The 256242-nt window shown below is 38.7% G+C and overlaps 2 protein-coding genes, 1 long non-coding RNA gene and 1 pseudogene across 5 annotated transcripts; 3 read left to right on the top strand and 1 right to left on the bottom strand.

Moving 5' to 3' along the window:
- Positions 1-12917: 12917 nt before the first annotated feature.
- Positions 12918-150518, top strand: LRP6 (LDL receptor related protein 6). 2 transcript variants are annotated; one of them, XM_090272855.1, is made up of 23 exons: positions 12918-13327; positions 32388-32781; positions 64176-64373; positions 88269-88465; positions 90436-90567; positions 93300-93696; positions 94804-94975; positions 110628-110844; positions 111587-111876; positions 113129-113355; positions 116447-116631; positions 117279-117605; positions 123226-123428; positions 125919-126130; positions 127316-127506; positions 132226-132435; positions 134860-134985; positions 138216-138317; positions 139492-139602; positions 144226-144456; positions 145716-145852; positions 146481-146578; positions 149839-150518. In XM_090272855.1, the coding sequence occupies exons 1-23, from the start codon at positions 13273-13275 to the stop codon at positions 150131-150133; spliced, it is 4707 nt and encodes a 1568-aa protein (XP_090128981.1). In that variant the 5' UTR covers positions 12918-13272; the 3' UTR covers positions 150134-150518. The 2 variants fall into 2 exon arrangements, with proteins under 2 accessions (XP_090128981.1, XP_090128980.1); XM_090272854.1 differs by having other exon boundaries at positions 138081-138317.
- An 18108-nt stretch (positions 150519-168626) lies between these two features.
- BCL2L14 (BCL2 like 14) lies at positions 168627-189124 on the bottom strand. 2 transcript variants are annotated; one of them, XM_090272852.1, is made up of 6 exons: positions 188917-189124; positions 183059-183504; positions 178269-178448; positions 176260-176330; positions 173040-173306; positions 168627-169424 (listed from the first exon to the last, which is right to left on the bottom strand). In XM_090272852.1, the coding sequence occupies exons 2-6, from the start codon at positions 183495-183497 to the stop codon at positions 169386-169388; spliced, it is 996 nt and encodes a 331-aa protein (XP_090128978.1). In that variant the 5' UTR covers positions 183498-183504; positions 188917-189124; the 3' UTR covers positions 168627-169385. The 2 variants fall into 2 exon arrangements, with proteins under 2 accessions (XP_090128978.1, XP_090128979.1); XM_090272853.1 differs by lacking the exon at positions 188917-189124 and adding an exon at positions 187300-187364.
- LOC150011408 (large ribosomal subunit protein eL33 pseudogene) lies at positions 181018-181386 on the top strand (annotated as a pseudogene).
- Positions 187579-198946, top strand: LOC150011406 (uncharacterized). The gene is made up of 3 exons (XR_016510440.1): positions 187579-187803; positions 194768-194853; positions 198699-198946. It is a non-coding gene; the product is annotated as an uncharacterized LOC150011406 (long non-coding RNA).
- The last annotated feature ends 57296 nt before the right edge of the window (positions 198947-256242 follow it).

Here is a 256242-nt window from a genome sequence, read left to right as displayed (position 1 = left end):
GAGACAGCCAAAGAAGCAAATGATTTAAATAAAATGAAGTTAAATGCTGTGACAGAAGTTTTTCTGGGGTGATGTGGAAGCACAAAGAAAGAACATTTAAGTCAGGGAAAATCTCCTGGAGAAATTAGAATGTGCACTTCAGAACATAGTCCTGAAAGTAGCTATGAGAAAAAGGTAGAGGTTATGTGCTTCTGACAAAAGGAATAGTTTGATCTAAAACTGGGAGCTGAAACAGGACCCAAGTGCTGGGACACGGAGATACTCAGAGGTTGACACTGGGGGTTGGCAGATCAGGCAGCTGGAGAGGGAGATAGGAGGTAACCAACTGCCTGGCTTTCTCCCCAAAGCTGTCCCAGTTTTAGCATCGAAAGTCCTTTGTCCCTCAGATGTGGTCACACTAAGAAAGAAGGTCATATGTGCCATGAAAAGAAGTACACACATCCATTAGGATGTAAGACTCTTACTAAAAGCAACAGGATACACAGTAGTCATTCCTTATCTACATGGGATATGTTCCAAGACCCCCAGTGGATGCCTGAAATCACAGGTAGTACTGAACCCTATATATTTTGTTTATTGATTATATCGTCGGCAGCCGTCCGTCTTAAGAGACGATGGTGTAGCTTCTTAAGAGTCTATCTGCACCGCCGAGAATGGCTGTGCAGTCCGACTCGGGAGTGACACGGTATCTGTCTCCTCCCGTGTTGAATCGACATCTTGCGATGACGCTGGAGTGTCCTCTCCAGTGAAGCTGAAGCTACAGAGCCTGGGCAGGGTGATATGGAGGGTCTGCTGTTGCCTATGCAGCAGACCCCCCCTCTCTTCGCAGCTGAAGGGTCCAAGGGAAAGACGGAGTCAATACAGCTTGGCTTCAGGTGCGCCGCAGGAGTTGCCGGTGTTGACTACAACGTCGAACCGCCTTAGGGACTCCGGCTCCGGATTTTCTGTCGGGGTTTACTCCCTTAGCCTTTCCCCTGAAGAGGTATGCCGCAAGGCAGCGGAGGTTTTTTGGAGTCAGAGTTTTCCTTCTCTGATGTGCCCTGACTGGAAGATCGAACCAGCGACACTTAGCTCGCAGGCCGACGCTCAATCCACTGAGTCAAACCAGCCAGGGCTATTGATTATATATATATATCTTGTAAAGTTTAATTTATAAATTAGGCACAGTAAGAAATTAACAATAATAACTAGTAATCAAGTAGAACAATTGTAACAATATACTGTAATAAAAGGTGTGTGAATGTAGTCTGCCTCTCTCAAAATATCTTATTCTATCTTCATCCTTCTTCTGTTGTTGATGTGAGATGATATAATGCCTATGTAATGAGACAAAGTGAGGTGAAGGAGACATTAGGAAGTAAAATAAGGGTTACTTGAACACAAGCTGTGTGATACTTTGGCTATTGATTAGATATTCAAGACTACTTCTAAGTGACTAGAAAGCATGGAGTATATACAGTATGGATATGCTGGACAAAGGGATGAGTCACGTCCCAGGTGGGAAAGAGTAGAACAGTGTGAAATTTCATCACATGACTCAGAACTGCGTGAAATTAAAAACTTATGACTTGTTCGTTTCTGGAATTTTTCATTTAACGTTTTCAGAGCACAGCTGACCACGGGTAACTAAAGTAATGGATCAGGGGGGAGTACTGTATTTGGGAAAGTCTTACAGGGCTGTATTAACTAACCCTTCACAAGAGAAGCAAAAGCCAGCTGAAGTCTCCTGGCTTTTGCTGTCCCACACAAGTGGGAAAATTAAAACACATTGTTAAAGAGCGAAGTAGGAAAGGCAAGAAGCCAAGGAAGGAGGCCAAGTCTTGAAGTCTGGAGGTCTGTAGTCATTGTTTTCACTTATACATTCTCTGTAAACTTCAGCTTCCACATCTGTGAAATGGGATAATACCTACCTCCTTGGTATGTTTTGATGATCAAACAACAGAGTGCGTGTGAAAAAGCTTGGTAAGCTATAAAGCATTATATGAGTATTACTAATAGGACCACTGTCGCACTCAAAAAGTATGCAACCACATCAATCTAGAGAGTGTAATTTTGGTTGCAATTGCATCACATTGCTTCCTGCTTTTCACCAGCACCGTCACCATTAACAGCTCCAGTACATCAGCTGGCTTGAATGCAGTATAGAGTTGCTGGGGAGAGTTGCTAGGGGAGAGTTGTCTCCTTCCCCCACACCATAAACATTTAAACTAATTAAAGTGGGGTTGAAATGAAGAAGAGGGGGCTGGGGACAGAAAAGAATGGGAGAGATTCATTCTAAATTTCCAAATACCATTCTAAAGGTTGACATCAAGTCAGATCATACCCTGCTATGGCCTTTTAACAGTTCTCTTTTGCCTGTGGGACAAAGCTCATGCTTCTTGATCTGGCCACTACTTACCTCTTCAGGTTCTCTTTAGTCCTTCCTTCATATACTATGTTCCAACCAAACACACTGCTAATCGTGAAGGAATTTGTCCTGCTCTCTCCTTGCCTCTGCTTATCCTTTCCATGACTTTCCTCCTTAGACCTCCAATATCTGTTCAGATGCTACCATCAAAGTGAATTCTGTTTTGTCTTCCCCAAAGTCACGCATCAGACTTGCCCGTGGAAACATTCCTGGTTCAGGGAGAATATGTAATGCTGTGTAGCAGATGAGAGCATTGGGTTTTCAGGCAGTTTATGGCTTTTACACTCTGATCAACCATTTATTTATTTGCTTATTTATTTATTTACTTATAATTTTACTTTTCAGCCACAGTTTACACTCAACACTATTTCATACTAGTTTCAGACATACAGCATAATGGTTAGATAATCATACTTCACACAGTAATCCCCCTAGTATTTCCAGTGCCAGCCTGGAACCATGCACAGCTATTACAATACTATTGACCATACCCCCTGTGCTGCGCTCCACACCCCCGACTGTTTTGTAACTGTCAATTAGTAATTCTTAGTCTCTTCACCTTTTCCACCCAGCTTCCCACCACCCTCCCACCCCAGCAACAATGAGTCTGTTCTCCGTATCTCTGAGTCTGTTTCTATTTTGTTTGTTCAGCTATTTTGTTCTTGACATTCCATCTATAAGCGAAATCATATGGTATTTGTCTTTCTCTGTCTAACTTGTTTCATTTAGCATAATAGCCTCTACATCTGTCCATGCTGTCACACATGGTAAGATTTATTTCTTTTGAAAGCCATTTTCTTCTCTAGCCAAGGCATAAGGGAGGCACTGGAGGGGACTGTGAAGAGCGTAGATTCTGGAGCCAGACAGCCTGGCTGTGAGACCTTAGGCTGAACTCTTAGTCCCTCAGTATCCACATATGTAAGACTGAGATGATATTAGTGCTCACCTCACAGGATAGTCATGAGGATAAAACGACTTAATATATGAGGTATAAAAGCACTACAAACAGTACCTGACACCTACTTGTTAGCGCTTGTTATTAACCTCACAGTTACGTTTTTTTGTGAAATGGTAATAATAATCACTGGAGAGAAGGTGGCATGAGAATTACTCAAGATAAGCAGAAAGGGCTTGGCTTAGAGAAGATCCATAATAAATCTTTTACCTACCCTTTTAGCTCTTGCCTTTTGTATCGTAATTCTTTATTTAAAGGTATCTATCTTCACCACTAAAAGCTCTTAGCTCCTCTAGGGAAGAATAGATTCATCCATCTTTGCATCCTCAGTCAATCATGGGAAAACTCAAAATGGCCTTCATTGCCTCTCAGTAAGATCCTAAAAGGCCACAGTATAAATCTGTGTGAAAGTCATAGTTGGATTATTAATTTTTAAAATTTTGTGTATTTCTTGGTATATATTTTTTTCCTCCCTATTTCTCTCTTCTCTGTTTTCATTTTGGGCGGGGTTTCTCAATCCTTCCACTAACAATTCTTTGTTGTGGGGACTGTCCTGGATTGTAGGATGTTTAGCAACATTCCTGGCCTCTCCCCATGAGATGCTAGTAGCATCCCCTACCCCTAGTTTTAACAACCTAAGATGTCTCTAGACACTGCCAAAGTCTGGGAGAAGGGACAAAATTTGCCCCCGCCTCCATTCCACCATTGAGAAACACTAATCTAGGGAATCTGCTTAAATATTTTCAGACAAAGTACATTTTGGAAGGGCTGATTTCTTTTTTCTTCTATCTTCAAGGCACAAATTTGGTTCACATGCCTACAAACTGAATAGATTCTGACAATGGTGAAGGAAAAAGAATTTCTTCTCCCCTGATGGTGGTATTTCTCTCTGTCCTCTCAGAAATGGCAAGGGGTGTGTGGGGGAGGAGGTTAGTTAGGACCATGTTTTATTTATCTGGACATAAACCTCCGAAATAGCAATTGCATATTTCTTTCATTTTATTTTGTGGGGAGACAAAGTCTACTGTGTTTTACAATTCAGATTAAAGCTAAAAAGCACATCAAGCTGTCTGATTTTCTGGGAGTGAGAAGTGGGAGAGGGGCTTTATTATGCCATAGCTGCACACGAACTTTTCAACATCAGAAAACCTTTACAGCATGAAGGAAAAAATGTATGTGTTGAGAAGAAACATGAATGCTAAAAACACATTGTTACTATAAATCCCGAATCTGAGACACAATTCACAATGCTGCTTCACTAATAGTGCAATTTTAAATCTCTTTAAGCTGGGAAATTTGTTATCAGGTGACTCATACATGTGGGGAAATCCAGTTCATTTGTGCCAAAGATGATATAAAGTGATTAGGTATTTAAATGCTGAGATTCCATGTAGTCTTGTGAATGAATTACAGTAATCTTGGATAGGGAGAAAAGAAAGAGGGTAGTTACTCATCAGGCTAAAAAAATGTTAAAAGGTTCTTTGGATTCAATTAATAAAACCTTATATTTATAACACATTTTTCTTTAAATAGCATAATTATTTATATTTATTTTTTATTTTGAAACGTACAAAAAGTTTAAAAAAGAAGTTAAGTACAGTACCAAGAACTTTTTGTTCTTAGTCATTTGCGAGTGTGGACCTGATATTTCATCACTCCCAGGTGATTTTTAGTGTTAGTTCTTAGAAACAAGGACTCTCTCCTATATAATCACAATTAAAATAAAAAAAATTAACATTGATACATGATTGCTATCTAATCCTCAGAATCCACTCAAGTTCAGCCAATTGTCTCAATAAAATGCTTTGTATCAACAGGATCAAGTTAGAATCAAACACTGCATTGCGCTGTTACATCTCTCAAGTCTCCCTCAGCCTGGAACAACTCCTTGACTTTCATGACTTGGATACTTTTTTGGACACTTTTTAAGAAGACATGTTATTTTACAACTTGTCTCTTAATTCGGGGTTTACTGGCATTTCCTTGTAATTAGATTTAGGTTATACCACTTTGCTAACAAGAATATAATAGAAGTGATGCTGCTTTCTTCTCATTATATCCTGTCAGGTGGCTCATGATTTCTATTTGTCCCATTACTAATGCTGTTCCCTTCGAGTCCTTGGTTAAGGTGGTATCTGCCAGGCATATCCTCTAGGAACATACTCCTTTTTCCTCCCAAAACCATGTTAACATCTCATTCCTCATCAAACTTTTGATGTACTCATTATTTTCTTATGTCTATTTGTACTCATATTTTATTCAAGTTATTGTATTTTGCTCTCATTTTTAATTTTGATCCTCACATTTTTCCTGATTTGGCCAGTGGAAGCTGGCTTCTATGTCCTCTTGACATGTTCCCATAATTTTTTGGGCCCTTCCCTGATTCTCTATCACAACAAGTTGGTCCAGACATACTTTCCCTACCCCAGATGTGGTACCAGCCAATTCCCTAAGGAGAACCTCATTTCTTTCAAAGGAAAATGTATTTAGAAGCCAAGATCTCGACACCAACTGTGCTCATTGCTACTAGGCTGCCACACCTGTAGTGGCAGCTATAAAAAGGTGTCACTCAGATCTCCTGCTGCAGGGAGCACAATTGCCTGACAGTGCCAAGGACTGCCCCTGTATCTACCACCCTGTTTGCACTGAGGCTATACTTTCCTAGGGTTACTCCCAGTCAATGAGAGAGCACAGCAGGGGTACTAAAGTAGGCTTATTCTGGCAAGACATAGGAATTCTTCAGTGGGTAACTTGGGCTTGGGAACTCCCCATCCATCTGGTAAATCCATTCTTGGAATTGTGCTGTCCCAGACCTCTCCTACTCCAACCCTTCCTTCCTTGTCTCCTTCCACAAAGGGCAGACTACATCTCCACCTGAAGGATCTCTCTCCGCTTCTCTTGTTACATATCACTGTATAGCAACTACCCCCACAATGTAGTGGCTTACTACAGAATATTTATTCTCTCATAGTTCGTGGGTCATGAATTCGGAAGCAGGTCTGGAATCTGTTAAGAAGATGCCAGCCACAGCACAGTCACCTGATGGCTTGACTTGATCCTGGAGGATCTGCCTTCAAGATGGAGTTCACTTGGCTATTGCTAGGAAGTTCACTTGGCTACTGTGAGAAGCCCTCTCCACATGGACCACTTCATAGAGCTACTTGAGTGTCCTTGAGACATGGCAGATGATTTTTCCCCACAGAAAGTAGAGAAGTCAGAAACCACTATGTCTTTTATTGTCTAACCTTAAATTCACACTCTGTCATTGCAGCAATAGGTCAACTCTCTTCAGTATGAGAGAGGATTTCATAGGGGTGTGACTACCAGGAGGTGAGAATTGTTGGGGGCTATTACCCTGAAGCCTGTCACACTCCCCCAGTAAATCTCTTGCACCAGATGTATGACTTTGTTAGATACCTGCCTGGAGCCATCCTAGGACCTCTGGAAGAAGCCTGTGAAAGTTGGGGTGGGAGGAAGGGAGCTGAAACTTCAGCGGGCTTTGATTGACACACTCATTCGCCTCTTAAACAGAAGGGGCGGTCATCCTCCTCCCATCCAGGGTCAGTCCTTCCTGCCGCACTCCATATCCACTGGGAAGTCTCCAAGTCACTTTCCTTTCCTCATTCATTATTACATCACTCACTTCAGGTTATAAATATGATCATGCTCTTTTCAAACTTAAAAACAAAATAACCAATCAACCCTAACCAAGTCAACCCCCAATTCCTCCACCTCCAAATTCCTTCCCAGCCACCCAATTACTCTCTTGCCTTCAACAATAAAATTCTGGAAAAACCACTGTTTTTCCTTTCCTGTTTCCCATTAATCTCTCAAACCACTGCATTCTTGCTCTGGTTCTTATAACTCTGCTGAAATTGCTTTGTCTAAAGTTACCAATGACTATTTTGTTCACTTTCATTTTATTTAGCAATTAAAAAAAAACCTAGTCATTTGAATTAAAAAATAATGGTCCTCACAGTATCTCAAATAATAAAGTATCTAAAGTAGAATTAAGTTTCTCTCTACTTCCTATAAGTACACTCCTGAGTGTTTGTCCACTTTTAACACTTTCATGTTTATCATTCATACTTTTTAGCTTTGGCCATCCAAACCCCAAACAGACATGTCTACAACTACATGGGATTTCTCTCTTTCTTCTTCTTTCCTTTTCTCTCTCCCTTCATTCTTCTTTTTTTTCTAAATAAAAATTCCATCACACCATACATATTACTAACTTGCTCTTCAGTTAACAATGTATAATTCCAAGTCAATACATATAAATCTATATAATTATTTTTAACAGCTATATAGTATTCCACAATAAGGACCTATTCCCTACTGAAGTGTGTTCACTTTTTTTTCATTAGGTTGAACCATATAAGACAGTCGTATCTGCAGGCTTTTTTTGTTGTGTTTATTTTCTATTACAAGCAATATTATAAATATCCATGTGTACATATCTCTATATAAACTTTTGTTTTTGTGGATAAGAGGATGTGGGGTTTTTAAAAGGTTTAAAAGGTGTGTTTATTCTGGTCATTGACAGTATATTGCTTTCCTAACATATTGGTATAATGTTTGGTCCCATCAATGACCTTTTGGGAAGTTACGCCACAATGACCTTTTTTTCAGTGCCTCTCTTAGAAGATTTTTCCACAGTTCATTGTATTTGCCATTACTGACCACACGTTTTCTCCTCGCACCACTTTAACCCAGTTCTCCACCTGCCTCTTTTTGGTCTCTTTCCTTAGCTTCTCTTCTGATTATTCCTAAATACTTGTATACCACATGGTGCTGCCCTCGCTCACTTTTCTAGTCACACTAAATGCAGTATTCTCCTGTTAGGTAAGTTTATGTTTTCAACTACAATTTCTACCTACGTTCAACCCACCAATGATGTAGCCAAAAGTTTACTTCATCTGACTTAGGATAGGGTTTCCCTTCCTGAAGACACCTTACTGTCATTGTCCAGACAGTTGTGCTAATTAATCACTATTCAATATTCTACAATATGTTCCCTGGGTTTTGTGGTATACAAGCTCCACAATCATCATTGAAAGTTGTATTTTCCATTTCTCTCCTGATTTCAAACTTCTATGTCAAAAGTGTCTAGTAAATATCTCCAGATGGGTGTTTTATAGACATTGCCAATATAGAAGACCCCTCTTGAAATATTTCTTATGCATTTATTTTCTTAGTATACAAGACTCCCATTCATTAGGGTGCATAATTCAAAAACCTGGAAATGCACTCTCTCTCTCTCTCTCTCTCTCTCTCTCTCTCTCTGTCAATTCACAGATAGGTTATTAAGTCCTGCTGTTTTGATTTCATATGTCTGAAATCCATTATTTCAGTCCCCAGTGTTTCTGTCCTGACCATCCTTTTCATAGACAAAATATAACTTCCCACTGGCCTTCCTATTTTCTGCCTTGCCTCCCTTCTATTATCCATACAGCTGCCAGATAATTTAACATGCAAATCAAGGAGAAAAGCCTTTAATGTCCACATTGTTTTTGTTTTCTTTAACCCCATTTTCTTTCAGTGTATATATCAAGGGGCCAAGACCCCTGAACATCAAAATAAGTTGTTTTGTATTACAGTGCACAGAACAATAGAGTAAAAGACGCTTTCTTGGAGACAGACCGAAAGGCATTTTGGAAAAGGTTCATATCACTCTTGAGGTGGAGCCCAGTGCTGCAGCATGGCTTTCATTAGCTTGACCCCTCCTCTTCTTTGGTTGCAGTGACCTCAGTGGGAGCTGTCTCTTCTAAAGGTTCTGCTGGCTTCTCCTCCTCCCACTCCTCCTCCCTCTCCTCATCGTCTTGGGGATAGAGGTCCGGGTACTTCTGCATGCTTTCCTGCATGGCCCGGAGAAGGAAAACTCTGACTCCAAAAAACCTCCGCTGCCTTGCGGCATACCTCTTCAGGGGAAAGGCTAAGGGAGTAAACCCCGACAGAAAATCCGGAGCCGGAGTCCCTAAGGCGGTTTGACGTTGTAGTCAACACCGGCAACTCCTGCGGCGCACCTGAAGCCAAGCTGTATTGACTCCGTCTTTCCCTTGGACCCTTCAGCTGCGAAGAGAGGGGGGGTCTGCTGCATGGGCAACAGCAGACCCTCCATATCACCCTGCCCAGGCTCTGTAGCTTCAGCTTCACTGGAGAGCACACTCCAGCGTCATCGCAAGATGTCGATTCAACACGGGAGGAGACAGATACCATGTCACTCCCGAGTGGGACTGCACAGCCATTCTCGGCGGTGCAGATAGACTCTTAAGAAGCTACACCATCGTCTCTCGAGACGGACCGCTGCCGACTCCCGACTCCTGCATGGCCCGGAACTGGTTTACACAGTCTGATCCCTCGACATCCTCCGTACTTTAGTGGAAGCAGGAAAAGGCAGACTTGAATTGTTCCCCACAGGGGCCACTGGCCATCCCCCCAAGGCATGGGCAGTTCCAGTTAATGTCTCCATTTGGCAGGATCAATCCATGCTCCTCATATGGATCATTGGGATCATCAGCCACCAGCTCTGCACTGCTTGGAGTTTCGTGGTTTTCTTTGGTCGCGAATATGATTCGATCCTTCCCTTCCTGCCGGCAGTAGGCCATGGCTGCAGCTCAGGGCTCAGACTTTGTAGTGGTAGCGGAGGTGGCAGCGGTGGCGGCTTCAGGCCGTGACCTCTCCTTTCTAATGTCCACATTGTTAAGAGGCTAAAATCTAAACTTTTTAGCATGACTTTAAAAGTTCTGTATTATCCAATACCTACTTACTGGTCTTGACTCATTTCCTGACATTTTCTAAAAGCAACCTATGCTTCAGCTATATGGGTCTACTTTCAAATCCCCACATGTTGAGAGCTCTCTAACAATTCAGTGCCTTTGCACATGGCATCTTTCTGCTTGGAATTCTTTGTCTTGTTAATTTGTTGTATTAAGTAATGTTTCTAAACTAGGTTGTAAACTCCTTGAGGGTAGGGACTATGATTAATCTCATCTTTGCATCCTCAACACTTAACACAGTGACTGGTATTGAATATTTAATTGGTGCTTGAATAAATGCAAAAACAAATTAGTTGAGCAGAGAGAAGAATACTGTCCAGGCTAGGATTTAAGCTTCAGCTATAGATTTGTACTTAAGCTACTAAAAAATTGTAAAAGAATATATAATACATTAAAGGAAATTTTTTAAAAAAGTAAATATATTATTTCACCATTCTAATGCCTGTTTCAGTGCATTTGCTTTCAGTTTTTGCTCAAATATGTGATATTTATATATTTATATATATCCATGTATGTGAAATATTTATATATATCAATATATGAGATATAACATATTTGTTTACATGTTTATATTTATATTTTACAGAGCTGTAATTAAAATGTCCATGTACTTTTACATGTTTTTAAGTTGAGCTAACCATAAACATTCTCCAACAGTGTTGCATCATCCTATAAAGTATCATTTTTCAGCATTATGTATCTCATTCCCTTACTTAGATTGATAGCCTGAAGAAACTTATGCTGTACTTAGTTTTCCATTATAAATAGGAATAGATTCGGGTTTTGTGAAATGTGAAATTGATACAAGTTTGAGGGATGTTTTTTAAAAAAATACAAAATTATCTTACTTTTGCAAATAGGACCATGTGACCACATTGTTAGGGTCTCTCCTTGGGTTCTGGAAGGGTCTTGGGAAAGTGAGAAGTCCTAAAGATTATGCTTCGCTGGCTTCACTATTATCTACATGTATCTTCAATGATAAATAATTCTGCAGTAAACACTCTGAGCATGCAATTTGTGTTTCTATTATTTCCCAAAATTCCAAGTTACTATGACACCATTCACCTTAAAGGCATTGAGGAAGAAAGAACATGGTTATATGCTGAGCAGTTTATATATATTATTTAATTTAATCCCTCTCATACACTTGAAAGAGGCATTATCCCCATTTTACAGAGGAGAAAACTGAGGTGAAGTGTATTTAAATATCATACCCAAAGTCACACATGGTTGGGTTTAGATCCTTACCCATGTCTCATTCCAAAGCTCATGGCTTCACCACTGACATCATGATGTCTCCACAGCCTCACTAGTCTTACAATAATACATCCCCTAGGCTATTGCTGAAAAACCTGGTTCTCACTTATGTGTTTTGAGGAGGCCAGTATACAAAACTTACAGAGTACTGACATGGTTTTTTGAAGAAGGTAATTTAAATCAATAGTGGCTAGGCTTTCATAAGCGAATTTAGGAGAAACTGATTTACCTGTTTCTGCCTTTCTATCTTACAGACACACTGTGCTCTGGTTCAGCATACATTTCTTGGAAGGAGGACAGTGAAGTCAGAAGTCTGGACTTGGGGCAGGGTCCTGCTGTTCAGTATTTGAGTGGCCTTGGGTAAATCATTGAACTCCTCAGGTTCTCATTTTCCTCCTTTTTGCCATGAGGATAGTAAGTAACAAAACCTGCGTTGCCCCCCGGGTAGTTTTAAGTGTCAAATATGACAATGTGTGCATAAGCACTTGGAGAAATCCAATGTCACTGAGATACCAGTAACATTGCTGGAGTAGCTCCACTTCTTCGCCCATGTGCCCCCAGGTATTGGCGGGTGACAGCTGCGCAGAAAGGAACTGATGGCTCTATTATAGTTAACTCTTGGAGTATCTTCCTAGTCTGCAGCAGCCACGTAATTTTGAGGGGCTGTCTGGGTCGCTCGTCTTGAATGCCTAGTGCAGTAGAAGCTGTGCAAAGTTTGAGATTTGGGGGAATCCTTTCCTCCTCAAGCTGAGAACTGATCTTTAAAACACGCCAAATATTCATTATAAACGCAACTTGTAAAATCCCAAATCCAGACCTGTCCAATTGTCCCCTTGCTGTCTTGGGTGCTGACGCATTTACCTTGGAATTTTATCTGCCAGTTTAAAAATCTTTAGTTCTGGTCTGGCTTAATTTGGGGGCCGGTCAGTAGTTCTGGGAAGGCAGGAGAAAACAAAAATCTTAGTTTGAGTTCCCGTTTAAACATCCTGCGCCAGATCCACGTTTAAAGCTGGTGTACCACCGACTTTTATTTTCCTAAGGGAAAAAAAATGCTTAAACCAATTTCCTATCACTAAGATTGAGTTCATCACCCTGTGTCGGGATCTGCGTGGCTCCCAGAGCGTGGACCTGCAGCTCAGCCGTCCCCGGCCCGCCGCCCCTCACAACCCCAGCCCAGGTGGCAGCGGGCGTGGACTCGAAGCTCCACCTGGCTCGGCCGGAGGCAGCCGCACAAAGAGCGGAGCAGGCGGCGGCCCGGCCGAGCCGCAGAAAGTAGTCCCGACCACGCCGGTTCCAATGTTGTTCGACGTCGCTTCACGCCCTCCGCGGGGAGGGCCGAAGCCGCCGGGCCGGGAAAGAATCCCATTGGAATGCGTCTCTGGGCGGCCTTTTTCCACCAGCTCTCTTCTGCTCGTCGGGAAGATACCTGGGGGTCTCCAAGCAGGGGCCGTGCGCGCACCACCCCACTGCCTTCCTCGCTGCACAGGAGGAGGCGCCCAGGGAAGGCGTTCGGCAGCGCGCAGGAAGACCTTCGCCAGGACCCGTGGCGGCGGCGAGTGGACCGTATCCCTGCGCCGCTGCGTGAGAGGAAGAGGCTGAATGAGGAACTGCGCGGGGGAAGCGGGGCGCCGGGGGAGGAGGCGGCGGGATGGAAGCAGACGCTGGCGTCGCGCGAGCCCCGGCCAGAGCGGCGCGGTAGAGAGGGCGGCGGCGGCGCGCGCGGAGCCTTGACGTGCGTCTTTCTTTCTTCTCTCTCTGGAAAGCTGGGAAGCATGAGCGTGCAGACCTGCTGCTGCGGCGGCCGCCCCGGCTCCTCGCCTCCCCCTTTTCTGGGCGCCCCTCGCCGGTGAGAGACGAGAACGCGAGAAGGGAAGATGGGGGCCGTCCTGAGGAGCCTCCTGGCCTGCAGTTTCTGTGTGCTCCTGAGAGGTAGGAAGAGTGGTGGGGTCAGGAAAGTTGGTGGGGTTTTGGGGGGGTGGGGTGGCCTTGTTTTGTGTGTGTCTAGGGGGAGGGGAGGAAAGGAGGGAGAAAAAGGGGAATAGGAGGCGAGGAGAGGCCTGGCTGTGGGGAAGGAGAGAAAAAGGGGCCCGGGAGAAGGGGCTGGGCGCTCTGCCTGGCCACAATGCAGACCCCTGCCTCGGTTTCCGGACCTTATCTGGGTAAACCGCAGGCTCGATCGGGACTGCGGGGCTTAGTGAACCCCTACAGCACCATGCTGTCGGAATGACTGAGGGTCTGTGCGTCTCTTTCTGCCTGGAGTCATCAGGGACAAGGATCTTCGTATATATTTTGGCTTTTAGGATATTTGAGCCCAAGATGCTTTCACGTTGGTCTCCTCCCTCGAAGCCCCCACTTTTTCTGTGTCTCTTATGTGAACTTTGAGAGCCCTCTTACTATTTTTCCGGGCCTTGGTGCAGCGCATAATTGGCTTCCGTTGGGGATATAATGATCCTGGGTGAGAGCACAGTTGGAAAGTGACTCTGAGGTTATAGGTCGAGCCGTTCAGCATGGGGGACCTTCGGAGCTTCTGCCCATAATGGACACGTTGCCCTTGGAATCCCTGGTGTTCAGGACCTGCCCCTATTTTGGGAGCATGCAAGTGTACAGTTGGCACTAACTGGGCAAATCATCCTGGTGTGAAGAGGAGCCTGTCTTGGGGACGGACGTCCCTTATCTTTTGCGCTCCCCAGGGGGCTGCTTGGCACTTTGCGAAATAACCCACGCTGTTCTAGATAATTTGCTCTAAGGATCTCTCATGCATTCGATGGCCCTGTGGTTTTTTGGATTGGCCTACAAAGCTGTCACCTACGCTGTAACTTCTCTTTTGTGACAGTTCGCCGGGGTTTGACTGGCCCGCAGGATTTCAGCAGCTCTCCTCAAACTCAGCCGTGTTGAAGTGGTGATGAGTCGCAGGCTCTTGAGCTTTTACCAGCAGAGGAATTGAAGCCCTGGTGGATGCACTGGCTTGGCTTGTAGCGTTGGTTCTGTTAAAATTCTCACTTGTATTCACGGTCAGTTCTTTTTGAGCATGGGGCCTCTTGAGACAGTGGCGATTTTTAGTTACTAATTTAACAAGCATAACTTTTGGTAAGCCTCCAAAACTTTCTGAAGTACAGAACACTGTAGTAACTAACGATCTTATGATATGAATGAGCCAGGTGTGCCATTCCTGTGTGTATATACTTATTTTGTATGAGCATATGTGACCTTTTTCCTTTTCTTTTTTCTTTCATTCGTTCGTTCTTTGAGTTATTTTTTCTTTACTCTTCTGCAGGATTATTATGTTTCCATGTTATATTTACTTATACTTAATAATGAGGACTCATTAAGCATATTCCAAACTGTTTCCACATGTAAACTCCAGAAAGATAATGCTCATTTAATTTCCTTGGCAGAGGATTTAATGAGGTGTTATGTACTTGAGAAGTTTAATAAGTATATGTTTAGTATCATGTACTCCCTATTGAAAGGGGGTTTTGCCATAGCTGTGAGAAACAATTATATTTGACATCAGATATTTTAAGACAGAAAGTTAATAATGTTAACAAATATGGGAGTCTGCTGATAGGTTAAAGTCTTGAGGGAATCTAAATCCATAACCCAGAATGCTTCTGGTGTCCAGTTTATTTCTTGGAGGGGAAGTGTGCGATGTTAATGCCATTAGTTTGTTTTAACACCTACTTGGGCCTAGATTTGGGTTTGTTCATTACTAGAATTAAGAGAAGTTGCACTTGAATTAATATTTTTGAAGTACAGTAGTATTGTAACAAGACCTAAGAGTTAATGGTTTAAATGACCTTATTTCCACTAAATGGAGTTTTCATTTTAAATGTAGCATAATGGTATAAGATGGTCTTTGAACTTAACAACACTTGACTGTGAATACATATTATTTGAACTAAAACTGCCTTTTGATGTGAAAGATTTTTATTCATAGTTTAGATTATTTTCATTCTTTGATAATGTCATCTTCTGTTACAATAATGATGTTAGTTAACGTTAGGCTCCAAGGAGAAAAATGTGATTAATTTGTTGAATTAAGGACAGTTTTCTGCCCTGACTGGTGTGGCTCGGTTGGGCATCATCCCTCAAAGTGAAAGGTCACCAGTTAGATTCCCCACCAGGGCACGTGCCCAGGTTGCGGGTTTGGTCCCTAGTCGGGGTACATATAAGAGGCAGCTGATTGATGTTTCTTTCTCACAATGATATTTCTCTCCCTCCCTCCCCCTCTCTCTAAAAATAGATAAATAAAGTCTTAAAATATAAGGGCATTTTTCTTTACAGGAGAGCTGGAGCTTTAACATTGGGAAGATAAGATGATAAGAGAGTTTGGGAGGACTTTTGTCCCATAGCTCTGTTACTTCAGTAGCTGAAAGCCAGGCAATGACGCTGTCATCATCTAGGCTGCATTTTCATCCCTGTCGTTGGAGGTGTAATGAAAAGCATTGGAAATTTCAATTTTGAAATCTTGGGTTTAAACTCCACATATCATTACTTAATAACTTTGTTTCTCGTCTAGTCAGTTATTTTCTCTGGGCCTCAGTGTCTTTACTTGCAAAATGTAGGTAGTCATATTGCTGTAATTTGCAGTTTTATTGGGCTTATTAAATGAAGTAATGAATATGAAGTTGTAACAGTGGGGAACTGTAACCCACCCTACTATCCTTTTGACATTATTTCTGTTAAGTGTTGACTCTAATATGTGGCCTGTAGGTAAGCAGCATGTTTATATAAGAATCCTAGGATACAGACTCTGATCTTCAGGCATCCCAGTGCTGCTGTCGGAAGATTTGCTGATTTTCAACTGTGGAGCCAGGGTGACTAAACCAGGATGATGCACAGCAGACTGTTGCTTGCCTTGTTGGAATGGACTGTGCTCGTCTGCACGCAGAGAACTTTTCAACCCCCTCCCAGAGAATTGTTCTGCTCCCCTTCTCCCTCTGCCTGCCTAATATATTAATATAGGCTGTGAGATAAGAGTCCCCCATCTTCCCAGAAGATGAGCTTTCAGACATGACTTCTGTCTTCCAGGTTGTCAGCACTTTCCTTTAAATCAGCACCTGCCTCTTGAGGCAGACTGACCTGCTTTTGGTTACAAAGTGGCCTGCAAATGTTATTTTTTTGTTGCATTTTTTGATTGTGGGCATATCTCAAATGCTGGGGATTTGAGATTGTATAAATTCATGAATTCTTAAAGGTAGAAGAGAGCTTGATCATTTTGGTCTAAAACTGCTCTATTTGAAAGTGGGGAAACTCAGATTCAGAGAGATTATGACTTGAACAATATCCTACTGCTAATTAATGGTAGAGAAGGGATTTATTGTTTGTTCATCCTTTCAACAAATACAGGGAGGGGCAAAAATAGGTTTACAATTTTGAGTGTATGGAACAGTTTATTATTTTATTACTTATCAATTATTGTATTTCCATATGAACAACCGTAAATCTACTTTTGCCCCACCCTGAATATATGGAATACATACTATATATCAGGGCTATGGTATATAGGTGAGCAAAATAGATATGGTCGCTGCTCTGATGGACCTCACAACCTAGGTTGTCATTTTTTACTATTCTCTAAGTTATCCAGGTACCGATTAGAAAAGATGATATCTCATGTCTAGAGGCAATATTTTTATAAGAATATATGTTTTGGAGTATCATTAGTGTGTATAATCTGTAAATACCATGTTCCAGCTTACTTTAAGGAGGCTTTTGTTTTATAAAAATTCTTGGCTACTTATCTTTTTTTTGTTACTTATTTTGGTGGGGTGGTGGTAAATACTGTCAGGACAAACCACTGTTGTTTCCCATCTTATATTTTTATAGAAGTGACCCTTGGAAAAGTTTTGAAAAATATTATCAGGTATGATGTAGTCTTGGGGAGGTAGAATGAATTTTGGAGTGGGAATCAAAAGAATTAGGTTCTGATTCTAAGTTTGCCATTAGCTAACTGTGTGACCTTGGTTAAGTCACAAACTCTACACCTTATTATCTTCTTTTGGTGATTAATAATTGATATTTACACATTAAGGACTCAGACATCCCCAGGTAGACAGACCAATTTTAATGACTTTGTTTAACCCACTATTTCTCAAACTTACAATGGGTTTTTTTTCATATGCTTTTAACATTCTGCTGAACCTTTGTTCCAGGCAACACACTTGAAGGGGACCTTGACTAGATAACTCTTCAAGCATTGGGTTGATTCATGTGAATTGATATTTGATGACAGTTCGTATACAGTAGTTGAGTATTATACTTTCATCTTACTTAACCTAAGGTTTGCTCATCTGGTTAGAGAATAATTTGACTGGTTTTGAAATTTAAGGTTTCAGCTCATTGTTATAACCAGGCCTAAAAGTGATTTCCCATGTTTTATTTATTTATTTATTTATTGCTTTAATTGGAGGTTTTTCCATTTGCTCAGCTGAAATACTGTTTTCATATAGTTATGCATGCTTCGGTTATCAGAAATGACTTTTTTTGAATATCAAAAAAGATTCTGTGGAAGGGTATATAAATGGAAAATATGTGAACTCATAATTTGAACATACTGGAACAACAGCACAGTTATATAGTTCTCTTTAGGCCACAAGTAAATAAGAGAAAATCCATTTTTACCATGGAAATTTTATTGCAAACTTATATTCAGAGAAGATTATAAAGGGGCGCACTATAGTAGAAAGGGATGAGTTTTATTGACAAATCGAGTTCAAATCTTCTACTACTTTATGTAGCCTTGGACAAGTTACTTAGCTTACAAGATTACTGTGGGAACTGATGAGATAATATTTGTAAATGGATAGTACAGTGCACAGTCAATAGTAGACTTCAAATAATTGGTCGCTATTATTAACATGACTAAATTAAAAGAAATATTAATGCTCAGGAAAACATTTAAGTGCCAGGCATTTAATTTTAGGGCAGTGGTTTTTTTTAATCTTTTGACTCTCCTGATATTTTCTATTTTGTTTTATATAAACAAGGTAGCCACTATCTACTAAATTTATTTTACCTTCTAAAAGATTGCAACTTTTAACACTATTTTAAGTGATTATTATAAATAAATTAGAGGCTGAATAGTTCACTTGTGATACTTATTTACTTACTTGAGTTAAGTGTAGGCAAAATAATTTTATCAAAACATCTAATTGAGAAATTTTATTCTTATTTGTTTACAACAATTAAATTATTCAGTTGATAAGATTTTCCCTATCGGATGGGTAAATGCTATACTGAGTTCCTGCATTGCATGCTTCAACGTTCTTTGTATCAGAATCTTTATGTATCTTCTGTAAAATGAGCCCATCTTAATGAAGAGAACACTGCTCTGTGTGAATAATTTTGACATTTAGTCAAATACATGAACTGGGCAACCTAAGATTAGGATACTTATCCTTGAAATTATTCATTTTAAATATAATTCATCATGAATACAAGGAAAACATTTTTGTTTCTCAAGCTTGTGTTATCATCACAAAAGGTTCAAGACATTCAGATGTGGGATTGGGAAATATTAAAATGTGCCAGGGTTCTATTTGGTTAAAATTGCTGGTACTTCAGTGCTGTGATCCTGTTAGCTTTAATATGACTTGCTAATTTTAGTTTCTGTTCTACCTTGCATGGAAAGGCCAGGAAATTAGGGATTAAAGTAAAATCATATTTTCAGGCCAAAAAAAAAAAAAAAAAATACACACACACACACACACACACATATATATATATATATATATATATATATATATAAAAGTGAATTTTTAAGTTATTGACACTAGGCCTAAAGTTATTAATTAGATTCTTGGTAAAAATAAAAATGCAGAGGTGAATTTGGTCAGCAGTAATCATATTTTTAAGAAAGTAGTCACCCAGATACTGGAAAACTATACCTTTATCAAATAATGTATGTTTGATCAGAAATGAATTTTCTCTAATAGTCTTAGTCAGTCATCACTTTGTGACTTCTGGACCAAAACGATGTCAAGTAAAGGATGTAGGGATAGGAATCTTCCTTCTTATTGGCCAGCTTTATGGGAGGTGTAATTTATGTATGTCCATATGTCAACTGTATTTTGCAAGTCTGAGAAAGCTAACAGCTGAACTTATTAAGGTGAACTCTTAGCTACATATAATATGGTATTTATTTGTAACAGTTTCTTGATTTATGCCAGTGAAGACAGCAGCCCTTTGTTAGATAAAAAATGTTTCAAGAATAGATTTTTTTCTTCATATACTATGATTTACCAGAGCTTTGCACATATTAGGTATTCTGAATTTTATGTTTAAAGCACTATAAAAAAGATGTGAATTTTCATGATATTTATACAATCTTATTTGGAGTTTCATTTTTTGTTATATCAAATCATTTATTAGCCATGATTAAGTTATAAATTTGTAACTATGGTAAAGATTTTTTAGCACAGATTAGGAAAAACTAATGATACTAATCAGAAATAAATCAGCATGTTTATAACTAAGGTTGAATTTGAAATGTGGATTATGTAACATTTTCTGGTTTTAGAATATAACTGTTGCATTGGTGATATAATTAATGTGCTCAGGTACTTCTTTAACTCAGTTTTAAAGAAAGATATAATTCACATACCATAAATTTCATTTTAAAGTGTCCAGTGGAGTGGTTTTTAGTATATTCCCAAGGTTATACAACCATCACCACTATCTAATTCTAGAACATTTTCATCACCTCAAAAAGAAACCCAATGCCCCTTAGCGGTCTCTTCTTAATCCCTCCCCCACCCCCCCCAATCTCTGGTCACCACTAATCTACTTTCTGTCTTTATGGATTTGCTATTCGGAACATTTCATATCAATGGAATCATACCATATGTGGCCTTTTGTATCTGACTTCTTTCACTTCGCATAATGTTTTCAGGGTTCATCCATATTATAGCATGTATCAATACTTCGTTCACTTTTATGACTGGATAATATTCCATTGTGTGGATATATGGAGTACTTTTGAATGAGTGTGTGTATGATCGTTGAAATTACTGAGATCTTTGTCTTGAAAAATTATTTTTTAAATCTGTTTTTGAAGATATAGAAATAGACTTAAAAATATATGTTCCTGTTTTTCTGCTGGAGAAGTACTCAGTAGTTCACCAGCATATCATTTCTATGTATTGACTTATTAGTAGCTCTGTCCCAGGTAAACCTTTTTACCAAATTCATATCTAAGACCAAAGGAATATTAGAAATTACCCGGCTTACCTTATTCATTTTATAAATTAGAAAGATGAATGACTAATGACGAACCTAAGGCCAGATTGCTGGTCTGGACAGTAATTTTATATGCAGTGCTTTCTCTATGTACCTAATCTTACGTGGTTCTTATGATTTTGAAAATGATACCAGTCACTTTTTTCCCTTTTTTTCTCCTTAACCCGAGGACATTTTATTTTCATTGCTTCAGAGAGAGAGGAAGGGGTGGGGGTGGCGGGAGGCGGGGAGAGAAGAGAGAGAGAGAGGAACATTAGTTGGTTGCCTGCTTGTACTTTACCCTGCCCTGGTTGGAACCTACAACCTGGTATGTGTGCTCACCAGAAATTGAACCGTGAGCTTTTGGTTATGGGGCAGTGCTTCAACCAAGTCACATTGGCCAGGACGATACCAGTCACTTTTGATAGAGGAAAATAAATAGCGTAATTTTGGAGTTTGCAAATAGGTGGTTTGTTATAGTAATGTTAAATAAAAACAAATCTGGATTTAGGTAAGGAGAGACTTTTATTCAAAAAGATTATTGCAATAGGGAAAATGCTCTGATCGCCAGATCTGCAGGAATCTCAAAATCAAACATAAGAAGACTTCTTTTATAGAGAAGGGTAGGCAGGACTAGTAGCAATTTTGTAGGAGTGTCGGCCAAGTCGGTAGGGGTGAGCAGACTGCATCATCAGGGTAGTTTAACTGGAATTTTTTATTTCCTGTGGTCAGCTGATGCTTGAAATGAACTGTTAAGAGGAAAAGTTCTACATGTACTAGCTTAAACTTAGGGCATGCCGAAGTCTAGGGGATTGTGACTGAAGTGGCTAAAGTAATGGGCTATTATGAACACTTGGTCAGTCTCCCTGTTGTTTACAACAAAATTTGTCATTATTAGGGATATATTGCTGCTATAATAAAAATAGTATAGACTGGGTGGTTTATAAATAACAGAAATTTATTTCTTATATCTGGAGGCAGTAAGTCCAAGATCAGGGTGTGAGAATGGTCAGGTTCTGGTGAGGACCCACTTCTGTGTTGAGTTCTCTATCCTTACAAGGTGGAGAGCAGAGAGACTACGAAGACTCTTTCATGTTCTTGAGGACTCCACCCTTGTGACCTTATCTAATCCAAATTACCATCAAAGGTTCCCACCTCCCAATACTATCACATAAGGACGGAGTAGGATTTCAACATGAAATTGGGGGAAGGGGCAGACGAAACATTTAGTCCACAATGGGATAAAATAAGTCATTGTGAAGTTGGTCTCATTAGATTTGGCCTGATTATTTATGTAGGGGTAGGTCTTTTACGTTTGTTTTGCTGGAAGTTTTTATAAGGAATCTTGGATTGACCTTTTAAAAGGCTGTTGAGGCCATGAAGCCGAGCTAAGAATTCACCATCAGGTTTCACTTGCAGTACCTATAGATTTGGGTGAATTCTTTGGGTTCCCAAAATATCTTTGGGTTCTTGCGCCTGGCCAGAAGTGACCTTGCTTACATCACCGGTAAGGCTGGGAGCTCTGTTAGCCAGGTACCACTCCAGTTTTCCCATGAGGACTGTAAGTAAGCATTGGCTTTGTAAAGTCAACCGTAGCTCCTTAAAAGTGCCTGGTCATATTTGTTTAAATGGCCTTCCGGTCAAAGCTTTGGTTGCATAATCAGTATTTCCAACTAGAAGGATAGACTCTTACTGAATCTATGCAGATAACTGTATTGCTATGAAAATATAAATACTCGATAAGAACCTTTGAATTACAGAGGAGTGAGGCAGAGAGAAAAAGATACATGTTTTATTTCTGTTTATAGAAGCATAGCTTGCTTAAGTTGTTAATGAGTTATATAGATAGCTTAAGAGAAAAGAGACAGGGGTTCCTTATATCCCCCGAAATAGAACATTAAATCATCAGCAATATTTTAAACAAAACCCATAACCATCCTTCATCAATTTATTCAGTCCAGTGTAATTCTTGTTCTGCTAGATCTTGGGTTAGCAGTTTCATGAATCCACCTGTTTCTCCTCTAGTACTTTGGAAATCCTGACTCAGTCCACTCGTATAGTCTCAAAGTTATTTAAGTGATGCTATCAGAAGCTTGTGCCTGAGAGTATCTGGTATAATCATTTTTCAACAGTCTTTATTTTTTTGTTGACCTATAGCTCATATGCAAGTACTTTCAAGGAATCATCAGAATAAACAACAAAAAAAAACTATCTGTAGATGACATAAGACTTAAAATGATGATGATTAACCTATTACTGATAATTTTAAAAGTGAAAGATCTGATGAGTTTTTAATAAAAAAATAGTTCAGTTGACAAGGAAGTTTGGTTTTTGTGACATACAAACTAACATCAAGTCAATCCAAAGCAGTTTTAGATAAAATATAATTATTAACCTTGTTTTAAAGAAGAGTAAATCTGGAATAAATCCTAAACATTTCTATAATAAAATCCCTTGAAGTAAGTGATGTGACTCCCCAATTGAGAACCATTAGCTATCTAAAATACACTGTATTCAAATTAAAGAAGTTACGTTGTGACCAACTTAACATAAAAATATTAAAATCATAAAAAGTATAACTGAAATTATGACTTGTGATACTATATTGTCTAATATTAGGCAAAGCAGCACGGGGACTTTTGATAAATAGAAACATGTCATGGACAGTGAGAGTATTGATAAATTTCTAGAAACTACATAGTTTCTGAAATAATATTAACATTTTACCCACACAGGTAGGATAAGCATCTCTTCTGATTTGACAGTGCTCCCCATGCAAATCATAAGATTGATCAAATAAACATAATTATTTTTAACACCTCTCTTTTTACCAAGTGAAAGAATAAATTCTTTGGGAAATTTCAGACAGTTGTAGGTGCAAAAGACATTATTTGGGATTTGATTTTGAAAAGAAAGAATGTTGCAAGTCAGGAGGTTTGAAAACTTGATTAAATACTATCATAGGTTGGTGAGAAAAAGTACATGGCTACTTACATAACCAAACTGTCAGAAATCTTTATTTAAAGTTTACATAGGGGAAGAGAATGATGGTAAAGAACCTTGGCTCTTTCAAAGGTGGTGAGAAGACTGTTTATTTAAGCACAGTCATGCTCAGCTTAATGATGGGGATATATTCTGAGAAATGCATCATTAGGAGATTATGTCCTCGTGCCAACATCACAGAGTGCACTTACACACACCTAGATGGTATAGCCTACTACACACCTAGGCTAAATGGTATAGCCCAGGGATATTCAACCGGTGTACTGCAAGAATTTTTAAAACATGCAATACCTGACTATAAAGTCACGGCACAGACCTTTTTTTCCCCTTAGGTTGTCAGTTAAAAAAAAAAAAAAAGACAGCAGCCAACACAACACTAGCTGTCTGGTATGACTGAATCAAAATTATACCTATTTTTTGGTCAGATCAGTAAAAAAAATATACTTTTGGCGTGCATGTATTTTATATGTGCTGTGAGATGGAAAAGGTTGAAAATCGCTGGTATAGCCCATTGCTCCTAGCCTAAAAGGCTGTACAACATGTTGCTGTACAAAATAACATGAGATTAAGTCAATCCCATGAGGAAGTGATGCGATCAAGACACTTGATAAACATGTATGAGGCTGCTGCTTGTATAACACAGCATACTGTTTTGTAGCAAACTTAAAAAGTAAGTAGACAAGTACAGCCTAAAATAATCAGTAGTATAGTAAATATATAAGCCATTAACAGCCTTTTATTATTGTTAGGTAGTGTTATGTGCTGGACGTAATTGTATGTGCTATACTTTTATGTGACTAGCAGTGCAGTAGATTTGTTTACACCAGCATCACCACAAACATGTAAGTAATGCATTGTACCATGACGTTAATATGACTGTGATGTCACTAGGTGACAAATTATTCAGCTGCATTATAATCTTTTTTATTTTAAATCCTCATCCGAGGACATGCTTATTGATTTTAGAGTAAGGGGAAGGGAAGAGAGGGAAGAGAGAGAGGGAGAGAAATAGCTGTGTGAGAGAGAAACATGGATTGGTTGCCTTTTGTATACACCTCGACTGGGGGACCAAACCCACAACTTAGGCATGTGTCCTGACTGGGAATTGAACCCGTGATCTTTTGCTTTATGGGATGATGCTTCAACCAGCTCAATCATACTGGACAGGGTTTAGCTGCATTACAGTCTTATGGAACCTCTGTCATAGACAATTTGTTGACTGTTGTTGACTGTAATCAAGCCAAAATCAAGCACAGGAAATTCTGATAACACAAAGAATCTTTGTCTTATAGGGAGATTACTCAGAAGGCAAAGAAAAATCTTTTATACACTTTATTAAGTGCGGACCAATAACCCAAGAAAATTTTGTCATTTTAATAGAAAACCAAATTCTAGTTTTGCATCAGTGTAATATTTTATACTCAAGTGATTTTCTGAAAATCTTACAAGTAAACTTATCAAATCTTAGCTGGCTGTTACCACAACAAACAAAATTCCTTTTTCATGAACTCTTTATAATTTTCTATATCCATTCAAGTTTTGTCCTACATTTTTCTTTTCTCATTCTGGAGGAATTAGTCATTTTACTTTAGTGTGTTTTTTTTTTTCTTATTAAAAACACATCCTACATACTTTGTGTACAGTGTTGTTCTTTTCTGTAATTACTTCTACCAGTAGAGTCTCATTAACATATAACATTAGAACTTAAAATTACAGTATCTACTGTTTTACAGAGAAAACTATGTGGTAGATGATTGTGAACTGTCATACGCTGATAGTAGACTGGCAGAGCTTATGAATATACATCTTAAAACATTTTATAGCCATATACTTTCTGATAGTACATCTTCTCAATGTAGCAAAAACGAGTATGTTCACTAATAGACTCAACTATATATAGCTTTTGGTACCATAAAAATAAGAGGCAAAATACTGTATAAAATTGGAATGCTTCTGTTTCAGTATTCTTACTTAGAAATGAGCTAGGTATTTAATGACTATCTGTGAATTAGTGTAAATGTAAGTTTTTAAGTTACTAAAAGATTTCAGAAACTATTTTTAAGTTTGCTTATTATAAAACAATTACTGTTGAAATAAAGTTTATCATAATAATAAATAATGCTAAATACAAATTATGATAGTTTATTCTATCAGTAAACCTATAAAAATTTAGGAAGAACATATTCAAGTGGAATAAAAATATATACTTATGTTATACTTAATGCTGACAACTCAAAAGACATAGCTACTTTTATTAAACCAACAATATTGAACTATTCTCATTTGCCAAAGGTTTACTTAAATGTATGTTAACTTGGATTCTTTTTGGGTTAGTTTCTATAGAAGTACTTTTGATAGTGTAAGAAGTTCAATTTGCTTAACTTCTGGAAGTCCTAGTACTGCTGTCTAGAGGTCGGAATATATTTTATACACATACATACAAATAGACACAAACTTACAGCTTCAGTTTGAAGTTTACAACTCACTGGTGATTTATTAAAAAGAGCTAGCTCTGCCCCCCCCCCCCCCTTTTTAAGCATAATTGTGTTTCCTGCTCAGTCAGTAATTAATGCTGAAGTGTCCTCAACAATATTTGTGGAGGAGACCTTTAAGATTTTCTTTGTCCTGATGTGTAGTCTTACAGAGGTTGTGGACTCAATTTTGGGTGAGGGAAGAAAGAGAGACCAAGGGCTATCTGGGTTGTCTCTTGCGCTCATCTGTGTGGATAAAGCATTCAGCCCATTTCCAATTATTATTATTGTTTTTTTCTTAAACTTCAGGTCCCTGTGCTCTTCATGAGTCCCTACTGGGGAAAAGGGAGCCTTAAAGTGGGAGTGACTACAGACACATGAGGGGTTGAAAGGGAAGGGCAAGGTCTGCTAGGGGTTTATATAGGGGTGGTGTATTAAAAGAGGACAGATTAAGGACTTAAGGGAGCCAAAGGGAAGGTCGAGGGTGGTAAGAAGGAGGAAGGAAAGCAGAGAGTGATGGGAATAGAGACGTTTAGGTGAGCTAGTTTGTGAAGCTTCCAAGTGTCCCAAGGAGGACATTGAAGTTCTAAATTGATTTTAGAAAAATTTTGCCAGTTTTGAAGATACTGAACTTGAAGTAATTCTGTAAAGGTGAAGTGAGCAATCCGTGGAAGAAGAGGAGGGAGGGTCCCAATAGAATGAGAGTTATCTGTAGGATTAGAGAATTAAATCAGAGATAAGAATTTAAAGGGGCTGGGAATATTCCCTCGTGAGGAGTCTCACAGAAGAGCTGGGGATATTCTCACTTCAGTCAGGGTGTGATTCTCTACTCAGTGAGCCAAAGAAAAATTTCCTTAGCTTGAAAATATCAAAGCAACTCCTTGCCGTGTTGCTATAGACAAAATGGAGTACTGTTTCATAAGTAGAACTCAAAGGAAAGATCCCTCCTGAACAGGAGAGGAGTTTAAATGACTCACAAAGTGACATTATGGAGGTGAGGATGGTGCGGATCCATAGGTGAAGTCCAGTCCCCATCCTAGTTGGTCACCATACAGATACTAAATAAAAATAAACCCTTACTTAGGGAGAGGCGTTATTTGAAAAGACTATTGCAATAGGGAGAATGCTCTGACTATGAGATAGGCAGGTATTTCAAAATCAAACACAAAAAGGCTTTTCTCTTACAGTAGAAAATAGCGCCAGCAGGATCTTTGTGCGAGAGTGGGACAGGCAGGTGAGGGTTAGCAGATGACATGGCAAGGGCAGTTTAACAGGAGATGTCTTTTTCTGTGGTCAGCTAATGCTCAGGTGAGTCCTTACCAGAGGATTAAGAGCTCTTCATTGACTTGTTGAAGCTTAGAGCTAGCCAGAGTTTCGGAGTCTGTGGGGAAGAGAGAAGCCTGACTAACTTTGGTCAAGCCAGTTCAGTGGGTAAGTAATGGGCATTTGTGAGCACTTGGCTAGTACTTAATGTAAAATCCTTTTGGGTTTATGACAAATATAATTTCAGATCAAGTTCTGGAATTTTTTAAATATTAGTTAATATTTACCATAGTACTGTTGTGCAGTGAACTGTGCTAGGAATTGGGGATCAAATTAGTTACAAGATGTGGCTCCTGTTCCCAAGGGACAGAGGTCCTAATTGAAACAGGAAATACACTTTTTAAAATGCTAATGTCAAAAAAGTGGTAAAGACTCTTAAGGGCTTGGAAGAGGAAAGCTGAGGCAATTGGAAGGATTTATCGAATAGGTAAGGTTTGAATCTGGCTTTGAAGGACTTGCTTGCTAGGATAACAAGAGAAAGGTATGGCGGTGGAATATAATGTGCTCCCAGTTAATGTGTTCAAAACCAATTTGTGTGATGCAGAGGCTTAATAGGTGAGGTAGAGGCATAGGTACAGTTGTCTGAGGTATTAAGGCTTTTTATTTTAGGCAAAGGAAATCAGAAAGCCTTTTGAGTTGGATAAAGTTGAAGTATTAGAAGTACAAAAGGGAAGGGAGTATGTCGAGGTTACTTTAGGGTAGTTTAGATGTAAGGTCATGAAGATCTAGAGTAAGATAAAATGGAAAAAAGAGGCAGATTTAAGGACATGTTAAAGAAGAATCAACAAGTCAGTAACTGGCCACCTGGGGGGGCAGGGAAGGGAAGTGTCAAAGACTTCTCTTAGGCAGACTAGTAAGATTAGGAAAATTGGGGTACCATTGACCCTTGAGGGCTTTTTGGGGGGCATGGGGTAAAGGTGATGGCTTTTAAATTAATGGCAGGAAGAGACGGCCAACAAGAAGTAATAGATACAGAACTGAAGGTTAGACTGGAGATGGTAATTTGAAAATTACCTGAATAGAATTGATTGTTGACCTGGTGAACTTGAATAATTTTTTATATTCTCTTAATCGGGTAACAACAGAAAATCTTGGGGATACCTATATTTGGGAAGTGAAAGGTTTGAAACTAAAAGGCAAAGCATGACCAGTAAAACAAGAATAATAGTATAGTATAAGAACACTCTACATAGGTCGGGATACAACATATCCATATGGATGCTACAGAAAGGTCAGAAACTTGATTTGGTTATGAAGACTTGGAGAAAGCAGTTTTATTTGAGTGACGGGTAGGGAGTTAGACTGAGGGAGTTAATAGCTAATGGATAGTGGTATAAAGTGTATACCAATGTGTAAGTTTTGTGGTTAGGAGAAATAAAATTGTGCTATTGGTGATAGCAAGGTTAGGGTTATCAAAACAGTTTTTTTGATAGCAGGCACCTGGCAGGAGCCATCAAAGATACAAGACATCGAAAACAATTGATAGAGCAAAGTTGCAGAGTGGAGGTAGGGAGATTGAACCAAAAGTATTGCTTTAACCTTATAAGGGAGGAAAGACAACTTGTCATTTGAGACTGAGGACAAGTTAGAGGAGGACTGGTGAGATACAGAGATTTTTGAGAAGTTTAAAGATGTTGAGGATGTAAGACATTTACCTTGCTTCCTGCTTTACTGGGATTATGTTGAGATGATCTGAGAATAAATGATTCAAAGCATGAAAGTTGTCTTTAGGTATGCAGAAAAAGTTTAGAAAGGCTAGTGAAAGTTGGCAGGAAGTTAATAAAGGCAAATAAGAATTCCTACATACCCATGTAGGTTCCACTAAAGAGATGATGGTGGCTCTTCGGGTTTTCTGGGTATTAGGAAGTCAGAAGCTAACTTCTTTGAATTGGAAGATACTGGGTGCATGTGTGTTATTCTAAGGGCAAATATATGTGGATCTAGTGTATTTAGTAGATTAAAACAGTATTGTGGGGGTGGGGTGAGTGGAGGTGAAAGAGGGTATAAGGAGGATAAATGGTAATGGAAAAATAAAATAAAAAAATAAACTTAGGAAAACAGTATTGCAGATCAAATTATACCTTTTAGCTATCTCATTAATATATTGCTGAATAGATCTGAATAGATGTTGGTGACGGTATTGTAGAAAGTATTCAAGTAGCAGAAGAGTAGTTAGGATGAACTCTGATTTCCTTTATTTTATTTTATTTATTTTTAGAGCGAGGGGAAGGGAGAGAGAAAGAAGGAGAGAAACACATGTGCCCTCACCGGGGATAGAATTTGTGGCCTTGCTGGATGACGCCTGACCAGCTGAGCCACACTGGTCAGGGCTGTGATGGCCTTTTAATATGTGTAGATTTACATAAAATCTTTTAGAAATACTTAATTATAACCAGTACTCCTAACTTAAACACACACATTTTTTTTTTTCTTGTACTCTAAATGAGGCCTTAAATGACCAGAAAGTTTCTTTGAATTTTGCGGACAAAGTGTTTAGTACAAATGTTAATGTTTGACCTGAAAGTCATACAAGACATTTAACTGCCACTTAATGCCATGTACAGACTTGACACACAGTGTTCGAAGAATAGTGCCATAAAGAAAGGTGCCCATAAATATTAGATTATTACCTCTCTTGGGTTTTAAATTGTAAGTGCACTGGGGCTATTTTTTAGCCCTGTGCAGCATTTAGCATTCTACCCTCAACTGATAGGGACTATTTTTGTGATTTTAATATTGTCCCATATTATAATGGGCTATTGTAAGATAATGCAGTGGACACTGTAGGGACTGATAAATCAGTCAATGTGTTGTATGAAAGCCTGAAATGAGTTAACAGTGAATCCATGAGGGAAATTTATTAGTTTGCAAGTAGCAGCAGTAAATACGCAGAATATGCAGAAAGGACTCTTCAGTCACTTTTTAAAAAGCTATCTGCTCATTTGTTTTTGACTAAGAAAGTTGGATTTAAGTTCAGTTAGAAGTGAAGTTCATATTTGCTGAGTTTACAGATGAAAATAGTGGAATTCATAACTCCATTTGGGAGATGTAGTCCAGAAATTGGCTTAAACAGCACTTTTTCTTGAGCTCCTTAACCTTTTGAAATAAACTTTTAAAAAAAGTAATCTTTATTGTATTTTTTTCCATTACCATTTAGTCTCTTTATACCTTCCTCCCCCTCATCAGTCACCACACTGTTGTCCATGTCCACGAGTCCTTTTTCCTCTGAAATTAATTTCTTTAAACAAGAGGGAGTGGTTGCTTTTAAATGATACCTGGTCTTGTCTTTGAATGACAGATTTTAAACCTTTAGTAAGTATTAGGAGAGAAGATCATGTTGATTATTGCATCATAACCGGTCTTTTGCTGCCTCATTTGTGTTCTTCACTGCATCCTGTGTGCTATATAACTACTTATCTATTTAAGTTTTAATGAGTTAAGATTAAATGAAATTAAAAATTAAAATTCTTAGCCACACTAGTGACATTTTAAGTGCTCCATAGACTCATGTGGCCAGTGGCTACTGAATTGCATAGTGGAGAGAACCTTTCTGTCATCACAGAAAGTTCTGTTGGGTAGTGGTGTTCTGAAGCTTGGAACAGGTATTTAAAAATAAAACAAATCATAACATTTGTACTACCTCAGTCCTGTTAGTAGCTTCAGCTTTCTCAGAGTTAAATATTATTTAGGATAGGCTTTATATTTAGTTTTGGTAGTAGGTCTTATTCAAAGGGTCATTCTAATATAAAAGAATAAAATAGTTGTATTAAGAACTATTTCTGCCAGACTATATTTAACAGTTTTATTGAGGTCAAATTGCTATGCAGTAAATAGCGCATATGTAAATTATAACATTTAATAACTTTTGACATATGTATACATCTCTGGAACCATGATCATAGACAATGTAGCCATCACCTGCAAAAGTTTCCTTGTGCCCCTTTATAATTCCTGCCTCCCGTTCTTTTTCACCTTTTCCTCCTATTTCCAGACAACCACTAATCTGCTTTTTGCCACAATAATTTAAATTTTCTAAAATTTTATATAAATGAAATCATGCAATATATACTCATATTTTGTCTGACTTCTTTCACTGTACATAATTATTTTGCAATTCTCCCATATTAGATACACAAATAATTCATTTTTATTGTATGACTATATCACAATTTATTCATCCATCAGTTTGTTGGTGATATTTGGGTTGATTCCGTTTGGGTTATTTCAAGTCAGCTGCTATGACCGTTTATGTACAAGTCTTGGTATTGACATATGCTTTTATTTCTTTTGATTAAATATCTAGGTATGGTATGGCCGGATCAAACGGTAGGTTGTATGTTTAACCTTTAAGAAACAGCCGAACTTCCCTGAATGGTGTGGCTCAGTTGGTTGGATGTTGCTCTGCCAAGCGCAAGGTTGCCTGTTCCATTCCGGGTCAGGGCACATGCATGGGTTGCAGTTCGGTGTCCAGTCGGGATGCGTATGAGAGGCAACCGATTGATGTTTCTCTGTCACATCATTGTTTCTCTCCCTCTCTTTCTCCCTCCCTTCCCCTCTCTCTGAAAATAAATAAAATATTGAAAAAAACCTTGACTACATCTTAAGAAAACCCCGCCAAACTGTTTTCCAAGGTGGGTGCACCATTTTACATTCCCCCAGTAGGGTGTGAGCATTCCATTGGCTCCATATCCTTGCCAATTTTTGGTAGGGCCAAACTTTTAAATTTTATCTGACAGACTATTTTAACAAGAAAATACTGTCCTGGTAGAATTAATATTCTCTCTTGCAACTTCTTGTATTTAAAATGCTGCAAAAATAATATTTTGTTTGTGAAAAGATTTTAAGACCATCTTCTGTAGATATATTTACTCTTTTTTTAATAGTATTTGTTTCCTGATAGTGATTTGAAATTCAGTTTATAAGAACCAGTACATTTCCTTTATTTACTTACATATTTTTCTTTTTCACTCTAGCGGCCCCTTTGTTGCTTTATGCAAACAGACGGGACTTACGATTGGTCGATGCTACAAATGGCAAGGAGAACGCTACGGTGGTAGTTGGGGGCTTGGAGGATGCAGCTGCGGTGGACTTCGTGTTTGGTCACGGCTTGATATACTGGAGTGATGTCAGCGAAGAAGCCATTAAACGAACAGAGTTTAACAAAACTGAGAGTGTACAGAATGTTGTCGTTTCTGGATTATTGTCTCCTGATGGGCTGGCATGCGATTGGCTTGGAGAAAAATTATACTGGACAGATTCTGAAACTAATCGGATTGAAGTTTCTAATCTAGACGGATCTTTACGAAAAGTTTTATTTTGGCAAGAGTTGGATCAACCTAGAGCTATTGCTTTAGATCCTTCCAGTGGGTAAGTTTTGTGTAATGTACAAAGGGTATTGCATTTCTTCCTGATTTCTCTCCTCTAGCATAGTCCCCTCTCACCTCCGAGAAAAAACAAAGAGCAAAAACCAAATTTTATATTCTTTGGGCTTCTTTGTCAAACAGACTTGAATATGGGAATATATATTGTGTTCTTAAAGTAAGGTGTTTCTGTAAATAGCCTTGTGTTGCTAATATTGCTTATGCTATAGTCTTATTTACAGTTCTTGGTTTTTCATCTCTTTATTTTTTGTGATTATGAGAGGATAATTAGAAGGCAGAGAAGAAGGAATGAACACTTAATATGAGTGGTGTTTGATAGCTCAAGATGATAGAAAAAAACCTGCATCTTTTGACTTTTTATAATATACATTTTGTGATGCTAGTGTCTTTTATATCAAACTCTGAAGTATTATTTATTGTAATGTAAGTATTGAATGAAAAATAAAAATTAAGTTGTTTAATGATTTATTTCGAGTTAGATAACATATTTGCTATAAAGGTTTATTTTCACATGAGAAGGAAAAGTTAAAGCCATGAATCCTATTAGGAAATGTGAACTGTGTCCCCACATGCTTCTACTATGCTTCAATCCTGCCATAAACCAGTATTTGATGTTTCTCTGTTGAATACATTGTCATACCAGAGTCTGTCATGGCTAGGTATAGATGACTATCAACATGAACTTGAAATGCGCTACTAATAATTGATTAAAATCTAAAGATAAATAATCTGTAAATATTTTAATTTTTTTTTTTACTTTGAAGTATGTTGAAATGCTTTAAAACATTCATAAAAGGGAGTGTATTAAATATTATATAATAAAGTAAAACTTGGAGAAAATGAAAGAAAGGTTTATATGTGCTCCTTTGTCTTGATATCAGGCCTTATTTAGTGATAAAGGTTAAAGAAGATGCCATGTTGTAGGGGAATGAAAGTACTTGTCTGACTACAACACGGGCAATTGTGTAGTGAAATTTTAGAATGAGGAATTCTGGAAAACACAAATATATATGCTTTGCATAACAAAATACTATGTTTTTTAGAAGGACATTAAGATACCTGCTAAAGTCAGGTGGTCACTTAATAATGCATTAGAAAATATTATGAAGTGGTTCTTGCAGTAGGAAAAGAATTGAGTGTCCCAGGGAGGAGGTCACAGTTGTTGGATGTGCAGTGATTTGTACTGATTGACAAATCTGGTTGTTGAGAACTTGGAAGACATTTTCGGGAAATGTAATCAGTGTTTTGCCAACAAAGTTTGTAAGTCTCTGTGTTGAAATGTTTCTGAGGTTACTGCTTTGTAGAACACACGGGGTTTTGGTTGTCATTGGGAAGTAATATTTTGAGGAAAAGATAAATAGTTCTTTTTCTTTTTCTTTTTGAGAGATTCAGTCTTATAACTGTAAGGGTGATGATGGAAATTCACCCAAATGTCTGTTATTAAATGGTTAGTATGTTCAGAGCTCTGCTTTTAGTACTCTTGTTGGAGAGAGGGGGGAAGTATCTCTAAGGATTTACTCTCTAAGGACAGATAACTTGGGAGAGGGATAACTTTTCCTTCTTCAAAATATGTTTATTTGCATTATGTAGTATGTATGTGCAGAGGGGAAGAGTGTTAAAGGGATCAGTGGAGCTTCAAGAGCTCTTAAGGAAGATGGGTGGATAAAATAACTCAATTACCACAACTCTGATAATTTCTGTATGTGATAATGATTATGTGATAGTACATATTCAAGGGAGCTGAATATATAGGCAACTCTTGACTATTCATGATTTAGCAATTTAGTTAGTAAATGAATCATTATCATTTAGTAGTAAAACTAATGAGCATTACTTCTGAAAGGCAGGTCTGATGAGTGTCTTAGGAAGTAAGCTTGCCATTTAATTAAAAAACACCTTTGAGTTTCTGTGGCTTTATCCATGATACTTCCCAGAATTGGAAGCAAGAATTCACCAGATACTCTGCTGGTGAAGGAATTGGAAGAATCAACAATAATGTGTTTTGAAGATAGAAAGTAGTATTATTTAAGCTTCTGAGGAATGTTCAATGAAGTATAACTATTTTTAATGTCTGTGGTTAGTGTTGAGTGTGTGTGTGTGTGTGTGTGTGTGTGTGTATGTAAATTCACCCCCTCCCAATAGTTCTCTTAAATAAAGAAAAAAGTTTTTTGGGGAAGCTATTCGGTGTCATATGGCTATTTTTAAAATTATGCACTGGAAACAATGCAGCCAAATGATATACATTTGATAATTAGCATGATGGAGTGTATTTAAAAATTTATTTTAAACTCATGCACTTAAAAATACATTCTGTCAGCCTTTCCTGTTGATCTTAGATTTGTGTTAAGGATTTTGGTTTTAATGGAAAAGTAACTTTAGATTGAGTTCATCACTTATCAAACAGAAGAAATAATTTCCATATTTATTTTTTAGGAAAAATGAAGTTTTCTTTCCAAGAGAAAGTACATGAAAACAGTGCTGAGGAAAAATGTAGGCTTTATTAGAGTTCCAAGATCCTGGGTTATGAGGTTCAGGAGAGCTGACTGAGCTCTCTCTCACATCAGCTTATGTAAAAGGAAAGCTATTGAATGACTAGTATTGTTTGAGCCCTGGGAACTAGTGCAGACATCTGTGTGCTTTCGATGTATGGAGTTCTTTGTATAATCAGTCCATTTAGCCTAGACTGAAGGATGATTTTTATTTCCCTCCCTAAGTTTGGCCTCTAGTGGTCTGAGATTTTTTTTTTTCTCTTTTGAGTGACTGGCAGTGTACAATTCAGAATAAGGAACAGAAAAATGTGTATGCGTATAGAAATTGTTCCTGGAATGAACAACCATAGTTACAGAAAGTAGTATCCTTACTTTATTCCTGACTATATATACAACTGCTCTTGATGATGGAATTCCTTATCTGTTCCACAGTGACTATACTAATATTAGTGATGTTGAGGACCTGCTGTTTCTGGTACAAATAAAGCAGTCCTAAGGTTTTAATTTTTTAAATTTTTTAAATTTTTTAGAGGATCTGTTTGTATTCCAAATCATTTTGGTATTTTTTAAGGAGTCAGACTTGACTGATTGAGTCATAAGTGAATTCTTGCTGAACAGCTTTGAGAAATGTGCAGTTGACTCTTGTACAATGCAGTAGTTCGGGGGACTGACCCCTCCATGCAGTCAAATATTCACCTATAATTTTTGACTCCTCCAAAACCTAACTACTAATAACCTACTGTTGACAGGAACCTTACTGATAATAAAAACAGTCAGTTAACCATTTTGTTTGTTCTTTAATCTTTCAATAAAGTAAGCTAGAGAAAAGAAAAAGTTATTAAGAAAAATCATAAGGAGAGAAAATGTATTTACAATACTTATTGAAAAATATTCCTTGTGTAAGTGGACCTGTGCAATTCAAACCCATATTATTCAAGGGTCAACTGTATATTTTAAAGATACATTTTCATCATTGTTAAGAATAATATTAACAACTCTAGAACTTCTACTTTAAAAATACTTGCAGACCTAACTTAATGAAAAAGAATGGTTTATAATGTCTCTATCAATTTTATATGTACAATTGTCATATCTTCAGTATGTTTAAAAGTATTTTCTACACTTGATATCCCAGATGACTGTAATAGTTCCTGCCACAATAGTAGGTTTTCAGTAAGTATTTTTTGAGTGACTGGACTTTATATTTTCTTTTATAATCCTATTTGTTTTCATTGTTAGGGGAGAAAGCGTTTTCTAAGCAAATGTAAATTTTAACATAGGCACTTATGAATTTTAAATCTGTATGGCTTTCATTACAATAGTTTATTTAAAACATAATTAAGATTTTTACTTTTTTTCAACAGAAGTTATTAAGATCATATTTTATAAAAATACTCACTGGAACTTGTTTTATGTCACACCTAGTTCTGTTTTGAAAGATGTCCTGGTAATTGGGGAACCTATTTTCTATCCATAAAATCTAGAGCTGGTTCAGAATGTTACACATTTTTTAGCTAAATGCCTTTACTTTTTGACTGAAGAAGCCAAAGCATTTGGCCAAGATTAGAGAAAGCCAGATTCTTAGTTGAGATTTTCTAAGTCCGTATGTGTTGCTTTGTTCTTCATCAGAGGTATCTTGCTGAAGCTATGTTTTATTGTTTTGTTTTTGCAAGTGGATTATTTTAAAAAGTGCAAATGGTAGCTTTATTTAAAGGATAATTTTATAAATCCTGTGTTTTTTAGATTTATTCACTGTACCAATTTCTTATTTTGCCATTACTTTCATCTTCCTTCTGCTTGAATTATATTCTTTAACATTTCTTTCAGCAAAGTTCTGTTAATGGTAGACCCTTGGTTTTATCTGAAAATGTATTTTGCCCTCATTCTTGAAATGATAATTGATTATAGAATTATAGGTGAGAGTTGTTTTTACTTAGTCCTTTGATGGTATTGTGACTTTAATTGTTGCTTTAATAAATCTATTTCCTAATTATTGTTGCTTTGTAAGGTTTTTTTTTTTCCTATTTGTTTAAAAGCATCCTTTAACTTTTGATATATTTCAGAATATACCCCTGTGTCTAGATGTGGCTATATTTTAATTTACCCTGCTTATAACTAATGTTTCTAGAAACCTAATCATTGTTATTTGTTAATTCTAGAAAATTATTATTCATTATTTCCTACTTTTCCTTCATTTTAAAAAATCTCCTTTGGAACTCTTGTTTGATGTATGGTGGATTGTCTGATTTTTGGCTCTATACCTCTTAATCTTGCTTTTATAGCATCTATCCCTTTATCTCTCTGAGTTACTTTCTGGTTAAATTTTGTACCTGCCTTCCATATGACTAATTCTTTCTTTAGTTCTACCTAATTTTATAATTTATAATGATTCAGTTGAGTTTTTAATATTAATGACTGTATATTGCTTTTCTAGAAGTTCTTTATGCTCCTCATGTATAAGACTTAGGAGAAAATGTCAACCTACATAAAAGTATGTGTATCAATAATCTTAGACTTAAAAGTTTTGAAAATAGTACACAGTTCTTATATAATCTTCACTCAGCTTCCCATAATATTCACATTTTATATAACCATAGAACAGTTAATCTAGACCAGGAAATTAATATTGATACAATACCATTAACTAATCTGTAGAACATATTTGAATTTCTCCACTTTTCCCACTAGAGGCCTTTTTCTGGTCTAGAATCCCATATTCCATTTTGTTGTTATTTCATTAATCTTGTCTAATCTGAGATATTTTAGCAATCTTTGTCTTCCTAACCTTGACCTTTTGAAGATTATTTTGTAGAATGTCTCCCAGTTTGGGTTCTCTGATGTTTTCTTATGATTAGATTAAGGTTATACATTTTTGGCAAGAATAACACAGAAATTTTTTGCTCTTCTCAGGGCATATTAGCAAGTACATGATGTGGATACCGGCAGTGTTACATGTGATTATTCTCATGGTGTTTGTCAGGTTTTTTTTTTTTTAACTGCCTTTACTATTTTTTCCTTGTAATAACTATTCAGAGCTATGCAAGTTTCCTATTTCTTGTCATGCTTTTATCTATTAATATTAGCATTCTTTGATAGTTTTTGCCTTTAACAGTTATTACTGTGGTGTTTACCAAATAGTGATTTTTCTAGTTCCATTCTTCCCTCCTATATGAATTATTAATTAGAATTCTGCCTTAAGAAAGAGCTGTCCTGTCTCTCCACTTATTTATTCAGGTAATTATATCACTGTGTACTTATGGGCATTTTATTCTGTAGGTTACACTCTATTACTGTTATTTACATGAGTATGGGCTCATGGGCACTTACTTTATTCTATAGGTTATAATCCATTACTGTTTCTTGCTTATATTATTCCAGATTTAGTCATTGGGAACACCTTCAGAATTGTTCCTGGGTCCTTTTGATGGTACCTCATCATGTTTTAAGCACTTTTTTACTATCTGGAAGCACAAGATGTTCCAGACTTATCTTGTCCTTTTATTGCCTCACCCTTGGAATCAAATGGTATTTAGAAACTAAGATCAGGAAGTTGGTTGTGTTCATTGCTGAGTTTTCTTTGCTTTAAAGCCCTCTCAGTGGGCAGAATCAGGAGATACACATAGAGTTATATGTCTTTCAGTTGGTATCTACATATTAAAAAAACATGGGACTTCTGGCCAAGATGGAGATCTAGACAGACACGCTGTGTCTCCCTCCACAACTAAGAAGGAATATAACTACCTCAAAACTAGAGACAACTAGAAGTTCCAGAATATCAAGCTGCATGGAAGTCCAACAAACAAAGATATAAGGAAGAAATATTCATCCAGACAGGTAGGAGGGGCGGAGCCGGGGTGGAGTGGCAGCGGCAGGCCAGTGGAAAGCACAGTCACACGTTTTAAAAAGTCAGGAGGGACACCTGGGGGTCATTTCCAGCACCAGACCAGACCATGCAGCTCACGGTCCAAGCCCTGGGGAAAACCAAGCCTCATTGCTTTTGACTTGCAAACCAATCGGGGCTGGGATGGAAGAAGAAACTGCCATTCTCTCAGCAGAGTCCGTTTGTTTAAAGGGTCCCCACAGACCTAGAATGTCCGCAGACCCACCCACTCTGGGAATGACAGCCAGGGCAACAGCTAGAGAGGTGCCAGTCCCATATAAAGTGAGAGAAGTACCTGGAAAAGGGATGAATGCTGAGCAAGCAGCATTGTTCCCTCTCAGACCCCCCCTCCTCTACATACAGCACCACAACGTTGTAAAACGGGTCGTCCCATACTGATGAATCCCTAAGGCTCCGCCCCTTAAAATGTAACAGGAGCGATCGCTGTACCTTGGACTCAGAGGAAAACAAACACAGGAGCCTATCAAGATGAGGAGACAAGAGAAGTATGGCCCAAAAGGGGGAACGGATCAAGGAGAACTAAATGACGAGGAGATAGCCAACCTAACAGATGAGGAGATAGACAACCTAACAGGTGCAGAATTCAAAACACTGGTGATAAAGATGCTCACAAGCTTGACCGATATGCTTAAGTATGGCAAACTCATAAGGGAAGAAGAGAATGCTATGCTAAATGAAACGAAGGAAAATCCACACAAAACCAATGGTGAAGAGAAGGAAACTGGGGTTCAAATCAATGATTTGGAACATAAGGAAGAAAAAAAAAGTCAACCAGTACAGAATGAGGAAACAGGAATTGAAAAAAATGAAGAGAGGCTTAGGAACCTCTGGAACAACTTTAAACATGCCAATATCCAAACCATAGGGGTGCCAGAAGGAGAAGAGGAAGAGCAAGAAATCAAAAACTTATGTGAGAAAATCATGAAGGAAAACTCTCCAAATTTGGTGAAGGAAATAGACATACGAGTCCATGAAGCAGAGAGAGTCCCAAACAAGCTAGATCCAAAAAGGACCACACCAAGATACACCATAATTAAAATGCCAAAGGTTAAAGACAAAGAGAGAATCTTAAAAGCAGCAAGAGAAAAGCAGAGTTACCTACAAAGGGGTGCCTATAAGACTATCAGCTGATTTCTCAAAAGGAACTTGGCAGGCAAGAAGGGACTGACAAGAAGTATTGAAGGTGATGAAAAGCAAGGACTTAAACCAAGATGACTTTATCGAACAAAGCTATTATTTAGAATGGAAGGGCAAATAAAGTGCTTTGCAGACAAGGTAAAGCTAAAGGAGCTCATCATCACCAAGCTATTATTATATGAAATGTCAAAGGGACTTACTTAAGAAAAAGATCAAAATTATGAACATTGAAATGACAATAAACTCACAACTATCAACAACTGAATCTAAAAAATAGAAACAAAATTCAACTAAGCAAACCAGAATAGGAACAGAATCATAGGTAGGGGGATCATTTGGAGGGTTATCAGCTGGGAGGAGGAAGGGGGAGAAATGGGGAAATGGTGCAGGGATCAAGAAGCATAACTGTTTGGTACAAAATAAACGGGGAAGTTAAGAATAATATAGGAAAGGTTGAAGCCGTGTTATATGCAGGACCCATGGACATGAACTAAAGGGGGTGGGATTGCTGGAGGGAAGGGGTTACTGGGCAGAGGGGAGCAAAGGGAAAAAAATTGGGACTACTATAACATAATCAATAAAATATACTTAAAACAAAAACAAAAACGTGAGTTCATGTTGATATCTACGATTCCAATCCACCACCACAAAATTAATTATAGTTTTATCCCTCTTTTTTTTTTACACCTCTCAGGGCTCCCTTTCCTCTTTTGTTTATACCATTTTGTGACAGGGAGAAACTGGTTCTTATCATCCACAATATATTTTATATGCTCAATCCTAGTGTAAAAAAAGGGTTTCAGAATTGCTAACCTGTATTATGAGAAACATATTCACTGTTTACAATTCAGTTCTATAGAAGTACTGACAGTAGTCAAAATACTGTCTTCCACATTTATTTAGGTAATTTCTTTCCCACTTGTTGCAGTGTGGCTGTTATTGCTTTGTAATGCATTTATTACTTATGTATTCCATTCTGAATATCGTGGTTGATTTTAATTATCAGTTTATTTTGTGGTTATGTGAAGCAATTTGCCATGTTTCTAAGAGCTAGAAATAACAAAATGTTATACTTAGAGTAGTGTCCTTGCTTCCCATCCCTTCTACCCTGATCCCATTTCTCCTTTCTTTCCAGCCAGTTCCCACTTACTTTCTTTAGATACCTTAATTTCATTAATTTCTTGTTTTGTCTTGAATTCCTTTTTGCACAAATGAGGTGATGCCTATATATTTTCTTATACAGTATTCCCTTTTTCCTTACATGAAAGAGTAACATAATAAAGATGCTCTTTTGCACTTTAATTTTAAATTAAATTCAGTTCATCCTGAATATCATTTCAGAGATCTTCATTCTCTTATTTTCTTTTTGTGACTGCATAGTATTTCATTGTGTGGACGTACCATAATTTATTCAACCAGTCTCGTGTGTTTAGACATTTAGGCTCTTTTATCAGCTGAGGTATTTTAAAGCAAACCATACAGTGACATTTCATTTGTGAATACACCATTTTACATCCCTGAATAAAGAAACATTTTCTTCCATAACTACAGTACCACTGTCTTCCATACACCCCCCCAAGTAAATAATTCTTTAAAAAATTACTCAGTTCATATTTAGAAATCTATAAGTCTCAGAAATGACCTTTTGTAGTTGGTATGTTTTAATCAGGATTTAAAACAAGGTTTATAAATTGCATTTGGTTATCCCCCTTAAGTTTCTCTGGAGCAGTCCCCTTCCCCACCTTTTTTCCCCCTCTTACCCTTTTGACTTAATGAAAAGATTCTACTTATTGTCCTGTAGAATGTTCCGGATTTTGAATTTTCTAAGAGATCTGTGTGATGTTTGACTTACTGTTACCTTTATGTTTCTTGTAAAGTAAAATTAACAATAGACAACTTGGTTAGAGATAAATTTGACATTTTGGCATGAATGCTTCTTCAGTAGTACCCGAGTATGTACTTTATATTCATCACATCAGAAAGTACATAATGCCTTTTCTACTTGTGGTGATGCTAAGATTGTTCATTAGGTTCATTTGGTGAAGGTTAATATCTTTAGTATAAAATTGAGGTTTTCCTCTTATATCCTTCAAGAAATTTGCGGGATGATCCCTTTGTACCATGACAATATTTAGCTCCTCATTTATTGTTTTAGCATCCACCGAGGATCATTTCTTGTATTATTTCATTAAGGATGTCTTTTATTGTCTAATGATGTCTCATCTCATATACTTTATTTCACCTTTTATGTGTTTTAATCACTTTAAATATTTACACTCTCAATCAGATTATTTTTTGTCTGAAGTTCTTAGAAGAAATCCAGTAAACTATTTCCTTTGCTGTTTTCTAGTTTTGGATTTATGAGCTGATCTTCCAAGGGGTTGTCTGTGAAAATCCTTAATGGCTTCTTGGGGAGCATATTCCTCCAGAGAGAGTTTGATTTGCTTTGGTCATGTACCCTAGAGGTGTTTCCAGGGATCACATTATTTAAAAAATTTTAAGTATAAGTTATACACAGTAAAATGTGCAGACCTTAAGTATTCAGTTACGACAAATGTGTACACCTATGTTGTCACCCTGTTCAAGCAGAGATCACATTTTATATTCATTTTGGAATTAGAAGTTCCTGAACTATGTAGGTAGAATAAATTTAAACTCTAAACTTACGTGGTTACAAAGTCTTTGGTGATTTTTCCCCCCACCTTTTCAGAACCTAGACCAAGGCAGAAAAGCTTCTTTGCTTCTCTCTACCAGTGGCAGATTTTTCTACTTTCTCGTTCTGTGAGGGTCTGTGCTTTGTGCAAGAATCTTACTTATAACACAGTGCTTTCTATGTTTCAAGCCTTACCTTCTTCCCTCTTTACCATTGAAATAGAAGGTCCTCAATTTCTAAGATGATAAAATCTGACAGGGCTGCTGTAGCATAAGCATGTACTACTTTTTACTTTCTGAGAATTCCCCTACTTTTCATGATACCTTAGTTCTCCATATGAAGGAGTTTTTTTAAATATTTTTATTTTGTGTATGTGTATGTCTTAGTCCATTTGGGCTGATAGAACAAAATACCATAGCCTGAACAGCTTATAACAACAAAATTTCTTGCTCCTAGTTCTGCAGGCTGGGAAGTCTAAGATCAAGGTACCAACATGGTCGCCTTCTGATGAGGGCCTTCTTTCTGGTCCTCACCTGGTGAAAGGGCCTAGGGATCTTTCTGAAGCCTCTTTTTTAAAGCACTGATCCCATTCTGCAGGCTCTGCTTGCAACTGCGTTACCTCCCAAAGGCTCCGCACCCTATATTATCATTTTTGAAGCTTAGGGTTTTAGCATATGAATTTTGAGGAGACACATTTAGACCATAGCAATATATAAATCAAAAAGACTAACCAGTGGTTCTAGGTGTTTTGTAAAAAGAGGGTTTTCTGGTTATCTTGTTACCGAATTACCAGAAATAGAAAAATCTAATTTTTATGTTTTTAAATATTGCCTTTTCTTATAGGGGATAAATGTGCATGATTGTTGGGTATTATGCTTACAAATTCATGTATTAGTGACTTCTTTAAATTATAGGATTATATAAACAATTAAGGATCATGAAGTGATTTATGATCTGGTATAGATTTGGTTCACTTAGTTTTTATGACTCAATTCTAAATGTCTTAATTAGTCACCTTTGTGTGGCTAATTTACATCTTGTAAAGGGTGAACATTTATCCCTTGTTTATTGAAATAGAATGTTTCTGAATATTTTTATTAGGGCAAATTGGATTTGGATTCATTATGCATATTAGATTAGGGGTTTGTGAATACGGTATTTTGGAAAATTTATTATTTTATCCTTACCTATTTGTAGAAATTACGTGCTTTGGTATATAATAAGTTTGCATCATATCGCTAGTATCTAATCTGATTGTTAGTTGAGATATAGTATTTTTACTTTCCTGGCATGAGCAATTTTGATGTCTTGAAAACTTTTTAAAAAATTATATTTTATTGATTATGCTATTACAGTTGTCCCGATCTTTCTCCCCTTGCCCCCTTCCACCCAGCCCCCCTACTCTCAGGCAATCCCCTCACCATTGTTAATGTCCATAGGTCATGCGTTAAGGTTCTTTGGCTACTCCATTTCCTATACTGTACATTATATCCCCACGGCTATTCTGTAACTACCTATTTGTTGTTCTTAATCCCCTCACCTCTTCACCCATTTCCCAACAGCCCTCTCCCATCAGCAACCATCAAAATGCTCTCTGTATCCACGATTCTGTCTCTGTTCTTGTTGGCTTAGTTTGTTTTTTATATTCAATTGCAGATAGATTTGTATTTTTTGCCATTTTATTGTTTATAGTTGTGACATTCTTCTTTTTCTTAAATAAGTTCTTTGAACATTTCATATAATAATGATTTGGTGATGATGAACTCTTTTAGTTTTTTCTTGTCTGGGAAGCTCTTTCTCTGCCCTTCAAGTCTAAATGATAGCTTTGCTGGGTAGAGCAATCTTGGCAGTAGGTCCCTGCTTTTCATGACTTTGAATATTTCTTGCCAATCCCTTCTAGCCAGCAGAGTTTCTTTTGAGAAATTGGCTGACAGTCTTATGGGAACTTCCCTGTAGGTAACTAACTCCTTTTCTCTTGCTGCTTTTAAGACTTTTAAGTGTTTTAATCATGATGTGTCTTGGAGTGAGCCTCTTTGCATCCATCTTGTTTGGGACTCTGTGCTTTCTGGACTTGCATGTCTTATTTCCTTCACCAAATTAGGGAAGTTTTCTTTCATTATTTTTTCAAATAGATTTCCAATTTCTTGCTCTTTCTCTTCTTCTGTACCCCTAGGATGCGAATACCTAGGGTGCAAATATTGGACCTGGCATTTTTAAAAAAGATTTTGTTTATTTTTAGGAGAAGGGATGAAGAAAGAGAGGGAAAGAAATATCAATATGTGGTTGCCTCTCACACGCCACCTACTGGGGACCTGGCCCACAACCCAGGCATGTGCCCTGACTCGGAATCAAATTGGTGACCCTTTGGTTCATAGGCCGGTGCTCAATCCACTGGGCCACACCAGTCAGGGTGAATGTTGGATGTCTTAAGTTGTCCCAGAGGCTCTTATACTACACTCATTTTGTTGGATTCTTTCTTTTTTTCTCTTCTCATTGGTAGCTTTTGCTTCTCTATGTTCCACAGCATTGATTTGATTCTCGGCTTCATCCACTCTACTCTTGTTTCCCAGTAAATTGTTCTTTATTTCAATTAGTGTATCCTTTGTTTTTGACTGGATCTGTTTATAATGCTGAGGTCCTCACTAAGTTCCTTGAGCATTCTTATAATCAGTGTTTTGAACTCTGCATCTGATAGATTGCTTATCTCCATTTTGTTTAGCTCTTTTTTTCTGGAGTTTTGATCTGTTCTTTCATTTGGGCTATGTTTATTTGTCTCCTTGTTTTGGCAGCCTCCCTGTGTTTGTTTCTATGTATTAAGTAGAGCAGCTTTGACTTTGTGACTTGTTAGTGTGGCCTAATGTAGTAGGTGTCCTGTAGGGTCCAGTGCCACAGCCTCCCCTATCACCCAAGCTGGGTATTCGAGGTGTACCCTTCTCTTGTAATTGAGCCTTGGTTGCTGTTGGCAGGTCAATGGGAGGCATTTACCCAGGCTAGTGAGCTGCAAGGATTGGCTGTGATCACTTACCACCAACATCCGCCCTCTGGAGGATCAGCTGTGCAGGGGCAGGGTGGTGGTGCTCTGATGTGGTCTGTAGTAGGCCCCGGTGTTTCCAGGGTGGTGCAGACCAAGGTCAGCCCCCACCTGTGTTTTGCCCAGGGCCTCCCTGCCTATAAAACAATCTGAACTATAAAGCCATCTGAGATGGCTGCTACTTATGCTAGGCTTGGAGAGTCCCAAGCAAAGGCAAGCTGTGAATCTAGGCTGACTGCTGCTAGCGCCTGGGGTTCACTGAGGCCAGCTATTGCTTGTTTGATAGGATTTTGGAAGTTGTGAAGCATGAGCAAAGACCAGTCGTTCATATAGAAAAGTAACTTATAGGGTGGATTTGTAAATTGGGTGGGGCAGAGTCTCCGGATCTCCAAGGCATGCCAAACAGTGTTAGTCAGGTTGATGGCGTCCCGGATATGGCACCCGCTGCCAGCTTTGTTGGGGAGAGTTTAGAAAGGAGACAGTGGTCTCTGCTCGCCTTGATGCCAGACACTTCAGTCTCTCCCTGCAAGCCACTGGTGCCTTTCAAGCTGCTACCCTAGTGCTGGAGCTCAGGTGAATGAGTCTTGAGTAGGTAAGTCTGTGTGTGGGTTCTGTAAGAGGAACTGCTTGGGGCTTGAGCTGTTTCTTCCAGCAACTTAATCCGTGCTGGTTTTTGCAACCAGAAGTTGTGGGGACTTTTCTTCCTGACCCTGGAACCCTGGGCTGGGGGTCCTGGTGTGGTGCTTGTACTCCTCGCTCCCGAGATATCCCTCTTGAATTTTTATCCACCACACATTTGAGGGACCAGCCCATTCTGTGTCTGCACCCCTCCTACAAGTCTGGATGAATATGGTTTCTTTAATTCCATAGTTGTTAGACTTCCATTCAACTCAGTTTCTGACAATCCTGAGTGATGGTTCTATATTTTATTTGTAATTTTGTTGTGGTTTGCGAAGAGGTGAGCCATGTCTGCCTATGTCACCATCTTAACTGGAAGTTGATGTCTTGAAAACGTAAATGTTTTTTTAAATTCCTAATTAAAACGAGGCCTATCATCTACTCTTTGCCTCATTAAAAATTTATTTTCCAGAAGGCATTGCAAATGAATATCAGGCCAGATACAGCAGTAAAATATATGTATGGAAATTAGTGAACAGCACGTAACGATCTGGTACTGATTTTTGGTGAAGAGCAGATGTGCATGCTATTGCATAGTGGAGCTGTAACCACATATATTTAATTTTTTCAGTATCAAAGAAATATGTTTATCTTCTTTTAGTTCAAAGTCGAAATAGAAGCCATTGAAGCCAAAGTAAATCAGGAGTCAAATAGGCTAGATAATTGGAGAGTTAGTCATAATTGTTGCTGAAGAGAGATTTCTTCTTTATGAATCTGTAGCCTGGTTTTTAAGAAGCAGTGGGAGTTATTCCTCAAACACCTGCATTTCCTAAGGGATACTAAAACTGGCTTTTAAATCTGATGCTGATTAGCCCTGGCTGCTGTGGCTCAGTGGATTGAGCATTGGCCTGTGCAGTAATATAAATTCATAACTGTCTTTTAAAGCTTCTGTTAGTTAATTAATGATAGAAGTGTAAGTGAAACTTAGAATTTGGATATAAAATAAGATATGAAATCTGTTTTCTTATAGAACTGCAACATTTTCCCTTTGAAGCCTAATGATGAGAGCACAATTGTTAATCTGAAAGCAAAGTTTTCAGAAATTAGTCTCCTCAGAGATTGTGAAAAAGTGATCTGTACATGGAGATAAGCCTACAAACCTGTGGACTGTATACTCTGTTCAGTAGATTGAAGGAGAATTTGGAAATGTATATGTGCCTGATGAACGAGTAGTAGAATTGTTTGTAAGATGTTTTATATACGAGAAGGTGAGAGGCACCATTTTAAAAAAAGCAGTGTACATTTGTCAGAATCAATTAATATAACTTTACAGCAGAAAGTGAACCTTAATGTATGCAAATTTTAAAAAATTAGGAGGTTGGAAGGCCCCCAAGATGGAAGGCAGACTGAGATGGACAGACAAATCTAATTCTAATAGAAATGAAAGAAAAAATCTCACCGAAGAGAGCAGGGAACAAAAGGTGTTGACCTAAGTAACTTTGGAAATGCACGGAACCTGAGAGACTGAAGGAGGAGGAACTTGTACTTAAGCAGTATACTCTTATTTGTTAGTGTTGCTTCCCAAAAGGTACAGTTAACAATTTTAAGTCTATACTAGAATTTTAAAAAATAGATGGTAGGTGATGGGAACCAGGTTTCTCACTGTTGGAGTAGGAGATTACAGGTAAGCAACTTGCTGTTTCAGGCTAGAAAGATTCATGTGATAGTGGTTTAGAATTGGAGATATCAGTATGAGCTCATGTTTAATCTAATACAGATACACAGTACAGTATACATTTTAAGTGATTTTAGTTCATTAACCTCAAAGCCGTGAAAAATAAACATTTCAGCCCTGGAATTAATGCACAGTTTTTTAAATAATTAAGGTAGGGGGTAGGAGAAAAGTATATTATAGTTAATACCTTCAGCATTTGCTTTAAGAAGTATTGTAGAATCTGTCAGAATGGGGCAGAGTCCTAAGTTCAAACCTATGTATTACCCCTTCTGTTGTTTAATGACATTTGATATGAAGGAGATTTGTATTGACCTAAACAAATACAAATTTCTTGATTATAGAGTAATGATTCTATTTTGGAGTATTTGTAATTTTATTTAAATTATTGTTAAATATATGCCCCGTCCTCCTTCATTCCCAAGGGGAATCATAGCAACAGAATTCCAGTGTAGCTAATACTTGTATCTAATTTTCAGTTAAATACTCCTTTGTGACAGGACCTGTAGAATAGTCATTTCCAAGTCATTCTGGATGGCTGAGATTAATGACTATAACATGTATATAAACTTTTGGGAAAATTTGAACCCTGTATTTTTCTTTGGATGAAATAAAGGGTTTAGATGAAATAATTAGGGAAATATTCTTAAAAACCTTGGAGTACCTTTGTATCTTTTATTATTCTTAGTGAATGGCATAAGTACTTACCACATTCTCTGGGAGGATGATTTAAAGTATTTTGTCTTGGTGTTGGACTGTGTCAGCTATAATTTTGGTTTCAGCAAATAGTCACAGTATAATTGATATTTAATTGATTTTTTTTCCAGAATTGCTCTAGGACCATTTTGCCAAGTGCATTATGGATTTTTCCTAGAAATACTGTTCAGTGTTTTCTAGAGTTGTGTGTTCTATTACTACTGTGTATTTTCTGATGTTAAAAAGACACATCTGTAAGGAAAAAAAAACAACTTTGGTCTTATTCTCTTGTTACAATGCAGATTCTGGTTTAATAGTTCTAGAGTGGAGCCTGAGATTTTGGTGAGGATGTTGGTCCAGGGAGCACGTTTTGAGTAGCAGGCTTAGAAGCCAGGGTAGGCAAATGTTTTCTCTAAAGGCCCCGACAGTAAATATTTTAGTCTTTGTGGGCCACATACAGTCTCTGTTACATGTTACTTTTTTTTTTTTTTTTACAACCCCTTAAAAATGTAAAAACCATTCTTACCTCATGGAGCCTTACACAAACAAGGCATAGGTCAGACTTCACCTCCTGACCATAGTGTCCATATTCCTGTTAGAGAAAGGGTGTGTGCATTTAGTTGTTGATAGAAACACAGTTCTAAAATTGGTGGTTGTCATGACTTTTCAGCATTTCATATGATCATATGGGCTTTTATTGACCTATTAATGAGGTGAAATATTGCTGATGGTTCAGAAGCTTTTTGTTATTGGTTACAAAAACTTGTTGTTCTTATTTTAATTGAGGTGTAATTTTGCATACAGTAAAACTCATCCCTTTTAGTGTACAGTAGTCCCTCTCTATATCGCGGTTCACTTATTGCGGCCTTACTGTATCGCAGGATTTTAAAAAATACTATATTTAATTTATTGTGGGTTTTTTGCTATATCACGGGATTTTGCGCTACTGTATATGTATGTTAAAGTGACATAGGTTTAAGAGTGTAGAATATGTTTAAGAACATAAGTAGTGTTTATAAGAGTGTGGAAAAGGTTAATAAGGGAGTGGGAAAGGTTACTAAGGGACTGGGAATGGTTTATAAGTGTGTGGAAAGGGTTTATAAAGCCTTAAAATATATATTAATACTAAAATAAATGTAAAGTTCCTACTTCGTGGATTTTCACCTATCGCGGGGGGCATCTAAAACGTAATGCCCGTGATAAGCGAGGGAATACTGTATAGTATTAATGAATTTTGACAAATGCTGGACCCGAGTTTAAGCGGTAAGGACAGATTTTAATCAGTAATATATGATTGCAGTGTGGAAAAGAGTCCAGCATGAATGGAACTCATCTTTGATTTGCACAGGGATGACTCAGTGTTTTATACGAATGAGGGAAAGGCGTGGTGGTGGTAAGCAGAGGTTCAGTAGAGTCAGGAGAGTGTAAATTACAAAAGCTGGAAGGGGAGATTGGTTCCTGTAAAACCATCTGCGTTGGTTAACTGGCGCTTATGGAAAGCTCCAACCCTCCATGGAGACTGGCAGACAGGAGCCCTATGTTCAGGTGTGCTTGGAACAAACAGTAAATTCTTTTTGCAGCTTTGAGTTTTCTCAGGCAGGCACTTGAAGAGGGCCTAGGGCCATCCTTTGGATGAAGCCGTGAACTGTTAGAAACTCTGTTAGTGTTTTGTTCACATCATTATAGGCCAACATTGAGGCCTAGTGGAGAAAGGACTCAGAGGAGCCTGGCTAGAATTTAGTCGAAGAGAGAGTCTTTGTCAGTATCACCACCGCAGTGGAGATACAGGACTCTTCATCACTCTCCGCGCAGCATCAGTTTCTTTGTGCTCCTTTGTATTCACCTTGTTGCCTCTCCTCCAGCTCCTGGCAATTGATTTGTTTTCTATTCCTACAGTTTTGCCTTTTTTGAAATGCATATACTGTATAATACTGTGTGTAGCCTTTTGAGACTGGCTTCTCTTTTTTATTTTTTTAAAAGATTTTATTTATTTATTTTTAGAGAAAGGGGAAGGGAGGGAGAAAAAGAGGAAGAGAAACATCTACCAGTTGCTTCTTGTACATACCTGGACTGGGGAGCAAACCCACAAACTTGCAACCCCTTGCCTCATGGGATGATGCCCAACCAACGGAGTCAGGATGAGACTGGCTTTTTTGGTGCAGCATAAAACATTTGAGATTTATTTGTGTTGCGTGTATCAATTGTTAGTTTTTTTTGTTGATGTTCTGGCTGAGTAGTATTCTGTTGTATGGTTGTATTACAGTCTGTTTATCCATTATTTAGTTCAAGGATACTTGAGTTGTTTCCAGTTCGGGTGAGCACAAAGAAAACTACTATAAACTCGTGTACAGATTTTTGTGTGAACATACGTTTGCATTTCTTTTTCATTACTCTTGGGAGTCAGATTGCTGGGTTCTGTGGTAACTATAATTAACTTCATAAGAAACACAAAATTTCCCAAAGTGGCTATACCGTTTTTCATTACTATTAGTAGGGTAGGAGAGTTCCAGTAGCTCTGCATCCTCACTGGTATTTGTTATTGTCATCTTCTGTTAAGGCATTCTTATGTCTGTATAGTGATATCTCATTGTGGTTTTCATTGTGTTCCTCAAAAGACTAATGGTGAGCATCTTTGTATATGTTTAATGTGTTATTTGTATATCTTCTTTGTTGAAATGTCTATAAGATTTTGCCATGTTTTATATTGGTTCTCTTCATTATTGTTGAGTTTTGAAAGTTGTTGGTTTAGTCTGGATATAAGTCCTTTATCAGATATGTGTTTGATAAGTCTTTTCTCCTAGTCTGTGGCCTGTCATTTAATCTCTTAACATCTTCCAAAGATCAGACATATTTTGATTATTAGGTTTTTTTTTTCTTTTAGCGATTGTGCTTTTGACCTTTAGTGTCAAGTCTTAGAAATCTTTGCCTAATCTAAGGTTACAATGTTTTTCTCCTAAATTTCTTATCTAGAAGTTTTAGATTTTACATTTAATTCTATTAACTCATTTTGAGTTAATTTTTGTATGCAGTATGTGGTATAATTGAGGTTCATTTTGGTATATGGATGTACAATTGTTTCAGCACCAACTAACTGTCCTCTGTTGAATTGTTTTTGTATCTTTATTGAAAGTCAATTGGCAATATATACGTGGGTCTATTTCTGTACTCTCTGGTGTCTTTGTGTCTATTGTTTTGTTAATAACATGCTGTCGTAATTACTGTAGTAAAGGAAGTCAGTCTTCTTTTAAAAAAGATTTTATTTATTTATTTTTAGAGAGAGGAGAAGGGAGGGAGAAAGAAAGGGAGAGAAACATCAGTGTGTGGTTGCCTCTCGCACACCCCCAACTGGGGACCTGACCTGCAACCCAGGCATGTGCCCTCACTGGGAATTGAACCGGCAACCCTTTGGTTTGCAGGGCAACACTCATTCCACTGACCCACACCAACCAGGGCAAGGTAGTAAGTCTTGAAAGCAGTTAGTATGAATTCTCCCGGGTTGTTTTTCATTTTTGAAATTGTTTTTGACAACTCTAGTCTTTGATTTTTCAAATGAATGTTAGTATTAGCTTGTTAATTTCTAATTAAATCTTGCTGGGATTTTGATTAGGATTGTAAATTCTAATCATTAACTCTGGGAGAATTGACATATTACTCATACTGAGCCTTTCCATCAATTAACACAGTATATAACTTCATTTATTTAGGTCTTTGATTTCTTTTGTCGCTGTTTTTTAGTTTTTAGCCTACAGGTCCTACACATGTGTTGTCACATTTATACCTAAATATTTCATGTTTTATAATTCTATTGTAAATGATATTGCTTAAAATTTTCAATTTTCATTGTTCATTGCTTTTGTATAGAATATAATTTATTTTTATATCAACATTATATCCTGAGATCTTACTCAACTCACATATTGGTTCTAGTAACTTTTTGTAGATGTTTTTGGATTTTATACATAAATAACTATGTCTCTAAATAGAGACAGTTTTATTTGTTTACTTTTTAGTCTGTGTGCTTTTTTACCTTGCTTTCTCTTTCTTCTTTTCTCCTCCTTATTCCACTGGCTATGACATCCACTAGGATGTTAAACTGGAACGGTGAGAGCAGACATCCTTGCCTTATACTCCAAGTAGCATTCAGTCATCCATCATTATTTATGGTGTTAGCTGCAAGTGCTTTTGTAGATGTACATTATTCAGGTAAGGAAGTTCTCCTCTTTTAGTTTGCTGAGAGTGATTATTATGAATTGATGGTGAAGTTTTTTCAAATGCCTTCTTATATATATTGAGATGAAACATGGTTTTTCTTCTTTAGTATGTTGCTATGGTGAATGTCATTGATTTTCTAATATTGAACCAGCCTTGCATTCCTGGGATTAATCCTACTTAGTCATGCTGTATTAACCTTTTCATATATTGTTGGATTTGGTTCGCTAAAATTTTGTTAATGGTTTTTGCATTTGTGTTCAGGAAAGAGATTGCAATGTGTGTAGGTTTTTTTTTTTTTCTCTTGAAATATCATTTTCAGATTTTTGGAATCAAAGTAATTCTGGTTTCATAGAATGCATTGGGTGTTTCTAATTCCTTCCTGTTTTATTTTTTGGAAGAATTTGTGTGGAATTGGTATTATTTAGTTTAGAAATACTTGGTGGAATTTACTAATTGAGCCATCTAGATTTTGAGTTATCATTATTGTAAGGTTTTAAATTATTAATTTAATTTCTTTAATAGGTATAGGACTTCTCATATTATCTATTCATGTGAGAACTTTCATAGTTTGTGTCTCTGTCAAATTTTGAGGAATAAAGTTGTAACTTTCTGATGCTAGGTTTTTTTTGTTCTTTAAGTTTTAAGTAACTGTTTTTTGTGTTGTCTCCCTCCCCACCCCCCACCCCGTGGTTACCTTCAGGTTTATTCTTTTGATGTGTATGATCCCAATGTGAAATTGAAGGTAACTTATTTTTCTCTTTTGGCCATGGATAGTATCCAGGGAGCTCTAAAATTAGCACCATTTTTAGGAGAATGGAGATCTATTTTACTTTTGATCCTTGGAGTCTCAGGAACTGAGTCAGTAATTTTGACAATCTTAATGACTTCCCCAGCCCCATACACACACGTGCAAAGAGGGTTGGTTTTGAGATGAGTCTCTACTGTGGGTGCCTCAGTAAGACTGCAGACAGTTTTCTGCTACTGATTTATGTTGATTTGAAATGGTGCATAATACAGAATGGCTTTTATTTTCATTTCTTGGTGAAAACTCAGAATTATCCGTTGCTTTTTGAGTAACAAAGTTTTGTTAAAGGCATGACAGTTTTAAAAATATTGATCTCTTACTTGACTGGACCTAGTTACAAAAACAAAAAATCATGATTATTAAAAATAACATTAGTTTTGTGATTTATTTCACACTTAATTTAGTATAAGCAAGAGAAGATGCAAGTTGGTCAGTGTTAAAGTAATATAGTGTCAAAGTGACTATAGTTGACTCTTGAACAATACAGGGGTTTAGGGGTGTTGACACCTCATGCAGTTGAAAATCTGCATATAACTTTTGACTCTCCCCAAAGACTTAAGTACTAATAGCCTGCTATTGACTGGAAGCCTTACTGATAATCTTAACAGTTGATTAACACATATTTTGTATGCTCTGTGTGCAATATATTGTATTCTTCCAATAAAGTATGCTAGAGAAAATAATGTTATTAAGAAAATAAGGAAAATACATTTACAGTACCATAGGTTTGTCTGTTTACAAGATGAATCATCTGTCAGTACCTACATTTTATATTATACAAACCACTATAGATATTGTGTATTGCTAACACGACATCAAAAATGAAAAGATAATGTGAAAAAGAGATTTATATATATTTGTAGGTATAACTGTTTATACACTGATAATGATGCAGCAACAATATGATAACCTAGTATAATTGATATGATTGCTTAACAGTAGCCTAGCATATACCCTAATTAATGAATTGTTATAAAATTTTTATGGCATATAGTATTATAATCATTCATAATACAGTAAGCATTGTTACATTTTTAAAAATGTACCTGCGATGATAGGCTGATATGCAGTTTCTCCAATTGTGAGAAAGGCATGCTGTACTGTAATGTAATTCTTTGAAAATAGAATTCTAAAACAGTAAGAAAGCTAACACATTATTAATTTGATAGGAAATATCACTCACCTATGCCTATGTAAGGATGGGCTATCCACCTCAGTACACGTCTTCCACATGACGGTTCTACACAATGATGATGACGATGACACAAAACATCTCATACAGTTCTTGCCGTATAGTTATTGGATTTTCACATGAAGACACACATACAACAAACAGATAAATTTATTAACTCTATGGCACGATGATTCTTTCCTACTCACTCTGTGGAAGTGAATCATCATAAAGGTCTTCACCCTTGTCACCTTCATGGTGAGTAGGCTGAGGAGGAGGGGGCAGAAAAGGGGTTAGTATTGCTATTTCAGGGGTAGAAGACAGACAGGAGAGGCATGCACACTTGGTGTAACCTTACGGAAATACTTCATGAATCTGTCTGACTTCTCTGCTTTTTCATTTCTCTAAAAATGTTCCTTTATAGTACCAGTCCTTCCACCATTTTGCTTTAGCTTCAGTACCTGTGTTATAGAAGGTACCTGTATTATGTTAGAAAAGAAGTAAAAAGAAACAATCTTAAAAAAAAAAAAGAAGCAATCTTGAATAATCAGAATCTTTCTGCCAGAAAATCTAGTTTCTGTTTGTTTTCTGACCCTGCTTCTTCTATGTCTTAATCTGGCACTGGTTTGGAAGCACTCATCTTCATCAAGTCATCCTGTTAATTCCTCTTGTGTTGTGTCTCTCACTCAGCTCTTGAATTTCTCCAAGATCCCTATCTGAAATCCTTCACCTGCCATCTTTTCTTTCCTTTGCCAGATCCATAATCTCTTTCATGATTTCCTTGATTGACTGTTGTGAATCTTGTGAAGTCATGTACAACATCTGGACACAGTTTTCTCCCGCAGGAATTTATGATTTCAGGCTTGATGTCTTTCACTGCTTTTTCTATCATCAGTGGCATCTTCAACCATGTAATCCTTCCAGACTTTCAGGATACTCTTTGTCTGGGTTCTCTTCCATAGCACTGACAGTCTTTTCCATACAGTAGTCCTGTGTGTAATGAGCCCTAAAAGTCCATGTGATCTGGAGGTTGAATTGGAGATTGTGTGTGGGTAAGTAGAGCACTTTGATGCCTTCGGTGTTGAACTCACGGGGTTCTAGGTGGCCAGGACGATTGTCCAATATCAAAAGAACTTTAAAAAGCAGTCTCATACTGATAAGGTATTTCCTGACCTCAGGGACAAAGCATTGATGGAACCAGTGCAGTAAAATAGTTTCTGTTGTCCAGGCCTTCTTGTTGTACAACCAAAAGACTGGCAGCTGGTGTTTATTTTTTTCCTTCAAGGCTCAAGGGTTAGGAGATTTTTAGATAAGGGCCATCCTGATCATAAACCTGACTGCATTTGCACAAAACAGTAGAATTGGGCTATCTTTTCCTGTATTAAATCCTGGTGCTTGTTTATCTTCCTTACTAATAAATGTTCTTTGTGGGTTCCCCTCCTCTCACCACCCCCCCCTCCAGAATAGGGAACCTTTGTCTGCATTAAAGACCTGTGCATGCAGATAATCCTTTTTCAGTGATTTTCTTAATGGCCTCTGGGAACATGCCTACTGCTTCTTGATTGTCCTGTTGTTATCTTGACATTTTAAAAACCAGCTCTCTTTCTAAAATTACCTAACCCCTCAGCCCCCCCTAATTTTTTTTAATCAAACCATCTTGTTATCTTGACATTTTTAAAGCCAAACCTCTTAAAATTATCTAACAAAAACAAACAAACAAAAAAAATCAACCATCCTTTGCCAGCATTAAATGCTCCAGCTTTAGATCCATTATCTTTATTTTGTTTAAGCTGCCATGCAATGACTTCACTTTTTCTCCAATGATATTAGCCTCTATAGGTATGCCTTTCTTATAGCAGTCCCGCACCCAAATAAAAGCTTCATTTTCAATATGAGGTAAACAGGTATTTCACAAAATGTTCAAGGTTTTCACACCTGATGGCATACCTGCAGCAACAGCTTCACAAATGTTCTTTTCTTTTTTTACAACTATTCTTACACTGAATTCCTTTATTGTGAAATGGCAGGCAGCTGCAGCTATAGGCCTCAATCTACATACACATCAAGCAATTCATATTTTTCTTGTAATGTCATGACTTTTCTCTGCTTCTTGGGAACACTTCTAGCATCACTAGTGTCATTCTGTATGGGTGTTATTCAAGGCTTACAGTTTTATTGCACTAGACACGATGAAAAAAATACTCAAGAATCGCAAGAGATCCCTTTTTACTGTGATATAGAATTTATGGAGATGATTAGGGTCACGTGGGATTTTAAGCAGATACTTAATGCAACACTTCAGTTTACCACAATAGCAACAGGAGGTGGCTACAAAATGATTATAGTAGTACAATAAGTGCTACAGTTAATTTTATGCACTTATGATTTAACACTGCATCTTTACATTTGTTTACATTTCTCTTGACTGTGCATGGTGCCATGTATGGTCTTTAAGTGTTGTGTATGTGTTTTGATAATTTTTTACTTTTTATAATAGATTTGTGCATATTTTATGGTAATAAATGATAAAATAGACTTGTATCTACATATATTTTATGTAGTTATGACATAAAACATGTCCTAAGTTTTTCAGTATTTCTACACTACATGGTTTGTGTGTTTTTTCTAACATTTTCACAAATCTCTAAATAATTTTTCTATTTATTTTTTTAAAAGAATTTTGCATACAGGTGAACCTGTTCAGTTCAGACCCATGCTGTTCAAGGGTCAGCTGTATACTATTTGTATTGTATACATTTTGATGAAAATTCTTAGATAATCTAATATAATCCCTCTTTTACGATTTTGGCAACATTTTCTAAACTGTAGACAAAAAATTTTAAAGGATGTTTATTGTAGTATTTTATTTTGTTCATATCTTGTAAGAAACATAAGATTGTTGTGTGTGATATATTGAATGAAATTAACAAATTAAAATCTCAATTGAGGTTTTGCCCCTATATAAAGAACTGAATGTCAAAATCTTGAAAAGTTGTAGAAGAAATTAGAAAATTCATTTTTATTCTCACAGATCTTTGTATATTTCCATTTAGTAATAATTTTTAATATCTTTTTTTGTTTTTGTTCTGTTTCAGTTGTCCCAGTTTTTCCTCCATTGCTCTCCATTGCCCTGACGTCTCGCACGCCCACCGTCAGTCCCAACCCTGTTCCACTTAGTAAAATTTAAGCAATGTGAACTTCTAAAATCGCATTTGTCAAACTATAAAATATTTGAAGAATATATAGAAGGCTATTGTGTGGGTGGAATTTACTTGGTGCTTTGCTCCCTTACATGGTTTTCCACACCTTAAGGATTCAGTGCCACCTGGAGCTAATTATTAGTTAATATTTAGGATCAGCTGGTTAATGAGTTAAACATATTAACACTACCGGTACAAAAACTGAATGCTGTGGATAAACAGGTGCTTGAAAATCAGATTTCTTTTGACTGGTTCTTAAACCTGAGTGCATTAGAATTCTTTGGGGAGCTTTTAGACAGTATTGGTGCCCAAGTCCCAGTCCAGACCAACTTAATGACAATCTCTTATGGAAGAACCCAAGTTACTGATATTTTTAATTAGTTTCTCAGGTCCTTCTCAAATGCTGCCAGGGTTGAAAATTCATGTTTTATGTATTTCATGCTGCTGCTATTGCTGTTGGTAATGGTGGTATTACTACTATTACTATTGTTATTATTAGTGTACTGTATTTGTATGGAGAAGGATGTGCACAATCTAGAAACATCATGCTAAAGGTAACTTCTCTAGTCTGTTTGGATTTCTATAACAAAATATAATAATTGGTGGCACATAAACAACAGAAATTTATTTCTCATAATTTTGGAGGTTGGGGAGTCCAAGATGAAGGCGTTGGCAGGTTTGTTGTTTGGTGAGGGCTTGCTTCATAGATGGCTGTTTTTTCTTTTTTCTTTTTTACTGTAACTTTACATGGTGGAAAGGGCAAGTAAGCTCTTGGACTTTTTTTATAAGGGCACTAATCCCATTCATAAGGGCTCCACCCTCATGAGCTAATTACCTCCAAAGGTTACACCTGCTAATATCATCACCTTGGGAGTTAGGATTTTACATATGAATTTTGGAGGAGTAAACATTTAGACCATACCGTAACTGTTAATTACATGTACAGTTCTAGTTTCTGAATATTTGAGAACTGGTTATCTCACGATCATTATATAGGGATGATTATTGGGTTTTGAAGTTATAAAGGTGTGAATAAAGCAAAGAGTTCAGTTGGTTTTCTTTCTTTCACACCTTATTGTTTCATTGTTTGTGGTGACATAAGTATCAAATCTGTCAGAGATCTTTCCCTTACTGTTTTGGGTAAGTGTATAGATTGATGGTTCATGATGTGATTTGCCTGACAGTTTTCTGCCAGTCATTCTGATGAATGTTGACATTGGCTCTTAATGAGAGGAGGGAAAAGACTTATGAAACGTGCTGTTCGTAAGATTGTGGGGGTTGGGGGGGTAGTTCTAAGATAGAAGATGTTGGCAAAGAGTTGAAGTGACTTTGTTTAAACTTTTTAAGTAATGCTTTGGGATGCCATTTCGATCTAAGATGTGTGTTAATGTTCATAGTTGTAAGCAGTAGAAATCCCTTTAATTAAAAAAAAGTATTTTTAAAGCAGATATTGGGTTACTCATAGAATTTCCTAAATGAAGAAGAACCAGGCTTGGAATCTGTAGTCAGGAGCAGTACTCCAAATCATACTGCAGACCTTGGACAGTGAAGGCACCACTGTTAGGTGGTATAGTCACCACTGTTTGTACTCACTCAGTGACTTGAAGCAACAGATACTCCTAAAACCGCTGCCATGGAACTGCCTTTTGAATCAGCGATTCCACTGCTAGGATTATACCTGAAGAATCCTGAAACACCAATTCAAAAGAACTTACGCACCCCTATGTTCATAGCAGCGCTGTTTATAATAGCTAAGTGTTGGAAACAGCCTAAGTGCCCATCAATAGATGAATGGATCAAAAAAACTGTGGTACATTTACAGAATGGAATACTATGCAGCAGAAAGAAAGAAGGAACTCCTGCCATTTGCAACAACATGGATGGAACTAGAGAGAATTATGCTTAGCAAAATAAGCCAGGCAACGAAAGAAAAATACCATATGATAACACCTGATACAGGAGACTAATGAACAACACAAACAAATGAACAAAATTGAACAAGGAACAGAGTAACAGTTATTGGGGGGACGGGGGAGGGAGAGAAGGAGGATAAGTAGGGGAAGGGTCTAGTCAAAGAACATGAATGACTGTGGGAGAAGGGGTGTGCTGGGTGGGGGAGAGCAATAGGGGATAAAATGGGACAACTGTAATAGAAAAACAATCAAACAATCAATCAAACAAACAAAAAACCCTGCTGCCAGTACTTCCTTGTAAAATTGGATGGGTTAAAGAAGGATGAACTAATTCAAACTGGATTTACATTGCCATCACCATTGTACCCAACGTCACCAGAATGGGTTGCTTGTGGTCCTTGTTGCTGCTGCCATCACTTTTGCTTCCTTTTCTTCCATCTTCACTCCTTTTCTTGATTTGTCAGAGAGGAAAACCCCAATTTTAATGCCATTGTTCCAATTGCAGTGGAGGTTTAGATGCTAAACACTTAGTGTTTTCAATTTCTTTAGTTTCAGATATTGGTTCTGCCCTGTAAAGTGGAGGATTCTTCACACACGGGGAGGTAGTTTAGATGCTAGTTAGCCACCCTAAAATGCCAAGTTTCCATGACATTTTGGGAGTGAATGGCCGTAGGATTTGTGAGTATCTTTGCCATGATTTGAATGTTGCTTGCATCTTTTCCCTTTATAATGTTGAAAAATGGAATGAGGTGTAATGATGGATATTAAAGATGAAGACAGTTAATAGAAATATGAATTTTGTAACTGGAATGGATCCTAGGAATAATCTAAGCCAATCTAAAGCATACCAATTGTAAGAGCTAATGTTCCTTAGATAAATAACCATTTGCTGAGAAATCATCTTTACTTCTGATAATGAAACCATTTTCTACACCGTTAGTCCTCATAGAGAAGCTGCTATATAAGATAATGAACAACACCCTTCTAATGTCCTCAGTGACAGATTTCTTTGGCATTTGTTTCTGCAGCATCAGGGCAAAGTGCCGTTCAGTAAAAGTAGGTTAAGGTGAGCTGGAGAAGTGAACTGAGAGGTTTCTAAAGGGCAAGAGTCTTCTTAGAAAATAATTTGGGAACTCCTGTAATATATCAGACAGGTAATCAATGTCCTTATAGCATATATGGATTCTGAGCTCTCCCTGGCTTGTTGCTTTGCTATTGTTTTTTTTTCTTTTTTTCTTTTTTTCTTTTCTTTCTGTTTAATGACTTGCCTCACTAATTCTTTTGAATGTATTTCCCTCTCCATGTCTGCTTCTGAAGTTCTGGCTCAACTTTTTTTTTTTTTCACTCTAAAATTTTAGACTTAGTAAAGGGCAGCAAAAAACAAAACAAAATAAGTAGTCTAGAGACTGCTTCCCCAACTGGGTGCAAGAAGAAAAGGCTACAATTTGGACTTTCAAAAGAAACTATTTGAAGGAAGTTTTTCTCTTCCTGGAAGGCTACTACTTTTTTCTTTAAAAATTTTTTTATGCCTGGCCTTCTAGGGTTGCCCGTGGGTCACTATATTTTAGTAGTCTGCTAATGATTGATTGCCTAAATGCCTTCAGCCAGTAAGTGTTTCATCATTTTTCTTTGAATCTGTTTACGGTTTGGGGAATGTTTTCAAATTTTAAAAAGTTTCAAGTTGGTTTCGCCTTCAGCCAAGGGTTGCCTCATGTCTCTGGAGCTGGAGCAGCCTCGTGCGTGCTCACAGCCTTCCTGACCACCAACGATGGACGTGCACTTAAGAAGGCCCTCTTTCGTTGTCTCTTTCCCTGGATCTCCCTGTTAAATTTCTGTCTGGTGTGCCATTTTGTTAGTTTCCCCAACCGGTATTGCTGGGATTGTTTGCCACTGAGAGAGCACTCTGGTTTTTGACAATATTCCTAGGCACAGATTTTTTCATTAAGTGCTTCAAATAAAGTCAGCCTCCTCTTTCAGAGCCAGTTTAGCTGCCAGTCTTTATGGCCTGCCGTGTCTGCTCAGGGTAGAACTTCTGCGCCACAAACCGGCAGTGCTGTATGTAGCTGGTGATGCCAGTAATCTCCGTCTGAAATACCACATTTCTTACTGAGGTCTGGTAGATTTTCTTGAATAAATGTTTCTCATTTTGCTGTATATCTTTTGATCAATTTTCAGAGAGATTCTAGTTCTGTTTGACACTATTTTCCTGTTTTTTCATTGGTTTTTAGGAGAGATGACTTACTGAGCTCCTTCACAGAGCCATTTTGGGAGCCTTGGCCTTTATATTCTGTTACCTTTCTTCACACTATAGCCAGCCCCCCCCTCCCCCCCCCCTCCCCCTGCAAGCTAGTCATTTCACCTACAGTTTTAAAAGTCTCTGAGAATAAAAAACAAATTCTCTAACATGGTCTAAAATTATCTTGTTATGTAGTTTTATCTTACATGATTCTAGTCATTCCCTTTGCCCTTATTTTAGACATTATCCAATCATTATCCTTAATTCAAGGAGCACTTTGCCTTTTATTCTTTACAAATCAAGCCTCTGACCTGTGGCATAAATGTTGGAATCTGAGGAATCAGGTTTGAATTTCTGTTCTGCATTTATTAGTTGTATGGCTTTGAACAGTGCGCTAACTTTTCTGAGTTTTCTCATCTGAAATAATGGTGTTAGAGGCTTAATGTTGTCAGGCTTAAGTAAGATAATATGTGGAAAGCTGTTAACACAATTCCTTGTAACTAGAAAGTGTGTTATTCCCCACCTCATGTTTTCTTCCCTTTCATTTAATTAAGCACTTTATATGAAATATAAATATGCGTAAATGGAATCATTCCAGTATCACCATTCCATCAATTTTTTTGAGTAAAAGTTGTACCTGAATTTCAATTGCATTTAAACATATTTATTGAGTACTTCATACTAGTTCATAGCACCTCATTTAACTTAAAAAAGCTTTTAATTGAAATATAACATTAAGAGTTTCACCTTTAAATCAAGAAAAAATTTTACCGCCTTTGGACTGAGACTATTAAGATTTCCTTTTTTTTTTTATTTTGTAAAAATTCAAATCTGTAGAAGCAAAAATAGCACAATGAAATTCTGTATGCTCTAGTACAGTGATCAGATTTAGAAAATTAACTTTAGTACATTTCTATTATATATTTTGACAGTCCATCATATTTTGATAGGTTTCCCAATAGTGTCTTTATAGCATTTTCCCAACTGATGAGTCTAGAACCATGCACGTAATGTAGTTGCCATGTTTCTGTATTTTCCTCTAATCCCCTCCACTGGTTCCTCAGCCTTTCTTTGACTTTCAGGATATTGATATTTTTAGAGGCCAGTTGTTTTTCAGAATGTTCCTCAGTTTGGTTCTGTTGCTTTATAAATTCGTTCAGGATTTTTTGGGGGAGGCGGGGCAGGAATATTGTTTAAGAGATCTATATAAAAGATGGTATGTTCTTTCTGTGCATCATTTATATGATGCCAGTTTGTTCCCTTATTAACAATGTTAATGTAAATGATGTAGCTAAGGTGGTGTCCTCCTGAAGTTACCATTTTCCCCTTTGTCTTTAATGAGTGATCTGTGGGGAGATACATTGAAATAGTGTAAATATTCTTTTTCCCAATTAACTTTGATAAAGTGATTTTTACATTTGTCTCAATCAGTTATTACCAGATAGAGTATTAAAATTTTAATAATGTCTAGTGTTTTAATTTTAGTGTTCCTGAGTTTTCTTTATATAATAGTGATAATTATGAAATATTGATACTTTGCTGTTAACCTGCTTATATCATGGGTTTATTGTTTATGTGATTTTTAGATTCATATACTGGACAGACTGGGGAGAAGTACCAAAGATAGAACGTGCTGGAATGGATGGTTCAAGTCGCTTCATTATAATAAACACTGAAATTTACTGGCCAAATGGACTGACTTTGGATTATGAGGAACGGAAACTTTATTGGGCAGATGCAAAACTTAATTTTATCCACAAATCAAATCTGGATGGAACAAATCGGTAAGATTATCCTATAGATTTACTTCTAAACTTTTAAGTAAACACCACGTGTCTTGATATAGTGATCAAATTAAAAAGCCTAATTTTTTAAAGAAGAAATTAGTGTATTTCTTGCTACGTGTCAAAGGAGAAGAAGAACACACTTTCAGTTTGCTTTTAAAAGGTAACTATATTTCTCATCTATGTTGGTAGCATGTAGAATTTATGAACTATTTTTTCTTTTTCTTTACTCTCAGCTAATTTACTTCATCACTGGTTCTCAGTCAGAGAGATACTGCTGCTGTCTCCAAGAGGTTTTGGAGATGTGTGGGGAATTTCGTTTAGCATGAGGACTGGGAGTGCTACTAGCATTTTAGTTTCTTGAGGGCCAGGGATACTAAACATTCTGCAGTGTGCTGGACACCCAGTACAACAAAGAGTCATCCTACTCAGAATTACCCGCAGGGCCCCTAGTTACTGCTTATGGAAGCTTCTTTGATAAACCTCTAGATTAGGACAGTGGTTGGCAAACTTTTTCTGTAAAGGGCCAGATAGTAAATATTTTAGGTGTTGTGGGTCATTTACGATCTCTCTAGCAACTGCTTACCTCTGCTGTTGTGGTGTGAAGGCAGCTATAGATAATGTATAAGGGAAGGGGCATGGCTGAGTTCCGGTAAAACTTCATTTACAGCATGTATAGTGAGCCAGCGGGCTATAGTTTGCCAACTCCTGGACTAGGACAAAACCTACTGCATGTACACTACTGCATGTACACTCCAGTGTTCAGGGAAGACAGTTATAATACACAAACGGGTAATTTCTACTCAGATCATGTTCAGATTTTTAAATACACTATGTTCTTGTATTTGAGTGATTATTTTGATTTCTAGTGGTTTCATACTAAGACTCCAACAGATACCTAGAGAGCCTTAGGTAGATGAAGGAATTTTTCAAAGGGTAAGCATTTGTAAGTTATCTTGAGTGGTGAATCAGGGAGCATTTACAAGTATTGAAAACCAGGAAAGATTTAAGTAATTAATTAAAATAAAGTTTGTGTTGTAATGGAATAGTGTATTTTGGGCCTTATTTCAAAAATCAATGAAATGACTTACACTAAGGCAGTTGAAAAATAATTAGAAATAAATGTCAAAAAAGTAATAAGTATATGATGAAAATAAAAACAATTGTTGTGTTTGAACTTCAAATTTGCTTTGAGATGGACGCTAGCAATTGAATATGGCCATGTCATATTTTCTTGACTCCCTTGGGATACACACACAAAAACCTATAAAACTACATAGCAAATCAAAAAACATACCATAAAACTAATGTCAGGCATCCAGAAATAAAAGCAAGTAAGGGGAGACCACCAACAGCCATAAGACCTCCATAGTGTTACTATCTATGCAAGTGGGGAGATAGAGAGAGAGAGAAAACGAGAATATAGTGGGATACTGCATTAAACTTAAATGTGGGAGACCTCCAAAATAGCCTCAGCTATTTACTAGACAATGTGGTGCACTATATTAAGAGCAGCAGCTGAAATGAGAGGGTGGGGGTTACCCACTCCAGTATCAGGCAAGTACAGCGTGTCCACGGTAAAGACAGAAGAGGACAGAGCAGTCTGGCTCCAAAGAATTCTTGAAGTGGCCTGCTAGAGTTCTCTTCCAGGACAGTGCACCACACTGAGTAGAAACAAAATTGAATAGAATGATATCCTCGAAATCGAGAAGAATAGGAAAAATCAAGAGGAATGAAACAGGAAGGAAAGAGAAGGTTCAGATAAATATGGAAAGAAGAAGAGCTGGGAGATCTTAAAACCACAGTAGTTTTTAATATTACATGAAAACAGAAGACTGAATTCTGTAAAGTTGGAAAAACTACCTTGAACCTTTCTTATAGAAGTTCAGTAAACTAATTTTACATAAACATGAGAAACAAGTATCAAGGTGAAATCCCATTTAAGGTTATTATAAAGACATCTTATTTATAGCATTATTTTAAGATAATAACTTTGAATGTACACGTAAGCCCTACATTTTTATTCTCCCCCTGCATTAATGTTTCTGATGTCACAATTACATCTTTTACCTTGTGTATTCATTAACACATTGTAGTTATTTTTACTACTTTGCCTTTAACCTTGTAGTTATTTTTCCTACTTTTGTTTTTTATCATTTATAAATACTAGAATTATAAGTGATTTGCCTGCCACTATTACAACATTAGAGTATTCTGAATTTAACCATATATTTTTCTTTACCAGTGAGATTTAAACTTCATTTTCCTTTTTAATTTTTTAATTGTATTTTTCTTCCATTATCATTTATCCCCCTTCTACCCTTCCCTGCCCTAGCAGTCACCACACTGTTGTCCATGTCCCTGAGTCCTTTTTCCTTTTTGCTTGATCCCTCCACCCACCCCTTAACCCCCTGCCCCCCGTAGTTGTCATTCTGCTCTCTCCGAGTTTGTCTCTATTTGGCTTGTTAATTCAGTTCAGTCATTAGATTCCACATACGAGTGAAATCATATGGTATTGTACTTGTCTTTCTCTGACTGGCTTATTTCACTTAGTATAATAACTCCAGGTCCATCCATACTGTTGCAAAGGGTAAAACTTTCTTCCTTTTTATGGCTGACTAGTATTCCATTGTGTAAATCTCCCATAGTTGTTTTATCTGCTCATCTACTGATGGACACTTGGGCTACTTCTGTATCTTAGTGATTGTAAATAATGCTGCAGTGAACATAGGGGTGCTTATGTTCTTTCAAATTAGTGTTTTGGGTTTCTTTGGATATATTCCCAGAAGTGGGATCACTGGGTCAAAAGGCAGATCCATTTTTAATTTTTTGAGGTATCTCCATACTGCTTTCCACAGTGGCTGCACCAATCTGCATTCCCACCAACTGTGCAAGAGTTCCCCTTTCTCCATATCCTCACCAACACTTGCTTGTTGAATTTTTGATGATAGCCATTCTGGCCGATGTGAGATGATATCTGATTGTGGTTTTAATTTGCATTTTCTGATGATTAGTGACATTGAGCATTTTTTCATGTGTCTATTGGCCATCTGTATGTCCTCTTTGGAGAAGTATCTATTCAGGTCCTTTGCCCATTTTTTAATTGCATTGTTGGTTTTTTTGGTGTTGAGTTTTGTAAGTTCTTTATAAATTTTAGATATTAACCACTTATCTGATGTATTGGCAAATATGTTCTTCCATTCTATGGGTTGTCTTTTTATTTTGTTGATGGTTTCCTTTGTTATGCAAAATTTTTTTTAGTTTGATGTAGTCCCATTTGTTTTTCTTTTGTTTCACTTGCCTGAAGAGACATATCAGATAAAATATTGCTACAAGGACATCCAAGATTTTACTGCCTATGCTTTCTTCTAGAATTTTTATGGTTTGGGGTCTAACATTTAAGTGTTTGTTTCATTTTGAATGAAATGTGTGTGGTGTAAGCAGGTGGTCTAGTTTCATTTTTCTTCATATACCTGTCCAGTTTTCCCAACACCATTTATTGAATAAACTATCTTTAACTCATGACCATGCTACCCAAAGCAACCTATAGATTCAACGCCATTTCTATAAAGGAATCACAAAAGTCCCTGCACAGCAAGAGTGATCCTGAGAAAGAAGAACGAAGTTGGAGTAATCATGCTACCTAATATCAAACTCTATTATAAGGCTGTAATAATCTAAACAGCATGGTACTGGCATAAAAACAGACACATAGATGAATGGAACTGAATAGAGAGCCCAGAAATAAACTCATGCCTTTATAGGCAATTAATATTTGACAGAGGAAGCAAGCACATACAATGGACTAGCTAGTTTATTCATGTTTTTCTGTTCTAATTAGCATTGTTTCAGCTTGAAGAAGTTCTTTCAATGTTTCTTGTAAGGCCAGTCCAGTTAGTGGTGATGAACTCCTTCACCTTTTGCTTGTCTGGAAAACTATCTTTTCTTATATCCTGAGGGACAAATTTGCTGGGTAGAGTACAACAAATCCTTGAATAACATTTCATTCAATATGGTTTCATTATAATGTTGATGAGATGCCATAGGAACTTGACTCTTGTTTATATCAATTAGCCTATGGTAAAATTGGTGTCATTATATGTCATTTCACTTGAAGTTGCGGAACTTATCAATGATGTCAACTGAAGACTTACTGTATTCTTGTTTGGTAGTTTTTTTTCTTCTAGCACTTTGAATATATCATGCTACTTCTTCCTGGTCTGCAACATTTCTTCTAAAAAGTCTGCTGATTGTCTTGTGGGAGTTCCTTTGTGTGAAACAAGTTGTTTTTCTCTGCTGATTTAAAGATTCTTTTTAATTTTTGATGAATGGTAATGTGTCTTTGTGTGTATCCTTTTGAATTTATTATTCTTGGAACTTTCTAGGTTCTGGATGTCTTTTATTTTTTTCTCCCAGGTTGGGGAAATTTTCAGCCATTTTCTATAGTAAACTTTCTGTCCCCTTCTCTCTATCCTCTCCCTCTGGGACCCTTATCATGTGAGTTATGTGTAGTTTACTTCATGGTGTCCCACAAGGCCCTTGAGCTGTCTTCACTTTTTTTTTTACTTCTCTGATTGCTTAACAGTCACTGCCTTGTCTTTTAAGTTTGCTGATCCTTTCTTCTGTTTGATCTAGTGTGCTTTTGTACCCTTCTATTAACATTTTCAGTTCAGTTATTGTATTCTTTAGCTCTGTGATCTTTTGTTTATTTTCTTTTATTTATTTTTTGTCTCTTCGTTGAAATTTTAGCTTTGTTCATTTATTGTTCTCCAGACCTCAGTGAGCATTTTTATAACTGTTATTTGGAACTCTTTATCAAGTAAATAATGTATCCCTATTTCATTAAGTTTTGTTTCTGGAGTTTTATCTCTTTCGTTTGGAACATATTCCCTTGTTTCTTCATTTTCCTTACTCTGTGTTGACTCTTGCGCATTAAGTAAAACAGCCACCACTCCCAATCTTGCTGGCGTGATCTTGTGTAGAAGATGTGCCTTACCAATCAGCCTGTCCTGAGCACTTGGTTGTCTCTCAAACTCTGTAATTGTCTGGATTGCCTTATTTGATCTTAGTGGCTGTCTCCCAATAGTTGAGGTTGTGCCAATATTTGTCATGTATTTCAAAGTGGAGGATCACAGTCAGCACCTAGATGGAGGCTGACTAGAAGTAGGATTTTGGGCAGCAGCTGGGAAAATATATAGTTAAGACCCTTCCAGGGAGAAATTTGGAGATGGGCCTTTTACCTGTTCCCTCTTGTGTTGAACCTGTGTATGTAACTTCAGAAGAGGTTGCTCTTGTACCCATTAAGAACTGCTTCATTATTTGCTGCGTCTTTGTGGGACTTGCTGGCTTTTGGAGGCAGGCTGTCCAAGGACCCATTCCTAGGGTGGGATGGACAAAAGCTGGGGCACTGGATATGTGTACAAGCTGAAGCTGTGGAGATACTGGAGATTTGGAGTGAGCTAGAGATAGAGAATGGAGGTTGTGTCTGCTGGCTTTCTTTGTCCCCTGGAAGGATTACAGGTCAGCCTCTAGATGTTGGCTAAACTAGAAACCTGACCATTAGCAACTTTTAAAGTATGCAAATAGACTTCTTTCAGGTAAAACTTGAGAGATGGTCAAATCTGACTGTCTGAGCTGAACCCTGCTGGGATTGATTCCTTCCGTAAGCCTCATGGCAGTCAAAAACAGAAGCCTGTTAAAATTCCAGTGGTATTTTTCACAGCAATAAAACAAATGATCCTAAAATTTGTGTGGAACCATGAAGTATCCCGAATAGTCAAAGCAATCTTGATAAAGAACAAAGCTGGAGGGACCATACTACCTAATTTCAAACTATATTCCAAAGCTGTTTTAATCAAAGCAATATGCTATTGGCATAAAAACACACACAGAAATCAATGAAACAGAATAGAGAAGCTAGAAATAAACCCATGCTTAATATGATCAATTAATATACAAAAATAAGCCAAGAATATAGATTGAGTAAAGGATAGTATCTTCAAAAAATAAATGATGTTTAGAAAATTGGGCAGCCACATGCAAAAGAATAAAACTAGACCCGTATTTGATACCATACACACACACACAAAAAAAACATTTAAATGGGTTAAATACTTATATTTAAGACCTGAGACCCTAAAACTCCTAGGAGAAAGCATAGGGAAAAGGCTTCTTGATATTGGTACTGGCAGTGACTTTTTGGATTTGACACCAAAAGCAAGGCAGTCAAAGCAAAAGTAAACAAGTGAGACAACATGAAAATAAAAAGCTTTAGCACAGCAAAGGAATCCAACAACATGAAAAAGGCAACCTGTGGAATGGGAGAAAGTTTTTGTAAATTATATGTTTGACAAGATGCTAATATTCAAAATATATAAAGAAGTCATACAACTCAGTAGTAAAATATACAAACTATGTCATTAAAAAATGGTCAGAGGAACTGAGTAGACTTTTTTTTTTAAAGGAAGACTTACATCCAGCTAACAGGTAAGTGAAAAGGTACTTTCCATCATTAATCATCAGGGAAATAAAAATCAAAACCTCAGTGAGTTATCTTATACCTGTCAGAATTTCCACCATCAAAAAGACAGGAGATAAGTATCTGTGAAGATGTGGTGAAAAGGGAAACCTTTTGCACTGCTGGTGGGATTGTATATTGGTGTATCTGGTATATAAATAAGTATGGAGGCTCCTCAAAAAATTAGAAATATTACTACTACATGATTCAGTAATCCCCCTTCTGGGTATATATCCAAAGGAAGTGAGAACAGGGTCTTGAGGAAATACCTGCACTCTCATGTTCATAACAGTGTTATTCACAATAGCCCGTACTACATAGAAGCAACCTAAGTGTCTGTCAGCGGATGAATGGATAAAGAGATGGAATATTTTTCACCCATAAGAAGGAAGGACATCCTGCTGTCTGTGACAGCATGAATGGACCTTGAAGGCATTATGCTCATTGAAATGAGTCAGATAAGGACATTACTATATGGTATCAAGTATATGTGGAATCCTAACAGGAACACAAAGGTCAAACTCATAAAAACAGAGAAGAAAATTGGTCGTCCAGGGCTAAGGCATGGGGGAAATAGAGGTTGGTAAAAGCATTTAAACTTCTAGCTACTAGATTAAAAAGGCCTGAGTATTTAATATACAGAGGTAGGCAAAAGTAGGTTTATAGTTCTGAGTATGCAGTTTTACTAATTGTTGTATTATTTATTGTTATTAACCTACTTTTGCCCACCCCTCAATAACATTGTGATTATAGCTGATAACTGCATTATATAATTCAAGTTTGTTAAGAGAGTCGAACTTACCAACTCCCTCTCCTCCAAAAGCCCTGGCTGGTGTGGCTCAGTTGGTTGGAGCATCCTTCTATAAACCATAAGGCTGCGGGTTTGATTCCTGGTCAGTGCACATGTCTAAGTTGTGGGTTCAGTCCCTGGTCAGGGTGCCTATGAAAGGCAGCCAATCAGTGTTTCTCTCTCACATCAATATTTCTCTCTCTCTCTTTCTCCCTTCCTTTCCCCCTCTCTAAAATCAATAAGCATGCCCTTGGTGAGGTTTAAAAAAAAAAACAAAACTCAGAAAAGAAAGCAAAAAAAAGTTGTGAGATGTGATGTTTAAGTAGGTGGGGGAATCCTTTCACAATTTATACGTGTATCTTATCATTATATACAGGTCAGTGTTTCAATTTTATTTGTGAATTATACCCCATTAGAGCTGAAGAAAAACATGTTATAAAGAAAAAAGAAAAGATGAACAGAATAATACCTTAATAGGAAACTCCTTAGTAATATATGATAATAGAACAAATCACACCTTCGTTTTAAAATGCACTATCAGTAATTGAGACACCAATATTATCTGTCAGAAACCAATATGAATTAAAATTAGAAAGCTCAGAAATGAGATGAAATAAAAGAAGAATCATTTCAGAGAAGATAGCTAAACCAGAAGGACCACAAAAGTGAATAATCAAGACATCTTTAAAATAGAAGTTGAAAAGGAGGAAAAATTTAAAGCCCAAGAAGAAGTGAAAAAATAACAAGGATTTGCAAGTCACAAATTTTGAAGATAGTCAAACAAGAAACAACACAGATAAAAGGTTTTTAGGAAGATAACCAAAGCAAGGGAATAGAACAAATATGAAAAACTGTATTCAGGAAAAGTCTCTTAAAAGAAGATTTGAAAACTATAGCGAGAAGGAGGACACTGTGCCTGAGAATATAAACTAGAGCAAAAACCACCAACATACATTCTAGTAAAATACTCTGTAGAAAATGAAAATAAATCTCAGGTCCTCTAAGAATAAGATGAATGACTTGAAAAGGAAGTTAGATTAGTATCAGACTTTCTCTCAGCAACACTTCCTGTCAGAATTAAATGGAGTTAGTGCTTTCATGGTACTACAAGTAAGAAAATGTGAGCCAATGATTTTTATTTAGCAAAACTGACTTCTCATACTAAGCAATAGACAACATTATCAACATGTAACAAGTCAAAAAATACTGTTTCCTTTCAATTCTGAAAATATATTAGTGACTGAGCTTAAGACAACCAAAATAATGAGTGAGATATCAAAATAAGTCTTGGTGAAGAGCATTAAATATATTTCTTATCGTATGAAACTAAAGAATGGTTAAAATTGAGAGTGTATAATATATGTTTAGATAACATAGATAAAGTACCACTATAAAAAGTTGAAGCAAGAGTACAAGAACTACATGCAGAAATTTTGTTAAATTCTATAGTAACTACATTGGTGTATAGGTATTACTGTTTATTCTGAGTTTTTTGAGACTATTTATAATATTGGATCAAGTCAGTGAATAATTATTGGATATATTAATTCTATTACCCTTGTATATGCAGGATTCTTGGTGTGGGAGAAAGTAAGTATAGATGTAATACTGTAGAGGTTAGGTAAAAGAAACTGATAATTCTGAGTTTTTATTGAAAGTACTGACATGAGCTCATTGGGTATTTTATGTTACACAAATAAACACACAAATATATATGTTTATACTTGTATACTGATGAGATCTAAGGGGGCAAAAGCACCCAGATTATAATATTGAAAAACCAGTCCACCTAAAAGGAAATCATACCTTTCAAGTGACATAGCTGATTCTAAGTCTGTGGCAAGAAATGTACAAGATGAGCTGGAACATTGTCATATCAGACAGCAAAAGAAGCTATTATTGACTACTATGGTCATTTCAGAAAGCCTGGAGAAATAATTTGAGAAGCCTCTCTCAGTGGTCAAAGATTGATAGAAACTTATCAAGTATGCTTAAACCCTTGAGTTTATAATGATATTTTATAAAGGAAGCGGTCACTTTCATGGGATATAGGGAGCCAATTCATCACCTTGAATGTTGATAATAAAGAGAAAAAGTCAAGCAATTTATCTACTATTTCCTATATGAATCTACTGGTAGTTAACAAAATAATAGATATAGGAAAACTGTTCCAGTTAAATGAAATTATAGAATCAACACAAGTCTGATCAAACTTGCCATTGAAAGAAAATTTGCAGGTAAAACAGAGCACGGAGAGACATATTGAAATGTACCATGAGTATGCATCAGCAGATCTGGGCATACAGGTCCAGATATTGCAGGTCCTTCAACAGATCAACTGTAAAGTCATGAGGGAACCTGTAGATTGAGAGACTGAAAAGTAGTGGAGGGAGGGATGAGTAGGCAGAGCACAGAGGATTTTTAGGGCAGTGAAAATACTCTATGATGCTATAATGAAGGATATGTGTTATTCATCTGTCCAAATTCATAGTAATTATGGTGGCTCAATATAGGTTCTTCAGTTGTAACAAAAGTACCACTCTCGTGAGGATGTTGATAAGGGTGAAGACTATGCATGTGTGGGGGCCAGGGGTATATGGGAAATTTCTTTACCTTCCCCTCAATTTTGCTGTGAAATTAAAACTGCTCTTAAAAAAGGGGAGACTTAAAACACATAGCAAATGAAAGAAATAGGTGGCCAAGACTAAACTATTTTTCTGTGGATGAACACTTGGATAATTAAACTATCAAGAAGGGTGAGGTAGTGACTACTATAAAGTCAAAATAATGGTTACTGTTGTGGAGAGGGAGGGATATGGACAGGGTCAATGAAGGGCGTTCTGAGGTTCTTTACAAAATTCTTTCTTGATCTGGGTGAAGTTTACAAGGTTTGCCATATAGTAACTCATTAAGTTATATATTTGTCTTGTTTGACTTTTTTTCTGTAGTTGCTTTATTTTCTATTAAAAATTTATAAACAAGTTACCTGTATGCTTTCCAGCAACTAGACTAAAATGAGTTACCAGCAGACTATTGGAAAGGTGGAAACCTAAGAGTTCTTTTCAAGAGAAGGCTTTCATTATGTTAAATTTAAGAAGAATTTTTCATATGGAATCAGTAGGGCTGTAAGTGGGTATTCTTTGAAATTTTTTTGTATGTTAATCTCATATCTATTTCATGGTGGTCTTTGTTTAAAATTGGGGGCATAATTTAGTAAAGGTAATTCTTCAAATGATCAAGCTATTGTTATTCAAGATGGGAATTTCGAATTAAAATATGGATAGATCTCAGAGTACCCAGGGAAGGTATAAATGGTCTTCCTTTAAACATCACCATTTTAACTTTCGCATTTGATAAGAGCATGTACCAGAGCACAGTACCTATACTTATTAGGTGTTTAATAAATGTGTCTCAAATGGTATTATTTATTATAGTAGAATTTGTGCTCTTTATGAATATAGTGCTTTCAGTCATTTGTCGCAAGGCATGAGCTTTTGAATACTTTTACAGTAATAATGGATTTGTCCTTAAACTTCCACACTTTCCGAATTCCTTTTGAGATGAACACCAGTGCATTTGCCAAAAAGCCATTCAGACAGTTTAAGGATGCAAACTTGTCTTGGAGGGGATAAGCTAATTGATCACCAGAGGCCCTTGCGAACAATATCCATAATCTTAGATCTGTTAAATTCTCCAAAGAAATTTAACACAAAAGTTAAAAAGAGTCTTACCATTCAGTTCTGGGAAAAGCTATATAGTTGTTGATTTTAAGGGTTTTTTTCTTAATTGAAAACTCACATGAGGCATACAATTTCCATGATGAACTTCAAAGATTCATTTCTGCCCCACTTTCTTAGAAAAGAAACAACAGGAATTTATAGTATATACTTAATTATTTCTATATTTGTATATCTTGTTCCAAACAATCTTCATATAAGCTGTGGAAGATAGTTTTAAGCATATCAATTGTTTGTTTCTGGGCACAGATAATTCAGAGCTCTTGTGTGCATTTCCTAACTGAATTAATAATGCCTCCTAAACATTATCCCTGCAAAAAGTACATTACTTTTAAGACACTGATATGCTTTGTGAGACAAAATACAGAATTCTTCTCCATTTGCAACCGGGGGAAAACTGCAAAATTATCAATATATTGTTAGGATGGCAGTTCTCCTTAAACTAGTCTATAGATTCAACACAGTCTCAACAAAGATTCCCAAAGGAATTACTGTGGTTGTGGTTAAAAAAAAAAAAAAAATTAAAACAGCCCAATTGATACTGTAATATTACAAAAAGGTATGCCAGCTTTCCACCTGATTGCAAGACATATCATAAAGCAGGAGTGATTAAAGCAATGAGGTACTAAGTCTAAGAATAGATAGAGCTCAGTGGAACAGAATGGAGTTCAGAAACAGGTGCCCATGTGTATGGCTAATTGACTTTAACGTAAGTATCAAGGATGTAAATACGCTCTTTTAACCCATCTTGACAGACACTGAAGAAAAGTAATGAACTTTTAAAACTAGGAGGAATATAGAGGCTGTCTCTGGGAAATTTGAATTCCTAATTTTGAAAGTCGGGTTTTCAAGTTCAGGTTATTAAAGAACACTTTTCCAGTGTAATTCAGTAGCAATAGGAAATGTGACAGAATGGTAGAGGCAAGTCTCGAGAGATGGACAGAAGCCCTATCATGGAAGGTCTCATATTGTAAGATAAGCCATTTGAATTTCATCCTGAAAAGTATTAGGAGTCATTTCAAGTAGTAAATTGACATGGTTGGATTTGTCTTTTAGAAATATCATTTTGGAGTTGTGTATACAATGGTTTAAAGATTATTTTACTTTCTTAAGTCTTCCAGTGCATCATCATTGTTCTCAGGAAAAAAGACAAACATTTTTTATTGTGATTTAAATGCTCTAATTTCTTTACCTCATTTTAGACAAATGTTCTTACCACTTTTCTCCATTTGCATACTGTGCCCCAACCCTTATAAACTAGTTGTGGCTCTCTGAAGGCATCTGTGATGAATCCTAGGTTTCTGCTTTGAATGGTTGGTTAGATGGAAGTGTCATTCATTGAGGTAGGAAATTGAGGAAAAGGCGATAGGTTCATCTTCCTTCCTTCTCCCTCCCTTTCTCTTTCCCTTCCTCCCTCCCTTTCTTCTTCATAGGAAGAGAATGAGTTTGAGTTGAGCTTTTGGACATGTTTGCATTCTACTTGTTTACAGAAAACTATGGTGGTAAAGTCTATAGAGAGCTTTGGATTTATGAACCTTCAGCTCAGCAGAGCAGTTGAAGAGGAAGATATAGATGTATAGTTACTATCAAGTTAATGGTTGTTAAAGCCACATACTATAAACAGGCAGATTTTACATCAGTGCTAGAGACTTAGGAAGAGATAAGAACTACATACCAGAAACCTTGATGAATTTCTCCAGGGTTTGAGATTGAAGGACATCCCAGTCTGACTAAGCTGTTGCATCATCACCCATCCTTGTTTGCCTGGGTTCCAAGAAACCCCTCAGACCCAGGCAGAGTGACATGTTGGTCACCTACTGAGTTTGTGAAGAATCTACTTCCCAAAGAAGCAAGTTGAAGAGATTTATCCAAATCAACAACAATAACCACAACTGCAGGTATGATGGTTGGAGGTGAGGGTGATGAGGAGGAGGTGGGTAGGGTGGAAGGTAGGCCTCATCTGGATTCTGTTAACATCTCTGGGAAATATACCATACAGAAGGACACACATGTTATGGCAACCATACTTTATGTGATGGAACATGTTAGACAAAAATCAGAGGTATAGTTAAAGCTAGTTATGAATGAGTACAGTGGTGCCATAGAGTAAGCAGGACTGCTGTATCAGCAGACTTCTTGGTGCTACCAGAAACATGCAGAAGAAACACATGAATATGCTGCTGTGATCACTTGCTTCAGACCCCCACCCTTCCCCATGATTTGATTTCCAAAATAAAGTGAATCTGTAATACATTGAAAATTTATTCACCTTGTTCTTTCTTCTGGATCTGAAAGCTTTGACCAGGAATTTGCAGGCTAAACTTCCAATAACGTACAAACCTACCCCTGAAACACAAGATGATGGAAAAAAAATAACAGGGCATGTGAGATAACAATTCAAGTGGATGACCCATATTAGGAAATCAGAAAAGATATCTTTCTGTAATTTCTTGTAAGATACAGGAGAAAACAATTGTCAAAGTTCAAGAGGACACATGCATGGAAAGAGTAAGTAGTAAGAAAGAATACATTCAAGATCAGTAAAAATGATGATAGCATTATTATTCAGTTTAAAACTCAGTGTAAGCACTGACAACCAGATAGATGACCAAAACCAAAACAAACAAACAAACAGGCAAAAAAACAGTGAAATGGAAGATAACCTTGAAATTGTCTCACAATTTGGAGAAGCAGAGACGAAAACAGTGGAAGAAAAGATTTGAGACGTGGAGGTTCATCCAGTTGTTCATGTGTTACTGCGAAAGGAAGACATTATTAATATGTAAGGAGTCAAAATGTTTCTTTTACATTGCTCCTTCTTAAAAACTTAATTGATATACTTCAGAAGACTAATAGAGATGAATTAGATTGTGAAGCTCAAGAGTGGGAAAGGCAGATAACTAAATATTTGTGAAGAATGAGGTCAGTTAACTAAGGAGTTAAATCTAGTAATTGCTCTTAATGTGCTTTTAAAAACAATGCAATGTGAAATAGATGTTTTGGAATAGAACATAAAAATGAAAGCACATAATATCTAAAATTCCAGGTTTTGTCAATAGAAAAATGAGAACTGGTAGTGGGACGGTTAGAAAAGAAAGAAAGGCAGAAGAAGTAAAACCATGTTAACTTCTTACCTTATACATGGGGTGTCAGTAGATACTGTCTTATTTTTGACATTCATAATCTAAAATAAGATGTTACATGATTTTAAAATATAAAGAACGTTAAAATTTAATAAAAGTTTGTATATCCTCTAATTCCTGCAGACATAAAAAGAGCATATAAATTAGTCTAGTAGGAAAGTCCATGAAAAAAGGGAGAGAGAAAGTGTAAGGGGAAAAAAAGGGAAGTTGAAGAAAAGTGTAAGATAAGCAGTTAAGCTATTAAATATAAATGTAAGAAATAATGTTGAACAATATGTTTTTTTTTTAACCATACTGCCCTATTGTGAAAGATTTTTTAAGTTGTAATTTTTTACTCGTATCAACATTGTTGGAATAAAGAGGAACCTGTGTGAATCTACATCTTTGATTACATCTTTAGAATTACTAGAAGTAGGATTTGTATATCAAGTGCATAGAAATTTTAAAGCCAATCTTTCTGTTTTCTGGAGTGATTTTACTAATTACCACTGTCACACACAGTATCTGTCTGCATGTCTTATCTACTGTTTTTTAGATATTAAATTAAAAGATAACAGTCTGTTTTGAAATTTTAAAATACATTTTACTTGTATTAATTGGATTTTTTTACTAGTGAGAGTCTTTTTCATAGTGTATAGTAGATTCTGATTATTTGTGGTAGTTAATTCTATAAAGTTGCATACGCTGAAATAGTGAAAAGTGAACCATTGCTCTTCGGTGAAATACAGAAATTAGGTTCCTACTAAACTATAGTCAAAACATTTTTATTAACTGATCATTATATAACCTTTCAATGTACGAGGTCTGTCCAGAAGGTATTTAACCATATAATACAAAAAAGAGACATTTATTGAAGATATAAGATACAAGAAACATTGTGCTATGACAAGCGTGCCTCAGTTCCCTTCAAAATAGGTACCTTGGGACCTCACACAGTTCTTGCAATCACCATCCGCTGCCCTTTCGTATTTTACTGAATCCCTTCGACGATGTGAAATCTCTTCTGTTTCAAAGGTGATTTTAGTTTTGGGAAAAGCCAGAAGTCAAGTCACCTGGGTGATTTGATGTTTTGCTAAAAAACTGTGCATGAGACATGATCGTGAGTGGGTGCATTGTCATGATGAAGCTGCCAATCACCAGTTGCCCAAAGCAATGCCTTCTGAATCATCCAAATAGTTTCCGTGGAGGAATGTTCAAGCTTAATGAAAAATTTGATACAGATTCATTGCTGTACTCACTCAGTCATTTTGAATGCAATGGCCACACAGTACACATGCTGACTCAATGGCATCTGCCGCCCCCACTGACTAGTACAGTGAATTCGTTGTTCACACATGTGCATTCTAGTCCACTCACTTTGCCTGCCAGGTTACATAGATGTCATGTAAACCATTCTCATAATACTAACAATGGCTGGGCTTTTCCGGACAGACCTCTTGTATGTTTCTGTATAAAGATACCTTATATATGTATAAAGACACCTTATGTAAGGTGTCTTTATACAGCATGGGTTTTTCAATTATGGCACAACCATTCAATGCAGTGTTTGTTATACATAGTCATTAAAAATATTGTTAGTAACCCTGAAAATCTTTGCAATATTTTGTTAAATGAAAAAAGCTCGTTATAATGCAGTAAATGCCATGAATTAACAAAATTCACTTTTGTAAAAGAAAAAATATGATTCTAGATATTCATTAGTCAAGGCGAAAGGATGAGTTGGAGTCTTTCAAAATAAATTAACCATTTTTTCTCAGTGCAAATTAACCATTGTTAAAGTATTACAAGATCTTAGGGCCTGCTGCATATATTCCCAGTGAAGAAGCTCAGTAATCAGGAGAGGTAAATAATATTTATTTTTGGTTCGGTGCAGATACCTCCATGATTTTTTGCTTTGGCTCAGCTCTTTTTCTTCTGTCCTGTTGGGGGCTACGATTTAGAGCTAATGAATTTTTACCAATTATTTGTTCTAAACCCTGTTGGTTAGTTGGTTTTCTGTTGTGCCTTAACTATTTTAAAAACAGAAACTACCTGATGTTTGGGAATTGCTTATATTTGTATATGTACATGTATATATTCTACACATGCATATAATAAAGAACTAGAAATATATACTTTATATTTCTACTTTTTATAGTGAACATACATTATTTTTTATATAATCATGAGAAAATAATTACTTTGGAAAAAAGTGAATACCAGATTTTGCTGAAATGGTTTTGGTCTGCTTCTGTCTTGGCTCTACTCCAGATATATTAACTTTACTTCTGTCTGACCTACCTATAATTTTCTTGAGCACAGTGTAGTTCTGCCTTTCTTCCCATGAGGCTTAGATGTTTAAGACATTATTCATTTTATTATTGAGTTTTAAAAGTTTTGTGGATGTATCCACAATGTATTGTGGATATAGTTTCTTCATTGGCTATGAGTTAGAAATATTTTCTGTCAATCTGTAGTTTGTGTTTTTATTTTCTTGTTGGTGAGCTTTGAAGTACAAATTTTTAAAATTTTAATCAAATTCAATCTCAGTTTTTTGTTAAAAGTGGCTTGAATGTCCTCAGAAATCTTCCAAAGTTATGAAGATTTATGCCTGTTTTCTTCTAAGAGTTTTATTGTTTTTAACTCTTACATTTAGTTCTATGACCCATTTTATGTATGGGATCTTCTCTTTTGTTAAATGGATTCTTAAGTACTCAGTTATTTTTTATGGTGTTGTGAATGAGTTATTTAATTAATTTCAATTTTTGTATTTTTAAAAAGATTCCACATATCAGTGAGATCATACAGTATTTGTCTTTCTCTTTCAGACTTATGTCATTCATCATAATGCCCTTGAGGTTCATCCAAGTTGTTGCAAATGACAGGATATCCTTCTCTTTTTTATGGCTGAATAATATTCCTTTGTGTATATATACATTACATTTTCATTATTTATTCATGTTTCCATGGACACGTAGGTTGTTTCTATGTCTTGGCTATTGTAGATAACACTGTAGTGAATGGGGGTGTACATATCTCATTGACATGGTGATACTGTTTCATTTAGATATATATCCAGAAGTGGAATAGCTAGATTTTCAATTTCTTTGTGGAACCTCCACACTGTTTTCAGTACTAGTTGTACTAGTTTGCATTCCTACCAACCGTGCACAAGAGTTCTTTTTTCTCCACATCCTCACTTGCTTTTGTTTTTTTTTTGTCTTTTCATGATAGCCATTCTAATAGGCCAGCGTGTGTCTGCTTTTGCACCAGAATAATCTGTAGAACTTCATCCTTGAGGAATGTCCCCAGGGGAGAAGATCAATGATCTCAGATTCCTTGATGGTCAGGGAGAAGAGATAGATCTCCAGAGACTTGATTTTTATGTCCTCGACAGGGTGCTCAGGTTGGTGATGGCGTTTACTCACGTCAGCTTTGCCTTCACCAGCTCTACGGCTTATGAAGCTGCTGCCCAGGCCTCCCTGGAAGCCACTGTGGCCTCCCATTCCGGGCCTTCTGGTGCTTCCAGTGTTTCTGGGACTGTCCACAGCACCCATGTCATTTGCCTTTTAGGGTTTTCTCGAAGAAGCTGGACGCCTTCTATTTTTCTTGGATAGTAGTGACTAGGTCTTCTGGTACAGAGCCGAGTAGAAGGCATCCTTGGCTTGTTTCTGACATTTGGGTGAAATTCTTTTCTCATTGAACATGATCTTAACTGTAGGGTTCGGGTTCCTTAGGGACTTTTTATCAGGTTGAGGAAGTTCTCTTCTGTTCCTAGATTCTTCACAGTTTTTACTATGATTGGGTATTGGATTTTGTCCAGTGCTTTTTCTTATCTCTTGAGATGATTGTGTAGTTTTGTTTTTTATTTTATGAACATATGAATTGAATTAATAATTGGTTTTTGGTTGTTAAATCAACCTTGTATTTCTGATATAAACACTACCTGGTTATGGTTTAGCGTCCTTTTTAGATGTACTAGATTCAGTTAGGTAATATTCCATTGAGGGTTTTTAAGTCTGTATTCATGAGAGATACATAGTTTTCTTCCCTTGTGCTTTTTCTGGCTTTGGTATCAGTGTATTACTAGTTGAGAAGTGTTCTCTCTTCCTCTGTTTTCTGGGAAAGTGTATGATGGGTTGATATTATTTCTCCTATAAATATTTGGTACAAGTCATCATTGAAGTCATCTGACATGGAGATTTCTTTATGGGAAGATTTTAAATCATTAATTATTTCTTTAGTTGTTCTAGGTCTTTAGGTTTTTATTCTTGAGTCAGTTTGGTAATTTGTTTCTTTCTAAGATTCATCTAAGTTGTATATTTTGTTGACATTAAGTTGTTCATGGTGTCTTCTTATAATCCTTTCAATTTCTGCAGGGTTAACAGTGATATCCCTCTTTTATTCATAATTTTATTCACAAGTTCCCCAATTTTTGTCTTTTCTCTTTTTTTCTTGGCTGGTCTAGCTAAAGGTTTGTTAAGTTTGTGGATCTTTTCATAGAATCCACATTTAGCCTTATTGATTTTTTTCTCTATTGTTTTTCTTTTATATTTCATGGATTCCCACCCTAATATTTTTATTTTCTTTTTTATGCTTGCTCTGGATTTAGTTTGCTCTTCTTTTTCTAGTTTCTTAAGGTCAAAGCCTAGATTATTGTTATCAGAGCTATCTTCTTTACTGAAACAAGCGTTTAGGGGTAAATTTATTGAATTTTCCCTGAGCAGTTCTTTGGTTGGCATCCCATGAATTTTTTCCTCATAAATTTTTATATGTTGTATTTTTTTTCAAAATATTTTTTAAATGTTCTTGTGATTTTTTTTCTTTGACTGATTGCTTATTTAGAAAACATCAAGGAAGAATTTAAAATTTAGAAAACCTCGTCCTGGCTGGTATAGCTCAGTGGATTGAGTGTCAGCCTGCAAACCAAAGGGTCACTGACTGGTTTGATTCCTAGTCAGGGCGTATGCCTGGGTTGTGGGCCAGGTCCCCAGTTCGGGTGTGGGGGGGGGTTGCAAGAGGCAACCAGCCACACATTGATGTCTCTCTCCCTGCCTTCCCCTCTCTCTAAAAATAAATAAAATCTTTAAAAAAAATTTTTTTTCATTTGTGGATTTCCCGATTTTTTTGTGTAATTTGCTAATGAATTCCATTGTGCTTGGGGAATATACTTCCTGTAAGTTCAGTCTTTTAAAATTAATTAATACTTGTTCTGTGACTTAGCATGTCATCTTTTCTAGAGAAAGTTCCATGTAGAAGTGGAAGAATGTGTATTTTCCTGTTGTTGATGGAATCTCCTATAGATGCTAGCTAGGTTAAATTTGTTGATAATATTCAAATTTCCACATCCTTCATGATTTTCTGTCTTGTTCTATCCTTTAATGAGAAGAATAGGATGTTGAGTTCTTGGACTGTTACTTTCGAATTGTCTTGTTTCTCTTTTCAGTTTTGTCGGGGATTACTTCATTTGTTTGGGCCCTGGTTTTTACATGCATGTATGTTTATAATTGTATCTTTCTGATGATTTGATCCTTTGTCATAAAATGTGCTTCTTTTCCTCTAGTAATGTTTTTTTCTTCAATTGTGTTTTGTTTTATAAAGTCATTCCATCTCTTAGTTACTGTTTGCTGTAGCCTTTTACTTTCAATGAATTTGTATCTTTGAATATAAAGTATGTCCCTTATATACAACATAGTTGAACCTTACTAACAACCTTTACCTTTTACATACAGTTGATCTTGAATAACATGGATTTGAACTGTGTAGGTCCATTTACACTTGGAATTTTTTTTTTTTTTTTTCCAGTAAATATGCAATTGGCCACCAGTGCTCCCTGGGTTTTCCATTTAGCCACATCTTGAAAACAGTATTTTTGATCATGGTTGCTGGGAATCTAAGGATGCGGAGGGTCAACTATATGCATTGTTCTCTGCCATTTTTTATAAGAGACCTGAGCATCTACAGATTTTGGTATCTGGGGCATCCTGGAATACCAAGGGACAACTGTAGTTAAGTTTTAGGGAAGTCAAAAGTTGTACTGCGCTGGGGTCCAGGTTCCTAATCCTCATTTTGTTCAAGGGTCAATTGTGTACATATATTAAGGTGTTCTACTTTTTGCCTTTTGATTGGATAGTTAATCCATTCACATTTAATGTTATTAATGATATGATTAGGTTTACATCTGACCTTTTGATGTTTGTTTTTTAAATATCTTTTTTTATTCCTCTGGTTCCTCTTTTCTCCCTTTCTTGGTATTGAGTATCATTTTAATTCCTTTGTTGATTTTCTTTAAATTGTGTTTTAGGGATTGAAAAATTTTAATGATTGTTCTAGGAATTGAAATGTGCATTTTGTCAAAATCTACTTTAAGGTAATACTAAGTTAATTCCTATAAAGTATAGAAATTTTAACTCTAGTATATCATTATTCCTTCTTCCCCTCTTTGTGCTATTATTGTCATTTGTATTACATTTCTATTATGACCAGCACAATATTATAATTATTGCTTTATACAATCTTACATGTTTTTAAAAAGGTTAAAAAAGGAGAAAATATTAGTTTCTTTTTTATTAACTTACAAATTTGCTGTTTCTGGTACTCTTGATTCTTCATGAGGTTTTGAGTTACTATTTGTTGTCATTTTTCTTGTTCCAGTATAATTCTATTCTCTTTTCCTTTGTGCTTCAAATATTTTATTTAAAAAAAATTTCTTTTTGATCTTTAAAAATTCCTCTTTAAAGATGTAATGTACAACCTTATAATTAGAGTTAACACTGCTGTGTAATATATAAGAAGGTTGTTAAGAAAGTTAATCCTAAGAGTTCTCATCATAAAGAGAAAAGAAATTTGTTTTCTTTTAATCATCTCTTTATGAGATGATGGTTATTAGTTGTGGTATTTATTTCCCATACATTGGTCTCCATGGTAGAGATCTATATTTTAGCTCCTGTTGTTGTGGCATCCTACTGAGACCTGGGCTTCGATCTTGCCTGTGACTTTTGTTCTCGGTACCCATGATCAACTCCTCCTTGAAGTAACTTGCATTTCCAGGGGGACATCAAGAGGTAGGCCTACTTGACAATCCCCACTAGAGAGAGAAAAGGTGAAGATTATGTACAGCCATCTCCATTTTGAGGAGCAAGTCACCATTGACTGGACAGACCAGTAAATGATCAAAGAAGATGACAAGAACATGTGATAGCCTTTTTAGCTCTGCTTTTTGTTAGCTCTGTTAATTATATTATTTTATTTAAGGAATGAAGTTTTATTGAGCATTTCCTGAATATCTAATAAATAAATCCACCTAATTTGTACACATAATGTGGTATGAGATCCTGGGGAATATAAATTAACCAGAGTCTTATATTTATTTCATTGTAATAAGTCAATTAATTTTAAGAACTTTTTATTGATTTAAAGACGACTGCATGAAATGTTCACTTGTAAAATGTTACCCCTGTATTAGAAATATTAAAATATTAAAAACATATCCTAAAATTGAGGAGTCATTTATGAAATGTTTTATTAAGTACTAAGCATAATGCTATATGCTTTTGCATATAATATTATCATATAACCTTTACAATAAATCAATGAGTTTAGATTATTATCTTTCCTTTAGAGAGGAGGACAGCAAAGCTTGCAGAAATGATATAAGTAGTAAATGTCAGGGGGACACTTGAACTTAGCTGTATTTGTTTCCTTATCAATGTATAAATGCTTTCAATCAGTGTATAAAATGAGTGTATTTTTTAGGGAGGGAGTTTGTTTTTCCTATTTGTTTGGTCTCTTGTATTGAGTTCACTAAAGTGAATTTTAACTTTTTACTTAATATACAAAGGTCATAGAAGCCTTTCTCTCCCCAAAGTTTTTAAAAGATTTGATTATGTAATTTACAATTTAAAAAATTGATAATGAAATGATGAGCAATTTTTATTATTCTTTTTCAGTTGTGTTACTTTTATTTTGGGGGCCAGCTTTCTCAGAACTCTTATGTGTTACCATAATGAATTTTGGAAGACTTTAGTGTGAAATATGCAGGCCTGTTTAAATTTGGACTTAATTATGATATCACTCTTGTAAATGCCATAATGGCTTTAATGAAATAATAAAAATTGAAAGAAACCATTTAAGAAATAGACATTGTGACAGTTCTTTTTGGGAAATGAGAGAGATGAGTAATTTGCTAGGGAAGAGAAAATTAGAAAACTGAGAGGAGAAAATTGTGGTGATGTGGGCTGGCAGAATAGGTATGAGGTTCTAAAATAGAAGTTTGTTTATTAAATGACTCATGTATTCAGTTTTTTAAAATTTGCCCCAAATGTGAAACACCTTAGACTAGGACCATTTCATATATAGTAACAGATGCTAATTCTGCTTAGATAAAAATTATTTTATTGCTCTCAATTTATTTTACTGGTAGTTTCTTAGGTCATCAAATAACCTCCAGGACCTAAAATTGGATTGTCTTCCCTAAAATACATGATACTTTTGATTTCTCTTCAGTTCCTTATATTTTCCCTCCCTGCCTCCTTCCCTTTTTCTTCCTTCCCTGGGCTATTTATGAAAATATTATATTTAATATTGTGAAAGTGTCAAAGCTTTTATTTTATTGAATAGTATTTTGGGTCAAAACATTTTTTCTTCATTATTCAAGAGTATTTACTGCCCTGGCCAGTGTGGCTCAGTTGGTTGGAACATTGTCCCACAGACTGAAAGGTTGTGGGTTCGATTCCTGGTTTTGGGCACATGCCCAGTTGTGAATTCAACCCCCAGTTGGGGTGTGTACAAGAGGCAACTGATTGATGTTTCTCTCTCACATTGATATTTCTCTCCCTCTCTGTCTCTTCCCCTTCCTCTCTCTCCAAAAGCAATGAAAAACAAATGTCCTAAGGTAAGGATAAAAAAGAGAGAGAGAGAATACTCACTGATTAGATAGCTTCCCACAACACTTGCAAAGTTCTGTGTCTTTAGTACTAATCAGGCTCTCCACCTTTTCTTTCTTATAGTATAGATTGTTTGTGAAATTTTTAGGTGTGCTTTACCTCATGAACACATTCTGCCAGTGGCAAGAATTCCTTTTTGCTATGTGTCTTGTGGAGGTTAAGAAACCATAGAGCAGAAAGCCAGCTGAGATGATCTTTTGCTGGAGCTCAACTGGGGTTTGCAGAGAAAGCTCTACCAGGATGCCTTTTTAGCCTCATGTGAATGATTTTACTTTCAGTTATCGAAACCATAAAAAATGATGGAAGAAATGGGCTGCTTCTTTATGCTTTCACATCAAGAAGGGGAAAAAAACCTATTGCTGATTTAAAACTACTTCCCAGTACCAAACATAAACCTAAACCCTAGAATTTTTCTTTTTGCCCACCTTTGTCTTTCTAATGCAATGAATTATGTGGAAGGATGGAAGACTTGAGTCTAGAGTTGGGAATAGACAGCAGTACTAATACTTGGGCCTTCTTTCTGTGTTAGCTTCTAGTGAACCTGGGAGCTGCTATCAAGTTAGGGACCACTCTGAAGTACTTGGTGTGGGGGGTTTGGACACCATAAAAATATATATGAATTTACTGTGTGACTGACTTTTCACAGGTGTTATTTGACCTTAAGATATGTGTTACTCTGGATTTGTATGTTTTAATGTGGATTATAAAACCATTTAATGGAGAGATGAAGTTTTGATAAAAGTAAAATTTAGAAATGTTTGAGTTTTTCTCTTTCTGTTAATAGGCAGGCAGTGGTTAAAGGCTCCCTTCCACATCCTTTTGCTTTGACGTTATTTGAGGACACATTGTACTGGACTGACTGGAATACACATTCCATTTTGGCTTGCAACAAATACACTGGCGAGGGTCTGCGTGAAATCCATTCTAACATCTTCTCTCCCATGGATATACATGCCTTTAGCCAACAGAGGCAGCCAAATGGTAAGTGATCTTGATTTTTAAATTACAAGTTGGAATAGCTTTGTAGCACTGTGATGTCTGGCATTCTTGAGAGGCAGGAGAGGGAGGACATATCCAAAGGTAGCAGGGAGGAATTAAAAAATAGGGAAAATATCAAAATATAATTCAGGTTAAACAGCAGCCTAAACCATTTGTAGCTTGATATCTGTAACTACAAATCACCTCAGCCCCTTGCTTGGGTTTAGAGTTATGGAGGTGGAGAAGAAGGAAATAAAACCAGAAATTAAGATAGCTCATACACAAATGTATTTCTTGCTCATATTATGTCTCTCTAATGTGTGTTTGATATTTCACATGAGTGTGTTTAAAAACAACCTCTTCTTGGTCTCTTCTGTAAATATAACTGGTTAAATATCTCAGATTGCTGAATAAAATACCTAAACTTTTCTGTTCACACCCCACCCCCTTTTTTCCTAGTTTTGCTTTAGCTTTTTTGGTCAGCTTTTACAATGTCCTGGGCTGTGACTGCTGACAACCATTACTTACAAAGAGGAATAGAATTAGGTTTAGAAGGAATTTCAGAATGTTAAGTGTTTGGCGCTTGTGTGTCAATAAATGTTTGGCATGTATCTGATTGTATTCCATAGCCAAAAATGAAGGGTTTTTGGATTATACCTTGCTTTGCATTAGCTCCTTCCATTTAGGGAGCATAGTTAAATGTTGAATTTGTTATCTTGGAATCTTGTGATTATGAGTCCTTAAAAATGTTTTTAAATGTATGTGTTTCTCTTTTATAAAAAAGAAAATGTCTAGTCACTTGTATGAATTTTTTATTCTCATGATTAACCCTTAGGGAGAATTTCCCTGTTTGTTTTGTAATGGCACTTTTGATCCTTTATGTTTTACTAGTTTGAGAATTTGCAATTATCTGTGTTGCTACTTTCTTTTATCTTTCTGATTTTGTTGGTCTATCTTATATTGATTTCTTTCTAGGAATATTATTTAAATCCATTTCTTTTCATCATTTCTACAAATTTGCTGATTAATCTCTGTTTCTCATTTTTCCCTTATTTAACCCATAGGTTTTCTTTTTCTTTTTAAAAAGATTTTATTTATTTATTTTTAGAGGGAAAGGGAGGGAGAAAGAGAGGGAGAGAAGCATCACTGTGTGGTTGCCTCTCGCATGCCCCTAACTCTGGACCTGACCTGAAACCCAGGCATGTGCCCTGATTGGGAATCAAACTGGTGACCCTTTTGGTTTGCAGGCCAGCGCTCAGTCCACTGAGCCACACCAGCCAGGGCCATATGCTTATTTTTTCGATGTTAATCTTTCTGAAGTATGATTTTTCAGCATTGGAATTACTTTTCTTGACTTCCAGTGCCCTGTGCCAGTCTGTTTGCATTCTCTGTGCTCATTCAACTTTAGTTCTTATAGTCAACAGAAACCTTAATCTCCAGTTAGACTGTTTACCTTATTATTTCTGCCAGTATACAGCCTCCAGGCTTTTATTCATATGGTTTCACACTTGAAATTTTCTCTTACCTATCTTTTCTCTCCTTCAAGGTTCTTGTCATGTCCTACATCTTCCATGAAGCTTTTTTTGTTTTTTAATTCCTAGTGACTTATTTCCCATTGGACTCTGTAGTGTTTACACAGTCCATTAGGTTCAAGATAGGGTTTAGTTTTATATTGTTTTCTAGTTTTATTACTTGTTAATTTTGGCATACTGACTAGATTGTAAGCTCTTTTAGGGCAGGGACCTCCTGCTTTATTGCTTGTGTATTCCTCTTGGATACTGAATGCTAAATAAATTCTCACAGATTAATCCCCTTCCTTGTAGATGGTCCAGTATTCAAGCACCTGGATGACATTTGGTAATGATTTGGTTTATCACGGTTGTTCATGTTATGGTTGTTAACCTTTGTGTACGTAGAGTGAGGAAGGTCATCTATAATCATTGGTATTAATCAGTGTGATTTATATTTGACAGCTACAAATCCATGTGGAATTGATAATGGTGGTTGTTCCCACTTGTGTTTGATGTCTCCAGTCAAGCCTTTTTATCAGTGTGCTTGCCCCACCGGAGTCAAACTCCTGGAGGATGGGAAAACTTGCAAAGATGGTAAGAACATGGTCTTCAAGAAGGAAAAATTTTAAATAGCAATTGGTATTCTTTATGGTTTGTTTTATTTATTTTATTTAGTGTTTTGTGGTTTTTGGCCTCTTGAAAACTTTAAAAAATTATTTTAGTATTTTTAACATGCTATTTTTGAAAAAAATTAGGTGCTATTTTTTTCTCAACTCTCTTATTCATTTATATCACAATTGATTCCTCTGAAAATGAATATTCTATAAAGAATACATTTTTAACAGTAGATAGCACTTGTACATACAGAATCTCTGTGCAAGGAAAAGATGTTTATTAAACTAACTATAAAGACTATCATGGGGTAGATAATATTTTCTGAAAAATAATTGAATGATATTTTTAAATTGCCTTTTAACACCAGAGAAGTGCTTTCAAAAGAAGAAAAATATTTCATATTGTACTGTTTAAATCAACCTCTCTTTATACCTGGTAACTACACTGCCTCTTTTAATTCTCTGTGGCAGTGATTTTCAACCATTGTGTCATGGCACACTGCTGTGCCATCAGAATTTTTAAACATGCAATACATGACTATTTAGAAAAGGTAAGATACACTTACCTTTTCTCTCCCAGATTATCAAATTTGAAAATGACAACAGCCAACACACCAATAGCCATCTGGTGTGAATGAATCAAAATTATACATATTTTTTGTATGTGTCAGATTGGCAAAATATTTTTTGGTATACCGCAGAATTGTAGTAATTAGTTTATGTGTGCCATGAGGTGAGAAAGGTTGAAAATTGCTGCTCTGTAGAGAGAAGGCATGTTGGAGAAGTATACTGATTAGGGCATTTCAAGGGACTTCTGGTTTGGGAGAATACCAGTTCTTTCTTTTTCCTCTTAATGAGAATGTTATTCTTTATTCTTACCCCTGTGGATCACCATCTGGTTCTCTAGCCACCAGCAAGACCTGGTAGGAAAATTGTTATATTTAGCAGTGGCTTCTTTATCTAACTCTGAAAAGCAGAAGCCTTTATTTCAGAGTGGGTTAGAAAGTTCCTGGCAAGGGGGTCAGGGAGTCAGAGAGATGGAATTGAGCCGGTGTACAGGATATTTGTCATTACTTGGCATTGATAAATTATCCTCATAGCTAAAGGTGAAGCTGGCTGACTCTTGTCAGACGGTTTCCATGGTAAAGAATAATTTGGTTTCAATTTAAAACAAAGGGTTTTTGTAATGTTGTTTTTTTGTTTAAAAATATGTAGCCTTGCTTTAAAACAGGTTTTTGTTTGTTTTTTTTTTTTTAGCAGTAGCGGTCTGTCTACTCTCTCACAGCATACAAATGAATTTCAGATATATATTTGACCTGTAGTAGCCTTAAGTTAACTAGTCTTGTTTTGATCACCTTGCTCAAATTAACAACTTCACTTTCTGTGACTTCTCTGTTTGCAAAGTTTTGGGCTGGCTCCTTTTGGTAGTAATAGCAGAGGCAGTGAATTTTACAATTATGCCTACTTGGTGCCTGTTGTAGCATTGAGGGCTGAATTTTCTCCAAGATAGAATTCATTTACAATTAATTCTAGATTCAGAAATGTGATGTTGAGAGCTTTACTCTTCTCAGTTTTTTCCAACTATAATTCCTGATCGATAATTGAAGTTTAATGCAAATAATTTTCCTCTGGGCTCATTTCTTTGGTTGGGTTCTTTTCACTCTTTCAGATGTCAGTTTTCTTACTATCTTTTATTAGCTTTTATAGTTAGATGACTTTTTGTTATTTACTTGAACATTACAAATCAGAACAAAAACATTGAGCTTAATATTCTCAGTCTCAGGTATGTTTTTATTGAATACTAAGTTGAGTTTAAAATATTTCATAAAGAAATCTGATTTAAAACTTGGTGAAATACAATTTTGAAAGTATTTTCCAGTGACAATAATAATAATAATTAGCTAATATTTATCGAGTACTTTTATGTTCAGTACATTCCTGAGTTCTCGCAGCAACCCTGTGAGATACAGATGAAGAAACTAGGTTTAGAGAGATGAGGCATTTTGTCTAAGTTTGTATAGCTACTTGAAGCTAGTTCTAGTAGATCTCCAACTCTTACTTTGAATCACTGTGTTAACATTTACCTGATTTCTCTCTCTCTTCTGCTATTTCCTTCTCCATAGCCTCCTTTATCCTAATTCTCTGTTGGACATTATCTTATAGTTATCTTTGTCAGAACAGCTTTACTGAGCTATAATTTACATACCATAAAATTCAGTAATTTTTAGTAAATTTACAGAGTTGTGCAATCATTGCAATCCAATTTTAGAACATCCTTATCAATCACAAAAGATCCTTGCTCTAGATTTCCTTACCTTTTTAAAAATATACTTCTTGAACAAAGGACCTATATTTTGTCTCCTTCCTCCTTTAATATTCAACTACTTAGTTTTTTAGTCATTACTTATTGTTCATTATAGCAGTAAGTAGCTGTTTTATTTCCGGGGGCTATATAATGAATGAAACGAGAGAGGCAATCAGAACTGATTTGGGGAACTCACTCATTACAGAGCTTCACTTCATAGTCAAGCTATTCCTCTGTGACTGCATTACTTTCCATTTCACCTTAAATAGACCCTTATACTCTCATACTCATTTACTTTCCAATTCCTGAAGACGTCATGCATTGTTTATTGAGAGTGGCTAAATTTTGCCTGTGGGTTTCAATTCTTATTTTTTTTTTTTCTTTCCATTTATTCCACTTTGTTTTAGGTGCCACTGAATTACTGCTTTTAGCCCGAAGGACAGACTTGAGACGCATTTCTTTGGATACACCAGACTTCACAGACATTGTTCTACAGTTAGAAGATATCCGTCATGCCATTGCTATAGATTATGATCCTGTGGAAGGCTATATCTACTGGACTGATGATGAAGTGAGGGCCATACGCCGCTCATTCATAGATGGAACTGGCAGTCAGTTTGTGGTCACCGCTCAGATTGCGCATCCTGATGGCATTGCTGTTGACTGGGTTGCCCGAAATCTTTATTGGACGGACACTGGCACTGATCGGATAGAAGTGACAAGGCTCAATGGGACCATGAGGAAGATCTTGATTTCTGAGGACTTAGAGGAACCCCGGGCTATTGTGTTAGATCCCATGGTTGGGTAAGAAGCTCCACTGATAGAAAATTTTGCCTGGTGTTTCTGTTTTCTACAGGTCCCTAAATATATTGATAGAAAACAATATGAATTATGTGTGGTTTTTAATAGATTTTTAATGACTTTCCATTTTTAGAATATAGTGATTATAATAAAGTATCAAGTTAAAAAATTGTTAGCTTTTTTCCTTGAATGTTTTGGATACTTTTTCTTTCTAAATTAAGTCTGTGCTTGCTGACTTTGGGTGTTGGCTGCAGATAGATTTTGCTGAGGTTGCATCATGACCATGAAAAATGTGGAAAGAAATTGGTTTCTTTTTTCTTCCCATAGAAGACTTAATTTCATCCCATTTTCAGTATTTCTAGAATGATGTAGTAAAAAAACAAAACAAAACAACAATAACATGTTATCTATTTCCAAATATACAAATAAATCCATTTTCAAAATTTTTGTCAGGCCATACAGCTTGACTCCCAGTCTTTTTCTTTTTCTTCTGTGCTAATACCCTGATCACAGTCGAGGGAAACAAAGATTCCTGCATATTCAACAATGTTATTTGTTAACTATGAGGTTCATTCTGAGAGCGAACATAGTGGCAAATCATTACGCTTTACTGTATACCAAAGCCTTAGGGCCACTTAAACTCCCAGGAGCTTGAAGAATCACTTAGCACTACAAGGAGAATTAGCTATTTTGGAATTCAGTTTGTAATCTGATTATTAACCTTTTTGTGTCGGAAATGACAAACCAGTAAGAAAAAGAGAGGGTTGTTCATGTGACAAACCAGTAAGAAAAAGAGAGGATTTTTCATATGAAGGAGCGCAAAATATTTTGAAAAAACATAACTAAAAATGAAATCTCATTATTGGAAGGCATTTTTTTTTCTCAATAGTAGAAAGCACTATTTGGTCTAAAAATTTCCTGCAAGCTTATACACTGCTATTAAAAATATCTTAAACATACTCTTGGTATGTTTAAGTGTTGTTGTTTTATTCCCTTCTATGATGTTAATTGATGATACCAGTGTGATATGAGGGGTGGACTTCACCTTTAGGGTATCTGAAGGCTACATTTATTATCTGTTTTTAGCTCATTTTCTGTATACTTCTATAGGTACATGTATTGGACTGACTGGGGAGAAATCCCGAAAATTGAGCGAGCAGCTCTGGATGGTTCTGACCGAGTAGTGTTGGTTAACACCTCTCTTGGTTGGCCAAATGGTTTAGCCTTGGATTATGATGAAAGCAAAATATACTGGGGAGATGCCAAAACAGACAAAATTGAGGTTTGTTTCTTGCTTTTTAATTTTAAAACTAGTTTTATAATGGTTTTGAGTTGATGGTAATTTGATGCAAATATTTTTGTCTCTTGTCTAGGGTTCTAGAGGTGTCTTTTACAGAAACTTTACTCAACTTTCAGGATTCTAGGAATTATGTATATCCTTGCACCTAACCCTAGGATTTCTGAGTTATACTTGCAATGAGAAATAGGTATTCATCTCTTTTTAGTCTTAAAAGCTTACGTGAATGATTTTCTTCATTATGGGTAAAAGCCACTGCCTGAATTTCCTAGGGGCAGTTTCTGCTCAAATCAAATATTATATAAGATCTATACTGGAAAAGCTGGTAGTCATGTCAGGAAAACAAAGCCCATGTGTGTATAGCTTTTTTGCTGTTATTGGTTTTGGGGGAAGGTGGTGGCATATATTAAGTATTAAGATCATTACATGCAGACACTTTTTAGATTGATCATGAGCTGTGTGAGGAGAAAGATTAATGAATCAAAACTTGGAAAAAAAATATTTACCAAATGGTAGAATTAAGTTGTGGCAATCAGAATAGAATTATGGTGGAAACAACCAGTGGTGAATATTTTATCACAGTATTTTGTAAATGGTTTATATCCTTAATATTGAGCATGAAGCCCAAATTCCACAACTTTGAATTAAGCTGTGCTACAAGTCTTAAGGACCTCATATTTAAAACAGAGTTTCAAATACACTATTCCTTGGGGGAATGCATGACTTTTATATAAGGAATGACTTTGAATGGCTCTTCAAAGCCACAGCATATATCTCCTAGTGCATAGATAATTTGGGATCTAGAGCAGTTATTTCAGAAAGGTATTCTTAGGAGTTCCAGGGACTCTTGAGGGAATAATGAATTAAGGGGCCTCCCTTTCAGAATGGAAACTTGGAACAGAAAAAGCCCATCAGTATTCCCACCAGGCTCAAACACTGAAAAATGCATCTTTCATTCTTGCAGCTGGTTTCCATTAATAGAAAATTTTGCATAGACTTGACTATATAAATTTTCTCCTTGTTAGTGTTTTACTGCCCCCCCCCCCCTTAAATCCAAGTTAGTGTTTGAATCTTTAACAGCTGGAGCTCAGTGCTAATGAGACAAAGGTTATGGGTTCACTTTTCAGACAGGCTATTAGCTTCACTTGGGTTGGCTTGAATACAAATTGCCCACCCATTCCCAACCTTTTCACAAATGTGTATTGTTGATCAGCTGTGGACTCTCTATGAGTGTATAGGTGTTACTACTCTTAGAAAAACAGTTTAAAGCGTATGTATTCAAGAAGAATGTCTGTACATAAGGGAAGAGAACATAATAGTAGGGGAGAGTACTTGATTTCTTATTTTGTAGGGATTTTTAAAATTACATACTTGGTCTTACTTTTTTTAGCTTATTTTGACTGATTGGTTAGACTGCAAATGTTTCTTACTTGGAATTTTTCAAGTCTTATTTTTCCCATTTCAGGTTACTTTTGTTTTTATTTTAAAAAGATTTTATTTCTTTTTAGAGAGAGAGGGGAAGGGAGGGAGAAAGAGAGGGAGAGAAACATGGACGTGAGAAAGAAACATCAATCAGTTGCCTTTCTTAGGCACCCTGACTTGGCCGCCCAACCTGCAACCTGGACATGTGCCCTGAACAGAAATCGAACCAGCAATCTTTCGCTTTGCAGGATGACGCCCAACCAGCTAAGCCACACCAGTCAGGGCTCAGGTCACTTCTAGCACTTTAGATATAGACGTTTACTTAAAATCACAAGTAGTTCCAGAGGGATTCATAATAGAGAAGTGAGAATTTGTGGTGGTTCTGAGTAATAGTGTTTAAGAACAAAATGAACACATATTATATAACAATATGTAAATAATGATGATTAAACAGGATTTATTTTCAGTTTGCTGTGAGTCCCCTGGATCTTTAAATGAGTATTCATCCTGGCTTCTTCGTTCTGTCTTCCTTTGCTATGCATGTTTAGATAGTGGTGTCATGTGCTCCCTAACTTCCATCTTTCCTTCTTCCCTGAGTGGTACCAGCATTTCTAAACCTGCTCTTCAGATCTGTTTCTCTTCTTCCACGTTTGCTGGAACACAGCTGCTGACGGTCTTTGTTCTCTTTTTGATAGATTATTTGGGGTTAATGATACATCTACTTCCACCAAATAATACACACACACCCCTCACCTTGTTTTTTCTCCTGGAGATTCTGATGAAATTTCCCTAACTGAGCTTCAGTGTTTTTGTCATTTTCTTTTCCCAGACACAACCAGGAAATAAAGAGAGCTGGGATTGTTATTTGTTCCCTTCTTTAAGTATAATGATGTGTAAAATAGCTGATATATGGGAAACTGAAGAAAGAGCACAGTTTGTCTTTAAATTAATCTTACGTAATTGGGAGAGAAAAACTGTTAGTTTCCCTTTCTGAGACTAGTAGCCACCACAGGCTTTTTATCTTGCTTTAATTAATAGTAGGTAGATTATAATGAACTTGAAAACTTTTGGACAGATACGTAATTTTAAAAATGCTTCTATGTCCAAGAACATTATTTGTTAGCCTTTTGTTACATAGCACCTGATCCTAGTCTCGGTCACATGCTCTCTTCTGGTTCCTCCCCTTTAAGAAAGCTTCCCAGCTTTTGTTAGGCCCAAGAATGAAAGTTGCTTTTTTTCCCGGGACTCTAAAAAAATTTCAAAGTATGGATTAAATAGCCCTGTTCTTGAAAACTTAAAAGAGTTTACTTGGGATCAAACTGCCCATTATGTGTTTATAGTACATATGGGAAGAAAATACAGTTATTTGGTAAACATACGTAGCAATGTAAGGCATAGTAAATTCTTGTGTTTTGAGTGGATCTTATGGGAAAAGCTCAGAATGTTCATTTGCTATTTGCCCCCTCAGTGGAGATTCCTTAGTTCTGATTTGAGGTTTATAACCATCTTCTGCAGAGGGGGATGGGACACAGGGAATTGCTAATGATATAAAATTTTTCAAAAAGATAGTCATAATATTGGCCTGTGCTTTAATATAAGGATGAGTCTGTGAGAGGGTATGTGTGATTTTCTTACTTGTCAGCCGATAGTGACCACTTACCTGTAGGTGTTAGTTAAAAGATACATACATGCTGGTACTTGTTTATGTTGCTTCTTCATTATGCTGTTACCATTTAATTGGCTTTTATGAACAAGCTTCTGGTTTACTTGTCTGCACTAGACTCCCCACCCCCTGTCCTGCCCAAGTGTTAATGTAGTATTCTGGGGCTTCCTGATAATAAATACTAAAGCATTAGCCTTTATTTCTGCTTTGTAAGACCTTGCAGTAGACAGAAACACATTGTATCTTAACAACATTCTCATTTTTCTTGGTCAGGTTTCACTGCCAAAAACATCTGTTGCATTGAGGGCCTGCAATACTGCTTACCGATAGCAAAGACATACCATTGATAATTTATAAGTTTAAAGCTTTTTCTTGCCATTTTATAAAGTTAAGGATGTACTGTTGGCTTGTATTTTGGGGGGATGCTTTTCTCATTACATCCCAATTTAACTGATTGGCAGAATTAATGTGTTCTGAGTTACTGGTTTTATTGAAAATAATGGTGTCATAACTAAATTTTTCTTACAGTTTGTTTCTCATTATATGCTTTCTAGTTCACCCCCCCCTTTTGTTGCTGTGCTTTTGCTGACAAATGCAGCAACATGTAGTAGTATAGGTAAAAAAAGATTTTTCTTGTCTACCTTAAGGTCATGTAGATTTGGTTTGAATCTCTTTTTATTGTAAATTTTCCTACTTTGGAGAATACAGTGTCCATAGTAGTTTTGTTCAGATCTAATTATACTTGGCACAACTTTGTTGGGAAACAGAAATGGAGATTATTAGAACCTTGAGTACCAAGAAATTTTGAATAAAGAGGGTATTATTGTGTAGGATATGTGCTGAAAACTTGGCATTTGGTGAATGTTCTTTTTCATGTTCTAATGCTGAAATTGCAGGGCTACATTTTCCTCTCATGACAACTTCCTCTATTTTATCAATACCCTAATAAGGAAATTTGTTTCTCAAGTGTTCATATTTCTTTTTAAAGTAATTTCTTTGTCTGGCATCTTTAGCCAGTGTATTGTGAAAGTCTGTTAAAACATACAAGGACCCATTTATGATGATTCTTCTATTGTTTGTTTCTAAGATTACTTCCTCCTTAAGAATTTATAATAATGTAATTGTCTGTTGAGATAAAGCTTTTCTGATAACAGGTACTACCAAGTACTTTCTTTTGAATCTTTGCTAAATTATAACTTTCAGTGTTCCTTAAAATAGATTATATTATAGTTTCAGTTTTAGATACTCAAGTTAATGAACTTAAATGCTTGAATCGTTGTCCATTCTTACTACTTTACCACACTAAATCTATGTATGTAAATATATATTTTCCCCCACATCTTCTTGACATACAATAAAAGAAGAATGATATTGATAAATTCCCATCATTAGATTCCTCAGCTCAACAGAATACCTGAATTTTGGGCTTGTGTTCATTGAGTTATAAACATGTTACTGCCCTGTTATATCGCCTTGCATCTGTTGGGGTATATCTTATGATAATATATTTTTTAAACTCCTATTTGAAAGTTACCTGTTCATGTACAATTCTAGCAACATTAGGTTGTTATAATCTGCAGCAGCCAAAGTAGTACATCATCCTATTATATGCCGACTCATTATCCACTTGACTTTGGCTCTAAAAAATGATTGCATGTATATAATGAGAGGACCATCCTTGATGGTAGGTGTCATCATGCTTTTCTGAACTGCCACAGCAAACCCCAGTGCCTCACCAATGAAGATGCTTTGCCTCACTTAGGAGTTAGTATGGTTTTATCTATGTAAATTAGAATAATCTGACGCATGTTGGTGCTTTTTTAGAAACCAAGTTCGAACTTGCTCTTGGATTTTCTTTTTTTTATGTTCTGCTTTTAAACTTTTTCTTCTCATGTTTTAGTATAAAACCATGTGTGCAGGTATTTTAAATTTCAGTCTGAAATGTTTAGAGCTGTTGTTTGAATCTTGCCAAACTTCTAAATGTTTTTTTTTTTATTATTGGAGTCCATGTAAAACATTACTTTTCAGGAGGTTATTTCTCGATAGGTGGAAAACTATTATACTTTTAAAGGAGTCACAGAGATTTAATTGTGTTTTTAGAAGCATTGGAAAGGGTAAGCAATCAGAAAATGGTAAGGACCAGAGTTTTGGGACTTCATGGTAAGGAATCTGCAAAACATTGAGGCAGTTAACAGTAACAGGTATTTTAACTCTTTGTTTCAATTTAAAGTTATCCCAGCTATTTAAAGATTCCGTGTAATAGTCATTCCTATAGTTATCCATAATGAGCAAAGAATTCTCTTTCAATTTTTTTCCATTTTAAATATAGTTTACAATTAAAAAATTTAGACCTTCTTATAATCTTAGCATGTAAGCCCTGTCATTTTGTTGTTGTTGAACTCGGCTAGGTTTTCCAAACTTCATTTATTATACTATGATTTGGGTTTGTTTTCTTGTTAGATTTGATCTGAAATAACAATCTCAGAGAAGGATTAGAATTGTTTTTATTTTTATTGTACTGAAATTTTCTATAGACTGGTGTTTGTTTCGTGTTTCATTTATAATTTTGAGCTTCTGAAATCTGCTAAGACTTTGTAAGTAGGAATGAAATTAGAGGCTTTATGCAATTAATATAGCCCCTATTCATAGGTTTTTTGTTGTTATTGTTCATTTATTTTTATTTTGGATTAACAAATGACTTGGCTTTTTATTTGGTTGAAAATTATAATATTGATTTTGTGTGTCAGTTACAATGTTATTCCTCAAATATGTCAAAAAACCCTTCTGTGCCATAATAGATCTACAGATCAATAAGTCAACAATGTTTTATAGATTTTCAAAGTATTGTCTTTGAGTAAAATAAAGCTGTTTTCAGGTTTTATCAAATTAGCTATGGTTTCTAGATAGTATATCATATAGTCATACAAACATTTTTTTCCTTCCAGCCAGGTTTCTCTTAAAATTCAGCGGTGCTTGGTGCTCTTTGCTTAGTTAGCATCTTTTGTTTGCTCAAAGTCATGTAGCTTTCTATCTAGGAAGGAAGGGAATTCAAATTTCCTGATTCCTAACACAGTACTTTTCATGTTGTGCTCTGATGCCTCTTTTTTTATACTTACTCATTTTGAAATAATTTCAGACGTACAAAAAAACTTACAAGAATAATCTTTCACCCAGCTTCATTTTACATACTCACGGAACAGTTATCATCATCAGGACATTAACAATGACACCATTTCCATTACGTATTCCTATTATATTTATTTATTTATTTATAAAGGTTTTATTTATTTTCTTTTTAGAAAGAGGGGAAGGGAGGAAGAAAGAGAGGGAGAGAAATATCAATGTGTGGGGACCTCGCCCACAACCCAGACATGTGCCTTAACTGGGAATTGAACAAGCAACCCTTGGTTCTCAGGCTGGTGCCCAATTCACTGAGCCACACCAGCCAGGGCCTATTATATTTATTAATTGGAATTCTCCTGTAAGAAAGAGCTATTCCGTCACCTCTGTTTACTCAGTTATCAGTGTGGACTCATGGATATTTATTTTATTCTATCACTTGTATCCATTGTTATCATTATATTGTTGTAAAAATTGTCCCAGAATCGTCATTAAATGCACCTTCAAGTTGATTCTTGTGTCTTTTTCGCATGCTTTTCATCTTTATTCTTTTTTAAATTGTGGTAAAAAACACATAACATAGAACATATCCTCTTAACCATTTTTAAGTGTTAATTATATGGCCATTATTGTGTAACAAGATCTCTAGAACTTTCTTCTCTTGTAAAACTAAAACTATGCCAATTGAACAACTCTTCCCCACCCCCTCTCCCACTAACAACCACCATTTTACTTTCTGTTGCTGAGAGTTTGAATATAGATGCTTCAGATAAGTAGAATCATGCAATAGTGTCTTTCTGTGACTGGCTTATTTCACTCAGCATAATGTCCTCATGGTTCATCTGTGTTGTAGCATATAACAGGACTTCTGTCTTTTTAAAGGCAGAATAATATTCCGTTATATATACACCACGTTTTCTTTAACTGTTCTTCTGTCTGCGAACATTTAGATTGGTTCCACCTCTTGGTTATTGTGAATAATGCTACAGTGAATGAACATGGGTGTGCAAATATCTCTTGAGATCCCTTTTTCACATTTTTTGGAAGTATATCTGGTAGTGGGATTGCTGGTTAATACGGTGATTCTATTTTTAATTTTTCAAGGAGCTCCTATTATGTTTGAAGCAGTTTCTGAAACAACAATATCTTCCAGCTTTATGTTATTTTCCTTGCCTCAGTTTTGGAATCAGCTGCTGCTCCAAGGGGCTGTGCATGGTGCTTTTTAATGAAGGAATAGTATTTATAAACCAATATCTGGGCATAAGGCATGCTCATTGGCACTGGAGTAATTTACCTTTTAATATTAAGGTGTTACAATTGACTTTTTTTTTTTCTACTCAGAGGCCAAATAGGATTTATTTTAGCTATACATGAAAAGAATGAGAGAAAGGGGTTAGTTTTCCCTTGTTAACATGCCCATGTTTTCCCATTACGTTTTATTGAAGGCTCCAGGATAGCGGGGCTCTCAGAAATGTCTCGCAAAGCTACTCAGTATGATTAACTAAGGTGGCGTTGCTGTTAATTTAAAGATGCCTTCTTCTGAAAATAATCTGTTCTCAAGTTTATAGTTTTCCTGAGTAAGTTGGGTTTTAGAAAGTTTTGGTCACAATAGCAATTCTTAGCTCTTATCTGTAAAAGGACACAGTAACTTCAAATGTTTAATATTCTGAGCATGACTTCTTGAAAAAATATAAAACAACCTAGTGTAATTATGATACTTTCCCTTCATATTAAAAATCACTTGTATTTACTCAGGTGTAATATGTCTGGAACTGTGTTAAAAGGCTTTAGATGCAGCATTGTAATTGCCCCTACCCTTCTCTAAAACAGGTGCATGCCACCCCTTTATTTCCCTTATTGCGTCCAAAGCGTTTGTCTTTACTTGTCACCCCAGTGAGATGCTGCATGATTGAAGTGTTATTTCCATAGATGTTCTATTTTTAAGTACCTTTCTGTGAAATTATATTTTATGTCCTATGACGTCTGTCAGTCAGCCCCAATGATATCTGTTTGTCTCTCATATATACTTCCAGTTCACTACTTGTTTTGGACATTGCCTAGAACATTAGAAGAGAAATGGTTCCTTGTGAGCATAATTTTGGTCTCTCTTTTGTAACTTGCAGTTCATTGTATGGTGGGTAGCTGGTTGTCCTCTTGTCATCTATTTCTTGAACGTGTCTAGTCAAGTAAAGTTGCATAGCAGCAACTTTGGTTGTAGACTGGCTGCATTCCAAGATTTCATGGGTAATCCTGTCTTGACATTTAATGAACTGACGAAACTGCTCCCAAAACCGGATGTGATGTTTATAGAAGGTTTGCTCTTACCTCCTCTCCGTGGAGATAATGTTCTGGTTAACCCACATCTGTTTCCTCTTGTAGCCCACATTCTCAGTGTGGTTTGGGAATATTTGAGAATACCTCAGAATGTTAAATCTATACCGCAGTGTGGTTGAAGCAGCTGAAACTGCTGGAGGCCCTGGTACAGATTTGGAGGAAGATTTTAGAGGTGACAGAAGCCTAATTTCAGTTTTAACTAATTAAACCACTCTGAGGTAATAGAGTGAAGCACACCCTCAACAGGTGCCAGAAGATTTAAGTAGTGTTGGCTCAACTATTAAAGCATAAGGGTGATCTTTGGGAATCGCCTGAAATGGTTCACTTGTTCTGGGTTCGGAATATACAAGCAAGCTTTTACCAGGAGTTGTTATTTTAAACAAAAGGTTTAAAAGCATATTTACAAGCCTAGTAACCTGTCCAAAACTGTTCCTGGTTGGGGATGAGAAATGTAATAGTGATTTTCTCTGAGACTGAGCAGCATTTTCTGGTTTTACTATATTGCTTCTGCCCAATAGAAGGAGGCTGAATGGTTGGTAGAAGAGAAATATTTAGGGGAGAATCCAATTTTCTAATAAAAGTGTGAACTTTGCACAAATAATTAAATAAAAGAGGTTTTCAGAAAGTAAGCATTGGACTCAGGAAAATATATAGTTCTTTAGATGTAAGGTCTCACAATCAGATTTTATTTTGAGCTGTTGCTGATCCCTTAATCTCTTCAGAGGATTCTTATAAGTGCTTTCCACATATCAATGACAAAAATAATAACATTTATTAATAATGGCTCTTCACCCCTCCTCCCTCTTTCCAAACCCCTCCTCCCTTGGACTTGCTTTTTATTTTTCCTCCATTCTTTTTTTTTTTTGATTATGGATAATTTCACACATATAATAAAACAAAGTAGAGATTCTTATGAACCACCCACCTTCACCATTATAAGTACATGGTCAATCTAGAATGGTCTGAAGGGGAGCACCAACGAGATGACAGATAAGGATTCTCTTATTAACATAACTGTGGTTTTAATACTCCTGATATTCCTAAAAGAAATGAAAGAAGCAAACCTTTGTCTTTGCCCTTATAAATTTCAGATAGTGTTTTGAAATGCAAATTTGATAAAAGATATAAAGAGGTGGAGTCTTATTAAATTTTTTCATCAGAAATTGTTTTTTGAAGGAATTTTATCCATATTAGAATTAGGTATAGTATAGCTGAGGAGAAAGGAAAGACCAAATGAAAGACATTTGTTTATGGGTCTACTAAGCCTGATGGGTCTATGGCAACCCTGAAAGTGGCAGGTGTGAGAGGGGACAGAGATCTAATCTAAAAAGGAGTAAATTAATTTTGTTGTAGTTTGTATAGTCACCACCATGAAATTCCAATCCTGCGTAGTCGTTATGGTAGCTGGTAGCCGCATATGGCAATGGAACACGTAAAATGTGGTTATTCTGATTTGAGATGCTTGAAGTGTAAAATACATACTAAGAACACCTAGTAAGAAAAAATGAGTAAGTAAAATCTCATGAATAAAATTTAAAAATATAGTGAAATAAAAATGTTTTGGATATACTGGATTTGATAAAATATTATTAAAATTAATTTTACCTGTTCCTTTTAACTTTTTAAATTAGGCTACCAGAAAGTTTAAAATTATACACACACACACGACTCACATTTGTGGCTGATATTATATTTCTCTGGGCAGCACTGTTCTCAGCCCTGATGTAAAAACTACAACAGACAAGAATAGGAAGAGTGGGAATTAATGGAAACAATGTGCTTACAAAATTAATTTAAAAATTCCTTAGTACATCTTAATTACATTGTTTAATTTGAAATAGATGTGATATATCTAGCTTTGTGTGGGTTTTATTTATGCCCCTACCCCTGACACACTCACCCCCAAAAGACTTATATTTTGCGTAAAGTGAGCGAACTGGAATAGCTGGAAGGGACTAATGCCCTAGTGGGTAAAGCTACAAAATCTTTACTTGTGGCTTTTAGGGAACTGTGTTTAAGTTCCTGGCCGTTGTACTATTCTAAAGATCTTCTTAAGATCTTCATTATCACTTTTTTTTCTTCCAGATGTTGCTAAAGAGTTACTAGGTCCTTTGCTCTTTTCTTTTCTTTTTTTCTTCCCAGAGACCCTTACTTGCACTTAGCATAGCATTAACTGATCCAAACCCTAGTTTTGTCAAGGGACTGAGGGAAAGATCAGCCAAGTGTTCCTGATGTACAGTTATCTTTGTGCAGTTCTGAAATCCAAAAAACTTTCAAAGCCAAAAATGACTTTTGTCAATTCAGTTGGTGGTGAACCTGACCTGAAGACTATTTGTAGTCTTTATTTATCTCTGTTTGTAGAAATATTTATATGTTGGCAGTGAAGTGCTGCCCTGGACCCAGGTAGAGGTGATATGCTATGTCCATTGTGTTAACCTTTCTAAATATATATATGTATATATTTTTTAAAATCTGAATTCTGAAATGCACCTGGCCCCTAAGACTTTTAGTTAAGGGATTTTGGACTTATCTTACCATTTCACAGGAATTGAAAATATTTTATTAACCATAATACTATATTTATGATACTTACTTTTAGTACAGTCTGAACACAGTGACAGAGGTAAATGAGGTCTTCCTGAAATATAGCTTTGTTATGTCATGCTTCTTAAAGTGCTTTCAGAAGTTTCTTGTTTTCTATAATTCTCCTTATCCTGGAACTTCATACCTACCACAGGGTGGTATCCGCCTGGTGCCATCTTCTTGAAGTTCCTTTTGTATTCTTTCTGCCTCAAAGAATTTCTTTTAGAGTCAACCAAAGCATTCCTAACTCGGTGTGTTAACAGTCCTTACTTCTCTTATTGTGAAAAATCCTTTTCTCTTTCTCTTTGTCCGAAGTCTTCTAATTCTTCGAGGTAGATTTGAAGTTTCTCCTGATTAGCTATAGGACAGAGAAGGGTATATGTTTGTGTATGGTTTTAATGTAAATACAGTTTATCTCTACAACTAGACTGTAACTTCTAAGCTAGAGGAGGTCCTGTTCATAAATTTCTTAGAATGCATTCATAATGTCTTTCATGGTGATTTGCATTTATTAGATATGTTTAGTAATGTTGTTTGGTTTTGATATGGAGTGGAAAGAGGGTCTGGTAGAGCAGCAGAAGCATGCTCTGATCAAATTGTCAAACTGTTCCTTTTTATTTATTAACTGTTTTAGTTACTGTACACTTAAATAGCGTAAGCAAGCAGTAAAAATGGGGGTTGGAAATGGGAATAAGGCCTGTAGTTTTCCACTAATTGCCAGAAAATAGAAGGGTCTGTATTGCTTTTATTCTTCAGTTTAAAAGTGTGTGGTTATTTTATTTTATTTCCACATATTCTTGTATATTTATGTATTTTTATTTTGAAGCACTGTATCATAAATTAATCAAATATAGCCATTTAAATATAGCTATTTACTTTTAAGGACTGAAGCATTTCAGTAAAATAATTTCAAAGGGTGAGAACCAGCAACACATCTGATACTGTGCTGTATATTTCTTTAATCTTTAAATCAGTTCTATTTTGCATGTGAGAAACTGGCTAAAGATACCCAATGAGTGATAGAGCTTCTATCTGAAGTCCAAATCTGTTTAATTCGGTCAGAGTATTAGCAAACAATTTTGCTAATCATGAGATTTTTTTTTTTAGAGCAGAATGAAGGATAACTGCTAAGTAGAAGATGTTTAATTATGTAAACTAAAAGGACCTTTTGGAATTGTGCTTTTGTTATTTTTCTCACTGTGATTTTCAGTTTCATTTTTTGCTCATTATCCAAAGTCATATTTAATTGGCTGTGTTTTGTTTATGTTGTTCATTTATCAAGATGAACTAACAAAAATGTTTCAGGATGACATAGCTAAAAGAGAAGAGTTGGTTGATCCTGTAATATTTTTGAAGTAGAAACTTATATTTTATTTTTAAAAAGAAGTTGATTTTTAGGCATCTAATTCAGTATTAGGCATATAGATCAGCAAATTTTAATAGGAAGGCCAGCATTTGGGCAAAGTTATTACTAAATGTAAAATAATGCATATTGATTGATTTAAGGTAATACTAAGAATAAAATTAAATTAGATACATTTTAAATACCATATAAGATTTTAAGAAAATAGTGCTTTAGGGTTTTATAATATGGAATATTTAGCACTCAGTGTTTGTTGCTCTCTGATAGGATGATGAACCCCACTAAATGGAGAACAGGTTCACTGTTAAGGATAGGCCCTTTTAGATGAGGTAGCAGTATCTTTTCTGGGAGACGGTAGTTCTGCAGTAGCAACCGATGAGACCTTAGATTACAACTTTACACATTTATAATTTTTCTACTTAAGGTAATAGCAGAAGCCATAAGACTCGATGGGCTCTTTTGAAAGGTGTTTACAGACAGAGAAGAGCTCAAGAATCTTGGGAAATATCCACCCAAATTTGAAAACGGAAGGAGGAACCAGTGAAATGAAGAGATACAAAGCAGACCTAGCTATAGAAAAAGAAATAAAATATTGTGCCATGAAAACCAAGTGTAGAGTTTTAGTGGGTGGTTGAGATTGTCAAATGTTAAAATGAGGCAAAGGAGCCCAAGAACTGAGAAAAACAGGAAAACAGTCATTGACTTTCAGTAGAGTTATTTAACCCGAGGCGTGAATTAGAAGCCATTTGTAGGGAGGCAAGAGGACAAATGGTAAAAGGTAGAAGCAGCTGTTAGAGATCATATTCAAAGAATGTGGCAATTAAAACAGAATCATTAAACTTTTAAACAGTCTCTTCATAAAATGGGGGAATTGTGTTGTGCTAAAGACAGAAAAGAAGGACCTTATGGAGAAGGAGAAATTGAAGATCCTGGAAAGGAAGGAAATAGTATTGGGAGAAAGTTCTTGTAAAGGGGAGAGAGGAAGATATTAAAGTCAGGAGATAATCTCCATATTAGGATAGAGAGGCAAAAGTATAGCGTTTTCAAAATAAACTTTCTCTACTAAAATAGACGTTTCTAAATTATATGTCTAATGAAGGAAAGATTTTTCACCCTGATTAAAGCTTCCAGGCAGTGATAGAATGGGACCAGAAATTTCTTCTCAGAGCACTTCCATTAGAAGGGATCAGGAATGTATCCCTTCTCCAAAAGTAGGCAGTAGAATGCACTTTGCGTGGATTTAAAATTTGAGCAAGAATGCCTTTCATTCATTCAAATGACTGAGCTGCAGGATATGAGGATTAGAACTGTTACAGAAATTTTCATTTCCATTTTTAGGAAGGTTTCTTGAGTGTCTTAGGAAGCCTATCTCGTTTTAAAAATTATTTAACAAATATTTATTGAGTTCTTTGCCTGGCTCTTTAACAGCTGTGGAAGGCACATAAATGGATGAATTAAGATTCCTGGTATGCTAGAGCTCACATTTTAATTATATATGTAAATAAGTAATCTACCCTTTTCTCTGCTTAGTCCTTTTAAACGCCAAATTAATTTTAAGATGTACCATAAACAGCCCTGACTGGTGTCGCTCCGTTGTTTGGGTGTCGTCCCACAAACTCAAAGGTCGTGGGTTTGATTCCGATCAGGGCCCATGCCTGGGTTGCAGGCCAGGTCCCAGCCAGGGGCCATGTGAAAGGCAACCGATCAATGCTTTTCTTGCACATCTATGTTTCTCTCCATCTCTTTTCTCCCTCTCTTTCGCTCTCTCTAAAAATAAATAAATAAATAAAATTTTAAAAAGTTATAGCATAGACATTGTAAAATATGTCCAGGAATGATCTATAGCAAGAAAATATAAATGTAAAAAAATTAAAGCTCATATCTCAAATTAAGAGAAATTATTAACTTTAAACAATATTTAATGTAGTAGTTGGATTAGTACTTAGTTCTTTTTATGTTTATGACTTTTAAAAAGCATTTTATTTAAATACAGATTTATACAGTTGGCTTAATAGAAGTTTTTCTGTATCTGATATGAATAGATAAACATTCAGCTAATCCAATTTCTCTTTCATCAGATATCAGATATTTATTGATATTCGCAAGTGAAGCTACAAGGATATGGCACAGTTTTTTGCTTGCTCAAGTTTTAAGTATTTTGTCTGTTTCTAAGATTTGGCTGTTCTTAGAACTTCAGCAGGTGTTCTAAAACTTTTAGAGAAGAGAGACGAAGAACATCTGGTTGTCATTCCATCTAGGCAATCACAGTATTGGCTTACATGGAATCTTTCTTACTAATTGTATGGGTAAAAAATTAATACTGAAGATTGCACATAAGATTGTATTTGATATTTTCTGTAGAAAGGTCAAGGGGCAGATATTGATTACATGTACATGTTTCTAGCACCAGAATAACATTTCTGAAGTCTAATTTTCCTGGCACAAGGTCATTTTAAATAGTAGAAATGGTCTCAGGGACTTACAAAGTTTGTGCTTTCAAACTTACTCCATCTTTTAGAAAAGAAGATGCTGCTGTAATGTCAGAGACACCTTGGTCACTTCTACGGAAATTGCTAATGTTTATGAGACTGTCAGAATGAATTTAATAATGTTAATTTTAAGTAAAAACAATGAAGTAAAAATATATACCAAGTGAAGGAGTCCTAAAAAATACTTCAGTTCTGCTCACAAGCTCTGTGACCTTACATGAATCTGTTTTATTAGATGGAAAAAAAAGGCAAAATTAAATTTATAAATCATGTTATAAAATAAATATGCAATGAAACAATATATGTGAAGGTACATTATAATTTGAAAACAAATGTACAAGCAAACTTAAGGTGATAATATTGTATTTTAACTTTTACATAGTCATTTAATAGAAGAGACTTGTACAAAAGCTAATATTGCCAAATATTTTAGAAGGAAACGTAATATGAGGTTGGAGAAATAGAGATAAAATATGAGCTTATATTGAATATTTGAAATCATCCTCATTAAATCAGCATTTTGTCATTTTGTGAAAGCATTGTAATAGGGATAAATAAGTTCATACTTTTCAATTTTGATGTAAGTGGCTGTTGTATTTGTCATTTTTACATACATTTGAAGAATAAATATACGTCATTTTCTCTTTAAACTTAAACTTGAAGGTTATGAATACCGATGGCACTGGGAGACGAGTGCTAGTGGAAGATAAAATTCCTCACATATTTGGGTTTACTTTGTTGGGTGACTATGTTTACTGGACTGACTGGCAGAGGCGGAGCATTGAAAGAGTGCACAAACGAAGTGCAGAGCGAGAAATCATCATAGATCAGCTGCCTGACCTCATGGGGCTAAAGGCCACAAATGTTCATCGAATCATTGGTAAGTAAATCCAAATTCTCTTAGAGGTGGAAGCCATGAATGAGGAAAGATGGATATAGGCAGCATTTTATAAAGTAGCATTTTAAATTGTTGATGTTTTGAAGAAGTATAGAATTCATCTGGTAACTTTTTGTTTTTTTAAACCAGAAATGGGTCATTTAAATGTTGGCTTACCACTCTGGACACATAATTTGAATTGAAGGGACAAACACACACACACACACACACACACACACTGCTTCTTCAAAACAATCCAGTCATATTGCATGAATAATGTAGCTTATTTTAAAGCTTACTGGGAGTACAGTGAAAAATATTTTGCCATACTTTTAATTCACAATTGATTAGCAAGGGAGTTTTGAACTGCTCCATTTCCAGCCTTGGCCAGTTCACCCTTCCTTAGACCCTTGCTCTTGGAAGGTCACAGTATTGATGCCAGTTGAGTGCACACACTCAATTGGCATAGCAGACTACAGCCCAGAAACTCCTGGTCTCCAGAGATTCTCCTGGCTTGGTCTACCAAGCAACTGGGGACATAGCTCGCAACACTGCTCTCAGCCTTTTATTCCATCAATGCTCATAGTGTTTGTGTGTGAGATTAGAATGGAAACTCTAGGGTTGGGAGCAGATATAATCATAGGTCTCTGTGAACCAAATGCTTAGTAATTTTAAAGTAAAAATATGTTGGTTATGTTAATGTGTGTGTCCCTCTGTGCCCTTTTATAATTAATTTATCTTTTAGGTTCCAACCCCTGTGCTGAGGAAAATGGGGGATGTAGCCATCTTTGCCTCTATAGACCTCAGGGCCTTCGCTGTGCCTGTCCCATTGGTTTTGAGCTCATCAGTGACATGAAGACCTGCATTGTCCCAGAGGCTTTCCTTTTGTTTTCTCGGAGAGCAGATATCAGGCGAATTTCTTTGGAAACTAACAATAATAATGTGGCCATTCCACTCACTGGTGTCAAGGAAGCTTCTGCTTTGGATTTTGATGTGACAGACAACCGAATTTACTGGACTGATATATCACTCAAGGTTAGCAGAAGAATTGGAAAATTAAAACTGTCGACTAAAAAGGAGGGCTTCTAGATCAACCTCCCTCATTGCTTAATAGGCAAAGTTCAACAAAAACCTTGAACTTTTTAAAGGAAGTCAAAGGAAAAGCCCATTCAGTATTTATTTAATGGCCTTTTCATACAAAATATTTAGCTTGAGTGTCTAAATCTGTAAGATATAATCTTCCTCTACTTTGTTCCATTTGAAAGTAACGAGTGACATTTTCTGCAATTAGAGAGCAAGCAATTTTACATAAATGACTTAAAATGACTTGACTCAATTTATTTTCAACAAAATTTTGGAACCTGACTGAGGTAGAAAATGCCAATTATGAGTTACAACATAACTTTATTTTCTTTTTCCTAAAATAAATATTGAAAAGCATACTGAGTCAAAAACGAGTTCTCAAGAAATCTTGAGAATAATGTTTTCTTCCAGATTGTTTTGGGCTTATTTCACATAACTTGTGTAAAATTTTGTCTGACATTCAAGAATCATAGGGTATTAGAGCCAGAAGAAGATTCTGATAATGTTCAGTAAAATCTATTAAATGAGTTAATAAATGAAGTAAATAAATAAATCTTGGCTTCACTGTGTGTAGCCTTCTAGCTTTCCACATCTTGAAGATAATGACGATCTGTATATGGCAGGGCTATTGTGTGGATTGAGAAAATATATGTACACAAAGTACTTAGGTAGTGCTTGACAGGAAGTAGCAGCTGTTATAGCTTGAATTATGATTGTTTTAAATTTTAGGGAGTTCAAAGCTATGGTAGGAATAATATGATAATGGTATTATGCATTTTATAAGGTATAAGCTTGTTGAGATCTTCTCATATTGATACAATGACATGGCATACTCTCAAGCACCTTTAGAAAGCTGACTACCAGTTAAGAGTCTACAACATTCTAGTCACATCTTTTGCACTTGATTACTAATAAATTTTAAAAAGAAAGTCATTCTGCTGTCTTACTAGAATAAATTTTTGGTCCTGAAGAATCCCAGAAATTTCTCCCTGAATTGGCAATAAAACTGGAGGTCACAGTTGCATTTATTAGAGTTCAATATTATTTTTTTTCCCCTGTGCTTGTAAAATATTTGAATTGTATTAAGAAATGATGCCTCTGCCTCTTCTGGATCCTCCCACCCAACAAAACCCAAACCAGACATTTTCTCAGTAGTGTTTTGTACTGAAGCCATTTAATTTTGTTGTTAATCTTACTTTTGCAGACCATCAGCAGAGCCTTTATGAATGGCAGTGCACTTGAACATGTGGTAGAATTCGGCTTAGATTATCCAGAAGGCATGGCGGTAGACTGGCTTGGGAAGAACTTGTACTGGGCAGACACAGGAACAAATCGAATTGAGGCGTCCAAGTTGGATGGGCAGCACCGACAAGTTTTGGTGTGGAAAGACCTAGATAGTCCCAGAGCTCTTGCGTTGGACCCTGCTGAAGGGTAAACAGCTTTATGTATGCATTCTTTGTAACTACATTGTGCATGGCCTAGTATGGGTTACAGTCTCGATGTCTTTTTAGTTTTTATTAGGAATCTGACAACTAAACTGTAAATAGACTTTATTTTTAAATTGTTGGATAGCATTTCACTGATTTAGAATTCATAATTATTAGCTAAATTTTATTCTTGTCATTATGAACATTGGGTACAGAAAGATTAATGAAATGGATTAATAATTAAATATCACTGTTTGTATTTATATACTAAGTAAACAGCCCTTTTAAAGGTATCAAGTCTGTATTTACTGGCACCCTTTCCCAAGTTATCCCAGATTGCAAACCTATTAAAGTAAATCCTCTGAAATAATGTTGTGTGCAAAGAAATACCTGCATTTTTAAAAGCTCCATTTATAATACTCATTAATTCAAGAGGGCAACTATTTTGGTCATCATTATAAGCTTAGTGAAGCTTTGGTATTAAAACAGTAAACTGATTTTGATAAACAGTGAACCATTTATTTACAAAATGATGTTTTCCAAGAGTACATGATTTTTTCTGCATGATTTAGAAAACTTATAAAAGCCAGCAGCTTAGAGATATGAAGTTTCCAGAATAATTCCACATTTTTAATGCCTCTTGATGCAAATATTTTTAAAAATTTTTATTGTATTTTTATTACCATTTATCTCTCCTATCCCCTCTTTCACCTCCACCCACCCAGCACCCCCATAATCACCACACTGTTGTCCATGTCCATGAGTTCTTTATCTCTTTTTCTTTTTTGCTTGATTCCCTCTACCTACACCCAACGAACCGCCAGGTTGTCAGCCTGCTTTCTCTCTTATGATCTGTCTCTATTTTGCTTGTTAGTTCATTTTGTTCATTAGATTCCACATATGAGTGAGATCATATGGTACTTGTCTTTCTCTGCCTGGCTTATTTCACTTAGCATAGTGTTCTCTAGGTACATCCGTGCTATCACAAAGGATACAATTTTCTTTTTTTATGGCTGAGTAGTATTCCATTGTGTAAATATACCATAGCCCTTTTATCCATTCATCTACTGATGGACACTTGGGCTGCTTCCAAATCTTGGTTATTATAAATAATGCTGCAATGAACATAGGGGTGCATAAGTTTTTCCGAATTAGTGTTTCAGTTTTCTTCGGATATATTATCAGAAGTGAAATCGCTGAGTCATAAGGCAGTTCCATTTTTAATTTTTGAGGTAACTTCATACTGCTTTCCACAGTGGCCGCACCAATCTGCATTCCTACTAATAGTGCACTAGGGTTCCCCTTTCTCCACATCCTGGCCAGCATTTGTTGTTTGTTGATTTATTGATGATAGCCATTCTCACAGGTATGAGGTGATACCTCATTGTGGTTTTAATTTGCATTTCTTCGGTGATTAGTGACATTGAGCATCTTTTCATATGTCTATTGGCCATCTGTATGTCCTCCTTGGAAAAGTGTCTGTTCAGGTACTTTGCCCATTTTTTAATTGGATTGCTTGTTTTTTTGGTGTTGATTTTTATAAGTTCTTTATAATTTTTGGATATTAACCCCTTATTGGATATATTGGCACATATGTTCTTCCAGTCTGTGGGTTGTCCTTTCATTTTGTTGATACTTTCCTTTGCTGTGCAAAACCTTTTTAGTTTGATGTAGTCCCATTTGTTTATTTTTTTCTTTTGTTTCTCTTGCCTGAGGAAATATATCCAAAATAATAAGAAGAACAGAAGTTAACAATGTAAACATAAAAGCATATTTTACTATATCTATAATTAAAAATTGTTTTTCTGAAGTCACATTAATTCCATGATTAGCTAGTTAGCTGTCTAATTAGAAGTCCATACTAAAGACAGCTTCTCTGTACTAACATGTTGTGGTTGGATTATGGTGATATTTTACTTTAAGCGTCAGTTACCAGACAGACAAATTTAGTAGTTGGGACTAAGGACTCTAGTTTATGTGGCTGCTGGCAACTGTGAAATTTCTCTCACAGTTGTTTCTCTTTGGCTCTTGTGGTGTACACGTGCCTGTCAGCTGACAAGTATAGATGCAAACAAAGCCCGAGACCAACTCTTCCTTTTCAGAAAGGCATTGCTACCAAGTCAGTCATCAGCTGACAGGCTGATGAGTGAATGTCTGTCCTCAGGTATTTGATGAGAGCTGGCATGTGGAGTGCTTTCCTAGTCCTGGTATTCAGTGTTTCAAAACTAGCACCTTACTAGTTTTAGTTGCAAGGGCATTTGGCTAAGGAATAGGATCTAGTTCTAGCTCTGTCATGTGACTGGCTTGGAGACATTAGACAAATCGTTTATTTCTTTTAGTTCTTTGGCCTCCTCATAAGTAAAAAGCCAGCAGTACTGTAGGGCTGCTCTAAGGGTAATATGAAAAACTTGAAAAAGTGAGATAAAAGAAAAAGAATATTCTAAAATTTCACAGGGATTATAGGGGTAGTGTTCACTGCCCAGATGACACATTAAGGGGTGATTCATTGCTCTTATACATATAGTATGTACCCTTGAACCATGTGACCAAATATACTAGTATTTTCAAACTTTGTTTTTTTTAACTTCGATTGAAGTCTATTAACTTGTACTTTTGATGTACTCCTGCAGTTTGATTTTTGGGGAGAATTGAATATATAAGTCAAAAAGTAAGTTTAAAAATTTTAAAACACAAATTACTTGTATTCAGAAATACATAGATACTTTGTTCAGAAGTGAACCAGTTTCAGAGACCAGAGCTTTAATCCTTTCCTATCGTCTTGAGTATTAGTTTTATAAATGCAAGTGTTGCAATAAGGAAATCATTGGTCTGTTTCCAATTCCTAGGTTTTGGATGGAACAGATTCATTGGAAAAACTAAGGAAAGCTGACTCACTTCCTTTTTAGGATATAAGAAAATATATTTAGTTGAGGGTGCCAAAATAATTGAAAAATTATAGCTATGATTTTGTTTTACCAATTTTCTTGATTTAATGTATATTTTCTTTAAAGTTATTTAGTTAAGTATGCATGAATATGGCCCTTTCTCCCAAATAATCAAAAGTGAAATGTTAAATATCAATTTTTTGAATTTAGATTTATGTATTGGACTGAATGGGGTGGAAAACCTAAGATAGATAGAGCTGCCATGGATGGAAGTGAACGTACTACATTAGTTCCAAACGTGGGGCGTGCAAATGGCCTAACTATTGATTATGCTAAAAGGAGGCTCTACTGGACAGACCTGGACACCAACTTAATAGAATCTTCAAATATGCTGGGTAAGTTCTACTTTCTATTCAGACAGATAGTAGTATATATATATATATATAGTTCTTTCTGTATAAAAAATCAGAAAGGTTGCCATTACCATTAGTTAGATTCTATTAATAAAAAACTTCACATGAATGTCTAGATTCTACCTCTGTCTGGCATTGTATTCTGTTTATTGTTACTAATAGCGGGCTAAGTACTCGGATTTACATCTCTTTATTATGTGGAAATTTCATTATTGTACTTGTAATGGAATTTATAACTCCCTAGATACTCCTGAAGTAACTTTTTGTACCACTAAAATACATTATATGCATTTTCATCGTGTTATGGAAGGAAGAAGAAAAATTGAACTATAGACCTTTATAGAGGGAAAATAAGACCAAAATCAAAAGAGACCATTTGCAAGAGTTTAAACAAACTCAGTGATTTATAGCAAGAATATAAGCTTGAGGCATGGGGTCAGACTGCAGATGGATTAATTTCAGAGGACTGGTCTGGTTTTAGAATTGCTCTTAAATGAATTGTTCTATTTTAAATTGCTTACAAATGTTTGTTTTATATGTTACAATTTGGGGGAGGGGCAACAACACTCAATAGTCTCACATATTTCATCCCTCTGCTTTTCTCCCTTCTACTGCCTTTCCGAAAATAGGACTCAACCGTGAAGTTATAGCAGATGACTTGCCTCATCCTTTTGGCTTAACTCAGTACCAAGATTACATCTACTGGACGGACTGGAGCCGACGCAGCATTGAGCGTGCCAACAAAACTAGTGGCCAAAACCGCACCATCATTCAGGGCCATTTGGACTATGTGATGGACATCCTTGTCTTTCACTCCTCTCGGCAGGCGGGGTGGAATGAGTGTGCTTCCAGCAATGGGCACTGCTCCCACCTCTGCTTGGCTGTGCCCGTCGGAGGTTATGTTTGTGGATGCCCTGCCCACTACTCTCTTAATGCTGACAACAGGACTTGTAGCGGTAAGCTGCATTGCCCCCAGGGCAAACTAGAATTAGAGGAGGAAGCAAGACTTTGAAAACTGCAGTTCATGTTCTTTCTAGAGTAAAATGTTATAGAAGTCCAGAATTGGTCAATTGTTTAATAAAAGGGAGGAACTTCTAGAGATGGAAAAATACATGTTTTTGTTTTTATTTGGTGGTCTTATGGAATAATTGATGTTATAGAAAAATCTTTTACCCTTGAGCATTAAATAATTTAGTTCAAAATTTGCATAGCTTCATTGAGAGAAACAGACCATTATACATATGTGCTACACGTAATTCATATTTACTCATTGTAAAGGAAGGGAAGAGCAGTCCCAACAGTACAAAAAAAGAATCTGAGAACTACAACCACCTTGTCCATTGAAATTCATAGAATAGGCTAAATAATTTAAAAAGTTAAGTGTATAAAATATAAAAGGCTAGGTAGAAAATGCATGTGAGTAAATTTAGTTCAGTATGAAACAGTAATAAGTAGATGGGAAACCAGAGAGCACATGCTGTGAACACAGTGGGTGGTCCTTACTTTATTCCAACTGTTGTTACCAAATCTTATGTAGTCATGAATCTAGATTTTTTTTTTTTTTGGCTATAATATCTCCTGATTTTAAATGTTAATGGGCAGTGCATATTAAACATACATACACACGCACAGCTCACAACAAAGCACAGTGCATAACAAAACATGTTGGCTTAGGGAAACCTAGTTTATGACTCAGGTATTCATGAAAGCTCGTGTTGGTGGATAGACAAGAACAAATTGGTAGGTATGATAAAGAAATAGAGAACTAGATCAGAATGAGTAGATTCATGGGCGAGAAGTAGGATATGGTTCCCTAGGGAAGAAGGTACAAAACTGTACAATATTGGATACAATTACTGAATTACTTTATTCTGTACCTGAACATATAAGAAATCACATAGAAAAGGATAGGCTTCAGTCATGTAAAGGAACATAGGTTTGTACATTAATGATCTGGAGTCTCTGCCATGTTAGTTTTGTGTTTTACTAAAGCAAGTCACATTAATTTTTTTAAACCTTAATTTTTCTCATGTGTAAAATGGGGATAATAATAGTAAGTACTTTGTATGGTTGCTGTGAAAATTAAGTGAGATACAACATGATTGATTGTGGTGGAGAGTGGATTTGAGGAGGAAAAGAAGTAGAGAAGTTGATTAGACTAGTGTAATGCCAGCAGAGTTGGACTTCGTAGTGGCAGTAGGGGGTGGAGAGAAGCTGATGGATTCAAAGTATATTTTGAAGCTTGAATGAACAGGACTTATTAATGGTTGTATGTGGGGAAGAAGAGGGAGAAAGCAACTATGATGTCTAGATTCTTGGTTTGATCAGTTAAGTATGTGGTAGAGGAGGAAGTTTGAAGAGAAAGGTTAGTTTTCAGGAAGAAATAAAAAATTTAATTTTAAGCAGGTTTATATTGACATTTCTATGGGGCATTGCAATATAACTATTAAGAAGTTGGATAGAAGATCCCAGAGCTCAGAGGAGAGAGATGAGGTTGGAGATAGAAATTTTGAAATTACCAGCATGTTTTTAAAACAGGGGAGATTATTTAGGGAGAAGATGTAGAGCTGGAGTCAGCAAACCGTTTCTGTAAAGGCCAGAGAGTAAGTATTCCATTCAGGCTTTGTGAGTTGTATAGTTTCTCACATGTACTACTCAACACTCCTTTGTAGCATGAAATGCAGTCAGAGACAATGCATTTTTAAAATGTGACTGAATTCTGATAAACTTTATTACAAAAACAGGCAGAAGGCCAGATTAAGGTTGTGGGCCATAGTTTGCCAACTCCTGGTATAGAGAAAAGAAGGCATCTGGTAATTTCAGGAGCTCTAGTTGAGAAGGCAGAGCTTGCAGTGGACACTGAAAAGTAGCATCCAGAGGGGTAAGAGGAAAACCAGAAGAGAATAGTGATACAGAAAACAAGAAATTGTTTCCAGAAGGGAACTGTGGTGGATACTCTTTGAGAGGTTGAGTAAGATGAGGCCTAAGATAGTATCCATTGGGTTTTTGGATAAGGTCATTTTAGTAACCCTGAAGAGAACAATTTCAGGGAAGTAAATGGTGAAAGATTGAAGTAGATCAAAAAGGGAATGGAGAAGAAGAATGGGAGGTTGCCTATATAGATATCTTTTTCAAGAAGTTTGACTTTAAAGGGAAGGAGAAAATCGGGGTAATGATTGAGGATAGAGACAAGACGAATACAAAGACCTTTTGAGATCATTCTCATGAGTGCATGTTAGTTGGTTAGTGAAGGCCATGAGAAATAGTGCTGAGTGTCCTAATATCTGTGTTAGGCTACTTTTCCAAGATAGATCAGCAGTGCTTCAAGGAGCCTTTCATCGTGTGCTCTTCTTATTATGAGCATTATTTAATATTTATGTAGAGGTAGATGTATTAGATTTCAAGGAAAGTTTTAACACAAAGTACTTGCCCTTAAAAACTTCTCTTACATTGTGTAATTTACTGCTTGACCTGCGTTTCAAAAGCTAAATCAGATCTCGTTTCTTTGCTTAAAACCTTACAACGGCTCTCATTTCACACAGAGTAAACACCTACGTAACCTGTACCCCACACTTGGAATCTCCCCCTCTTTTGCCTCTGTAACCTCAGCTTTTACTATTCTCTTTGTTGCTCTTTTCATGACAGCCATGTTAGCCTCATTGCAATTTTCAAATATTCCAGTTACTCCCACCTCAGGACTGTTGTACTGCCTATTTCCCCTGCTTGGGATGTTCTTCCTGCAAATATTTGCATGAACATACTTCACCTCCAAGTCTTTGTTATTGTGAAGCTTTCCAGGAGACCTGGTCTACACTGCTTCAAATGTGCAAATCATCCTTCCACCCTATCTAACATTGCCAGTGCTCTTTACCTGTACTTTTTCTTTTTCCCATTACACTTAACACTCTTTAATATACTATATAATTTATACATTATTTATATACTATAACTTCTTTATTAAGTTTATTGCTTATTGCCTATCTATTGGAATATAAACTCCACAAAGCAGCATCTTATTTCCTGTTTTTTTCACTGACATATCTTAGGTGCCTAGAATTGTGCTCGGTAGGTAAATAGTAGTCATTCAATAAATTGTTGTTAAATAAAAGAATGAAAAAATAGGACAGGATTTGGAAAAACACATGTGCTCTTCCATTCAACAGCTTTATGACCTGGGAAAAATACTTAAACTTTTGAAGCTTACTTTAAAAATTACTTAACCTTTCTGAATTTGCTCACCTCTGAAATGGAGATGATAATTTCAGGGATTAAATAATATCCTGTATGAATTGTGACAAGTTGGAGGTTCTAAATAAGTGTTTATTTGTTTTTCATCCCAAGTCTCTGAAATAATTTTCTTAAAATTCAAAATCACGGCCACATGACCCTCCTTAGTTACATCTAATTCTTATTTCTTCATTTGTTTTTTTGTTCAGCAAATATTTATTGAACATCTACTAGATACTGGGCATTATTTGAGCCAGTGCAGAATGTAACAGTGACTGAAATAGGCATCAGTCCCTGCTCTCATGGAGCTTACATTCCAGTGGGATGGATAACGAACCGATGAAGTGAACTCTATCATGGGGTAGATGGAGTAAGTGTGAGAAATGATAGGGAGGAGGATTGCAGTGTCAAATAGGGTGATGAGAGAAGTCACTACTGAACAAGTGGCATTATGTCAGGAACTGAAAGGGGTGAGGAAATGAGCTATGCGGCCATCTGGGGAAGACCTAACAAGCAAAAGGGGCAGCTAATGCAAAGGTCCTAGGGAGGGAACATGTCTGGCATGTTAGAGGAACACCTTGGAGGCCAGTGTTGTTGGAACAGAGTGAACAAATAGATTAAGTCAGAGAGGAAACAGGAAATCATTGTGTAATTCCTTGTTCAGTACTGAAGTGGCTGGCTTCTGTGGCACCTTTGTGCAAATTGGGAAAACCTATTTCCTCTGGGCAGATGCAGCTGCACAGGTGCATATTTGGGTAATGAAGTATGATTGGACTTCAGTTCCAGCTGGATGCCTTGGGCACAGTGCACAAATGGCACAGGAAGACACGGTGGGCTGGGCCTTGTGGATTATGCTGTTCTTACATGAGAGCAATGCCTTCCTTTAAGCTGTAGGTGAATACTTTCATCTTCAACAGAAAACTAAAAAGCTCCTTTCTACCTGTACTTCATCCTCCAACTTCTTCACATGGGTCTTTTCATTGCGGGAATGTAAAACTCAGCCTGATAGGACAATTTTTAAAGCCCCGTTCCCCAGGAGGTGTGGTGGTTAGAGGTTACATAAACTAGGATGGATTTAGGCTTACAAAATTGCCTATTCTTTGTTACTTTAAGCACTGAATGACTTGTAACTAAATCAAAGCAGCAACTTCCTCTTAGAAATATTAAGCCAATTAATTGTAATTGCTAATATTATCCAGAGTTCTTGAAACAAGTATTTATTTGGAGCCGTATTTGGCTTTGTCTTAATCCACATTTCTAGAACACCCAATTGTAGAATCTTATTGAAGGTTAAAACCTGATTTAAAAAAATATTATTCAGTAAAGCATACTAATAACCACACATATATTCTTTATTGTTTCCCAGTCAGGAAAAGCTGGCAACTAAAATTCTGGATTCTATATACCCAATAGTCTGTATCTGCAATCTATGAGGGTTTGTTTGATTCCTGTTAATTCTAAGCTTATCGCTGTTGCTACTGATAATAATAAAGTTATTTTTTTTACATTTATATAATGCCTTATAATTTTTATTATGTTATAATTGACATAGTGCCTATAATTTTTAAAGTATTTTTACATATGTTATAAAATTCTTATAGCAACTCAATGAACAGGACAGTATAGCTATAATCTTATTTTAGAGTTGAGTAAACGTTGAAACAACGAGGTTCAGTGACTTAGTTAAGATCAAGTGACTAGATAGAGAGCTGAGACTAAAACTAGTCTTAATTGTTTTTGTAAATCCTCATCTGAGAATATGTTGGATTGATTTTAGAGAGCGGGGTAGGGAATAGGAGGAGAGAGAGAAAGACAGAGAGAGACATCGATTGGTTGCCTCCCATACATGTTCCAGCTGGGGATTGAACCTGCACTCTAGGTCTGTGCCCTGACCGGGGATTGAACCCACACTCCATCCAGTTGAGCCACATGGCCTGGGCCAGTCCTGAAGTTTCTGCTTTGACCGATGGACTCCCAAGCTTCCTGCCACTCACAAGAAGAGATTGTGGAGGATTATTTACTTTATAAACGGGGAGAATTTTGTGTATCTTTGCCAAATGCTACATTGGACTCAAGGCTCCTAACCAGTGTGGACAAAATAGAAAGAAATAGGCCAGGTAGCTGTGTCATTGAATAAATGCATAAGTGGTTTGATAACCAGAGTGCTGATTAGTGTCACTTTGAAGAAAGTTTCTGGGGACATTCCAAAGGGTTCTGTCCTCAATCTTACCTCTTCACCTCTTGAACATCAATTTGTGTTTTATATGAGATACAGCTATGGGCTGGTCATATCTTTGAGTGATGCAGTACTTAGCCCATGTTTCAGATTTGCTCTTTTCTTTCTTTAAGCTCCAACTACTTTCCTGCTCTTCAGTCAAAAGAGTGCCATCAACCGCATGGTAATTGATGAACAGCAGAGCCCTGACATCATCCTTCCTATCCACAGCCTTCGGAATGTCCGGGCCATTGACTATGACCCACTGGACAAACAACTATATTGGATTGATTCACGACAAAACATGATCCGAAAAGCTCAAGAAGATGGCAGCCAGGTAATTCAAGGCTCAGTGCAAAAGCCATTTTTTTCTACCTAGTAATTGGACTAACCAATTATCCTATTTTTTTTTTTGTCTCCAAGTGTCAATTCCAGTGTATGTGACACTGAAATTCTGGACTGAGCAGCTTTGTTCCCTTCTAATGATCTCTGAGAATACAATGGTTTGATAATGCTATTGGAATGAAAATTGCATTTAGATAACGTATGCTTATATATTGGTAATGACTTAGTCACTGCCATCCGTATCCACTTATACTTTTTTTTTGTTGTTACAGTTTCATCTATATGGAGTGTTGGAAGCTTTGAAATAAAAAAGACCTTGGTTCTGATCTCAGGTCTTTTACTCATTAGGGTTTTTATGAATTTTTTAGCTGAATGGAATGTAAAGCACATAGTACATTACCTGTTACATGATACAGACTCAGTAAATAATGATTCTCTTACTACTTAACTATTATTTAAAAGGTTCAAAGGGTAAGAAACATGCAATATAATCTCAGTAAAAATTAAAAACATCTAGGACATATTATTAATCCAACATTTTTTTTTTTTTTTTTTTGGAAATTTTGGTGACTCTGGGATGGGAATGAAAACATTATCAACAGACTTTACTTATGTTTACATACCAGTCATGGCTTACATACCACTATCCATACTGGGATTACTATAAATAATTTTTTGTCATTTTCTCTATAGCAGTAATGTTAAGTTTGATTTGAATGTGCTAAAATTTAGGGAGATTATATTACTAATTTTTTATATGCCTTTTCTCACACATAAGAACAAGGAGATAATGTATTGGTTAGCCAAAAAGTGTGTATGGTTTTTTCCACTTTTTATTTTCACCAATAATTTTATTGATTTGGACATCTCAAGTATGTTGGCTGTCTCCCACATGGTATAATGTTGACTGTTCTCAATGTCTCAATTTGATTTGATTGCTATCAATTTCAACTGGTCTACCTGACTGTGGAGCATTGTCTAGCGAGAAACCTCCAGCACAAAAACTTGACAAACCACTTTTGACACATTCGGTCCAGTCACAGCACCTTCTCCATACACTGCACACATCTTTTTCTGTGTTTCAGTTGCATTTTTTCCTTTCTTGAAAAAAATAAAGCATAGTATGCACAAAGTGTTGCTTATTTTCTTCCATATTCAATATTGAAATAGCTACACAAAAATTCACTCATTTTGATAAGTTTTTAAAACATGCATGCTGATATGACAGCTGTCACAATACAATCTAACAAACTTTTTTCAAATGAAGTTAAAGACAGCTAAGTGCTATTAGAGCCACCTTAACAGAAAAAAAAAACAAGTGGACTTTTTGGCCAACCCAATATTTACGTCTGCTGAGGGATCGTTTAGGTAAATAGATAATAGCGGTATATTGAAGATACACATTACTCCATGTTGGCCAAGACCTGTTGAGAGAAATCATAGCTGTTATTATACAGCCAAGGACATGGCAAATAAATAAGATAGCTTTATTAAGGAATATGTTACCTTAGAGATGCTGAGTAAATAAAACATAATTTATTCAGCTAGAACAAGTAAACAAAAGGCTCTTTTCTTTTTTTGCTTGGCTTTGCAAAAAAGAATTCTTGGGGAGGATGGGGTGGATTTAAGGATTAGTGACAGACCTGATTGATACATGTGGTTTTTAGCCCTAATTGCTATTGTCTCTAGAGCAGAGTTAGCCTCAGCACTGGTGACATTTTGGGGCTGGATAATTTGTTTTTTAATCCTGACCTGGATAAGGGAAGGGAGGGAGGAAGAGAGAGCAAGCAGGGAGGGCATCAGTGCAAGAAACATCTATCAGTTGCTTCCCACACATGCCTTGACAGGGGACTGAACCTGCAACCCAGGCGTGTACCCTGACTGGGAATCACACCCATGACCATTTGGCCCATGTAACTATGCTCCAACCAAACGAACCACACCTGCCTGAGCTGGGTTGGATAATTCTTTGTTGTGGAGAACTGACCTGAACACTGCAAGCTGTTTAGCAGCATCTGGCCTCTACCCACTAAATGCCATTTATACCTCCCATAAGCATGACAATCAAAAGTGTCTCCAAACATTGCCAAATGTCCGTGGGTTAGGCATTTGCAGTTGTCCTTGTTGAGAACCACTGCTTTGGAGGTATTTCTAGGATATGGTTCTAGGCAGCGTAGTCTATAAGAGAGAGCTGCCACCCTCTCATGCTCATAGCTAATCAATGGACTATCAGGTTCTTAGAGCAATTAATATGGCCTTAGCTCACTCTGCTACCCCATGTCATAATAACCAGAGGGAACATTTGAAATGCATGTTAACAAAGAAGCACATTACTCATAAAAAATGTATCAGTAAGAAATGTCCTTGAGACTTCCTTCTCAGATGAGTGACCACATAAATGTAAGCATTGTGATTGCCTCAGGGCTATCTGGTTTGGAGTCTAATGTTCTATGTGTATCTGTGTCTTTTTTTCTTTCTCTAGGGCTTTACTGTGGTTGTGAGCTCAGTTCCGAATCAGAACCTAGAAATACAACCCTATGACCTCAGCATTGATATTTATAGCCGCTACATCTACTGGACTTGTGAGGCCACCAATGTCATTAATGTCACAAGACTAGATGGGAGATCAATTGGAGTGGTGCTGAAAGGCGAGCAGGACAGACCTCGTGCCATTGTGGTAAACCCAGAGAAAGGGTATGCTATTCAAGTGCCATTCAGGCATCTTGGCGTCTCAGACCCTTATCAATCAGCCTTTTTTCGCAGTCCTTATTCATATGCCTTTTAGTGTCTTGTGTTAACAATGAAAAACTTGACATTCTCCATCCACCTGCCTTTGCATTTTCTTGCTTCCTTTGATTTTTCTACCTAGAATTTTCTTTGTTGGTCACTGTTGCTTTAGTTTTAATTTCTACCTATACTTCCAGGACCATTTGAACTGCAGCATCCTCCTTGAAGTTTTCCTTGATCTACCCCACCCCCAGCCAGATGTGATTTTCCCCTCTCCCAAATGCCCAGCACTCTGTTATACCTAGTCATACCTCGTCCTTTCCAAGTGACCTTACAACTTTTACAGTATTCCCTCACTTATCACAGGCATTACGTTCTAGACCACCTCCCCCCCCGCGAAGTAGGAACCTTACATTTATTCTACACTCTTAAACCTACATAACTTTAACAACATACATATACAGTACCGCAAAGTCCCGCGATACAGCAATAAATCTGCGATAAATAATTAAATATAATATTTAAAAAATCCCGTGATACAGTGAGGCCTCAATAAGCGAACCATGATATAGAGAGGGACTACTGTATTTTCCAGTCTTATATTTCCTACTAGGATTTAGGCTCCTTTATGCCAAGAACTAATTATATCTTCTTTAATTTTATATAGAACTTTGCATTTAATAAATAATATGTATTTGCATCTGAATGAATTATAAGGAATTCAGCAGGGAAAGTGGCTTACTTCAAAAGAGAGGAAAAAGATGAACTCTAGAAGTTAAATATAAGAAATGATTTTTATGACTTATTTTTAGTTATGAAACAGACTAATAAGGGAAGGAATTTAAAATCTTGTGTCCAGGTCTCTGGTTACTGCTCTTTTATTTATTTCATTTATTTTATTGTAGTATTTTAAAAAATGTAACTGCCTGTGTCTAACACTTTGTTTTATTAATCCATGAAAATGAACTCCCCCAGAAATTTTGTGTACCCTTTGTTACAATTACATCTCATAGCCTTTTAAAAAATATTCTAAAACATTTCAAAATAAGATTTTGAAATATTCTCCCTTTTTTTGTTTTAATTAATAAAAATATTCTCATTTTGTTTGGTTTCTTATTTGGGTAAATTTATTGTTTCCTCCTTTCTCTTCAGGTATATGTATTTTACCAATCTCCAGGAAAGGTCTCCAAAAATTGAACGAGCTGCTTTGGATGGAACAGAACGGGAGGTCCTCTTCTTCAGTGGCTTAAGTAAACCAATTGCTTTAGCCCTCGATAGCAGATTGGGCAAGCTCTTTTGGGCCGATTCAGATCTCCGGCGAATTGAAAGCAGTGATCTTGCAGGTACCCCCCCCAAAATATGTTTCTTTATTTTTTAAAAAGATTTTATTTATTTTTAGAGATAGGGGAAGGGAGGGAGAAAGAAAGGAAGAGAACTATTGATATGTGAGACATACATCAATCTGTTGTTGCCTCTTGCACACCCCCAACTGGGGACCTGGCCTGCAACCCAGGCATGCGCCCTGGCTGGGAATCAAACCAGCAACCTTTGGGTTTGCAGGCCAGTGCTCTAGCTACTGAGCCACGCCAGCCAGGGCCTATTTCTTTACTTTGATTTGAGTTATTAAGGTGACTCATCAGTGGCATTTGTATTTTTCTTCCATTGTATTACTTTTTTACACATTTCTTTACAGTTTTCTTTCTTTTTATTTTTTAAAAATATTTTATTGATTTATTTTTAGAGAGGAGAAGGAAGGGAGGAGAGGGAGAGAAATATCAATGTGTGGTTGCCTCTCACATGCCCCCAACTGGGGACCTGGCCTGAAACACAGGCATGTGCCCTGACTGGGAATCGAACTGGCAACCCTTTTGTTCACAGGCCAGGGCTCAATCCACTGAGCCATACCAGCCAGGGATACAGTTTTCCTAACTAAAAGTAGTCAGCATCAAGTTGATTGGGAAGCACTTTTTTCTTCAACCAGCAATATGTTTAGTCCCCTTGTTATCTCGTAACTTGCCAATATTTTTCATTTGGCTTGACTCTGTAAATGTATTTTTAATGCATCTCTGCTCCTTTCCTAATTCTTCTGCTCTACTTTATGTTCTTATCATCTCTGTCCTGAATTCTAACCTTGATTAGTCTCTTCCCTACAGATGCCCCAACTTGAATGTTTAGGCACCATTCCTAGATGAATTTTCTGAAGCATGGTTTCTAATCATGTTACTGCTGTCTAAAATAAATCTTCAGTGTAGTCTCATAACCTAAAGAAAGACAAGTCTTGGTTGTGCACCTAAGTTGGTATTCACCTTTCACAAACTCATCAGCGAACTCAAATGATCATAACATTCCTGGTATTTTGAGACCAAATCAGATCATTTGTTGGTCTTTAGATGTACTTTTACTTTCTCATTTCTCTGTAGTCCTCTGTCTTCAATTATAGTTACTTGTCCTCCCCACAATTTCTGATGTCCAGATATTCTATGTGATCTCACCAGTGATTATGAAAATGAATTTAAAATAATACAACTTTATGTCTATCAGCGTGGCAAAATATGTTAAAGTTGACTATACCCAGCATTAACGAGAATAGAAGAAAATGGCATGCTTTCATGCACTTTGGTAGAAGTGGAAATTGGTAGAACATTTTTGGAGGACAGTTTGCCAATAAATTTCCATTTTAGGTAGCTGTCTTACATTTGCTGACCCAACTGGAGAAGGGTACTTGCTAAGCATTGTTTGTTATAGCCTATTATAGAGAACTGCGAAGTCTGTCTGGAGAAAGTCCAGCCATTGTTAAGATAATGAGAACCATTTGTGCAACAGGATGTTACCTGGCAACCAAGGAGAGTGGACTGGAATGCACGTGCATGAATAATGATGACTTCACTGTACTAGTCAGTGGGAGTGGTAGATCTGTTGAGTGAGCATGTGTACTGTGTGGCCGTCACATTCAAAATGACTGAGCAAGTAGAGCAATGAATCTGCGTCGCATTTTGCGTTAAGCTTGAACATTCCTCTGCAGAAACTATTTGGATGATTCAGAAGGCTTTTGGGGACAATGCAATGACTGCAGCTCAAATAAAAGTGTGGCGCAAACACTTCAAAGATGGTGGAGAATCTGTTGAAAGTGATCCATGTTCTGGAAAGCCTTCAATAAGCAGAATACCTGAGAATGTTGAACGTGTCCAGGCTACAATCAACAAAGATCGGTGACTGATAGGGTGAGAACAAGAAGCTGATCTGGGAATTCCAAAAACAACTGTGTCTGAGACTTTGATGCAGGATCTTGGGATGAAAGGTGTTGTGGCAAAATTCACTCTACAGCTTCTGCTACCAGAGCAGAAGGAACATTGTGCTACAGTTGCTAATGACTTGATTGAAACCACTACCAATGAACCAGATTTCCTCAAGAAGGTCATAACTGGAAATGAATCGTGAGGGGTCACTGTCTGATGTACAGTTTTCTTATATTTTCTTCAGTAAATGTCTTTTCCATAGCACATGTCTGGATACTTTCTGGACATCCCTCAGTACATTCTACTCTACTAAGTGTATGGAATATTAGTGTCATTCCAACAAATGAGGTAGAACTGTGTACAGCGGCATGGAAGGATGAGTTTTTAAAAATTAAGTTTATTAAGATCTAATTTTGTTTAAAATATTTCATGTGTATTATATTTGTTGGCAAATTGCCCTCCAAAAATATTTGTACTACATATACATGTATAGACATATAATATGTATATATAGTCTTAAGAAACATGGGTATATATGTTTGTTTATTCCTTGAGAAAGGTCTGAAAGGTTAGCATACTAATATGTTAATATTTATTTCTGTATCATTTGAATTTTTATATGTTTAAATATATTTGTAATTTTTTTTAAAAAACTAAAAAAAATTCTGTCTTTTCAGATTCAAATGCTTCCACTTAATTTGCCTTCTGATTTCAGATAGTCATGCACATATTTTTGCATGTGTGTGCATATTTACCTAGTATGATATATTCTTTCCCTCATCTGATCACCTATATCTTTTATATCACCTTTAATTTGTATAATTGCTATTTATATCAACATTTTAACTCTTTATTAGTATTGAAGAGATTTCTCCTCTTTCATTTTCTCTATTTCTCTTCTTTTATGATGCTTATTTTTTTGTTACAAGAATAACGTGTTCATTAGAGACATTTTAGGAAATACTAAAAACAGAAAATTCATACCATTATTATTATTTTTCACTTCAGTGAATTAACTCATTTTCTTGTATGCATTGTTTCCCCACCCTTAATTATGAAATGATTGCAACATGGAGAAAGCACAACTTTGTCAAACCTTAATGTTCAGCCACCGTTGCTTTTGAACCTCACTTCTTCCTTCGCTCCCTTGAAATAAAACATTACAGAGAACTTTGAAGCCCTTGTATGTCCCTCCCCAAATTTCTTCTGAATAAAGAATGTCTAGAAATCAGTAATAGAAAAATGAGCAAAAGTTATGAATATTAATTAAGAGAAGAAACATGAAGGACCAATAAGTTAACTTTAATATCAAACAGGGAAATGCAGATTTTATTAATAATGAGATATACTTCTAAAACAATTGGATTAGTAATAATTTAGAAGTCTAGCAATACCAAATACTGGAGTAACAATTCTCATTTATACTTCTGGAGGGAATTTTAAATTGATGTAATCATTATGGAGAGCAACTTGAATCTATCTATTCGTATTGACTCTATGTACACCAGATTACCTAGCAATTCCTCTACTGTTTATGCCATAGAGACATGCACGTGCACAAGAATATTCACTGTGACACTGCTTTCAGTGGCAAAAAATTAGAAATAGCATTACTAGAGCTTTGACTGGGTTTGCTTTGGATTTTTAAGTCAGTTTAAGGATTACTACCTTTGTAATATTAGTTTCCAAACCATGAACATTGGTTTATCCCTGTATTTATTTGGAACTTTAGTTTCTCTCACTGTTTATTATTGTTTTCTGTGAAGAGAGCTTGTTCATCTTTTATTAGTTTTTAAGATTTAATTTTCTGATTATAGCTGGAATATACAAATACAGTCCATTTGTGCCCCCAATCTCTCCCCCACCTCAATATCTTGAGCTTGTTTCTTATAGTTTGTTTAGGATTTTCTACATTACAGAATCATTTATGTACCAATAATGAATTTTTTTTTCCTGTCCTTTTTTCTTGTTACTTTATTACACTGGCAGGGACCCCCAATACAGTATTGATTGTAATAATAATAGGAGCTTTGGGCTTTTTTGTTTTGCTTTGTTTCTGGATTTGGGGGAACACATTTAATACCTCACAATTAAGTATTATGTTTGCTAAGGTTTTTCTGTAGATGAAATTTTTAAATCACATTAAGAAAGTTCCCTTTTGTTCCTAGTTTGCTAGAATAAACCAAAGTTGGCATGATACAGTATTATTTTTGTATATATTGGTAGATTTGATATGCTAATTTTTTGTTTAAGATGTTTGCATCTGTGTTCATAAGAAAGATTACCCTATAATTTTCCTTTCTTATAATGTACTTGGAGTTTTGCTGTCAAGGTTACATTGCCTCATAAAAATGTTTCCCCCTTTTTTTCCCTACCTTATATAATCACCAATAATGTATATTTTTATCATAGAATCTTTTTCTACTTCACATTTTTAGCCTCCCACAGAACCTTTTATATTGGAATGCATTTAGTAAATGCTTCTGTTTTTATATGCAAAAGTTTTTCATAAAATTTAATTTGAAAAATGGACTCAGCTTTAGAAAACATTTGAAAACTGCCCTTAAGTTCTTTTCCACATTTCTGTGAATTAGAATATTTACTGTATATTGGGCACTTACTTGCTCTTGGTAACACTTGAATGTCTAGTCTATTATCTATTTTTTTCTGGTATGTAAATATCTTCTAAGAATAATTCTAAAGTTTTGTGGTAGAGAGTTGATATTTTCCTTTTTAGAACTTGTAGAATCTAATTTTTCAGTAAATAATTGTTGAATGTATGACTTGACCCACATTAATTATTTCTGGTGAATGCTCTTTTCCAAGGTGCCAACCGGATAGTCTTAGAAGACTCTAATATCTTGCAGCCTGTGGGACTGACTGTGTTTGAAAATTGGCTATATTGGATTGATAAGCAGCAGCAAATGATTGAAAAAATTGACATGACGGGTCGAGAGGGTAGAACCAAAGTTCAGGCTCGAATTGCCCAGCTTAGTGACATTCATGCAGTAAAGGAGCTGAACCTTCAGGAATATAGTAAGTGCTGATGGTATACTGCTGACTATAGGATTTGTGTTTATTGTAAGAAGTTAAAAATAAAATGTTCTTTTGTGTTTTCTTACCATTATATTATGAAGATTTTCATGTACTTCTACATTTTCCATTTTTTTAAATTGCATGCTAAATTCACCTGGGAGGTTTTTCAAATTAAACATCTTTTCCACATAAAACAGGAGTCAGGTAAAGGAATGGTCTTGTTCATTTTCAAAAATCTGGCCAGGTACCACAAAGGCTCTGCTTCTCTTTCTCGCCTTTAGCCCCTTTAAGAATACTGGTTTAAAGCATATATTTCTTTGTTTCCCTGTACACCCCATAGTTCAGACAAAAACAAAAATTATATTTAATTAATGATGAATATATTTATTATGGAATAACTTTATTCTTTAGCAAAAGCAAAACAAACTAAGAATTAGTGTGTAAAAGTAAAATATTGCGCTTTAATAAGTGCTTCCTTTTTTTCCCTCTTGGATAAAGTTTTCAATTCTCAGCTTAGAAAAGTAGCCATAAATATTATTTTTATCTTACCGGAAACTTTTGAAATGGTCAATCACCTTTGCCGTAATTTCTTGTTAAGAGATGTGTGTAATCAAAAGTACCCTCAGCGATAACTGCTATAGGCCTTACGTGATTGTACTGGGAATGCTAATGTTAAGTGGAGGACTAAAGCGAAAACTGTTGGAACTCCTTAACTTCTCAGCACAGTGCTTTCAAATCAAATTGGAATAGAAAGGAGAGTAGAGGAATGAGGTCACCATTGCTGTTCCAGTCTTTATTACATTGTCACTGTTCATGAACTTAGAAGTTAAGAGGTACTTAAGAATCTGAAAGTTAGAATTGTTGCCATTCTATGTTGTGACATGTACAATGACTCATGCTGAATATGTAATAGAAATAATGATGTGGTACCTAAGTTATATATTCAGTTGATGTAAGATCTCATTTGAGCTTTTCAAAATTTGAGGGGCAGGGGTATATTCTTTTATATTTCAACATTTAAATATGGTTTTACATTTGGAAAAATATTTAAAGAAATTTTAATAACATTAAAGAGAATGAGATTTTTGTTTATTGAAAGTGCCATGGCCCACTTCTGTCATAGGCAGAGTAATGGTACTCAGAAGGAGGAATGGCACTTGACTTGAGTCATGTCTAGTGAAGAATTATGAAAGATAAGAACTCTTCTTTCATTGCTGAATCTGGGTCTAATTCCATCTATAACTACTTTATTTTTCTTATATCTGAATCAGTTATCTTTGGCTCCATTTGGAGTTATAAAGTGGTTTTCCATCCTCTGTTGTCTTTTGTTTGGCTTTAGGGCTGTTCTGTAACCAGAGCAGAAGGGGCATGGTTTCTATGATTTGTGCTGAGAACCATAACCTGGTTAACATTCCTTTTTTTTATTGAATTTATTAGAGTGACTTTGGTTAGCGGAGTTGTGTTGTGTGTTCACTACCCCAAGTCAAGTTTTCTTTAAAAATGTGTCATGGAATTAAAGGTTGAGAAACACTGCTGTGTAGTTCGTGTATCCTAATATAATGACTGATTACTTTTTGGGGATAGTGAGCTGACTCCCTCAATCTCATCAGCACACACTAAAGCAGGACTGATGTGGTAGTGAAAAGAAAGTCGGATAATAAATGGGTATCTCTTCATTAGCTGTTGGTATTCTGTGATGACAAATGTCCAGTTGCTTTTAATACAAGCTAATTAGAAAGTTCATAGCAACGATTTCATTAAATATGACCTGTGAGACATAGTTTGAAAAGTTGCCAGACCGTGTATTTATTTAATTTAACCCAAATATGAGGAAATGAAACATTTGTAACATTTCAGGTTATCTGTTGTAGTTGACCAAGCAAATAATTTTGATTGTTTCTGAATGGTTGAGTTCCCTGTGAACTTAAGCTTTTTCTTACAACAACTCTAACTATCAGTGGATTCATTATTAAAATATACTTTTTGAGTAAAATCATCTGATTCGTTAGGTCGAATTTCTGAGTTAAACTATAGAAGTGTTTTTGTGTATTAAATAGAACAATATCTAGGTCTCAGCATTCTATTTATGAATTGTGAACTATGACATTACCTTGCTTAAAATACTTTAAAAATATTTTATATGTAAATATGTAAAGATAGTGTTTTGTGCTTATAAATCGTTGTCCTTATTTTCTTGAAGATTGTGTAGGGATGGAGCAGGGAATTGTATATGTGTACAAATAAAGCCTAGGGTGATTTACATTTAGTTTTCTTGGTAATTCATAAATGATAGATTTTGACTGGACTATCTTCCCACTTCCTCCCTCTCTCCCTCCCTCCCTCTTTCCCTCCCTCCCACCCTCCTTCTCCTTCCCTCCCTTCCTTCCTTTCTACCTTCCTTCTTTTATTTATTTTTTTTTGCAGGACAGCACCCTTGTGCTCAGGATAATGGTGGCTGTTCACATATTTGTCTTGTAAAAGGAGATGGTACTACAAGGTGCTCTTGCCCCATGCACTTGGTTCTGCTTCAAGATGAGCTATCATGTGGAGGTAAATATGTTATCATTTTCTTGTGCATGTCATTTAACATGTTCCATAATTGAATAAGTTAATTCAGCTGAAGGTGAAGGAGTTTTCTCTGTCGTCGCAGAAATCTTAAAATAATCTGATTTCTAAGACACGCTGCATTTCCCTCCACAACTGGGAAGGAATGCAACTACCTCAAGACTAGAAACAGCCAGAAGTTCCAGAAAATCAAACTGCATGGAAGTTGAGCAAACAAAGATATAAAGAAGAAATATTCTTCCGGACAGGTGGCAGGGTCGCAGCCGGATTGGAGAGGATGCGGTGTGGTGGCGGCAGCAGCAGGCTGGCAGAAAGCACAGTCACATGCTTTAAAAAGTTAGGAGGGACACCTGGGGAGCATTCCCAGCTCCTCACTGGACCTTGCACCCACGGTCCCAGCACCGGGGAAAATCAAGCCTCATTACCTCTGACCGTGCAGACCAGTGGGGGTTGGGGTGGAGGCAGAAACTGCTGGTCTCAGCAGAGTCCGCTTGTTTAAAGGGCCCCCACGGTCCTAGAACGTCCACAGACCCACCCACTCTGGGAACGACGGCCAGGACAGCAGCTAGAGGAGCTCCAGTCGGTGCAGAAGTGGGAGAGGTGCCTGGAAAAGGGGGGAGTGCTGGACAGGTGGCATTGCCCTCTGACCCCTTCTCCACATACAGCACCACAACGTGGTGAAAGAGGTGACCCTGTATTGACAAATCCCTAAGGCTCCACCCCTTACATGTAACAGAAATGACAGCTCTACGTGGGACACAGAGGCAAACAAATATGGGAGCCTGTAAGAATGAGGAGACTGAGAAGTATGGCCCAAAAGGGGGAGTGGATCAAGGTCCCAGTGGGAGAACTAAGCGATGAGGAGATAGCTAACCTAATAGAGGAGAAGATAGACAACCTAACAGACACAGAATTTCAAACACTGGTGATAAAGATTTTCACAGGCTTGACAGATATGCTTGAGTACGGCAAACGCATAAGAGAAGTGAAGGCTATGCTAAGTGAAACGAAGGAATATCCACACAAAACCAGTGGTGAAGGAAAGGAAACCGGGGTTCAAATCAATAATTTGGAACATAAGGAAGAAGAAAACAGTCAACCAGTGCAAAATGAGGAAGCAAGAATCGAAAAAAATGAGGAAAACTTCCCTAATTTTGCGAAGGAGTTGGACATACAGGTCCGGGAAGCACGGAGGGTCCTGGGTGAGCTGGACCCAGAGGGGACCACACCAGGATGCATCATGACTGAGATGCCAAAGGTGAAAGATAAAGACAGAGTCCTGGGGGCAGCAAGAGAGGCAGAGAGTTGCCTACAGGGGGGTGCCTATAGGACTATCAGCTGATTTCTCAGAGGACACTTTGCAGGCAGGAAGGGACTGGCAAGAAGTATTCAATGTGATGAAAGGCAACCTGCAACCAGGATTACTCTATCCAGCAAAGCTATCATTTGGAATGAAAGGGCAGATGAAGTGCTTCCCAGACAAGGTGAAGCTAAAGGAGCTCATCATAACCAAGGCATTATTATATGGAATGTCAAAGGGACTTACTTAAGAAAAAGATCAAAATTATGAACATTACAGTGACAACAAACTCACAACTGTCAACAACTGAATCTAAAATATAGAAACAAAATCAAACTAAGCGAAACAGAATAGGAACAGAATCATAGGTGTGGGGATCATTTGGAGGGTTGTCAGCTGGGAAGGTGGAGGGGGAGAAATGGGGAAATGATGTGGAGATTAAGAAGCATAATTGGTTGGTACAGAATAGGGGGAAGTTAAGAATAATATAGGAAAGGGTGAAGACAAAGAACTTATATGCATGACCCATGGGCATGAACTAAGGGGGGTGGGATTGCTGGAGGGAAGGCAGGTACTGGGCAGAGGGGAGCAAAGGGGAGAAAAATGGAACTACTGTAACAACGTAATCAATAAAATATACTTTAAAAAATATGACTTCTAATGATAGGAAAATTATTAGGGAACTGAATGTATATAGCCATTAAACATTATGATCATAAGCTGATGTAAAAAGGTACCCCCCCAAATCAGTATATTCTACCATTAAAGCTACATAAAATACATGTTTCTGTGTACAAATATTGAAAGGGCTTATATACTCAAAATTTAAAAATCATGGAGAAAGTGGTATGATAAGAATTTTATTCTTCTAGCTTTTCTAATTAAAAAAAACAAAACAAAAAAAAACGTGTATTGAGTAGCAGCTACAAGATATTCTGCTTGGACTACAGGAGATTTGAGGATCTTTGAGACAGATCAGTTTGGTAGGGGAGATCAGATATATGTATAGCCAAAGTTATTAAGCTCTGGTACTTCAAAACAGCAAGTGTTGTACAACACAGTGAACATATTTAATGCCATTGAGCTGTACTCTTTAAAATGGGTAAATGGTGAATTTTTTTTGCATATATTTTACACATTTTTTTACAAAGGAAATGAGCGTTTCCATATCTGGTGCTAGTGTTAACTGAAAGCAAATCTTAGAAAAATTGACTTTTGTTAAATGATAACACAGATAAAATTGAATCAAAGCTATCACTTCTTATTTAGAAGTCTTTTAAAAGACTTTTGTTTTTTTTTTCTTTACATTTAGTGATTATTTTTTGGTGTATGTGCTAATGAATAATATGTTTTAACTAACGTGTACACCTGCGTTACCAACACCCAAATCAAGGTATATGCTATTGTCATTAAGAAAAGTCCCTTCATGTCCATTAGCAGCCAATTCTCACCTTCCAGAAGTAACCACTATTCTGATTTTTATCCCCATAGTTTAGCTATACCTGTTATTGAACTTTATAGAAGGAGTCATGATGTATGTACTCCTTAATGTCTGGATTCTCTTAATATAATATTTTTGAGGTTCAACTGTAGAGTGAAGTGTATCCATTTTTTCCTCTGCTATTTTCTGGTTAGATGAGGTGGATTACAAATTTGATCTACTATAAAGTGTTTTGTACAATATATATTGATTATTAAATGAGCTCCACTCAGGTGTATTTGTACCTCTGTGTGACATTTATTTTATTTTTGTCACTCCCCTCCCTTTTGTTTATTGAAGAACCCCCAACATGTTCTCCTCAGCAGTTTACTTGCTTCACGGGAGAAATTGACTGTATCCCTGTGGCTTGGCGGTGTGATGGGTTTACTGAATGTGAGGACCACAGTGACGAGCTTAATTGTCCTGTGTGCTCAGACTCCCAGTTCCAGTGTACCAGCGGGCAGTGTATTGATGGTGCACTCAGATGCAATGGAGATGCAAACTGCCAGGATAAATCAGATGAGAAGAACTGTGAAGGTATCTAAAAATTTTAAGACCTAGTTATATATTAAGTTGTTTGCAATCCAGAGTGGAGTGTTGCTTTGGCTCAGTGGTAGATTTTGGGTTTTCAAGTACATATGACTTTATTATGTCTAAACATAGTAACATGTTCCAAATTGTTATTTTAATTCACATAATATGCATAAGGTTTATACACATTAATAAGCATAGCAGAGGAATGAGGCCAAAAGAGCTTCAGTATGTAAAAATAGTACTTATTTCTAATGAGCTTGGAATTAGTGAATTTATTTATTTCAATGTAAAACAATTTCATTATTTTCCTCTTTCCTCCATTAACCTTTAGTATAGTAAAAAAACAAACAAAATTCTTTGGAATTATTAATGAATGATGAAATTTATCATAAAGAACAAAACAGGAGCCCTGGCCAGTGTGGCTCAGTTGCTTGGGTGTCATCCCGCAAAGCAAAAGGTCTCCAGTTCGATCCCCATAAGGGGCACGTTTAGAGGCAATTGATCAATGTTTCTCTTTCACATTGATGTTTCTCCCTGTCTTTCTTTCTCCCTTCCCCTCAAAAATGAATAAATAAAATCATTTTTTAAGGAAAAGAACAAAATGGGAAATTTCCTGCTAAATTGCCTTTACCCTCTACCAATGAAAATAGCCAAGAATAATTTTTAAGATACAGTAGCCCTCTCTATTTCGCGGTTCACTTATCGCGGCCTCACTGTATCACAGGATTTAAAAAAATATTATATTTAATTATTTATCACAGATTTTTCACTATATCGCAGGATGTTGCCGTACTGTATACGTATGTTGTTAAAGTGACATAGGTTTAAGAGTGTAGAATATGTAAGAACATAAGTAGTGTTTATAAAAGTGGAAAAGGTTAATGAGGGAGTGGGAAAAGTTAATAAGGGACTGGGAACGGTTTATAAGTGTGTAGGTAGGGTTTATAAAGCCTGAAAATATATATAAATACTAAAATAAATGGAAGGTTCCTACTTCGTGGATTCTCACCTATTGTGGGGGGGTCTAGAACATAATACCTGTGATAAGTGAGGGAATACTGTATATCTAAAAGTTTAATTTGTTTTCATTTGCACCCACAAAGTACTTTTTGACTCTTGGTAGTATTTGGCTTTACAACATAGTAAAAATAAGAAAACTGTTTGTGTTTTTCCCCAGTGCTTTGTTTAATTGATCAGTTCCGCTGTGCCAATGGTCAGTGCATTGGAAAACATAAGAAATGTGATCATAATGTGGATTGCAGTGACAAATCAGATGAACTGGATTGTTGTAAGTAGGACTAAAACCTGTATATTACTCTAAGGGAGAATTTTTAAAATACTTTTTCTTTATATGTTGAGTTTCACTTATAATCATTCATTCATTGTTAAACAAATATTAATGTTAAGTTAGTTATTTGAACCAGGGATTTTTTGTTTTGCTTTTAATAATTCCTTGAAAGACAGCAGTTTTCTTATACAAAAAAAAATCTTGACGTAACATTAAGTAAAGCATCAGAAAGAATAAATACTGTTTTGCCACAACTAAAGTTAAGAAGTTCTGAAACAGTTCACAGGCATACCTGGGAGATATTGCAGGTTCGGTTCCAGACCCCAGACCACCACATTAAAGCAAATACTCCAATCAAATGAGTCAGACTAATTTTTTGGTTTTCCAGTGCATATAAAAGTTATGTTTACACTGTAATGTAGTCTGTTACGTGTGCAATAGCATTATCTTAAAAAGCAATGTATATACCTTAATTAAAAAATGGTTTATTGCTAAAAAATGCTGACCATCATCTGAGCCTGTTGGGAAAAATGGTGTCAGTAGATTTGCTTGGTGCAGAGTTGCTACAAACCTTCAATTTGTAAAGCTTGCAAAATCCGTGAAGCACAGTAAAGTGAAGCGTACCAAAACGGGGTACGGGGAGCCCAGTCAGGGATCAGAACTTAGGAATTTCTGACCATTAGTCCGTGTTTAACATCTCCCATTTATTTTCTGGACACCAGTCTCTTAAGTGACTTTAAGAGCTTCCTTAAAATGCAGCCTGAGGATATTTGTGTCAACATACGCACAGGCCTAGAGACCCTAGGCTGAATAGCCTCTGGTTTCTTCAAGGGTCCTAACTACTGACCATTGGTCTAACCTACATTGGTCAACTTAGTTCTGAATGGAATTCAACATAAGCCACGTCTACCCTGTCAAAACTGGTTTAATGCAATTTAGATAGCAAGATGACAGCTGAGGTGGGGGAGTAAGGAAAAGGACTCGTGGACATGGATTGCAGGGGGCAGAGGTAAGGGAACTAATGGTAAAGGAACAAATAGAAAAAAAAAACAGAAAAGGAAAAAAAGAAACTTTAAGCTAATACTTTTACAAATTCAAGTGGAATGCTCACCAGGACTCGTAGAATCTATTCATTTATTCATTAAGCATTTACTAGATACCTTCTATGTGCTGAGGGTATAGGGTACATGTACCAGTGCTCTCAAAGTTCTCTGTTTTTTCAGGTAATAGTAAGATTAGGGCTTTTAAAGCCAGGCAGAGATGAAATTGAATTCTAGTTTCTTCATCTTTGGAATGAAGATAATATTTATGATGGTGGTTGTGAGAAAATTAAATGATGTCATACATATAAAACATTTAGCCTGACTCATCATAGGAGGTACTATTGATAAAGTGTGGTAAGTGATATCAAATATGCTATATTAGAGATCTTTGCAAGTAGTAGCACAAAGGAGAGAGTGGTGAAATCTTTAGGAATGAAGATGCAGCTCATCAAGGAAGACTTTAGAAAAATGGTGCTGAAGCTATAGGGTGCTGATCCGTGAATAGTGTTAGGTATGCAGACAAGTAGAGAGATTGCATTCTTAGCAGAGGAAATATCTTATTCAAAAGCAGAGTGAAACAGGCACCCTTGGGAAACTGCATGTAAATGGGACTGCCAGAATACATGCTACATCATGAGGAGTGTCAGCAAGAGAAAATATATGTAAAGATAAGATCATAGAGGACTTTGCTTTTCTTCTGAAGAGCATAGACAGTATTCCAGAATAATGGAGAGTCATTGAGCAACTTAAGTAACAGGCTGGCATTGCTGTGTGACTGTGAAAGCTGTAAAGCAGGTGGGTTGGAGGTGATAAGATTATAGGCAGGAAAATCTGTTAGACTGGTAGCTTTCAAACTTTTTTGACCAAATCAAGAGGATAGAAAGACACAGGTACAGACATAAACAAATATGTCATACAACAGCATTTATCTCTATTACATAGAATGCATTCTGACATTTTCTATTTTAAAATGTTAGTTACAACCCACTAAATTGTTTTCACCATCTAATAACTTGCAGCTCATAATATTAAAATGGTTAGGAGACTGCTATACATCAGGCAGAAGATGATGAGGATCTAAGTCAAGGAGCAGTCATCGTGGAAAGATAGATTTGAGTTACTTCAGAAATAAAAGAAAAAGGGTTTGGTAACCACTTAGATATAGTTGATAGGTTTAGGTTGATGCACAGATACAACACTGAGTGACTGGAGTCATTTCATTAACTAGAATATATAGCAGGGACTGAAAACTGAATGTACCATTCCATATCTTGGCTGCAGATGTAGATTTTTTTACTACTTTATTTTTGTTTTTTACTTAATTTAAATGCCTTTGTTATAGGCGCTTCATTTATTTATCATCTGCTTTACCCCTGGAATTTAGGAAACATGGCAGATGACGGTGACAATGAGTTCCGTTTAAATATGTTGCATTTAAAGTTGCCCATGGGATATCCCATTGAAGCTGTTCAGGAAGTTGTTGACTGTTTGGGTCCGTAGCTCAAGAGAGAGATTTGGGTTCTTCAGTTTATTAATGGTAATTGAAGCGGAGGCAGCGGATGAAATCTCCCAGCAAGAGTTAAGTAGAGGAGCAAAAAAGCAGGAACTCGGGGAAGCACCAGTACTTAGGAGGCAGACAGAAGGGAACGAAGCCAACAAAAGGAAACAAAGAATAATTTGAGATAATGAAACTAAGAAAGTGGTGTCTTGGAAGGATATTGGTCAGACATTTTTGAGGAACACAAGAGCCAGCAGTATTCAAAGTACAGAGAGGCCAGTGAGGTGAAGGTTTCATTGAATAAAGTAAATAGGAGAATGGTGACCTTTGCCAGACCAGTTTCAGTGTGGCGGTGAGGACAGAGCCTGGTTTCAGTAAGTCAAGATGTGACCCAGAGACTAAGAATTGGAGAAAATGAGCATAAACGATTCTTTCTTGAAGCCTGGCTTTGGAAAGGAACATTCAGGGCGATAAAAAGGAATGAGATGAGATTGTCGCTCACAGCGCTCAGCAGTCTGTGCCTCAGACACCACAGATGACATGTGTCATCGGCAGCCCCTACGTATTGTGTAGCTTTGTGACGTTATTTTCTCTCATTTCTTTTATTTAATCTATCAGAGGTTGAGTTTAGTTATGTAGATGAGAGATTTAAGGTAAGATGAAACAGAAGGAAGGCTTTTAAAGAAATCTGCAGTTGTGAGCTATAGTCTTGACTCTTCAGAATGGAAGAATTTTCCTTCTAAATCAAAGAGTAATGTTCTGAGTTGGATGAGCCCTTTTGCTCTTTCCCCTGCCACTGACATTGATGCCCTGTGCTCCTAAAGCCTCCGACAGATCAGGTATCCCATGAAGGTGGGTGCCCTGGGCAGGTCTTCCTTTAGTGCTCTCCTGCTCTGGCTTTCCTTCTGAGTCCTCAAGTACTCAAGTAGCAGAAACCTGTTCTTTGCCCTCAGGGAGCTAGACTCACCCTGAAGGCAGCCAGCATGTTGAGCCTGAAAGCTAATGCTCACCTTTAGCTTCTAATTTCCTTTCACCAGACCTAACTGTCACTTTTCAAACCTAAATTCAAGCTCAGAGTTGCTTTTTGGTTTCATCATTCCAGGTAAAACATTTAATGACTTTTCTCGTTTCACCTGTAATAGCCCTAAAATTTACTCAGATTCCAAAATAAGTTTGTTGATTTTTATGTTATACACAAAGAAGTAGGATAAATTTTATATGTATATGTATTTAAAACTTTCTAATGGAGTTTAATTCTATAATTCACTTAACATCTTTATGTTTATCATTTATAAGATGTTTCCCCAATGTATTGTTTTATTTCTGTCTTCACTTAAGGATAGTTCATTTGACTCCTAATGATAACATTTATCCATAATCCATGGGGCATGGTGTACGTGTACAAGGGGGGACCCCCAAAAAACTAATTTGTAAAAGATTGTGTATTTATTCTTACATGTTTAAACTTCAATCACCTTGAAAGTACTCTCCATTTGATGCAGTACACCTATCAAGATGTTTTTTCACTGCTCAAAACAGTTTTTGAACTCATCAATTTTAATGCCTTTTAGTGTTTTTGCTGTTTTTTGTTTCACCTCTTCCACATTGGGAAAACATTTCCCTTTGAGAACTTTTTTCATCTAGGGAGACGAAAGTCCTTCGGGACGAGGTTGGGTGAATGGGAAGGGTGAGGCACGGGGGTCATACCGTTTTGCATCAAAAACTGCTGAACCTCATCGCAGTGTGGGCAGGTGCACTCGCGTAAACCACCTGTCATGAAATGGGCAAACCCATTGAAAGAGTCTCCAAAAAAAGTCAGTGATGCTAAGTGCAACCTTTCACAACAATGCTAGTTGGTACTGATACAGCTGGGTTCCTAGAACACTCACCCGTACTAAAAGCAGCCCTCCTCCAGAAGATAATTCTGTTTTTTTGGGGTCCCCCCTTGTATCCATACAAAAGCAAAATGTTTATAAGTTGTCTTTATTAGCTTCACATTATGCTCACAAGGCCCCTTTCTGATTACTGCTTTAAATCTATGGTGGTTTTTCATTGTATAACTGTACTGCATTCCCATTTTAGATCCAACTGAAGAGCCAGCACCACAGGCCACCAATACAGTTGGTTCAGTTATTGGAGTAATTGTCACTATTTTTGTGTCTGGAACCATATACTTTATCTGCCAGAGGATGTTGTGTCCACGTATGAAGGGAGATGGAGAAACCATGACTAATGACTATGTAGTTCATGGACCAGCTTCTGTGCCCCTTGGTTATGTGCCACACCCAAGTTCTTTGTCAGGATCTCTTCCAGGTGAGTTAAGACTGACCCATTGAAAATCAAGTCCTGGGTCCTGGAAAAATTCTCAGTTTTTTGTAATTGAAACAGGATACTGTCCAGAGTCCATTTCAAACTAGACCACTTTGAATTTAAAAAATTTTAAGAAGAAATATTCTCTTTACATTTAGCATCTACTCTGTACAGGAGAGGTCTGAGGTATGGTTGGTAGAAACTGCCAAAGGATATAGTGCAAATACTTACACAATCATATATATATACTGCATTTTTGGATGCAGACTACTAAACGTGAATCAGCTAGTGACTTGGTGAAAAGTCATAAACCACGGTTCTTTAGGTTCACTGTAGGTGACCTCAGTACTACTGAGAATGGGAATTAAAGGAGGCTGATAAAGAGACTGAGGTTTCTCTTCAGCAAACCAAGATCTGGAAATAGCTGGGTGATTGCAGGGAGGCATGTAGTGTCTTATGCTTTTTCCTAACATTACAGATGACAGTGGGACTAGGGTCTAATCAGACATAGCCACGTAGCCAGAAATTCTGTACTTGGGTAGACCATATTGCTCTAGAGGAGTACAGCTTTCTTATCAGTGCTCTCTGGTCACCTTAGTGTAACCGAAGCCTCTTTGTTTTAATGACTATGGAGAAGGTTTCAGGCAAAAGCCCTCTGAACATAAAGACTTATTCTGGGTATAACTAAGTAAACAAAAATGATTTTTAAATTGTTAATGATAATGATTCTGCATCGCCATACTTATTTGCAGTTAGTGCAGTTTAGGAAGCCACTTGGGAAAATGTAAGTTTTTCTTTAGCATTGGTGGTTGTAATTACAATATTTGCATCCAGTAGCTGCAGAAATAATCTTCCATACATTGTATTTATGCCCTTAAAAAGGGTTTGGTTTCTTTTTGAGGAAATCTGTCGTTTAGTCTACCCTGATTCACAGCCTCCACTCTCCACAGCCCTTTCTTCCTCAGATCCTCTGAAGAGGTTGAAAAACTCTCATTTACCTAATGTTGAAGGGTTCTGCTTCCACCCTGGGGCGGGGCAGGGCAGGGGGTGGGAGCTGTCCTTGGCCTCGTTCTAGGCCAGCTCTCAGTGGAAGTGTTCACTTTAGGGAACATTCACTTCCCTTCTCCATTAAGTGGTTTCAATAATTATTAGGAAAAGGGGGCATAAATTGTTTAAAAGTTAAACTCTTTGACTATTGGTATTTGTGTCATGCATCGTTACAGCTCGTACTCATCTTCAGTATTTGTCTTCCTTCGTTTTAGGAATGTCTCGAGGTAAATCAATGATCAGCTCCCTCAGTATCATGGGGGGAAGCAGTGGACCCCCTTATGACCGAGCTCATGTCACAGGAGCCTCATCAAGTAGTTCTTCAAGCACCAAAGGCACTTATTTCCCTGCGGTAAGCAGTCTGTTTTCCTTTGTTTCACTGTGAATGCTAAGAGACATAGGATCTTAGATTTTTAACTCATTTCAATGTGGGTACTCAGATGGTAGTGTAAAAAGTTTTTAAATTTAGTATAGAATTTAGGCATATAAGGTTGAGAGAAGGCTTTACGATCACCTTACAAGCACTTATAAATCTTTCTGTTTACACTGTAGTAATCAGCATATTTGAAAGCACTGGACATTCATTTCTATTTAAGTAAAAGTAGAACTACTGAATAGTACCTCTCGAGAGGCTTAGGACCTTCATTCCATGACCTCCCAAAAGAAGGGGCACATGGTCTTCTACGTCAGTAATTTTTCTTCTAAACAATCAAAACCCAGCTATCCTGAACTTAAACCAGTGACTCGTAGATTACAGATTTTCTTCTCATCTTGCGCTGTTTAGCTGTAATGAAATTGTGTGTAATCAGTGGAGAGCCACAATCCTAAAGTCAGCCCTCTGGAAAGGAAGGATTGTGCTAATAGTGTCATGGGAACGAATGCAAACAGAGATGAAAGAAGAGAAGTTGAAAGAAAGTTGAATAGTCTCTATCTGGGACAGACTATTGTTATTTTAATAATTTCATTAATTTTCCTTTTAGATTTTGAATCCTCCGCCATCCCCAGCCACAGAGCGATCACATTACACTATGGAATTTGGTTATTCTTCAAACAGTCCTTCCACTCATAGGTCCTACAGGTAATGCACGTCCTCCTCTAATATAAATCAAAGTATTTATTAGAAGGACCAAGTATTATAGTTGTGGACTTGATGTAGCCCCAAGCGAGTAGATAAGTGATGGTCACCGATGGCGTGTAGGCATTTTGTCTTGGTAATGCTGACACTGCCCACAAATTCTTTTCTTTCAGGCATTATACATTTTTTAAAAGAGAGTCACAGATGCTGGCTTTTAAGATAATAAAGTATAACCTTCAGTGCTTTGGTAATATTTTAAGGAAATGTTACCCATCAAATTGATTTCAGAATAGGTTACTGCTCAGGTTAGGTTTGATTGATAGTGTAAGGATGAAATGTTGGGGTACAGCCATGTATGGTTCAGAATTGTGAGATCTCTAAAACAGCAGGATTTTTAAGAGCACAGCATTTGAGAGAAGCTTAAGGTCAGCTCTTGTTTACATAGTTATAGTTGCATGGAATAGATCATGACTCACTAAAATAAATGAAATTATTTTGTAAGTCAAAAGAGGGGGGTATGCTTTTGTGATGACTTGTAAATATATTGAACAGAGTGAGCAGGTTAATAAGCACAAGTACTAGTGTGTTGCCCTTACTTTTTCCTCTTTATTTGAAAGGCCAGCAAATAGTCAAGAGCTTGATATTCTCTGTCTACACACTTAGTTCCTAGTATTTATTGACATTCCTCAAGTGCCTGTTATCGTCAAGATAAGGTGTTTCCTAGCATGGCAATCAGGTACCCCTGATGTAACGAAATAGATATATAGAAATTAAGTGTAAACTGTTTATATGACCTCATTCAGAATTCTCATTTCAGTTTTCACATAAGATTATTTGAGATAGGCTAGACTCTGAACTGATTCTTATATTTTATAGTAAATATTTCTTTCCCTGCCCCAAGTTTGCTCTAAAAAGCCAAAAGAGAGAGGCAAGAACCTGAAGGTTGAAAAAGAAAGAAAGACATAAAATTTTATTTTAAAATTTAAAATTTTTGTAAATTGAATAAAACACTTTGATTAAAATGACCATATGGCCCTGGCTGGTTTAGCTCAGTGGATTGAGCGTCGGCCTGCGAGCTAAGTGTCGCTGGTTCGATCTTCCAGTCAGGGTACATCAGAGAAGGAAAACTCTGACTCCAAAAAACCTCCGCTGCCTTGCGGCATACCTCTTCAGGGGAAAGGCTAAGGGAGTAAACCCCGACAGAAAATCCGGAGCCGGAGTCCCTAAGGCGGTTTGACGTTGTAGTCAACACCGGCAACTCCTGCGGCGCACCTGAACCCAAGCTGTATCGACTCCGTCTTTCCCTTGGACCCTTCAGCTGCGAAGAGAGGGGGGGTCTGCTGCATGGGCAACAGCAGACCCTCCATATTACCCTGCCCAGGCTCTGTAGCTTCAGCGTCATCACAAGATGTCGATTCAACACGGGAGGAGACAGATACCATGTCACTCCCGAGTCGGACTGCACAGCCATTCTCGGCGGTGCAGATAGACTCTTGAGAAGCTACACCATCGTCTCTCGAGACGGACGGCTGCCGACGACGAATTACATTAAAAAAAATTTTTAGTCATTTCCCACATCTCAAGTTCAGCCCATTTTGTTTCTTCTGAGTGAAACATTTTATCATTTGTTGAGATTTTTGTCTAAACTGGAACTTATTAGAATTTGTTGATTCTATTTCCTTCCTTTCTTCTGTGATTTTTTTTCCCATGAAAATGGAAGTGTTGGAACTTTTAAATGTTGATCCAAAAAATTTTACAAAGACTCAACACCTGATTGGACAAAACAATAAGACGTAAAAAATACTATGACATCATGTCCATATTGGTAGTTAAAAACAAACAAACAAAACAAAAAAACCACTTGCTTGACTAAACCTGCTCAGCGGGTTATGTAGCTCTTGGTCTCTTGGCAGCCGCTGCTTTTGAGGAGAGTCCTAATGAGACCACGTGGTTTGTGTTCTGGGATAGGACCTGTGGCACTCGCTCTCACTAGCTGTTTTATGGATGGCTGCTTCAGTTTTGCCCTTGTTCTTGTCCCTCTCTTGCAGTTCCTTTGTTTGATGAGAAAGCATGTAAGATTAACTCTACCATATTTAAACTATAAAGGGTATAAGAAATAGAAATGATTTAAAAAACCTGCACATGGCCCTGGCTGGCATGGCTCAGTGGGATGAGTGCCAGCCTGCGAACTGAAAGGTCACCGATTCCATTACTGGTGCGGACACGTGCTTGGGTTGCAGGCCAGGTCCCTAGTTATGGGAGGCAACCAATTGGCTGTTTCTCTCCCTTTTTCTCCCTTCCTTCCCCTCTCTCTAAAAAATAAATAAAATCTTTAAAAAAAGAAAAACCTGGACATTAAGTGAGCTCTTATTTTCACTAGTATGATCCTCTCTTTCCAATGCCCCTTTCTTCAGTATGCCACGCTAGAAACTTGATTATCAGTTATAGATTACTTGAAAAGGTAAATAAACAAGTGTGAGAAATAAGGTCAAATAGATATTAAAAAATTTACTGGTCCTATATGGATATTTAGAATTTACCATTTTGATGTTCTGTTAAAGCTGCTCTTGTGACAACGTGCTTATCTATACACAGAGTCCAAACTCTTTCTCTGAAACCACGGCAGTTTCCCTTTGCTGATAGAACAGTAATGGGATAGATGGGCCCCTTACGCTGTCTACAGTATTCAGTCTGGCTTGTACAGTATTTGATTTTAAAAAGAGAATGAAGTCTTCAAACACCATTAAATTATTCATCAGGTCAATTATAGAGCAGTTAAAGAATGTTGAGGGAATGTTAACATGCTTGAGTAGTGTGACACATGTAAAGACCCAGCCTTCTCACAGACATGAAGTAGGAGAAGCTAGTGGGGTTCCCTGTATAAAGACTAAAGGCTGACCATATAACTGACAGATTTTCCAAAGGTTACTGTTAAGTACAACTTTAAATAATTCTTTTTTATTTCATGATACAGTTTAACTTAAAGGTATAAGAGCACATCCAAGGTCTCGATTGAGTTCACCTCTGCATTTCCATTCTGTTCATTGTTAATTGCCTTTAATCACATTTTATTTGCAAATATAAAATGCATACTCTCTTTCACCTCCAATCGGCCATAGAAAATTGCCCCTTGGTCTGTGCAGGTTTACATTGTAGTCGCTTATTATGTTCAAGGTGAAGTTTATCTCTCATATCTCTATTTTGATAGGGAAAACCACTGTTCTGTGAAACTAACTCTTCTCTTGATTTTCTTCCAATACCAGCTACAGGCCATATAGTTACCGGCACTTTGCACCCCCGACCACACCGTGCAGCACCGACGTGTGTGACAGTGACTATGCCCCCAGCCGGAGAATGACCTCCGTGGCGACTGTCAAGGGCTATACTAGTGACTTGAACTATGACTCAGAGCCTGTGCCCCCGCCTCCCACACCCCGAAGCCAATACTTGTCGGCGGAAGAGAACTATGAAAGCTGCCCACCTTCTCCATACACAGAGAGGAGCTACTCTCATCACCTCTACCCTCCGCCCCCGTCCCCCTGTACGGACTCCTCCTGAGGAGGGGCCCTCCTCCTCTGACTGCCTCCAACGCAAACGTGTACAGACAGGCTTGGTTGAGTTCTGGAGGGGGGGAGGGAGATACAGAGAAGGATGAGGCAGGCCATGTACAGTTAAAAGTTATAAATGGAGTAGGGAATACTGGAGATATTTGTACAGAAGAAAAGGATATTTATATATTTTCTTAAAACAGCAAATTTGCTGCTTGTGCCATAAAAATTTGTATAAAAATAAATTTGTACTAAAACTTTTATTTTTGCAAACTAAATACACAAAGCATGCCTTAAACCCAGTGAAGTGACTGAGTGCAAAGGAAACAGGAATAATAAAGGCATCAGTGACCAGGAATGTCTGGGTTTTATTGATACCAAAAAAAAAAAAAGAAAGAAGATGAAAAATTGAAGTCCATCTCAGACCAGCAAACCATTGATACTTGGAAGTAGCCAAAAAGCCTTCATGTTAACTAACATTTGAGGGCCAACAGGTTTAAGAAATCATGAAAGAAGATAAAGGAATTAATACTAACTTTGGACATAGGGCTCTGTTTTCTCTAGGAATCCACCAATTTCAGTGAGGAAAATAGATATTTATAAAAATCCATTCTGCATGTTGCTGTAGGAAAGGTCAGCTGTCTGGTAAGATGCTGTGGGGCTATTTGTGTGTGCGCGTCTTCTGTCCCTGCCTTCTCAACCACACCTCTGTCAGAACGTTTCCTCTGGGTGCTTTTACCTTCCTTGCTCCCCCAGCAGCTTTGGAGGCCGGTTTGCCAAGATATCATGATGTAGGCAAAGCTTTTTATCTGAGGATTAATTCAATGGCATTTTCGAAATTAAGGTTTTATTTTAATATTTATACTAGCTCCATTCCCCTGTAGGCTTAGCTCTTCAATTGGACTGCTGTTTTTGCATAATGATCAAAGGTTAGACATATTATTGCTCCTCTTCTAAGATTGTTTTAATGCTCATTAAACTGTCTTTTTACAACACATGTAGACAATGTTTAAGAATTACAAATTTAGCCATTATGTTTTTGTTGTAAATTAATCATATATCCTTGCAGTACTTTCAGCATATAATATCACAATATGAAGTCATTTTTATATATTTTTTTCCTACTAAAATATTTAAATATGTTCTGGTTAGAGACAATCTATGTAAAAGGAGAATTTTGTTATCATTAGGTTTCCCTTTATTATAAACTGTTTGTGACATTTTCATGTTCTTTAGGCCAATTTTTCTCAGAATGATGTCTACATACATACCTCTTCTAATGTGTGACATGAGTTTAATATCTTTCTGTTACTTAATGTGAATGCTAGAATTTTTCAAATTATCCACAAATTACCCTTATAATCACCTCTTGTATATATTTGCGCGTTCTCTCTTATCCCAATATGGATTAAGATGTTTTAACAAATTTAACAATACGGATTAAATGAGAAGGCCAGCTGTTGACTTCTCAGCTGTCAGAACTCAGGTGGAGGGGATAGTGGAAGGCTCTCATGTCACCCGCCTGACCTGCACGGTCCTGGGGCTGCTGCATCTTCCATGTTGGGGCTGAACTGTGTAATGATTCTAGCACTGCTCTTCCACCTTGCCAGAAGTTAGTGTCCTGCTTTTCACATGTTTTCAGCATTTCTCTGCTAAAATTGAATGTGTTTTTAAACTAGTGTACTTTTTACCTTAACCGATGTTGGTCAGTTTGTTGCTGAATGTTTTTTTTTTTTTTTTAATTATGTCTTGGCTGAGGCCTCTCTGGGTTTCAGGGCCCAAGACAAAACAGTGGAAGAAAGGATTCAGAGTATCAGCAAGGGTGAAGTACTTCTTTAAGTAATTAAAAAATACCTAAGTAAACTTTTTGGAGAGAAACAAAAGTGGTTTCAGAATAATCTGTAGATTGTTGGGGACACCTTTTAAGAATCAGGTGCACTAGATTTTGCATATAAATAAATGGTGATCCATCAGTGTCTTGCATTTCAGTCTTACAAGCGTTGACTCTTCCTGTTGATGGAACAGAGCGCTCACAGCCTAACAGAGTGGAGGCTGAAGTTGCGTTCTGTAACACATAGGGGCACTTGATGCTTAAATGAAGATGGAAAAGTTAGCAATAACTGGGTATCAATTAGAATTTGAGAATTCTATATGTTTACATTTTTAAATGTGCATCTTTATCTGGTGGGCTTCCCATGTGGGAACTTGCACTATGATGAACTAAGAAGAATATTGCCTTGTTATATCTCAGTCCAAGTGCTTGTACTGCGATGACAATGGCCTCTTCTTGCAAAATGCTAATTTGTGTGCCAATTTGAAATTATTTGAAGGCAGTTCAGTTTAATCTCAGAATCCTCTTTCTAGGGTAGTTGAAATGGATTTTTAATATTTTGGGGAGTACCTTTAAAATGAGAGAATTGTTGGGATTCGAGAAAGATTTATTCGCCCTTAGATTACATGGACAGTTAAGCTTAAGTAAACTATTTTGATTATTAAACACAGAGCTTTAATTAGAAAATCTAAGGCCAAAAAATAAAAAAGCGCGCACAAATTAGGGGGAAAAGTATAAAAAGGCTTCGAATTTGGGAGTATTACTAGATTCATTATCAATGGGGGGATGAATAAAATTTCATTAGCTTTCTTTAAAATTATTTATTTTTAATGTCTTAAAATACACCCACTTACTGATATGATTAGCATTATCTGAGAAATTAGCTTTAGCAGAGCATACGTTCTATGTACTAGTAAGCTATTTCACATTGAAGTGGCGTTTTATGACCCTGAAATTGTCTAACTTTGAACTTGATTCTTGCAGAGCCCTGGTCTTCTAAACAGTGGCCCAATGGGTTTTGCTCTGAACCTTTAATATATTTGAAAACAACTATTCTAAATGGCTGATACATATTTAGAAATTAATATAGGTGGATATATTGGAGGAGGGTGGTTTGAGCAGTAAAACTTCAGTATGTTTGAGGATTGCATTTGTTCATTTAAAGCCAACTCTAAAGTTAATTATTTGTGTAAGGCCAACTCATTCGATACCAGGTATAAAAATAGCCTCCATTTGTATTAGGTAGCAATTAGTTTTAGGAAAAATCTTTTTGTTTTGTTGTAAAGGCACATTAATGAAGACTTCAAGTACAGTTGGTAGCCGTGGCTTACCTAACCTGTGAATGAACTGTGTGTATTTATGTGACCTGATACCAGTAATCACAGTAGACAGTATTTGCTTCTGGTAGCAGAAAGGCGTCCTTATGCAAGCCTGTTTCTCTGCAACAGATGTACTGCTTCTGTTTCCCCATCTAGTTCTGTGCCTGGATTAGATGCTTGGAAGTGTAGCTTTAAACTGGTTTTATCTCTTGAAGCAGAACACATCCCACTCCTTTTGCATGCCATAAGAGCTGCATATTGTACACCATTTCACATCTAACAAAATTCAGAAACAAAAATCTTGGGCTTTTCAAATCACAAATATGTCATGCTTTATTAAGTTACAGTATGTCTGGAGTGTGGGTATGAGTATGTGAGTATCAGTTGACTGACAAGTATTTGGACATTTACAAATGAAACTGTACACTAAGTGTAGACATGAACTTGAGTCATAAAGAAGTTTGTATCAAATGTTTCAAGCATGTTTCCAGAATTTTTAAACTCAAGAAATTTAATTTTATTTGGTATTTCTTTCCTTATCCCAAGTCTAAAATGAGCCAGGAGAAATAACATGATTTTATTAAGTAGTGGTAGCATGTGTGGTTTCTGACTTCTGTGATGGCATCCTTTCATAATAGTCTCAAAATTTAGCTCTTGAAATTCTCAAAGTTTTAGAAGACTTTGGACCTAAAATATATCATTTTACATTTGTAATTTTAAAACGTTTTAATGAGTATTGTGAATCTATATACTCAGAATATTTCTGTCTTGATTCTATGTATTATTTAACTAATCCTGTACCTGAGTAGAGGGGGAGGTAGATTCTTAGGGTAACCTAGATGACTTAGGGTGAAATTACTGACCATCCTCACCCATATTCAGTGTAAATACACTCTACTCTGTTTTTCTTTTTCATAGGCATCTTAAACCATTAAGTTTATTGCTGAAAAAAATATTCATGACTAATTTACAGATAGAATTATAAACGAAGCAATTTTTTGTACTCAGAAGTAGACTCTAGACCTAACAAACACTTATTTTCCCCCACCATTCTTAGGATTTGCCTAAAAGTTAACACCAAAGAATTATAAACAACTGCTTTTGCTTAACTGTCCATTCCTTTTTAAGTCAGGTGCAGGCAGGGTGGAGATGCATATGTGTGTGTGTGTGTGTGTGTGTGTGTGTGTGTGTGAATATATATATATATATATGAATACTCTTTTAACATGGATATTAAAAAGAAAATAAAGAGTGATTAAATCTAATGTTACATGAAATTAAGTATCTGGGGTTAGCGAGGAAAAATTTTAAAAGAGCAAAGAGGATACTGAGAAACTTGAGCTGGACTGGCCTTATTTGCAAGTGAAGGATCTGGTGCTGCTTTCAGATGTTTATCCTTTGTGTTTTTAAATTTTTTCTTAAGCTTTAATCTTCATTTTGTCTTAAAGTCAGCTGGTGTTTCTTGTTCATGGACTTTGGTACGATGGTGCTTTGCAAGGATGTATTTATATTTTAATGGCCAACATTTGGTCAGCCCTTGTCCACTATTCACTTCCCCCTTTTTGTAAAATAAGTGCTTTAATTGTAAACTGTATAAAAATACCTTGTATAAATCTCCCTTTTGATTATTACAATAAGCTGAGTTGCAACAAATGAAATGTTGATTTTTATAATAAAACAGTGGAAAATAAAAGTGTTATTTCTTTTCAGCAAGAAATTGAAACCAGCTGCTTGTGCTTTGCTGTGCTATACAACTGTTGTGCTTCAGACACAACAAAACCCACCTTTATTTTTATTTCAAATAAAATACAACCTGGAAGAAAGGCTTTTTATTAGGCAGTAGTTGAGCTCAAACATCAGGTGGTTAATGGAAACCCAAGTTTTAATATAAAGGTCTTTTCTTAGATGCTTTTGAATCAGTGAACTTGCCTTGGCTTAGACATTTATGTAACTTACAAAGTGACCCCTGCCCCCCACATAAATCTAGTACCCACCTGACAACATACATAGTGGTTTACCTGGTTTAAGGGCAGGTACAAGAAGTGGGAAACTCTTCAAGTTGTTTTGGGTTCTTTCCCCCAGGTAGGTTTTCAGCTAAGTTTGTAGAGTCTTTAATTTTAATTCTTTGCCTTGTATATATTTGCATTTAAATGCTGTGTTTTCTAAGTAAATTTAAATCAAAGGATGAGTTGGTTTAAATATGGAGTTAAACTTGTTGATGGGGGTCAGGGCACAGTCCCCCAAAATAAGGCACCTTGGCATATTAAATATTTTAAGCTGCAGGAATTTGAGAAATGGCAGGTGCAAGAAGGACTCTGACCTTCCCTGAAATAGGTCATAAACTCTCCTGTGAGGGATCCCGTCCTGGTACCCAGAGGAAAGGAGAGGAGGGAACACAGGAAACTGAATGAACAGGCCTTGCTAAGTTTCCCCCAGCTTACTACACTTAGCTTATACTATTGGATTGGCCAAAGTCTGTTTAGTTTTTTCTGTAAAATAAAAGACAAATTTTTCATTTTTACCAATAACTTATATTGATTTGGGAATTTTGAGTATGTCAGCTATCTCCCATGTGGTATAATGTTGATTGTTCTCAATTAATGTCTTGATTTGATTGCTATCAACTTCAACTGGTCTACTCGACTGTGGCCCATTGTCCAGTAAGAAATCTCCAGCACGAAAACTTCTCAAACCACTTGTGACACATTCAGTCAATCACAGCACCTTCTCCATACACTGCACAAATCATTTTGTGTGTATGTTTCAGTTGAATTTTTAACGTTTCTTGAAACAATAAAACATAATATGCTGAAAATGTTGTATATTTTCTTTTCTCTTCAATACTAAAATGGCTACACAAAAATTTACCAATTTTGATTTTTTAACACATGCTGATACGACAGCTGTAACAGTACAATTTTTAAAGTATATTTTATTGATTATATTGTTACAGTAGTTCCAATATTTTCCCCTTTGCTCCCCTCTGCCCAGTACTTGCCTTCCCTCCAGCAGCCCCTCACCCCTTAGTTCATATCCATGGGTCGTGCATATAAGTTCTTTGGCTTCACCCTTTACTATATTATCTTAACTTTCTCCTGTCTATTTTGTACCAACCAATTATGCTTCTTAATCCCTGCACCATTTCCCCATTTCTCCCCCTTCCCTCCCAGCTGATAACCCTCCAAATGATCCCCATACCTGTGATTCTGTTCCTATTCTGGTTTGCTTTGTTTTTGTTTTTATTTTTTGGATTCAGTTGTTGATAGTTGTGAGTTTGTTGTCATTTTAGTGTTCATAGTTTTGATCTTTTTCTTAAGTCCCTTTGACATTTCATATAATAATGGCTTGGTGATAATGAACTCTTTTAGCTTTACCTGTCTGGGTAGCACTTCACCTGCCCTTCCATTCTAAATGATATCTTCACTGGATAGAGTAATCTTGGTTGTAGGTCCTTGCTTTTCATCACATTGAATACTGCTTGCCAGTCCCTTCTTGCCTGCAAAGTTTCTTTTGAGAAATCAGCTGATAGTCTTATAAGGCAACCCTTTGTAGGTAACTCTCCGTTTCTCTCTTGCTGCTTTTAGGATTGTCTCTTTATCTTTCACCTTTGGCATTTTAATCATGATGCATCCTGGTGTGGTCCCCTCTGGGTCCAGTTCGCCCAAGACTCTCCATGCTTCCTGCACTTGTATGTCTATTTCCTTTGCAAAATTTGGAAAGTTTTCCTCCATTGTTTTTTCACATAAGTTTTCAATTTCTTGCTCTTCCTCTTCTCTTTCTGGCACCCCTATGATTCAGCTGTTGGCATGTTTAAAGCTGTCCCAGAGGTTCCCAAGCCTCTCCTCATTTTTTTTCAATTCTTGTTTCCACATTTCGTCTGGTCGACTGTTTTTTTCTTCCTTATGTTCCAAATCATTGACTTGAACCCGAGTTTCCTTCCCTTCACCACTGGCTTTGTGTGGATTTTCCTTCGTTTCACTTAGCATAGCCTTCATGTCTTCTCTTATGTGTTCTCCATACTCAAGCATATCTGTCAAGCCTGTGAGCATCTTTATCACCAGTGTTTGGAATTCTGCATCTGTTAGGTTGGCTATCTCCTCATCTGTTGGGTTGGCTATCTCCTTGTCACTTAGTTCTCCCGCTGGAACCTTGATCCATTCCCTCTTTTGGGCCATACTTCTCTGTCTCCTCATCTTGACAGGCTCCTGTGTGCGTTTGCCTCTTGTGTCTTAGGTAGAGCTGTTGCTCCTGTTACGTTGTAAGGAGCAGGGCCCTAGGGATTGGTCAGTACAGGGGACCTGTTTCACCACATTGTGGCGCTGTTTGTGGAGGAGGGGTCTGAGAGGGAACAATGCCATTTGCCCAGCACTTGCCCCTTTTCCAGTCACTTCTCCCACTTCCATATGGGACTGGTGCCTCTAGCTGTTGCCCTGGCTGTCGTTCCGAGTGGACAGGTCTGCGGACATTCCAGGACCGTGGGGGCCCCTTAAACAAGCGGATTCTGCTGAGAGACCAGCAGTCTCTGCCTCCGTCCCAACCCCCACTGGTTTGCAGTCAGAAGCAATGAGGCTTGATTTTCCCTGGTGCTGGGACCATGAACTGGGAATGCTCCCCAGGTGTCCCTCCTGACTTTTTAAAACGTGTAACAGTGCTTTCCACCGGCCTGCTACTGTCGCTGCTGCTGCCACCATCACAGCGCGTCCTCTCCGCACTGGCTCTGCCCCTCCTACCTGTCTGGATGAGTATTTCTTCTTTATATCGTTGGTTGTTGGACTTCCATGCAGTTTGATTTTCTGGAACTTCTGGTTATTTCTAGTTTTGATGTAGTTGTAATTCCTTAGTTGTGGAGGGAGACACAGTGTGTCTGTCTACGCCTCCATCTTGGCCGGAAGTCCTTGTCACAATACAATCTTAACAAAATTGTTTCAGATGAAGACAACTAAGCACTACTAGAGCCATCAGGAAACGAATGAACTTTTTGGCCAACCCAAAAATTTGTCCCATCATATCTTTACATAGCTCTCTACTCTCATCAAACCTAGCATAGAAACCCTCAGGTTTAACCATTTCTTTGTGTCTTTATTTTCTTATGGGTTCCTGTGTTACATAAAACAAGTAATTTCTATGTGGTTTTTTTTTTTTTTGTGTGTGTGTGTGTGTGTGTGTGTGTGTGTGGAGAACTTAGAAGGTATTTTTCTTTGCACCCACTCCTGAAATTTTTCTACCTGAGATTTGCACTTGTAAATTCAGATTTAATCACCATATAAATCCAATCTCCAATAAAAAGGCTAAAAATAAAGGATAATTTTGCTAACATTGGGCTTGCATTTACTGTGCACCAGGTACTGTGCTAAGTATCCTACTTTTTCCCCTCAAAAATAGTCAACTGATAAATGAACAAACGACAGGAAATACCAAATTTAAGTATGAGAAAGTATAGTGCAAAATTTTGATCAGAGACAGTGGCAGTGGGTGGAGGGGAAAGGACACTTGAATCGAGATTTAGATTCTAATCTCTGTTCCATTTTCATTAACTGTCAAGGCATGTCTGAACTCACTATTGGTTGGTATTAGTCTCTATTAGTTTTCTGAACTTTGACTCGTCAGTCAATCAGTTCCATTACCTGTTCCAGAAAGCTACTTACCTCTACATAAACCGTTCTAATCAATGAATAGTATTACAAGTCCTCCGGAGACTAATGAAGCAACTCTGTAGTATCCGATTCTGTCCAGATGCCTATTACAAGCCTCCTTCCCCCTTTGCGCCTTCTCTGGTCTTGCTATGCATTTTAAAGGAATTTATACTTCACAAAAGAGAGACAGCCCCAGGCCCTTAATACAGCACAAGCTTTATGGCAGACAAAAGTGATTATCTTGAGAATTTTTTGACTTCTGATCATCCTACCAAAAGCTCCCCCACTGCCATTACCTAATTGTCATGGCCTTGAAGATTTGTGTCTGTCCAGTAATTAGTTTTTGTTTGGGGATTCCGTGGGAAGGAAGGAAAGGTGAGGGCCCTCATGTTCTTCTATCCAGTGCTTGTGTTTCTTAGGCGCAGATGTATATCACAGGGAGGTTTTAAAGTAAACTCAGTTTTGATGTAGGGCAATTTATATTTTCTATTATGTCAATTTCATCATTTAGATGTTTCACGGGACTTTTCCATTTCATCTATGTTGTCAATTTATTGGCATAAAGTATGTCTCATTTTAAAGATTGTGTCTCTCACCCTTTTAATGTCTGTTCTCATTTCTGACATTTGGTAACTTGTGTCTTGGTCAGTCAAACTGAAGGTGTAGGAATATTATAGATCTTTTCAAAAATGAGCTCTTATTCTAATTTTTCTCTATTGTATGTCCATTTTCTATTTCATTGTTTTCTACTGATTATTTCTTCTTTTACTCATTAGGTCAAATTTACTTAGCTGCTTAAGATGGAACCTTATGGATTTTAGGCCTTTCTTTCCTACTAGAAGCAATTAAAGCTACATGTTTTCTTCTAAGCATGTTTATCATTCAGTTCAAAACATTTTCCCATTTCACTTGTGATTTCTTTTTTGGACAATGAAGTATATAAAAGTGTATTTAACTTCTAAATATATGTGGATTTTTAGACATGATTTTGTTAGATTTAATTTCATAATAGTCATACTCTATATAATTTGAACTTTTTAAAATGTATTGAGACTTGTTTTATGTCCCAGACTATGGTCTAATAGTGAATGTTTTATGGGCATTTGAGTAGTAGTCTGCAGTGGTTGGATGCAATTTTCTATTAAGTCAGATCAGTTGGTTTAATATTGTTGTTTTAGTCTTCTACGTCTTTACTGATTTCCTGTCTACCATCAATTACTGAGAGATGAGTGTTGAAATCTCCAACTAAATTGTAGATTTATTTACTTCACTTTTTTGTTTAATCAGTTTTTGCTTCATTTTGAGCTCCGCATATTCTAGGGTCATTTTTAAAAATAAACTCTCATATTGATTTTAGAGGGAAGAAAGGAGAGAGAGAAAGCAACATTGATTTGTTGTTCCAATTATTTGTGCATTCATGGGTTGATTCTTGTTATGTGCCCTGACTGTGGATCAAACCTGCAACTTTGGCATATTGGGGTGACATACTAATCTACTGAGCTACCTGGCCAGGGCTATATATCTTCATAATTCACCCTTTTATCATTATGTAATGTTCCTCTTTGTCCTCATATTCCTTGAACTGAAGTCTACTTTGATAATGTTATACCCATCCCTGCTTTCTTATTAGTTTTGCATATCTTTTTCTCTTAATGTATCTCTATTTCATGTGTGGACATAAAACAGAGTATAATAGGGTTTTGCTTTTTATTCATTCTCTTCCTGACTCTTAGTTGGAGTATTTAGCCATTTCCATTTAATGCAGTTATTGATATGATAGAGTTTATCTACTGTCTTGCTATTTTCTTCTTGTGCCAAAGGTTCTTTTTCGCTTCTTTGACCTTCTTTTGAATTGAGTATCTTTAAATATTTTTAAAAAGATAATTGTTGAAAACAAAAATAACGTATCATGACATTTACAACATGCAGAAACATGATGTATGACCCTAAAACACAAGGGACTGGAGGGGAAAACAGACTGTTGTAAAGTTCCCATATGCAAAATGAGGCATTATTCCAAGATAGATTACAGCAACTTAAAAATGCATACTGCAAATCATACAGCAACGACCACATAAGCACAGCTAATAAGTCATAGTGGAAATAAATGGACTATTAAAGATGAGAAAAATATTTTTACTTACCCATATATTTGTTATCTTTTGGTGCTTTTTATTCCTCGGTATAGATCTGATTTTCTGTCTGGTATAATTTTTCAGGCTGAAGAATTTCCTTTGGTGTATCTTACACTGTTGGTCTGCTTATGATAAATTCTACTTTTGATTGCCTGAAAATGTTTTCATTTTTGTCTTCGTTTAAAAAAACTAAAACAGCTTTATTGAGGTACATTTAGCATACAATAAACTGCATGCAAAGTATACAGTGATTAATTTTGTGATGTATGCACTTGTGAAATAAGGTAGTGAACAGTTCCATCACCCCAAAACACTCGTGCCTCTTTGCATCATCCCCAGGCAACCAGTGATCTGTTTTCTGTCATGATGAATTCATTTGCATTTCTAGAATTTTATATAAATACATTTATACTGTGTGTTTTGGGGAGAGGGTTGCCTAGATTTCATTCATATTATAACATATCCTAATAGTTTATTCCTTTTTCATTGAATAATATTCCATTGTATGGATATACTGCAATTTGTTTATGCATTCGTCTGTGATGGGCTTTCACCATGTTACTACATTTGGTACAAGTTTTAGACAAAACTCAATATTTCTTAGTAAATTCTTCAGACTAAAATGATTGGGTCATCCATTTGATGTTTAACTTTTTAAGAATCTGTCAAAGTGTTTTCCATCATGGAAGCATCAAGTTTTACATTCCGGTTTTCTTGAGCAAGCTTTGGTCGTTTTGTCTTTCAAGAAATTTGTCCATTTCATCTGAGTTGTCAAGTTTTTAGTGTATTCTTTTATTATTTTAATATCTGTAGAGCCTATAATGATGTCACCTCTCTCTTTCCTGACATTGGTAATTTATGCCTTTTCCCCTGATCAGTCTGGCTAGAGGTTTTATTAATCTGCCATCTTTTGGTTATACTGATTTTTTTTTACATTTCTTTGTTTTCTATTTCTTTGATTCTCTTTATTTCCTTTCTTACACCTCTGCATTTCCTTTTTCTAGTTTAAGGTGCAAGCTTAAGTCATTGATTAATGACCATTTTAGTGCTATAAATTTCCCCCTAAGTACTGCTTTTCTCTGCCTCCCATAAATTCTGGTGTGCTGTGTTTTCCTTTTCTTTAAGTCCAGGTTTCTTTAACCCATGGGTAATTTAGACATGGGTTATTTCATTGCCAAACATTTGAGGAATATTCTAGCTGTCTTCCTGTTACTGATTTATAATTTAATTCCATTGTGATCCGTAAACATACTCTGTATGATTTGAATCCATTTAAATTTATTGAGATTTGTTTTATGACCCAGAATATAGTTTATCTTTGTAAATCTTCCATGTGCACAGAAAAAGAATGCATTTTCCACTGTTAAGTATAATGCTTTATGATGTCCGTTAGGTCAAGAGGGTTCAGTATCCTTACTGATTTTCTGCTTGTTCTATCAATTATTGAGAGAAAGGTATCAAAATTCCTACTATAATTCTGAATGTCTATTGCTCCTTGCAATTCTTTCAGTTTTGCTTTGTGTATTTTGAAGCTGTTATTTGATTGTGAATTGTGGTTTATAGTAAGAAATATATATTTGATCTTTGTCCCTGCGCCTGGTACAGAGCTCTAAAACTCTAGAATTTTCTTAGATGACAAAGCAGTAAAGGTGCCTTTTGTTATATTAATGAGGCTACTTTTGGAAAGCCTCTAGGTAATCTGTAAGTTGGAGCTGGTTGCCAGGGGAACCAACCTTGTGAATTAAGTGGAACTTTCTGTCCTACCCTATGACCTCTGGGGAGGAGAGAGGGACTGGAGGTCCAATCGCCAATGATTTAATCAATCGTGCCTCCCTAATGAAGCGTCCATAAAACCCAAAAAGGATGAGGTTTGGAGAGCTTCCGGTTGATGAACACATGGAGCTGCTGGGAGAGTGGCGAGCTTGGAGAGGCCCTGGAGGCTCTGTGCTCTTTCCCCGCACCTTGGCCTCTGTATCTGTTCCAGAGTCATACATCCTTTTATAAAAACCAGGTAATCTAGTAAGTAAGATATTTCTCTGGGTTCTGTGAGCTGTTTTAGCAAATTTATAGAACCCAAGGAGGGGGTCATGGGATCTTCTGGTTTATAGTCTGCTGGTTAGAAACCCTGGTGACAACCTGGATGTCTGCATGCATCTACCAGTCTCACAGGGCTGAGCTCTTACCTGTCTGCAGGTAGACACTGTAAGAATTGAGTTGAATTTTAGGCTACCCAGCTGGTGTTGGAGAATTCTTGGTGGTGTGGAAGACACAGATACACATACATACACACACCCACACCAGAAAGATGTATAAATATTAGAATTGTTATGTTCTCTTGATGAATTGATGCCTCTATTATTAAATATTAATATGAATTTAATATTAATATTCTTTGCTCTAAAATCTACTTTGATATTAATATAACCACTCCATTTTTATTTTGATTAGTGTTATGGTATTTTTCCATCCTTTACTTTTAACATCGTCGTCGTCGTCGTCGTCGTCGGCAGCCGTCTCGAGAGACGATGGTGTAGCTTCTTAAGAGTCTATCTGCACCGCCGAGAATGGCTGTGCAGTCCAACTCGGGAGTGACATGGTATATGTCTCCTCCCGTGTTGAATCGACATCTTGCGATGACGCTGGAGTGTCCTCTCCAGTGAAGCTGAAGCTACAGAGCCTGGGCAGGGTGATATGGAGGGTCTGCTGTTGCCCATGCAGCAGACCCCCCCTCTCTTCGCAGCTGAAGGGTCCAAGGGAAAGACGGAGTCAATACAGCTTGGCTTCAGGTGCGCCGCAGGAGTTGCCGGTGTTGACTACAACGTCAAACCGCCTTAGGGACTCCGGCTCCGGATTTTCTGTCGGGGTTTACTCCCTTAGCCCTTCCCCTGAAGAGGTATGCCGCAAGGCAGCGGAGGTTTTTTTGGAATCAGAGTTTTCCTTCTCTGACTCCTGGATCTGGTGCCCTGCTTATGGTACAAACAGTAAAATCAGAGGCTTTTTAACCTTGTGTAGGTTTATCAAAGTCTGACAGTTGATAAGCAAGGTGAGTAACATAATGCCTTTATATATAAAGTGCTTTTAGTTTGTTTGTTTGTTTTAGAGGCCTGGCTTTTTTTTTTTAATCCCAGTAATCTCTGCCTTTTAATTGGGTTGGTTAGACTATTTTCATTTATTGTATTATTCATATGGTTTGGTTTAATTTACCATCTTGCTATTTGTTTTCTTTTTCTCTCATCTGTCCTTAGTTTCCCTTTTCCTTTTCTGCTTTATTTTTAGATTGAGTATTTTTTATGACTCCATTTTATCACCTTTGTTGGTTTACTAGCTATATATCTTGTGTGAGTGTGTACATGTGTATATGTTTTAGTGGTTTTTATATTTATTCTATATATTTTTAAGTTACCACAGTCTACTGTCAAGTGAAATTATGCGCTTCATGTATAGTATGGAACCTTACAATTATACTTCCATCTCTCAGCCTCTGTACCATTATTGTCAAACATTTTATTCTACATATGTTATAAACCCCACAATAGTATTGTTTTCTGTTAAGAGGTCTGTTATCTTTGAAAGAGATTTAGATAAGAAAAAGGTTTTTATATTTAATCACATGTTTATCATTTCCAGTGCTCTTTTCTATAGATATAGATTTCTAATTGGTGTTGTTTTTATTGTTTTTCTTCTGCCTAAAGGACTTCTTTTAACATTTTTTGTAGTTCAGTTTCCCTAGTGAGGAATTCTTTTAGCTTTTGCATTTCTCAAACAAGTCTTTATTTTACCTTCTTTTTTAAAACATTTGAGGGGGGTGCATAGAATTCTCTGTTGACAATTTTTTTCTCAATACTTTAATGATGACACTCCATTTTATTATGTCTTGTATTGCTTCACCAGCAAAGTTTGCTATCAATTTTTTCCTTTGCTTCTGAGTATGTAATGTACCTTTTTCTCTGGCCACTTTTAAGATTTTTTACAATCACTGGTTTTGAGCAATTTATATGCCTTAGTGTAGTTTTCTACATGTTTTTTTTTTGTGGTTGACATTCATTGGGTTTCTTGGTTCTGTGGGCTTATAGTTTTCATTAGATTTGGAAATATTTCACTGCAGTTCTACATAGATTGGCCAGTATCCCACAGTTCACTATTGCTTTGTTGTTTTTTCCCTGGTCTTATTTCTCTGTGTTTTATTTTGAATCTATTGCTATGTCTTCAAGCTGACTTATCTGTTCTCCTACATAGTGTAGTGTGCTGTTAATTCAGTCCAGTCTATTTTTCATCTCAGAGTTATAGCTTTCTTTAGAAGTTTTAAATCATATTTATAATTTCTATGTGGACTTCCAGGTTTAGTCTTTCCATTGGCTTATTGAGCATATGGAATACAATTATAATAGTTTTAATGTGCTTGTCTAGTAATTCCATCAGCTGTATCATTTCCAGGGTGGCTTTTCTTGACTTTTCTCCTCATTACTGGTTTCATTTTGCTGCTGCTTTTTATGCCTTACAGTTTTTCAGTTGTATGCCAGACATTGTCAGTGTTACCTTGTTGAGTATTAGATATTTCTCTGATCCTATAAAGATTCTTGAGCTTTGTTCTGGAACACAACTAAGTTACTTGATAACAGTTTAATCCTTCTGGTTCTTGCTCTTCATTTTTATTGGGCAGAACCAGAAGAATGTTTAGTCTAGGGCTAATTTTTCCCCATCACTGAGGAAATTCTTCTGAGTATTTAACCTATTGCCTTACAGATTCTGAGGTTTTTCCATTCTGGATAGTGGAAATAGGCACAACTCCCAACTCTGTGAGCTTCGGAACGTGTTCCCTTAATATTTTCAGGTGTTCTTTTCCAAAGCCTTAAATAACATCTCCACATGCATGTGTTGTTCAGTATTCATCTGAAAACTTGAGGGGACCTATCGGCAGATCACTGAAGCCTTGTGTGCCATTCTCTTCTCTCCATTATTTCCCCTGCAAACTTTAGCTGCCTTGGCCTTCCTGGACTCCCAGGCTCTATCTTCTCTATTGAGAGAGACTGCTGAGGCCTGTGTGGGTCCCCCTCCTTCCAGCACAGCCGGAACACTCTTTACCTGCAGTATCCTCAGGCAGGCTTAGGGCTCACTTTCTGTCTCATCTCTCAGGGGTCAGTTCTTCATTACTGTACAACGTCTTGAAAACTATTCTTCCACATAGTTTGTCTATTTTTTTTTTCAGTTGTTTTAAGCAGGAGATTAAATTCAGTTACCGTTCATCTTAGATGGAAGTTGCAGTTGATATTGAAACACTTAAAGAGCTTGTTAAAATTACGTACACACACCCTGGGCCATACTCCAGTCTTACTGATTTATTGGTTACAGCATTAAGGCTAAGCTATGATTCTGCAATTGTGCCCTGAAAATATGCCAGGCATTAGGTATACAAAGTTAAATTAGACATCATACTTGTTTATGAAAGAGCTTGCAACCTAGTGTGAAAGACTGGTTCTTATGGCACAAATGTATTAAGTATAATGTCCACATAGAGGGTGTTATGGAGCATCCTTATGAAGAAAGGCATCCAAAGGTAGCCCTGTGGCTGCCGAGGGAGGGTTATGAATGGTTGCTGGAGGAAATGGAGTGAATTTGGAAAGATTGGCTAGAGTTGGTTGAAGGCTGAATTAGAGGAAATAGAGGAAAGAGGACCAGCAGGCAAGAACACTTCCAATGGAGAAAAAAAATGTCGTTATGAAGCCTTGGACTACAAGATTGCATAACACATTTGGGGAACTGCAAATAGTTTGAAATGGTTGGATCAAATAGGAGAAGAGATGGTCTTCAGTGTCTCCATCTGTAAAAGGAGACTCCTTTTTCCCTGACATGGCTTTCAAGGTGGGGAAGAAAGTAAGAGTAACAATTCAGTTGAGATGGGTTGGGTAGTGAAGCATGTGATAATGATTCAGAGAGATCTGATTAAGATGGCCAGGGATAAGTGGGAGGGGGCGTAGGAGGAGGCTGCTGAGGCAATGGAAAGCAGGCTGGGATGGGATTGGCTGAGAAGCTGAGAAGCTGAATGCCTCTGCAGCCAATGGAAATAACAGAGGGCTGGTTCTTTAGCTCAGGAGCTTTTCTGGCTCCTGAGCTGGCTCTCAGGCTCTGTCGTGGGCTCTCATATTCTCTCGGGCTCTCAGGCTCTTCCTCCTCGAGGATGCCTGGATGATCACAGTGCAGCTGCCTGCATTTCCCAGTTGGTATGTTGGATGGGACCCTGGCTGGTTTGGCTCAGTGGATTGAGCGTCGGCCTGCGAGCTAAGTGTCGCTGGTTCGATCTTCCAGTCAGGGCACATCAGAGAAGGAAAACTCTGATTTCAAAAAACCTCCGCTGCCTTGCGGCATACCTCTTCAGGGGAGAGGCTAAGGGAGTAAACCCCGACAGAAAATCCGGAGCCGGAGTCCCTAAGGCGGTTTGACGTTGTAGTCAATACCGGCAACTCCTGCGGCGCACCTGAAGCCAAGCTGTATTGACTCCGTCTTTCCCTTGGATCCTTCAGCTGCGAAGAGAGGGGGGGGTCTGCTGCATGGGCAACAGCAGACCCTCCATATCACCCTGCCCAGGCTCTGTAGCTTCAGCTTCACTGGAGAGGACACCCCAGCGTCATCGCAAGATGTCGATTCAACACGGGAGGAGACAGATACCGTGTCACTCCCGAGTCGGACTGCACAACCATTCTCGGCGGTGCAGATAGACTCTTAAGAAGCTACACCATCGTCTCTCAAGACGGACGGCTGCCGACGACGATGTTGGATGGGAAGGAGCTCTGGGCACAGCCTTGAATCCGGGTGGCCTGGCAGAGGGTGGCAGGTTTATTCTTTGAGTGTTCTAGAGGGAACAGGCTCTGAGGCAGAAGCCTGCCATTCTTCCAAAATTGTGTAGCTTTTGTGTAATACGTTTTTTAGTTTGTAAACTAACCCTATAGAAACTAATAGGGGAAAAGATAGAAGAACCCCTGTGTTAAGAGTTTAGCCTTACCTGATAGGCTTAAGTAATTAAAGCTGTGACTTGATAGCTTTAAGTGACTGCTTTTGAATAAAGACTCCTTTATCACCAAACCTTTGCCTCTGGGATTTTGCCTAGAGGGTGGGGCTAGGCATCGGGCCCCCAACTGCAGTTCCGTATCAATAATAGATAGGTCCACTTTTCTCTTGAATTTGAAAGTATGTCTGAATAACTCATTTATTTATGTGTCCATCAAAGGTTTTATTAAACACCTATTTTATGTCAGACTATATGCTGGGTGCTAGAGATCCAGGAATTTGTAAGTTCCTATAATTTGAAAGTATTTTTAAACATTGTCGTGTGTCTTAAATACTTACTGCGGAACATATTTTACTAAAATACCTCATTCTGAACAGCATCAGTTTCAGAAGAACAACCAGTGACTGCTTTGAGAGGTGAGAAAAGTTTCAGCTTAGCTCAGGACAGCACATGCCAGTGAACCAAGCGGACGCTTGGCACCAAGACCAAGCACTGTTCTAAGCACTTCATATAAATTAACTCGTTTGATCCTGACAGAAATTTTAGTACTCTTACTTACTGCGTATTTTAATCACAAGATACTCTTAGGACAGTGGTCTTCCCACATATTTATTTTACCAGCTACTAATCATTACACTCCCACAAAAAATGATAAAGCAAGTCCCAAAGATCTTGAGAGGCAGAGACGAGGTCACTGAAAGTTGAGGGCAGTAGGAGTCAGTTTTCTGCTCAATGGAAGTTTTTCAAACTGCCAAAGAAAAGACTTCTCCCAGAGAAGTGTCAGAAAGGCAGATATGACCATGTTTCCCCAAACTAGCAGAGGGAGCAATAATCTCAAGTCTCTCTGAGCCAGGTCTACTAACATGAATAGCAGCATCTTCCTAAAGGTAGGCTGGAAACAATGTCATTAGGCCATCCCCAAATGCAGTTTAAAAAAAGAAACAGTACTAGAAACCACAGAGTAGGCACGTGCACAATTTATCATTTCATCCTCAGAAGGTCAGCGAATATCTAACACTTCCCAAAGGCGGCTGACAGAGGCAGGATGATGGTTTCCCTTCTGACCATTTGAGATGAGTATTGTCTTTCTAGATTTCCTCACACATCAGCGGAGGGCCTGAAGAACACGGATGGCAAGGCCATACAACTGCAGTTCATGAGCTGGACGTGACCAGGGCCTCTCCTGGTGCCTCTTGGTTCGTGGGAATAATGGGTTTGGAAACTTCAGTGCTCCGTCTGCCTTGCACATTTTTTCTTTCTCCTGGAGTCTATGCTGAGACCGATGTACCCAGGCCCACAGTTTGGCTGATGTGAATTCTGGATTACACATCTTCTGATGTCTCAGTCTACTTCTTCATGTGATATCCCAAGTACTTTTTCCTAGAGGGGAAAAAGAGAAATAGATTCTTCAAATTCCAAGTTTGAGTCACTGTTGAAGTGAAAACATATGCCTGTTAACTCTGCTGTTTTATCCCAGGAGTGACCGGGGCTCAGAGACTATATAAGGGAAGGGCTTGGGAAGGTGACCAGCATCCTTGGTATGCCTGCAAGGAGAACACCAGCTAAGGACTTAGGTTACAGATTGCAGGGCTAATGAGCTAGATGGGAAAAGGCTTTGATGCTGTATTTAAATTTCAGAAGAGTGACTATGGAAAAGTTGATGACTTTCCTTTCCCAAGCCTCTCCTTTCAGAGTGCTGTAGAATGGGTGAGGTTACAGGGCATCAGGGTGACTATGGGAACAGTGAGGAAAAAGGACCAAGGAGTAAATTAAAATCTGGGCGGGGCAGCTTGTTGAGCATGCCTGGTAAACAGAGTTGCTATTCATTCATTTGATTGGTTGATTCATTATTCTGCAAGTATTGGCTGAATATCTATAATGTATATATGGAAGTATTGGGAGTTATCAGAGATAAAAAGAGGCATAAAGTACACAAATCTGCCCTTACAGATTTGCAGCTTGGTTGGGAAGATTAGATGCACTTGTACAAAACGTGGATATTGAGATACATAGGAATGAACCCCGAGCTGCTGAAAGCCTAGGAATCGTTTTCTTCCTTCTGCACCACTACAAGGACATCCCAGAGGGCCACTAGAATACCTGGGGCCAATGGAAGTCCCTGGAGGCTTGCCACCAGTGTCATCTTTGGTTTTTTTTTTCCTGTTCAGGGAAACTGAGCACAAGTCTCAGTCCACATTTCCTTCATCCTTTTGTGGCTCATATCGTCTCATAGATCTATTTTTAAATCCACATTCTTATTTTGTACAACTCGTTTTCTATCACTTTGGAAAAATTAGTCCTTTCTCTTTTATTCTTTTTTTCCTCCCTCTCCAAATTTCCAGCTTTGTACTCCAAATTAAACCTAATTATGGTCAAGCCTTGAAATCAGGATTTATGATAACCTGGAAAAGTAAACTAATAGATTTGGAATGGAAATTACAAGTGATAAAGAACCAGTGCCATCAAATTCTAAAGCCTTTGAAAGTTCCCTTTATTTTTTCTACTAAAAAATTCACCTATTTTCTCTAATTAGAAAATAGCAGCCAAATTTTAAAAATAAGTTAATAAAAGTTTGTATTTTTCCCTTGTTTTTGTTTGCTTACTAGGATTAGAACCCCTATTTTCATAGCAGATTTATTGAAATATGCCATAAAATTCACTCTTTAAAGTATATAATTCATTGGCCTTTAGTATGATATGGTTACAGAGTTGTGCCTCTGTCTGCTGTTTGGACATTCTCATCACAAAAAGAAACTCCTGTTCATTAGCAGTCACTCCCCTTTCCCTCACCCCAGAGCCCCAGGAAGCCACTAATCTGTCTCTGAATGTGCCTCTTCTGCACATTTCACATAAATGGAATCATACAGTGTATGGCCCTTTTGTCTGACTGTTTTCACTTAAGATAATGTTTTCAAGGTTCATCCATCTGTCAGTACTTCATTCCTTTTTGTGGCTGAATAATATTCCATTGTATGAATGTGCCGCATTTGGTTTTTCTATTCATTATTCACTATTGATGAACATTTGTGTTCTTTCCCCTTTTTGGCTTATGAATAATGGATGCTGCTCTGAATGTTCATGTACAAGTTTTTACGTGAGCATTTGTTTCCAATTTCCTTGGGTATATACCAAAGAGTGGAATTGGTAATTCTATGTTGCACAGTTTGGGGAAATGCCAAGCTGTTTTCCAAAGGGGCTGGACTATTTTAGCATCCAACAAGCAATGTATGAGGATTCAAGTTTCTCCTGTCCTCGTCAACACTTGTCTTTTTTATTTTAGCCATGCTAGTAGGTGTGAAATGATACTTCATTGGGTTTTTGATCTGCATTTCCCTAATGTTGAAATAAAGATCTCAAACAAGCATCTTTTCATATGCTCTTTGGCCATTTATGTATCTTCTTTGGAGAAATGTCTATTCAAATGCATTGCCTATTTTAAAATTTGGATTATTTGTGTTTTTTATTGTTGAGTTTTAAGGGTTCATTACATGTTCTAAATACAAGTATATGATTTTCAAATATTTTTTCCCTATTATATGGGTTGTCTTTTCACTTTCTTGATGATGTCCCTTGAAACAGAAAAGTTTTAAATTTTGATGTAGTCCAATTTATTTTTTCTTTTCTTGCTTGTGCTTTTGGTGTGGAAATACTATTGTTTATAGAACACTTTTGGCATTTAAGCCTCATTAATTAACTAAATAGACTTTTGAGAACTGGCCTGTGAACCCAATTGATACTTATAATCTCCCTGGAAAAATATATCAACAGGACCAACAATGATGGTAATTTCCTGTATATAATTATAATGCAAACATGAAGTGTTGTAAGAGGTTCAGAGGCTGTTGAGGATCTTGCACTGGAGTGGTCAGGAAAGGCTTGGGGCCAGAGAAGGGACTTGAGGGGGTCCTAGAGGGAAGAACAGTTAAAGCTGAAATAATTTCCAGGAATCTGTCCTCTTTGCATGAGTTAAGGCAGCTTAAATTTAGAATACTTAAGAGCCTTAGTTGCTCAGATCAGCCACTTAAGGGCTATCATATTTGGTGCAAAAGTGGGAAACAGTAAAGAAAAGAGGACCAGGTAGCTTGATGGGTACCCACTGAAGACCGTGATGGGCACTTCAGTCCCTTAGGCAAGAGCAGCTGTACTTTCTGGTTCCCAAGAGACTAAGCCTGTTTTGGAGGCCCCAGGGTCACGCTGCCATGCCTCAAAGAGACTTAACCCCGTTGCTGGCCCTGGAACATGCTGGTAGAAAGGGGACTAATGGTATGTGGGGCAAAGGTCTGTGCTCTGAAATTTAAAGCTCCGGGGCAAGACATCTTGACAAGGTTGAACTTAGGAGGCCATTTGACATGGCTGTTTGAAGGAAATCTCAAGGAATGGGGGCAAAGGATGAGGGAGGGGTTGAGGCTGATGTGTGTGGGGGGGAGATATCTGTTTTGTTTGATATCAGGTAATTTAAAACAGAGGAAAATTTAACTGTTTGCTTTTTGGTTGGTATCAAAATGTCCCCATCAAAATTCTGGGTAAAAAACCCAATGACAAAAATGTCATCATTGCCCTGAATCTCTGCATGAGGATTATCCCCACACCCTTTCAGCATCTGGGAGTGTGAGGAATGGTCTGCCTCTCCCGGCTCACTGCCGGACGTCCACTGCCTGCAAAATTTGTGAACACAGAAATGATATCTGTCTAAACATCTCAGCTCTCAACATCTCATTTCCTGTTGTATCTGACTAGTCCCTGTCCCCTGACACACATACCCCATGTACCCTTTGGGAGCTCAGTAAATATTTATTGATGATGCAGATAATCACTAAAAATATCTTCCCATCAATGGGATGTATCTCTTGCCACTCAAGTGTCCTAAACCCATGAGAACTGCTTCACGGATGTGTTCCCTTCACTTAAAAAAATAAGAACAAAAACAAACTCAAACGTCCCATCCCATCTACTCTGAGATCTGGGAAGATTCATTTTTAAATAGCATGCACTTACCCATCCACCATGTTGCTGGATCCAAGGCGAAAAGTGCTCTTTCAGGTACTTCGTTCCAAAGCCCAGCACCTTGTTCATGGGATGGTTGTCAACGGCAGTGAGCTTGGCTGTGGCGTCTATTACAAGAGCAGCCTTAAAGCCCTGCGCATTGACTTCTGATTCTCCCCTGGTGTCTACACCCCTGAGGAACTGGTCTGTGATGGTCTTGAAAACGGAGTAGGACAGCCCGCCCTGGAAGCTGTTCATCAGAGCCTTGTCCTTCTTCAGCTGCGTGCAAGAGGATAAGCATTCAGCAGAGCAACTTGGCCCATGGGGGCAGACTACCTAGCTCAACAATGGGCCCCTAAACACCCACTGGAAAACACTGGGTTCTGGTCTCAACCATGGCACACAGTACTGCAGAACTGGACCAGGTACGTGCCTGCTCTGCAACTTTATTTCATTGGGACAAATCAGTGATTAAGCTGAACAGCCCATTCACTCCACATTCAAGGAATGTTTCCTGAGCACCTGCAATGGCAGGTCCTGTGAATGATTAAGACTCAGGCCCTCACTCATGGGGCTCACAGTCTAGTGACAATGACAGTACAGTGCCAAGTGCTTTGCTATAGGTCATATCAGGGACTGACTCCAGAGCCTCGAAATCACTGTCTTGGCTCAAAACCCTGCTCCAGCTCTTCCTAGCTGTGCAATCTTGGAGAAATGACCTAACCACTTGCCTTCAGTTTGGTCATCTCTAAATGGGATGATAGTAACTATACTACAGGGTAGTTAAGCAAAACATTTAGCACAGTGCCCCATGTGGAGATATGTTTGTGAAATGGTCATTTTTCAGGAGGCTGTGGGAGCACACAGGCGTCAGGGAAGACCCCCGACGGGCATGTGTTTCGCTGAAAACAAAAAAACAAAAAACCACCCTCATCCACCGATTCCTTTCCAAGGCTCTGATCATTCTATTTTACCTCCCCTAGTATCTCTCTGCTCTGCCTTCTTCGGACTTCCATACCTTTAACAAAAAATTAAGTAATGCTTCTGCTTCTTTTGAGAAAACCAGGGCTTGTGTCATAAGGCAGACATCATCCTCACTTAAAGCTATCCTGGAAATGTCTGTTAATATGATGGTTGTCATGTGAAAACAGAAATGTCTTAGCAGAGACCAAATGTTTATTTGAACATCCTCTAGTTCTGTGCTTGAGGAATGATAAGATGAGCAGGTTTTCAACAAATATTGTTTATAACAGGGATATTCTGGGGATGAGTCAGAGGCTATGGAAAGATTTGGGTGGAGCAGTGTCCTTTATCTGAGTCCAGCCCAACTTCCAGGAGACCCTGGGGCGTATCTGAATTATAAATTTGAAGCAGGAATGACCAGCGTCCTCCACAACAAGAATGGTCTGCTCCTAATCAGTGACCCAATTGAAGAAGCTAAATTCAAAACCTCAGCGGGCAGCTGGAAGCCTGGACTCTGCCAGACAGCAAAGGAATCAAACACCAGAAAGGAACACCTCCCACGGAGCATCCCGCCCCCACCCCCTGCCCTTCTGGTACAGCTGGCTCTGTAGCATCACCTGGAGGCGCCGGGGCAGGATGAGGCTGCCTGTGTTCTGGGGATGAGTGGCTTTGCAGGCACTGCAGCCAGGGTGGGGCCCCTCTCCACTGTCACTGTCCCACTCGGGCGGCAACTCACACCCACACAGCACAAGTAAGATCTCTCGTGTGTTCCTGCCAAAAGTTCTCTACTGGGGAACCACATGAAAGGAAGAGCCACCATGTGCTGTACATAAATAATGCAGAGTTTCACCCCAAATCATCAAGATAGTGTATCAGACAAAGTGAGGTTTTTTCAAGTAGTAATTTGTGGGGTGAGAAAGAAAGCGTCTCTCTTCATAACCAGAAGGGTGGCCCTCCTCCCACCTCCCGTACCAGGCCTCCCTGACCTACTGCAAGTCATCGCTAAGGGAGGGTGCGAAGGAGGCTGCTGGGAGAGCTCCAGAGACTTCTAGCCTCAAAGAACCCCCGAGGACACCTACTGGATCCCTCCCAGTTCAGGTCCCTAACTGTTGCCTGGTTAAATTGGCATTTACTTGAACTTCTAGTGACACGAAGGTCAGTCCTTGGCTCTGGAGGGCTGCCACAATGGCTGGAAAGGTCATTCTTAAATGGAGAGAAATCAATTGTCCTGCAGCTCCTCGTCACTGATGTTAGCTCTGGAGAAAAACGCAGGTGTCCCTAGATCATGTACCGTGTTCTAGTTTCTGCTTCCGCCACACCCATGCCCACCTGCAACTTGTGGCCCCAAAGTTCAGACCCCCTCCCTTCTCTTTAATCTCAAATCCCTGGTGTTCTCACTGTTTCTCATTCTGCACCACGTCTCGTGCTCTTCAGCCCCTTCGGTCACCAGCCTGTGACGAAGGCATTGAGAGAGCAGCCACAGAGCATGCTGTGACTGGAGTGGTCAGTGCTATTCCCCTTCTGCAGTCCCCTGGACCTGACTTCTTCCCCATGGATCCTGGCCAAACAAGGACATGGGTCCCCTGGCCAGCCCCTGATTGACAAACCCTAGAGACTCCTCCTCGGCAGACTGTGGGTGACAGACACGGAGGAGGTGGCGTTCAGAAGCCCTTCTGAGTAGGGCAGGAGCCTGCTCACCAGCTCTAGCTGAAGGCGCCTCTCACATGTTTCTAATTGGAATGACGACGGGTCTTGACTTCTAAATGGCAGGAAATCCAATGTTCCAAGTAACACTCATTGGCCTCCACAGCCAGATTGCTAAGAGAGACTTGAGCTGAGAACAGTCCAGCCATAGGGGGAGATTTCAGACAGGGCTGCAGTCTTGGAGCCGCTGTGGGACACAGATATCCAGGCTGCGGGGCCAACACAAGAGTCTCAGCTTCCCCGAGGATCAGTTACATGGGGAACTAGACTCAGAATTCTGTTCAGCAAATTGTAATTTATTGGTGTCTTTTCTTACAATAACAAAGTTACTTTTTTCGTTTCCAAAAATTTCAAGTAGGCTCCAGAAGGTTTACTTATGTTTTCCAAAGTGATTCATTTTTGAGAGGCTGCCAGCATGAATAATTTTGACTCCAAGTGAAATAAAATTTAGGACTAAGTGGAAATCAGAACTTCGAAACGGAATACAACCTGGAGTACAGTTCTGTTCTCATGTACCAGTGCAGGGGCACAGAAGGGAATCATATTAGTTCTAGGAGCACCGTACCTCCATTTCCATCTGATCCCCTGAGTATTTCAGCAGTTCAACGATCTTGGCTATTGCTTGGTCTTCTCCATCTGTCGGGGAAATCCCAGTTATTTCTTTCAAGAAAAAACAATCTTGAATTTCCCCAGTGACAATGCTTAGCCTGATTAGGGATTGAGGAAGACAAGTGCTTTGTAATTTTTAGCAAATTACATCTTACCTCCCCTTTGATGATTTTAGGCACAAACCATCCCAGACACCCTCTCATTTCCTTTCTTCTTCTTCTTTCTTTCTTTGCCCCCAAATTCTCAAGTGAAAGTCATCGCTCTGTTTACTGCCACAATGTTGTTGAAGATGTTCATTCTACCACACACGATCCCATCTCTAAAGATATTTAGGAGAAATTTCTCTCTGTTCTTTGGGCTTCTCCTGAGCAGATGGATACCATACATCCCCTATTTGATCACATTCCCCTTTGGTGTTAGTTGCTAGGCAGGGTAGAGACAAATTCGTGGCCCCCACCTAAGAGGGGTATAGTTTTCCCAGCCTGCATGTTGAGAATTAAACTCATTTCTAACCCCGCCTTATTTTCCTGCTGTTTTTTTTTTTTAATTATTTTTCAAATTTGATTTATTTTACCATACCAAATCAAATTAATCAGTTCTCCCACCCTAAAGGCTAAAATGGGAGATGGACAGAGAGACGGTTACAGCTGGTGTCTGGTGTGTATGTTGGAATGGAGGAGGCAGAGCAATAGGATTTTTCTTGTCTCAAACATGCTAACAATGATACATGAGGAAAATGGTCATTGCCATAGACAGAATCCAAACAGAAAAAAGCCCGTTGCTGAGAGAACGGCATTTTTCACTCATGGCAGAATTTCTGAAGTCATGGAGTCCTCCGGTTTGTTCCAGATAAAAGGCCAAGAAATTAATCTAGTACGTCATGTCCCAAGGAGGTCAAGTGAAGGGCAAAGTAAGTGGGAGGTCTGAGATTCAAGTCACCTGGGGGAAGAAAGAATGCATGTCTTCCTCGCCCATGTGTACTTTTTATCTGCTGCTGCTACGTCTCTCTGGGAAAGTTGTAGTAACAATGGCCCAAATTTCCCACGGGCACAGAGGATACAAACCTTAACTTTAGCTTGGTTTAGGGGTATTGCTGACCATTGCCCAGACACACACAAAATAGCAATAAAGTGGAGACACTTCTGTGTTAGCAAACGGAGAGGTGTCTTCTCCTCCAGCTCCTCGCCCTGAGCCCCGATGGTGGATTGTGGCCCCAACAGTAGAGCACAGAGCATATAAACTCATTGTCCTGCTTCTGTGGCTGGGGGACGCCTTTGCCTCAGGCTTTGCTATGCTGCAGACCCAGCTCTGCCCCTCATCTTCCACTGGAGTTTGGAGACCAACAGCCAGGAGAGAGGTCTGTCATTGGTGAGGGAGTGCACGACTGAACTTCCCGCTCAGTCCTGCTTCCCTCAACTCCAGGATTTCTGCAAGTCTGATGGAATTGCCAGGCCCAGCTATTGCTATAGTTTTGGTGACAACTGACCCAGTCTAGTCACTACTTCTCAGTTCTGCTTCATGGTCGGCACCAGGCATGGTATCTGACACCTCCTGCTTGTTCACAGGAGCCCGGGGCAATATTATAAATCCCTGGGCCGCTGCATTATCTGTGTCCTCTGCACTCCCATGAGCAAACTGGTTCCTGGCCATTGCTAACACGATTAAATCTAATACTGCATTTCCCCCTGTGGACAAAGTTGATTGCATGCTCTGTACTTCCTCCTCTCCCTCACTAGACTTTTCTTTGGACTTAGCGGTGAGCTTGGCACGTTGCTTCAATCTGCTGGCTCACTCCCCTTGGCTTGGGCTGGTCTCTCAAGCTGAAGGTCAGTGCCTCAAGCATGTTGCTATCACGTGCCTGGTCCAGTTGCAGAGCACTGAGCTGGATCAGTACATAAATGCTCGTATACCTCCCTCTGCCTGGAAAACACACAGCGCAACACAAACGCTCCGAGGGAAGTTTACCTTTTTTAGCACTTGTAGTGCTAGGCTGGGAGCTCGAGCCCTGCCGGCGGATGAGGGTCTGTGGTCCAAAACTCCCTTTGGACCTGAAGCTTCCCCGCTGGGTGTGCTCCTCTGGAGGTGGCCAGGAATAAACAATTTCAGCAACTCGGTTGGCAATGGAAGCGACTTTGGGGGCCACAGCTGAAACAAGACAAAATGGCACTGAGAGGCCCTTCCCAGAAGAACATGGCTGAGCTCGTTAGAAAGCACAGTGGTCTGAAATGAAAGAGCGGCCTAGTGTGAGAGGAAAGTGCCTGGGAGTGTGTGCACAGGGCAGGCCATTCCTCAGCAAGCCCTGGCAGTTGCCTGGCAGGAGCTGGGGGGGTGGGGGTGGGGGGGAGGTAGGAGACCACAGGGGAATGCTTGCCACCTTGAAACAATTGTCCTGTACCCTCTTTTTGAAGTCTTTGCAAAGGATTCCTTTTCCCCTTTGGAAGGGAAAAAAACACAAAAGGGAGCGCTTAGTTCTTTGCTTGAGGAAATGCTCATTATGCTTTTATTTTTATTCTTTTTTTTTGGACGGCCTTTATATTTTGGAGAGCTGGCCCTTAAGTACATAGGAGGGCATTCAATAGTTTGACAAGCCTATAGGCGTTGATCACTGAGGAAAGATAAATATCCCTGCTCTCCAGCCATATTCATTACTCAAGCCCATTATCAAATAAACACCGAACTCTCCTCTCTCCCCCTGTCTCCTGCAGGTCTACTGGGAAACATTTAATTAATGCTAATAGGAAGCAAGGACACATACAGCGCAGCCCATGACCTTCAAGAATTTATAATCCAGGAAAAGAGCATGTCATGTATTTGCACATATAACTAGAGAAGAAAGCATTTTGGGAGCTGAACGTTTAAATGACATTGGCTCCCTGAATGTCACAGCCTGTGAAAGACAAGTCAGCTTTGCCCCTGGTGGGGAATAGGGCCGGTGGGGTGGGTAGGTGGCATTGCTGAGTTGTTTGGGAAGTAAAATATTCATTGTTGATTCTTTACTTAATTCTTGACTTTTAGACGCTTGTACAAGCTTTGTCTTTGATGGCATCTGAAGCAATCCTATCCTGTGATGTTTGAAAAACAATACTGTTTAATTCATAGACTTGAAGTAACAGAGTGGGGTTTTGGCTGGAAGGTTGGGGTTCCTGGGAAATCCCTGGGGTTTATAAATCAGGATAGGGGCTCAGGAGGAATTGTGTCACATAAAAAGTAGCTTTTGACGTCCCATGGAGCTGCAAGGTGTTGTCTGAGCCTCTCTCCCTGGATTCGCCCTGGCACGAGAGCGTTGGTACTCTCCCTGTACCGCCTGGGCACTCTCTGAAAGGCCACAAAGGCTAATAATGCTCTGTCTGTAATGCCTTCTTTTTAAAGAAGGCATAATGTCTTCTTTAAAAAGTCATTTTTCATGCTCCATCCATAGGGTTCAAAAACAGATGAGTGAATTAGAGAAGAATAGAGAAGTAAAGGACAGGAGCATTAATGCTTTCCTTCCCCTTTTAACAACCAAACCAAGTATACTTTCCACTTTTCAATCACCTTATTGCAGCCTAATCAGCCTCCTCTTGAACTCTGGTCACCCATGGCCATTGACAAGGAAATTGCAAAAGGCTGGGTCCCAGAACCAATGGAACCTTCCTGTGCAGTATCCAAGGACGTGGGAAAGAAAAGTTTCCATCATCTACATCTGTAAACTCGTGTAGCCAGTCTAGGATGATCAGTGCATGGTCCTCCCACCAGAAGTCACATGGTGCCCATCTTTTACCCAGAGAAGACAGATAAAGATCCCAAAAGCTGTCCCTCCTTACCCCCTAGCCCCTCCTCCATGTGGCATGGCAATCACAAGACCCCCGGTAGGTACAGCAGTACCCCAGTCTGACTTACCTGTGTACAGTATAATGATTTCTATGAATGGGTAGGCATAGAGTGAGGGATGCATATGAAATATATGGGAGAAAAACCATAAGCAAACACATTTTGACTCAGATGAACTAGCTCTAGTGAAGATTCCCATTTTGAATACCTTAATTTTAAACACTTAAGAAAGAAAAGATTCTACTCTGTCTGAATAGGTTCCACCTGATAGGCAAGGGGAAATTGGATGGGGTTGGGGAGAGAACAGAAAGACTGCCCACTGTTTGGAGTCTATTTTGGGGGGTCATTGTGGGGCTAAGGAGAGCAGGATTGGGAAGGTGCCATTCAGCCTTTGGCCTGAGGCATTTGTTTTAAAGAGAAGGGGCAGAAAGTTTGAGAGAGACTTCCTTATGGTTGAGAATGCTATTTTGCACCCAGTATCCATTTTCTTCTGTAACAGATTCCTGAAATGTCAGAGGCAGCAATGGATGCAGCCGAAAAACACTACATTTCCCAGCCTCCCTTGCAGTTAAGAATGGCCAATGAGATATAAGAAGAAGTTGGGTACAGTTTCAAGAAAGCATTCTAAAAGGGAGCTGAATTGTTTAGGGAAAGAAAAAAAAAAAAAGACATCCTTTTGTCCTTCCTTTGCTTCTTCTTTCTTCCTGCTTGAACATAGACATGATGGCCAGTGTCCCAGCAATCACCTTGGAGTTTGGAAGCCACTAGTTGAGGGGTGGCAGAATAAGAATCCCTAATGACTAAGTATGGAACTACCCTCTCAGGCCTGGGCTGCCCAACTTTGGTCTTCTGTTATGGGAGAGAACAGTAACCTCTAGATTCTTGCAGCCTATGCAGGCCTGCTGGGAGCAGGACTTCAGTAATGACAAATATGTCTGGAAGGCTGTGGTCCAAGGCCATTTTTTTCTGGCTATAACAGGGTCAACAGAACCAGAGGGAGCACACAGCTCTTGTTAAAATGGAAGGTGTTTGTGCTCCAGATGAAACTGAATTCTATCCAGGCAAGAGATATGCTTTTGTGTACAAAGCAAAGAACAGCAAAGTAACTCCTGGTGGCAAACCGAACAAAACCAGAGTCATCTGGGGAAAGGTGGCGTGTGCTCCTGGAAACAGTGGCATGGTTCACGCCCAGTTCCGAAACATCCTTCCTGCCAAGGCCACTGGACACAAGATCCATGTAGTGCTCTACCCCTTCAAGATTTCAACATATTGAAAAGTAAATAAAAGCAAATGTGTAAATGAAACAAAACAAGCAAACAAACAAAAAACACTATACATAGGTTGCTGAGCCTAATCTTAACTGGAACATTTCACATGTAGTGAGTCGCAGCTGTGGAGAAACAAGAGTCACGAGTAAAAGAGCCTGGGTTGGTAGTTTCTAAAATTGGTTTTGACATCCATTTTTCTACATCATAAGGCCTCTCAGTATTAGACTTGGCCTTGGGACATCACCTCACAGTTCTCAATTGAGCCCCATGTCTGAGTCCTGCACATGGCAGCCCAGGCTGACGTGTGACCTTTAGTTGAAAGAGCCCAGGTGATGCCAACTGCTGAGCATTGATTTATAGGTGGCAAAACAGAAATCAAACTCAGAGCTCTCTGGGGTCACACCCAACATAAAATCTACTAACCACCTACACAATTCACTAAACAAGAAAGCAAGGGGGAAAATAAAGGTGAGAAGAGGATAACTTATAAACATGTTTACAGCTAAGCCTACCTAGGAGGGAACTACTTCTACTTTTTAGAGGTATCTATGTATGTATATAGAGATCTTGAAATTCTAAGAAATAATAATAAGGTCAAATGACATTTCAGCAGTATGGAACTACAGAACGCCATTTATCTCAAGACAGCCAGAGGATCCAAGTCTGTAAAATCTTCTGTCTCCTGGCTCAGTCCAGAGAACAGGCCAAGTGGGAAAGTCTATTTAGATGCCTTCAGACTGGTCTGTTTGCTCCAGAGCTCAGTGGCCAGGCCCAGGGGAAGGAGCTTGCTCTACCACTGGGGGGTGGGGGATGGGGGATAAGGGATGGGAGGTGGGGCGTTCTCCTGGGAATCGACCCTCACTTCTATTCTCAAATTCTATGTCTAGTGGGAAATGGAAGCTTCCTTGGTCATAGTGACTGAGCTAACACTGTCTGTTTTTGAGCTGATTGTCCAAGTAAGCCAGGACAGGCAGGAGATTTAAAAATTGAGACATTACTGCCACCTGTTGACTAATTATAGGTAAGTTACACAGTCCAATCAGCCCTGCAGGAAGGAGTTTTAAAATCTGGGAAATGGCCACTAGACATTGTTGAAGGAGAAGAAGCGTATGCCAAGGTTTGTGGATGAAGGGCAGCTCCCTAGGGTGAAGTCTTTTGTGAAAACGTTTTATTCAATACAGTGAGATTTTATCAAAATGCTTCTCGGTTTTTATTTTTTTTCAGAGTGTTTTAGACTTTGAAAAGTATGTTTGTATATAGCTACCTGATCTTTTTATCTCTCCTAAGAGGTAGGAAGGATGAGATATCCCAATGCACAGATGGGAACATAGAGGCCCAGAAGGGCAAGTTCACTTCCCTCAGGAAGAGTGGCAGCCAGAGCCCCTGGCCAAAGTGCTTCCCTTTGTACTGGGCTCTGGCCCAGAAGTTTAGGGGCTTGGGGAGTAATACGCTTTTTCATGTACAGTAGAGCCATAAAACCAGTCCCATCACCTTTCACCACTGTCATCCTCTTCCTTTTCGCTCGGTCTTGAGAAAAGTAGGGCTGTTATTATTGACTAGTCATCCCTTGGGAAGCTGAGGCACAGTGAATATGCTGCCTCAGGCCACATTACCAGCAGGGAGGAGGTGGACTACCATGCACAGATGCAGGAGAGAAAAAATTCCCCAAAGGCCTACCTTCAGTCTTTAAGCACGGTCCCACGTTCGAACTGGGTCTAGACCATGGCTTCGTGGGATGGGGACCCTGATATTCTGCTCTCTTGCGAGTCTTGGCTTGGACCTCAGTAGGCAAGTTCTGCGAATCCTCCTCTTTCTCTGCTACTCCAAAGAGTGTTCTCCAAGAAGACTTTTTCTTAGCAAGGTTGATGGGCTTATCGCTAGATTGGGAACTCCTGCAAGCACACGGCCCCTGGGTCCACGGCTCATTTGCTGACCAACCCGCCAGCCCTTTCAGGGACAAACTCCTTGTTCTCAGCAGCTTTGGTGAGGAGGCAGCAGATGTGTTCTTGAAGACATGGTGTCTGGCATAGTGCTCCAGGATCTGGAATTCTATGCTGTTTGTGTCGTCCTCCTCCAGGGGGATCTCCTCCAGGTCGCACACACTGGTGGTCCACATGGCGGGCCTGCAACGACAAAGCCACATGCGTCCTCTACCTGCGGGCCATCTGCTCTTTCTAAGCCAGGAGAGACGGGGTGAAACTCAATGGACATTTATGGAGCACCTATTCTCTTGGCTCTGGGAGGCGAGGGTAGTTGGAAAAGTCGGGGTCCTTTGTGAAAGTTCAGTCTTAACAGAGACGAGGAAGAGAGACAACCCGTGAGCTCGGACGGGAGCAGAGACGCGGAGTCAGGCGGGAAGATGGCGGCAATAGACAGCTGCGAATAGAGGGTGAGTGAAGGCCCCTCGAATGCTTGAAAGGGTTTGGGTGGGGTGGGTGCATACTGGGGCTAAGAACACGATGGGCAGAGGAGAGACTATGGGTGAATTTATGGTGTATTTGAAGGGTGGTAAGAGAACTGTTTGGCTTGAGCATGTGGTTTGTGGTTAGCTGGGGCTCAGGAATGTGGAGGGACAGTGCATGAAGTGGCAGCCGGGGCCAGGTTATGGGAACCTTTGAGTGTTAGGCTGAAACCTTTGTATTTGCTCATGTTGGTTGATCAGTACATTTTAAAAGGAGCCCAAGAGTGTGGAGGGCAGTTAATGGTGCTCTTGGGAGAGGGTAGGTGGGCACAGAGGAAGGTCAGCTTGGGGGAGGGAATGTCTGGGGTGTATGACCCCTCCCATCTTCTGTACCCTCTACTTTAGCTTGTATAGATTTGTTTCTATTTCTTGCCATATTTGGTGTTCCATATAAGATTTCATTTGAAAAATCCTTTTTTTTAAACAAATTTTAAGAGTACTCATAGAGGCAAGGAAAGCTTTCCAGTTTTGAGCAGGAAAGTGATGTGCGCACACACATGATTTAGAAAGATTAATTCAAGAAAAAAAATGGCAGGGCTGGGGAAGGGTTTCATCTTTATTTTCATATGAATAACTGCATAGATAGAATAAACTGTTCAAGTGTTCATGAAATAATTCCTTTTCTGGTTTCCTGCCGGGAAATCATTTCTTTTTGATAATCGTCTAGTTTGCTTTCTTCTAATGTATGTTAAGGGTTACATTTTCCTTTCTGTTCCACACGTTAGAAAGCCTGGATCTATCAACTCTCACTGGATTAACATTTCACAGGAAATGGAAAATAGCTTAAGCTCCTCAGACTAACAGTCCTGAGTTCAGCTCCTGGACAAAGCATTGACTAGTTATGTGACCCAGGCAGGTTACTTCACCTCCTGAACGTGAGTTTCCTGTAGGTTAGTAGAAAATAATAGGGGTGGTGTGAGGGTACAAGTCTCAATGTATGAGACATCCCAGTACAGGGACTAGCTCAGATATGGTGGCTACTATTTTTCTTTAGTATACATGTCATCCCAGGCTCTCTGACTCTGTCCTTGAGGTGGCTCTTAATCATATTGGCTTCTTCCTTGAATGGTCCGACTATCTTTGGGCATGTAAGCTGGTGTGATAGTAAAAGAACTATAGTGACAGCAACAGGAACCCTCCTTTTTTTCCCACTGTACCTTCTCATACCAAGACCAACTTATAGAGAAATAGAACAGTGACTGCCAGTGGGGTGTGAGGCAGTGTGATGTGGTTCAGATAAATTGGACTGGGCTGGCTCAGGGTCTAACTTGCAAAGTTTTGGGGTGTCAGAAAATCCCTTTGGTCCTTGATTTCCAGTCTCTCTGATTCTACTATCTATAGGAGATGAAATCTCTCCCCTGCAGGCCAGCCAGGTGCTTCCCCTTTCCATCGTTTCCTCTCCTTTGTTTGGAAGGGCCTCCCACTGGATGGTACGAAAGCCGTTCCTATGAGGAACTGCTCCTTGGCCAGGCCCAAGAAAGCAATGACTTAGTTTCTATTTATAAAATGTCACTCACATTATCTAATTTGTTGACCATATAGGAGGATTACATGACAAACTGTGAAAATCCTTTATAAACTATAAAGCAATAATATGTGTAGGTTTGTACAGAGCAGTGGTTAACATGCTGGTCTCTTGATTCACAGACCTTGTTCAAATCGGGTCATCACCCACTACCTGTGTGAACTGGGTGCATGTCCTAATTTATTTGTGCCTCCATTTTTCCATCAGTAAATTGGGGATAAAAAGTCCTCCTTCTTCAAGTTGGGATGTGGATATAAAGGGTTAGTACATGTAAAGCTCTTAAAATTGTGCATGGTAGATGATAAATGCTCAACAAAAATTAGCATAATTCATTAAAATTATATTAATAGGTTGCCTTTTTGTAAGTAAATATTAATGTTTATAAAAGCAAGCTCATTAAGTGCAGCAATTAAGCAAACAAACTAATGACATGCAAATATTAGGTTTAGCACAAAATCAACACTTTTCTTATAGTTCCCTATAGTTCTACATATATATTGTGTGCATATAAAATATATCTACTAAAAGATACACTAGAGTGGGACTTGGCTGGCTTTCCTAGCACCTAGCACAATGCTTGACACATGGTAATTTCTCCATAAATATTTGATAAATGAATGAAAAATGATTATAGAGCTACCAGATAAAATATGGGACATCTAGGCAAATTTGAATAATTTAAATTTCAGATAACACGATTTTTTAGTATGATGGGGTTACGTCCAGATAAATACAGTGTAAGATGAAAATATCTTTAGTCAAAAATGCATTTAATGCATCTAACCTACCAAACATCATAGCTTACTTAGCCTTACATTATATGTGCTAAGAACACTTACATTAGCTTATAGATGGGCAGAATCATCTAACACAAAGCATATTTTATAATAAAGTAGTCACTAACTCATGTAATTTATTATGTGTATTACTTTTGCACCATGGTAAAGTTGAAAAACCGCAAGTCAAACAGTCATTAAGTCGGGGACCATCTGTATTAACAGTAAGTAAATTGTTTTTCTGAAATACAAACCTAGCTGGGCATCTTGTGTTTTTATGCAAATCTGGCAACCCTATGAGCGAAAGACGTGGCTTAGAAATATTGAGACCTCAGGTAGGTGTGAGCAAGGAAGGGGCCCAGGGTCAAGGCTGAGCAACCTGAGGATGGGCGAGAGCGCGATGTGCGCTCAGAACTCTGGGAAGCGACTTGGTGCAGAAGGGGCTGAGCCCAGGCAAGAGCCCAGAGCTGGAATGTCGGAAGAAGATTTATGAGCTTTTTAATTTGAAGCTTCCTTTTGAATTGGACAGCTCAGGACACTGCAGGCAAGAAGTACATTTGGATCCTACAGGAACTATATACTAGGTAGAAGGGTGAGTCCTCTCCTCAAGCCATAAGACTAAGCCTCCGAAGAAACTTCCATGTAAATAAGAAACAAACGAACAAGCAAAGAAACAAGAAGCCCTTTCTAAACCTTTCTAAAGCAGTGTGAGGAGGACTTTAGGGTTACAAGTGTGTGTGTGTGCATGTTGCGCATGTGTATGGTGATGTCTGACAGAGGAAGAGTCAAACTTAGAGTCAAACTTATTTAAGAAATAAGTTTGCTAAGGGCTGATTCAGAAATTGTGAAAGAAAAGTTTGTTGTGTTATAGGCTAGAAAAGGAGTACTTGGCCCAAGCAACAGGCAAGGTCAAGGATGAGAAGTAGAGGACATAGCAATGCTTAGGCAGTGACCGTCCCCTGCCCCGCCCCCCATAAATAAGGGCAACCCTACTGAGGGGTGGGGAAGGGTGGGCGCCATGACCCAGGCCTGGAAAGCGCTTGGCTAAAAGAGAATGCGTGGAGACATAAAAGTTCTAGTTAGGACACTTTCAATGCATTTAACAAGCGAACGTTGTTAAGGGAGAGCGATTGTTAAATGTACAGCTAAGTCTTACTTTAAAGCAGCGGCGACCTGGGTTATCACACGTTGGACCCTTTCTGCTCTCAGCTATTCCTGTTGAAAGTGAAAGCCCAGATTCTGGGTTTTGGAAACTGACACCCTAAATTTTAAGCCAATGTTAATGGTAACAAAGCCCTGGGTGGGGCCCCCGGAGCTCCGGTGCAGAGTGGGGAGGGAAGAAGGAGCTCCCTTGTAAGACCTGTGAGACTTGTTCTAATTTATTGAATGACTCACACCCTGTATTTACATACTCTCTCCTTATCTATAGCGAACTACACAAACCTACTCTCCAAAGCAGGGTTACAGAGCTTCTTTTGTTGGCCTCTTTTCCCTCCCCAAAGTCCTCGGGGTCTCCTTTAGGAGCCCTTCAGAGAAGGTGCTGCTGGGCGGGTGCTGTGTGTTCCGCTGGGGAGCCCGACGCTGCAGGGGAAGCACCTGAACCCCTGTTATTGCCAGACACACTCTGGGAATTTTTCTAGCTCTGGATTTGCTGGCTGAGGTAAGATTTCACTCCCCTGTGGGAGGGAACGATGCAGAATGGAGGAAGCAGGCTCCCAGGACGAGTTAAGCAGGACAGAACTTACATTGGGTTCACTTGGCATCGGCCTGACCCAGGTGTAAGGGGTGTGGCGGTCACGTGGGCAACAGGCTCAGCAAAACACCGGGCTTTCATTGCTCTGGACACAGATGAGGCCCGAGTGTAACTCCCAGGTGTAGAGAATAGTCTCTGAGGGGGGTTCCGAGACGGAATGATGAGCCAAGTTTGGTCTGGTTGCCTTGAGCCTCCCCGGGAGCACCCCATGCCCTCAGTGCCCTTCAGAGGCAGTCTGCCCTTCTCCTTCCTTTTCTAAACTTCCTACCTTTGAGGGGCTTCACTTCTCTCCTGTTTGTCACCTCTGAGTATGATACGTTCTATAATCGTAAGGGTGACATGAGGCACATGTTAGAATGCCTTAACTTGGTACAATGGAAGCTAAACTGAGAGACAGAGCCTCAGGTCATATACATCAAGGACTGAAGCTCTGATGGGAGGACAGAGTGGGCAGGGCACCAGAGAGGAGCGAGATTTCTCGAGGCGAGGGAGAGGGATTTCCCATGTTATCAGGGCCTGGTACTCAGGAAGTCCCTTGGGGGTCTGCCAGGATTAGACCTTGTGCCCAAATTCCCACAAGATGCTCAGGACTCTGGGCTCCAATCCAGGATTCCTGTCCTCAGTCCCATCCCTGCTCTAGGGAGGAAGTCAGCATCTCCATGGGTCACCGACCAGCTGTCATGTCATCATATATCTTGTCATATACTCAATGAGAGAGAATGGCATCACGTAAAAAATGATTCAGCCAGTTATAGAGTCTTAACTGAACTACCCCCAACCTTCTGTAGCAAAGGAGAAATGAAAGAAAAACCGAAATATCTTCTCCTTTCTTGGAAATCCCAATAAACTAGATTCATAGCTGTCATTTTGCCTTTTGAGACTTACATGATAAGAACATTTTAATAAACTCAGTAAACATCACCCCTAGTTAGAGTGCCTCATTAGGAAAACCAGGACTGAAGACCCAACTGTGCCGTCCTGGGAAGACTGAGAATGAAGACTGGTTCCTCCTGGTGTTACCTGGTCTTGAAGCTGTCAGTGGTTTCTCCTGCTTCAGGCAGGTGGCAGGAAGGGTATTTCTGTGCCCAAATCCCCAGGAAATTTAAGAGGAAACTTGCACCAAGTCCTCTTGGCTTCTCATTTGGGGAGGTTCATGTGGTCTAAGACTTCATCTGGTGCTGCCTCTTCAGCTTTAGGACTAAGGTTGAAGTGAGGCTTGGGAAAGGATTGCCACTTCCTGGTTAAGCCCTGCCCCCAGCTTCTTAACTGAAGGAGTGGTTGGCCTTTGTCCTTGCAACCTGACTCTAAAAGGAGTTCTGCTTTTTTTTTTTTGGTAGTAGGCAAGTCCTTGTTTTTTAAAATTGACCTTATTGGATATCAAGGTCACTGCCTGTCAGGACAATTATGTGGGTGTTTTGGTTTTTCTTACTTTCATTTGTTCAGCAAATGTTTACTGACCACCTAACATGTGACAGGTATTGCACAAATACTTAATCTTAACTATAATCTTAACTACATTGAGAGGCAGGTGTTATTCTCATTTTATAGACGAGCAAACTAAGGCTCAGAGAGGTAAAATATCTTGCTAGTGTTTCTTGGCAGTTGAGCTGAGATCTGAAACCCTGGTCTTTCTGGCTTCAGACTATATCATGTCACTTCTCCCATGAGAATCAAAGATTGTATTCAAATAGAACCACTGGAATATCTTTAAAAACCAAATCTAGCCCTAACCATAGTAGAATTCACAAAAATCCATGTGAAGATCATAGGTCATAATTTTAGGGATAGAATTCCCTATGTGTATGAAAGAAGAAACACTTAAATATGATTTTATACTCTACCCAAATTCTTAACTGAAATAGACACTTATGGTCATACTTGTGATCATGAAATGGTGCATGCTGGCTGACTGACATGTGAAGATGATGGAAGTATGAATGGGAAAGACAAATTAAGGCTCATTCCATACAAATGAGGGAAGAACTGAACATTTAAGTAACGGACAAAGAGACCCCTGGGAGGCCAACAAAGAGTGGTTATAGAAAAGTCAGTTCCTTGGTGACTCAGAGTGAATTTTAACCAGCAAACACAGTTGTTGCACAAAACATGCAACATCCATCTAGTCAACTTAAGGGGTGATGAAAGAAATATTAATAATGGGTTTTCTTATTTTAAAAATCAGTCTTTGGGAGGAAGGCAAGATATATTTGTTTGAAACAATTCAAGAACCAACAAATGCACATAATCAATAAGTAGGTCACATAATATGGACTGCAGTTGCTATTGGAGTTCAGAGTCACATAACCTGGCAACACTGGTTGCAGATACCATTTAGGATCCCACCAGGTCTTGGCAAGGTAAGGATGAGCAGTCAGCACAAGGAGGCAGACTCATTGAGGACAGAGAATGTCCATTAATTATTCAGCTTCTCATCTCCCACACCCAACAAGCAGGCATGTACTAGAGAGGGGAACCTAATACATGTTATATATTAAAAAGCAAAACCAAACCCATTTTTCACCTGATTTTAAAAATTATTCATAACATTGTTGAAAACTTACAAAACATAAAAGAGCATACATAAAATAAAGACCACCATGATCCAATCATTCAGTGATAAATATTGTTAAAATGTTGGTGTATTTCTTTCCTTCTATGACACTATGGTGAGTTAACTTTCAGGGGTCTGCTCGGCCCACTGCCTTTTCCCTTCATGCTGCCCCAATAGTGCACCTACTGAGATGAACCCCTGCAGCCAGGTGGACAAAATGATCCCTCATAATATCCAATTGGACAAGAAGTGGACTTGTCTATGCAAGTCGGGCCAATTCAATTCTATTGGCCAGAAATTTGGATTGTGTTAAAGAGAATCTAGCCAGCCTCTGCTGGGTGTTTCAACGGAGAGGCCATGTTGGGGTTCCACAGCAGAGGAGAAAAAGCTGGTGGGGAGAAAGAAATGAAGGAACTAGGATTGGAGGGCATGGGGTCCTGTGGGCAGGAGAGAGTGCTGCCCTGGCTCCTGAGAGCTCTCCACTTGCCACCTGGGATGCAGGAGACTTTCTGTGCCCTGCTTTTTTTTCTTTTTCTTTTTGCTTTTTTCAACTGTTATATAGATCACTCAAGATGCTATTATAGTTTTCTGACTTGCTTTTTCCATTTAACATCTATTATTAGTAGATCTCCGTACCAATAAATATATTTTATAAATGGAATGTCTAATGGGTGTATAAGTCCAGTGAAAGGAAGCACTACGATTATTCTACCGGGCAACTGTTTTTTAATGTTTTGTTTGTTTTCAAGTGGTCGCTATTATACGTAATGTTGCAGAGGATAATTTTGTCATCTTTGCTCATATTTTGTATTTCCTGAGGAGTTATTCCCAGAAGTTGGATTACTGAGCATGGATATTTTTGAAATTGTTATATGGATTTTCAACTTGCCTTAATCTTGGATTCTGGAATTTATTTAAATTATTACTGGAAATATGTCTCAGGGGAAAATCTTTAAGTGTTTGTATATATGGATAAAAAGCTTGTCTTCAGGAATCTTTTTTTTTTTTTTGTCTATCATTATAACTGAGTAGCCAAATAAGACTTAAAAGGCCAGATGAGCAGATTTTAGAATGGGCACCATGTTACTTTGGGGATGTGACTCTCATCCTTGTATCAATCTCAATGATGAAACTTGATGAAATGGGATCAGAGATAAAATGAAGCGAGGAAAGAACGAAACATTTGGAAGAAGGAACAGAGGAGGAGCAGCATTTGTTACAGAGTCTACCTGAGAATCACTCAGAAGATGTGATTATACCTAAGAATGGTTCAGAGGATGCAATCCCAAACCTGCCACTTTGGCATAAGGAATATTTTGAGCTGAAGGCAATGAAGAAGCACACACAAGAACAACTCTCTTCCTTCTGCCTCAATCAGGAAGGGAAGGAGGATTCTTAACTACTGGAGACAACTCTAGACTTTTATTAGCCTAGAGCAGACACCAGAGGAATCTGCACAATGGACTTTACTAACACAAACTGAACCTTCCATTAGTCTCCCCCATATATTCAACTTCCCACAGTTTGTCACCCCTAAAGCCTAAAGCACTTTCCTTTGTCTTGTCACTTCTCTAGAAATTTACTGTTATCCCCCAACCCCTAACTTTATTGAGGTATAACTGATAAATAAAATTGTAATATACTTAAAGTATAGAACATGATGATTTGTTATACATATATCTTATGAAAAGATTTCCACCACTGAGTTAATTAAAATATCCATCACTTCACATATTTTACCTTTTTTTGTGGGGGTGAGAACACATTTCTAGTCTCTTAGCAAATTTTGATTATACAGTAGAGTATTATCAACTAAAGACATCATATTACACATCAGATCCTCAGACCTTATTCATCTTATAATGGAAAGTTTGATCCATTTACCAGCCTCTTCCTGCCTCTTCCATGCCCCAGCCCCTGGCAACCGCCCTTGTAAAATCTAACCTGTGGTTAGAGTGTCTGAGTGAAGACAAAATAATAAGGGAAATTGAAGTGATGGTGGTGGAATTGCTCTAACTGGTCCCACTAGAGGGAAGATGGATAATGCTTTAGGTACAGAGATCACCTGGCACAGAGGCAGTATATAATTGTGACAGGAGATTTTAACTACCTTAACTTCCGCTAAACACTTCTGGTTAACAAAGAGAACCTCATACTTGCTGCTAATGTCATCTCTTAAGTAAAAGAAATCAATGGTGATACATGTTTTCTACCCTTGAATCTTACACTTGGCAAAGAGGAACTTGTTAGTCTACTAGAAACAATGAGAACCTTGGGAGAAAGAATTAAGGTACAGCATGTTGTAGAATTTGTGATCATTAAGATAGAATTCATGGGCTAACCTGGCATTACCTTTTAGAGCAAAGATAGGCATGTTGTCATAGTCATGGGCTCCAAAGAGGCATAACAAAGATAGCTATTGTTTTACTGAGCGTTTACTCATGATAAATGCAGTTATGCAATAGGTACTTACTGTTATGTGAATCTTATAAATGAGGAAATTGAGGAACAGGGTAAGTAAAATTGCCCAAGGTGACACAACCACTTAACCATCTTAATTCTGTATAAATGTTCCCTGATGGTTGCTGCTTTTCACCTTTTTTAAATTTTCTGGACTTATTTTTACTGCTGTTTGACCTTGGTATAGGAAGAAACCAGAAGATTTCGAAATCAAGAGATTACTGAATATCCTTTCAATGGACTGCCAGACCCTTTGGGGATTATTTGAGTTTGTAGACACCTCTACTTTTGCTAGTTTTTGGTTGTGCTATGTTATAAGTCTGTAGAAACAAGTTGACTTACAGGAAACTGATAGTAATGTACATAATTTTGTCCATTAAATGCTGATTGTCTCTCTGGAGTGCAACTGCTATCAGCCTGTAGATAGTGACCAGTTTTTCCGGTTTTGCCTTTATTTGTAAAATCATTTCAGCGTGTCTTATGGGACTGTATCAGTGCAGTAGTTTGAGCTCTCCTTTGAGGTTCAGGATCCATAGGCAGTTTGGAGCTGAATCCTGATTCTACCTCTTACTAGATGAGAGTGATCTGAACAAGGAAGCAAAAGGACAACACTTGATTTTGAGGCTAAAACTAAGTGGTTGGATGAGTTCTCACTTTTAAAGTACTTATAAAAAAATGTCCAAAGGAGGTGTTAAAAAAATTATTCTTTCACTTGTTAAAACACCAATGTAGACAATATCCAGGACTACTGTAATAGGCATATGGGAACTACTTTCTCTGCAATGGGGTTTTGCGGTGGGGGAAAGAGACTTGGCTCAGCTCTGAACACAACAAGGAATATTGGGAATTCATAGCCAAGGAGCAGAGTGGAGGGTCAGTAGGTGGAAAATTAATTGGAGGAAGCATCAGGAGTAAGAGGGTCCTAACTACACTGAGCAGATAGGGTTCTTGCTGAGAGCAGGCCACGGTGACCAGACATTACCTGCGGCGTGGTTGGGATGAAGAATTTAGTCAGATATCAAGGGTGGGAGATTCTGGATGAACTGACTTGGCAGGATTCTTGCTAAAACTGGGCTCTTAGAGAACAAGCTCAAGGAAGGGGCTTCATTGGGCTCAGAGGAGCCTGAATCAAGTTTGGTCAAAGACCGAGCCTTTGTCAGTGGCTGTGACAAAAAGCCGACACAACAGAGTGGACTAGGCCTGGAGTAAGTGTCAGATTGAGCTGAGGTTCTTGAAATGTTAATGACAAAAGGAGGGATTTTCCAGATTCATTTACGACAGAAGGCAGAAAGAAAACAAAACCACCCTAATTCACTTTGACTACCTCTCCTCTCTACCAAGGAAAGACTGGGAGACCTTGAAGCTTTAGGAAAGAGGAGGTGGCAGAGGTGTGTTTAGCAGCTTTAAGTAAATCACAGGCTCAGTGTAGGGTGACCCAGGGCCACCCTTCGGTGGTGCCTGATGACCGGAGATGATGACCTGCTCAGTTTTCAGGGCATTGGCAGGCCTCAAAAAACCTCACACTGATGCTAATTCCTTGGAAAAAATCCTACACTGAATTATTATGTGGCAGAGTTATGAACCGTTAGAACAGAGTTCCGTGTGCTCACTGAGAGTCCATCAGGACAAACTAATCCCACGATCAGGGGGTGTTTTGGATGAAGTGGACGTTCACTGCAGCGAGACTTTTGATAAAGACCTCACGAGATGCGTGTGAACAAGTGGGAGAACTGCAGTCCAAATGACACTAATTTCAAAACTTTTTGGATGGCTTCTCATTCATATTTGAAGTGGGTGTTGATGGAAAGGAGGGCTTGACCTCTCTGCATTACTTACTTTTCCATCTTCTTTCTTCCCTAGGTGGGTGAGCCTGGAAAAACTGCTCAACATCTCTGGCCCTCACTATTATGTAAGGAATGCCTTGGTCTCTCATTGTTTAGGACTACGTGAGTAATTGGTTCATGTATACCTGGAGGGATATAATTCACTTTTGAGTTCTGTCCTTGCTACTGCTTAATATTTTTTTGTCGTTGACTTAGATAATGACACATTTATAGGTGAATGCAAAGGGGTCAGAGAGCATATGAATTCAGGACCCAGAGTCAGACAATCCCAGGTATAAATCTTGGGTCTTTATTTCCTAATTGGATCTTCAGTAAGTATCTTAACTTCCCTGGCTTTGACTTCCTCTTCCCTTAAATGTGATCAACAACAACAACAACAACAACGACAATAGATTTTGGGTAAAGACTGTATTAATATATAGACACTACATGAAAAAAATTTAGTAGGGTGCTTGCACAAAATTAATGCTCTAATAACTGTTAGCTGTTACTGTAATACTAAGCTGGGAAAGACAACATTGATAATATGTTTCAACATTACTGTATGATGTCAATAGGAGCTAAAACCTAGAATGTCTTAGGGCTCAATGAAAAGCCCAACATTTAGGATTAACTAATAAATTGCATGTGAACAGAATGGGGCTGACCTGGTTTAAGAGTGGCTCAAGTCAAAGTGTTTTAGGGGTTTTAGGAGACAGCCAGCTCAGTCTGCGTCGTCACTGTGGTGTGACTTCCAAGAAAGCCAATGCTGTCTTAGGCTGAATGAATGGGAGAGCTCTAGTGCCATGATACACTCCCCTGGGTGAGGCAGAACATGCCTACAGACCTGTGTTGCCTTCTGCCCTTGCAGTTTCTATTGAAGAAGTAAAGCAGGGAGCCAGACTGCCTGAGTTCAAATCCCAGCTCTGCCACTAGACTGGCGCTATGAAGTTGGGCAAATTATTTAATTTTTCTGTGTCTCTGCTTTCTCAGCTGTAAAATAGGGCTAATAAAACTTGTACTTATGTCATAAGGCTGGTGTAAGGATTCAATGCAACATAAATATAAATACCTAAAATGCTTTCAAAGGTGTCTGGCTCAGAGGAATTGCTAAAGACATATCGTTGCTGGTGGATTTGGCAATGGTAGTACCAGCATCACAGTCTAAGAAGGACATTGTCAGTGTCCCAAAATGACATATCACAGTGGTGAGGGTGCTGCTGCAGTATGATGGGCAGAATAAATATTGTATGAATTACCCTCCTTCTATCCAGCCCCAAACTCACACACTGCTCCCTTGACACAGGCAGGGGTTCACACTTTTAGACTCTTGCCTAGAGTGGGCATGCTCAAACTAATAATACCCCTCGTGATCTCCAGCATCACATTTTAGAGGTCATTGGGTTCAGAGGCCTCCTTTAAAATATGCTCAAGGTCAAACAGGAAGGTAAGAACCAAGGTCCTCAGGTCTGTATCCGGTGTGGTTTCTGCTCACCGCCTGCCATCTTCCCGCATCTACTTGTTGAAGTATTCCAAACTCTGACTCAAATCCCATCTCTGTTTAGAGACCTTTTTGGTTTCCCCCAGTTGAATTGGTCTATTCTTTCCCCATAGCTACATTAGAGCAAATTTTGAATATTTATCATAGTACTTATCAGTCTTCTTTCATTTAGAGTCCATTGTCCATGCTTCTGTCTTCACCCTGTTTGCCTGAAGGGCAAGGAGATCATTTACTCACTTTAGAATCCCACTTTGCAGATACATAGGGCTTTGCATAATTTGACCATCATACAATGATGGTTGACTTAGTTATTAAGGTTGCATAATGTGGACTACTTATCTCAGAAGAGAGAAGATTTAGGGGGAATGGAACTGACTCTCATGGGGTGGATGGATTAGATTTGGCTACTTAGCTCCAGAGAACAGAATAAGGATGAAAGGGGCCAGAAGTCACCAGGGGACAGAGTTGATCAAGCTGTATGAAAATTCATCACAGTGACAGTCATTTAGTAGGGAGATGGATGCCTCATGGAAGTCAGGTTCTACCAGTAGAGGTGAGCCCTGTAGGACATATCCCTGAGATTTCCCTGTTTACTGCCTATGTTTCAACATCACTAAAGATCTTGGTGCCATTTTAGGGTCCACATGGAGTCACAGATACAGCACATGCCCGGGATGCCTGGTGCACTCACAGGGCTGAGACGGGGCCCAGCACTGCCCTGTTTTGAATTTGTGTCTCACTACTCTAGTGTGCAAAGGAGACTGTGCCTCCACCAAAAGCCAGCCCCTTTCCACATTTCCTGTATTTCTTGCAAAATCCCTTCCCTCACTCTTTCTCACCCTGCTCATAGCTCTCCTGTGCACTCAGAAGGTCACCTTTACTGCAGGGAAAAGTCCTGAGTGTCTCACAGTTATATCCTGAAAGCTCTCAATTTAGCTCCAGCTTATAGTGATGTTCAAACCTTATCAAGCGCTTCCCACAAAAGCCCTGAATCCATCTCTTTTAGGATTTTAGTCTTAGAGAGATACTTTTTGTATTTCTTCTGGCCACTCCATTTCATTTCCAAATGTTGCGTCTAGCTATTTCTCTTCTATTTGGGTCCCAGATATATTCCTATGAGCTTTCGGTTAACACCTTTCTGTTCTCACAGCCTCCTTGCCAACAAGTAGGTGTCCACCTTCTGGCATTGCTCTCAGCACCCTGTTCTTCTTGTTTCCGAGGCTTCTTCCCGACTCCCAGCCTCTGCAAACCATTAACAACCCTCCCCCACCTGTGTCTAGCTGGTTTTCTTTACACACCATTTTGCCAACCATCCTTGGCTTTGAGCACCTCTGTCATCTGGCCTCACTCCCAATGTTCTTGCTCAGAGAGGCCGGCTTAGCAGAATATCTATTATTCGCCATAAATGTCACCTCCAAATCAGCTTCTCTCACAACACTAATTCTAGGTAATACTTAAGAGGGTTTCTATTTCAAAAGTTCGTTCATAAGAGACCTGTTAAGAACTCACATTTTTCCCTTATGGTAGTGTTCTTCATGGCAGCTAGTTTAGCCAGCCCAGCCCAGGAGAGCCCATTTAACTGGTAGGATTCAGTGAAGCACCCGAACCACTGGATCTTTGGGAGGAACAATAGTGATGTAGAACACAGTCACTGTGGAGAGTAGTGTTTCTATGGGGAACTCTTCTCAGAGTTCCAACTGGGAATGCTGGGATGCCTATCAGTTAGACTGAGCATGCCCCTCCTCCATTTTAACAGAAAACAAAACAAAACCAAACAAAAAACACTGCTACAATTTAGTAAGGAATAGCTGTAATCAGGCAGTGTAACTGCATCATGTGAGTTACGTTGCTTCAGCCTCACATCAGCACTGTGAGTGGAGCAGTGTGGGTACTGCTGTTACCCACCGGACTTAGGACAGGGATTCTCATAAAATTAAGTCTGGTGAGCGCTGGGAAAGGTGGGATGCTAGAATATTGAAAGGATGAGAAAGGGAATCATAGGGGGCAGCAGGTGAAATGAAGACTGGGTCAGGGCTGGGGAAGGCGGAGATATGTTGCAGAGGGACAGTCCAGAATCAGCTGGGCTCGTGGAGAAAGTTTTCAGACATCATATATTCTTTTCCCTATGACTCCTCTTGGGCAAAGGGATACTTAGATCCTGTTGTTCAGTCTTTGAAACAATGGAGAATGAATTGCCACTGTCTGCCTGTGAGAAGGAAGAATGGCAATAGGCAGTATGGTTCGGTAGAGTCCGTCAGAGCCCCAGGTTTTCACCCCTCCCTGTGCCCGTGCTTATGACTGTGCAGTACTCTGCCATCATGAGTAGGATGATCTGCCTCATCCCTCAGTTCTGGGCTCAGTCATGTGACTTGCTACAGCCACCATGTCGAAAAAAGCTATGATTGAAGCTCAGTCTTGAGAGCGGTTTGTCCACTGAAGCTTGCTTTCTTGTGTACCTCTGTTGTAGCCACGAGAACACGTCCAGGCCTGCCTGTGGAAGATAAAAGATACATGGAGCAAAGTCAAGTTCCCCGTCAACTCAGAGGAGCCCAACCTACAGCTGAATCCCATGTCCATGAGTGAGGCCAGTCAAGATCAACAGATTCACCTAGCCTATATCAGCTGAAGTTTGAAGACTGATAAAAAATAAGTTTATTTTTGTATGCCCTGAGTTTTTAAAAAATTAAACTTATTTTGAGATAATTGTATATTCATAAACACGTGAAAGAAATAATAAAGAGAGATTTTGTGTTACTCTTTATCCAGTTTTCCTCAATGGTATCATCACACAAAACTATCATACAGTAGTATAACCAGGTATTGACATTGATAGAGTCATGATACAGAGTATTTTCATCACCATAAGGATCTCTGTTACCATTTTATAGCCACAACCCCATCCCTCCTACTCCTATCCCCTCTTATAACCTCTGCAACTACGATCTGTCCTCTATTTCTGTAATTTTGTCATTTAAAGAATGTTATATAAATACAGTCATACAGTATGTAACCTTTTGGGATTGGATTTTTTTTCACTTAGCATAATTCTCTGGAGATTCAACTCAGTTATGGGTCTATCAGTAGTTTGTTTCTTTTTATTGCTGAGTGTACTCCAAGGTATGAATGTCCCACACTTGGTTTAACCATTTGCCTATGAAAGGACAGATGAACTGTTCCCGGTTTGGGGCTATTATGAATAAACTGCTACAATAATTTTTGTACAGGTTTTGTGCAAATATAAGTCTTCACGTCTGTGAGAGACATGCTCAGGAGCTTACTTGCTAGGTCCTATGGCAGCTGCCTGTTTAGTTTTGAAAGAAACTGCCAAACTCTACTGTTTTACATTTGTACCAGCAATAGATGAGGAATCCAGTTTCTCCGCATCCTTGTCAGAATTGGGTGGTGTCACTCCATTTTATTTTAGCCATTCTGGTAGGTATGTAGTGATTTCTCATAGTGGTTTTCATTTGTTTTTTACTAATGGCTAATAATGTAGGGTGTCTTTTCATGTATTTGTCATTTGTGTGTCTTCATTTGTGAAATGTCTCTTCATATCCTTTGTCCATGTTCTAACTGGATTATTTGCTTTTTCACTGTTGAATTTTTAGAATTCTTTACACATGTTAGATACTAGTTCTTTGTCAGGTATGTAGTTTGCAAGTATTTTTTTCCTCCTCTGTAGCCTGTTTGTTTGTTTTTCATCTTTTTAAACAGGGTCTTCCACAGACCAAAGTTTTTTATTTTGATCAAGTCTAATTTATAATTTTTTTCTTTTATGGATCATGCTTTTTGTGTCAAGTATGAGAACTCTGCCTGGCTCTGGAGGGTGAATGTCTTCTCCTATGTTTTTTTTCCTAAATGTTTTATTGCTTTTCATTTTACTTTTAAGTCTGTGACCCATTTTGTACTCATTTTTGTACAAAATATGAGACTTAGGTTGTCATTTTCTGGTCATGGATATTGCTCTATCTATCTTTCCTTCAGTGAATTGCTCTTGCACCTTGTCAAAAATCAGTTGGGCATATTTGTGTGGATCTATTTGGGCGTTCTCTATTCTGTTCCATTGATCTATGTGTCAATTCCTCCATCAATACCATATAATCTTGATTACGTGAACTGATTCCTTCTAGTTTTTGCTTCTTTTTTAAAATTGTTTTTGGCTATTCTAATTATATTAAATATGCAATACCATATTTAGACTTCCAATTAAGCATGGCAGATTAAACACACAAATATCTGAGCTTCATCTTCACCCACCACTCCTTATGCAAAATTGCATTGAAGGATTAAAAGGCATAAACCCATAAGGACAAAGACAACTGGATGCGGGTGGGGAGCAGAGATGAGAGTAGAGAAGAGATGTGGCCACATCTGGGGGATGAAAGGCCCTTTGAAGGATGGTAACTGACTCAGCAGAGCAGCGGTGGCTGAAATGCAAGTGCCTGTAGGAAGGAGGTTTGTTCACTGGTGCTCCTTGAAGCCTCTGGAGTTGGAGACTCCAGTTCAGTGGAAGGGACAAGGGTGAGTCATGGGGCCAAGGAGAGGAAGGTAGTTTGAAAGTTCTACTAAGGATCTGTTATACCTCTGACCTACACCATTAAGCATCAACCACTCCCTGACTCCTGTAGGACATGGAGTTCCTTCTCTGGAGAAACTGAGCAGAGTCTCTGGCTCTGTGGCATGCTAGCTGGGGAACTCCCATTGACTTCCCTGATCCCACTATGACACTAGGCTTGTTCCCTAACTGCTTCATGTTGGAGAAGACCAGAGTGAAAACCAATGGAACAATTTAATTTCCCCACAGAAAATACACGCATGTAACAATTGGGGGAGGGGGTGGGAGGGTGTCCCCTGATGGCAGAGTGGCTCAACATCTCATCTCTCTGCAGGCTACCAGGTGACAATTCTGATCTAATCTTTTCCAAATAACTTCTTGGTGTCATTTTAAAGCATAAATCAACAACTAAGGATCATCAGACTTTCAAGAGATACCACCAAAGTCAAAAGCAGAGATCAAACTGTGTCTGTCTTATCAATTTGAAGAAAACTGAAATAGTGTAGAAAGAGGCAAAAACAAGGAAAAGAACTTAAAAGAAAAATTGTAAGTATCCTGAGAGAGATGAGAAGATATTGTAGTCATGAAACAAGAGTGAATGCCATTAAAACACATGAAAGAGGAAAAATCAGAAAACAAGAACGAACTCTTAGAAATTAAAATGATTAGAGCAGAAATAAAAAATTAAGCAGAAATTTTGGAAGATGAAATTGAGGAATTCTTGCATAAAATAGTTTTTAAAAAAGACTGGAAACTAGGATACTGGGTTGGTTCATTCCTCCCTTCCTTTTCTTTTGTCTCCCTCCACTGGGGGTGGGATACTAAAACTTTCTTTCCCAGCCTTTCCCGTAATTAGATTTGCCTTTTGACCCATTTCTGGCCATTGAGTCATAAGTTGAAGTCTGCAGGGGATTTGTGGAAAACCTTTACTTTCCTGATACAGATGCAATCCTTTCTGCTTTCTTCCCCTTCCTCTTTATTCCTGGCTTGGATGCAGATGTGATGGTGGGACCTGCAGCAGTTATTGTGTGACCATGTGTTAGAGGCAGAGCCCCAGAGTGCTTTGCCCTAACATTTTTGAGCCTCTGAAATCATACCAGTCCAACCACCTCTGACCTCTTGTGAAAACAAAACAACACAAAACAAAAGCCCTTAATTTATTTTAAGTTTCTATTTATTTGGATATTCTTTTACTCCTAGCTGAATCATATTCCCTAATATAGAGAAAAAAGTTATAGCACTAAAATATCTATTCAAGTGGTCCAAAATTCAAGTATTAAACATTTAAGGAAAAGAGAGCAGAGATAATGAGTGGAAGAAGATTATAAAAGGAACAATAGAAGAAAATATCCCAGAACTGACCTTTCATATCTTGAAAGAACACATTAGCCCAAGTCACTAAAAATCACCAGGATGTAGAATGGAAGTATTTCACAGTTTGCTTTCAGATAAATGGACTGGAGCTCAGGAAATTGGCTTCACCATAATAAAGGAATGTGCAGTAAAAAGAATTAACATTGCATAGATATTCAAAAGGTTTGTCAATAAATGCTAATCCCCAAATGCCACATTCTAAGAAGATGGGAACTTGTGAAAAACATAGCTATACGTAGGGTATCCATTCAACACAGTGGTTTAAGTTTGGGCTGTTGGGTTCATACCTGGAAGCCGCCATGTTTTATTTTAAAAGTTGGCTATTTTGAAAGATTATGTGCTCTGAAATCATATAGACCTGGAACCCATCCAGTGGTATGATCAGGCAATCTCCTTAACTTCTCTGTGCCTGTTTCCTCATCCGCCTGGCTACCTGAGCAGCTGTTGTGGGGACTGATGGGGATTCTGTAGTTAAAATTCCTGGCACACAGCTGGCACTTCTTAAGGGTTAATTGCCTGTAATGATGTTTCTTCAACTGAGACCATACCTGCACATACACACCACACACTTTCATTCTTTCCTTGTTTTAGTTCAGAAGAGCTTGAGTTACCCTCAAGATTATCCAGTTTATTGGTTCTTAAACTGGGATTCCCCAACCCGTAGAACCAGGGAATGTTGTGATTAGGATCTGTGAATTAGTTTCAGTATTCCAGAAGTCTACAGAAATCATATACATACTGGGGATCAGGATAGGAAGGGGTCAAGTGTCTTTGCTTTTGCTGGGATGTAAACTCATTGGGGTGACTCTGGTGGCTTCATGATGATCAAAAGCTCTGGTTGGTATTTGTACATCTGATTACTAAAGATAGAAAGTTATTTACTTTTTTTATACACATTTTCATAGGCAACATCTTTTTTTTTAATTTTAAAGTATATTTTATTGCTTATGCTGTTACAGTTGTCCCAATATTTTTACCTTTGCCCCCCTCTGTACCTTCCTTTCTTCCAGCAATCTCTTCCCCCTTAGTTCATGCCCATGGACTATGCATGTAAGTTCTTTGGCTTCATCCTTTCCTATACTATTCTTAACTTCCCCCTGTCTATTTTGTTCTAATCAATTATGCTTCTTAATCCCTGCACCATTTTTCCCTTTCTACCCCTCCCCCCTCCCAGCCGAAAACCCTCCAAATGATCCCCATACCCATGATTCTGTTCCTATTCTTGTTGTTTGCTTAGTTTGTTTTTGTTATTATTTTTTAGCTTTGGTTGTTCATAGTTGTGAGTTTGTTGTCATTTTAATTGTTCATAGTTTCGACATCCTTCTTTTTCTTAAATGTCCCATTAACATTTCATATAATAATGGCTAGGTGATGATGAACTCCTTTAGCTTAACCTTGTCTGGGGAGCACTTTATCTGCCTTCCATTCTAAATGATAGCCTTGCTGGATAGAGTCATCTTGATTGTAGGTCCTTGCTTTTCATCACTTTGAATACTTGTTGCCAGTCCCTTCTTTCCTGCAAAGTTTCTTTTTCGAGATCAGCTGATAATCTTATGGGAATTCCTTTGTAGGCAACTCTCTTCTTTTCTCTTGCTGCTTTTAAGATTCTTTCTTTATCTTTAACCTTTTGCATTTTAATTATGATGCATCTTGATGTGGTCCTTTTTGGGGACAAGTTGTTTGGTACTCTCTGTGCTTCCTGGACTTGTATGTCTATATCCTTTGCCAAATTAGGGAAGTGTTCTTTCATTATTTTTTCAAATAAGTTTTCAATTTCTTGCTCATCCTCTTCTCTTTCTGGCACACTTATGATTCAGATGCTGTCATGTTTAAAGCTATCCCAGAGGTTCCTAAGCCTCTCCTCATTTTTTTCTATTCTTGTTTCTTCATTCTGTTCTGGGTGAATGTTTATTTCCTCCTTTTGTTCCAAACCATTGATTTGAATCCTGGCTTCCTTCCCATCACTGTTGGTTCCCTGTATATTTTTCCTTATTTCACTTTATATAACATCACTTCTTCATTTCTCTTAGTAGCCTGATCACCAGTGTTTTGAACTCTGCATCTGATAGATTGGCTATCTCCATTTCGTTTATTTTTTTTCTGGGGTTTTGTTCTGTTATTTCATTTGGGCCATATTTCTTTGCCTCCTCAATTTGGCAGCCTCCCTGTGTTTATTTCTGTGTATTAGGCAGAGATGCTATGACTCTGTGTCTTGGTAGTGTGGCCTAATGTAGTAGGTGTCCTGTAGGGTCCAGTGGCACAGCTTTCCCTATCACCCAAGCTAGGTGCTTGAGGTGAACCCTTCTGTAGCCTGAGTACACTCTTTTCTTGTAGTTGAGTCCTGGTTGCTGTTGGCAGAACAATGGGAGAGATTTACGCAGGCCAGTCGGCTGCAAGGACTGGCTGTGACCACTGACCACCAACTTCTGCCCTCTGGAGAATCAGCTGTGCAGGGGCAGGGTGGTGGTGCTCTGATGTGGTCTGTAGCTGTCCACTGGGTACGCTGGCCCTTGGGTTTCCCGAGTGGTGCAGGCCAAGGTCAGCTCCCACCTGTGTTTTGCCTGGGCCACCCTGACTAAGCTGTAAAGCCATCTGTGATGGCTGCTACTTGTGCTGGGCTTGGAGATTCCCAGGTGAAACCAAGCTGTGAACCTAAGCTGGCTGCTGGTAGTGCTGGGCCTGAAGCTCACTGAGGCCAGCTGTTGCTTGTTTTATAGGATTTAGGAAGTTGTGAAGCAGGAGCTAAGTCCAGCTACATATTCATATGGAAAAGTGGCTTGGGTAGGCCTGTAAATTGGGTAGGACGGAGTCTCTGGGAATCTCCCAGGCAGATCAGAGTTAAGAGCCAGGTTGATGGAATCTCAGATATGTCACCAGCGGGCTGGCTTTTTGAGGGGAGGGTTTAGAAAAGAGACAATAGCCTCTGCTCACTTTGATGCCAGACACTTCAGTCTCTCCCTGCATGCCACTGGTGCCTTTCAAGCTGCTACCCATGTGCTGGAGCTCAGGGAGAGTGACTGAGTAGGTGAGTCTGTGTGTGGGTTCTTTAAGAGGAACTGCTTGGGGCTCTAGCAGTTTCTTCCACCAACTCAATCCCCGTGATTTTTTTCAGCCAGAAGTTGTGGGGACTTCTCTTCCTGACACTGGAACCCTGGACTTGGGGGCCTTGTGTGGGGCTGGGACTCCTCGCTTCTGATATATCCTTTCTGAATTTTTATTCACTACCCGTGGGTGAGAGACCAGCCTGTTCTGTTTCTCCAATCCTCCTACCTGTCTGGATGGATGTGGTTTCTTTAATAATGTAGTTGTCAGACTTGCATTGAACTCAATTTCTGATGGTTCTGGCTAATGGTTGTTCTATATTTTATTGTAATTTTGATATGGTTGTGCAAAGAGGTGAGCCGTGTCTGCCTGTGTCAACATCTTGACCGGATCCCCCCATAGGCAACATCTTTTAAAACCATGGAATTTATGAAGAAAATGGTGAAGTGGGTGACAAGTATGGGGCATTAAGGTCCACAAATATTAAGTAACTTGCCCAAGGTCATACTGATCTCTTTAGCAGTCAACACATTCCACTACCCACGGGGAGTCTCCAGACCACCTTTTCTTCCCCCCACCTGTTTCCTTCACTTCTATCAATTACTGCTTCAGAAACTTGAAACCCAGGATATTGTAGTATCCAGGGTGCCTGAACTCTTATAGGCTAGGACCCCAGGCATCATGGTAAAGGAGAAAGTATCCTTGACAATTTGTCATGATTTATAGGTACAGCCAGAAATTTCTCTCTTGCTTCCTTTTGTCAATTAGAAAGATTGGTATTTTAGAAGATTTTAAATGCTTGGTTACTTATAAGAAAGAGAAAACTCTGTCGCTTGTTTATTTTGTGTTTTGCACCTGTGAAAAGACAGGAGACTTTCAGCCAAGGCTGACCTTCCCACGAGAAAGCAGGCCAGGCATAAGAACTGAACACGTACCTGTCTGGAAACTGGAGCCTTTGATAAACATAAACAAGGGAACCAGGAAGAAAACTGTTTTAAAAAGCTATGGTCACCAGGTGGCGCTACACACACGCGGTCAAATTCAACAGTTTTTCTAACCTGGGACATTTTTGTGGATTTTCTGAAGTGGAATAAAAACAACAACAAATCAAAACAAAACGAAAAACACAGGTAGGTCCAGTACCTCAGCTTGGAATGGTGGAGTTGAAAGAGGTGCTGGAAACCCCAAAGACCTTGCGCTGGTTAATTGTGTGGCAGGGAACCCACTAGTTAGTGTTTGGGGGCTTCCTTGAGTGAACGAGGAGCTGGCCACTCCTGGAGTACTGGAGACTCAGGAAGTGGCCGGCTCCAGCAGTGGCTGTCCCTGGTGCGCTCCTTTCCATCCGACAGGCTGACCTTAGGGGAAAGGCAATTTTCATTTCTATACGAGGAACTCATTTCCTTTGTTGCTTCCTTTCTTTTATTTTCCTCCCAGGAACTGTGAATTCCCAACCCAGCTGGGGCCTGGGAGGAAGGTGTGGGCAGAGCAGTGAACCAGCTCTGGCGCTACACACACCAGGGGGCCCTTTCTTCCTTCCCACTCCCCCAAGGAAGACCCTCCAGCACCCGAACCTACCCCTTTCCTGGTGGTATATCTATGCCTATTGACAGTCATGGATTTTCCTGCCAGAACTGATTTAAAATATCTTGAAAGTGCCCTTTCAAGGGCCACTTTGTATTAAAGGGCGAAAATAAAAACCCCATGCCTCCTACCCTACAGACTTTTCCTAGTACTCCCCCCACCAAAACAAAAAAACAAAAATGAAAAACACTGGGCTTTCTGCCCTCTGGTACCTTAAATTCCAGGCCAACGTGATGGCACCCAGGCCAGCTCCTGGCGTCTCTGCTGATTAAGCAGCGACTCCAGCAGGTTCTGGTGCAGCTACACTTAGACTTTCTTAGGTGCAGCTTTGGAGGAATCAGTGTTTCAGAACAGTGGTCCTTACACTTTATCAGGCACCAGAATTACCTGAGCGGGGGCTAGCGGCGGCGGGGGCGGGGGGGAGAGAATCGTTAAGATACAGATTGCTGGGCCCCACTTCCAGAGTTTCTGGTTCGGGATAAAGGTGGAAAATATGCATTTTTAAACAAGTTGCACTGTGAAGCTGATGCTACTGGTCTGGGGACCACACTCAGGAACGGCTGTTTCAGGGCAAAGAACAGGTGGGGGAAAGGAGCAGCAGGAAGAAGCCAGGCTGTGGTTTGCGGGTCTTTTCTCTAGGGGACTGGGGGGAGGGGTGTGTGTGCCAGCACTGCGGGGCACCAAAAGGGCCTGAGCTCCAGGATGCTGCAAATTCTTATCTCTTCTTTCTAGACTAGTGGTTCTCAAACTTGACAGAGTATTGGAATCACTTTAGGAGCTTTAAAATAGAAATCCTGATGGCCCTGGCTGGTGTGGCTCAGTGGATTGAGTGCTGGCCTGCAAACCAAAATGTTGCTGGTTCAATTCCCAGCCAGGGCACATGCCTGGGTTGCAGGTTCAGTCCCTGGTCAAGGGCGTAAATGAGAGGGAACCAATCGATGTTTCTCCCCCTCTCTTTCTCCCTCCCTTCCCCTCTCTCTAAAATAAATAAAATGAAATGCCAAAGGTTCTGGATAAGGAAGCTTATTAATTTTGATGTTGTTCAGCAAACCGAGTGCCTGCTGTGGGTCCAACTCTGGCAGGCGCTTGGGAAGCAAAACCGAGTGAGCCATGGACACTGCCCTGGAGGGATCTCTCCTGAAGTTGGGCTCTTTGAAGCCAGCTGTGCTCTCATTAAATCCAGAGCTTCCAGAGAGACGGCCTGGAGCACAGAGCCCCCATGCCTCCCTCCCAGACCCTTCATGGCACGCACCATCCACAGGATGGAGGGAGTTTCTTGGCATGTCTTTTATGAACTTGCCCTTGTCTACCTCTCCAGACATCATGCTTGGACTGTCGTTCCCTGCACCCATCGCCCTATTGCCAGCTCCACTTTCCTGTTCCCTGAGATGCCCTCCTCGCCCTTGTTTGCCATGCTGATGTGTCTTTCTTTCCTGACCCCAGGCTGAGTGCCTTCTCTTTGTACTCTGTTAGCATTTTATACGTACCTCTATCATTACGTTGAAATAATACTGTTTTTTAATGAACCTGGCGCACAGTATGTTCTTCATAAGCATTGAATTGAATCAGTGCTTGCACAGAGATTCTCAAACTTTATTCTGTGTATGCACCATTCACACGGGTTTGAAATAGGTGGACACGCTCTACTGGAGGTTTCTAACCTATGTCTGGTATCCTGTTTTCAGGTCGAGAGTTGTTGAATTACTATAGGCCAGGAAATATGCTAGGTGCTGTTTAAATCTGAGCACAATAATCTTCACAACAATTTGACTGGCAGTTATTATTATCCCCATAATATGGATGAGAAAATTGAGGTTAAGTGATTTGCCTAAAGCCGCAGGGCTGATAAGAAGCAGAGTGATACAAAGACCAAAGCCACATTACGTTTTGATTTGTTTCTAAGCCTCTTTCCCCAATTAGAACTGGGTATTTCTTGAAGGCAGGGACAGAGTCTTAATAATTTTTATACCTGACACAGAGCCTGGTGTCAGAGGTATTCAGTAAATGAGCACAGAGATGAACTGAATTACACATATGGCACGAAAGCCCTGTTTTAGTTGACCTTTTAATTATTAAAAACCTTGTCAGATTCTAATTGTACAGTTACCTACTTCCTATGTCGTGTGTCGGCTTATAATTTTCCTTTCTAGATCTGCTGCCTTTGTTCTCTTCTGCCATTTTTTTTACTCTGCACTTTGAATGGACAGGGCCTTTTTTTTCTTCAGCAGAGCACTCTCTCCCTGCCAAATGTTTGCATCAAGTGGATAGAGCTGAAAGCTTGCTTCCTGTTTTCCATATAGTTCAAACAACAGCACTACACAGCAGCTCCACTTTCCCTTCTGTGGGGGAAGATCCCAAGCCAAGCTCACCTGGTCGCCCCATAACAGCATGAAAACGGTACCCATTAGCTTCAGCTCCACGCCCCACTGGTAGAGTGGCCCATGGCTGTGTACGCCCAGAAGAATCAGTGTGGGCAGTACATGGCTACTTAGAACCTATTCTGCTAGTTTTCATATCCCCTGGGTTTACTTTTCCACTTCCCTTATTATCACCCCCCTCCCCTCCATCCTGAAACCCACTGCCACAACCTCATGTCTATTCTGAGGACAGCTTTATAAGAGAGTTCCACTTTCACTATTTCATTTTATTTTCACAACAGATCTGTGAGTTAGGTTGGTCTAATTCTATCGTCTTGCAATCTGTTCTTGATTTGACCCATCTATTCTTTGTGCCTTTTCCTCTTTCTCCCGTCTCCTTTTGGATTAGTGAAGTATTTGTTAGTATTCCATTTTATCTCCTCTATTACCTTTTTTAGCTTCAGCTCTTTGTTTTGTTTATTTAAGTGGTTGCTGAAAACATGCATCTTTAGCTTATTACAGTCTGACTTGAATTAATATGACTTCATGTGAAATATAAGAACCTAACAACAATATGCTCCCATTTGCTCCTCGGCCATGCTCTGTGATATTGTTACTACATGTTTTACTTCTACATATATTATAAGCCAAGTAACACATATCCATTATTTTTGCCTTAAACAATCAATGTAAAGAAATAAAAAATTTTTTTTTAAAGTTTGATATTTCCCCCATATATTTACCATTTCTGGCTCTCTGTGTATTGTAGATGTATGTTTCTATCTGATATTTCCCTTTGATCTGAAGAACTTCCTTTAACATTTTTTATTGTGCAGTTCTGCTGGTGATAAATTCTTTTGGCTTTTGTTTACCTGACATGTCCTTATTTTGCCTTCATTTTTGGAAGGCGTTTGTGCTGGATATAGAATTCTAGGTTAACAGTGTTTCCTCTTAGAGCTTTCCTTCCACTATGTATCTTCTGGATTGCACTGATTCTGATGAGAAATCACTGATAAATCTAACTAATGTTCCCCTGTAAAAAGGATTTTTTTGGTGTGTGTGTTGTTTCCAGGTTGCTTTTAAGATCTTCTCTTTACCTTTGTTTTTCAGCAATTTAACTATGATATGCTTAGATGTGGTTTCCTTTGTGTTTGTTTTGCTTAAGATACATTGAGAGTCTTGGATCTTTGGATTGGTATCTTTTTTTTTTAACACATGTGGAAGCTGTTATTTTTGAAATATTTCTTCTGTTCTAATTTCTCTTTGCTTTCCTTTTGAGTTTTCAGGTATATACGTGTTCGACTGGTTAATATTGTCCCATGTGTAACTTAAACACTGTGTTTTCAGTCCTTTTTTCTCTGTGTGCTTCAATTAGAATACTTTCTATTATTCTGTCTTCAAGTTTACTAATCTCTTCTTTTGCAGTGTCCAGTCTGCTGCTAAGCCCATCCTGTGAATAATTTTAGTTATTGTATATTTTTGAGTTCTATAGTTTCCATTTGGTTCTATTTGATAGTTTCTATTCTCTGATAAGATTATCCATCTATTCATCCATTGTGTCTATTCTTTCCCTTTAAATTCTTGAACAAATTTATCTTGTCTTTTTAAAGTCCTTGTCTGCTAATTCCACTGTATCACCTCTGGGACTCTATCTATTTATTGACCCCTTTGTTTCCTCTTTGTTACATGTCATCATTTTTTATTGCATTCCATACTTTATGTATTTTATTGTCTTCCTTTCAAGAGTACTGATTTTTTTTTTTGGCAGACAGCTGGTTATTCAAGGGTCAGCTTAGTACTGCTGAGTGTCGGCCTTTGTTTTTCTTATGGTGGGTCCAGTGCCTCTCCTCTCTAGGGTCAGGTGGCCTAACTCCTAAGGTGTGGCCTTTCCTGGATCTCAGTTGAATGTCCAGAGTGTTCATTGACCTCTCTCCACTGTGGCCACTAAGAACATCAATGTCCACCTGACTGTGCGACCTCTGCGATCTCTGTTCAGGACACAGCTCTCTGGCATCCTGCACACACACAGCTTCATTTGCAGTCAGACTCAGGTGGTCCCTGTGGAGATTTCTGGATTTCTTCTCCATGCAGCTCCTTCCTTTCTAGTGTCTTGCCCTGCTCACTTCGGCTTCTTGGTCACCCCTCACATTTGGTCTGCTTTTCCTCCTGCCTTAGTTTGGATTCTACTTCCCTAAGCTGTGGTTTTGGAAAGCCCCAGGCAGAAGGCCAGGGTAAACACGGATTTCACCTCTTCTGTTTTACTTCTCTCAAGGTTCCCATCTTTGTACCATCTGTGGTCAACTCTCTGAAAACAGTTGTTTTATATATCTTGTCCAGTGATATTGTTGTTTATTGGTGTTTATGGTGGGAGGGTAAGTCTGATATCTCTTTCTCTGTCATGGCTACACCACAAGTTACTCTGTGGTTAGACTATTAATCTATTTTATAGTTGAGGGACCTGAGGCTTGTAGTTCATAAGCACTGCCTTGCTCAGGATCACATTGGAACCAGCTGAGTTAAGTGTAGGGTTGCAAATTAGAGCTCAGGCTGTAGAGCAGGGCTCTGAACACTTCCCCCTTTTGCTTCCCACTTTCCCTTTCCATTTTGTCCCTCTTCCCAAAGACTATACAGCAATCTCTTATCCACCTTCATGGGCTCAGTTCCATTATATTTCATATTGTCTCTCATTTTCTTGGTTGTGAACTTGACTCCACCTTATCTGGCAAATCCCATATTTTACATACCTACCCTTCTCTTTCTGTTTCTATTTATGCCACAATATCTAGCCATGTTTATTATTTATTCTTACATTTTCTCAGTATTAAGCACTGTGCGTGGTTCATAGACCATGTTTTTATAAATGTTGACTGAACCAAAGAAGAAATGCGATTCATTTCATTCATCTTTTCACCCTTTTCCCCATGTGCTATTGAAAACAGGAGCTGAAGGAGGCCTAGGGGAGGAGCAGAAGTTCCTGGGAGTCAGAAGGAAACCCCAAAGCGTGGCTTTTTCTTTATACACAGCCTGGACATGCTTCTCTTTGCATATGGGTTGCTGGCTAATGATTCATGCATTTCTTTATTATTCTTGGCATACTAAAATAAACCCATTGTCTTTTCTCTATACCTCTTTTCTGCTGGAAACCATTTCATAAAAATCCCCTTTATTAACCATTTCAATCATGCCACTAAAATCTATCCACTTCATTTTACCATTATTCTTTTTTCCCTTACATTTCTAGCACACTCTAGAATTTTGTAGGCAATTTCTTTATTTCTGCTGTATCCTTCTCCTGTTTTCTTCTAATTTCCCTCCCTGTATAAATTCCTCTAGAAGCCTCTCTTAGGTACTTCAAATTTCATCATTTCTGTTCCAATTTCATTATCCTGGTCTCTCTTATTATTGCTTCTACTTAAGGGACTCTGGTTTTCTCTTTAAAACCTTTGATTTCAGGGCCATTTTCCTTGAGCACTTCCTCATCTCGTTTTCTAACATGCCCATCGCTGCCAGCTTGGGAAGATCAGAGGCTTGCCCTCCCCTTGATCTCACCTTCTTTGTTTTTAATCTCATCTTGTTCCATCAGGAGTTTGCCCCCTTCTTTACACCTCTGCCAAACTTCTAGTTTTTGAGAAGTGAATTTTGGCTATTCCCTTCATAAGTAAATATGGGAGCATCATTCATGTTACATGTCACAACCTGTATTCTTTTTTGTATATAAACAATGTTGTTTCTCCATTTTGGTACCCATGTAGCTGACTGTTGGCCTGTGCATTTAACTCATCATCTTTCAATTCTAGGTTCTTATAACCTGGGTTATTTGGTTTGCTGGGGCACTTAGATCTCTCATTTCATTCTTTTCTGAAGAATCAGTGGAAAGCTTTCTCTCCTCCCTCCACCCATTCTCTTCTTGTGGTGTTTAGGAAATGAGTCATATTTAAAAATATGGCTCTTCTTTTTAAAATTTATTTTGGGGGTTATAAGAATCTTTTTTGGGGGGGGAGGACATGCATACCCATGAACTGGATTGTATTGCTTCTTCAATTCATAAGCATCATTTTGTATCATCAGATCCAGATCCCATAAATCTTTGGAAAGTTCCCATTATAAACTGCAAATAGAAATCTCACTCTTTCAAAGTTTTCTGGTAGGAAACCTATGGATCCAGTTCTTCTCCATGTTTTTGGTAAATACCCTGCTCCTCATAGGTAACATTCAGACAGACTACTTCCTACACAATTTTATTACAGTTTGTCTTTCCATGGAGTCCTGTAATTCTTGCCTTCCTTTTAGTGGTAAATTTATGCTTCTATGTGGACTTATCTTTTGTGTGTGTGTGTGAATTTAATTAGTCTTTTAAGGCTTCTTTTAAATTTCTTTTCCTTTGTCTCTTTTCTGCCCATTATATTAGAACTTGGGATCTATCCACAGTCAGTTGGTCTAGCTCCCTCTCTCTGTCACTTCCTATAGCTATTCTTTCTTCTCTAGTTCCCCTTCATGGACTTCATAGAACTTTCTGTCTGGAGTTAGGCTTATCCACCTCAGTCATTTTCTCCTGAGAAGCTCTCTTCTCAGGGCATTAATCACAACACTCTGGCTTCTTTGTTTTCTTTTTCCTTTTCCCACCACCAGCTAGAATCAATCATCTTTATTTCCCCTCCTTCCTCTTGAAGCTCTACAAGCTCCATTTCCCTTCCCTGTCAGACCCAGGTAGCTTCCTTGAGTCCATCTGAGCAAGTATTCCTAGCTCACCTTTTGTTCTGTACCTTTGAAGCCAGCTCAGGTGGTCCGGCCTCCATGTTTTTATGAACTGCTCTTGGGCAGTCTACTTATCTTTTTTCCAACAAATGCCAAGTACTAGGTAGTTATGGTTTTATTTTCAACAGTTGAATGTATGACTTCACATTGAACTCAACTGATTTCTTGAGCTTCGTCTTTTGCAAGTCTTTACCCTGTACAAAGAACCTAGAAAACTATCTCAAACTTTTCTGGTAATAGTTCAATTTCATATTTTCTCAGTCTAAACTGCATAACAGTCAATCAAGATGGTTACTGTCTAACTGTCATTAACTGAGTCATAATGTATTTGTGAACAAGGTCTTTAGATTTTTTTTTTACTTTATTATGTTTTAAAAGGTAGTTTTTGAAAAAGATTTTATTTATTTATTTTTAGAGAGAGGGGAAGGGAGAGAGAAAGAGAAGGAGAGAAACATCGGTGTGTGAGAGATCTATCGATTCATTGCCTCTCTCACACCCCCAACTGGGGGCCTAGCCTGCAACCTAGGCATGTGCCCTGACTGGGAATCGAACCGGTGACATTTTAGTTCACAGGCTGGCACTCAGTCCACTGAGCCACACCAGCCGGGGCAGTCTTTAGATATGACCTGCCCAGTGGAATCACCAGAAAGTTCCTATGGTGTCCTGACCTCTTTTTACTGATAAAGTCTCTAAAATAAACTGAGTTTCTTTGGTGGTCTGAACTTCTAGAAAGGTCTGCAAATCTATACTTTGGGTCATCCACAATGAACTGAAAATCAGGTTTTTTATCATAGGTCTCAGACTGCAGGGGACTTTAGAAGGCACCACGTGGTTGCTATTTCCACAGACTGGCATTGGAGAACCTTTTACTATGTCCAGGTCTGTATAGTATTTGGGTGAAAGCCAAGACTTTGGCAAATAGTTATGTGCTTCCCCTCCCTTCCCCCCTGCGCTGGTCCTTTGTACGACTGCATCAGCAAATGCTGGTGACGGCCCCTCAGAGAACTGTTGGCTGGGTTGCTAGGCTCTGGTTTTAACACTGCTGTTAAAAAGCAAATATTCCTGAAGAATCTTATCAGATAATTTCTTAGAGAGGGCCCTTGTCATGCCATTGCACTTGGAGTCTGATGAACAACATGGATGCCCATTCTGGCTCTTCTAGTTAATAGCTGAAGAATGCATAAAGCCTTTGTGCCTCAGGGTCCTCATCTGTAAAAATGGGTATAACGATACCTACTTCATTAGATTGTTCTCATAATTTAATGAGGGCTTTGGGAGGGTATTGTTGCTACAAAGTGCTGTGTAAATGGAAGTAATTTATGCTTTTTTTTTGTTGTTGTTGTTCCTTCTTGCTTTATCCTGCTTGGAGGGAGGGCATGACTGGTACCCAGGACATACCGTTGGCAGTGGTGAAGAACGATTATAAAAATAAAAGACTCAGGACAGGTGGAATAAGTCTACCCTGAAAGCAGAGAGGGCTGCATAGGACAGAACAGTGAAAACTGTGTGTGCAGAAGTGAAGGAAATATATGTGTCCGATGAGAGGGGTCCCTCTTTCTTTACCTTTTTGTGGATGGTGGGTGTCAGCACTTGTTTTATTGCAGGAGGCTAATGACTACAACTTAAAGGTTTTTGATTCACATATTTGTTTTGGAGGGGCCAGGGTAGCATTAAGCTAACAGAGAATGTTAGATTCCAAGAGATACACTGTGGAAGAGTGGGCAGGAGGGGAAGGCTCACTGAGGGCAAACTGTGCCCACCCACCAACCTTGCTTAGGGCAGACCTTGGTTTTCTCCTCGATGTCAAACAGCTTCATATCAGTCACCCAGCTTAGAAATGGGAATCAGCTTGAAGAGTTAAACAGGAGCTGAATGTTGACCAAGGAGCTGTCCTTCCCAGAGGAAGGGATGTGGGGCTCTGATGTGGGATCCTAGTTGTGGCCCTTGATCTTCAGGGTCTGCGTGGAGGGTTGGGCATCAGAGGAATGAGGTAAAATTTGGTTGGGTTACTTCTTGGCCATGTAACCTTGGATGTGTTTCCCAACCTCTCTCTGGGCCTCAGTTTCCTAATATCATCTAATATTACTACCTAGATCACAGTTTTTGTAGTTATTAACTGACAGGTACTTTAAGATTCCCCCAAATCTTATTTTTCCAAAAAATTTGTATGGGACTTTATTATTTTAAAGCCCAAACATATTTATGTAAAAGATAAGGAAATTATAATCTAAAAAGGTCACATGAGTGTTGAGACAGTTAGTGGCAGAAGTAAGAATGGAACCCGGGGCTCCTGTCTCCCAGAGAAGGGAGTGAAGGGAGCTTGGAGGATTGTGTGAGGGACTTTGGCCGGGTGAGTAGATTCTGAGAGACAAGGGACAGTAAAGCAGGCAGGAGCATTCTTCGTGTGTGTCAGCTGCTGGGTGAGGAGAGCAGAACACAGAATGAAGTCTTTCATGAGTGAGTTACTGCTTGGCCCTATTCCCAGCATGCCTGCTAAGCTGAAACTGCCCAAGGGCCTTTGTTCATCCACAAATCCTTAGATCCCCTTGTAACGGGTGAGTTTGGGTGGACTTTAAGAAAATCTAAGGAGTAGAAGGAGGTGAGGTTCTCCTTCCACAGAAGTGTATTCAGTGGGAGTTACAAGGAGAAGGCTGCGGAGCAAGGCAAGGGGAGCTGTGGCAGTAAGGGACATCACAATTCCATCCTCAGTGCCACCTGGGCCCGGCCCGGTAGACAGAGTAGCCCTCTGTGTTCATGGGAAATGTTCCTCAATGTCCGCCACCACTTCTTCTTCAGCGTGTTCTAAAGTCAGGGCATCTCTCCTCAGGGCTATAGGATGGCTGCTTCTTAATATCCTGTGGGAAGACTTTCCCTGGAAAACGATGGACTGAGACAGGAACACTCTCAGGAAATAGAAAGGGGAGGTGGCTAAATCCCTCACAGTTTGTAATTTTTTTGGAGGACCATACAGAGGTCTGGTTCTTCTGCAGGTTTTATCATTTATCTCCACTCCCTTATTCCCTCCTACCTGCATTGTCTCTGAGCATTTTAGGACCTCTAGTTAACCAGCCCCTTTTCCTCCCTCCTACCCCCCACTAGGGTCCTTCAACTGTGATGTACGTCACCGTCACCAGGTTCATGGTTCGTTTTATTACCTGGGCAGACTGTTCTGGTTTCTGTTCTCTCGTTGGGTTCCAAAGGGCTCAGGGCAGTGATGTACTGGATCTAAAACTTCCAACTTGCAAGAGCCGAATGTAATTTTCAGGTTTTTGTGAGTGAGTGGATAATCACACCAGCAACTTGAAATTGGCCAGGTTGGGAATATCTCTACCATGGGAGTTAGCATATGTTATGAATCAGGGCCTGTTTTCCTGGATAGCTGGTTGTTAAACTTTTACTGGCACACTGATATCTAAGGAAAAGGTAGGGTTCAGTGTAGGCCTTAGGAGCAGCTCCTATTCAAGTCCCCAGAGTTCCCTAGAACACCCTGAGAAGATCCAGTGGCCTAACACCCTAATTCAAGGTGTTCAGCCCTTTTGGGCACTGGATACCCAAGGAGAGAACAGCAGAGGCAACTAACAGTGAGAAATACTCTGGGCTCGTCAGTGACCAGGTTTCTCCTCCAGGCTCCTGGCCATTGTTATCCTGGCATGACTAGAGGGAACTGCTCTGGGGCAGAATGGCCACATTCTTTAATGGGACAGCAGGGACAGGCCCAGGGCTCCCAGCCTGCTTGGAACTCCATGCCAGGACTCTCCCCTTTCCCTTCCTTATCTTTGGATGGCAATCACACAAGATGTCAAACTGTCACTAGTTTCCTAACCAAGGCATGTGGTATTTGGCGGGTCCCCAAGCATCTGACTCTATGACTTTGAACCACCCTGACCTTTGTATGATCAGACCTCGGGGGAGGCACTGTACATGGGCTCTGCTCCTTCTCCCCCCACCCCCAGCAAACACTTTCTCTCCTAATCCTCCATCTCCAGCTCCTCATTAAAACAAATAACAATACAACAAAACAAGAAATGAAAACATCAACCAAACATCAACAAAAACCAAATCAACCCCCCCACTCTTCAAAGAGGAAATCCCAAACATCAGTCTCACCCATCACCCCAGGAGAAAGCTAACTTGCTGCCTTCCACAAAATGATAGAAACATGCCATCCAGAAAGTATGAATCATGAATCCTCCCACAGCTTCATCTGCACAAAAATAGACACTTCATCTGTTTCCATTTCTAGCTTTCCTGTCCAGAAGTCATTCTCTTTTGGTGACATTAGAACTCGTTGCTACAAGGGATGGTTTCTGGTGAGGGCAGCAGGCAGTGCCAACTGGTAGGGTGCCAGGATGTGCCAGTGCTGAAAGGTCCCAGGAGAGGGCAAGGCTGAGAGCTGAGCTGGGATGTGGGAAGGCAGAACAACTGACAGAGGACACACTCTCGGGGATGACCAAGTTGAGTGCTTATGTTTATACATTTTGTTAGGGTCCAGAGAGGGCCATTGACTTGCCCCGAGTCATCCCATCAGTGGGTATGGAAATGGGACAGATGAAGCATCATGTCCCAAAGTTCTATACCAGATGGGGCAGTTGGCAGGGATCAGCTGCTGCCCTTGCAGTAGAGGCATGTGGTGCAGAGGGAAGAGCCCAACAGGAGAATTACATATGTGGATTCTCATCCTACGCTGTCCTGCGTCCTGTCTCAGCAAGGGCTTGGACTAGACCAGGGACTGACCAACTATGGCCCAATGGCTCAATCCAGCCTGCTGCCTGTTTTTATATAGCCAATGAATTAAGAAAGGCTTTTACATTTTTAAATGATTGAAAAAAAATAAAAAGTAGCATTTTCATGACATGTTCTGTTTCTTTAGATTCCACATATAAATGAAACCATACAGTATTTGCCTTTCTCTGACTTATTTCACTTAGCACCTGTCGGTCCATCCATGCTGTTGCAATGGCAAGATTTCATTCATTTTTATTGTTGTGTGATATTCTATAGTATCATACCACATCTTTATCCATTTGTCTATTGATGCACAACAATCTTCTTTTAATACAGCCTAATGCTAGCTTGTGTTGTTGTTTGGACAGGCACACTATTGAAAGAGCAATAGTAGGTTGGGAGTCAAGACATGTGGGTTCTTTTCCAATTCTTTAATTTATTTTCCCAACAAATGTTGACTGAGCACCTGCCACGTACCAGTCTCCAGGATACACTTGTGAGCAAAACAAACAATAACACCCCAGTGAGGGAGCAGATGATGTACAAACAGTCAAATGTATTGTACAACACCAGGAAGGGACACAAATAATAAAAAACAAACAAAAATAAGCCTGCTAAGGGATTGAAGGCGTTCTGCCACCAGCTAGCTATGTAGTCTTGCTAGAGCAAAGAGATGGACTCTAATCTGTTGTGTTCAAACAATGCTCAGAAGAGCCCCAGGAGTTTGGGAAGGTGACTTAGGGGACCTTCAGAAGGTGGAGGTGACAGGCAAATTGCAGGGAGGTCTGACTTGCCAGACCTTTTGTCTCTACTGCACAGAGCAGTACCTTAAAAAAAAATTTTTTTTCTTAAACTAGGTCTCTGTGAAATTGTAATTGGTGAAAATGTCCTATTGTTTTAAAAAAGTTAGAGGTCCTCTATATTGGAAAGTCTCTGGGTTTTCTTCTAAGATAAAGGCTGTGAAAATTGCTAGAATTTTTTCATAGGAACTGCTTTACTAAGTCAGACCTCCCTCACTGGATTAGTGCCTCATGCAACTTAGAGTGTAGCATTTATGATACATTCATTAGTGTGCATTTTTATCTTCATAGTTTGGCCTATTGTTCTAGTAGACAACATTAAATCTAACATCCTACATATTAGTGATACCTCCCAGCTTTGGTCTTTCTGTAAATCTGCTTTACATGCTCTTTATATCTTCATCCAAGATGTTTATAAAAATATTGGTAAGGATATGATTGCGGGAGAGGGGTTGGGTTGGGTGGGGGAGAGAAATTGGGCGAAAAGGGGACAACTGTAATTGAAAAACCAAAAAAAAAAAAAGATACTGGTAAGGATGGGGCCCAGGGCAGAGACCTTTTGTTCTTCAGTAAAGATGAATAGGTTGTTCTAACCAGCATCAGTAGCCTTTGAATTTTATATGTTCCATTGGTTATAGACCCATCTAAGCATAGTAGGACACAGACAATAATTTCCCTTCTTATCTCCATGCCATCTCATTTCTATACATATTTAGTGGCTGCTACCTATCATGATCTGGAGTTGACTCTGGGGAAACAAGATAAATAAGACACAGAGGTACACTGCTGATAGGCAAGACGGAAATATAAGTCAATAATCACAGCATTGTGTGGAGGGTTAAAGAGAGATGAACCAGGAAGCTGGCAGGAAGTACTCGGCTTTGCCTGGAAATGGCAAGGAGATTTTCTCAGTCAAGAAGACATCATGGATGGTATTAGTCAAAAAGGTACCATGAGAAATGTCCAAAGTCATATAAAATCTACATAAGTGATATCAATGACATTCCTCTGATTTAGGCACTCAGTAAATGGTTCTTGAATTTAATTTAAAAAGGTCAGGAAGCAGATGAAACCTTGGTCAGGCAGGATGAGGCGTTAGCTGTGGCACGTGGAGGCTGGGCGCAGACAGTCGCTCTCATTGGGGTGCAGAGAAGGGACAATAGGTGGCAGGGAAATCGGAAATCGTTGAAACACAAGGAGGGACTGAAGTAGCAAGAAGTTATTCAGTGCTCTATGTTTCGTGTCCTGGGCACGTAGGAGTGGCGCTGACAGTGCTATTAACCAAGCCTGCGGCGAGGCGGACAATAGTTTGTTTCATAGACCTATCAGAACACATTTTCCCTTACAATCTTTTCCCTTGCAGTTCTGACTTTGATTTCAGATTTCCACTGGTAACTGCTGAATCAGGCGAGGATGCCTTCTAGGCGTGTGCTGGGAGCTGCGACGATATGCGTTCTCTCCAAGGAGTGCTTCCAGCATAGCGTGCCCTCTTCAGTTTGACCTGGTTGGACCTAAAGGTTTAGCTTCAGTTTTGATGTAGAACGTGTATTTGCCCTTCACGCACTTGTCTGTTAGGGTAATCACCTCGTTCCGGTTTGCCAGGGACTTTCCCAATTTTAATAATGAAAGTCTGACCGTCTACAAATAAATCCCTTTAGTCGCAGGCAAACAGGGACTGTTGGCCACGTTAGATGTACGTGAGGTGCTAGGCGCGCTTGGTGTGCTCATTGGCTAGGAAACAATCGCTGAAACAAAGTGTATGTAGCTCCGAAGTCTAATCTGCCCAGGCTGAGAGGTGCACGGGCCTGCGCGTTGGCAGGGCAAGGCCCAGGTGGCTTTGCTGTCGTTGCCTCTACATCCCCAGGTCACCCCAGGACGTGCGCAGCGGAGTAGAGGGGCTTGGAGCAAAGCTGTGGGTAGAGTGCAGTCGGTCCGGCCTCCTCTCTTCAGGGCTGAGCCAGGCCCCCCTTCATTTACTTTCCCGAGCCCTTAAATAATTGGAGAAATTCAAGAAGACACAACACAGAATCACGCTGAGCTGTCCGTGCCTCGGACTCCCGCAGCTGCTCAGAGGCAGAAGGTCCCCAGGAACTGCTTTTGCCCGGAGGCGCCTGGTCACTGGAGGGCATTTACCGCTGCAGGAAGCTGGGCGAACACAACAGCCAGAGCCACAGTCCTCTGCGAAAACGCTGGATCAATAAAACCAAGTGACCGTGGCTATCCTGAGAGAGCGGTGGGCAGAGGAGGCGTGTGGCAGACTTTCTGCTCCTCCCCCCCCCCCCACAGGCCTCCCTCCCCGGGGAGGGATGCGGGATGGGCGGATTATGCCTCTCTTCCCTCTCCTATAAAGCATAAGAGGCTCTTTGGCAAATCTAATCCTAAATTTATCGTTGAGGCTAAATCCAGCAACGCCCTCAGGCCTTCCCACTCCTCCTAAAGGTTAAATAGTTCCCACAGGGTGCTAGAAAGGGTTATTGAAAACAGCAGGTTGTTGTGTTTTTTTGTTTTTTTTTTTTTCCTTAACTTCAGCACTTCTGGTAAATCTCTGATCCAGCATCTCGTGGTTAACCACTGATACAGGAAATGACATTTAACGTTTTTATCACTCAGCCAGAAATGGAAGAACAAGGCAAGTCTGTGTTTAGGGAAGATGGATGTTTGCCCACCACCTTCTTCTTAAAGGCATACCACCTCTTTTTCTGATTTCTGCTTTTGGGGTTGGTGGTTCACCGCCCCTCAGCCTGCTCTGCCTGTTCGGCCTCCTTGCTTCACTGACAACAATGAAGCGGGGATGGCGGGGAAACATTCCCAGCCTTGATGCTCAGATGGGAATCCAAATGTTGTCAGCTGGGGAAAGGACTCGAATGGCACTGGTTCCCCTTTCTCAGCAGCCGTGGCCTGTGGGGACAGGCAGGCAGGAAATGAGTGTGGATGCCCGCGGTCCCAGGCGCCTGGGACCACAGCATCAGCTCCCAGCAGCTGAGCCCAGAGCCACCTATTTGGGGTGGACTTAGAACAGAGCCGCTGTCCTCAGTGGAGGACAGTCCACAGACGGCCATTAACCCTCTCTCTCCCAGACAATCAGCAAAGCGAGAGCGTTACCCCCGCAAACCGCAGTGTGAGAATGACGCTCGGTTTCACTTGCAGTTTCCCGTGGCCACTGAGGTCTGTGTTCTTTTTTTTTTTTTTTTCCATTGTTTTTGTTGTTTCCCTTTTTGGGTGAGGTGTTTTCAGAGCAACTGTGAAGTGAAATCCTTATAAGAACAACAATAACAGCAGCAACAACAACAGTAATAAACACTAGTGCTGCTGAGCGGTAAATAGTCTAGATTGATGATCTTGACATGTTCAAGGTCTAGAGCTGGTCAGGTCCATAACTAGCCAGGATTTGAACCCAGGTCTGTCTGGTGCCAAAATTATCCTGCCATACCGTCATCTAATACTAAACATAGCCCTCGGCCCCGCCTCCTCGCCCAACCTCTGTCCCACCCACTGAGCAGGGAATGAAGGGCTGGAGGATTCTGACAGTGGACATTCTGGTAGAGTGGGTGGGCAAGATCAGTCAATGCATTGTTGGCAAAGACGTTTGTCTTCCCATTTCATTAGGGCCCAGATTAGCTGATAAAATTCCCCAGGTCCCTCCCTTATTTTAGTAGGAACTAACAGGATCCCATTTTTATGGAAAGAGCCACTGAGGTGCTGAATTGTCCTCCTCTACCTCTGGGCAGTTCCTGCACTGATTCCTCCCCTGCAAATGCCTCTCTGTCAACATGAGAAGGCAGTGGGGAGAGGGAGCCAGCTCTGTTCTGGGAGGCAGGACCATTATGGTCCAGGTGGGGCTATGTCACGCCTGGTGCAGCTGACTGCTCTTCAGGAGTCACCTGCTGATTTCTGCTCTGCACTGTTCTAGAGGGGATTGAGCTGACAGCACTCACAACCTCTTGGAGCCTCAGTTTCCCCAGCTGGGTACTTGCTCTAAAGAGGTACGAAATGTAAAGAGCTCTGAAAAGTAAATTTGTCTTTCCAAATTTCCACCACCCTCCTTGCAGAGAAATAAGGTTGACATCAAAGACTTCCTAAGAGGGCAGAGTTATTGTGCCTGGCTGTTATACCCCAAGGGTATAAGCTGAAGAGACTGATTTTCCACTCATGCTCACTGTGGGGTGAGAGGCGGGTCCTCTGCAGGGCAAGGTTCTTCTCCAAGACCTTCCTCCTCTTCTCCATACCTTCTTTGTGGAGCTTTCACCTGGAAGAAAACAGTGGAAGGATCAGAGATCTGTCCAGGTGACAAATACTAAGTGTTGTTTCCTAGGCAGGGCGTTGTGGAGCAAAGACCAATCTGGCAGATTCTCTGAGCTCAAGAAATTACAGTCTACTTAGTGATGCCCATTCTGGCCACCCACTGAGTTATCTGGGGAACACACAGAACACCCATGTCCAGATCCACCTTAAGAGCTTCCTTAGTTGGGATTTGTATTTTTTTAAGGGTCTTAAGGTGTGTAGTCAGAGTAGAGAACCAGTAATCTAGATGGAGATACAGGTAAGTTAAAATGACAACCGAACACCAAAACTACAACAGTGATTATTATATGCTGACTTTGGCAAATACAAGTTGCAATGGGGACACATAGTTAGGGTTACTCACCCAGGCTAGAAAGACTTGGGGAGATTTTGTGATGTAAAGAACATCCTGGCTGAGATTTCAGCCCAGGAGAAATTAACCAGGTGAGTCAGGACTGAGGGGGCTGGGATGAGGGAGGAGGTGAGGTTAACAAGATTTTCAGGGGAAGCAAGGAGCACTTGGCTGGAAAAAACCAGGTGGGAAGCCATACAATAAAGCTGAAAAGTGACCAGGAGGCAGCTCACAGAAGACACTAAAGGCGATATTTGGAACTTTGGACTTTATCCTGAGGGTGACACGGAGCTAATGAAGAGTGATAAGCAGAGGAGGGACTGTGATCAGTCATGTATCAAGAGAACCATATTGGAAGGGAGCCAGACAGAGGCCAGGAGGAAGTTAGAACACACTCTGGTGGTGGTTTCCTGAACCATGTTAGTGGTTATAGGGATAGAAAGAGGTATGTGGATATGAGAGATATTAGAACTTAGATTTAATTCAACATGGGGAGTAAAGTGAGAGAAAAGTCAAGGATGACTTCCAGGTTTTTGTCATGGGCAAGGATGTGGACAGAGGTGCTGTTCCCTGGGCTGCCCATGCAATGCAGGAGGCTCTCTGTGCCAGTGAGGGCGGTTGCCTATCCGTTGCTCACGCAGAGCGCTAGCAGCCAGGAGGACTGGCTGGGTCTGCTGGCAGCTGAGTCTTCCACCACCCTGGCTCAGAGCTCCTGGGAGCATCGGGGGGAGGACTTGTATCTCAGTGAAATGATTAGGGCATTTACTTCATTCTTTGCAGCCTGCAGCCTATTCAGATTCTTGTGTATCCTCTCCCCCTTCTCACCTCCCCACCCCCTCACACTCAAGATGCTTATTTCCCCAGTTAGACCAACCCCCAGATACTAATGGAATCTCAAACACAAGCAATAATAACTAATTTGCATTTTCTGTGACCTATTAACTAATTTCCACTTTACTTCTCTAAGTAAAACTTTTCAACCCCCATCTACCCATATCAGAAATCTTTTAATGATACTCAAAAGTATCCTTTATGTTCCTGTTGACAAGTTTGGCTCCCCATAAGCTCCTTGTGGACTCTGTCTTCCCTGCCCCAGGCACTCCCACCCATTTCTTATCCCACACAGTTATCTGTCTCCCCTCCTTACAACCATTGATGCCAACTTCAAAGATCACTGTCCTTTCTTTGCTTTGTGGGCTGCCTCAGTCAGTTCTGACTACTCTAACAAATTACCATAAACTGGGTGGTTTAAGCAATAAACATTTATTTCTCACAGTCTGGAGGCTGGAAGTCCAGCATCAGGTGCCAGCATGGGCAGGGTCTGGTGAGGACCCTCTTCCAGGTTACTGAGTGCCTGTTGACTTCTTGCTGTGTTCTCAAATGGCAAAAAGAGGGCAAGAGAGTTCTCTGGGGTCCCATTTATATGGCTACTAATCCCATTATTAGCTCCACCCTCATGACTGAATCAGCTCTCAAAGGTATGGATAGAGACCAGAATGCTCTGGAACTCATTAGGTATACTTAGCAATATACCAACTCTATCTTCTGACATGTGGTAGCTTTGAACTTTCTACCAGGCTTGAGTTTAGATGTGGCCTGTGAAAGTAAGCAGAGAGGATGTCTGTTCCTTCCAGGTGGAAGATTTAAAAGCTGGTGCCTGCTCTGCCATTTTTCCTTTGTCCTGGAATGAGGCCAATGATGCTTGGAAGCAGAGCACCAGCTGACCTACAAAGGACGCAAGGAGGAGCAAGAAACAGACCTCTGTTGTAAGCCACTGGGATTGGGGGTCAGCTGCTAGTGCAGCTTAACTTAGTTTATCCTGGCTGACATGGGGGTCTGTCAAGAACTGTGAAAAATACAAAACTGAGATTTTGCATTGCATGGAAGCTCACAGCTAAGTTGCCAGAGTTATCTGGGATGCTGGCAGAAGGCATGATATTCGAGTCAGAGATCAAGGATTTTATTCCTCACAGCACAGCAAGAATCATGAGCTTCATTGTTACATCGGTTTCCCTTTCCCCCAAGTCCCTCTGTGACAATGTAGAGTGGCCCAGATCAATGCTGCACCCAGGGGGTTTCTGTTACAGCTGAGGAAGCCCAAGCTTAGGAAACCCCAATTTTTATAATGGACTGCAAGCCAACCTGTCTCCTTTGTTCTGGAGGGAAATATTTTCTTTATTATGCTGGAAAGCAAACAAACCTTCCCTCCACTCTGGATGGAGTCACTACCTCTATTTTCCAAAGCTTCTTATTATGTAAGCATTCTTGAAAAGGTGCTCTGGAACAAAGTTTGTTAGTGTCTCTGTGTGTAAGAAGCACAGAAATGCAAGAGACCCATGGAGAATTGTCTTCCAACAATCCCTTTGGGTAAGTGGAGGGAAATGAAAGGAGAAAGGAATTTGGAGCTTGATTAGGGAGGATTTTGGAGACTATTTCAAGAGGACCGGAATCTAAAAAAATTAAAACAAAAACAAACTAAGCAAACAATGAGAACAGATACAGAATGATAGTGATAGGTATAGGGATCATTTGCAGGGTTATCAGCTGGGAGGGGAAGGGGGAGAAATGGGGAAATGGTGCAGGGATCAAGAAGCATAATTGGTAGGTACAAAATAGAAAGGGGGAAGTTAATAATATAGGAAATGGTGAAGCCAAAGAACTGATATGCGTGACCCATGGACATGAACTAAGAGGGGTGGGATTCCTGGAGGGAAGGGGGCTACTGGGCAGAGGGGAATAATGGGAAAATAAATTGGGACTACTGTAACAGCATAATCAATAAAATATACTTAAGAAAAAGAAGGCCAGACTTTATTTAGCAGGCAATAGGGAGCCATCAAGTGTTCTAATATATGGCATAGAGAATAGAGAGTGGGTTGAAGAAGGAGAATATTAGAGCTAGGAGAAAGTTAGGGTTAAACACATAGGTTGGGGAATTTGAACCAAAAGCACAGGGTTGATCTCTACTTGGATAAATTCTATAACCTTCAAAGCTTAGACCAAAGGGCATCTTGTTTGGTAGTTTTAAAAAATTATTTTTCAAAAGCGGAAGCTTTTTGTCAAAGAAGGAAAATGCAGACCTGTGACCAACAAAACAGATGGAAGGAGATAGACTGGTTGACACAGTAATGGGAGCCCTGGCCCTCAGCTCCCCCTCGCTCAGCAGACACCCAGATGTTTCCCTAGAACCCTTGGGAGCCACAGACCACACTTGGAATCCACTTTTATTTTCCCCATTGGCCCGGGCAGAATTAACTGCTCCTTCCTCCCTGTTCTCTCAACAGTTTGATCTCATCACCAGAGCATCATTAATCACCTTGACACGTTTGAGGTAAGCACGCTTAATCTTCATCTCTGTGTTTCCCAGTGCCCAGCACAGTGCCTACTCCCCCTGGAAGGCTCCTAGCCCGTGTTTGCCGAAATGAACTGATGTGAAAAACACATTGATGAAACAGCAATAGAATTACATTTTTTTGGTCAAGCTTTGCATTTTAAATTTAATGAACTATAACACAATTCCTGAGACCTAAACCTGAGAAAACAAGAAACAAGAAAATAATGAAATAAAAGATAACTCTTTCTATAGTGAAATAGGTTTAATTTTAGGTTGTTTTAGTTTGCCTAATGTACTAACAAATGCTTTTTCAAGACACAAAGAGCTTTTTCTTAGAAAGAAAACCACAGTCCAAATAAATAACATCCTCCAAATTAGAGTGAGAAAATTGCCAGAACTTCCTCAGATATTTAAATCCATTCAGTCACCTGTGTTTCCATCAGGCAGGGGAGGCAAGCCCTGTGTTGACTCTGCTGACTGAGGCCAGCAGGATATCTACTTTAGAAAAACTAAATAATAAAGAAGAAGTTGAACATGTTCTATCTAGCTGTTAAGGCTGAGTGGAGTTTGCAGGTGATTTGGTGAAAACAATAGTTCCTGGTATGTCTGAGTACTTCACATTTTCACAGGACTTTATACTTATAAGAGATGAATCTGGGAATGAATTCTGTGTGGGTAGAATTTCTATTCATCCTGCTCTGGTTTTGTCCTGGCCACTGTCTGTCTGTCTGAAACAGTCAGCCCTGAATTAGAGTGAGGAAAGAGGATGGGTCCAGGCTTTGTAGGGTTGAAACTTAGACAATGTTTGAATCTCTCTCTAAGCAGAAGAATGCAAAATTAGGTATGAAAAGTGAATACTTGTGGTATTTTCTGTAGAGAGTATAGAAAGTTTATTCAGTCTTTCATCTAGCATAGTTGATGAAAAAATTACTTACTTTTATTAATGATAGCTTAGAAAAATTTCTTCCAGGTTCACAATTACGGATTGATAATGCCAAGAAAATGTATAGAATTGTCAGATTTGGGCAAACTACCATCACGTTTCTTTCATGTAAGAGCTGTAAGATTTCAGGGCATTTGAGATTTTCTCGTGAGTTTCTATCTTGAATACTCTTTGCGTGTCCTTGTTTTCCTGGTATATTATGAATTTTATGTTATCTCTTTATCCATGCCAGTATTTTGTGCGAAATGAGCAAGAAATTAAAATCTTTTCTCAGTGAATTCCTATGATTTACATCTCCTCATTAATAGTATTATAAAACTATCCAAGAACTTATTACTTATCATTATTTCTATTTAAAACGTATCTCTTCTCTTATGCTTAATGAATTACTACCTTTGGTAAGATCTCATTTTATTTATTTGTTTTTGTTACAATTTGCTTTTTGGTGTTAGGATATTTATCGATTTTATTACTCATCTTTATTTTTTTTATTTTATATTTTGTTATTGTTTTAATATGAATTTTCTCACAGTTCTTTAACAAACACATTTATTGAACTTTAATCAGAAGGCTGCAATTTCTAATTTGTTTTATTAAACATTTCAAGTCTTTGTATGTGTACGTTGGAAGAAGGGAGGAAACAAGTTGGATTATGACCTTAATTTAGCACCCAACTGAGCCAGGGTTTGGTGGATGTTGCTTGTAAATCTGAAGACTTGGTGGAGGTGGGAGCAATTAATTTGGGTTGGAATTAATAATACCTTGTCAAACCAACCCAAGGAAAGGGAGTATCAGGACAGGAAACCTAAGATTAGAATGACTAAGCCAGGGCAGGAATAAGGCAGAGTCTCCTTAGAGAGTGACAAGGTTGCTTTGGAGAAGAGGCAGATACCATGGAAAAGGCCTAGTGGTCAGCAAGTCAGGGAGGAGTACTAGAGGCCACAAGAGGAGGTTGGGGCTGAAGTGCATTCAAGGGGAGGGCAGGAGCAGGAGCAGGAGCAGGAGCAGGATTCCTGCAGCAGGTGCACTTGGGCTGATAGCTCTGCAGTCCATGCGGTTGGTGAGGTTCTTCTTGGGGAGCCCCAGATGGGAGGAGACTCCTTCCTCAAGAGACTGTGAATAGTGGGGAGTCCTAGATTTTCCCCTCAGGCCCTAATGGGCTGGGTTTTTCTGAGAAGACTGGTGTGTTTTGAAAAAGGCAATGTTGTATAATGGACCATAAATTTTGGAGTCAGAAATATCTGGGTTTGAATCCTAGCCATGCAACTTGTTATCATCTTGTTTACCCCTTTGCAAAAGTGGGCATAATGGTATATATCGTTTGGGTAGATAATACATACATCTTATAAAATAATATGATAAAGAGTATAGTAAATTTCACAGTATAATAGTATATATATAATATATACATAACACAATCCAGAGTATATATAGTTGTTTAAAATGTCATGGTTTAAAAAAATGCCAGATATATTTACATACTTTTGCTATATTTCACCAATTTAATTATTTTTCTAATTAAAAAATGACATTAGATTGACTTACCTCAGGCAGGTCTCAGAATTCTCCATTTCTACCTTGGCTTGTTTGCTTGTACTGCCAATGCTGGTTGTGTTACACACATAACACACATGTGTGCACACACCACACACACACCACACACATGCAAACACACTTTCATGGACATCATCCAGAAAAATAGCCAGAGTCCTAGAATTAATTCTAGAAGTTAAAAAACATATCTGAGTTCTGATTCCCTCAACTTTTGTTTTTTAACAAGCAGGTATTTTTACTGATATAAGATTCCTGATTTTGGAAAAGAATCTGTTTTAGCTTTCTGTGCATTGATGTTCACTGGCTGTAATTTCTTGAATTGCTTTGTTACTATTTCTTTGATTATTTCCCTTTGGGTCATTATTTGGGTTTATTCTTTTTAGTGTACTCTCCTGTAATGTACTCACAAGTTCAGCTGTAAGACACCAGGTGCTCATCCTTTCATAAGGAAGGTGAGTTGGACCCACCAAGAACCATCCAGAGCATGTTCTCCTGAGTTCAAGCTGGTAAGATGCTTTGGGACCAGATGGGAAAGAACCTCGTATCTCTTTCCTTTGTCCCATGGGGCATTCTTGCCCTCCACCTTACCACTGTGTGTGAGATTTCTTTAAGCTCTGTGTGTGATCGTCTCACCTTGAGAAAGTAAGGAAAAAGGAACAAAAGTGTCACTGGGGGAGGATTTAGCTAGGTTAGAGCAGGCATTTCCCACAGAATATTATGTTTATACTTTCGCCCTTGGAGAAAGGTGAAGGAAAACGCCACTTTGATTATGTTTGGTGTCAGTATGAAGTACGATTTGGTCTTGAAATTAATGATGGCTTACTTAGCAGTTATTCTGTGCTACTCATTGAGACCCAGCTTTTCCAAACATTTGCTTCCTGAAGGTACAGGGACCTCAGTCAAGAAGCCAGTGTGGCCAATGACAGTTATTTCTCAATTCCTCTGACTGGGTCTTAAGGAAAAAACCAGCCAATGAAAGGCTGGTCCGGGTTCTGATATCATGGTCATGAAAAGGACTCTCCAAAGCTGGCCATCTCCTAACCAGCAGGACAGGTGGGATGGGAGCACCCTGTAAGCTGTGAGCCCGGGTTGGGGTGAAGGCTTGGTGCACATCTTGTTTGTTTGGTTGGCAGTATAACACCCAACCTGGTACTTATAACTTCCTCCATAAGAAGAAGGCAAACAAATAATAAAGAAATAAAAAGAGAAGCCTGTCAACGGCCAAGCCATAATTTGAGAGGCAACATTAACATCTTCATGCCTCCTTTATCCTCAGCAAGGATTAAGAGTTTAGAAAAATTCTCTTTACTGGGACCTGGAGTGGAAGACAACAGCAATAGCCTTTCTAGATTTTCCTTTTTTATTCACAACCCTCAATACCCTATCTTTTCAAGTGGTTAGTGGAGAGTGGCCAATTTAATTAAACCACACAGGAGCACTAGGGAGAACTTGGATAAAACATTGTGCAAGAATGTCCTTTGTCACCATATGAGAATGTGGATGACTCATAGCAAAACTCTCTTTATGAATGGAAAGCAGAAACCTCCTGCCATTGCTGGGTCAACTGAATGATCTATGAATATTGATAGATGCATTGCAACTACTAATCATAAGAATAAAATTAAAATGACAGTAAACAACACATTTGATGTCCCATCAGGATTTCTTACTCAGGAAAATAAACATCTTCTATAGAAGGACTAACCAAACTGTAAGGAGCCCCACCCCAGCAGGTGAGAATGTAATACCTTCCTCAGGCATGTGACTAGTAAGCACAGTGCAAAGAGATTCTAAATGGAAAAAAGGGAACATGTGGTTGTCCTCATGTAGACCCCTGGCTTTTTGTCATCTCATGTCTTATCAGCCTGGGTGCTTCTATTACAGGTGACAACAACAATCCTACCCCAGAGGGTTTAAGCAAAAAGAGAATTTATTATTAATAAACAGGGATAGTCCCAGGCTCCAGGAGCTACTTGTCACAACGCTGTCATCCGACACCCTTTCCCTCAATGCACATGCACCCTGACTCTGCTCACCTTCATTATACCCTATTCTCATAGGCTCTCCCTTCGGGGTTATAAAGGCTGTACAAGTTTCAGGATTCACCTTTTCTCACCTTCAAATCCAAGGGGAAAATACATCATGGGACTTTTCCAGGAGTCCCAGCAAAAGTCCCACTTAACCTCATTGGTGCTATTGTGGTGAGAAAATGCAATGCTTTGTGGAAGTGAAGGGAGGTGCATCCCTAAAGAAAAAATTGGGTCTCTTGGCAGAAGGGGGAATGATTGTTAAGAAAGCAAATGACAATTGTCTGCTCTATATGTGAACCCAGTGGCCACCAGTTCTAGGCCCTACTTCTGTGGGATCCTCCGCATTTCTTGTCTGGGATAAGTTCAGAACATACAGGGTAGAAAAAGACACACAGGGCTCTTTCCTGAAGGCTGGTTGGCAGCTGGGCTATCTCCAAACTCCATTCCTCTCTTCAGTAGACACTGCCTGGAGGAGGAGGTTGGTATAAACAGCAATTTTATATGTGCTGGTGTGGGCACAAAGATCATCCTGAACTATCAGGCATATAAGAAAAATTAGCGTTTAAATGTTCTTTGCCTCCCAGCAGGTGCTTGGAGGCCCATGAGAGGCCCCCATTTTAGCATGTGACCATTTCCAGGCCAGTAAAGGTCTGTGCCTTTTCTTTCTTTCCAACCTCTGCACCCAGATGAAAGGCACAGGGTGTCTGGTGACCGGTGACTGAATTTGGCAGTGGTTCCACTTCCTGGTTGGCTAATAAGTAAGCTTCAGGCCATTTGCTTTGGTAATTGCTGAAAAGCAGAGAAAAGTGACTTTTGCTCTCTATTCCTAGGAAAGGAACACATAGAGAACATCACAGTTTTTCTCCACGATTCCATAGTTTTCAGACAGGTTTGACCACAGGTAGCCCACAATTTTTTTTTAAAGATTTTATTTATTTATTTTTAGACAGAGGGGAAGTGAGGGAGAAAGAGAGAAAGAGAAACAACAGTGTGTGGTTGCCTCTTGAGCACCCCCCAACTGGGAACCCAGGCATGTGCCCTCACTGGGAATCGAGTCAGCAACCCTTTCATTCTCAGGCCAGTGCTCACTCCACTGAGCCACGATAGCCAGGGCCCACAAATTTTTTCACATATACATTGAGCAGATCTTAACTAGAATTTCTCTTGAATGTTTTTCTCCTAATCAGGTTATTGTTGCCAAATTGCACTTGTATGGCTATGGCAGCTTTAAGGGCCTTTCTCACTAATGGGCATATGGCAGCTATTGGCATCTTCAGATGCCAATATGGGGAAGCACAGTAAACACTAGTGACTTATTTATTTTTTCCTCACCCGAGGACATGCTTTTTGATTTTTTTTAGAGAGAGAAGAAGGGTTGTGGGTAGAGAGAGAGAGAAACATTGATGTGAAAGACATCAGTTGGTGATTGGTCGTCTCCCATACGTGCCCTGACTGGGGATTGAACCTGAAACCTAGGTATTAGCCCTGATTGGAAATTGAGCCCGCAATCTTTTGGTGTACAGGATGATGTTCCAACCAACTGAGCCATCAGGCCAGGGCACTAGTGACAATTTAAATCCTTATCAATTGTACAGTTGTTTGACCTAACTGAAATAAAACGGTGGCTAATGCAAACAAGTGAATGTTGCTAGAATGGGAGGAACCAAAAATTTATTTGAATGGTTCTCAAATCTTCATTCCATGTTTACTATTTAGAACATCCCACACTTCTTGCCAAGAATTGATAATTCCTCCTCCTGCGACCATAATACACTCTTTCTGGAATTAATTGGATGCATGTGATGGATGCCAGGATTTAGACAGAGATGCTATGTCCAGTTAGTTTCATGATGGAAGGACTACACTATACACTTGTTCAAGAAATAAAAGTGTAGACTTTTGGCCAAGATGGAGGCATAGACAGCCATGCTGCGTCTCCCTCCACAACCAAGAAGGAATACAACTACCTCAAAACTAGAAACAACCAGAAGTCCCAGAAAATCTAAGTGCATGGAAGTCCAGAAAACAAAGATATAAAGAAGAAATACTCAACCAGACAGGTAGGAGGGGCGGAGCTGGGGCAGAGAAGACACGGTGTGGTGGTGGCAGCAGCGGCAACAGTAGCAGGCCGGTGGAAAGTGCAGTTACACGTTTTAAAAAGTCAGGAGGGACACTTGGGGAGCGTTCCCAGCTCCTCACAAGACCACACAGCTCAATGTCCCAGCTCCAGGGGAAATCAAGCCTCAATGCCTCTGACTGTGCAAACCAGTGGGGGTTGGGACAGAGGCAGAAACTGCTGTTGTCTCAGCAGAGTCCGCTTGTTTAAAGGGCCCCCACAGACCTAGAACATCAGCAGTTCCCACTCTGGGAATGACGGCCAGGGCATCAGCTAGAGGGGCACCAGTCTGGTGCGGAAGTGGGAAAAGTGTCTGGAAAAGGAACCAGTGCTGGGCAAGCAATATTGTCCTGCTCAGACCCCTCCCCAACATACAGCGCCACAATGTGGTGAAATAGGTCACCCGTTACTGATGAATACCTAAGGCTCCACCCCTTACAATGCAGTAGGAGCAACAGCTCTCCCTGGGACACGGAAGCAAACAAACACAGGAGACTTCTTGCCAAGATGGAGGCCTAGACTGCCATCCTCGGTCTCCCTCCACAACTAAGAAGGAATACAACTATAGCAAAACCAGAAATAACCAGAAGTTCCAGAAAATAAATGGAAGTCCAACGTATGAAGTTATAAAGAAGTGGTGCTCATCCGGAAAGGTAGGAGGGCCAAAGTCAGGGAGGAGAGTTCAAGCTGTGCTGTCCACAGCGGTAGCAGCAGTGACGGAGGCAGGAGAGCCGTCAGCACAGACACCCGTATTTAGGGGGAGATGAGAAGCACCTGGGGAGCACCCCCAGCTGCAGACCAGACCCGCCAGCTTGTGATTCCAAAGCCGGGGGAGGCAGACCTCTATTGCCTTGGACTATGAGGCCCAGAGGGGGTGAGGACAGAGGAGGAGGCTCCTGGTCTCTCAGTGGAGAGTGAACAGCAGGAATCCATTTTGGACCCCCACCCCCACAGAAAACACCACAGCGTGGTGAGACAGGTTGCTCGATTGTGATGAGTGCATGGGGCTCCGCCCCGTATAGCATAGGAAGTGTGACAGCCCCACCCAGGAAGCAAAGGTAAGCACAAAATGGTCAGGATGGCACAGATTATGATAGAGATCCCGGTGACACAGCTGACCAGACAGCAAATATCTAATCTAAGGAAGCAGCAGATAGGAAATCTTTCTGAGACTCAGTTCAGAGCTTTGGTTATAAAAATGCTTACAGACCTAACAGAAGATCTTAAACAAGACAGGGAAGGAATGAAGGCTAGCCCTGCTGAAATGAACCAAAACACATACGAAACTAGTGGTGAGGGCAAGAAAACTAGGGATCAAATCAACAAATCGAAACATAGGGAAGGAACAGTCAATCAGTGCAGAAAGAGAAAACGAGAAGTGAGGAAAATGAGGAGAGGCTCAGAAACTTTTCAGACAATTATAAGAGGGCCAACATATGAATCACAGGGCTGCCAGAAGGTGAAGAAGAAGAACTAGAAATTGAAAAATTATGTGAAAAAATAATGAAGCAGAACTTCCCTAACTTGGGGAAGGAAATAGACTTACAGGTCCAGGAAGCACAGAGAGTTCCAGAAAAACTGGACCCAGGGAGAACCACACCAAGATACATTATAATCAAATTGTCAAAAATTAAGGATAAAGAGAGAATCTTAAAAGCAGCAAGAGAGAAGAAGAGAATTACGTACAAAGGGGTACCAATACAACTATCAGTTGATTTCTCAAAAGAAACTCTGCAGGCAAGAAGGGACTGGCAAGAAATATTCAAAGAAATGAAAAGCAAAAACCTACAACCATGATTACTCTAACCAGTGAAGCTGTCATTCAGAATAGAAGGGCAGAGAAAGTGCTTCCAGGACAAAGTAAAACTGAAGGAGTTCATCAGAACCAAATCACTGTTATATGAAATGTTAAAGGGATTTGTTTAGGAGAAGAAGGATCAAAACTATGAACATTAAAATGAAAACTGTATCACAACAACCAACAACAGAAGCTAGGGAATTGAAATGAAGGCAGACTAAGTAGGCAATGAGAGTGGGAAAAGAATTATAGGTATGGGGAACATTTTGGGGGGAGGTCAGAGGGGAGGGGGAAAGGGGAAAGGGAGGGAGATGGTACAGGAATTAAGAAGCATAGTAGGAGGGAGTGGAGTAGATAGGAAGATGTTGAGAAGAACTATATGCACAACCAATGGGCATGGACTAAGTGGGGGGACAACTGGAGGGAGGGGGGTCACTGGGAGGAGGGGGACAAAGGGAAAAGAATTTAGGACAACTGTAATAGCATAAACAATAAAGCATATTTAAGAAAAAGGAAGAGTACTGAAAAATGGTAAAAATAAATAAAAGTGTAAAAATACTGGTATATCAAAAGATGAGCCAGAGAATCAGGCTACCTGAGGAATTAATTGCTATAAATCAACCCAACAGAGGATGAATTCATTCCATCATCTGGAGGGAGACCTAATCTTGAGTCTGTCATTCCAGAGAGATAAGAATGCATGACAGTCTTCCATTTTTAAAATCTATTAAATCCAATTTAAAAAATTATCGAATTCACATATTTTCTGTAGAACTAGTAAAATAGCATGAAGAAAGAAGGAAGAAAATTAGGCATCTTTCTCACCATCTCGCATTTCTACCTCTGCTCCTCTAAAGTAACCAATGATGATGATCTGTTGTTTATCTTTTCACGTTTCGCAAGTTAATATAAACATATATTATTTTGACTTTTAAGAATTAGGGTCACACTGTATACAGTTTTATGTTACTTGTTTTTTTACATAACAATTTGCTATGAATATCCCATCTTATCAAAATGGCTAAATGATTCTTTTAAATAGCTCTAAGCAATCCATGGTATAGATGTACCAAAATTTATTTTATCTCTATTCAATGAATATTCAGAAAGTTTCCTTTGGAAATTATGCTGCAATAAATATTCTTTTAAATACATCATTATAAACTAGTACTTTCCCTCCCCATAAGACCTATATTACTAAAAGTGGGGTTGCTAGGGGTCAAAGGTTGTTGTATTTAAATTTTTAGTAGCTATGCCAGCTTGGTTTCCAAAAAAGCATGGCAGTTTCCATTTTGATTGCAATGTGTGAGGGTGCTTGCTAGCACAAGAATTCTACAGGTTTTTAATTTAAAAAGTTTTTTTTTTAAATATGTTTTATTGATTATGCTGTTACAGTGGTCCCAATTTCCCTTCACTCTGCTCCCCTCCACCCGGTGGTCCCCCTCCCTCCAGTTGTCCCTCCCTTTTAGTTCATGTCCATTGGTTGTGCATATAGTTCTTCTCGACCTCTTCCTGTCTATTCCATTCCCTCCTACTATGCTTCGTAATTCCTATACCATCTCCCTCCCTCTCCCCCTTCCCCCTCCCTGCTGACCTCCCCCCAGTATGTTCCCCATACCTATAGTTCTTTTTCCACTCTTGTTGCCTATTTAGTTTGCCTTTGTTTCAATTCCCTATCTTCTGTTGTTGGTTCTTGTGATGCAGTTTTCATTTTAATGTTCATAGTTTTGATCCTCCTTCTCCTAAACAAGTCCCTTTAACATCTCATATAACAGTGATTTGGTTCTGATGAACTCCTTCAGTTTTACTTTGTCCTGGAAGCACTTTCTCTGCCCTTCTATTCTGAATGACAGTTTCGCTGGATAGAGTATTCATGGTTGTAGGTTTTTGCTTTTCATTCCTTTGAATATTTCTTGCCAGTCCCTTCTTGCCTGCAGGGTCTCCCTTGAGAAGTCAGCTGATAGTCTAATTGGGACCCCTTTGAACATGATTCTTTTCTTCTCTCTTGCTGCTTTAAGATTCTCTCTTTATCTTTAATTTTTGACAATTTGATTATAATGTGTCTTGGTGTGGTTCTCCCTGGGTCCAGTTTTTCTGGAACTCTGTGCTTCTTGGACCTGTAAGTCTATTTCCTTCCCCAAGTTAGGGAAGTTCTGTTTCATTATTTTTTCACATAATTTTTCAATTTCTAGTTCTTCTTCACCCTCTGGCAATCCTATAATCCGAACGTCGATCTCTTATAGCTGTCCCAGAGGTTTCTGATCCTCTCCTCACTGTCATTTCTTTTTGTTTCCTCTTTCTGCACTGGCTGACTGTTCCTTCTCTATGTTCTGGTTGTTGATTTGATCTCTGGATTTTATTTTCTCACCACTTGTCTCGTATGTGTTTTCGTTCATTTCAGTATGAGTGGTTTTCTTTCCTTCCCTGTCCTGTTCCAAATCTTTTGTTAATTCTTCAGCCACCTTATAACAATAACTCTGAACTGAGCCTCTAACAGAGTTTTTATTTGTTCATCTGTCAGGTTCTTCATCTGCTGCCTGGTGAGCTGTGTCACCGGGATTTCGATCGTTGCCTCCTTCATTTTGACAGATTTGTGTTTTGCATTGCTTCCTGGGCAGGCTGTGGGGGGCGGAGCCCCGTGTACTCGTCACTACCGTCACTACCTGGCTAAGGGCAGTAATCCCGAACTTTATCGCTGTGCTGCAGCGCTTTGTGTGGGGGCGGCGGTCCAAGATGGATTCCTTCTGTTATTCTCTGCCGGGAGACCAGGATCCGTCCCGCCGCCCTCTGGGCCTCACTGTCAGAGGCAATGGGGGGGACTGCCTTTCCCCGCGTTGGGGTCGCGAGCTACTGGGGCTCTACTGCAGCAGGGATTGCTCCCCCTGCCGCTCTCCCTGCTGCTACCGCAAACAGCCCCGCCCGACCTTTCCCGTCCAGTTCCGATTTCGCGTCTCATACCCGTTCAGGTGAGCACTGCTGGTTTATAACTTCATACGTTGGGCTTTCGTGTAGTTTTATTTTCTGGAATTTCTGGTTATCTTTTGTTTTGAGGTAGTTGTACTCCTTTCTAGTTGTAGAGGGAGACCGAGCGTGTCCATCTAAGCCTCCATCTTGGCTGCAAGTCCAAAAAAAAAAAGTTTTAAAAGAATTTTGTCAATTTGAGGGGCAGGAAAAATGGCATCTCCTTATTACTTATTTTGCATTTCTCTACCTACCGGTAAAAATGAACGTTTTTCTTTGATATGTTCAATGGCCATTTGGATTTCCTCTTGTGTGAATTGCCTGTTCTATTGGACTGAGTTGGATATTATATATTATGTGTTGCAGATACTTCTTCCCAGCTATCATTTGATTTTGACTTTGTTAGCCTTTGTCTTTTGTTTTGCTGGTAAGAAGCTACGCCATCGTCTCTCGAGACGGACGGCTGCCGACGACGAGCCTTTGTCTTTTGTCAAAAGATGTTTTAAAAATTATGTAGTAGGTTTATCTCTTGTAAATATTTGAAACTTTCTCAAGTATATTAGTTGTTTATGCAAAATCATTAAACATAATAAAAAGAAAAAAGAAAATAAAAACCACCCATTACTATACCACTCATAGATAACCACCCACAGATAGCTCTTTATGTTTTGGGGGATATATCGCCTGTCTTCTTCACACATTTCACTCCTTGTTTTAAAACATTGCCATTGTTTAAAATTAAAACAAAACAAAACAAAAATATCACCAGTGAAGGGGAGAACTGTGAGTGGGTATGCTGGGAAATGCAAATGTGGGATCCTTTTCATAGCTATATACAGAGGCAGGCTTAATGGCGGGCGCACCGGGTGCACGCCCTGGGCCCCGACTTCTGAAAGGCCCCGCAAAACCCCAACTTTACACTTTTTTCTAATGACACCAAGTTTGGTTTTATATGTGCAATTTTTTATTTATTTAAAAATATGGTTAACATGTATTTTTATTTTCCCTGTCTCTCTCTCTCTTTTTTTAAGGGGCCCAGTACTTTTTTCTGTGCCTGGGGCCTTAACCAACCTTAATCCACCTCTGGCTATATAAGGCATTTAGAAAGATACAGAAAACAGATGGCGAGTGATGGGTAGTACTGATGAGGAGGGAAATTTATTGTTCATATCGTAACAATTCTGAAAAGCACTTTTTTTTTGGCTCATCTTAATCTCTCTGAAATCAGGAAGTATCTATAAGCAAAGGTGTTTCACAAACATTGTTGGCCATGCAACAGTTAGAATGTAGTCATTGTTGTCTGCACATGTGTGAACTTGTTCATAGCTTTTCACAATGTCTACACTTCACTTGAGTTCTGCTCCTTGTTTGTAGTACAATGTTGAATTTAATTGCTATTTGAAATGTCTTCAGAAAGCTCACACTGTGATTGCGTTATTACACACGGAACAATACAACCTAAGGCAGGAGAAATAGGCAAATCCTAGATTTCAAGATAACAAAAGGCTTGTGTGACTAATTTATGTATTGCACACAACTATCCTTAATACATTATCTGTATATAATCGTACTAAAATAATTGTGCAACTCCTAATTGATGGTGTCTTAAATTTAATGTATATAGTAGTAAATTGTTTAGTTAATATACATGGGACATGTATTTTTCAAGAGGTTCTACAATGAGGCTATGCTTATTTGGGAATATTTCATATCTTATGTTTTTGAAACAAATAAGATATAATGAGTGAAATTAGACAAACCTGACCTGATCAATAATAACATCCAACAAGACGCTTAGAGAGGCGGAGGTGATAAAAAGGGAAAAGATTGCAGTTTTTACATGCTTCTGACCCTGAAGAAAGGCAAGCACTAGATGGACTTTTGGAGTGTTCTGTTGAAATCAATAGCATAGATTGCATGGTAAAGCATTTAGGTTATGGGTAAGAGAAGATGTTACATTGATCTTGTGAACTCAAGAGCTTCTTGGATGTGGTGTACACAGGTTATTTCTCCTGTTAATGTGGATGAAGCAGCATAAATAATCTGTACATTCATGTTGCTCCATCGTCCTGCCTGTCAGCATGGCAGCGTGGAAGCAATCCCAGCAAGGAGGTGGTAGTAATGGTTTTCCTGGGGGTTTTGTTCACTCAGCAGCTTTTGTGAGTGAAAACCTGTTGCTTTGCTTGCTCTTCCTCCCCATCAATTCAACCAAAGAGGGTCAACCCTGTCCAGATTGGTTGGGGGTGGTTTGTTAGTGGGAAGATAGTATAAGGAGTCAGCGTGAACAACTATCCTTTGTAACCTAAATCAGCAGCTAACAGCACAGCTCAGGGCCATCTACTGGGACTTGGATCTTTCCTTAAGAAAAACAGGACACGAGCAGGAGTATTCTAATGTGAAAATATGCGTAGTTTCTGTCCACTCTTATTTTAACCTCTGCCTCTAGTTCCTTATTCAGACTCTTGTTTTTTCTGGCTCCATCAGGAACTTGCCAAGACAAATTTTCCTAAGTGGCTGACTGAGTTAGGGCTCAGTACTTTTCTCAGCTTCAACCTGCCAGAAGAAAAGGAAAAAAAAAAAAGAATGGAGGCAAAGCATTTGGAAATATTTCCTTTCTGGTAACCCACATTAGTTCTGCGCAGTGTTGCCCTAGCTGTATAGTCTTGCCATTCAGATGATCCTGGGAATATTTTTAAGCCCACCAAAGAAATGTTTAATTTCATATGTAATGTATTTATTTCCTACATTTTGATGTGGTTCCTTTTTAAAAATGTTGTCTCCCCAACTATTTACTCTTATTGTGCAACTTTTCTGCAATATCCTTTTATATGTTTATAATATATGGTATTCCCTCACTTATCGCGGGTATTATGTTCTAGACACCCCCCACCCCCGCGATAGGTGAAAATCTGCGAAGTAGGAACCTTACATTTATTTTAGTATCTATATGTATTTTAAGGCTTTATAAACCCTTCCCACACACTTATAAACTGTTCCCAGTCCATTATTAACCTTTCCCACTCCCTTATTAACCTTTTCCACATTTTTATAAACACTACTCATGTTCTTAAACATATTCTATGCTCTTAAACCTACATAACTTTAATAACATACATATACAGTACCGCAAAATCCTGCGATATAGCAGAAAATCCGCGATAAATAATTAAATATAAGATTTTTTAAAATTCCGCAGTACAGTGAGGCTGTGATAAGTGAACCATGATATAGAGAGGGACTACTGTAATAATTATTATTTAATGATTATTTAATTGTTATATTATAACACAATATGATTTATAATATAATTTTTTGAGGTCCATAGCTGACAATTCCAACATCTGGGCCATCTCTGGGCCTGTTTCTATTACTATTTCCTCTCTTGCCATGGGTCACATTTTCTTGCTTCTCTATAGCAAGATGCACAGAGTCTTTTTGAAGTGCAAGGCAGCATCCTGCCAATCAACGGCTGAGAGCATGACTGGCCAACTGAGAAAATGCGTTCAAGGCACCCTCAGACTTTACAAGTGCTTGAGGGTAGTGACTTTCCTAAGGTTGCAAATGGGGCTGGAGAGCTGGAAGAAAGGCCTCCTGAGGTTGGCTGAGGGCAGAGCAATGAACTGTGAGCTAGGATTAGCTTTGGCTGTGTGTGGGAAAAAAAACAGAGTAACAGTGGTTTAAACATGATAGCAATTCATTTCTCTTTCAGACATAAAAGCCTTAGTCCAGGACATTCCTTGATATCAGGGACCTAGAACCTCTTTACCTTAATTTTCAGCCACATGTGACTTGGGACTCATGGTCTAAGATGGTGGTGCTTGATGAAACGTGAAGAAGCTGGGCAAAGGGTGCAACCATCTTGTTATTCAGAGAAGGTTCTCAAAGACTGTCCAAAGCTCTCCTGCTCATTCCATTCACAAGGACTTTTTCACAGTGCCATTTAGTTGTATGAGAGGCTGAGAACACAGCCTTTGTTGTAGACAGCTTTTGTCCAGCTAAAAATCAGGGTTCTATTGCCATAGGGGAAGAAGAGAATGTGGTATTGGGAGCAACTAGCAGTCTTGGTCACCGGTCAGCTTTCTGGGGAAGAACATTATAGAGAGTTCTAGTTTAGTCCTGAACCTTGAAACCATTTTGGGGGAGAGAGCACTGAATATGTCAATAATATCTATTCCAGTACCTGCTGTATGAGTCTGAAGAACCAGAGCGGTGAGATGTTCAGAGAAGAGCATGCAAGACAACAAAGGAACTAAAAAATCATATCACATGAGAAATAGCTGAAGAAACTGAGATCGTTAGCTTAGAGGAAAGAAGAGTTGGTAATGACACAATGTTTTTACATCTTTGAAGGGCTATGTATCGAAAGGTCTGGGTGAACCAGAAGGGCAGAATCCAGCCAGTGGGTAGAGTTCATTATATAGAGGGAAATTCTAATAATAAGAACTGTCTCAGAAGGTAGTGAGCATACATTTGTTTCTATCTTCTTATCACTGGTAAGTACAGAGGACAAAACAAGAAGCAAAGAAGGTTTGGTTCCTGCCCTGATGGGACCTACAAGCTAGTGAGGAAGATAGAAATTGATCGTCGTTGGCAGCTGTCCGTCTCGAGAGACGATGGTGTAGCTTCTTAAGAGTCTATCTGCACCGCCGAGAATGGCTGTGCAGTCCGACTCGGGAGTGACACGGTATCTGTCTCCTCCCGTGTTGAATCGACATCTTGAGATGACGCTGGAGTGTCCTCTCCAGTGAAGCTGAAGCTACAGAGCCTGGGCAGGGTGATATGGAGGGTCTGCTGTTGCCCATGCAGCAGACCCCCCCTCTCTTCGCAGCTGAAGGGTCCAAGGGAAAGACGGAGTCGATACAGCTTGGCTTCAGGTGCGCCGCAGGAGTTGCCGGTGTTGACTACAACGTCAAACCGCCTTAGGGACTCCGGCTCCGGATTTTCTGTCGGGGTTTACTCCCTTAGCCTTTCCCCTGAAGAGGTATGCCGCAAGGCAGCGGAGGTTTTTTGGAGTCAGAGTTTTCCTTCTCTGAAAAATTGATCAGATAACCATATATATACACATATATGCAAATCATAGAGTATAGCAAGTAGGTCTAGACTGTTGAGGGAGAAGAACCAGGGGATGGTGAACCATCTGAACAGCTCGTACAGAGAGGATTTGGTGCTCATATAGGGTCTCAACTAAATGATTTATGATCTTCCTGGTTCATTGCTAGAAGCATGCTCCAAGTAGTGCTATAGTGAGAAGACTAGAAGAGATTTGCCTTGGAGGGCAAAGTAAATACCAAATTTATGGAACTTCTAAAATGGGCTTTCTGAAGTCCCACAACAGGTTACCATAGCTAATCAGATTGTGCTAATTAATCTCTTGCCTGGATAGAAGAGATGTCGGTTGAATTCATGTGAATTCATAAACTTGAGAACTTGAAGACTTGAAATAATTGATTTGGGAGAAGTAAAGCCCTCTAAAATCTGTACATTCTCTGAAAAGTTTCTGAAAATTTTGAAAAGTTTTTTCACTGAGGCCTTAAAAAAACACACAAAAACTCCCTTTTGCCCAAGAAAACTGCCAGGAAAGAAATCATAAAAACTCTCTTTTCAGTTCTTCCAATGTCTAAATATATCAATATACAAAACATGGTAATTTTATGGTGAAATAAGTTATACATAATGCATTCTTATGTTACTAAACTAACGGCATGACTTTATATTTGTAAAGGGCACTAAAAATAAGTTTTGCATGTATTTCAATCCCCTGCCCCCAAATTTTCTTTGAAGAAAAATTTTTTTTTGTTCTTCTGTAGCTTAAAATTTCTGAAAATCCATATATCTAGTCTGTTCCTTTGTTCCTGCTGTCTTTTAGCTTGTTTTCTATTCCTGAAAAGTTTATGGGGATGACATTAACTGTTCTTTTAGCCTAACTGACATATAAGGTTTAACTCTATATAATGCCTCCCATTTGTCCGTTAGGGTGTCTAGAGAGCTAAAGACTGGGGATGAGCATTCTGTCAATGGTTTTAGCCAAGGTGAGCTGTTTCATTTCTTCCCAGCTCTAGTTTCCATGGGGGCCTGCCAGGCACACTGGTATGCAGCAAGTTTATCCAAAGGACTCAGGAACCATACAGCTAGAGAGTAATTTGTCTTCATGACATCCCCGGGAGGCATTCAGGCAAAAAGGCTGTAACCACTGTGGGGCACTGCCAAGAAGATCAGCATGGAATCTGGAAAGAGTGGTTGCAGGCCAAGAGTCTTGGGTCTTCAACCAAGACCATCGGCAGGTCACTCAACCTCTCTGACCTTCTTTTTCTCACTGAAGTTTGGGAGTATTGGAGAAAATCTCTATGGTCCTCATAGGCTCTAACATTCTATGAATGTGTTAGCATGGCCCTACATTCCAAAGTAAGAAGTTTGGAGGGTTGATTGAAGGTTATAAAATGGACTAATGGAAGAGTTGAGCTTTCTTGTGTCTGAATGGCATGCAGTCTTTTGGATAAACATGTTTACCTATGTAAAAACACAGGGCAATCTTGGTCTACCATGGGAAGGAGTAAAAATTAATCTGGGGAAAAGCATGACTGAGGAAAGAGAATAAGTTCTTTGGTGCCAGAATGACTTTGTGTCATAGCACTAGGAATTTCAATACCTACTTTAGGCTGTGTCACCTTGATATCTCTTGGGGAGTAAAATTGGAGAAGGAATGGTCCCTCAGTTTCTGGTGCTGTTTTGTTGGCTTATATCCTTCAAAAGCTTTCCCTTGAATGCCTAGCTTACTTTACTTGATACTGTGTTTGACTTATTCCTAACCAATGTAATAATGATTGGGCTACTCTCTGCTGTTAAGGTGATGGAGATGGGCTGAGTATCAGTGTGACACGTCTGTCCTTGGGACTCCTTTGCCCTTCCAGAAATGACTATGAGAGCAGGATTGCCAAGAGGCTGTCAGGGAGTCTGGCCTTATTTTATCCTCCAGACTGGTTGGCAGACTTGAGAGGCTGAGATGAACATCTGAATTTAGGAGTGCTTAGTGCTGATTCAAAACCTAAGCTGCATTCTGGAACTACCCTGCATTTATAAACTTTTGAGTGGATTATAATCAATATGTAAAATGTGCATATGTGCTCTTTCAAAAATGACTAATCTCTACCCAACCACACTATTTCCTCTCTTGCTGCCCACATTCTAACACCACAAGGGTGGTTCTATTTATTGTCAATAATGGCACTTCTTAGATTTCTTAGATCTGAAAATGAAAATAAATGCTTTAGTTTGTATATGAAGTGATATGGGTTATTATGCACATAGAAAGTAATTCTGAAAAATTGGAAATAACCTAAACTTCCATCAAGGTAGCATCAGTTACATAATTTATGGTAATTTATAAATGAAATACAATGCAGAATTTAAAATGAATACATATGTGTATATATATATATATTTGTTGATAAGGTAATTTTTTCTTTTTTAAAAGTACATTTTATTGGTTATGCTATTACAGTTGTCCCAATTTTTTTTTACCTTTGCTTCCTTCCACCCATTTACCCCTCTGCCCTCTGGCAATCCCACCCCTATTTAGTTCATGTCCATGGTTCATGCATATAAGTTATTTTTTTTCTTTTGTTTAATATATTTTATTGATACTGTTACAGTTGTCCCAATTTCCCTTCACTCTGCTCCCCTCCACCCAGTGGCCCCCCTCCCTCCAGTTGTCCCCCATTTTAGTCCATGTCCATTGGTTGTGCATATAGTTCTTCTCAACATCTTCCTGTCTACTCCACTCCCTCCTACTATGCTTCTTAATTCCTATACCATCTCCCGCCCTTACCCCCCAATATGTTCCCCATACCTATAGTTCTTTTTCCACTCTCGTTGCCTACTTAGTTTGCCTTTGTTTCAATTCCCTAGCTTCTGTTGTTGGTTCTTGTGATGCAGTTTTCATTTTAATGTTCAAAGTTTTGATCCTCCTTTTTCTAAACCAGTCCCTTTAACATCTCATATAATAGTGGTTTGGATCTAATGAACTCTTTCAGTTTTACTTTGTCCTGGAAGCACTTTCTATGCCCTTCTATTCTGAATGACAATTTCACTGGATAGAGTATTCGTGACTGTAGGTTTTGGATTTTCATTACTTTGAATATTTCTTGCCAGTCCCTTCTTGCCTGCAGGGTCTCCCTTGAGAAGCCAGCTGATAGTCTAATTGGGACCCCTTTGTACATGATTCTTTTCTTCTCTCTTGCTGCTTGTAAGATTCTCTCTTTATCTTTAATTTTTGACAATTTGATTATAATGTGTCTTGGAGTGGTTCTCCCTGGGTCCAGTTTTTCTGGAACTCTCTGTGCTTCCTGGACCTGTAAGTCTATTTCCTTCCCCAAGTTTGGGAAGTTCTGCTTTATTATATTTTCACTTAATTTTTCAATTTCTAGTTCTTCTTCTTCACCCTCTGGCAGTCCTATAATTCGTATGTTCGATCTCTTATAGCTGTCCCAGAGGTTTCTGATCCTCTTCTCACTTTCCTTGCTTTCTGTTTCCTCTTTCTGCACTGGTTGACTGTTTGTCCCTTCCCTATGTTCCAGTTTGTTGGTTTGATATCTGGATTTTATTTCCTCACTAGTTGCCTCGTAGATGTGTTTTTGTTCTTTTCAGTGTGAGTGGTTTTCAATCCTTTGTCGTCTTTTCCCAAATCTTTTGTTAATTCTGTTAGCCACCTTTTAACAATAGCTCTGAACTGAGCCTCTGAAAGGTTTCTTATTTGTTCATCTGTCAGATTCTTCATCTGTTGCCTGGTGAGCTGCGTCACCGGGATTTCTATAGTTGTCTGCCTCATTTTGACAGATTTGCATTTTGCTTTGCTTCTTGGGCCTGCTATAGGGGGCGGAGCCTGTGTACTCGTCACAACCCAGCCACCAGCGGCGATCCGCAACCTTTTTTGTGGCGCTGTGGCGCTTTGTGTGGGGGCGGGGGTCCAAGATGGATTCCTGCCATTATTCTCTGCTAGGAGACCAGGATCCGTCCTCCTGCCCTCTGGGCCTCACTGTCCAAGGCGATGCGGTGGCTGCTTTTCCCAGCGTTGGGGTCGGGAGCTGCTGGGGCTCTACTGCAGCCAGGATTGCTCTCCCTGCCACTGTCCCTGGTGCCATCGCAAACAGCACCGCCCACTTTTGCTCTTCCTACCTGTCCGACGAGGACTGCTGGTTTATAACTTTGTACATTGGGCTTCCGTGTAGTTTTATTTTTCTGGAATTTCTAGTTATCTTTTGTTTCGAGGTAGTTGTATTCCTTTCTAGTTGTAGAGGGAGACTGAGTGCATCAGTCTAAGCCTCCATCTTGGCCGGAAGTCCTGCATATAAGTTCTTTGGCCTCATCCTTTCCTGTACTATTCTTAACATCCCCCTGTCTATTTTGTACCTACCAATTATGCTTCTTAATCCCTGCACCATTTCCATTTCTTTCCCTTCCCTCTCCCAACTGATCACCCTCCAAATGATCTCCACATATATGATTCTGTTCCTATTCTTGTTGTTTGCTTAGTTATTTTTTGTTTTTTATTTTTTAGATTCGGTTCATAGTTGTGAGTTTGTTGTCATTTTAATATTCATAGTTTTGATTTTCTTTTTCTTAAGTAAGTCCCTTTAACATTTCATATAAAAAGGGCTTGGTGGTGATGCACTTCTTTAGCTTTACCTTGTTTGGGAAGCACTTTAACTGCTGTTCATTCTAAATGATAGCGTTTCTCTATAGAGTAATCTTGGTTGTAGGTCCTTGCTTTCCATCACTTTGAATACTTCTTGCCAGCCCTTCTTGTCTGCAAAGATTTTTTTGAGAAATCTGCTGATAATATTATAGGCACCCCTTTGTAGGTAACTCTCTTCTTTTCTCTTGCTGCATTTAAGATTTCTCTCCTTATCTTTAACCTTGGCATTTTAATTATGATGTGTCTTGGTGTGGTTCTCCTTGGGTCTAGCTTGTTTGGGACTCTCTGTGCCTCCTGGACTTGTGTATCTATTTCCTTTGCCAAGTTAAGGAAGTTTTCCTTCATTATTTTTTCACATAATTTTTCGATTTCTTGTCCTTCCTCTTCTCCTTCTGGCACTCCTATGATTCAGATGTTAGAATGTTTAAAGCTATCCCAGAGGCTCCTAATCCTCTCCTCATTTTTTTCAATTCTTTTTCCTCTTTCTGTACTGGTTGACTGTTATTTCTTCCTTATGTTCCAAATCATTGATCTGAACCCTGGGTTTCTTCTTTTCACCACTGGTTTCATGTGGATTTTCCTTTCTTTCACTTACTATAGCCTTCATTTCTTTCCTGTCATACTTAATCTTGTCTGTCAAGTCTGTGAGCATCTTTATCACCAGCATTTTGAATTGTGTATCTGTTAGGTTGGCTGTTTCCTCATCACTTACTTATCCCACTGGAACCTTAATCTGCTCCCTCTTTGGGCCATACTTATCTGTCTCCTCAACTTGACAACCTCTTGTATTTGCCTCTGTGTCTTGAGTAGGGCTGTTTCACCTGTTACATTGTAAGAGGCAAAGTCTAGGTATTTGTCAGTGTGGGGGAGGGAGGCGATCTGTTTCCCCACACTGTGGTGCTGTACGTGGGGGAGGGGTCTGAGAGGAAACAATGCCGCCTGCTCAGCACTCGCCCCTTCTCCACTAAACACATGGACTCTGCTGAGGGACCGGCAACTCCCTCCACTGCCCGAACCCCTACTGGTTTTCACAGTGGGAAGCAATGTGGGTTTATTTTTCCCTGACAGTGGAACCTTGAACTGCGTGGTCTGGTCCAGGGCCATGATAGTTCCTCAGGTTTTTTTTCCCTGACTTTAAAAAATGTGTGACTGTGCTTTCGACTAGCAGGCCTCAGCCACTGTGCTGCCACTGCTGCTGGTGCTGCCACTGGTGTCAACACCTGGGTGTCCGGCTTCACCCCTCCTACCTGTCTGGATAAGTATTTCTGCTTTAGTTCTTAGTTGGACTTCCATTCCGTTCGATTTTCTGGAACTTTTGATTTATTTTTATAGTTTTTAGGTAGATGTATTCCTTCTTAGTTGTGGAAAGAGACACAGCCTGTCTACTTATGCCTCCATCTTGGCCGGAAGTCCAGCAAATTTATTCTTATATGTGAAACAAGTAGGTTGAAAAAAATGTATATACTATAAGCACTGAAAAAAGTCTATAATAGAGGACTTACATAGGCATCTATAGTTGAAGAGAAGAATAATTTCTGGTGTCCAAGTGGCCTAGACCCAGAACTTTAATATTTTTACTACATTGTTTATATACTATCACCTTGATTTCTGATGGTTTGTAATTGCCCATGCATAAAATTTTGTACAGTGGCTAACTATGGGTAATAAGAATATGGATAATTGTGTTTTCTGCTCACCAGATTAAGTTTTTCCATAATGAACATTTATTGCCTCTGTGATAAAATAGTAGAAATAAGAAAAAGAAATTCAGGAGAATATTCTTTCCTTGTGATGCTTTCTTTGAAATGTATTTGAACTTTATTACTAGTTCCAACTGCTATATCTACTTTCTCTCCTAACTTTTTTTTTTTGCCTTTAAGTTCTTTATACTCCATTACTTTGCTTTAATTGTGTCCCTTCACAAACAATGGTGAGATCTTGACGTGTGGGAGGTTGGACAAAGCCTTCCAAAAGGAAAGTGATTCATTCTCCATTTGAGTGGCTAATACTGACCTCTTGGCACTTTGGCTCACCTGTGGGGGAGTGAACATTGTCTGGAAAGTCAGAGGACAAAACCAGAAGTTGCCATAGGAGGAAGAAGTGGTTGATATGTGGAGATTTAATCATCAACGTGGAAAATTGAATTACTGTTCTCAATTCTTCGTAGCATTTAAAGAGAATTATTTATCACCACCCTTGCTATGGCTTCATGGTGTGTGAGATATACTTCTTGCTCCTGAACTTCAAGTATGGCTAAAGAGAATATTAGTGGGTGGCACATGACAGAAGCTTAAAAAAGCCCATCATTCAGGCTGCTCTTTTTGTACACCAGTGATCCACCATGAGGAAAACTTTTTCCAGGCAGCTGTTGAGCATTCAGCCTGAGCCCCAGAATAAACATACATGCCTACAGCCCAGTCTACAGTTTGGAGCCAAGTATAACTGACCCACAGGCCAAACCAGAGCTCTCCAGCTTAGCCCACCTAACCCAGCCAAACCACGACCCATCTTGCAGGTTCATGAGACCAAATCCTTGTTTTAAGCCTCGAAGTCTTGAGGTGGTTTGTTATGTAGCTGTACTGAGTCAATAGCTGACTGATACACTGGTCTAAGACTGCTAAATAGATCATTCTGAGTCCTTCCTGGATAAAAAGAGATTTCTGGCTGCACAATAGGTATGCGAAAACTCTCCAGAGATGTTATGATGATAGCATGGGAAGGAAAAAAATATGGTCAACCTGACTTCCCATCTTTGCTAACCAACTGCCACTAATTTTTCATTCAGGACAAATGTAGCTTTCCCTACCTGCTTATAAATACATTCCAGCATCATTGGAGTTCTCTAAATGGTTTACATTGCTAACATGCTAGCTCTAGGTCCACAATAATTCAGTTTGCTATCAATTCCTGACCAAATCTAGGAGTCATTATGAATAGTTTACAAGCCAGGAAGCCCAGACTATACTACTAACTTTGGATTTTCTGTCAACCCCCTTGTTTTTCATAAGAGCTCTTTCCTTCCATTTTAGCTTTGCTCTTGGTGTGAAAGCCAGCAGGCTGCTGGATAAGTCAGAGGTCTTGATAGAAAATGGTAGTAGAAAACTCACAGATGTGGTGCCAGGGATATTGGATGTATTTTGCTTTCTGTCCAGGAACTTTGCAATCTGGGGGGTTTCCTTGAAGCCAGGATTGTGTTCAGATTCCCAGGTGCAAGCATATCCAGATTCACCTTCTTCTGTGCTTGGCAAGAAAATGGAGAATGCTCTTGGATGCTTGCCTCATGTGTGATCAATTGTTAATGCTCATTAGATGGCTGCAACACAGTCCCGGGTGGTGCTCTCGAGGAACAGAGACTCAGGGACATTAGTGCATGGAGGTCATCTGGCAGCTTCCTGTAATGGTGAGGAAATGAAGTTCAGTCAAGGCCTCCACACAGCGCCCACCTAGAAGTAGTAGAACTGGAGATAGAAACCCAAGCAGAAGACGTCCCTCCCACTGTCTTTCAATGGTGCCTGTAGATTTCCACCTTTCCTATCTTTTCAAAGCAGGATACTCACTGAGAGTGAATTTACTTAATGGGGCTAATTTTAAATATCATTGAAATTTTAAATATCATATAGGCAATATGTTGTCAGTGTACGTGGTTTGAAAAATATAGAAAGCTACAAACAAGAAAGCAATCACCTGTGACTCCACACTCCAGGCATCATCCCTGCTGGTGTGTCTTTATATTACCTTTTGTGTTACATTATACAGGCAACTTGGTGTTTGGCATATGGGTCATTTCATTTCAGAATTTTGTGGAAATTATTTCTATTCTCTTTGAAAACACTCAGATTTAATTACTAAAAATCCATCATGATCTATTGAACTTTTCCATTACTGATGGGTGATTTTTTTCTTCCAATTTTTGCTATCATAAGTACTGCTAGGATGTGAATCTTTTCTTAAGAGTTCTTTCCGAGAAGGGAAATGGGAGTTACTTTTTAAAGTCCTCATATTGTCTAGTGAGATATCAAATGCTGCTGTTAGTAGGCAGAGTAACATTCAATTTTTGAAAAGCACTAGGGTGATTACATGGTTTATACCTTTTGAGTGTAAAATTATTTAAATTCCAAAGAAATAACTTGAAATATCATTACAAATATGTCCTCAGAATTTTCTTTGCAACATTTTATTTTTAATAATAATAAAAGATTGAAAAGAGAAATTCCATGTATCAGAAAATTAGTTAAATAAATGATAGTATATTTTTCTGTGAAAACAATACCTATGAGAGTTTTAAATAATAACAAAAATGTTGATTATACATGTAAAACAAGGATACCAAATTGTATGTATTGTATGAGCTTGGCAGTAAAAAGAACGTACTTATTATATTAATTTAAATATAATACTTTCATAATCAGGAAAAAGAGTGTGCTGTTGTTCTTTACACTCACATGTTAGACATGAGGTCATTTCCAGGGGAGGAAGGGATGACTGGTCCGTGTGGGCTCCATTTCCTTCCTAACCAGAACCATCGAGAGCCTGGCCACAGCCATGTCCCAGCGTGCTCCCCTCTTTAAACTGGAGAAATGCCTTGTTTTGCTTGGCTTCATATCATCTGCCTCTGGTTTGGTTTATCTGAGCATCTATTTCCTGAGGTCCGTTTTTCTAACTTCCAAACATTTTGATGCTTTCTTCAGAATTAATAAAAGCCCATAGTTTGAATCTAACCCCCCAATTTTTCTCTCAGTTTTGTTTTTGTTTCAAATGTCAGGTAAAGTAATTGTTCAAGTTGGGTGTATATGTTTATTATAGACCCACATATGAACTTTGTTAAGATATAATTTACAGATCATATAATTAATCCATTTAAAATGTCCAATTCAATGTTTTTTAGTATATCTCAGAGCTGTGCAACTATCGTAACTTTCAATTTTAGAACATTTTCATCCCCTCCAGATGAAACCCTGTACCCTTTTGTAGTCCCTCCCCATTTTCGCCAATGCACTTACCCCACCCCACCATAATAAGTCACTAATGTAGTTTCTGTCTTTATAGCGTTGCTTTTTCTGGGCACTTCATAGAAGTGAAATCATATAATATGCAGGTTTTGTGGCTGGCTTCTTTGACTCAGTATGTTTTCAAGATTCATCCATGTTGTAGCATGTGTCAGCACTTTATTCCTTTTAATTGCCAAATAATATTCTGTTGTATAGATTTAGCACATTTTATAATTATCTATTCATTAGTTGACAAACATTTAGACTATTTCCACTTTTTGGCTTCTAAGAGTAATAGTGCTATGAACCTTGTGTACTCTTTTTTATGTGAATGTGTGTTTTAATTTCTGCTGAGTCTACTTCTAGGAATGAAATTGCTGGTTCATATGACAGCTCTATGTTTAACCTTTTGAGGAACCGCTGTACTGTTTTCCAATATAACCGCACCATTTTATATTTCTAACAGTAATGTATGAAGGTTCTGATTTCTCCAAATTTTTGCCAATACTTATTATCTATCTTCTGATTATAGCCATCCTAGTGGGTGTGCAATGGTATCTCATTGTGATTTTGACTTGCATTTTTCTAATGCAAAACAATAATGATGAACATTTTTTCATGTGCTTTTAAGCCACTTTTATATATTCTTTCGAAAAATGTTTGTTAAGGTCCTTTGTCTATGTTTTAATTGGATTATTTATCTTTTTACTTTTTGAGTTATAAGAGTTCTTTCTATTTCTAGATACAAATCTGTCCTGGGTATATAGTTTTAACATAGTCTCTATCATTCTGTGGGTTGTCTTTTCACTTTCTTAATGGTGTCCATTGCACCAAAGGTTTTAATTTTGACGAAGTCTAATTTATGTTTTCTTCCTTTTGTCACTTATGCTTGTAGTGTCACTTCTAAGAAGATTTTACCTAACCTAAGATCGTGAAAATTTACTACTATATTTTCTTCTGAAAGCTTTATAGTTTTGCTCGTATAGTTAACTCTCTGATTTTGAGGTAATTATTGTGTGGGGTATGAGGAAGAGGTTGCTATCAATTGAATTGTGAACCAAAGTTCATATGTTGAAGCCTAAATCCCTAATGTGACTCTATCTGGAGAGAAGGTGTTTAGGAGGTAATTAAGATTAAATGAGGTCTTAAGAGTGGGTTCATAATTTGAAAGGACTGTGGCCTTATTAGAAGAGGATGAGAGAGCTGTGTCCCTCCATCATGTGAGGACACAGTGAGAAGGCAGCCACCTGCAAATCAGGAAAAGAGATCTCCTGAGAATCTGCATGATAATATCCTGATCTTAAACATCTAGCCTCTAGAACAGAAAATAGATGCCTATTGCTTAAGCCATCTACTCTATGGCATTTTGTTATGGTGGCTTGAGCTGACTAATATGGGGGTCTGGCCTCATTCTTTTGCATGTTGATATGCAGTCATCTCAGTACCATTTGGTCAAAGCGCTGTTCTTCCACAATGAATTGTCTTGGTTCCAGTTACTCTTAAACTAGCTCAGGACTGAGACTAGAATCTATCCAAATCATCTGTGAGCAGAGGAGAAACAGTGAAATAAATAAAACCTTTCTGTTCCTCAATTCCTAAATAAATCATAACATTCTAAAATTTTGATCTAAAACTTTGTCCATGTTAAGCACGGACTTTTGAGTCTCTCCTTTGCCAGCATTTGATGATAGTACCTCAGTAACCTTGCATCTGTTTCTATTGGCAAGATAATCAGGCGATGTCAGGCACATAAGACTTCAGCACTGTAATAAAAGCTGTTCCAGTGTTCTGGAGCTCAGCTGGTGCTACTGTGAGGACTAAGTGGAGGGAAATAATAAGGGGAATTGGATGAGTACATGTGTATAAGTGATTACATATTTAGTAACCAATTTAGTTATAAACCTATAGATTTTTACAAAAATCTAAATCTCACCCAAAGAAAGAAAAGCTTTGTCAAATTCTTTTTCCTCATAGCTCATGGCCAAGTTTAATTCCTACTCCAAACCAACATTGAAAGAAAGAAAAAAAAAAAACCCAATAAAAACCCTTTTGCTCCCCAAAGCACACAATGAATTCATTGATCTGAGAACAAGTTAGTTGAATTGGTCACTTTACCTTGCTGCTGGGAAAAAACAAAACCTCCTATAACAACATGGCTTGTGGGAAAAAGTGGGATTACCCTAAAAAGCTTTTCTTTGTTTCTGTGGACACGCTACTCTACAGAGCTTGAGTTGTGTAGCGAGCAGTACTCAGGCTGAAAGTCAGGTGTTGCAGATTGAGCATGGCTAAGCTACTGAGCCAGTCTGCAGTTCGGGCATAACCAGAAGTCTTCTCAAATTACCCATAAAAGAAATGGAGACAAGCACAGTGATTCTTCTGTGAGGACACACTCTTGGCTTTCTACCTGTTAGTTTTCAAGTGTACCAACTGGACCTCCCTGGGGATACAGAAGAGGAGTCTTTCCTCTACTCCATTCTCAACTCTTTGGACTGGATAAAGAACTGAAAATTGGACACAGTGAAGCTGACCTCTGTGTATACCTCACTTAGCAATGTGGCCAGATGTCCCCAATTAGACGAGTAATTCTAGGGCAGATTTTCTGTTCACATATTCAAAGCTGCGATAAAGTGTGCACAGACCTTCTTTTCCAGGATATGAAATGCCATGGGCATGTTGCAGATTTTCAGATTCCACATGCATTGTTATCTTTAAGACTGGATGTGAGGAACGTGACTGAGGATGCCCTGATGGACTGTGTCCCCTCTTCTTGGTGG

The sequence above is a fragment of the Furipterus horrens genome, unplaced genomic scaffold, assembly GCF_987537825.1.
Source record: "Furipterus horrens unplaced genomic scaffold, mFurHor1.1.pri manual_scaffold_4, whole genome shotgun sequence".
NCBI lineage: Eukaryota > Metazoa > Chordata > Mammalia > Chiroptera > Furipteridae > Furipterus > Furipterus horrens.
Note: the sequence above shows the minus strand (reverse complement) of the source record. Positions and strands in the feature narration are given on the sequence as shown.

What these genes read in the sequence shown, in the direction of transcription:
- BCL2L14 (XM_090272852.1), bottom strand. Translation starts at nt 183,497, where the DNA reads ATGTGGACCACCAGTGTGTGCGACCTGGAGGAGATCCCCCTGGAGGAG. An exon ending in CACTACAAGTGCTAAAAAAG is followed by an intron (nt 176,331 to 178,268) that starts GTAAACTTCCCT and finishes TTTCCCCGACAG; the next exon opens with ATGGAGAAGACCAAGCAATA. An exon ending in TCCAGCAACATGGTGGATGG is followed by an intron (nt 169,425 to 173,039) that starts GTAAGTGCATGC and finishes TTTCCCCTCTAG; the next exon opens with GAAAAAGTACTTGGGATATC.
- LRP6 (XM_090272854.1), top strand. Translation starts at nt 13,273, where the DNA reads ATGGGGGCCGTCCTGAGGAGCCTCCTGGCCTGCAGTTTCTGTGTGCTC. An exon ending in CCAAAACAGACAAAATTGAG is followed by an intron (nt 94,976 to 110,627) that starts GTTTGTTTCTTG and finishes TTAAACTTGAAG; the next exon opens with GTTATGAATACCGATGGCAC. An exon ending in AAATGTTCATCGAATCATTG is followed by an intron (nt 110,845 to 111,586) that starts GTAAGTAAATCC and finishes TTTATCTTTTAG; the next exon opens with GTTCCAACCCCTGTGCTGAG.